The sequence below is a fragment of the Bos grunniens genome, chromosome 21, assembly GCF_055505025.1.
Source record: "Bos grunniens cultivar Pamir isolate PY7600 chromosome 21, Bosgru_T2T1.0, whole genome shotgun sequence".
Classification (NCBI taxonomy): domain Eukaryota; kingdom Metazoa; phylum Chordata; class Mammalia; order Artiodactyla; family Bovidae; genus Bos; species Bos grunniens.
In genome coordinates, this window is record NC_141185.1 from 834,464 (window position 1) to 1,104,941 (window position 270,478).

The 270,478-nt window shown below is 62.1% G+C and overlaps 11 protein-coding genes, 3 long non-coding RNA genes and 1 pseudogene across 65 annotated transcripts in view; 5 read left to right on the forward strand and 10 right to left on the reverse strand.

Annotated features, from left to right (window-relative positions):
• Positions 1-5,627: 5,627 nt before the first annotated feature.
• On the reverse strand, positions 5,628-10,130 carry TMEM121 (transmembrane protein 121). 3 transcript variants are annotated; one of them, XM_086362665.1, is made up of 2 exons: positions 9,925-10,130; positions 5,628-7,091 (listed from the first exon to the last, which is right to left on the reverse strand). In XM_086362665.1, exon 2 carries the CDS (start codon positions 6,932-6,934, stop codon positions 5,978-5,980), a length of 957 nt encoding a protein of 318 aa, XP_086218791.1. In that variant the 5' UTR covers positions 6,935-7,091; positions 9,925-10,130; the 3' UTR covers positions 5,628-5,977. The 3 variants fall into 3 exon arrangements, with proteins under 3 accessions (XP_086218791.1, XP_086218792.1, XP_086218790.1); XM_086362666.1 differs by lacking the exon at positions 9,925-10,130 and adding an exon at positions 9,615-9,855; XM_086362664.1 differs by lacking the exon at positions 9,925-10,130 and adding an exon at positions 9,186-9,277.
• Positions 10,131-19,159: 9,029 nt separating this feature from the next.
• On the reverse strand, positions 19,160-20,440 carry LOC147348832 (farnesyl pyrophosphate synthase pseudogene; annotated as a pseudogene).
• A 2,200-nt stretch (positions 20,441-22,640) lies between these two features.
• TEDC1 (tubulin epsilon and delta complex 1) lies at positions 22,641-30,299 on the reverse strand. Of its 3 annotated transcripts, none has more exons than XM_086362659.1 (8): positions 30,081-30,296; positions 29,905-29,983; positions 29,329-29,531; positions 28,904-29,059; positions 27,922-28,020; positions 25,672-25,758; positions 25,011-25,178; positions 22,641-24,509 (listed from the first exon to the last, which is right to left on the reverse strand). In XM_086362659.1, the coding sequence occupies exons 1-8, from the start codon at positions 30,222-30,224 to the stop codon at positions 24,186-24,188; spliced, it is 1,260 nt and encodes a 419-aa protein (XP_086218785.1). In that variant the 5' UTR covers positions 30,225-30,296; the 3' UTR covers positions 22,641-24,185. The 3 variants fall into 3 exon arrangements, with proteins under 3 accessions (XP_086218785.1, XP_086218786.1, XP_086218787.1); XM_086362661.1 differs by having other exon boundaries at positions 24,232-24,509; positions 27,902-28,020; positions 30,081-30,299; XM_086362660.1 differs by lacking the exon at positions 28,904-29,059 and having other exon boundaries at positions 24,047-24,509; positions 30,081-30,299.
• Positions 30,300-33,284: 2,985 nt separating this feature from the next.
• CRIP1 (cysteine rich protein 1) lies at positions 33,285-41,520 on the reverse strand. 3 transcript variants are annotated; one of them, XM_086362670.1, is made up of 6 exons: positions 41,384-41,520; positions 40,356-40,434; positions 33,780-33,874; positions 33,632-33,689; positions 33,506-33,552; positions 33,285-33,416 (listed from the first exon to the last, which is right to left on the reverse strand). In XM_086362670.1, the coding sequence occupies exons 1-5, from the start codon at positions 41,465-41,467 to the stop codon at positions 33,512-33,514; spliced, it is 357 nt and encodes a 118-aa protein (XP_086218796.1). In that variant the 5' UTR covers positions 41,468-41,520; the 3' UTR covers positions 33,285-33,416; positions 33,506-33,511. The 3 variants fall into 3 exon arrangements, with proteins under 3 accessions (XP_086218796.1, XP_086218795.1, XP_086218797.1); XM_086362669.1 differs by having other exon boundaries at positions 40,278-40,434; XM_086362671.1 differs by lacking the exons at positions 40,356-40,434; positions 41,384-41,520 and adding an exon at positions 34,703-34,797.
• Positions 41,476-46,541, reverse strand: LOC147348835 (cysteine-rich protein 2). 2 transcript variants are annotated; one of them, XM_086362667.1, is made up of 8 exons: positions 46,453-46,541; positions 43,494-43,588; positions 43,359-43,416; positions 42,954-43,094; positions 42,814-42,882; positions 42,644-42,738; positions 42,083-42,140; positions 41,476-42,009 (listed from the first exon to the last, which is right to left on the reverse strand). In XM_086362667.1, the coding sequence occupies exons 1-8, from the start codon at positions 46,493-46,495 to the stop codon at positions 41,942-41,944; spliced, it is 627 nt and encodes a 208-aa protein (XP_086218793.1). In that variant the 5' UTR covers positions 46,496-46,541; the 3' UTR covers positions 41,476-41,941. The 2 variants fall into 2 exon arrangements, with proteins under 2 accessions (XP_086218793.1, XP_086218794.1); XM_086362668.1 differs by lacking the exon at positions 42,954-43,094.
• Positions 46,542-50,195: 3,654 nt separating this feature from the next.
• MTA1 (metastasis associated 1) lies at positions 50,196-83,685 on the reverse strand. 12 transcript variants are annotated; one of them, XR_015149337.1, is made up of 21 exons: positions 83,207-83,397; positions 70,845-70,912; positions 67,306-67,399; positions 64,840-64,890; positions 64,312-64,438; positions 64,092-64,155; positions 62,169-62,286; positions 59,194-59,296; positions 58,446-58,545; positions 57,891-58,079; positions 56,757-56,831; positions 56,617-56,675; positions 56,116-56,231; positions 55,733-55,837; positions 55,439-55,628; positions 55,276-55,365; positions 54,424-54,576; positions 54,266-54,301; positions 51,315-51,346; positions 50,899-51,050; positions 50,196-50,812 (listed from the first exon to the last, which is right to left on the reverse strand). XR_015149337.1 is itself a non-coding variant. In XM_086362652.1 (21 exons), exons 1-21 carry the CDS (start codon positions 83,232-83,234, stop codon positions 50,662-50,664), a joined length of 2,148 nt encoding a protein of 715 aa, XP_086218778.1. In that variant the 5' UTR covers positions 83,235-83,398; the 3' UTR covers positions 50,196-50,661. The 12 variants fall into 12 exon arrangements, 10 of the variants coding, with proteins under 10 accessions (XP_086218778.1, XP_086218775.1, XP_086218782.1 ...); XM_086362652.1 differs by having other exon boundaries at positions 55,733-55,884; positions 83,207-83,398; XR_015149338.1 differs by lacking the exon at positions 64,840-64,890 and having other exon boundaries at positions 83,207-83,400.
• On the reverse strand, positions 73,139-74,916 carry LOC147348837 (uncharacterized). Its single transcript, XR_015149342.1, has 2 exons — positions 73,847-74,916; positions 73,139-73,696 (listed from the first exon to the last, which is right to left on the reverse strand). It is a non-coding gene; the product is annotated as an uncharacterized LOC147348837 (long non-coding RNA).
• Positions 83,686-83,846: 161 nt separating the features above from the next.
• Positions 83,847-86,370, forward strand: LOC147348838 (uncharacterized). The gene is made up of 3 exons (XR_015149339.1): positions 83,847-84,385; positions 84,699-84,847; positions 85,417-86,370. It is a non-coding gene; the product is annotated as an uncharacterized LOC147348838 (long non-coding RNA).
• A 3,106-nt stretch (positions 86,371-89,476) lies between these two features.
• TEX22 (testis expressed 22) lies at positions 89,477-104,295 on the reverse strand. Of its 6 annotated transcripts, none has more exons than XM_086362673.1 (4): positions 103,718-104,295; positions 103,232-103,472; positions 89,756-89,887; positions 89,477-89,675 (listed from the first exon to the last, which is right to left on the reverse strand). In XM_086362673.1, the coding sequence occupies exons 2-4, from the start codon at positions 103,415-103,417 to the stop codon at positions 89,496-89,498; spliced, it is 498 nt and encodes a 165-aa protein (XP_086218799.1). In that variant the 5' UTR covers positions 103,418-103,472; positions 103,718-104,295; the 3' UTR covers positions 89,477-89,495. The 6 variants fall into 6 exon arrangements, with proteins under 6 accessions (XP_086218799.1, XP_086218801.1, XP_086218800.1 ...); XM_086362675.1 differs by having other exon boundaries at positions 103,890-104,278; XM_086362674.1 differs by having other exon boundaries at positions 103,844-104,264.
• Positions 104,296-104,647: 352 nt separating this feature from the next.
• Positions 104,648-169,597, reverse strand: PACS2 (phosphofurin acidic cluster sorting protein 2). 8 transcript variants are annotated; one of them, XM_086362647.1, is made up of 25 exons: positions 169,414-169,597; positions 147,569-147,724; positions 132,367-132,454; positions 129,573-129,662; positions 128,158-128,283; positions 127,034-127,196; positions 126,469-126,542; positions 126,036-126,116; positions 124,916-124,975; positions 121,714-121,871; positions 120,156-120,246; positions 119,794-119,868; positions 118,602-118,744; positions 117,318-117,450; positions 117,015-117,119; positions 116,783-116,889; positions 116,536-116,690; positions 116,180-116,290; positions 115,416-115,524; positions 111,384-111,426; positions 109,981-110,023; positions 109,547-109,682; positions 108,725-108,951; positions 108,417-108,530; positions 104,648-107,722 (listed from the first exon to the last, which is right to left on the reverse strand). In XM_086362647.1, exons 2-25 carry the CDS (start codon positions 147,586-147,588, stop codon positions 107,604-107,606), a joined length of 2,571 nt encoding a protein of 856 aa, XP_086218773.1. In that variant the 5' UTR covers positions 147,589-147,724; positions 169,414-169,597; the 3' UTR covers positions 104,648-107,603. The 8 variants fall into 8 exon arrangements, 4 of the variants coding, with proteins under 4 accessions (XP_086218773.1, XP_086218772.1, XP_086218770.1 ...); XR_015149335.1 differs by lacking the exon at positions 147,569-147,724 and having other exon boundaries at positions 115,416-115,519; XM_086362646.1 differs by lacking the exon at positions 147,569-147,724 and having other exon boundaries at positions 126,060-126,116.
• Positions 168,486-173,918, forward strand: LOC147348841 (uncharacterized). 2 transcript variants are annotated; one of them, XR_015149340.1, is made up of 3 exons: positions 170,717-171,827; positions 171,953-172,512; positions 173,739-173,918. It is a non-coding gene; the product is annotated as an uncharacterized LOC147348841 (long non-coding RNA). The 2 variants fall into 2 exon arrangements; XR_015149341.1 differs by lacking the exons at positions 170,717-171,827; positions 171,953-172,512 and adding an exon at positions 168,486-169,003.
• A 10,499-nt stretch (positions 173,919-184,417) lies between these two features.
• On the forward strand, positions 184,418-236,309 carry BRF1 (BRF1 general transcription factor IIIB subunit). Of its 12 annotated transcripts, none has more exons than XM_086362685.1 (19): positions 184,420-184,738; positions 188,941-189,021; positions 201,685-201,858; positions 212,229-212,260; positions 214,834-214,906; positions 222,758-222,907; positions 223,618-223,785; positions 223,865-223,958; positions 224,734-224,860; positions 225,257-225,296; positions 225,384-225,476; positions 228,830-229,099; positions 230,159-230,220; positions 230,787-230,868; positions 230,942-230,997; positions 231,305-231,618; positions 232,790-232,841; positions 233,030-233,201; positions 233,352-236,309. In XM_086362685.1, exons 1-19 carry the CDS (start codon positions 184,555-184,557, stop codon positions 233,387-233,389), a joined length of 2,262 nt encoding a protein of 753 aa, XP_086218811.1. In that variant the 5' UTR covers positions 184,420-184,554; the 3' UTR covers positions 233,390-236,309. The 12 variants fall into 12 exon arrangements, with proteins under 12 accessions (XP_086218815.1, XP_086218813.1, XP_086218811.1 ...); XM_086362697.1 differs by lacking the exon at positions 223,618-223,785 and adding an exon at positions 191,255-191,266 and having other exon boundaries at positions 188,941-189,072; positions 201,696-201,833; positions 233,352-234,319; XM_086362686.1 differs by lacking the exon at positions 223,618-223,785 and having other exon boundaries at positions 184,423-184,738.
• Positions 215,819-218,432, reverse strand: BTBD6 (BTB domain containing 6). Of its 2 annotated transcripts, XM_086362699.1 has the most exons (5): positions 218,061-218,227; positions 217,924-217,983; positions 217,758-217,848; positions 217,497-217,615; positions 215,819-217,324 (listed from the first exon to the last, which is right to left on the reverse strand). In XM_086362699.1, exons 1-5 carry the CDS (start codon positions 218,075-218,077, stop codon positions 216,292-216,294), a joined length of 1,320 nt encoding a protein of 439 aa, XP_086218825.1. In that variant the 5' UTR covers positions 218,078-218,227; the 3' UTR covers positions 215,819-216,291. The 2 variants fall into 2 exon arrangements, with proteins under 2 accessions (XP_086218825.1, XP_086218824.1); XM_086362698.1 differs by having other exon boundaries at positions 217,924-218,432.
• A 16,612-nt stretch (positions 236,310-252,921) lies between the features above and the next one.
• On the forward strand, positions 252,922-260,030 carry NUDT14 (nudix hydrolase 14). 6 transcript variants are annotated; one of them, XM_086362704.1, is made up of 5 exons: positions 252,922-253,031; positions 256,005-256,048; positions 256,291-256,585; positions 256,764-257,001; positions 259,750-260,030. In XM_086362704.1, the coding sequence occupies exons 3-5, from the start codon at positions 256,534-256,536 to the stop codon at positions 259,988-259,990; spliced, it is 531 nt and encodes a 176-aa protein (XP_086218830.1). In that variant the 5' UTR covers positions 252,922-253,031; positions 256,005-256,048; positions 256,291-256,533; the 3' UTR covers positions 259,991-260,030. The 6 variants fall into 6 exon arrangements, with proteins under 6 accessions (XP_086218830.1, XP_086218831.1, XP_086218826.1 ...); XM_086362705.1 differs by having other exon boundaries at positions 256,352-256,585; XM_086362700.1 differs by having other exon boundaries at positions 256,521-256,585.
• Positions 260,031-264,956: 4,926 nt separating this feature from the next.
• JAG2 (jagged canonical Notch ligand 2) overlaps positions 264,957-270,478 on the forward strand; it is a 21,191-nt gene continuing 15,669 nt past the window's right edge. For 3 of the 4 annotated variants that reach the window (XR_015149344.1, XR_015149343.1, XM_086362681.1), the window contains exons 1-2: positions 264,957-265,115; positions 265,286-265,636. Coding sequence is in view for 2 of the 4 variants with exons in the window: in XM_086362681.1 (XP_086218807.1) it covers positions 265,050-265,115; positions 265,286-265,636 (417 nt within the window). In the remaining 2 variants the exon portion in view is untranslated. The remainder of the gene's footprint in view (positions 265,116-265,285; positions 265,637-270,478) is intronic. The other variant, XM_086362680.1, reaches the window with a different exon arrangement.

Consider the following 270,478-nt stretch of genomic DNA (forward strand, 5'->3'; position numbering starts at 1 on the left):
CTCCCAACAGCCCCACCTCCAAACACTACCCGCTGGGGTGGGGCTTCAGCGCGTGGGGGTGGTGGGCACACGGTCCACAGCAGGGGGTTTGAGGATGAAGGGAACACACAGCACAAAAACACAAACGAGGGTGTGCAGCACAACTCTCTAAGGGCAGAACGGAGTGTGAGGCGCAAAGGATGAGGAGAGACAAAGCGAGACACTCACAGGGCATCCCGGCTGGTCCAGCGGTTGAGAACTCACCTGCCAACGCAGGGGACGGGGTTCAGTCCCTGGCCTGGGACGATCCCACAGGCTGAGGAGCCACCAAGCCTAGGCACCACGGCTACTGAAGCCCAGTGCCCTGGAGCCCGCGCTGTGCGAACGGGAGAAGCCAGCACCCCCAGCTAGAGAGGAGCCCCCACTCACCGCAGCTAGAGCAAGCCCACCCAGCAGCGAGGGCCCAGCACAGCCACAGGCTTTGAAAATAAGCAATCACAAAGAGAGAGCCAGAGCAACAAAGGAACTGGGGAGACCGAACCTGTTTCCAACTTCCAGGAACCTCAACCTAGCGTGACGATGTGCACGGCAAGGCGACAAGCAAGCCACTCACGCCCAAAACCAGCAGAATCGGTGGCGATGGATTTCCCACACCTGACGCCTCCGCTCGATTCCCAGGACTTAGCGAGGCGAGGGCGAGAAGCACAGCTCCACGCTTGCACACACGGCAGGGATTCAAGACTGTCCAAGACCAACTCTCCAAACGCACAGGGAAAAAGCGAAGGTCACAGACCGAGAATCAAGGACCTTGATGTTAAACCGTCAACAGCCACCCTAGATGCGGAAGCACCAAGCTTGGGGGGGCTGAGGGCGATACTCAACACGGCCTCTGGAAAGCCGAGTGGTGTCACCTGGGGAGGGTTGACAGCCCCAACCTGCGACCCCACAGTTTTGCTCCTGAGTACATCAACCCCGGGTGAGCGATGCAGGAGCAGTCACAGCAGGGTGGCTCATGTCGGCAAAAATCTCTCAAATCCAAATACCCGTGGATGGGGCGGGATGGGAGTGTGGAGTATTCACACAGGCTTTCATTGGCAACAGAATGCATTAACAGACACACAACAAAAAGGACGAATCTCAGTAAAATGTGGAGTGAAACGTCAGTCAGAGAATATATAAATAGGGTGACATGCTAAGTGCATGCTAAGTCACGTCAGTCATGTCCGACTCTTTGCAACCCTGTTGACCACAGCTCTCCAGGCTCCTCTGTCCGTGGGATTCTCCAGGCAGCAATACTGGAGTGGGTTGCCAGGCCCTCTTCCAGGGGATCTTCCCGACCAGGGTTCAGTAAATCTGCACCAAATGGAAAGAAAAGAAAGGCACTCCCAGGACTGAGGGTGAAGCTGCCTCTGAACACGGCAGGGATGGGTTGGTGGGCCTCAGAGAAATGCAGTCACTGTCGAGATTTCAGCTTTGGTTTTGGGTGGTGGGTTTGCAGGTCCCTCTATGATTTAAATAACAAATTAAAGGACTAACTATGTGCATAACGCACACCCAGCGTGGACCCAGGAAGGGAGCATATCATGGAGCAAGGGTAATGATCCCTGATTCTCTGCACCTGGTGTCAATTTAAGACAAGGAGACTGTGACCAGAATTTACACAGGGTGGCTCCAAACCAGTAAGGAAAACACAGTCGTATAGAAAAAGGAAATACAAGCCATTCACAGAAGACCATGAATATTCCACGGAGACATGAGAAGATGCTCAACCTTGCGATTAATGCAGGAAACGTGAGTGCGGCTCACTCTCCAGCCCCACCACGTGGGTGAGACGCACCCCGCATCAGGGGTGGAGACACCACAAGGCTCATACTCTGCTGGTGAGAACGTCAAGGTAAAAACTGAAGAATCTGGAAAGCTGAAAGGAGCTGCTCTCTGGGAGACGTAAGTGGGCCCAGTGTGGACCCCCTTCCTCCAGAGCAGAATTTCACCCGGGCACCTGGGCATCGTCTCCCTGTGGCCAGGTCAGGACAGCGGGGTTAAGCCGGGCACGGTTTGGGGCCAGCTTCCGAGCACCACGGAAAGAGATGCTACCCGCGGCCCCTACGCGGTGCTGCAGGGCTCGCACCTGGACAGACGTCTCCTCCAGCAACAGAACACAAAGGAACTGTAGGGAGCTGAAAAGAGCGGCGGGCCCGAGCAGCTGGGGCGAGTCGTGGACGACAAGATGCAGAAAGCCCAACTGCTCCTTGCAGAGCCCGGGCAAAAGCAGCGCACTGCACTCGCCCCCGCACACCGCACCATCAAGGGCACCAGTGGGCCCGCGGCCCCAGCCCCGGACCACGCCCTGCCCTCACTCCTATAAAGAGCAAGCTCGCCACCGCGGGGAGCGAGTGAGGGAGCCTGCTACTTGTCTTCTCTCCCCGCGGAAGCAGGGGCCCCAGTAAAGCCTCCCCTGAATCTCCTGTCTGGCCTCTCGTCAATTTCTATCGGTGAACAAGGCCAAGAACCCGGGGGGGGGGGGGGGGGGGGGGGGGGTGGGGGTGGGGGAGGCGGGCTGGGTCACATTCCTTTGAGGTCTTCAGCCCCAACCCGCGCCTCTGCAGCGGGACTCAGGGAGGAGCCACAGGACCGGAGCGGGTGTCCGTGTCCCCGTGGGCGGGTGGACCAGCCGCCTGGACAACCCTCCAGACTCGCGTGGGAGCGTCACCAGCGTCCACGTTGTCTAACCGCTGTCCCCTCCGGCTCCCCATCTCTCTGGGGGAACGCGGATGAGTCCACGGTGAGGTCAGCAGGCCTTCCTCCATGACCCGTCGCCGGGAAGGATGGAGCGGAGTCCACGCTGACCACAGGGCTGAGGAGAGGCACAGGCCAGCCCGGGGTCACCGTGAAGGGTGGCCGCCCGCAAACCCAGCAGGCGTCTTCCTCAGCGGACCTGACCTGCCCGCCCAGCCTCCTGCTCCCCAGTGGCCTGCCCACCTCCTCCCTGCCCACCTGTGACGCGCGCTTCTCTGTCACCTGCCTCCTTTTCCTCAGACTCCTGGACCTCGGGACTCAGACTGAACGGCGCCACTGCCCTCTGGCCCCCAGGCCGCAGGTCACGGGGCCGCTCGGCCTCCAGCCGCATGAAGGGCTCAGAGGCTCGGTGTACCCCCACCAGCTGTCTCCCCACAGACCCCTGACTCACAGGCTCCTCCTCCCCGCAGACCCCGGACTCACAGGCTCCTCCTCCCTGCAGACCCCTGACTAACTCGCCCCTCCTCCCCGCAGACCCCGGACTCACAGGCTCCTCCTCCCCGCAGACCCCTGAGTCACAGGCTCCTCCCCCCTGCAGATCCCTAACTCGCCCCTCCTCCCTGTCCCCGGGGCACCCGTGTGCCCTGCTGAACCCTGCCCCTGGCAGCTTCCAGCCTAACTGGGGGTCCTCCCCTCCGTCTTTCTCTGATGACACAGCAGTCACCAGGCTTTTGCCACCAGTTAAGCCGCCCTCCCTTCAGTCTGGAGAGGCCGGTGACTCCGGAGCGTCCGGCCCCACCATCAGCCAGAGGCCTCGGACAGCGGGCGTCCTGACCGAGCCAGGGGTGCTGGGCGAGCCTCTCCCGGGCCCACCAGCCACGGGGTCTCCAGGGCATCACTACACGTGGGACTCTGATACTGTGAGGGGCAGGTGTTACTCAATGTGAGGGGCTTCAGTGTTGCCAAGGTGGGCTTTTACTATGAGTACATGAATTTGTTTTCCTACAGAAGACCAAGCGTGCTGTGGAACAAGACCACGGATCTTCGTCCTGAGGGAGGAGCTGCGTCTGTGGGGCGACCAACCCGCCTGGGCCCCGCGGCAGGTGAGGCCCGGCTAACCCTCCGCCCCTGCAGGAGGAAGGGGCCCGCGGGGGCCCGCAATGTTGGGAGAGGAGTCGAGGCCCTCGGCTTGAAGCCAGGAGCCTCACCTTCTGCCAGCACCCAGGCCTGATGAGGCAGGGACCGCGCTCCTGGGGCCAGCCTCAGGGCACAGCTGTCCGGGACCCAGTTCTGGACCTGGGCCCCTGCAGGACGCCCCCAGCGACATGGGGAGGCTCACAAGGGGAGCCCCCGCCACCTTCCGCAGCTCAGACGCTGCTTCTGAGATAACGTGGGGCTCACTGCTGCTGCGGTGCTTGGACAGCCCAGGAGACATCGAGACATCGGCAGTGCCCCGGGCCGGGGAATACGGTGGGACGGTGTGTCCTTGGGCCCGGGCTCTCTGTCCCCAGATGCACGCTGACAGCAAGCCCCCTGGAGGAGGCCAGGCTGGGCCTGCAGAGTTGCCTGTGGCCTCCCAGCTGCCCTGCCGTGTCTCAGCCCACCTCTCCACCCTGGCGGTCCCGCCCCCACTGCGAGTCCAGGGGGCCCCGGCCCAGGCCTTGTCCAGTCCCACGTCTGCTTCTGAGACAGGCCCAGGACCCTCTCCACAGGGCCTCGCACGAAATTCCTGGTTTCCCCCAAAAGTCCTGCGTGACCGCCCACCTGCCACCGCCGGCCTTAGTGTACGTGCCCCCACTTCTGGCCGTGCCCCCAACCCCCCAGGGCCACCGAGGGGCCCCACGCAGTGACCCCAGCCCTCACCCCAACTTAGAGCAGGTCTGGTGGGGCTGCCGCTCCTGGAGCCAGAGCCCGCCAGGCCCCGCCAGGCCCCGCCGCCTCAGAGCCCGTCAAGCTCCTCCCAGGCCTGTCCCACCCGGGCCCCGGCGGGGGCTCCACACCTGCTCTGAGGAAGGCCTCCCAGCGCAGACCCCTCCCGACAGGCCCCGTGGCCTGGCCGCGTCCACAGGGACAGTCTGCCTGGCTCAGCATCAGGGCCTGCTCGGGGCCAGCAGGGCGTGGACACTCAGTGAGGACCTGTGAGCTGATAAGTGAGGGAAGAACAGGCGGACAGTCAGCTGGCCGGCGCTGGGTCACTTTTGGCCTCCGGAGGCCACCTCGGGAAGCCAGGAAAGGTCTTCAAGGCCTCCTCAAACAGCCTGGTCCACAGCCTCACCAGGCCCAAGGCAAAGGGCCCCTCCCCAGAGGCTACAAGACCCTCCCAGGCCTTCTGGGTACCCAGAGTCACGTCTCAGGTGCAAGGGCCGGGGCAGAGCCACAGAGAGCCCTGCAGATGGGCTTCGCCCCGTGGGCTCTCCAGACAGACCAGCTGGCAAGGTGGCCGCTCTGCACCTCTGGGCACCAAGCCCTGGGCCCCCGGTGCCGCCGGCTCCCCAGGCATCTGGGCTCCACTCCCCTGACCCGGGCCACAGGGAGCCAAGCTGGGGCCGGGTCCCATCTGGCATCTGGCTGTCCTGGCCAGGGAGAGCCCCCAGGGTGCCAGGGAAACCTGGGCGCTGGACACTTCTGGGCTGGGGGCGCGGGGGCGGGGACGGGGTGGGGGCGGGGCAGGGACAGGGCCAGCATCTCAGGGATCAGGGGTGGGGGTGGCGACAGGAACGGGGAGGCTGGAGGGTCTGTCTCAGAATGCCCGAGCAATTGCGCCTGCGCAGGGGCTGGGGAGAGGCCCCTGGGAGGAGGCCTGGGAAGGACACAGGCCCCACCCCGCCATCACTGGGGCACACCCCGACCCGCCCACGCCCCTCCCCAGCTGTCAGAGACTGGACGCATCAAACAGGCAAAGCACAGCCACGTTACATACAAAACTGTAAACACGAGTCTTTAAAATGACAGAGGCCTCCTCGGTCCCAAACGCTGAGCCAGAGGCCCCCACCGAGGGACCCCAAGGGACCAGACCTCGGCCCACTCTGTGCTCCCTTGCCACCCAGAACGCCGCGGGTGGAGGCGGGACCCTCCCCGCTCCGCCCCGGCCGCACACACTGGCTCACGGGCCGGGGCAGAGGTCCGTGGTCCGAGGGATCCCTGAGATGAAGGCGCGGCCGCGGGCCCCGCGGGTAGGGGCGCTCTCCGCACCCGACCCCACCCCATCCCATGCAAACCGCGCGCGCCTGCCGCCAGGCGTCTCAGAATCCGGGGGTCCCGGTCACGTGTCCAGGGCATCGCGCGTGGGCGAGGGGCCGCGAGGGCGGCCCGGGGGGCCGTGCAGCGGCTGGGGCGGCGGCACCGAGTTGCGCTGCGGGGCGGGCGGCTGCAGCTCCAGCGCCAGCGCGGGTGGCGGGAAGTCGCGCACCTGGCGCCGGTACTCCAGGAAGGTGCAGGCCTTGGTGGCCAGCGCCACCACGTTCTTGCCGACGAAGATGGCGGAAACGCGGCTGTCGCGGAACAGAGCCATGTTGGCGGCGCGCGCCAGCACGGCCACCACGTTGACGGTGGCGAGGCTGAGCACCGGGTAGAGCATCATCTTCTGCGGTGCGATGTGTTCGCCCTGCATGCTCACCTCGCTGAGCGCCACGCACGGCAGCACCAGCAGCAGCATGTAGCAGTAGAAGAAGGTGAGGCCCTCGGCCCACAGGGGCAGCCCGCTGCGCGGCGGCTCCCACAGGCTGGCCTGCATGTCCAGCAGGTCCAGCAGGTCCAGCGCCACCCAGAAGAGGCGGCCGCGCAGGTCCTCGCGCTTCCGGAAGGTGCGCACGTACTCCATGCGGTCGAGCGCCACCAGCAGCAGGAAGAGGCCCGGCACGCACACCGACAGCAGCAGCGTCAGCGCCTTGCGCGCCACCGGGTCGGCCGCGCCGCGCCGCGCCGCCTTGTAGTTTTGGAAGATGAAGTAGAGCTTGATCTCCAGCACGAAGATGTAGAGGAACCAGAGGATCATGGCGTAGCCGCGCTTGGCCGTGCGCACCTCGGCGCCCACCCACACGGCCACATAGCGCAGCACCAGCAGGAAGCACACGTCGCCTACCAGCACGATGATGCACACGCCGATCTTCCGCGGGCCCTGGTTCTGCTCCACCAGGTAAGCGTCCATGACCGCCATGCTGCCCATGATCACCAGCGTGGTCAGGCACACGTGGCGCCGGTCCGGGGGAGGCAGCACCATGGTCGGCCGCCTGGGCCCCGACCTGGGCGCGCGCGGTCCCACGCGAGGCGGGACGAGGCCCTGCGGCGGCGGCGGCGGCACTCAGCCCTCGGGCATGGCGCGGGGCCTGTCCAGCCGCCCCGAGGGCGCCGCTGCTCCGGGCCGGCGAGCTCGGAATCTGGGGAGATCAGAGCAGACGGGGTCAGCACGCAGAGCGCGCGGCGGCTCCTCCCCCCCACCCCACCCCCGCCGACCCCCAGCCCCCGGCGCGCTTCCACCGAGGGACCCTGTCCGGGCCCCAGGCCGGGCTCTGCCGCACGCGCGCGCACGAGGGGCCGCGCGCCGAGCCCGGGCCTCCAGGGGGCGCCGCCGCCGCACCTGAGGCCGGGGCCGCGTTCCCGCTGAAGCCGAGGGGGGACGGGGACGGAAGCGGCTACTCCCCGCCGCGCGCGGCCCCGGCGCCCCGAGGGTTTGTCCCTCCGGCTCCAGCGGCCCGCGCCGGTCGCCCGGAGTCCCGTCCCGCGGCTGTTCCCGCTTGGGCGGCCTTGCTCGCGGCGCCGCACCGGGAGGGAGGCGGGCCTGCGCCCTCGGCTCGGCGAGAAGCGAAGGCGCGAGGAGCCGGGGCTCTGGGCAGGTTCTCCGATCCGGGACTGAGAGTCATCCAGGTCCCGGGGGCTCCATCCCCAAAGCCCCTCCGCGCCCCCTCACCCCGCCCCTGCCTCGCAGCCCCGGCATCTTTCCTCCCTGCTTCCGCAAACTCGGTCTCGCCTCTGGTCCACCGTCCACAGGGCGTGCGGCCCGTTCTCTTCCGCCCTGCGCGCACCGTGGCTCCCTGCTGCCCTACTGCGCTGGCAGCGTCTCCTGCCCTCTGAACTCCCCCAGCCCTGACGCCAGCTCGCCCTGCTCACCATGAAGGGGTGGGCCCCCAGTCGCTCCCTGCCCCCGAGCCTTGGGGGCAATCTTAGGAAGCCTCCTTTGCTCCTCACGGGGCCACAAGCCCCTGCGCCCCTCTCACAGCCCTGGCACTGGCTGTCACGGCGGAGCTGGTCACAGCCCGACACCAGGCTGTGGGTCAGCACCCCTGTGCCCGCTGACACCCTCGGGAAAGACAGAGGGCCCCGGCCTCATCCACCCAAAAGTCACTTGAGGCTCACTCCTAGCCAGGCTCCCCACCCCTCCGGTCTCCCCCACAGCACACTTGGCCCCAGGGCTCTGTTTACTGCCCTGTCTAGACAAAGACATAAAATTTAATGTCACCCGCGACTGTGGAGCCAGTGCTCGGCCTCCCCTGGTGACACCACAGCCCCCACTGCCTGGGGAGGGAGGCCCCCTTCCAAGTGGGCACCTCCAGCCCTGGTCTCATCCTGGCTGCTGCCCCACCTGGCACCCACCTCCCAGGGTCTCTGCTGCCACATGCAGGACCCCACCATGCTGAGTGTGGACGCCTGGAGTAGAAGATGCCTTGGAGGGTCATCGGCCTAGCCCCTGCGCCCACAATTCCATGAGCTCCTGCCCCCCATCACACACACACCCCTTCTTCACCCTCACTGTGTGGACACACTTGACCCACGAAGCCCCCCCTCCTGTGGCTGCAGCAGAGGCCTGGGAATCTCCTTCATCCCAGCCCTTGGCCCGGCCAACGAGCCAAAGAACCGCTGCACCGCGCACCCCGCCTCCCATCCACTCCACGGGCGTTTCCACTCCCTGACGCGTTCATCAGACCTGGGCCAGGGCCGCCGGGGCCAAACAGACCCTGTCCCGACCGGCGCTCACGCAGGGAACCCCAGCCCCTGCCCCAGAAGGCCGGAGCCAGGGCCTGGCCGCCCTTCCCCCGCAGCCACCGGGCCTCTCCCTGGGGACCAGCCCCAGGCCCTGCTGCCCCAGCCGTCCTGAGCCCGGCCCGGGGCCTCCTGCTTGGCTGCCCGGACCTCACGGACTCCGGGGCCTCCGGGCACTTCGCTGCCCGCCCCTTCCCTGGCGCCTCGCACGCATCCCTCAGTGCCCACAAGGGGTGGTAGGGCGAGAGGAAAAGGCGGCCCTCCCGCAGCCCGATCGGACAGAGGTGAGGCCGTTGAAGGGGTTGGGCTGCTCCCAGCAGCCTGCGTCTAGGCTCCTCGGTCCGCTCCGCCCGCTTCCCCCGACAGGGCCTGGTCCAGGCAGTCCAGCCGCCAGGCCTCACCCCTGCAGCGCCGCCGCTGCACCCTGCCACCCCTGCGGCCGGGCACTCGGGGCTCACCGGGGCGCCCTGCCCGCGTGCCCTGCCCGCACCTACCCGCCGCCGGCCAGATTCTGCGCGCGCGGGGCCCGGCCCCACGGAGCTTGTCTGCGCGCCCGCCGAGGCCGCGCTCTCCTCGGCTCCGCGGCGGCCCCCCGCCCGCGCGCGCCCCGCCCCCGGCCCGAGGCCCCGCCCCACGCTCCCGGCCGCCCGCGCCCGCCGGACCCGGACTGGGGTCTCCGCGCCCCCACCCCCTCAGCGGCGCCGGTTGCCAGGGCGACAGCACTGCACGGCAGCGGCGCCCGGGGCCTCGGCACTAGGAAGCCAGACGCCCCCGGGCTCCATGCGCGGCCCGGGAAACCTCTCCACCCGCGTCACTCCGCAACCCGAGGAAAACTGGCCTGCGGGCGCCCTGAAATTCCGCGGCAGCCCACACCCAGGCCGCCGACCAGGGCGACTCTGATCGCCGGCAACAGGCGGCCTTACCGCGGAGCTGGCCCCGAGGCGGGCCCGGGTGGCTGCCGCCCATCTGCAGGTGGCCCCACGGGACCTCGTTTGGGGACGCGGTGCCGCCTCCCAGAGACCCTGGGTCCTGGGTTCCTCCGCCTTCCCCTGTCCTCATCTGAGGCCAAAGAATAGGGGCAGTGAGCAGCCATCCGGGGAGCATGCTAGGGTTTGGAGGCTCAGGCCGCTTTCCACCCATCGGAGTCCCCACCCTGCCCTCACTGAGCACCGCCCCCAACATCGCAGCCACGTCCACCCCGGGACGGAGGAGGGGCGCGCACCCGCTGCCTACCTGCTGCCTCTGACGGAGAAGAGCAGGTCAGAAGGTGAAGGGACCCGCTGGGCACCCACTGCACCTGTCTGCTCACACCCAGGCCCCGGCAGTGCCTGGTCCCACACAGGTGGCTGAGTCTGTGCAGATGATGGGCTCCACTGCCCTTCCCCGGCATCAGGCCCTCCAGGGGTGCCCTGGAGCCAGCAGGCCGTCCTGGCCCGTTCCTGAGAGGCATGAGGGAGACGTTGAGATGCTCTGGAGCTGAGCTCTCAGGATGGTTGACTGCCGGATACCAGCACCCGCAGCCACTCATACACTGGCTCTCACTGGAGGAAGTGCAGTCAGGGCTCCAAAGCTGCCTCTGTGCCCAGGGAGGGGCCCCAGATCCACAAGGATGGTTTACCTTCCCCAGGGAGGTCTCCAGAGCCCAGGGGCCCAGGTACCAAGACCACTTCCTGCAGCGTGGAGGTGCAGGTTCCGACTGGTCAGCAGGCACCACCAGCAACCCTGTGGCAGATCCACCCTGGCTGGACGGGGAGGCAGAGGAGACCAGGGCACCCCCAGGGTCCCCTGAGCCCACACCTCCAGCCGCCATCTGCCCTAGAGGAAGGGCTGCCCGCCAGGCCTCCCTGCCCACCTCCTGTCTCGCTCTGCCCTCCCCACTCACCCAGGGGCTGCTGGGAAAGTCCAGTCTTTACCCCAGTCCCGCATGTCTGCGTTAGTGCTCTGCACGCCATGCGCCCCTCACCGCCCCAGCACCCAGCTCTTGCCTCCCAATCCCCCATCTGTGTGTCCACCCCCTGCGCCCCCCCCACCGCGCCCCCAGCCAGGCCCAGAACACTTGGGACGCAGGCCAGCTCCCTCTGGATGATGTGATTAAATCACAGGCCTTGAGATCTGGGATCATCCCAGATTGCCAGGGCAGGCCTTGTCATCACCAGCCTCCTTGTGGGAGGGAGGTGGAGTGCGAGGGTCAGAGAGATCTGAAGAGGCTACAGCCGGCTTGGAAGGTGCGGGGATTGGCCAGGAGCCAAGAAATACAGGCGCCTCTAGAAGCCGGAAAGGCAGGGCAACCACTCTCCTCTAGAGCACCTGGATTTGAGCCCAGTGAGACTGCACAACTGTAAGACTAAATCTGTGCTGCGCTCGCCTGTGGCGACTTGTCGCAGCAGCAGTGGGTTACTAATACAACTGCCGAGCTAAAATCTGACTTTACTCAGACAGAGTTTGCTGTAGCAGGCTTGCTAAAGGAGGCACTCGGGGCAAAGAAACGAATCCCAGATATGAGATCAGGGAGACAGGAGGGAAAGCTGAGCGCAAGACGCAGCAGACCCACGGGGCAGTCTTAACGCAGACTCTCACGGTAGTGATGAAAATGCTTAGCAGGGCTTCCCTGGAGGTCCAGCGGCTGAGACTCCGTGCTCCCAATGCACGGGCCCGGGTTCTGCGTGCCGCAGGGAAGACCGAAGATCCCACATGCTGCAACGAAGACCTGCCGAAGCCAAATAAATGTTTTTTAAAACATAAGTAAACTGGGATTTCCCTGGAAGTCCAGTGGTTGAGGCCTCACCTTCCAGTGCAGGGGGTGCTCAAGGAGCTGAAATCCCACAAGCCACGTGTCCGAAAAAACAAAACCTCAAAACAGAAGCAATATTGTAACAAATTCAACAAAGGCTCTTTAAAATAAAAAAGTGAACTGAGGCACATTTAAAAATTTTAGGTGCTTAGGAATGACCCTGTTTTAGAAAACATGAAGACAAATACAAACCACAATGGCCCATGAAGTAGGTGACAGGCACAGGGCCAGCTAACTGTAGTGAGTTAAGACGGCGCTCGGCAGCTTCTTGCTGCAGAGCCGAAGGAACATGAGCAGACCGTAGCACTCACACATGTGGGAAGAAACCACGAACTTTTCTCCATAATCAGCCCCGTGAACAAGAAAAGACGGGGGAAACAGAGCAGCTGCAGAAATGGGAAAACTAAAGACGGCAGGTTCACAAACTGACTTATCAGTAATTACCTTAGATGCAAATGGACTAAGCATTCCCATGGAAAGACTAAGATGAGCAGTCTGTTCTGTTTTTTTTTTTTTTAAATCAAAATGGATACTGTTTACAAGAAACACATATAAATCATGGGACTGTGGATGGGGAAGGACTGGCCGTGCAAATATGCACTGAAGGAGGGTGGCGTGTGGCATCGCCACGGGGGTCTCCGGGGTAGGATGCTCCCCAGGAGACCATTTCTGGACGAGGCGTGATGACGTGTCCAGGTGGACTGTCAGGATGCATGCAGTTCACCCTCCAGTGGTCCAGAATACGCTGTGCGTGTACACACACACACACACACACACACACACACACACACTCACTTCAGTAAAGAAAAGCCAAAGGTGGCAAGACAGGAAGAGCTGCCCAGGCAAGACGAAGGAGTTACGTTTGTTTGTGGTCTTTTTCTTTCCCGTCTCCTGGGCTCCCGCTTTGGGTGAGACGGGCCCGGTCTCTCCCAGTGAGCGCGCCTGCAGAGAGAAGGTGGCGCAGGAGGCACTGAGGCCTCTGAAGACAGCAGAGGCAGGCAGATGGCGGGGCGGGGGCCAGAACTGGAAGCGCCAACCTGGTGGCAGTTTCAGGGCCCTCCCCTGTGTCGCTGGGCTGGACTCCGCCTGGAAGCACCAACCTGGTGGCGAGTTTCAGGGTCTCCCCCATGTCACTGGGCGGGACCTGCCTGCACCAGCGGTCATCCAGGGGCTGTGACAGGACAGGGAGCTCCAGAAACCCTCTAGTTCTGGCTCAGCGAGGGAAAGAAGAGGGATGGGGAGGGGTGGCTCTGTTTGCTGGTTTGGGGCCCCTGGGCAGTCCCACCTCTAGCTGGGCTGCAGTCAAGGCAGCGGGGCTCACAAGCACCTTTTTAGGGCTAAGACCCTCCTCTCCAGTAAGAGGAGACATGGTCCAGAGAGTGGGACCCACCTGCTTTGAGGGGAGGGGGAGAGCCAGGCCTTTTCTGTCTCAAGATGCAGGCCCAGGCGGGGGAGTGTACAGGAGGGTGGGCTGAGTAAAGCCCCAGACTTCTGCCAGAGGACTGGAAAGTGGAGCCCCAGGCAGCCAGAAAGTGACAGAGACAAGCCAGAGAAGGGGCTCCAGAGAGCAACCATGAGGTGGTTTATGACTTCTGGGCTCAACCCCAAGCTGTGTGCGTCACACCAAGTCCAAGAAGTGAACCGCAGGACACAGCATTGCCCAGGTCCCACACTGGTCACTTGGCAGTGCCCACATGGGACAGAATTCAAATGACACTGCAAAGGCTTTGAAAGGAGAACGGACGCTGAAACCGCTGTCCATACAAGGCTATTTGGAATTTTCAGCTTGAACCCAACTGGGCTGATTGTGTGCGAAAAGAAAAATGTCACCATTCTCAATGGGATTTAAACAAAACCAGATATTTATAACATAACGTTTAAATGTGCAGGACACAATCCAACATTACTCTGCATATGAAGAACCAGGAAAAATCCAACCAACCCACAAGGGAAAAGAAAATCCAATGTCATCATGTCATAAAAATCCTCATCAAAATATTAGCAAATAGAATCAAGCAACATAAAAAATAAAAACCACAACCACATGAAGATTATCTCAGAAAAACAAGGCTGGTTCCACACGGGAAAATAAATCAGTATGATCCACTATATTAGCAGTCTAAAGAAGAAACCATATGAGCATATCAATTCATGTAAAGAGAGCATTTGACAGAATTCAGTATCCACCCATGATAAATACTCTCAGAAAACTAGAAACAGGAAAATCTTTACTAAATAAAGGACATCTCAAAGAGAGAGAGAAAAAACAAATCTACAGCTAATGTGATAGTTAATTCTGAAGGACTGGGTGTTTTACTTTAAGATCAGAAAGAAGGCAAAGATGTCCTCTGTATCCACTCAGTTCAGTTCAGTTCAGTTCAGTTGCTCAGTCGTGTCCGACTCTTTGTGACCCCGTGAATTGCAGCACGCCAGGCCTCCCTGTCCATCACCAACTCCCAGAGTTCACTCAAACTCACATCTGTCGAGTCGGTGATGCCATCCAGCCATCTCATCCTCTGTCGTCCCCTTTTCCTCCTGCCCCCAATCCCTCCCAGCATCAGAGTCTTTTCCAGTGAGTCAGCTCTTTGCATGAGGTGGTGTAATCACTACTATTCACTATTGGACTAGCAGTCCTGGCCAATGCAATCAAATAAGAAAAATAAATGACATGCATAATAGAAAGTGAGAAGACTCTATTCATGCGTGCATGTGTGAGTGTGTGCTAAGTCACTTCAGTTGTGTCTGATTCCTTGTGACCCCATGGCCTGTAGCCCATCAGGCTCCTCTGTCCATGGGATTCTTCAGGCAGGAATACTAGAATGGGCTGTCATGACCTTCTGCAGGGGATCTTGCCAACCCAGGGATCAAACCCACATCTTTTTTGTCTCCTGCATTGGCAGGCAGGTTCTTGACCACTGAGCTACCTGGGAAACCCCCTCTCTATTCATAGATGACAATAAAGTCTATATAGAAAATCCCAAATATTCTACTTAAAAATATCTAAGTACAAATAAGTGAGCTTAATAAGGGTGTAGGATACAAGGTCAAAACAACTTCAATTCTGCTTCTACTGGAAGCAGACAAGTGAAAACCAAAAATTTTAGAGGAATAACACTTTAGCTCCCCTCAAAATTAAATACTTTGATATAAATCTAACAAAACATGTATAGGATCTGTGTGATGAAACTTGCAAAATGCTGATGAAAGAAATCAAGGATTAAATAAATAGAAAACTGTGATCATGAGATAGAAGATGCAATGTAGTCAAGATGCCAGTCTCCTCCAAAATGACCTACTGATATAATGCAACTCCAATCAAAACCCGTGGAGGAAATTTTGTAGATATAGACAAGGTCACTCTAAAATTTATATAGAAATGCAAAGGAATGAGAGTAAGCAAGACAATTCTGGAAAGAAGGGGAGAAGTTGGAGGACTCTCACTAACCAATTTTAAGAGTTATTGTAGGGGACTTCTCTGGTGGCCCAGTGGCTAAGACTCTACTCCCAACGCAAGGGGCCCAGGTTCAATCCTTGGTCAGGGAACTAAATCGCACATGCTGCACCTAAGACCTAGGGGAGCCAAATAAATAATTTGAAAAAAAGACATTGTAAATCTGAAGTAATCAAAACAGTTGGTATTGTCAAAGGATAAGCACGTAGATCTATATGAACAAACTCGAGTCCAGAAATAAACCCACAGCAGTGTGATCGAGTTTTTAATCAGACTTATTATAATTCACACACTGTGCCATTTACACATTTGAAGCTTACAATTCAAAGTCTTTTAGTATATTGACACATGTCACGATCATAGAACATTTTCATCACCCCCAAAAAGAAGCCTCAGACTTATTAGCAATCACTCCCCAATTCTTCCCCAATTTCCCAAACTCTAGGCAACCACTAATCTGTTCTCTGCCTATTCTGGACGCTTCCTGCTAATAGAATCAAACAATGCGGTCTTTTTTTTTTCATACAATGCGGTCTTCTGTGACTTATTTCAGGAAGCAAATGCATCTGTCACTACTTTATTCTTCTTTATTGCCAAGTAACCTTCCATCACTTACTCCAGATTTATTTATCAGTTGGACATTTATGTTGTTCCCACTTTTTGGCTATAAATAATGCTTCGATGGACACTTTGTACAAGATTTTTTTTCTGAACAAGACTTTCTGTGGACATGTGTCTTCATTTCTCTTGAGTGTATGCCCAGGAGTGGAATTGCTGGGTCATGAGGTAAGTCCACGTTTAACAATCTGAGGAACTGCTGGTCTTCAGACTGTTGTACGTTCTCACCAGCAGCATATCAGGGCCCCGATTTCTTCACATTCTCCCCAGTGACTGTTACGTGTCAGTATTTCTGACCACAGCCCCCCGGGGGTGAAGGGGCATCTATTTCCTCGCAGCTGGAGTTGCCTTTCCCACTGGGGCTCATGACGCTGGGCATCCCCTCATCTGCTGACTGCTCAAGTGTGTATCTTCTGTGGAGAACATCTGTTCAAACCCACTACCCATTTTCCCATTGTGCTATGGTCCTCTTACTGTTGAGTTGCAAGAAGGAATTCTTTTTATGTTTTGGATACAAGTCTCTTGAAAGCGGCAGGTTCCTTCCATCAGCCTGAGGAAGCTGCTTCCCACTCCTGCTTTGTTGAGCGCAACCAATAAGCTCTAACTAAGGTGTGAAGGTGATTCGACAGAGAAGGGATAGAATTTTCACTAACTGGACATTCATATGCCAAAAAAAAAAAAAAAATCCTTAAGCTAACCTAATATCTAACACAAAAATTAACACAAAGTGGTTAGTATGTCTAAATGTAAAAACTATAAATTTGCAGAAGGAAACATAAAAGGAAATCTTCATGACCTGGGACTGGTCAAATAAAAAAAAAAAGCCGTGACACCAAAGGCACAGCCCACAAGAGATAAAGTGATAAACGGGACCTCGTCAAAATCAAAAGCCTTTACTCTGCAAAAGTCAAGTTCAGGACTTCCCTGGTCCAGGAGTTAACACTCCACATTCCCAGGCCTTCCCTGGTGGTCTAGTGGTTAAGGATCCAGCCGCCAATGCAGGGGTTATGGGTTTGATCCCTGGTCTGGGAAGGTCCCACATGCCACAGGGCAACTCAGCCCGATCGCCACAACGACCAAGCCCATGTGCCTAGAGCCCACGCTCCACAACAGAGAAGCCCAGCACGCGATGAGACGCCCGCACGCCGCCAGTCACTCCTGCGCGCCACAACTAGAGAATGCTCACGCACAGCGATGAAGATCCAGTGCAGCCAAATAAATAAAGCTTAAAACAAAAAAGGCTCCACACTCCCAGTGCAGGGGCACAGGTTCAATCCCTGGCCAAGGAACAAACAGCCTGAGTACTACCCAGTGTGACCAAGAAAAAAGTTTCAAGGCCTAATTAATTCCTATCTTAATAAGTTATTCCAAAAAATAGATGGCAGAGGCTATGATGAGGCCAATGTAGCCTTGATTCCATAACAGAGAAAGGGAAATACAAAGAAAAACGGAGAAGAAAGAAAGTCATAGGCCTATTTCCCCTCAAGTATCAATATAAATGTTCTAAATAAAATTATACCTAATCAAAACCAACTGAATATTTAAATGTTACAGCATTGTGATCAAACAGGACTTCTCACAGGAATGCAAGGGTGGCTTGACTTCGGAAGGGGTGCTGATGTGTTAATGCAATTCATTATGATAAAGTAAAAGAGAAAATCATATGACTGTCTTAATTAATGAAGATAAACTATTTGGTAGTTATGATTCTAAAAAGGCTCTTAGGAAAATAAGAGTGGAAGGAAACTTTCTAAAAGTTGTACAAAGTTACGTAGAGCACAGATGGTGCTGTACTTCACCGGGAAACCTGAGGCGTGTGCCCTTGAAGACTAAGAACAGCACCACCATGCTGACTGGTAAGCGTCAGCAAGACAGCCAAAACGAAGCTACCGCCACCACAGGCTCTTTCTACACCAGCAACCGCAGACAGCACGTCTCTTCATTTAGAACCTCTACTGGCTCTGCTCCTAAGGGCGAACCCTGACGAAATGCAGGGGCTGAGAGCAGGGTGCTGCTGGTGCGTGAACTGCCCGGTGGGAGAGAAGGGGACTGAGCGTGGAGAAGCTGACAGCACAGAGCCAGGAGGCCAGGGCATGCTTGTGTGTAGACAGTGTTGGAAACTGGCTCACTGCATGGAAGAGATCTGGATTCCTGCCTGATTCCACACAGAGGCAGACTCTGAATGGAATGAAGCAAAAACTGAAGAAGGAAATGCGGAGAACATGACACAAGACAGAAACACATCTTCAAATGCTAACTGTAAAAAGCAAGAGGCAAAACCATAATTCAATTAAAACAAAATTTAAATTTTCTATTCAACAAAGGGAAACCATGAGCAAATCTTTAGCCAACGACAGAATGGAAAGTGAAAGTGAAAGTCACTCAGTCATGTCCAACTCTTTGCGACCCTGTCCAAACAGTCCATGGAATTCTCCAGGCCAGAATACTGGAGTGGGTAGCCTTTCCCTTCTCCGGGGGATCTTCCCAACCCAGGGGTCGAACTGGAACCTGCTGCATTGTAGGCAGATTCTTTATCAACTGAACTACGAGGGGGACAGAATGGAGAAGATATCTATAATGTGTGAAACCAATGATGTGTTCATATCTTGAATTTTCAAAGAACTCCTGCAAAGCAATTTTTGAAAGTCAGCAAACATCAGGCAAAAATCCATATGGATCGGTTAATTCAGGTGGCGGCGTTCAATCTGATTAATATTTGAAATAAAATTTAAAAATAAATAAATGGTTAGGATGGCATAAAAAAGAATGAAATAATGCCACTTTTCGCAACATAGGTGGATCCAGACATCATACTACTAGGGGAAGTAAGTCACAAAGAGAAATATTAATATTGTATATCATTCACGAGTGGGAACTAAAAAATACAGATGAATTTATTTACAGAACCGAAACAGACTCAGGACTTCCCTGGTGGTCGAGTGGTTGGGAGTCTGACTGCCAGTGCAAGGGACAGGGCTTCGATCCCTGGTCTGCGAGGATTCCACATGTGCCGAGCAGCTAAGCCTGTAAGCCACAACTCCTGAAGCCCGTGAGCCTAGAGCCTGTGCTGCAGGAGAAAAGCCGCTGCAGTGAGAAGCCGGAGCACCACAGAAAAGACCAGCCCAGGCCACAGCTAGAGGACGGCTGAACACAGCAGCGAAGGCCCAGTGCAGCCAAAAGTCATCAACCAATTAATTTTAAAAAAAGAAGAAACAGACTCACAGACATAGGAGGAAAAAACCTTATGGTCACAGAAGGGAAAAGGGGTAGGGAAGAATCAGTCAGGAATACGGGATTGAGATCCCCTGGAGGAGGGAATGGCAACCCTCTCCAGGGTTCTTGCCTGGAGAAGTCCAAGGACAGAGGAGCCTGGGGTCACAGAGTCAGACACAACTGAGCAACGGACACTTTGACTTCCATGGTATTAAAGATACAGTCTACTAAATGTGAAACAGATAGGCAACCAAGATCTACTGTATAACACAGGGAAATACATTCAATATCTTGTCATCGCCTGTAATGGAGAAGAATCTGAAATATATATATAATTGAATCATTTTGCTATATACCCAAAACTAACACAGTATTATAAATCTACTATATTTCAATTTTTTTTTTCACAGGTTAGACAATAATTTATTGAGAAGCCTCCCTTCCCCACCTTCACAGACTCTAGGTCACTTTTTCCGCTTGTAGATCTTTTGTGCTAACCCCAGGAAGATGGCTGGGGGCAGGGGCGCAGCCTACTGCTCGATGAGACCCATAATGTGGTTGTAACTGTCTTCCTCGTATTGCATGTACACAGCCGACAGATTCATCTCCTCGTAGAGCGCCTTCACTCGGGCCACCTGAGACCCATAATGTGGTTGTAACTGTCTTCCTCATATTGCATGTACACAGCCGACAGATTCATCTCCTCGTAGAGCGCCTTCACTCGGCTGCAGACACTGAACCACCAGCCAGCTGCACTTGTCCTGATGTCTGTGCCGACCTTACCCGTCACAGTGGGGTCCCCAAAGAGATCGAGGTAATCATCCTGAATCTGAAAGAACTCTCCCATCTCCAGCACGATCTTCTTGGCATGGGCATGCTCCTTCTCCCCATCAATGCCCGCCATATACATGGCAGCAGCTACAGGAAGGTAAAAGGAGTAGAAAGCTGTCTTGTACTTGACAATAGACTTATACCTCTTTTCTGTGAATCTGCCAAGATCCACATTGCCCTGGGGGGCTGTGATGAGGTCCAAGGTCTGTCCGATCTCAGTTTGATCTCGATCAGGTCCAGGTAATAGGGCTGCTCCCGACAGTACAGCTTCAACAGGCGGTGGATGGATGATTCCAGAAGGAAAGCATCATTGATGGCATCCGAACCTATGCCTGGCTTCTGATACCAGCAGGTCTTCCCCCATCGGGTGAGGGATGAGTCCATAATGTCATCTGACACCAGGAAAAAGGCTTGGAGCAGTTCCACACACCAGCCCACAGTCAGGGCCCGCTGTAGACTGTCAGGATCTTCTTTCCTGGGCTCCACAAGCTCTCGGAACGTCACCACCACTGTCAAACCCCGATTGTACTTGCCTCCGATGGCATTGTATTCCAGGACCTCCTTGAGTCGGGTAATGGCATCTCCTATCTCTGGGTGCCCAATGTCCTCCTCAGTCAGCACCTTCACAGTCTGGGAGAAGTGCTGGATGAAATCCTGCCTTTCTTGGGCATAAGCATCCAATTTCTGATCTCCATTCATTCTGAGGGAGGAGTAAAATGCTCTGTTCCTGGATGCGGGTTGCAGATCTATATTTCAATTTTTAAAAAATGATTTTGTGTTCACGTTCAGTCGTGTCCAACTCTTTGTGACCCCATGGACTGTAGCCCACCAGGTTCCTCTGTCCGTGGGATTCTCCAGGCAAGAACACTGGAGTGGGTTGCCATGCCCTCTTCCCGGGATCTTCCCCAGCCAGGGGTTGAACCTGTGCCTCCAGTGTCTGCTACATTGGCAGGCAGATTAAGATGGCAAATTTAATGTTGTGTTTTTTACCACAATTTAATAATGTCCCTAAATGGGAAGGGGAGATGGGACTTGTAAATAAAGACCAGAAGAGGGAATTCCCTGTTGGCCCAGTGGATGAGACTCCACACTCCCAGTGCAGGAGGACCTATTCAACCCCTTGCTGGGGATCTCAGGTCCCACACACCACAACCCAGCCCCAGAGCCCCAGCTGGACAGGCCACAGTGAAGACACAGGGCTGCTAAAACAAGAGACAGAGGCTAGAAGAAGAAAAACAGCTTTAAAGACAAGCCACCAGCGGACACGCCCGACAGCCAAGAGAGCGACAGACCCCAGGCGCCAGCCCGACCCTCACCCACCCTTCACTGAGCCCCAGACGCTCCCCACCTGGGCCAGAGGGGCCGTTCAGAACCAAGACGGGACCTGGCCCTGGACAGGGTACCACCTCCCCCACCAGAGACAGGAGAGCCTGCAGCCCGTGCCGCTCCTACGCAGTCTCCCCAGAAGCACCCCCTTTCCTGACCCCGCTCCTGGACAGGACACTCAGCACCCAGTCCTCCCTGCCCACTCCCCACACCTGACCCCCGGCGGGGCTGCTCTGACCACTGCTGTCACCTCAGGCCTCCCCACCCCACAGGGCGCGCCCCTACCCCTTATGCAGGTTCGTCTGGGTGTCCACTCTCCCCCAGACACCGGGGGTGGGTGGGTGGGGGTGGCCCCCACCCGCCCCCAGCCCCAGGGCAGGCACGGGCACCGCGGTGGTCCTGGCTGTTGGACGAGTGGAGAATCAGCCCCCACCCCGCCAAGCGGAGAGCCCGCTGCTCGGCCGCACTTGGCAGCCAGGACCCAGCTGAGGCCCCAGAGCTCACGGGCACCTCGTGGGCAGCAGCCACACCCACGGGGAGGGCACGGGTGGCCAGCTGGGCCCCGCCAACAGGGACTGTCTCCTACATGCCAGAGATGATCCTGCTCACCCGAACCTGGACTTCAGCGGGATCGGGGAACACCCTCAAGCCACCTGGAGGGGCGTCTGGGGGGACTGTGGTCCTGACTAGTCAGCCACGCCCCCAGGCCAAGGTCGACCAGTGCAGATAAGGCGAGGGAGATGGGGGCCAGCCAGCGGGCAGGGAGGTCCAGCGCCCGGAGGACCATGGAGACGGAGCGGCGGGGATAAGAGTCTGGGCGCGGGCAGCAGAGCCACCCGGCTGCAGGGGGCACCTGGGCCCTCGCCCTGCCTTCTAAGGCCACGGGTGACCCAGGACAGGGGCATGGGGGCGAGTGGGACCCTAGAGCCGCATGTCCCCAAGGTCACACGCGCGTGATCAGCGCCTTTTTTTGGCCACATCAAGCGAGGATCTTAGGTCCTCGACCGGAGGGTGGAACCGGCGCACCCTGCAGCAGAAGCATGGAGTCTCACGGCGGGACCGCCAGGGAGGCCCGGCGGGGGCGAGCCCTCCCTGCCTGAATCACGGCTGTTCTGCTTGCAGGTCTCCTGCACGTCTTCTGCGACGGGCTTGTGTTCTAGAAGACTTGGAGCTTCGGCCCCTGGACCCCAGGAGGCCTCGGCAGGGGGCCCGCGTGCCGTGACCCTCACTCCTTGACTCTCCCCTTGGGGGCAGCGCGGTTCGAATCCAGGCACCCCGCCCCCGCCCCACACCTCACCCACAGGCAGCCCTGCCCGTCGCCCCTGGTTACAGCGAAGGTTCATCTGATTGCCCGTTTTCTCTCCTGTGGGGCCCCTGGACAGACAGCTCCATCCGCTGCACTCCAGCCTTGACACACAGCAGGTGTCGCAACAAGCTGCCGCTCCAGCTCCTTTCAGTGACCGGGCCTCCGCCTCAATGCAGCGAGTCCCCACCGAGCGGGGCGCGGTGTGCTCACCTCCTGCAGGGCTGTGTCTGCGGGTGGGAGGCCGGGCTGGCTCCAGGACACACGTGGGTCTGGCTGCCCCATGCGAGGCCAGGGGTTGGGGGCAGGATCTGAGCCCAGGGGTCCAGCCTGTAAACCTGTCACATCACAAGCAGAAGGGGACTCTGGTGGCCAGCAGGCCAGGGGGAGTGCAGAGATGGAGAGGCAGCGGAGGGTCAGAGAAGGAGCCGGCGAGGTCTGAGGCCCAGGGCAGATTCTCTGGGGCCTCTGGCCTGCCCACTGGACCTCAGCCCCCCGAAGTGGCCGGATTGTGACCAGGCTCATTTATTACGACAGCAGGAGGAGCCCGACCCCAGGGGCCCAGCCTGCACCCCGCAACCTGGGCAAGCTCCTGTCTCAGGGTCACCACAGGGGCCCCCACCGCCCACCAGCCTGGCCTCTCAGGCTGGGCCACCTCGTGTTTCAGGATCAGCACCCCAAGTCCCACAGACACACGGACACACGGGGGTTCTGGCTGAAGTGTCCTGGGCCTGCGGGTCAGCGGAGCAGCGACAGCCCTGAGGCACTGAGCTCCCACTTGTGTTTCTAAAGCTCGGGCCCCGAAGGCCGTGGCCATCACGGCCCCAGAGGATCCACAGGAGTCAGGGCATCCTTCTGTGGACTTGTTACCATCTGGCAGGCAGGAGGGTGGTGGCAGGGAAATGAGAAGCAGCCTCAACACCTGAGGTGGAGGGCCTGGGTCAGGTGCCTGGACCCCAACTGCAGGCAGCAGGGAGCCACAGCCTTAGCAGGAGGGCTCTGGCCAGGGAGGGGGTGCAGGGAACCCAGAGGCCGGCCGCGGGGTAGGGTCAGACAGGCAGTCCTCAGAGGGGCATCCGCTCACCGCTGCCGGCTCTGCCCGATGCTCCAGAGGCCAGTGCAGAGGCGCCGTGGGCATGCCCCACCCGGGACCAAGGCCTGCACCAGCCGGTGCCCCCAGGCGGACGGCAAGGTGCCAGTGAGAACGTACCCTGGGGGCCCAGGGACCTGGGGAACAGGGCAGCCTGGCCCAGGAGGCCAGGCCCCATCTGTGCCCACAGGGGGCGGGGCGTGAGCACGAGAAGCCAAGCTCCCAGGACGGGGACAGGCTGGCTCTGGCGGGACATCCCCGGACAGACAGCTCTTTGTCAGGCGGGCCCCGCTCCTGCATGGCCTTGGAAACAAAGCCGCTCTGTCTGCAGCGGCCTCCCCCCTGGGCCCCTGGGCACCGCCCCCAAGGGCAGAGCAGAGCCCCCACCCAGGGCTCCCGCCGGGCATTCTGATCTGACACTCACGCATAACCACACACGTCCCAGGCACAGGCTGGCCCAAGTGGGGTGTGCAGAGGCACCCAGGGCACACTGCCCAACACCCGCCCCGTGCTGCAGGCCGTGCCCGTCTGTCCAGCACCCGGGCAGCCCTGGGCTGGCCCCGCCTCACCACCCTGCCCAGGGGCCCTCCCTGGGCCTGAGGGGCGCCCATCTCCCCAGAGAGGCCAGCTGGAGCCTCGGCTCTGCCAGCAGGCCTCCACAGTGTTCCTCAGAGTGCTCAGCAAGGCCTGACGCCCACGGCACCACGGTGGGCTGCCACGACCTCCTGGGGGCAGAGCCGGGGCCTGCTCCAGGCCCGCAGGGCGCAGGCGCGCTCTGCCCGAGGTGGGGCCCCGGGTCCCAGAGCCTGCACCGCTGGAGGATGGACCCTGCCCGTCCAAGGCCGTGCAGACTCGGGGGCGCCTGCAGCGCTCAGCGTGCGGGCGGCGGGACCCAGATGAGGCCAGGCCGCGCTCCTGCCAGCCTGGCCAGCTCTTGCCGACACTGGCCCTGCAGCTGGCGCAGCGCCGCCTCCAGGCAGGCCTCCCGGGCCCTGAGCGCCTCTGTCGCCTCGGCGGCCCACAGGCCCGGGCCGCCAGGCACCTTGGCATCGGTCCTCACCAGCCGGCGGGGCCCGTGGGGCCGGGCCCGGCCCTCGTCCTGCTCCCAGGCCCGCTGCAGGGCTGCCAGGTCCTGCGCCACAGCCGTCTGCAGGGCCCGCCTCGCGGCTCTCCACTCGGGCCCGTGGCCACCAACCTGCACAGGAGACGGCAGCAAGTGAGCCAAGGACGAGCCGTCTACCAGGACACTCCCCGGGCTCCCTGGCTCTCACTGAGCCTGACCCCCGCCCCAGCCCCGCAGCAGCCCCTCCCGTTGCCTAGACGTCACTGCTCCGAGGCCTGGTCCCTCCAGGCTGTCTCACCCTCATCGAGCACCTCAGCCCCAAGCCGGGGGCACTAGGCGCCTGGGACGTGGCCCACCACCCTGCCTCGGGCCCAGCTCCTCCCTGAGGCGTGGCGGGGAACTGGGCCTGGCTGATCCCTGCAGGCCAAGTCCCAGGGGCCTGCTCAGGGCCCAGGGCACAGACCCGGGGAGCCCACCATCAGCCCCACCCAGCACTCCAGCCATCCAACAGGGTTGCTGGGGTGAGGCACCGGGGAGTCTGGCAGGTGAGCCCACGTCTTCCAAACAGAGCGAAGGGAGCAACCCCAGCATGGAAGTCCATGGTCAAGTGGCCCAGGCCCACAGCCAGCTCACCACAGCCTGCCAGGCGGCCCGCCGGGCCTCTGCCGCCTCCCGCAGTTCCTCCTGCAAGGTCTGCAGCTCCCGCGCCAGCAGCCGCACCGCTCCAGGCCCGGGCTCGGGGATCCTGGGCAGAAACGTGACCGGTGAGGCCTCCGGGGAGCAGGCGTCCAGGACTGTGTCCTGCAGGGAGAGACCTCAGTGAGAAGGAGGGTGGCAGGCCTGGGCCTCGACCATGGGCCAGGTTCCCCAGCCAGCGGGGACAGCGAGCAGGGCTCAGCTCCCACCCCTAGGTCACAGAGGGGGCTGGACCGACCCTCACCCCCAGGGGCCTGGACACCAGGGACACACAGAGGGCAAACTTCCAGAAGGCTGAGACCCCCTGAGGACCTCCTGGGTCTCCTCAGGAGCTGGGAAGGGTGGAGATGGAACAGACGGATGTCTGAAAGAGCCCCACACTCGAAACCCAAGGCCCAGGTGAAAAACCAGCTTCAGGGTTGGGTGAGGGGGCGTCCCCGAGACCTCTCTTCTCGCCTGGAAAATGGGAAGACCCACCAAGGCCCAGGGCTGCTGTGGCCAGGGCAGGGCAGGGCAGGGCAGGGGAGGGGAGGGTTGGGATGGGAGGGGAGGGGTGTGGAGGGGAAGGACAGGCAGGGGGTGGGGGGTGCCTCCTGACCATCCACTGCCAGAAGATGAGCTCCCGGTGCCGCCACTCCAGGGCCGCCTCCAGCCGCGCATTCTCCATCTCCAGCCGCCGCAACAGCTGCAAGGCAAGCCCCGCGGGTCAGAGCCAAGCGCAGGGCCCCGCCATCATGCTCACCGCACTCCTGCCTCACAGCAGGCCGACGGGAGGAGCGGGCGGCCTCACCTCCAGCACCCTCAGGCCTTCGACCACCCCAGGAGCCTCCGTGCCCGCCCCAACCGTGGGTCCTGCGGGTGGGGGCCGAGTGCCGGTGCCCCTCACTCGGGACTCCACGCCACATCCCCACTGACGGAGGGTTGCACCCTGGAGGCTTTGGGCAGCTGGGGGTCCTGGACAGCAGAGACTTCTGGGCTCTGGGAAGCCCCTCCCCTGTAACCCCCTAAACCTGAAGGCAGGGCAGGGGCTGCGCGGTGCCTGGCTCAGGGTGACGGAGGACAGGCCATGGGCCCAGCGTGGAGAACACAGTTGCACGGCCCCCTGCGCCCCGCCCTACCCCTACGCCCGCACCCACAGACCCCGCACCGGCGCGCGTGGGTCCAGGCGGCCCCTGTGCTGAGCCCCCGCCCACCTGCCCGGGCCGCCACGGCCTCAGGAAGCCGAAGGGGGTGAGGCCAGGTGTGGGCCACCCAGAGGGCCCACGGCAAGCGACAGACACATCGGCCTCCACAGCCTCCCAGGCCTCTGGTCCCCTGGGAAGGCCCAGGCCACTCCTAGAAGAGAGCCCAGAATGTGCTTCAGGACCCAACAAGCAGCCGGAGCCAGCACTGAGGCTGCCCTGATGGCCTTCTCTCTCAGAGGCTGCACGGAGACCCAGGCCACGACCATCGTCATGCCACCGGGGGCTGGACACCCCTGGCCAGACGGAGGGGGTGCCTTGAACACCAGGCCAAGGGCCCAGCCCAAAGCCAGTGGAGCAGGGTAGAGGCAGACTTACCTGCGGTGAGAACTGCCCTGTGACCTGGGGGAGGCCTGTGGACCTGGCAGGGTGGAGCCACGTGCCCACACCACACACACGCACACACCCAGTGGCGAGTGAGAAAAGCAGCTTCATTGGTTCCCAAGAACAGTCCCGGGGGTGCCCACACCCCCAACAGGCAGGCCGTACAGAAGCAGACTGGGGACAAGGACAATGCCCAGTGCCCACAGCGCGCCTGGCCGCTGACGGCACCAGAGGCCATCCCAGAAGCTTCTGGGACCCATCCCAAGAGCACAGGCCCTTCAAGTAGGCTGCTCCCAGCTGCCACCCGCAGACCATCCGCAAACCTTGGGAGGAAGTCAATGTAACCCTCCGCCTGGCCACGACGACGCTTTCGGTACTGTGGCACCAACTCGCACCAGCCCCCAGGCGGAGGGGGAGCTCCCCCACCACAGCGCCCACGGAGGCTGGGGTCCCAGACAGCACCAGGCTGGGGCTGCCACAGCCCCCATGCTCCCCCGACCAGGGGACCAGGGGCAGGAAGCCTGGGCCCTGCTGAGTCACCCCAAATGGGGACCAGGCCAAGGGCATCTCAGTACACCCAGATGCTGCCTCAGCACCTCAAGGGCCAAGCACAGTCCTGCCCACAGAGCCAGCCAGACAGCCGCCAGGAACACTGGCCAGGTGGGCCCCATGGGCCACCCTGACCCCACATCAGGGAGCAGACCCCCAGGAGCACGCAGCACTACAGCCAAGACCTGCTGGGTCCATCCTGAGCCTCAGTCATTCTTCCCGGCCAAGTGCCCCCAGGCCAGGCAGTGCCAGCCTCACTCTGGACGGCCAGAGCCCAGTACTCAAGTTGTGGCCACCGGTCTGTCCCAGGAGCCCCTGGCCACGTGAGCCTCCAGGCAGGACACAGTAATGGAGGGGGCTCCTGAAAAGAAGGTCAGCAGAGAGTGGGCCACTCCCAGCCCATCACCAGGCGACATCTCCACAGGCTCAAGGCACCCACACCCGTCAGCCCAGACCCTGGGCGTCTTCCTTAATTCCAGCATCCCCCCCGCCACCGCCACAGCTGGCTGCCAGCCGCCCGATGCCTGTGCTATCCCCACGGCCCAGACAGTACCCGGCCACACACACACTGATGGCGGCACTGGCAGGCCCGGGCAAGGAGAGGGACAGAGGTTGTGCCCATCCCCCACGCAAGCCAGATGGTGAGCTTGACGACCACCCACAGCCTGGGTGTGCCACCCTCCCAGACCCCTTCTCACCTTGGGCCACACCCACCTTGGTCCCACCAGCCTCACCTGCCGGCCGCCCTCGGGGTCTCTGAGCAGCTCCGTTTCGGTGACAGACAGGTGGCCAAGGCTGCGGTCACTGTGGCAGCCACGGGTGTATGAGTGGATCTGAAACGCAGCGCAGACCCCATGCTGAGCATGTGGGTGCCCCCCAGCACTAGGCAAGGTACAGACCGGGAAAGGGGGTTCAGAGAGGGCCCAGCAAGGGACAGCAGTCAGCACTGCTGAGGCTGGCTCAGGGCCACCAGGAGGCCCCGCAGAGGGAGGAGCACCCCCGCCCAGCTCCTGCACCCCTGTGCCCGCCGCAGACCATCAAGTGGCAGGCCTGGGCGGTGGCAGAAACAGCCCCAGACAGGCTCGGTGGCCCAGTGAGGCCAATGGCAGGGACACAGACCACCTGGGTCTGGGGGGCAGGGAGGTGCACCAGCGAGGGGAGGCCTGAGGGCAGCAGGGAGGTCAGCAGGGGGGCCCGTCCCACACAGCAGGAGCAGATGGAGCCCAGACAAGAAAGGGTGAAGGCGTCCCAGGAAACGCGAGCTGAGCAAAAGACCCTCTGCCAGGGGTTCTAGCACCAAAGAGTCCTGTGCTAGAGGGAGCCCAGGCCACCTACCCAGTCACTTCTCAGCCCAGAACATGCCCTAGGCCAGTAGGGGGACCCCTGTGCCCCCACAGCTGAGCCCTACCAGCCTTTAGGATCCCCGATAGAGCTGCCCACTGCCTGTGAGCCTACACCCAGGAGATAGTGGGAGGACAAGGTACCTTCCCCCCGCTGGCTTCCCTGATTCCCTGCCCCACAGACGCCCAGCAGCACCTGCTCAAGGCCCCTCCTGGACAATCCAGAGCCGTAGCGTCCCACCGTCGGGCCACCCCCAACCAGTCAGTCCCCAGCCAGGCCTGGGAAGACCCACATCCAGCCAAAGACCAGCCCCTTCCTGAGCTGGGAAGCTGGACAGGCCTGTGCAGCAGAGAGGCGCTGCGCGAGCGGCACTACCTTGCCCAGGAGGGCGCACTGCTCCTGCTGACTGGCCATCAGGTTTCGCCACTGGAGCCGCAGCTTCCCCATCAGCCACTGCAGGTGGCGGATGTCCACACAGCCTTCTGCTTCCACACTCGGAGCAGACAGGCCAGGGCTGGCCAGGGCCTCACACTGCGGAGGGGGCAATGGTCACACGCTGCCCCTGCACCCCACACAGGGTACCCCAAAAGGGAAAGGAGGCCCAGGCGAGTGACCACCGCCAGGTCTGAGGGGTGCCAGGAAGAGCTGGGGACAGACCCTGTGGACACACCGGGCCCTGCCCTGCCTCCGTGTGCTCGCCCGAGCATTCAGGAGGGCAACGCTGACCCCCACAGGGCCGACCTTGCCGATCCAGCTCCCGCACCCCAGATTCCGGCCCGGGCTGGGATTCCTGCACTCACCTCACACACGGGTATCTCGTCGCCCAGCCTCACATGGCTCTGGGTCAGCAGCCGCTCGGGCAGGGGCCCGCGGGCCAGGAGCCAGGCCAGGGCCAGCAGCAACTCGCGGCCACCCTGTGAGCCGTCGTCCGGGAGCTGCACCAGCGCCCGCCTCGGGTAGCCCTGGGAGCGCAGCGCCGACTTCACCCAGCGGGCTTGAGCCTCTGCGATAGGAGACGCCAGCTCAGGAGGGCCACCCACTGGAGGCGACACTCCCTCAGACTCTAAGGAAGGGCCCCACGCGCGACCCCAGAGCAGAGAGCACGCTCGGAAGGGTCCCGTAGGGACACGGGGACCTAGCCAGGAGGCGGGGAGGGGCGGGGCCACCACGGAGGGTCCGATGAGGAGGCGGGGAGGTGAGCGGGACTCTGCAGAGGGCTGTCCCGTGAGTGGATGGTGGGAGGGGCGGGGCGGGGCCACCAGGACCGGTCTGGCGGGGAAGCGGGGAGATGGGCGGGACTCTGCAGAGGGCTGTCCCGTGAGTGGTTGGTGGGCGGGGCCGGGGCCGGCCAGGGCGGGCCTGGAGGGAAGGCTTACCCAGGGCGAGCGAGGCCGAGGCGCCGTCGGCGGGCAGCGGCGAGAGCACACGAAAGAGCAGCCGCCAGAGCGCGGGGGCCTGCGGGGATCAAAGAACGACTGCCAGTGGAGCTGGCCACCTCCCTTAGTCCACCCACGGGCCCACCGCGCCCGGCTGCCTGCCCTGCTGGCCTCACCGCCTCCGGATGGTCGAACTTGGCGCGGCGGAAGGTCTCGGGGCTGGGCGCGGCGGGCAGCGTCCGGCTCAACGCAGCGATGGCCTCGGGCAGAGCCCGGGCCGCGTCCGCCGGGTCGGGCCGGCGCAGCCGCCGCCTCCCCATGGAGCTCCCACTGGCCTCTCCGGGACAGCGCGCCACAGCCTCCGCGCGTCCAATCCCCGCGAGCGCGGGGTCCCTGCGCCCAATCGCCGCGCATGTCCCGCCCCCGCTGGGCCTGCGCCCAGTCACCGCGCAAGCTGGGACACGCCTCCAGCTCCCCCAATGAGCGGCGCCTCCGGCATTGGGTGCTGTCTGTGCCGCCCCTTGCGGAGGCACTTCCGGTGCGTCGAGCACCAATCGGCGTTGGGAGCTCCGCGGGGCGACTCAGTCTCCGCAGCCCCGACACGTCTTGTCCTGATCCCACCAATCAGCTCCGCACCTCCGGTTGCTCCAAACGGCGGCAGGGCAACCGCCGGCGGCTAGGAGGGCAGCGCTGCTGGGCGCGAACAACCCCGGGAGCGATCCTCGGCCTCCTCGAGCCCTCTCGGGCCAGGCCGCTGCGGGCTCCCGGGCCCGGCCGCGCGCACCAGGCCGCAGACGCGGGGGCCGGCACCCGGGCACCGGGGGACGTCCCTCGACCGATCAGCCCCGCGCCACGCAGGAGGGTGCTCCTCCTGACCGGCCAGCGACTCTCCCCTTCAAACCTACGCCTGCAGACCCCCGCCCGGCCCCTTCCTGTCCAGTCCAGCCTCTGCCTAGCCAGCCCCCTTTACCCCTTACCTCGTCCCCACCCCACCCCTACCTGCCTCTGTCCTGCCCCTTCAGCCTTCTTCCTACCACTGAAGAGCGGGATCCGCACGGCCACTTTGGAAAGCAGTTTGGGTAATTTCAGAGCTAGCCTTAAGTTTACCAGACGACCCCACAATAGAAGTGCCGGGAATCTACGAGGACTCGCCTAGACATGGAGGAGGGCAGATACAAAACACTATATGATGTGTTATTGTTCAGTTGCTTAAGTCGTATCCAACTCTTTGCGACCCCAGGGACTGCAGCATGCCAGGCTTCCCTGTCCTTCACTATCTCCCAGAATTCGCTCAAACTCATGTCCATTGAGGGGGTGATGCCATCCAACCATCTCATCCTCTGTGGCCCCCTCCTCCTGCCTTCAATCTTTCCCAGCGTCAGGGTCTTTTCCAACGAGTTGGCTCTTTGCATCAGGTGGCCATAATAGTAGAGCCTCAGCTCAGTCCTTCCAACGAATATTACTTTTCATCTATAGGAAGAGTCCAGAAAGCAAGTGTACAGAGACAGGAAGCAGGTGACCTGGACAGAGGCTGGGACCAGGGTGTGGCAGCAGGTGGGCATGAGGGAATTTTTGTGGGCAAGGAGACTGGTCTATAGTTGGATTGTGCTGATAGTTGCAGAACTCTGTGAACTGGTTAAAAAGCACGGAATGTGCATAGGTGAGTTTTATGGCATGAAATTATGCTTCAATAAAGCTGTAAAGAGGACAAGAGTAGGGGAGGGAGAGAAGGCAGAGAAAGTGCTCCCCAAACAACCCCAGCCTTGGCCAAGCCGACAGGAAGTGTGGTCACACCTGACTCCCCCATCTTCCTCCCAGTCCTTACCTTTGCCTGCCCCCATCTCAGGCACAGCCAGCTGCTCATCCCTTGTGTCCCCCGCAGAAGTGACCCCTTTCTCTAGAACTTGGCCTCTGACCCAGGCACCTGAACCCCAGGAGGCTGTTTCACTGGCCACCCACAAGCAGCTTACCTCCCAAGAGTCCTCCTCCCACCACGGTCATGGGGGCATTGCTGTCTGCCCCCTCACCCCCAACTTCAGTCCCTTCCAGGGTCCTCCTTCAACTAGGACTGGGACCAGCACAGGCTTCCAGTCTGGCTGTCTTCGGTCTCTGAGCTCGGAGACTATCCTGGTTAGGCCCGCCAGCCGTAGTGCCGGCAGACTTTGCCCGAAGTGGTTCCTGAGCCCTTTTCCCTCTCTGGTCTTCGCACCTGCTGGGCCTTCTGCGTGGAGTATCCTCCTTCCCAGCCTGAGGCCTGGCTGACCCACTCTTCTGCAGGCCTCAACTCTCTAAGCACTCATCCGCCCCTCACCCCCAGACAGCAAACCACACCATGAGGCCAGGAGTCAGCTGCCTCTTCAGGGCTGCCTCCCAGCAGCTCAAGGCAGACTTTCCTGTGCACACAGTCCCCACTCTGCGCTTGCTCTGCCCACAAGCCCTCAGTCCCTGGGCCCCAAAGACACCTCCACTCCCGCAGCACTGAGACACCCAGGCTCACTCAGCCTCCTCTGCCCCCTCCTCCTCGGTCCCATCCATCCCCAGAGGCTCTCCAGCTCCCACCCCTCGGAGTTCTCTGAACCACCCAAATCTCTCTCTCTCACACACACACACACACGTGACCCCACACACCTCCCTGGGGCCCCCGACGCCTGTCCAGAGCCAGCCTGCCAGACCCATAGCCAAGCCATGGGGCAGGGCGGAGGCCACACACAAGGCTGAGATGACCCCTCTGGGCTCTTTAGATCAAGTTCTGGGACGGGGCAGTCTGCCAGAGCCAAAGCAGCAGTGACCAAGTAGGGGGAACGGGGAGGGCTCTGAGGGAGGCTCAGGCTGACATGAGAGTTTCCAGACAGCCCCCAGCCGTCGCTCCCCAGCCAGTCCTCACAGTCCCCCATCAGGCAGAGGCCACATGCTAGCCCCTGGGTGTAGGGTGGGGGCAGATGAGGCAGGTGGTGTCTGGGTGAATGCACGGAGGGGGCTGGCTCCATCTGGTGGGGTGGGGTAAGGAATGGAGACAAGGGTGGAGCCACAGGAAGTGGGGAGGGCAGGCAAGGGCTCCCCACCACAGCGCCCCAAAGCTTCTCAAAAGCGGAACCAGCTCAGCGATTCACCCTGTGGCCCTCTGTTCCTGCTGACCTGTTCCAGAACCAGGGAGGAGGGCTGCACATCTGCAGAGCTGGACAAGGGGCTGTCCAGCAGGGCTCCCCGCAGAGCACCCCTGCCCGACCAGGGCAGCAGGCAGCAAGGCTGGCAGCAGCAGGAAGAGGGAGTGCCAGCGTGGCCTGGCGTCAGGACCCCCAGGAGTGCCCGGCGTGGCCTGGCGTCGGGACCCTGGCCACACCCCTGCACTGTTGCTCCAGGGATGCAAACACACAAGCAGGTCTTCCAAGTGTCCGCATTTATTGAGGGCAGGGGGGGTCTATAAGGGGAGCCCCAGGTGCCTGTGGAGAAAGGCCTGCCATTGGCCTGGAGGACAGCAGCCCAGCGGGCAGCTGGAGATGGGTCTCCAAAACCTGTGCAGAGACACAAGGACAGAGGTGAGTGCAGGTCCAGGGTGCTCTCAGGGCCACTGGGCCGGGCGGGGTGAGGCGTCGGGAAGTACCTGGGTTTACTTGAAAGTGTGGCTCTCGGCTCCGCCGCGCCCAAAGCCTGCAGAGGGGTAGAGGGCAGGTTAGGGGTGGCCAGGGGCTGTGGAGGGCTGGGTCAGGCAAGGTCGTGGGGAGCATACCTTTGGGTCCGAACATGGCCGCGTAGCAGGGGTGGTTGCAGTAGGGCTTGCCTTCATGCTGCAGGGAGAGCGGCCATGAGAGTCTGCCGACCGGCCCTGCCCCTATCCCTCAGCCTCCCCGCTGGCCCCGCCAGGCCCCACCACCGACCTCGGCATGACCCCCGGAGGTCAGCGTCTTCCCACATTTCTCACACTTGAGACAAGGCCGATGCCAGTCCTTCCCCAGGGAAGTCACCCGCTCAGCTGCAGAGGCACAGATGAGACTCCGTGAAACGGGGCACACGCACACGCTCACACCCACGCTCTCCAGACCCCTCTGCCAAGGCCCGCCCACAGCGCCCCGTGGCCCACCCAGGGGCTCAGCGGCACCTGTGCCCCCGCGGGTGGGGCACCTCCAGTCCCCAGACCGTCGCGCCTAACGAGCGGGAGTGGGCGCTGGTCCTCGGGGCGCCCCGAGGGCTTGGGTGGGGCTGGAGGAGGAGGAGGTGGGGGTCTCGGGCAGGACCGGGCCGGGCTCCCAGACTGAGCCCTCCCCCGCCGCTGCACCGGCGACCGCAGTGCTGGGGCGGGAGGGACCTCCCACTTCCTCCTGCCCCCCCACCTCCCCTGGGCTCAGGGGCGCGGGGCGGGAGGCGGCGCCCGGGGTTGCGCCGCCCGGGGCGCGGGTTTCCGCGTCTGTTTCTACTTAACGATGGGAGAAGCGGCCCGAGCCCCGCGTTCCTGCCGACCCGCCGGGGTCCCCGCCCAGGGCGCGCCAGGGAAGGGGCGAGATAGCGGGACCCGGAGACAGGGAGACCCCAGAGTCAGGGAGATTCAGAGACCGGAGACTCAGTGAGACCCGGAGAGAGAGCGGGGCAGAGATGGACGGCGACCAGACGCCGGAGGCCCGACCGGCACACCAGGCGGCCACCAGCAAGGCTAGGTGTCGCCCCGAGGCGCTGCCCAAGGTCCCCCTGCGCCCTCGGCCCACCCGGGCAGCCCCGCGGGATGGACCCTGGGCCGCGCTTCCGCGTGGGGCTGAGGGGGAAGCCTCAGCTCGAGCCGGGGAGGGCGAGGGTGGGGTGCGCTCACCAAAGTACACCTCTTTGCTGCACTTGGGGCACTTGGGCATGGTGGCGCCGGATCGGGGCAGATGGCCAGGCGGGAGCAGACCGGAGCGCTGGACTGGGTGGGTCGCGCCCGGTCCGCGTCTTTCAAGGACCCCTGGGCTCCGCCCCTTTGGGACACGCCCCCAGCGCCCCGCCCCCCTGAGTCCTGGACTTGGACCCGGAGGCCTCGGATTCCAGCCAACAGGCCAAGAAAGGTCATCTGGTCCACTCTCGCCTTGGGGCAAGACCCGGGCCTGGCCGACGGCAGAGTGCGGTCCGAGGGGGTCCAGGAGGTCGGCGGGCACTCTCGCCGACTGGACTGGGCTGGAACCCCGGAGGAGCCCCGCCCTCGCCCCGGACTCTGGGCGGGAGCTCCCCAGAGCGGGAGAGAGCACCCCACGCGCCCCGCCCCACCCCCGCCTCAGAGTGCTGGAGCCCCGAAGGTAACCGCTATAATGCAGAGAGATGCAAATGAGCGTGTCGTACCTTTCCAGGCCTTTCCCTAGATACAGGGCAGGGGGCACCTACCAGGGCATTCTCAGCCTGGTAGCCCTCCCCCACGAACTGCCCTCCGCCTTCATCACGCGTGGGGCCAGAAGGTTGCCCCGCCCGTCTCCTACCCCCAAGGGACATCCCAGTCTCCACCGAGCCCCGCTTCGGCCCGCCCCTGGATGTCCGTCGGACCGCAGCGTAACTCCCCTGAGATTCCGAGACGGGACATCCCCTCCCAAGGCGGGGACACCCATCAACGGCAGGGCTGGAGATTCTGCGGGATGTCGGGGGTTGGGGGAGTCTGTGCGGCAACGCCCAGGCCTCCGTGGAGCTGCGCGGCGGCGGGGGAGGGGTCCTTATCTCCGCAGGAAGCGCCGAGGGCAGAGGGCGGAGAGGTCCAAGTCCGACGTCCAAGGACGGGGGGGCGGCCGGAGCCTCTCCGGTGCCAGGCGGAGACTGCAGGCCCCACCCGCTCCAGGAATGGGGGAAGGCCAAGGGTGCGGGCGCTGGCGGGCTGCAGGGCCCTAGGCCATCCTCCGCTAACCAGCAGAGGCCTGCGGCCTCATGGCGGGCGTCGGGGGTTGGTGGGGAGGCCGATGGACGGGTTTCCGTTGCCCCTCAGCCCAGGCGGAGGCAGGGAGGCCTGGGTGGGGTCCCCCTGCTCCCCGCCCCGGAGGACACTGCCCTGCCCCACCCTCCTGTCGGTCAGTGTCGCCCAGGGCACCCCCTCTCGCCCTCTCCTGCAGGAGGGGCTACCCTCCCTGTGGACCCTCCACCTCTCTGCTCCACCGTGACCCCTCAAGCCACACCCAGCTCCTGGCTTCAGCAGAGCCTCAGCGCTCAGTCCTCTCCCCATGCCGGCCCCCACCCCGAACCTTCACCAGTGTCCTTGGCTCCCCTCGACACACCCGTCCCTCAAAACAAATCGTCATCTCTGGGCCTGACCAGGCCCTGTCCCCACGGAGGGCGCTGGAGACCATCCTCTGAGAGGCCCTCAGCCCTGAGCGGAGGGAACCCCACCCCCTCCCCCCCAGCCTCCCCCCCCCACCGCCCGGCCACCCCACCCCCTGGGCCTGTCGCTGGGAGGAGGGGAGCGACGGCCTCCCCCCCCATCCCGACCCTACCTGCCCTCTGCCCCCCGCCAGGCCCCGCGGTGGTGGAGCACGCCCCAGCCTCGGGGAGGTCAGCGCTCGGGACCCCATGCTCCCCTACCACTCTGGTCCTCCCTCCTCCCTGGGACCCCCCTCTGAGAGTAGGCCACAGCTCTGCCCCCCACTGGGGCTCCGCAAGCCCTGGGGTCCACAAAGCTCGAGCCCTGCCCTGGAGCCCCAGGTGGCTGGCTGCCTGCTGCCCTCAGGAGCGGTGCCCACCCTCCACTGCGGGAACCACACCAGCCTGCCCTGCCCCGAGCCTCACCACTCTCTCCCCCCGGGCACAGGAGTGCCTCCCCGGTTTCTGGAGCTGTGGCTGCCCACCTGCCCCCACCCAGCCCTTGGTGTCTCCCTGGCTTGTGCCTGGTCTACCAGGCCAGGCCAGGAACAGGAGGGTTGGCCCAGGTTCCCTCCACTCCTGGCTTCATGATCAAGAGAGAAGTGGAAATGAGAGACAGCCAGAGTGGGACGGGCAGACAGACAGACAGGCAGAAGCAGAGAGGGGAGGAAGGGTCGAGACCCCCCGGTGACAGAGAGGGCCGGGTGGGTGGGGGCACCGGGCAGGACCGTCTGGGGAGGTGGGCGTCTGTCACGGCAGACCCTGGGGTCAGGCCACAAGTGGTGCGCGCACCGCCCGAGTAGGTGTGCCAGGCGGAGGTCAGCTCCCCTGCGTGATGAGCCCGAGGGAGCAGTGAACGGCTGGCACCCAGGATGCGCACGTGTGTCCAGGGCCTGCGGGCACGTCTGTGTGGGCACACCCATCTGAGTGTCTCGGGGGCTCCGGGGCAGGGGGCCACCCTGAGCTGGGCTCGGCTTCCTTCTGCACACTTGGCCCTGGGGATGAGCCCTCCCCCTACTGGACTCCAAGCCCCCCAGACTCTGGGAGTGGGGGAGCAAGAGCCCCCCCTCTTACAAACCAGGGTGATGAGTCTCTTCCTGGCCTGCCCAGCTGTTATTGCCGTTGCCATAGCCACAGCGCAGGCTGGTGTGGGGAGGAGGCCAAGAGGGGCCAAGGCCCATGGGCGTAGCCCTTGGGTTGGTACTTAGCACAGTTTTTCCAGACACGCACACACCACACACACACACTCTCTCTCCCTGGAACCCTCCCAAAGCTTCAGCTCCCCCAGCTCCCTATCTGCCTGCCCGTCTGTGAAATTAGGGACCCCCCAAAGCTGCAGTCCTCCAGCACTGGGGAGTGTGCAGGGTGGACAGCTCCCACAGCCTCTAGACTCTCTGGCCAGGCACGGCCCCATTTGAGGCTTCCCTGTGAGGTGCCGGCCAGGCCCTAACAGCCCCTCCAGGAGCAGGCTTCCGGCTTCCATCAGGTCACCTGCCCCAGGAAGCTCTTGGGAGGGGCGGGGCGCTGACCCGGCCCAAGGTCAACCAAACTCAGGACCACTGGGCCAGTTCAAGACCCAGCCCTGCCCTGCCTGGCCCTTTGGGGTCATTAGTGGCGTCTGCTGCACGAACACACGGAAGGCACAGTGAAGCACCAGGCGCATCCCAAGACACGGCACCCCGCGCGGGCAGCACCCAGCCCCGCGCTCTCCCTCCCAGCACTGGCCCCAGGGCTGTGGGCATCTGGAGTGTGAGGGACAGAGCGACCAGCACAGCCTCTTGCCCCAGGCTGCTCTGTGCCCAGAATACACCCCCTACACTCTGCCAGCGTGAGGTCACCCAGGGCCCTGAGACCTGGGGGAGGCTGCTGCGGGGTTCTGGCTGCTGGCCAAGGCCACCAGCGCGTGCTCACCCTCTCCGTGCACACGGCCACACCCTCACCCGCTCGTGTTCCACCCAGACGGGAACTAGGTGGGACTCTGCCCCACAGCAGGATTCTGGACAGAGAGGGCAGGCGGGGGCCCCAAGGCGGGCTCACCTGGGCTCCAGGCACTGGGAGAACTTGTGGAGCAAGGCTCGGCCCCAGCGGCCGCTGAGGAGCCTTCCAGGGGAGTTCTGCCCTCGGAGCTACAAAGACGCCCACCCCAGGCCATACACGGTGGCCCTTGCCCCTGGCCTTCGCCAGCCAGTCCTGAAGCCTCCACCCTGCGCCCCAGGCTCTGGGCCCTCCTCAGCATGGACAAGAGTAAGGCTGTCCCCTGCGAGGGCTGGGCCGGCAGGGCTGCTCTGGCATTCCTGCACCCAGTGCCCTGCGGCTCCAATGTGTGCTCGGGGACCACTGCTGAGCCCGGGCCAGAGCCGGCTGCCTACCCCCAGAGTCCACCCCTCCCTGCCCTTCCTCCAGGCCCGGCTGAGTCACAGGCACTCAGACATTCCCAAGGCCTATTTTTAGCAGCTTGTCTCCCAGGACCCCCTGTCTGCCCCAAGGTCCTGCCCCAGGTGGCCGTGAGGTGGGGGCGGGGGGGATGGAATCTGTGCTTTCCCAGGAGGGCTCCGACCCTGTCCTCCGGGCCTGAGACCAGCCCAGGCAGGAGAGAGTCCCTCCCCTCCTCTCTTGGAAGCAGGCCCGGGATGCAGAGGGGCTGGGGCACCTGAGCCGTGAGCCCCCTCAGCCAGCCCTGCCAGGGCCTGCAGCTCGGCTTGTTGAAGTGCCCCTGCCCTCCCTACCCACCCCCGCCCCCCAGGATGAGCCTGGTGCCAGGAATCTCTGTATCCTAGAGCCAAAGGCCATGCAGAACGGCCTCAGATTCCAGCCTCGCCAGTCCGGCAGCTGGGCATGTTCACCGCCCCAGACCCACCCCTGCAGCCACTGGGCCCTGAGAAAGTGTGCAGCCCGCACCTGGCCGCCTCTCCCAGCTGTCCTCCCTGGCCCCGCCCCCAGCGGCCCAGGGCCAGGCTCACAGGCACTCGGTGACTTCTTGACCCTCAGCTCCTGGAACCACTACCAGTGCGTTGGTGCTGGAGAAAGGTCATGCCCCCTCCAGGCCTGGAGGGGCTCAGGGAGGCTAGCGGAACAGGGCGGGATCCCCAGGGAGCCTTCACAGCAGAGGGGCAGCCCAGGGCTGGCACTGGGGGGTCACTGGCCCAGGGGAAGCTGGTGGGGCTGGGAGGGAGAGGGGCTGGGGGATCTAGGGCAGGGGTCAGGGGATTCCGGGACTCAGGAAGTGGGGACAGAGGAAGCTGAAGAGATGCCTGGCGTGGGGGGCAGGGGAAAGAACACCAGCCAGGGCCTGATGGGATGCATGGGGGCTCAGAGGGCCCTGTGGAGGAAGTGGGGAAGACTGGACCGGTGGGAGGGGGTGAGGCTGGGGAGCAGGGTGTCAGAGGAGGCCGGGGTGCCCTGCCCAGCCCTGGGGTTCTGGAGCAGAGAGAGGAGCTTAGATGGCATTTCAGGGCCGCCTCGCTGGCCGGCGGGGTGCCCGAGGAAACACCTGGCTCCCTGGAGCTGGGGTCCCCTAGGGAGCCCCGGCAGCGCGGGGCCCCCGCGGCCCCCACTGGCGGCACCCGGCGACCGCGAGGAGCCCGGCGGGAGCTGCCCCGCCCCGGTTTCCATGACAACCCCAGGGAAACAAACAAGGAGGCTCAGCACTCTCCCGCGAGCAGGAAACGGAACGCGGCCTCCCCGGCCAGACCCCGCGAGTGGGAGGCACTAGCGCCAAGCAGGTTGCGGCCGATCCGCCCTCTGGGGGACCCGGTGCCCCTCACCCTGCCCGCAAGGCGGCAGTCACACAATAGGCGCCCCTCCTCCCGGGTCTGGGGGAAGGGCTCGCAGAAGATCGCGTTTCCCTCGCGTAGTTTCCACTGGAGCTTCACAGAGGAAGAGGGGCCCAGCTGTGCTCTCAGCAGCCCCCACTGGCTGGACGGCAGGAAGTTTCCATCCGGCAAGAGGAGCCCTCGGCAAGGGCGGGCCTGGGGGTGCCCCCAACGACCCCCCCAACCAGGGAGCTTCGGCTTAGCAGGAGGGAGGGGGGAATGGGGAGAGTCGTCCCAGCCGCTCCTCTTGAGTGCACCCCTTACCTCTGCCCGGGGTGAAAGTGGGGCGCCCCTGGGGTACCTGCACCAGGGCCTCCCACCCCCCGGGGCAGGCCAACCCGCCTTGCACGTCCTGGCTGCGTTCCCGGCGCCGGCCAAATCCAAGGAGACACTGCTGCCCACGCTGGACGCCCGGACGGGCCTGGAGGAGGGAGGGCGGCTTGGGATTGCGGACACCGAGCCGGCCGCTCCACCCGAGGGACACGGATGGCTGCTCGAAGGACAATGAGCCCGGCCTGGCTCAGCTGTCTCAACCTGCTTCCTGGAGAATGAGCCAGGGAGGGGCCTGTGCCAGGGGCTGGGGTGCTGAGAGCTGGCCCCGGGGGTGAGGGGGTGGGGGCAGGGCACATATGGAGTCGGCTGCCTACGGTGCCTACAGGCCCAGAGATGACCAGGTCCCGAAGCTCCTGGCTCCGGGAGGGCCAGGCCTCTGGGGATGCGGTACTGGGAGCAGGCCGGCGCACGCGCTGAGCCGTGGAAGGCGGGTCTACCAGGGCTCTGCCCCGGAGCGGAAGAGAAGAGGCGCCCTCTGGCGGGCTGCTAGGGAGCCGCGGATAAAGGGAAGGCAGGAGCGTGGGCGGGAGTCTAGGGGGCTCCTCCAGCTGCTAGGGGTTCCCGGTTGCGAAGGTCAGCCTGAAGAGGCCAGAGGTGACTCCATCAACACGGCAAACCAGATGCAGAAACTCTGTTCAGGCAGGAGCACTAGGCCCTCCAGACAGCCTGCATTCTGTCCCTGGGCTCCCACCTGCCCAGCTGAGAAGGTGAGCTCCCTGGGCAAAGACTGGCACAGATTCTGCCTCAGGTGTCCTGCCCACCCCTCGCCGCTCCTCCCCTGCAGGAGGGGTCGTCTGTCCCTCCCTCCCTCCACCGGGTGCCCTCAGCTCCCCTCCCTCCAGCTCTCTGCTGGACCAAGGCACCGCCTGGTTTTAGTGCCCCTTTCTGGGCACCAGGACCCCAGCCTCCCGCACTCCCCACCTCCCTCTAGTCCTTCCCAAGGGCCCAGCCCCCCACTCGCCTAAACCAGCCCAAACAACATCCTCCCTGCCTGCCACCCATGGGCATCACCCTTGGGCACAGGGCCCCGCCCCCACCTGAAACCGGGCCCAGGCATGCCGGGGGCACTTGTACTGAGAGATGGGCCCTCGGCTGCGAGTCCGCCCCAGAGTTGCAGACATGTGCGCCCTTGACCTTCAGACCTTTTATTGGTAGCAAAAGTCCCAGCACTCAGAGTGTGAGCCACGTGAGGGCGGTGGGCGGGCGCTGGCGAGGCAGGCGGGAGGAACACGGTGAGGGGCGTGGCTGTGGCTGTCACTGGCAAGTGGGGCATAAATAACACTGTGGGCGGGATGGGGGCGGCTCCACCTCAGAAAGGTCACCCAGGCCACAGAGACACCAGGGGCATGTGGGGCCACGAGACCCCGACGTGGGGACACGTGGGGCCAGGACGAAAGGGGGCAGCGGGCCGTCGGGGACACACAGGCAGATACACCCGGAGACAGGGACGGGGCAGGGTCCTGGGGTTAGGGTCCTCCCCCAGCTCTCTGGCCCTGGACTTGCAGGTGCAGAGGCGGCCTGGGCAGCGGGCACTCTCCCCGCGCAGCCAAGCAGTGGGCCTGGGGTCAGGGACCCGCACAGAGCGGCCCGGGGGCCTAGGGCTGAGCTTTGCCTTCAGGGTCCTTGTCATAGATGTAGCTGCCCACGGCTCCCGTGTTCACTCCTGCAGAGAGAGACCGCTTGGTGGAGGAGAGGGCGGGAGGGGGCCCGCGGCCCACACTCCAGCCGACACTCACCCTTGGGTCCGAAGAGTATTCCGTAGCAGGGCTTGTGGCAGTAGGGCTGGCCATCGTGCTAAGGACAGGGTGCGGGTGGTGAGAAGGGGGCCACAGACTCCACGCCCACCGCCCCCGGTGGCCTCCTCCACGTCCAGGCGCCCGGCACCCTGAGCCCTCGGTTCCCCAGGTGGACTTGGAGGACGCAGCGCCGCCGCACCAGCGTCCGTGCGCGGTGCGCGCACCGCGCCAGGCGGGCCTCCAGGGGGCAGCGCGCGCCGCCCCTCCGGGCCCGCAGCTCCCCTCGGGGCCCGCCTGCCCACCCCAGACCGCAGCCCCCGCGGGCCCCCGCCCGCCCCTCCCGGCCCGCCTCTCCCTTCCGGGCCCGCCTGTCCACCCCAGACCGAAGCCCCCGCCCGCCCCTCCCGGCCTGAAGCTCCCCTCGGGCCCGCCCGCTCCACCCCGGACCCCCGCCCACCCTCCTCGGGCCCTCGCGTCCCCGGACCCTCATAGCCCTCCTCGGGCCCGCCGCTCGCCCCCCGCGCCGGCCCCCCTCGCCGTCCGGGGCCGCTCGCCTCTCACCTCCGCGTGCCCGCCCGGGGTCAGCGTCTTCCCACAGCGCTCGCAGCGCAGGCACGGCCGGTGCCAGTCCTTGCCCAGAGACGTCACCTTCTCGGCTGGGGAGGGGACAGAGGATGACGCCGGGGCGCCCGGGGAGCCCTCCCAGGCAGGGGCCGGGCGCAGCCACTCACCGAAGTAGACCCTCTTGTTGCAGCGAGGACACATGTTGGGCTCCCCGGTGAACGTGGTGACGCTGGAGGCTGGGGGAGGGGCGGGGTCAGGGTCTGCCGGCGCCGACCCCACCCCCGAGCCACACACTCACCCCGCCCACCTCTGCTGGGCCCCTTCGGGGGGCCGCTGGCTTTCCGCTCCTCAGTTCGGGCCACCGGGACCTCGATGGGGCCGGTGACCTGGGGTTTCTCGGCAGAGGGCTTCTCGTAGATGTAGGAGCCGGCCCCTCCGATGTTCACCCCTGGGTGGGGGCAGGCACTGGACACGGGAGCCCGGGCCCTCCCCACCCCCGCACCTCTCAGCCACCCCCAACTTCCCAGGAAGGCTCCTTCAGCCATGGGGGGCCAGGACCGCATCCCCAGAGGGCCGCAGTGGGGAAGGCAGGGAGAGTGCTTGTCCTTCCAGGAGGGAGGGGACCGCACAGGCAAGGGGAGAAGGGGACCTGGGTCGTCTGAGCTGGGCGGGGTGTCCCCACCGGCCTGGCCCATGGGGGACCCAGTCTCACCTTTGGGTCCAAACAGCGTGGCATAGCAGGGCTTGTGGCAGAAGGGCTTTCCATCATGCTAGGCAGAGGGCAGGGGTTGAGGGCGGGGGTCTGGCCCGGCTCCCCGCCCCCTCCCTGCCTGGGGGAGGCGCTCACCTCGGCATGGCCCCCAGGGGTCAGCGTCTTGCTGCAGTGCTCGCACCTGAGGCAGAATCTGTGCCAGTCTTTGCCCAGGGAGCTCACCTTCTCAGCTGGGCAGGAGGGCAGTGTCAGCACCGCGCCCCCAGCCCCCATGCTCAGCCCCCGCTGCCCCCAGGTCCCAGGCAGCCTTGGCATCTGGGTCCCCTTCACCCCCCAGGAGCCATGTGGCTGCCCCCACTATCTGCTCCTCATCACCCTGGGTCACTGCTTGGACCAGGCAACCTGGACGGGCTTCCAGCTCAAACCTGCCCCTCCCTGACACATGCCGCACACACCTGCCCCTCACACGGCCCCAGAGCCTCCAGGAGGGCCCTACAGGAGCTGGCAGAGCCTCAGCCTGGCTGATGGCAGTAGCGTCAAGCCTCCAGATCCCCGGTGGAGAGGCCAGTCCCTGTGGCCCCCCAGGGGACAGGGCAGGGCGCCGGCTGTCCATATTTGGCCTCCTCACCCTAAGCTGCGAGAGCACCGCCCCTCCTGCCTCCGGCTTTGGCGCCCAAGGTCTGAGACCAGCTGCTAAGGGTCACGTCGGGGGCCCTCCCTGCCCCCTGCCTCCCCCTACTCCAGGGCTCCTGGGCCGTCTCCCGATGGACGGAAGCTGGGGCTTCCCCAGGGAAGCACAGCAGGAAAGGGGCGGAGGACGGGGCAGGAAGCCGCTGGAGCTGAGCTGGAGTCCTCCCGACTGGAAGGGGCCTGGCCAGAGGAAAGGGGAGGAGAGGGGTGGGTGGGCTGGGGCCCCTCCGCTCGGGCAGGACTGGCCAGGGAGCGGGGACTCCTTCCCAGAGTGGCCCCTGCTTGGGCCAGGCCTCCCCCAGGGCACCAGCAGGGCGGGGAGCAGGAGCCGGGCCAGCACACCCCCAGGCCCAGGCGGCCTGGGAGGCTCCTGGAGGGCAGCTTGTGCTCCTGGTGGCTCAGGTTCGGGGCTTGGAGTTCTGGCTCCAGTGACCCTGGTGGCACCTGCTGGCCTGGCCAGGGGCAGCCTCTGGGACCCCCACCCACCATCCCCTTCCCAGGGGCACCACAGGCTTATAGATCTTTCTGGCCACTCCACCCTAGGAGGCTAGGGCTCAGACTGGCCAGGCCTCCCACAGGTCCATGCCAGGGCAGACAGGAGCTGGCTGAGCCCAAGGCAGGCTCAGATCCCATGCCAGACTGGCATCCTCTCCCAGCTCTCCCGCTGGCCAGCGGTTGCCGAGGCAGCTGCGGTTCAGGGCAGCCAGAACCATGCTGCTCTGGCTAGCTGTTAGGCTGTGGCCACTGGGGGGCAGGGGAATGACCCTCGGACCCACCGGGCAGGTCAATGGCCACACGTTACCAGCCCACGTTGGGAAGGCAGAATCGACTGAGTCTAATGGCTTGGAAAGGAACCAGCTCCCACCCAGCTGCCATTGTCGGGGACGCAAAGACTTGGCATCCTGAGGTCACTGCGGGGTGCCCTGGCCCGGCTCCTCTGTGCACCCACTGGGGTGCAGCCGGACTCGGGGTGGCAGCCTCCTGGCCCCGCCCCTTCCTCCACCAGGGCCTCCAGACCAGGAGAGAAGCCAGCCTTTGTTTTCTGCTGGGAGCCAGCAGCCGCCCAAGCAGGCAGAAGCGCTTTTCCGGGTTGTCCACGGGACTGTCGGCCCGTCCCTGAGCTGGCCTGGCCCGGAGTAAAGATGTGGGCAGCGGGGCTGGCAGGACAACCCTGGGGCTGGCCCCTACCCTGAGCCTTACAGGGATGAGTCCTGTCCGAATGGGGACCGAGGGCTGGGCGGGCTCCCCAGCAGGCAGCCGGAAGCTCCGCGGCCTCCAGCCAGGCCAGAAGCACTCCAGGCCAAATCCGGTCCCTCCCCTCTGGGAACAGCAAACAACGGCCTGCGCCTCCTCCTCCCACCCGTCCGCAGGGAAACCAAGGGGCCATCTTCACCTCGGCCAGTCCCCACCTCAGACCCAGGCCACTGCCCCAAGGATGACGAGAGAAGGGTCTTCTCTCTGTCCCTGTCTCTCCTGCTCTTCTGACTTGTGCCACTGTCTGTCTGTGCGGGAGTTGGTGGGAGGCTTAGTGGGCAGGGACCCTGGCAAAGTTGGGGAGAGGGCCAGCCAGGGTGAGGGAGAGTGGGGGAGTGAGCCAGACATCAGGTTAGGAGTGCCAGCGAGTGGTGCGCCCATGGGAGGCAGTCTCTGCCAACCCAGGGGGCTTCCAGGCAGAGACAGGCTCTCCTCCCCACTCTCTCCTCCCGGATGCCACTGTTCTGACCTTGAGGAGGTAGGGGGCCTGGCCACCTGGGTTCCAGCGCCCTCTCCTGCTTGTGAGGGTTCGTTCCTCACCCCAACCGCAGGAGAGTCCAGGGGGAACTTGCGCCAAGAAAAGGAGCGTGTCGGAACGCGTAAGAGGTGGAGGCCAAGGTCGCCCCCGCATGGGCTGAATCCAGACAGAGCCTAGACCTGGCCCAGCGTGGGCAGAGGTCGGGGCTGGGGTTGAGGGTCATGAAGCCAGCCGGCCCGGCCACATGTCCGTGGGTGGCGCGACTGGGGTCCGAGCGAAAGGGCAGAGAAAGGCGGGAGCGCGCTGGAAGCGTGCAGAGCTTGCTGCTGCGCCCGACCCCGCCCCGCTGGGCACAGCCAGGCAGGACCGCGATCGGCCCGCGAGCGCAGAGCGCTCCCCCAAGCCCGGCCGCTTTCTGGAGGGTCCACGCGCCCCCGCCCGCCAGGCCTCGGGCCCCCGCCTCGCCCCCATCGGCTACTTCGGGGGTTCGGGCGTGGCCGCCCCCAGCTCGTCGCCGCTCCACCCTCCGGCCGCACCCGCGTGGGCAGCGGACGAGCCGGATCCGGGCCGGGCATCCTGGGGTGGCGGCCGGGCGCTGGCCGACGAGCGCGGGGGGCTCGCGGCTCTGCAGCGGGGAGCTGACCCCAAGGGCGGCCGGGCCCGGGCACTCACCGAAGTACACGGTCTTGTCGCACTTGGGGCACTTGGAGGCCATGGTCCGTACGCCCAGTCGCCCCGCGTTCTCCGCGCGCGCCCGTCTCCCCGCCGCAGCCGCTGCCTCCGCCGCGCCCGCCGCGCCCGCCCCGCCCGCCCGGCTGTCCGCTCGCCCATTGGCCTGCGGCCGGGGCGGGGCGTCGGGAGCCCGCCCCCGGGGTCTGGCCGCCCGGGACGCCGCGGGGGCAGGGGCGCACCTGCCGGGGCGGACTGGGGGCTACGGGACCCGCCTGGCGCCCCCTGGCCTCCGTCGCAGGGTGGCCTCTACCGGGCCCGCTCGGTCCTCGCCTGTTTCCATGGCAACTTCGGGGCAACCGGCTGGGCCGCGGGTGGGGCTGGGACTCCGCGGCCCCCTGACGGCGGGCGTCCTGGCCAGCGGGGCCTCGGCCCGGAAGGGCGGCGTCGGGACACGCAGACTGACGCCCCGACGGCGCAGCAGCCCGCCCTGCCCGGTGCTGGCGTCCGGGTCCCCAGAGGACCCCACCCCACCCTGCTGGGGCCGCCGCCCTCTTCCCTTTGTTGCTCGGTTTCTATAGCAACGGCCTCGCTCTGGGACAGGAGCGGGATTCGGGCGGGAGCGCCACCCGGTCCAGGCCGGGTCCCGGCCCCGCCTAGCACTGTCAGTGGTGCTGGAGCCTCAGCGGGTGGAGGGCAGGGCCTCCGCCACTTCCAAAAACAGCTCGAGAGAAACTGCTGGAAGGGGATGAGGGAGAGGGTGCCTGGCAGCGAGGGGGCCCGCCGTGTGTACTGCAGGCTCTGAAGGCGCCCTCCCCAAGCTCTCCCACCCGAGGGCGATGGCGGGGGAGCCGGGAGACAGAAGGCGTGGGGCCCCTAGGGTGCCCCCTCTGCGGGCGCAGCGGCCACGTGGGCAGACGCTGCCACCTGCATTCCATGCCATTCCGCCCTGGATGCCCGCCCCATCTCTCCTCCAGACCCAGTAGCATCGGGCCCAGGGCCTCTGACCTCGGCCTGTTGGCCCCAGAGCCTCCTGGAGGGCTGGGGAACTAGAGATCTGCCAGCGGTCAGGGCCTCTCCCCAGGGGGCCTCCAGCCCCTCCCAGCAGGACTGCCTGGCCTCTCCCACCCCTCCCTGCCTCTGCCTGGTGCCATGCAGAACCTGCCCGAGCACCAGGGTCTGGGGACCCGGAGGTCAAGGCGGCCATCTCCCAAGGGCTCTTTCCTGGGCCTCCATTCCGGCTGAGCCTCAGGTGTGGCAGATGGACAGACGCCTAAGCCCAGATGACTGGGTCCAGTCTGGGCAGCGGGCTCCAGCTCCCTCACCCCCTGCCCTGTGTCTCTGAGGCTCTTTGCTGGACACCAGGTCCCCCCACACCCAGTTCCTCTCCCTGGCGGCGTCCAGGGCCTGCTTCTGGCCCCTGGTGCCAGTGTGTTCAGAGTGGCTGAGGGAGCTGGTCTCGCAGGGCAGTTTCACAGCAGCCCCCCATCTGAGGCACCCCGAGGTGCTTCCCCTCCTCCCTGAGGCGCCCCCACCTCCCTGAGGCGCCCCCTCTCCTCTCTGAGGTGCCCCTCACCTCCCTGAGGTGCCCCCCTCCTCCCTGAGGTAACCCCCCCCTGAGGTGCCCCCACCCCCCACACCCTTCAGCCACTGCCATTTCCATGAGTGAGGACAAGAGCCCTCAAGCTGCTGACCAGTGGGGAGGCGCCCTCTCCCTGCATTCAGCTCTGGCCCTGAGCCAGCCAGGGTGGAGACTGGAGAGGAGGCCTCCGCGGGCCCCCTGTTGGGCTAGGTGGCCCGCAGGTCAGCCCCCCAGCCGCTCCTGGCTCAGGCTGGGTGTCCGGTGTCTCTGAATAATTCATGGGCCCCCACTTGGCACTCCTTGCCAAGTGCTCTGAGCCTGGGAGCCCCCCGGACCCCAGGATATCAGCCTGTGTGACTCCACCCTACCCTGAAATTTGCAGGACTGCTGTCGAGGGCAGGCTGGCTGGGCACAGGAGCCCTCTCAAGGAAGCTACCTGTGGGCCCCAGCCCTGCTTGGAGAGAGGGGGTGGAGCCAAGGAATGGCATTCCGCCCTGGCAGAGGCCCTGGGCAGGGGTGGGTGGCGCGGGCACCCTGCCTCCCAGCTGCAAGGCTTAGGCTGATGCGCTGGGCTGTGCGGGGCCAGCTGGGAAGGGGCACTGATCAGTGGACACAGAGCCCCATGTCAGAGCTAGAGGTTGGGACAGGCATGGGCCATGGGGCTGAGTGAGGATGGCAGGGCTGGAGGGAAGCAGGCGGGGCCCCGCTGGCCAGGCGTGGGGGCAGGTCCCTCCCGTGAGGCTGCAGTGGAGCAGTGTCCTGGTGGCACTGGCAAATGGCACACAGGAGACCAGGCTCACATTCCCGCAGGGCCCCCAGGGCTGTGCCCAGTGGTGGGCAGTGGGAGGTCCCAGGCGGGGCAGGCTTGCATGCTGAGTCCCTCATGGGGACGGGCCCACCTGCGATGCCCTTGGCCCTGGGGGCTGGATGCTGCAGGCCCCTGCTGGGCCCACAGGAGCCGGGTTCTTAAAACTTCACTCCTCCTTGCCAGCACCCACCTCCCACCCCACTTCTAGGCCTGGCACAGACCTCTCAGACATGCAGTCCAGGCCCTGCCTGTCTCTGGGCAGGGGGAGGGCTGGCTGGGGGGAGGCCCCTCACCTGCCCACCGTGCTGATGGAAGGGGCAGGGGGAGGGCTGGCTGGGGGGAGGCCCCTCCCCTGCCCACCGTGCTGATGGAAGGGGCAGGGGGAGGGCTGGCTGGGGGGAGGCCCCTCCCCTGCCCACCGTATGATGGAAGGTAGTGCCTTTGTCAAGGTCGCCAGCCCGGCCTCCCAGCCCCACCGCTGGAGCTGGGGGATGGGCGGGTGTGGGCCAGCCATGTGGGGTGGCGTGCCCCAGCCCCTCCTGACACCCTGGCCCACCACCCAGTGGGGCCCACAGCAGGCCCTTGGACGCCAGGACACCGCTTATCTGTCCCCGGTAAGGCAGCAAAGTGGCTTCTATTTTAATTCTCCAGCCGAGATGTCCACACATCACAGTGGGGCTGGAGGCACAGCAGACAGAGCTCAGGAAGGGGCCCCTCCAAGGGCCTTGCGGACCCCTCCCTCTGGCATCTGGCCTGGGTGCACCCGTCCAGTGGGCCTGGAGCGGGTGTGCAGGGGGCCGGACCGAGGTAGGGTTTCTGAGAACGGACTTGCTGAAATCTGAGCAAACTCTCCCAGAGGAAACGGCACACCTGCTTCAGGCGGCCCCGTGGCTCCTGGCAGCCATCCATGGACAGCTGCAGCAGGCTCTGCCAGGCCGGCCAGCAGCCCGGCTGACCCTGCCACCCTGGCCGCCCCAGCAGGGGAGCCTGGCACCTGCCGGTCTGGGTCCCAGGCCAGGCCCGGACCACCCCTGCCTTGGACAGACATGGCGTTGTCGGCTCCCCACATGGGAGTCCCGAGCCCTGATGGACCTTTCTCTGCCCCCATGGGGCAGGTGATGGGCACGGGGCCAAAGTGAGGCAGCAGGGGTGCCCCCAGGCCAGCCTGCAGGGGCCACATGCTGCTGCCCAGGCTTCTCCCTGGACATCCCAACGCCGGGCAGACCCAGGCAGGGGGTGGCTTCCAGACCCACGGAGGGGGTGGGGGGTGGGGCACTGGGCTCCTCTAAGGCGACGGGGGTGCGGTGGGCCCAAGACAGAGAGAGGAACTGAGGACACAGACGCAGGAAGGGCTAGTTGGATTTTTGTTTTTGTAAGTTTTTTTTTCTTTGTTTTTTTTAATATGAAAATTACTTGAAAAGACAAGGGGCCAACCCCACCAGGCAGCTCGGCCGGCCGCTGGCCACGCCGATCCTAACATTCCAGGTGTAAGTTACAGAGCTTAAGTTCATCTACAAAAAAGTAATAAAAATAAAATTTAAAATGGCACCTTCAACAGAAACAAAACCCCCGGCCGGCCCTGGAGCCCGCGTGCGGGGCGGGCACTCGGGCGGCTCCTCAGCTCCGCTCTGGCCAAAAAGTAAACACAAAGCTAAAAACAACGGCTCCCGGCGGGTCTGGAGTGGGTCGGGCTCCTCCCCGCGCAGCCGAGGGGCAGCTTCTCTGCGGGTGAGGGCGGAAGGGGCACTACCAAAACCGGGCGGCGGGCGGCGGGCGGGCGTGGGCTGGGCGTGGGCTGCGGTCAGAGCGCCGCGCGGGCGTCCTAGTCCTCGATGACGATGGGCTCGTCGTTGACGGGCGCGGGCGGCGGCGGCCGCAGCGGCAGGGCCTGGCTCGGGCGCAGGGCGATGGGCTTGTAGGGCCTACGGGCCGCGCGCTTGGTCTCGGAGGACGAGAGCAGCTTGCGGATCTTCCTGCGGTGCAGCCGGGCAGTGAGGCGGGCACGCAAGGCGGCACGGAGCCCCCGCCCCCGCGGGCCCCGCCCGCCCAGCTGCCCCACCTGGTCTCCTCAGTGGCCATGTAGAACACGTCGTCGGGGGCGTCGATCCAGTTCATCCGCCGCCGCTTGACTGGGGGCAGCGAGCCCCCCCGGATGAGGCGCACCTTGGTGGGGTACGCCTTCCCGTTGAGCAGGAGGTTCCGGCTTGGTCCCTGCAGTGGGGCAGGCCTGAGAGGGGAGCTCGGGGCCTCCACGCAGCACCCAGAAGCCCCATGGTGGCCGTCCCAGGGGCAGTGGGGGCAGGGGTCCCCGGAGGGCCATGAAGACCCCATGAAGACCTGGACACCTGCCCCTCCTCGAGTCCCCAGGGGCCTTCCAGATGCTCCCACAGCGCCTGGCAGGGCTGGGGGCCTCCCTACTAAGGCCCACGGAGCGTGTGTGTGCAAGCGTGTGGAGAACAGGGCCCTCGCACTCACCATGTGCCTGGTCTGTCCGTGGTTCGCCAAACCTGACAGGAGGAAGGAGGACAGGCCGTGAGGCCACGCAGGCACGTGCTGCGCCCACACGCGTGCCAAGGGCCCACAGCGGAGACGCAGGAAGCCCGGAGCTCCATCTCCCCAGAACTGCAGCCCACACCCAGGTGGGCCTTAGCTCCCGAGTCCTGGCCTTGCCCAGGTGGCTCTCAGGGGCCCCGGTGGGGGGGAGGGGGCGGTGTAGGAGCCTCAGATCTGAGCTCACTTCTCGAGGAGCCAGGACCACTGTGGCCTGGTTTACAGAGCAGCCAAGTGACAGCTGGCACAGCTACACGTACAACAGCAACAGGGAGCCCCCCCGCAGGGCAGGCCCTCCCCAGGTTCAGACTTCACCAGACTTCCTCCCAAGGGGCTCCCAGTCCCCAGCGTGGACCTGGGGCCAGGTGCCCTGCGGGAAGCTGATGGGAGTGCCCAGGAGAGGTCAGTAGGCCAGGCTCCAGCTAGCGGCTCCACTCTGTGGCTGGGGGGCTGGAGGTGAGAGCTGCCACCAGTGGCTCAGAAAAGGATCGTCCCGGGTCACAGGCTGTACCCTCAACGGGAATCAAAACGATCCGCAACTCCCAAACACACACGCAGTGAGTGCACGTGCGTGGCCGTGAGAGCATCGGTACACGGGCCTGTGGGCGTGCTGGTGAGTACACAGGCCTGTGAGCACATGTTGGTCTGAGTACACGCGCCTGTGAGCACATGTTGGTGTGAGTACACGGGCCAGTGAGCTCACGCTGGTGTGAGTACACGGGCCAGTGAGCTCACGCTGGTGTGAGTACACGGGCCTGTGAGCATGTTGATCTGAGTACACAGCCCGTGAGCATGTGCTGGTGAGTACATGGGCCCGCGAGCTCGTGTCGCTGTGAGTAGACGGGCCCGCGAGCTCGTGTCGCTGTGCGTACATGGGCCCGCGAGTGTGGGTCACGTGAGTGCATGTGGCTGTGAGCCTGTCAGTGTGCATCTATGTGGTCACATGAGCTAGTCTCCATCGCCTGCATCCTGCTGCACACATCTAACTCCTCCCAAAAGTGCTTCCTGACCAAGGTCTGTCTCTAGATGAGCCTGGAATAGCTGTCCAGCCCCCCTTTGCAGCACCTTCTAACTTGGGGTACCCACAACCCCAGCAGGCAGGGGCAGGGGCCCTGGCACCCAGCCTGCAGCGCTCACGAGCTGTCCACGGGTGTACACAGCTGTACACAGCGCTCAAGGCTCTGTGCTACTTACCCAGGTAGGTGCCTACCAGAGGGACGAGTGGCAGAGAGAAGAAAGCACACGGTTAGCGTGGGGGGTGCACATGTGGGGCCCTGGGGTGCAGGCAGCCACAGGCCACGGAGGGCCAGGTTAGGGAGTGAAGGACCCCTGGCGGCAGGGCCCTGGCCTAGAGCCGGCTCCTGCCATCCGCTGCTGCTCCGCCCACCACACGGCACCCCAGCGGGCCTGAATGTGGCCTCCAACACCCACCCGGGACCCAGGGCTAGGGTTGAAGTAGCGACGGGAACACGTGGATTTTGGAAAAACTGACCTAAGTCAATGGAATTTATCCCACTGCTATCAAGAGCTCTTTACAAGTCAAGCCCTAAGCCCCAAGCCCTGTTGATAAGACCCACTTCCCCTCCCATGGGATGTGGGCAGACGAGTGGGCCGGCCGCTCTGCTGAGACCAGGGACTGTGGGAACCCCTTAAGGATGGCTCCAGGGGAAGGGGGAGGTCGGCGAGGAGGCGAGGCTAGAGTGAGCTGGCGCCCCACCAAGGGGTTGCAGGCAAGGCAGCAGGGGGCCTGGGGCAGAAAGAGCCTGTGTCCAGATGGAGTGAGAGGACTGGACCTCAGTGCCACCAGCTGACCCCCAGCACGTGCCTGCCAGGCTCTCGGACACACTGAGACGGGCGTGTCCAGGGGACCGGGCTGGGCCAGATGGCCACTGCCTCCCACCACCTTCCAGAGATCCAAGAACCAAGCCCAGGCCAGCCTTCCTGGGCCAGCAGGTCTCCAGTCCTGAGACTAGGGGAGGGCTCCGGCCATGTCCATGCTGGCTGCCCGGGATGCAGCGCGGGGGTACCCACGCTGGACCTGACCTTGCTGCTAGGAGGGGCTGGCGGGAGGAGCTCTGAGTGAGTTCCCCTAAGTTCCCCTTCTGCTGGTTCCATTCACCTCCCCCTCACCCGTCCTGCAACAGGCTGACCGTTGGGGGCACTGGCCCCCACAAGGCTGAAATGCCCCTCACTGGCACCGTGGTGACCTGGGACCACAAACGCCCCTCCCCCACTGAGAAAGCCAAAGCCAGCCCTGGGCAGGCGAGGGAGCCACACTCCAGAGGCCAACGCCAGCCACACCCGACAGCAGGGGGCCCCACGGTGGCCTGCCCAGTGTGTGCACCCCCACTTGGGACAGGGCCCCGCGGTCTCAGCCCGGGGTGCATCTCCCCGGGGGGCCCTGGCCTGGGCGTTCCCTGGGCCTTGCAGACCCCCACCCAGCCATGCCAGCCACACCACAGCTCTGTCCCGTCGGCACCTGAGGGGCCAGGGTCCCACAGCCCCCCACCAGGCAGGGCACGGGCAAGGTCACAAGCACAGGGTGGGCGGCACACGAGCTGAGGCTGACGGCATGCGGGCGGGCACAACGCGGCAGTGCAGCCAGTGCGGGCAGGCGGCGGGGGCACCAGGGCCGCCTGACGGAGGACAGTCCACTGACCGGCGCTGGGCCCAGACGGAAAAGCATTTTGTGAGCCGGGGCGCCCAGGTGGGGTTCGGGGGCGGCCCCAGGGCCTCTGCCGAGTGACAGGTGGGCGCTGGGTTAGGGGCGGCGGGGCGCAGCCCAGCCCGCGTGGACTGCCCTGGACGTGCCCTGAGCCATCCGCCGCACACACGGGAGCACAGCACACAGGCCCGCGCGGAGGGCCGGGCCTTACCCCTACTGGGCATCAAGAGGCGCTTCTTCACGTTGCCTGGCAGCGCCCGGCGGCAGGAGAGAGGAGAGAACACACGGTCAGCGGGCGCGGGCGCAGCGGGCACCAGGCACCCCAGGCCCACAGCCACACCGGCCGAGCCCGAGGCCCCCCGGACTCACCGTCGACCCCGTTGTGCTGCTCGTAGCTCCTCTTGCCCAGGATGGTAGGGGAGCCGTTGTTGATGACAGGGGCTGACTTGGCGGGGGTCAGGCCGCTGAGCACACCAGACACGCTCTTCACTGGGTCGGGCTTGGGGGGGCGGGGGTGCGTCTCTGCAGGGCCAACACAGCAAGTGGGCACACGGCCGCTCCTCAGCAGCAGCCCCACCACCCGGGAGAGCGTGAGCAGCCCAGGCCCCGGTAGGCACACCAGTGTGGCGCCCTGGGCACCCTGAGGGCAGCGACAGAGGCTGGGGCTAGACCCCTCGGTCCAGCCGACGGGCCCACCAGCGACCACCACCAGTCTACAGGCTCCAGGTGCCCACAAATGAGCAGGTCCCCTTAGTGGCCACCAAGCTGGCAGCCCAGGCTGGCCACTGGCCAGATGATGAACTAGGGGCTCTGTCAGCTGACCGGCTCCAGGAGGCGCAGGCCTACACCTGCCAAGCGCCCCAGCCCTCAGCGGCTCTCCGGGGCCAGAGCCCAGACAGCAGGAGGGGCCACAGCCGCCTGCGTCTCCTGGGCGCCCGCCAGCTCCCAGAGTCTTTCACAAGGGAATGCGGGCACAGGGGGAGGGACCGAATCCCAGCCCAGCCCAGACCTGCAGAACGAAGGGCCGCGGACGAATGGAGTGCTCAAGGCCCCAGGCCGCCCCTCTCTGCGTCCCTCCTGGAGGGCATGCCTCCCACCCAGCCCGGAGCCCACCCCAAAGGGAACAGCATGGGGAAGACCACTCCGAATCCTCACAGGAGCCTGCGGCGGGGTGGGGGCGGGCGGGGCGGACCCTGCGGAGGGCGGGGCGGGCGGGCTCACCGAGGAACCGCAGCACGGCCTCCAAGGGCTTCCGCGTGGCCTGCTTCAGCACCAGCGGGCTCTGGGAGGCTTCCGGCAGCCGAGCCGTGCCTGAGGGGGGCCAGGGTCAGTGCGCTCGCCCGCTGGCAGCACCCCCACCCCGCCCGCCCCAAGGGATACTCACACTCGGCCTTGATAGCCGCGCTGTTGATGGGCATGTAGGGGTGGCGGGCGGCGTGCCAGGGGCGCAGGATCTCGCGGCACAGGCGCCGGGCGATGCGCGTGAGCTTGGTGGTGTGCAGGTAGAAGGCCTGTCTCGTCTTCATTGCGAACTTTGGGCTCCCGCTGCTCCGCGCTGGGATGCCGTGGGGGCTCTGCGGAAGGGGGCGCGCCGCCCCGACACAGCGCCATGACCGCGGGCCGGGCCGCAGGGGCGGGGCGCGCGGGCGGGCGGGGCGGGGCACGGGGCGGGGCTTACCATGTTACTGCGGTTGGGTCCCGGCCTCTCTCCATCTAACCGGGTTGGCATTTTCAAGCCACCATATTTCTTCCAATATGTCCAACAAGACGCGCAGAGGCGACACTGCATGTTAGGGGGACCCCAAGAATACCACTGGTAAGACTGGGTGGCTACGGACAACAAAGTTGAAAATAGACGGATTCTTAAGCAGAACCAGTGACGGCAAAGAGCATTCCACAGCTGTCGCCCGCCCACACCACCCCGGGCCTGGGCACCGCGCTCCCCTCACTCCCCATCAGGGCTCCTCCAAGCAGAGTGCGATCCCCGCCCCCAGGCCGGTCCCCGGGACGGTGCAGGGGTGCCCAGGGCCGCAGACTAGGGTGCACCTGGGGGCTACTTACTGTAACAGCTCTCGCAGGCCCGGCCGGCCCCAGGGCTCTGGCCTGGCGGCCCTGCGCCGTTCACCACACCTGCCTTGACGTTGTTGACGCTGATCTGGTTCGGGTTTGGCTTGTTACTTGGGTAAGGGAGAGAGGGAGGGCGTCACGGGATCATGGAGCCCCGGGAGCTCGGCTCTGGGACCCCAGCAGCCCCGTCCACATCCGCCTGGCCACAGGGCAGCCGCCAACCCCAGCTCTCTCCCCGCGGACTCGGGTCAGAGTCTGACCCCAGGCGGGACGGCTTCCAGCCTCCGTGCCCAGTGCTGCCTGACTGGCCGAGGGAGAGCCAGGGCTGGGTCCTGCCCTTCTGCCGCCCCCGCCATCCTGGGCTTCAAGGACAGGCCCCTGACTCGCCTAGACCCTGAGCCAGGGAGGCACCACCTGGCCACGTGAAGCCAGAGGCGGGCCTGGCCCACCCAGGGACATGGAGACACGGGGGCGGTGTTCTGGGGGTGCACTTACTAGTTGGGGATATAAACTTGCTTTAACTTGCTCTCCGCTTCAGCCGCTTTCAAGCGTTTCTTAAAACACAGAACACAGGGTCAGAGGCCAGCAGCTGGGTCTGTAGAGGGGAGACCCCGCCCGCACCGGCTGGCCCTCACCTGCTGCACGTATCTGTCGGTGGTTTTCCACATGTAGTAATACTCGATGATGCTGGTGAGTGACTTCCAGGGAAGCTGTGGAAGGGAGGCGTGTCAGTGGGGCCCCGCCCAGGCCACTGTCAGGGCCCAGGCTCGCCCTCTCCTGAGCAGACCACACGGCAGAGAAGCTCCTCCCCAGGTTCCCTTCCTGCCACAGCGACTGCGCCCGGCTTGCTGGCTGGCTGGCTGGGTGGGTGCTTCCAGCCCTGGTGCAGTGCCCGGGGATGAGGCGGGTGGAGGAGGCACCCAGGCCCCCGTCCCCTCCAGGCTGCGGGCTGCACACCGAGCGCCGTCTGCTCCCGCTGTTCTGGTGTCACCCCGGGCTCGCAGGCCACCTGCGGGCCTGCCTCCCTGAGCACATTCACCCACGACACCCGCTGGGGTGAGTTGACCGCAGGCACATATCTCCTGCACCTGGCCCGTCACACGGGAGCACGAGGGGCCTGGGACCTGTAGGGGGCGCACTCCACTTATTTCTGGTGAGGAGGCCTTGCCGCCCTGCTGAGGTTTCAGCACACTCTACCAAGTCGGTCAAGGGGCCCGCTCAGGGCTCGGCCTGCACCGGTGGCACCAGGGCTCTGCAGGGCCCTGAGGGCCTCCAGGCCACACCTCTTCTCCACCTCCTGCGGTGAGCCCGGCACCAGCTTCATCTGTTCCAGTGGAGATGCTGCTGGGCATCAGACGCAGGCAAGGCCGCTGCATCCCGGCCTCTCCCTGGGGCTTGTGGTCAGGCCGGCCTGGCCACCCTGCTGCCCTCTCTGCACGGATGTGCTCCTCTGAGTGACCAGCATTTCGCCTCCTTTCAGATGAGCTCAAGTGTGTTTTAGGGACTGTGAGAGCAGGAGGGGTCCCTGCAGACTTGATTCCCACGTGCTCACTGGGGGACACTTCCAAGGACATACGCGGAAGCTCGGCTGGTTAAAAACAACCGGACTCAAACACGGCCAGGGCCTGAGGGCCAGCGAGGACCTGGACATGCCCAGGGCCCGAGGGTCAGCGAGGAGCTGGACCTCCTCGTCACCTCTAACAGATGAGGGGACGGAACACAGAGACCTGGGGAGCAGAGCAGCCCTGAGCCCGCCCCGTGGTACTCACAAAGTCTTGCTGAATGTCTGTGAAGTCTTTCCCGTACTTTTCCAGGGCCTCCTCAAAAAGGCTGGCCTCTGAGGCTGACCACTCCTCCATCTCGTCCCTGCAGAGCACGGGCCCACCCTGCGGCACCAGGGCTGAGATGGCCTTGGCAACGTCATACACGCTCCTGTGCAGCGTGTCCATGGCGTGGAACTGTGTGGGGCGGGAGGCAGGGTCACCTGGGCCCTGCGCTGGGACCCACCCCCAGCCCGGGTGGCGGACACACCCGGGTCACGTGTGGAAGGCCACAGGCTTGGGCCTCTGGGGAGGATGTGGGGAGAGAGCCGTGGGCAGGCAGGGCCAGCCTGGGGCACCTGAGCCTCCTTCTGGGAGACTTGCTGCCCGAGATGGGGTGGGAGGAAGGAGCAGGGCGGCCCCAGGACGGGCAGGTCAGCCTGAACCTGTGCGAAGATGGGGCTGCCACGCCAGGGCATCGAGAGCCCTGCCCTGGGTGGGGCCGTGCCCAGGGGGTTGACCTAAGCAAACGTGCTGGGCCTTGCTTGGCTGGCACCTGCTTACCAGGGTGATGTCCCGGGAGGCGGCCGCGGCGCTCATGTGCAGGCTGGGCTGCCGGACGGAGCTGCTGCAGTCCAGGGCCCGGGCAAAGGTGCCCACAGAGCTTGGGGGGGGGGCGGGAAGAGACACTGACCGCTGGAGCAGACAAGCAGGAGGCCAGGCAGGCCGAGCTGGACACGCACAGGGGCCCAGATTCGGCTGTCTCGGGGAGGAGTGCTCTGCTCTGGAGCTTGGGGACTCTGCCTGTCTCTGCAGAGCTCTTCTCATGAGACAGCCTTTGGGTTCCAGCGCTGGATGGCGCCTGGCCCAGGGCGGGGTGGTGGGGGAGCATGCAGCCCTGAGTGCTCATCAGACCTGCCCCGCGGGGGCCAGGGCGGCGGCCTCAGCAGAGACAGCTCCGCAGAGCACATCCGTTCATGTCCGGGAGGCCCAGACCTCAGCCACGTCCGCCCCAGCGGCCTTCGCCCAGTCCCAAAGCTGGACGGGCACCCTGTCCCACCCCGCAGTCTTCGGAAAGAGCCCCGGCCTGTTGGGGGGTGGCTCTGAGCAGCCCTCAGCCAGCTCCGCGTGCAGGAAGGGCCAGACCTCCCCAGGGACCACACAGGGGTCGCGACAGAGCAGGCCCCGCCCCACCGGCCTCATGTGCCCTTCACTGGGCAACACCCCGAGGGACAGATGTCCCAGAACCCACCACATGGTGGGCAAGCAGTTAAGGCCGTGCCAGCTTGTGCCCTGCCTGCCCGGCACTCACCGGGCCACCACCAGGAACTGGTCAATCTGCTTGTCCACGAGTGGGTTGCGGGCCTCCCACACCTTGGTCTCCAGCTTGGACTGGTCTCGGCCGTCCTCCTCGCCTGCGGAGAAGGGGTGCCGCGGGGTGAGGCCGCCGGGGCCGCGGGAGGAGCCCCGAGGCTCTAGTGAGAGCTCAGGGCCCAGGGGTCCCCTTAGGGCCTGGCCTACTGGGGTGAGGGGTGGAGCACCCCCTTCTGCAGGGAGGGAGAGGGTAAGTGAATCCGGGGCGGGGACACAGCACGCGTGTGTGCACACACAAAGCAGCACACGGAAACGCGTACACAGACACACGTGTACACACACGTGCATACAGACACAAGCACGCACACACAGGAATGCAGGCATACACACACATGGACGCGGTCTGGTCAGCGCTCCAGGGCGAGCATGGCACAGGGCACGCCTTCGCCTCTGGAATGGGGTCCGGGTCTGGGCCCCCAGGCCCTTGGAGGAGCCACCAGGAGGGCAGCAGCACAGCCGCTGGGGCAAGGGCGGGCGGTTCGGATATGGTCGGTCGAGCTCTTTACCCCGAGCCGCCACAGGGTCAGGTGCCACTGCGCCTGGCCCCCGTGCCAGCCCCTCACCACCAGCGCACTGATGCTGGCTCAGCACAGACACTCGCCCGCCACCCGGGGCCCTGAGGCCGGAGGCCTCGTCTCAGGGCGTCTTCTCCCTCAGCCTGTGGGTGGCACAGGGGAGCCTAGGGCCCGGCCGTGGACGCTTCTGTCCTGGGCAGCACCTGTGCCAAGGGCCGGTGTGCTCTGGTCAGCAGTGGGATGGGACCACGAGGAGGGTCTGCAGAACGCCCACCCGGCGTGGCTGGGCTGGCATGGAGGACACATCACACCCACATTCAACTCGGGCACCCGAGCTGAACGTCTGCAGACGCTTTCAGCCACGGTCACTCTCGGCAGGAAGCTGCTTCCAGGGCCAGGACCCCCGCGCATTCGGGAAGCCCGTGGAGCCTGGGGTGGGTGCGGGTCAGCAGAGCCGCCACAGCTTAAAGTCATTGGAGAGACACGTGCCCCCTCGTCCTGGGGAGGTCACCCTGGCGGGCTACAGGGGCGCGCTGGGCCAGGGGCCCACGGGAGGGAGCCCGGCACCGCAGACATGCAGGGCTGATCCAGGGATGGGGCATGGAGATCCGAGAGCCTGGGGTGTGGGGCTGTGGGACACGATGGGGCGTCTGGAGGATGGGCATGCTGCGCTCCCTCCGGGCGGCGCCTTGGCACTGAGACCCTCCCCGGGTAAGGCGGGGACCCTCCTCTTGGATCCAGGCCCCAGCGATGTGGCCAGGCAGCCAAGCCCAGAACCCCGGGTGCAGTGGCACGCCTGTCCCAGCGCCACGCCGGCTGGCAGGCAGCATCACGGCACGCTCTGTGGCCGCCACATACACGCACGGCTGGGGCACAGCTTCACAGTGGCAGGGCCCACGCCCCAGGAGGTGCGGGGAGACAGCAAGCTGAGGCCTTCGCCAGGGCCCCCGAGTCAGGAGTGGGAAAGGCCTGGGTTGTGGGCAGGGCCAGCCCAGGGCACCTGAGGACAGAGGCTCGGCCCCGCCGGGTACCCAGGCAGGGGGCAATGTGAGCTCACCCAGGCAGCAGCAACGTGAGCACTCTGGACACGTGAGCCACCAGCATCCCTGAGGCCTCACCAGGACCCCCAAGGACGCCTGACCCCGGAGGGGGGTCCACAGCCAGCGCAGCCGGCTCTGTTCCAGCGGGAGACGCAGTGCGGGGGCCCCAGGATGATGCGAGCGCTCACAGGGCCGGAGGGAGGCCGGCTCTGTTTCAGCGGGAGACGCAGTGCGGGGGCCCCCAGGATGATGCGAGCGCTCACAGGGCCGGAGGGAGGAGCGGCCAGGCCCGCCCGTGATGGAGCTGGACACACAGGGCAGACGGGGGAGCCGCCCCGCCACCCGCTTCCCATGGGCTTGGCTCAGCGCCTCCCTGACACCTGACCAGACAAGCAGGCGCCCCAAGACGGAGACTGAGGCCCCAACAGGGAGGTGGGTGTGAGTGTGTGGGTGAGGTCCGAGTGAGGTGTGCCACAGGTGTGTGCACATGTGTGCAACAGGAAACGTGCACACGGGCCAAGGGCAGAGCCCAGGACGAGTGGAGCAGCTGGGGAATCGGGAGGCGTGGTGGCCACAGAGAGGAAGCTTCTGGGGATTCCTGCACAGAGGAACCCGGGGTGCAGAGCAGAAGGGGAGCCAGGCCTGGCCCACGCCCCACAGACGCAGGAGACGCTCGCCAGGGCCACCTGAGGACGAGAGAGCAGCGGCCACGCGCTCCACAAGGGACCCAGGGACCCCGGGCGGCCTGGGCACCTCACACAGGGCCAGCTCTGCAGGGACACAGACTCCAAAGAGAGCAAGGCGCCCGAATGCCCTGAGGCCAAGGGCGTGCGCGGTCCAGCCGCCAGGCCTGCCTCACCGAGCCGCATGACCAGGACAGGAGAGGACAGGATGCCCACGAGCGTGGACCCCGCGGCCCCCTGCGTCAGCCCCACTTGCCTGGCCGTGGCCACCACCCAAGGGATGAGGGCCGCTCACGTCAGGCCTGCTGCCAACCACGGGGCCCCTGCAGGAAGCAAGGCCTGGGGGGGGTCACCGGGGCCCGAGTTCCCTGTGCTGCATGCGTGGGGACAGACTGAGCTGCAGGAAGGGGTCAGGCCCACCCATGACCCCTGGGCCGCTGGTGGCCTGAGTGGGCAGGGGAGCCGGGCATTTTGCCCCCCGAGCACGGTGGCCTGGCGGACAGCACCATCCACCAGAAGTCAGTGATACTGGCAATCACTCAAACAAGCTCTTTGAACAGAGAAAGAGTTTTTAAAAAGTTATGAAAATAACTGCTAAAAAGAAACAGTCTCCAGGTAGCGTGGAGGGCCCAGCGACAGGCGCTGGGGGTGCTGGGCCCGCCGCACCCCACCCACCTTCTTTCAGCAGGTCGGTGATGTCCGCCTGGTACCGGTTCCCCACCCGGATCTCCCCTTTGTCTGCCAGGAGGGTCTTCTGCTGGGGGTCGTAGACCAGAGAGTAGAAGAAGAAGTCCTGGAAAGCAGCACAGGCGGGGCTGTCAGCACACGGCACCACGGCCAGGCGGGCTCGGGGCACAGGCCAGGCGGCTGCAGGCAGCTCCCCAGACTGCCTCAAGCCCGTCAGCAGCGAGTCTAAAAATTTAGTTTATAGAAGCATTTAACAGCAACAAAACTCCGAAGACATCTGGGAACAAATCTGACAGATTCTGGGCGCGGCCTCCAAGGAGACGGCAGGGCTCCCGTGCAGTTGTCACAGGAGACGCACAGAAAGCGACCACGTAACAGGACGTCCCGGGCCCGGCGCCCAGAGCCGGCGGCTCCAGCCCGTGGGCACCCTCCTGCTGGCTCCAGGCCCACCTGGGGTCGGCGGGCACGACGCACCCTCCTCGGCCCCCAGGAAGCCACGCTGAGCTGGCCTGGGCCGCTTCTCGAAAGCAAGCCTGCCGACCCGGGGCTTCCCCTGGGGCCTCACCGTATCCCGCAGGGTCTACCTGGCCCCGTGCCCCCACTGTGCCTTTCTTGACTCCCTTGTGGCTGTTCCTCCACAGCCCTCACCCCCCAGGCGGCAGCGGGCAGGGGCTGCCCCCGCGTCAGGGCCAAGGGCTCCTGGGTGTAGGTCCCGTGGGCTGCAGCTGCGCGCCTGTGCTGCCAGCCCCTCGCCTGGGCCATCCCCCGCTCCTCAGAGGCACCCACTCCCCAGATGGGTGAAGGAGAACAGCAGGAAACGCCCGCTGTGCACCCTAGAGACGCACGCAGGTGCCAGAGCAGGGCCGACACGCCTCCCGAGGCTGGTTCACAGCCGCCTTTGCTCAGGGTCAGCTGTCCACGTCACTGCTCGGGCGGCTGCCACCGGGGAACCTTTCCAAACTGTAGACCACGCGTCTGCTCCCCAGTGGAAGCTGCCTGGGGCCACGGCCCTGCTCTGCCCGCCACCTTCCCAGGCCGCACCAGGCCTCCCACAGGCAGGGGCTCCCGGGGGCCCGGGCTGCCCCAGCGGCTCCTCTGCGCCAACTCCAGGCCGTCGCCTGGCGGTTCTCCAATTCCTGAGTCAGGCGTCAGGGAGGCCACGCACCAGGCTGTCCTCGCTGGATCGCTGGACCGCTGGCACCGGCGGCCGCCTGTGCTCCCCGTCCACGCCGCCCCCTCCGCTCACTCCTCTGGGCCCCTGGAGAGCCTGGCCTTGCCTAGGGAGGGTGCCGCCCGCAGGCGATGACACTCCTGCAGAAGCTGCAAGGATCCGTGGGCAGGTCCCCTGGGAGCCAGAGGCACGTGTCCGCTAGGACATGCGTGGAGGGGACCCTGACCCTTGGCCACACCCTGACCTGCCCTCGCAGGATGACGCCAGAGCCCTGCTGCAGTGACCCCTGCTGGCCCACTGGCTTCCCTGAAGATGCATCTTGCTGCTCCGGGGACACGCATGTGTCCTCTGGAGACGGCTCTGATAGTCATCTTTCTTGGGAGAGGGGGCAATGGAAAGGCAAGCCCATCAGAACCACCCGCCCTGAAGGTCACGGTGGGAAGGACAGCGGCCGCAGGGTGAGGAGCTCGGGCGTCACCGTGAGGCCCGTCTACCCGTGGGACGAGGTTGGTCCCCTGGCCCCGGCAGCACTGATGATTCCTGTTTCACAAACTCAGACACTTCCGGTTGCCCTGCTGGCAATGCTGGGTCGGCACAGTGTGGCCGGGACACAGCGGCCAGGATGGCTGGGTGGGCACCCGCCTGCTGGGGAAGCCCAGACAGCAACCAGGGCAGCTGCCATGGGCCTCCCCACCCCCGGCAGGACAAGTTGTGCCCCTCGGGGGGCAGGGGAGCCTCACCTCCCGTTCCAGGTAGGACTTGAGGGACTCGGTCTCATTCAGCAAAGTGACGCTGCACTTCCCCCTGCAAGGCAGGACACAGGAGGGCTTCCATCAGGGGAGGCGGGTGCCCCCCGTGCCCATCCAGGCCTGCGGTACCTGACCTGTGGTCCCCGCCCCGTGTGGTCCCCGCCCAGGCCTGCGGTACCTGACCTGTGCTCCCTGCCCAGGCCCGCGGTACCTGATGTGCGTGGCGGGGAGAGATTCCAGCTGTCTAGACAGGAACAACTCCCGATGCCGCAGCTGGTGCTTGAGCTTCTCGGGCAGGTCCACCATCTCCGGGTTCTCCATCTCCTCCTCTATTTCTCCTGAAGGACAGAGAGGACACAGGCTCAGGCCACCGAACAGACCCACCCGCTGGCTCCCCCGGCCCCCACCCCCAGGGGGCCCCAGCAGGCGCTCGGGCAGCGCCAGTTCTAGCCCAGCCGCCCCAGAAGCCCGCAGCCGGGGTGTCTCATCAGGAAGGAGGACGTGTCCTAAGCCCGCGGTGGGAGACAGGGGAGACGGGGGAGACGAGGCGGCCGCTGCCGCATGTCCAGGGCCGGGAGGCAGAGACCCCAGGGCCATGTCCCGTGCCCTCCCTGCACCGGAACCCCCTCAGGGTCAAGCTGCAGGGGCCTACGCGGGCCCACCTCGCCTTGGGCAAGCAGGGGCGGGCATGCAGCCTGGCGCACAGGCGCCAGGACCCTCCCGCAAGGGCGGCTCTTACCTTCCTCACCGGTGTCGGCCCCCGATCCGGTTTTATAGCAGACTGACAGGGCTATACAACGACAGACAGTGCCCAGACAGCAGGTCAGCCTCAGCGCCCGGCCTGGCTGAGGGGGTGAGGCTGGGAGGCAAGGTGGACAGGGGGCCACAGACCACCCGGCCGAAGCCAGAGGACGTCCCACCTAGCTGACCTCGGCCCTGCCCACCCACACGTCCACGCCACCCACGCCTCCAAGCAGACCCTAGACCAGCCTGGGCCAGCCTGTCCCGGCAAAGTCGTAGGGAGCCAGACCTTCCGGAGAAGCGGGCCCGGGGCGCCAGGTGGGGGCGGGACGGGTCCCCAAGCCAGATCAGCAGCACAGCTTCCTGCCCGGGGTCCTCGGCCACCCCCCATGGCTGGGACACTGGTGCCCACAAGAAGAACCTGGAAGTCTGGCATGTGGGGGCAGTGGGGGGCCTCCAGGGTATGGACTCAGCACAGGCAGGCCTGGGGCGGGGGTGCCCTTGGCAGCGGTGGTCTGGGGCTACGCAGGGGGCAGTGAAAGCCAAGCCTGCAGCCAGATGACCCTCCACCCCGAGGCCCGCAGGAGGCCGCGAGGAGCACGCTCGGGCCCCGTGCGGCCTGCAGCCCTCTGCTGCCCCCCTGTGGCGGCCGTACAGGGACCCGTGCCGCCTCCAACGCGTCCACAGCTCACAGAAGCCGGCAGGGCCAGGGGGCGGGCAGCTGGGGAGGAGGCCGGGCCAGGCTATCTGGGTGGGAGCCACAGGGACCTGGGTACCCACACTGCAGCCATGTCACGCCCTGCCCCCTGGGGACCCCAGGGCAGCCCCACGTGAGAGCGTCACCCACACTCAGACAGGGCCCCCAACCCACACTGATCGCGTTCATACCACCCAGGGGCAGCCTGGCTGGCCCGGCAGAGCAGAAAGGAGCCGGGGCCAGAGACAGGCCCTGGGGGCCCGTGTCACGGCCGCAGACCTCGCCCTCCTCACGATGACACAGGCCCACCAGGGTTCCCAACCATCAGCATCACAAGGAGCGGCTAGGAGCCACACTGTGGTCTCAGGGGCAGCCAGGGCTTCGGCCAGGCTGGCCTCCTGCCCCCAGGAGACCAGGAGTCTCTGCACGGCTCCGGAGCTCACTCTCCGAGGACCCGCAGACATGAGTGGGCTGTGGTGCCCAGCGTCGAGGAACCCAGGGGCACGCAGCCCCTGGGGCCAAAGCCCCTCTCTCTGGGATCCAGTGAGTCCTGACCTTGGGCTCAGAGCTGGGGCCTCACCCACACACCCCACCGGTTCCCCTGAGCCCCACACTTGCTCTGGGGTTCCTGGAAGGACCTGTCCCATGCCCACTACTCCTCAGGCAAGGTCCGGCTCTCAGGATAGCTCTGCGGGAGGCCCACGCACCTGTGAGCAGGGCCAGGCGGGCAGCCCGAGGCCTGCAGACCCAGTGAGGGCATTCCTGCTCTGGGGAGGCCCACGGGCCCAGGGCATCTGTGCTAACAGGGAGGGGCGCAAGCTCGTGCCTCAGGCTCCGGGCCGAGAAGCAGCTCTAGCAGCAGATCCAACCACACAGTGGGCGTCCACCCAGCCTCTATCCCTCCTGCCAGAAGAGCCCCCGAGTATCCTTCCCACTCCCCTGGCGCTGGCCGGGTCCCAGGCAGCAGGGTGGACCGGCATCCCCCCAGCCTGGCCGCAGCGGGCTCAGAGAACCCAGTCCCATGAGATGGACAGTCCGGGGGAGACAGAGGCCCTGCCCTGAGCTGGGCCTGGGGGCCTCCCCAGCCCTGCCAGCCCCCGCCTTTGAGGGGACCCACTCCCTGCAGGTCTCGTGACCTAACGCTTGGACAAGCTCCCCTGGGGCCCGAGGGCAGAAGAGCTGGGCCCGTGGACACGGCCACCACCGTGCGCGGAGGGCCAGGGCTGCAGTTACTCAGGGCTGGGCATGGACACGGGAGATTGCCCACCATTGGCTACGCCTGAGCCACACAGACCCGCGGCCAGCCTCAGGGCCCTGACCGACGGGATGGCGCAAATGGGGCCGGCCCGCTAACACCACACCCCCAGGATCCAGCTCCTCTGCTCAGCACCGGGAGGCTGTAGGCAGTGCCAAGCTAATAGGCACAGGCTCTGGGAGGGCCCAGTGACCCTGAACCCCGCCCCTGCCCCTCTGGGCACAGCACCAGGTCCTGCACTGGACGGAGGCTCCTGCCACAAGGTCGCTGTGGATGGGAGGTATGCACGCATGCACGCCGGCCGGAACCCACAGGTGGAGCCCGCCCCCACCGGAGGCACCCACCCTGTGTGGCCCACCCCCAGGCCTCAGCCCAGGCCTGGACCCCTGCACTGTGCAAGGGACGGTCCCATCAAGGTACGGACAGCCCCCACCTCGCCCCCGGCTGAAGGCCCCAGGGAACGGGAGCGCGGGCCCTCCGAGGGCCGGGGCGGCGCAGGCAGGGGGACTCACTGGCATGCTTGTCAGCCAGGGCGATGAGACTGCTGGAGATGTCGCGGCGCCGGTAGAAGCACACCACCTTGGCCTCCACGTTCCCACTGGCCGTCTACAACAGCAAGGCGGGCTCTGAGCGCCCTCGCGGGGCGGCCCCACGCAGGGAGCCGGGCGGGGGGCGGGGGCCACGCACACGGGGCCGCGCCCCGAGCTAAGGGCAAGGGCCAGGGCCGGGGTGGGGCCAGGGCCGGGGGGCAGGGGGGACGCACAGCGGACCTAAAGCCACCTGCGCCCCTGCGTGCGGGCACCAGATGGGCATGGCCGAGGACAGGGTGCTGGTCCCTGCCGCCCCGTGAGTGGAGCCCGAGCCTCCAGGGACGCGGGCACCTGGACAGGAGCGGCCGCTGCAGCCAGGGACTATGAGGCTGTCAAGGCCCACGAGGCGCCGACCGAGCAGCAGCCAGGACGCAGCAAAACCAGAGGTGCTGACCTCACATGGAGAAGACTGTTTTTAAACTAACAGGCGTTTACGACATTTTTAACAATAATACAAGGGCTGTATCACAATCCTAATCTTTATAGAATTTAAAACATTGCAGTGTTTTTCACATTAGACTAAACTCTCTTTATACAAAGCATTTAACTTCTAGTTATTCAACTCCGTTAGACCAGAAACCTTTCAAGAAAGTCTTCCAGGCTTTGCGCGTTCCTGACTAAAGTAAGTGTTACCCCTCTGCTGCTTTACGAGGTCACCACAGAGACTTCGGAGGGCACACAGCCTCCCCCAGCCCACGAGGGACGTGATGAGAACCAAGATGTCTCCAGGGAAAACTACGGTCCAGAATGCTCGCGGGTGGTGCGCCTGTCCTGAGCGTGGGAGCACGGCCCATCGGGACGCAGTCTGCAGGACACGGGTGTCCCGAGTTTTGTGCGCTGATTCCCAGGCCAAAAAGCCACCCCTAGAAACAGTCTGGAGGCCGTCTGCTGAGCTGGGAAGGACGAGGGGCCTTTGACAGAGGCAGACATCCGGCACCTCAACAGGACGGCAGAACAGACTGGACGGAGCGGGGAGGCTGACCACAGAGCACCCGGGCTCAAGTCTTCAGGGCTCCATCGCAGAGCACGCCCCCAGGGGGCCCGCCCGGGAGCAGCCGCCCCGCAGGGCCCTCCACCAGGAGACAGCGCGGTGCGCGGGGGACGTCTGTCGGGCTTGGCGGTGCCTGCTTGTGCCCCTTGCTGGACTTTGCGGAGATTCCCGCGCCCAGGCTCTGACCTCACTCTGAAATCTGCCTTCTAATTCCTGGGGGGAGCCCGCTGGGCCCCCCTCACCCCCGCCTCGAGGGTCTGCCCCTCCCTACCCCCAGAGCAGGCCTCTCCCTGTCCTTTCAAAACAGTAATCTGCCCCAGTGGTGAAAGACTTCATTTTCCATGGAGGCAAGGCAGATCCGATGCAAACCCAATCAGACTTCTAAGGAGAAAACTCAACAATCCCTTCGCAAGCTCATGAAAGCCCCAAGTCCCAGGAGGGCCAGGGGAGGAGATGGCAGGCGCAGCTTGAGGAGGGTTTGCAGGGTCAGGGCTTTGTGGGAGGCGGAGGGGAAGGGGTGAACCAGCAGAGATGCAAACCCCAACCCATGGGATGACAGCAACTGCGCTTTTCTTAAAGAAAGCTCACTGTCCACTTGCTCTCCTTTATGGCAAAGCCTGGGGGTGGCCCTGCCTGCCACGTGACCCACTCCCCTCCCACCAGTCACAGTTCATTCCAGGGTCTGCTCCACCTGCTGGGACCCCCACACCACCTCAGGCCGCTCCGGGGGGACAGCATGGAGACAGGTCAGCCGCCTGCAGGGCGCCCTTCCGTGGGGGCATCCGCTGTCCTGGGGCTGGGAGGGCCTGCGGCTCTGGGAGGAAGGCCGTGGGGGCAGGTGGGGTAGGGGAGCATTTCCTCGGTTACTTCTCCACCTGCGAGGTCCCTGTCCCTCTGAGCCCTGCTGGCTGGCCGCTGGGCCCCCGGAGGAGCCTCCACTTGGCTGACATTTCCGCGAGCACTTTCCAGGGGTTACTTCTCACTGAGTCTCCCAGCCCCACCAACCGCAGCAGTGGCCATGTCCCTGAGGGTGCCCAGCGCACCTGGCCTGTCTCCCTCGTCAGCTGCGCCCATGTCAGCCCTGTCCCCAGCCGTCGTGACAGGCCTCACGAGGAAGCTGCCCTTCCGTCTTCCTGCCCACCAGGCCGCTGGCCAAGGGCAGGCGTTTCGCGGGGACAGCGGCTCAGGTCTGGCCCCGGAGATCACCCTTCTCCACCTCCCCACGTGCTTGAGGCTGCCAGGGTCCCAGCCAGTCAGGTGAGAGCCCTCCGGCTGACCGGTCTGCAGCCTCTGCCTGAGCTGCGCTTGCCGGGGCTGCGACTGCCTCTCCAGCCGGGACCGAGACCAGTGCCCCACAGCGGGGAGGCAGGCAGGGCACAGGGCTGAGGACCAGCCAGAAAGCCTTGCACCCTGGCTCCTGGGAGCCGCCTTCCTCCCGCCCCACCTGCAGAGCCCCCGGGGTCCGCGTGCCTCGTGGCTGTCATGGGTGGAGATCGAGGGGGAGGGCCACAGCCAGAGCGAGGGCACCATGGCCGCCCTGAGACCCAGGCCGCCACGACCCCACCAGCCAAGGAGACACTGGGGGCAGAGGCCTGGCCCTGAGCTGCGCCCCCAACCGGCACCAGTGCCCACCACATGGGGGTGACCACCTGCTCCTGTCACAGCAGCGGGCACAGGGGAGCCCTCTTGCCCTGTGGCCCCAGCAGGCGATGAACAGGAGGCAGGGGAGGTGGCCCAGGGCCCAGGCTCCAACAGCGAGGCCGCCCCACAACACGTCCTGGCCAGGCCCCAGCCCCAGCCTGAGACCGTCCGGGAGCACCAGCTCACTGCAGCCAGCCCAGCCTGGGGCTCCGAGGGCCCCGACCTCCCACCCACGCCTGGTCGTGGCGAGCGTGGTCGTGGGGCTGGGGTGCAGCCGCAGCCAAGTCTGATCCTTGGTGGGTAAGTGCCCTGACTGGCCCGGCGTAGAGGCCCTGCAAGGCAGCCCCTCGCCTCCACGGGCGACATGGAGCTTCTTGGAGGGCTGCTCGGGGAAGGGGCCGCAGCCACCCCTGCGGGAACCTGGGAGGGAGGAGCAGCAAGCCCCAGGGCCGCTGACCGGGCTCCACGGTGGCTGAGTAGGAGGCACGCTCGGCGGCCCCCCAGCAGCCCCGCCCGTGCGGCCAACAAGGTGGCCGGCAGGAGAGGCGGGGCGGCTCCCGGGGCTGGGGCGTTCTGCAGGGACAGGGCCCCCTCCTCCGACCGGGAGCCCGCTCCCTCCGCAGCCCCGGGGCTGGAAGGGCTCAGGAGCACCCGCCCCAGTGTGGAGCGGGCAGGGAGATGGGCAGGGGCGTCCTCCGCTGTCACTCCTCGGTCAGGGGCATCCTACCCAGAGTCTTCCTGCCCACTGCATCCCCCCCTCAGCGAAGCCAGCAGGGACCCCGAGGAAGGGGCTCCAGGAGGACCCCCGGCAGGGATGGGCACACGCTACCTTGTTGAGCTCTTCGATCCTCCGGATCAGGTACGGGTTGCTGGAGGAGTTCTCGAAGTAGACGTAGTCTGCAAAGGGTCGGGGGAGAGCATGTCAGCTGTGCAGAGCCCCCCACCCACCCTGGGGTCCTCACTGTGGGGGCGGGTAAGCTGAGGCAGGGTTGCCGCTCCGGGCGGGAGTCCACAGCCCGCCCCCGGGACATCTTTGCAGTGTGGGGGGGCACCTGGGTCGGATGGGTGGGGCCCCAGGACGTCAACACAGGGAAGGGCTGCCGGACCCCACCCCACCCCATGCACACCAGTCCCGGCCCTGGCAACCCACCACCTTCCCTGCAAAGATGGACATGCTGGACGGGGTCCTGGACTCCCGCGGGGGCGGGAGGAGCCGGGCACCCAGGGGAGTGGGGTCCCAGACCTCAGGTCATGCAAACTCCCTTCACAGAAGTTCGTTTCCCCAAAGCCCCGGGGTAGGTGCAGGGAGGCCTGCAGTGGGAGTGGGGGGCCTGCCCGGGGAAGCCCAGGACAGCCAGCAGGCCACCGGCTGCCAGCCCGGCCGTGGGCCCTCGTGCGCCCGCAGGGGACGGCTGCCCCGCTGGACTCTGCTGAGGCTTGCACGAGGCCCAGTTGACCCCGGATGGACAGTACCCTAGAGGGGTCACAGCAGGGGTGTGCCCGTCCACGCTGACGGGGCGGAGGCCCCAGGGCGGGCTGGCCATGCAGTGGGCGGGCATTATCACATGTTGATTTGCTCAGTAAAGCTGTTTTTACAAAAAGGCCTCAGATCAACCATCGAAGCTTTCACTCTAAGAAACCAGATAACAAGCAAATTAAACCTGAAAGAATGGCTCCTATGTGTCAGGAACCGGAAACGGCCCACACACCCCGGGTGCCGTGTGTCCGGGGCAGCGCCCAGCTCCCCGGACAGGGATGGGGGCTGCACCCCCAGGGCCCCGCACTCCCGAGGGCGGGCTTCAAGGTGGGCACAAACATGGGGCAGGACGGGGTGGGCCCAGCAGCCTGACCCTGAGCAGCCACGGGGCGGCAGGGGGCTGCAGGGACACCCACCAAGGACCTGAACTGAGAAGCAACAGCCTCGCAGAGACAGAAAGAAAAAAGAACCCCCCAACTGCCCGCCAAACACGGAGGGAAGGCCGACCACAGGTCCACTCACACTCCCCCCGCAGCACTGGAGGAGGGGCCTGGGGCTCAGGAGGCCCCAACACCCCCGCCAGCACCCCGGGGACCACAGTGTGGAGTCCCCCACCCCAGGGCGCAACCTCTGCACAGCCAGGCTGGCAGCCTGGATGGGGCCACACCCCCAGCCCAGAGGTCACAGTGGTGGAATAAAGACGGAAAGCCACCTAGCCACCTCAGTCAACACCACCAGACCAGGCGTCCAGGGAACGTCCGTGCCTGCTGGCAGGCTTCTCCAAAACCTACAGTACGCCACCTTTACCGATGGACCCGGCACCGGGCACCCGCCGCCCGCCGCCGCTCACCCACAGGACCCAGCTGGCTCCACGAGCAGAAAGAGTAAATACACGAGAGGCGTGCAGGTTGGAAAGAAGAGAGAGACGCTCTCCGTGCAGACGACGTGGCTGTCCACAGAGAAATTCCCGGTCGACCAAACAGCTGCCAGCACTGAGAGGCTGGGGCCGCCCCAGCCTGCTGGAAGGACCTCAGCTGCCCGCGGCCAGGGTGGCCTGCTCTATAAACCTGCTTTCTCTTGTTAGAAGAAAGCAGCTCAGGAGGGAGGATTTAACACGCTCACAGGATACAAAAGTCTATCAGAAGCGCCATCTACAGGACTCCCCTGGCGGTCCAGTGGTTAAGAATCTGCCAACCAACACAGGGGACGCAGGGTCCACCCTCGGTCTGGGAGGCCGGCATGTGTCACGGGGCGGCTAAGCCCACGTGCCGCAGGAGAAGGCGTGCCGTGAGACCGTGCAGCACGTGGAGGAGCCCCGCTTGCCACGGCCAGAGAGGTCCTGCCGGCGGCAGCCACGGTCCCGCACAGCCAAGACCCAGCACACTGATAAATAAAAAAACTTAGGTACCACTTAATACTTCAGTACCGAAGTATCAATTTAACGATCTACGAATCTTTAAAGATCAAAAGTCCTGTGCAAAGATCTGTGTGCTGAAAACTACAAAACGCTAGTGAGAAAAACCAACAACGTCTAAATGAGTAGTAACGTACGAGGTATCATTAGAACACAGACCATGAGCCTTTTCCGGTAAAGGGCCCGACAGTGAAGACTGCAGGCCTCACAGGACAGGAAGCGAAACCAAAGATACCCCTTTAGGTTATTTATTCGCAGGATACACTTCCACAAACGTTTTGCCAATGAAATCTAAAATTAAGTAACTGAATACACTTTTTCTGATAAAATACTAGTCTACTAAGAAATTGTTTGGGGGGGGACAATTCATTTAAGCAGGGCTCAAAGTTCACGTGCTTCATCACGAAAGCCCAGGGCCCTGTCCCTGCTGACACCGACCCGTGCCGCGGTCTCAGCGTCTCTCCACACAGGAAGCACCAGTGTCTGTCTGCCGGTGCGAAAGCCGAGTTGAGAACATTTGTGTCGAACTTGCTGAGCTTCCTCTCTGACCCTTCCTTTCAGCATCTGTGCAGCGAAGGGTCAGCCCAGCAGGCTCCAGGCCAGCCCTGGCTGTGCAACCAGCTGGGAGGAGCACCCTGGACACCAAGGTGTGAGTGGTCACACTGTCTGTAGCCCCGGAGAGACGGGCGGGAAGCGTGACCTTCTTCCTCTGCTGCTTGTGGTGTGCATCCTTCTGCTGTAAGGATCCTAACCTGAAGCTCGAGTGCAGCTCCGCCGAGTTCTCAGAGTCCTGTCGGCAAAGGACCAAACCCAAAGCACCTCAGAGGTGGGCGGCGGAGCGGCTTCTGAAACCCGGACACCTCCACCGCCCCGCACCGCAGCCTGAGCTCAGAAAACACATCCATTGCACACGTGGGTCCGAGCAGAGGTCCCGCCTCACCTTCCGACAGGAGGAACCTGCACAGAGCCGTCGGTGATTCGGACGTCAGTTGTCACCAAAATGGACGTGTAAATTTGCAGTAAGTGCCATTTTATGTCCTTTTCAGACGAATTCATAGAGAACCATCATCAAAGCCACAGCAAAACTTAACGTCCAAAGGCAGTCTGCGTTCGAAACGGTTGAGAAACGGTTGAGAGCCGTTCCCCTCGTCCTGAGCAGGGCGAGTCAAGATATGCAGCCTCCACTTCTGATACGACCCACAGAGCTGACGACGGCAGAGTCCACAGGCGGACGCGGCTCGTGGTGGACACACAGGTGGAGTGAGGCAGGAGACCCCGTGTTCTGCACACACGCCTGCTGAGCAGCTGCCCGGCGTGCTCACGCACTCTGCCCAGTGTCCGGCCACGCCCCACTGTCGACCCGTCACCTGTGACAGGTCTGCCACCGCCAGGGTTCTCCGGGGAAGCAGAGCCAACGGCAGGAAGAGGCACGTATGTGTGCATGACACACGCGTGTGTGCACACTCACATGCAGCAGTTTGTCCCACCGGCCAGCTCGCATGGATACGGAGGCCAAGAGGTCAGACAACGTGCCGTCCGCGAGCCAGGGGCCAGGACGGCTGGTGGTGAGGGTCAGCCCAAGTCTGACAGCCTGAGATCCGGGAGCCCCTGAACCGCCCGAGGGCAGGAGGGGCCGGACACACGGGTAAGAGCAGGAGCCGGCCACTCCCCGCAGTGCCGCGGCCGGGTGGGGAGGGCTCAGATCCAGCGCTGACCTGTCCCAAAGCACCCTGGCGGAAACCCCGGGACAACAACCCCGGCCGCCCTGAGCCCGCCCTGGACACAACGTCCCAGCAGAGCCCGCTTCCACTGCACCAGGCTGGTGTTTCCCAACTTCCCTGAGCATCTTGGCTGTGCCTGCAAGCAGACTCTTCACATAGCCAGGCTCCTGACCCCAGGGCTCCAGGCCCGCAGGCTGGGAAGCCGACCGCCAGCACAACACAGGGACGTCATGGCCAGGGACTGGCTTTTCCAGCCAAAGTTCCGTGGAGACCCCATCACGTCTTCTTCATGGACTTGCTGAGGACGGTCAGCTGTTACGGGCCCTCTCTGAGCTGGAAGGTCCACAGCTGTTCCCACACACGCTGTCCCCGCACACACACGCTGTCCCCACACACACGCTGTCCCCACACACACACACACGCTATTCCAGCACACGCTGTCCCCGCACACACACGCTGTCCCCGCACACACACGCTGTCCCCGCACACACACGCTGTCCCCACACACACGCTATTCCAGCACACGCTGTCCCCGCACACACACGCTGTCCCCGCACACACACGCTGTCCCGTACACACACACACGCTATTCCAGCACACGCTGTCCCCGCACATACGCTGTCCCCACACACACACGCTGTCTGCACACACACACACGCTGTCCCCGCACGCACATGCTGTCCCAATACACACACACTGTCCGCACACACACACACACGCTATCCCTGCACACACACGCTGTCCCAATACACACACGCTGTCCCCACACACACGCTGTCCCGACACACACGCTGTCTCCGCGTGCACACGCTGTCCCAATGCACACACGCTATCCCCGCACACACACACTGTCCCAACACACACACGCTGTCCCCACACGCACGCTGTCCCCGCACACACACGCTGTCCCCGCACACACGCTGTCCCGGCACATGCTGTCCCCACACACACGCCCCGCGAGGACCCTCCTGAGCCCAGTGCTCCACTCTCTGGGACACTGACATTACGACGTGGGTGTGTGACTCAGTGACGGCCCCCCGGGTGGGCGGACAGGTGGGCACACGGGCAGCCGCCTCACCGCCCACCGCTCGACTTCACCAAGACCCCACAGCAGCCCAGGGACATGGGCAAACACACCCACATGGCGCGTCCCGACACGACTTTATTTAGAGACACTGAGGCTTGTATTTCACAGAATTTTCACTTGCCCTAAAGTATTCTTTTCATTTTCTCCCCCTCAACCATTTAAAAACGTAGGAACCATTCTTAGCTCGTGAGTCACAGGAGAACAGTCAGCGGGCCACAGCCTGCCAGGCCCAGCAGGAGGGACTAGTCCTGGAAAAGATGCCAACCTTGCCCCAAACTGATATCAGCCACAGTTTCACCATAATCCCAATCAAAACTCCGCAGTGTTTTCTGTAGAAAAGTCAGTTAAGACAATCCTGCACTTTACACAGGACAGCTAAGACGGCAGAACAGGTGAAACCACCTGGAAACAGCACGAAGTCAGGGACTTCCTGGCCGCCCACTGGTTAGCACTCAGCACTGTCACTGCCCCGGGTGTGACCCCTGTCGGGGAACTAAGACCTCGCGAGCCTCAAGTGCAGCTGAAAGAAAAGGACGACTCGGAGACACCCCCCCGACCCAGGCTTGCTGTGGGGTCACAGTGGCCCACACGGTGCGGGCAGGCAAACAGCGGTGACCAGACACCCCCGGGTCGGGGGTCGGAAGGCCGAGAGGTGGAGACGGGCCACAGGACACTCACACCCCCGGGTCGGGGGTCGGAAGGCCGAGAGGTGGAGACGGGCCACAGGACACTCACACCCCCGGGTCGGGGGTCGGAAGGCCGAGAGGTGGAGACGGGCCACAGGACACTCACACCGCCGGGTCGGGGGTCGGAAGGCCGAGAGGTGGAGACGGGCCACAGGACACTCACACTGCCGGGTCGGGGGTCGGAAGGCCGAGAGGTGGAGACGGGCCACCGGACACTCACACCCCCGGGTCGGGGGTCGCAAGGCCGAGAGGTGGAGACGGGCCACAGGACACTCACACCCCCGGGTCGGGGGTCAGAAGGCCAAGAGGTGGCGACGGGCCACAGGACACTCACAGGCCCAAGAAAGAAGCCGAGGACCTTCGCCTCAAGCTCAAAATGTGTCACACACTTACAAGTAAAACCCGGAACTATAAACACTCTACGAGAACACAGGACAAGATCTTTGTGACCTTGGGGTTGGCAGATTTTATACACAAAATATGGAAATTATAAAGGAAAAAATTGCAAAACACATATCTGATAAAGCACTAAAATATACAACATAAAACAAAGCGTCACAACTCGGTGGCGAGCTTCTTCCCAATCTCAGAAACCAGGCAGAGGGCTCGTGCAGACACCTGGCCAGACGCTAGGAGGCCATCGACAGGTGGAAAGATGCCCCACGCCTCGACCCAGGGAGACTGGAGGCGCCCTGCCCGCCTGTCAGACCCTCGACAGAGACACTGTCCCGACGAGACCCAGCCAGCCAGGGTGCAGAGGGCCCGGGGCACAGGGGGTGCCCCCGCCCCGCCAGGCCCCCCCCCGGCCCGGGACTCTCACGACAACTGACACAGCCACCAGAAGCGGGAGATGACTCTGCGGTGATGCGAACGTGCCCTTCAAGTGTCACGCTGAAATCCCAACCCTGAAGACAGCTATCTGGAGGCAGGACCTCTGGGAAGGCCTGAGGGTGAGCCCCGGAAGCGGGGGTTCGCACTCTTACAGGAGACCCCTGGAGCTCCCTGCCAGGAAGTGGGCTCTCCCAAGATATCAGGTCTGCAGGGGGCAGCCTGGACCGCGTCCAGGGTCCTGCAGCCTCCAGAATTGCAAGCAGCCGCCTCTGCTGCTGACCAGCCCTCAGGCTGGGGCCTCCAGACCCGACGTCCCCCAGCTGCCGAATCCACCGCGACATGTCCGTTCGACAGAACCGAATCGGAAGGCAGAGGAAGGCGCTCCCCACACCTGGGCGAGCCCTGGACGCGCTGCGTGACACCCTGTAGGCGGCGTCGGGAGCGACAGGGCCCCCTCGGGGCTGCGGAGCCAGGCTCGGTGTGGGGGGCTGACCAAAAGGCAAGAGGGAAGCCAGCGGGTCGTGCCAGCCGTCTGACCGCCGGGGTCCCCCCGCCCCGGCCTGCTGAGACCACACACCTAGAAGTGTGTGTGACAGACGCTGTGCTCACGTGTCCAAATCAAAGAGCTGAGCCGCAAAGGGTGTGTAAGCGTGCACTTCAGCAGACCTGGCTCTCACTCCCTTAGCGACGGTGATCGCATTTCTGAGGTCATCACTAACGCTGAATTCTCCTGAGCTGACCCACTGGCCCAGGGCGAGGTCAGGGTCAGGGCCAGGGCCAGGGTCAGGCTCCTGCAGCCTCCAGCCAGGCTTTCTTCCGGGATCAACAGCCCAGCACCTGCTCTCGGAGCTCAGGTCAGAGACTGACAGCCGCATCCTGCCTCGCGTCACACCACTGGTTCACGGCTGCAGCCTGCCGGCCCTGAGGGACCCTGGACGCACCTCAAGGCGTGGCTGGGCCCACTGAAGCACGGGAACCTCTGACTAAAAGCACGGAACCTCCAACGGCACAGTCCTAAGGCCAGGAGACTGCTCGCTCGCGGCTCCGCCGGGCAGCGTTACCCTGAGGGACCCGCAGACTCGCAAAGGCGAGCAGGCAGGAGCGACGAGGCAGGGCGGGACGAAGGGAGGTCCCCAGGAAGGAAGCGCAACCCCCGAAGGGCCAGGTCGCCAGCACCTCGGGGACGGGCTCCCACCAGCCCCGGCCGCAGACCCTGCAGAGGGCCGCGGGGCACAGAGGCTCAGCCCGGGGGCTGGGAGCCTGTGGGAGCCCGACCCCGAGCCCCGGCCGGCGTCCACATTCACCTGCCGAGCCTCATGGGCCCGGGGCCTGGCACGAACACCCCCTCGGGCCCAGTGCGGACCGCGCCATCTCTCCAGCCAGACCTCCCGTGCACACACCCGCTGGACGGAGGCCAGACCCTGCCCGGAGCTGAAGTGGCCGATGACCAAGGGGCTGGCGTCCGTCCAGGGGGTCAGAGGATGGAGGTGACAGGGGATTGGGCCGGGCGCCAGGCCTGAGCTCAGATGCCCCGCGCTCTCTCTGGACAAAGGGGCAGAACTGTACCCACCTGGACCCCAGAAAAGGCCCTGTGGACCCCACGCTGACCCACACACAGACCTGCAGGCCTGAGCTCACACGGTGCCCACTGGAGCATGCCCCCCCACCCCGGTGGCCCTGTGCTGACCCTGGTCCCCTCACACGGGATGTGGCCGCCTCTCAGGGGTGACCTCCCCCTCCCCAAGGGTAGCCCCCTCTGCCCGATGTCCACAAACAGATCCCCGGGGGCCCAGGGGCCTGCCTGGATGCCCACCCTGCAGAGGGAGGGAGGCAGTAGGCCTGTCCCCCAGGTGCCGGGCATGGACCCCCCCGGGCTCTCTGCACCCGCAGCCCTCACCCCCACATCCAGCAGTCACTGTCGCATGGGTCAGCCAGAGGGACCCGGGCCTGCAAGGGGCCAGCTGGGGGCAGGGCCAGATGATGGGCCCTCAAGGCGCTGGGAGTCGACCCTGCAGTTTGAAGCGGAGGAGATGGGGCAGACCTGCTGCTCGGAAGGTCGTCTCCTCAGGCTGCCGTGATCGCAGCCAGGGGGCTGCAAGGCCCGGGAGGGCAGGAACACGGCCGCCAGGCCCCCCCAGACACAACACCACCCCAAGCCCCGGACAGGACAGCGCCAGCGGCCTCCTCTGTCCACGCGGGGCCCCTGGAGACCCAGGGAAGCGGGCCTGCTGCCATCAGTCTCCAGCCCACCTGCTCCCCGAGGACAGATGGGCAGGGGTTCTGGGGGCACAGAGGTGCGAGGCGGAGGACAGTGCAGAACGCCAGGCTCGAGAGAAGGCCGGCTGCGGAGTCGCAGGCAGCCCCCCAATCCACATGGCACCCCAACTTCAGCCCCAGAAGGCGGTCCTGCGCCAACCTCGACCAAGCCCCCCTCAGCCCTGGCGAGTCCGGCACGGACGCCCACCCGTCCAGGTGCCCAGCAAGGCCACCACCAACAGGAGGGCGCCCACCGCCCTGCCTGGCCCCAACCCAGGACCTGCCCCAGACACCCCTGAGCCACAGCTCCTCGCCAAGTAACCCCAGACTGCAACGGCCGCAGTTTCCTCTCAGAGGAACGTGAAGGCCCCAGAAGACCCCCAACGGGGGGTGGGCTGCAGGGTGAGTGTGCGCATGTCAGTGGTCCACCCACTTCAGCCCAGAGCCCAAGGCTGCCGCTCCCCTCGCCATGATCCCCAGCGTGTCCCCACTGCCCCTGAAGCGTGTGCAGCTTTCCCGACTGGCGACGTCTTACCTCATAAAAAGGTAAGCAAGCACAAAAGCGTTTCAAACCGGAGGGCAGAACGCAGCCTGGCAAGAGCAGCAGAGGCGGCAGGAGCACCGTCAAGCTGCCCAGAGGGCGGGGGACCCCTGTCACCTTTTGAAAGTCGGGCTGTCCAGGAGAACAGTTGTTAACACCGCCCAACGAGAGCAAAAGGAGAGGAGACGGGACCAGCCACAGCCGCCCACTGCCCGGTGACCGAGGCGCCTGCGGCTCCGGGCCGCCGGTCCTCCGTCTGTCCCAGAGCTTGACGGGTCAGCTCTGCCTTCACGGAGAGGCAGAAAGAGGTGTCCTTGGTGCCCGCAGCCCAGGGCCACCCCGGACGGGAACCCGCCGCCCTCCTGCAGAGCACCGACCCCGCAGCAGGGCACGGACCCTGACCCCACCACCGGCATCCCTTGCCCGCCACGCGCCACCCAAGAGGCCTTCTGTCCAGGCCGGGCCACTTCCTGGGGAAGAACCAGGCCCGGTCCCTCCCAGGCTGACCCACTCCGCCCAGCTGGTCAGTTGGCACGAAGCTGCAGCCGTGCCTTCGCCCCGCCCAGACGCCCTGGCAGGGCCTCGGGACAGCCTGCCAGGCAGGACACAGGATGCCCAGGAGAGGCTGGGTGCCGCGGACCACCTTCTTGTGTCCCTCCCCTGCGGCACTGGGGACACACAGATGCTAAGATGCGCTGTATCTGAACTGCAAACCGAACAAGCATCCTGTACTTTTTTGTGCTGAACCCAGCGGCTCTGGTGGGCCGTCCCATATGGAGATGGCTTCCCCGGGTTCTATCCCTGCGGTGCGCCAAGGGCGGGCAGCCCGCCCAGTGGGGCCCAGCCCCAGGGAGAGGTGCGCATCTGCCCGTCTGGGTCCTTAGAGGCCCTGATGGCGCCCCCCCAACCCCAAGCCAGCAGCTCCCCGGGACAGGACGCCGACCTGCCGACACCCTGCCCACCGGCCCTGCGGACCCAGGGGACAGCGCCTTGGGATCCCGTCCAGAGGTGGGGGACGGAGCAGCAGTGACCAACCTGGAGTCCAAGGGGAAGCGGGCCTCCGGGACCTGCGGGGCACACCGGGGTCTGAGGCACAGGAAGGCCTGAGTGCGGCCAGGCCCCAGTTGACTGCACGGCCAGGAGGCCTGGAGCCCACACATCACAGTGGGGACGTGAGTGCAGGCTGCGGTGCCCATGGCCTGGGAGGGCAGAGACAGCACGCAGTGGGGGTCCCACCCTGAGTGGCAGGGAGCCAAGGTGCAGCGGGCGGCCAGCGGAGGGCCCCCAGCACCCCACTGCCTCCCCCTCCAGGCTCCACCCGGGAGCTGGGAGCCTCTTTTCATTCATTTATTCAACACCCCAACGCGGCCCCAGGGCAGAAGCCTGGGAGGGCAGAGGAGACCACACGTGCAGGGGGCTTCTGGCCAGGTAAACCTCAGGGGCACGGGGCAAGCCGGAAGGGTGGGCCAACCGGAGGAGTCTCACGCCGGGAAAGAGGAGACCTGCATGCGGAAAAGTGGTCCGAGAGGACACTGTGCAGGAGGAGAGCTGCTGGGGCGGCCGGGGGACCTGGGCAGGGGGCGGAGGCTGGGGCTGCCAGTACAGAGGGGGCGAGTCGGTCCGGGGGACCTCCTGCCGCCCTCCAGGTGACCGGGTCCTGCTCGGACGGGCAAGGGTGGGAAACGAACAGGCCCCTCCCTGAAGGGCCGCTGCACCCCAGCCCGATCCCCACATGTCCACCAAGGGTCTGTGCTACAGGGGGCACGGGCCCCCCTTCCTGCGACCACCTGTGAGCCGGAGAGGGCAGGGGAGGGCCTGACAGGCCGGCAGGTGTCCTGCCTACCCACTGCCCCGGTGGGGGTGTGCACCCAAGGTCACGAGGCTGGCCTGGCCCTCGGGGTCAGCTGGCCAGCAACAGGGCAGATCGTGCACAGAAGTGGCTCGGACAGCAAGGCCAGGGCTGCTCTCAGGCCTGACGCGCTCCACCAAAGCTGGGCACGTGGGCCTCTCAGGATCTCAGAGACAGAGGGCACCTCGCCTCCCTGTGAATTCATGGACCAGCTGGGAACCCCACGGGAAACCAGCAGTGCAGTCTCCTGGAGCCCCCTCACCACAAAGTGGGGCAAGATCCAACGCCAGGGGCTTCCTGGGGCCCGAGGTGGGGAGGAATAGCCCAGGAGGGGAGCCCCAGGGCCTTGGCCAGCTCAGCATCCGGAGCAGGGACCACCTGGCTCATCCACACCCCTGCAAAGCACCTCCCTGCCGCCCTGGGGAAACAGGAGGCAGCAAAAAGTTTGGGGTGTGTTGAAAGCACGCTCGGGGTGACCACAGGCTACTAAGGCTCTGGAGAGGGAATCCCCCAGAACACAGCCCCTAAGCATACTCCAGGCCCAAGCCCTCAGCGGAGTGGGCTCCAGAGGGGACACGGCCCTCACCCCAGATCTGAGCCCGCCCCGCACACCGTGGGCCCTCCTCTCTCCTGTGCCCCAGAGCCCCCACCCCGGGAGGGCAGCCAGGGCCTCCTGCACCATGTGCTCCGCTCCGCTGGGGGCGCGGGGCTCCGGCCAGACCCCCTCACACAAGGGTGTTGGCATCCCCCACAGCTCCTCACAGACCACAGGCCGCCCCCAACAGGTGGGCACAGCCCCTTCCCCCCCAGCTCGGCCCCAGTCCCCGCCGGCTCCCGCGGGGCGGCCCCAGGGGCCCTTTCGGGCCGCAGTGAGCGTGGCCGGGCCGGGGTGGGGGTGGAGGGCAGGCTGCTCAGAAACGATGGGGTGGGGAGGAGACGGGGTGCGGTGCAGACGAGGGGTGCGGGCGGCCGGGGGGAGGAGGGACGGCCCGGCAGGCCGGCCTGCAGTGGGGGAGGGGCGGAGGCGGGGGAGGGGGCCGGAGTGGGGGCGGGGGGAGGGGCGGGGGAGGGACACGCGGAGGGGGCGGGCGGGGGCCGCGGCGCGGGGTGCAGAGCGGCCCGGGGGATGGCGAGGCCCGGGGCGGCGGTTTGGGACCGAGGCCGGCCGGGGGCAGAGACGGCGGGGCCGGGCCGGGGTCCGGGACTCCGGGGGGCCCGGGGCGGGGGTCCGGGGCCCGGGGCGGGGTTCCGGGTGGGGGCCCGGCGGGGGCCCGGCCGCGGCGCATAAAGGCGGCGGCGGCGGCGGCGGCGGACAGGCGGCGGCCTTACCTCCGACCCTGTACATGTTGGCGGCCATGTCCGGCGGCGGCGGCGGGGGCCGCGGGCTGGGCCGGGCGGGCGCGGGGCTCGGCGCGGGCGGCCGGGAGGACGCGGCGCGGCGCGGGCGCGGGGGCGGGCGGTTTAAAGGGGCCGCGCTGCTCCGCCGCCGCCGCCGCCGCCGAGGCCGCCGAGGCCGCGCAGGGACCGAGGCCGCGGGCGGGCGGGAGAGGAAGAGGAGGGGCCGCGCGAGGGAGGGGCCTGGGCGCCGCCGCGCCCCCCGCGGGGCCGTTTCCCGGGCGCCCCGCCCCGCGCCGCGCGCCCCCGGCTCCGCCGCCCGCGCGCCCCGCGTCCCCGCTCCCCGCGCCTGGCCTCCGCCGCCCGCGAGCCCCGGCTCCCAGCGCCCGGCCCCGGGGTCTTTGTCCCTGCCCCCGGTCCTGCCCCTCGGCCTCGCCTGGACGGTGGCGGGCCCCCATCCCACCTCCGCTCGGGCACCTCCTCCCTGGACTGCGGCCCGAGGAACCGGCCAAGGGACCGGGTGGCCGTGCCCAGAGTACCCTCTGGGAGGCCCCGCCCGGGAGCGGGGCAGGAGGGGGAACCCGACGCGGATGGTGGGGGCGGGGGCGGTGTTGGGGGGCTGGCGGGGGCTATGGGGGGGGCGGGCTGGCGGTCCGTGCGAGGACAGCGAGGTGGAAGGGCCGTGGATGAGGCACCGGCCTGCCCTCCGCAGGCCCGGCAGGACCTGCCACGCTGTGTGGGCTTAAGTCTGACGATGGCGGTGGCCCGGGTGCTGCCCGCAGGGGAAAGCGGAGGGTGGAGGGGGCGGCCCGGCTGGCCGCGAGCGGGCCCAGTGGGGATTCTAGACCAGCCCGCTGCTCGGGGACCAGGGGAGGGAGGTGAGGGGCCCAGGGTGGGTGACTGCTCCGTCTGCCTGGGGACATCCCTGTGGGACACGAGGGGACAGAGCCCAGGACAGGCCCCAGGCCCCGCACGTCGTGGAGACTGAGGGTGGCTAGAAGGCAGGAGCTTAGCGCTGAGGCCATCCAGGCAGGCCCCCCCTAAGGGGAGGGGGGCAGGAACGTCCCCCTCACCACGGCCCATCCTAACTCAGTAACCTGCGTCTCCTTCTCTGGACAGCAAAGCTGTAGCATGAAGCCTCCGTCCACCAGCACCCAACAAGCTGACCAAACAGTAAGAACCACAGATAAATGCCCAGGCAGCACAGAGAGCCCCACACTTCCCGCCTGTAAAGTGCCTGCTCCTGTCTCCCCAAGACGGGCATCCACCTGCAGCACCCCCCGCCCGCCGCGGGGCGAAGCCACGAAGGGCGGAGGCTGCCTTCCTTCGGCCGGGGTGGGGGATGGGGGAGAGTGGCAGGCAGGGCTGCCTTTCCCCGGAAGTCTCAGGGAAGCTGCTGGAATTCCAGGTCTCCCCCTCCCAAAGCAGAGCGATGTCTACTAAAGCGCGCTGCTCTTCTGGCGTCACACTGCTTTCCCCTCTGCAGGCTAACAAGAAAGGGGGATTGCCTGCAGGGCCCAGACCTCACACCAGCCCAGAGGCACGGCAACAGACCCCAGGCACCTTGCAGAAAAGACTTCGGAATTCTCGCATTTAGTGGCAGAGCAAGAAGACATTCAGGAAAGAGCCCCGAGGGTATGCCACGTGGGACGGGGCAGCCATGTCCAAGACCACAAGGGCAGCATAAAGAGTGGGGAGCGGGGGCGAGGGACGATGGGAGTCGCCTCTACAGGAGCCCCGTGATCTGAGGTCAGACGTTAGATGAGAAGACAGCAGAGCGAGAGCGAGATGTAAGAGCCGAGGAAACAGGTCAGGGTCACGCCATAGCTAGGACAGGAAACCGAGGGGCCCAGGGTGGCAGTGACTAGCACGGGGAAGCCTGGAGGTGGGCTGGGGCGAGACCAAGCAGTTAGCACAATCGCTTCGTCATTCATTTGCTAAGCACCCACTTCAAGCCACACACTTCAGATGCTGGGGGCCGGGGGGAGGGGCAGTCACTGTCCAGCAGGAAGCGGGGAAGCAGTGATAAATACAGCAGTCCAGGCCTTGAGGACAAAGTGATGAGAGGGGTCAGGGGACAAGCGCTCACGTGGGGGCACTGTTTGTTTAGAGAGGCGGGGATACTGGTGAGGAGGGACCCATGGGAGCCTAATGGTGGGTGAAAGGGTCCAGAGGCCACTGGACAGGGCAGCGTCCCTGTGCAGGGCCTGCAGGGCTCCGGGTGACCTGAGCTGACCTTTGGCCCTGGCGGCCACTTGCTGAGGGATGGGGCCCGCAGCAGCGTGTGGAGGCCAGTGACCCAGGAGGAGGCACAGGGCGCAGGAGGCTGCAGTTTGAAAAAGGCTCAAAGACCCGCCACAGGCCACTCTCCCCAGCATCACCTGGGAGCCCCCAGGACCACAGCAGGCTGAGTCACACGGAGCCCACCTCGCCTGCTCACTCAGCCTCAGAGACGAGAGAGATGCTCTTCAGAAAACCCATGTCACATGCAGCAAGGACAAAAGCTAGCCCTGTTCCCCGCAGCAACGTTTGAGACCTGAAGACCAAGTCAGGAGGCCGAGAACACTTTACCAAAGAATGCTGCCCCGGCCTGCGGAGGGTGCCGTCCAGCGGGGAGCAGGGAGCAAATGATACACAGGGTGGCTGAGGCCTTGAAGACAAGCGTGATGAGGGTCAGGGCACAGGGCGATCACAGTGGGGGCACTGGCGAAGCAGGCACCCTTGGGAGCCTAATGGTGGGTGAAGAGGTCCCACCATGAGAGTCTAAAGGCCTTGGGCAAACATTTTTAAACCTAGAACCTGAGAAATAAGGTTCTTTAAAAATGTAAAAGCTGACCTTCGAGGCAGCCAATAAGACTGTAATGGAGACAAAGGCAGGGCAGTACTGGCTGGGGAGCTCGCTGCCCAGGCGCAGGGCTCCGGCGGACGGCAGGGCACAGGGGGCCGGGCGGGCACAGAGCTGCCAGCGCCCCTCACCGTCCAAAACCCAGCAGCAGGCGGACGGGCGTCACACAGACCCAGTCAACACCCGGCTCTGTGTTTGCTGTAATTTCTAAAAATAATCGTAAGAGAATCTTGTGAACTTCGGATGAAGAAACATTCATCTAATTTCAGCATCGTGTTTTCCCTTAAATTTTTAAAAATTTGAAAGAATTCTACAGTTGTCCTGTAGTTCCATGTACCCTCACACCTCTGCCTGGGCCCTTAGACGTATCGGAACCACCCTCACCTCATGTTGACAGCATTCCTCTCGGTGATGAAACTGTAGGCGAGATTTTTTTTTAAATTTTATTGCTGAATAGTGAGCAAATATTCTTGCAAAGCCAATGAAGTCATCTTTCTTAATGGGCAACGCTGGGCACTGAGTGTCTGCAGCCCTTGGGAGGCCACACGGCTCAGGTACCCTGCTGGGCTTGGGGGCCTGCGCCCTGCAAACTAGGCTGCAGGGCACCCCTTTCTGTTTGGGGTGTCCAGAGCGGCCTCTGCTCCTGCTCTGAGTCCCCCGACCCTCGAGCACAGACGGGTGCCAGGGTGCAAGGGGGGCACGCAGTGGGGGGGCCATCCTCTCTGCCTGGGGGTGTCCCTGTGAGTCTGGGGAGGTGCCTTCAGGGAGGGAAGTGGAGTAAAGGTGCCCTGCACTGCCCACTGTCGGCGGTGACGGGTGGTGTCCCAATCAGTGGGTGCTGCCTGACCTGTCTGCTCCCAGGCCAGCCGCCTCCTCTCATCCAGGCTGCCAGGCTCCCTTAGACTCTCCTCTCTTCCAGGGGTTCCCAGACAGGCCCCTGGTGCTATCTGGGGCCTGATGGTTCTCAGCAGTGAGGGGCTGTCCAGTGCACCTGAGACGTTTAGCAATCCCCAGCCCCCACCCACTCAGTGCCAGGAACCCCTGTGGAAGGCAGAGTGCCCCTCCCTTAAAGACGGCCACATTTTCCCCAAACCTGTGACCATCCTGGGCTACACAGCAAGGGAGGAGTTAGGGTGGCTGACCAGGTGACCTTGAAACGCTATCCTGGGTCATCCAGGTGGCCCGACATCTTTACAGGTCCCATTTTCACAGGTCCTTGAACGTGGAGGAAGAGGCGGAGGAGGGGGGCTCCTCTGCAGCTCTGAGGACGGAGGAAGGAGCCACAAGCCAAGGGAAGTGGGCAGCTTCTAAGACGCTGGAATGGCTGGAGCCCCAGGAGGAAGGCAGCCCTGCCCACACCCCGCTCGTAGCCGAGTGAGGCCCATTCCGGATTTCTATAGAATCTACCGTCCATGAGTTTGTGTGAAGACACCAAGTTTGTGGAATCTTGTTAGGGCAGCAATAGGAAACCCACACACCCAGGGCGACAACAAAGCCATCTCCAGGCACCGTCAGCTCCCCCAGGCTCCACGCCCTACTGAGAGGGCCACAGGCTGCCTGCCGGTCCCCACGAGGCCCCCCACGGCTGCTGTGCTGTGCTGGGGAGAGCCGGGTGGTCAAGGGGAGACCGGTGCAGAGAAGAGGCCCTGAAACCACCTGCAGGGCAGCGGGCCAGCCAGCCCAAGGCTGGACCCACGCCACCAACCGCGGCCTACGGAGAGCCCCCAGGCCAGACCAGGAGACACGGCCGGGCGAGCCCAGCAAGGCCCAGGTCTTCAGTGAAGACATGGGGTCCTCTAAGGCCTCTGGGGCAAAGAACTCACAGCACTTGTCACCTGTCTTAACTGCTGACACTTCAGCTTGGGCTGGAGGGAGTCCTCCCAGCCGGCATGGAGACTGGCCCAGAGCAGGTTCTGGCCCCTGACACCTGTCCCCCACTTTATCAGGGGTCCTTGAGGAGGAGGGGAAAGTCATGAGGCCCCCCAGGCCCTGTCTAGACCTCACACCACTCCTCTCCCACCTCTTAGGACACCCCACCCTAGTCCCACTCACCACCCCCACAATCCCTGGGCCTCTCCATGCACCCTGGGGATTCTGGGAAATCCACAGGCTGGAACAACAGTACACTCGGGACCTCAGAGAGTGCAGCCTGGGGGGCTACCTGTGTGATCTTGGACGGCTTCCCGGAGGAGGAACCTGTGCTGAGCTTTAAGGTAAAGCAGAGCAGGAGGCCAGGACGGGCAGCTAGGGTCATCTCAGCAGCCGACTCTCTGAGCGAGCGAGGCCAGAACTTGGGCACTGCCCACATCCTGGGCCTGGAGGTGGAGTGGACCACCTCGTTCTGCCCAAAGCCCCCCTCCCACCCACTGCTCCCATCAGCCCCTAGCTGTCAGTTAGTCACCAAGTGCAGGAGATGACCCGCCCAATGCCAGCCTCCCGCTGCCCCAGGGCTGGGCTCCTGTGACCCCCTCCCTGTTCCCCTTCTCCACCTCCCGTTGCTGCCAGCCTGGTCTCCCCAGATGCAGCCCCACGTCACTGTCACCTGCAGCTCAGAAGCCTCCTGCCCACCCCTGAACTTGACGCAAAGGCAGACACCACGGCAGGCCAGGGCCAGCCCCTCACAGCTACCCAGGCCCCTGCCCACCCTGCCTCCTGGGCCCTGGTCCACCTACGAGCTCCCTGTGCAGAGAAGGGACAGCGCCACCTCCTCCAGGAAGCCTCCCTCTGTGTGGGAGCCGCCCTGACCCCCACGGCCTCTGGCCTTCTCCGCATCACGTCGCCTCCCCATGGGCCTGCCCAGTACCCGGTGCTCCTGGGCTGGGCGGCGCCAGCACCGAGCAGTTCAAACATCCAAACCTCCACCCTGCTGGGAGCGTGGCCCCACCTCACTGCTCCACGCACTGCCCACGTGCATGCGTGCTCAGTCGCCTCAGTCGTATCCAACTCTTGCAATCCTATGGACTGTAGCCCGCCAGCTGGCAGGTACCCAGTCACCTCAGGGGCCAGGCTCCCCAGCCCCGACCCCTTCCACCTGGGCTGCTGACAGCTGTCTGTGAAGCAGGCCCAGAAGAGGAGCTGCTAGAGCCTCACGCCCTCCCAGGCCACCCACTGCTGCTGGTCCCAGGAGGATGGCCCTGCTGGGGATGGGCACCCTCTGCTGGCAGCCCAGGGGGCCATCCTGGAGGGCCACTCTACCCTGTCCCCCAGACCCTCCAGGTGGCCTCTTGGAGGCTGGGCTGGGCCAAGTCACCCCAACCAGAGGTGACCTCCAAGGGTGAGTGTCCTGAGGAGGGGGCAGCCAGACGTCCTCCCAGGCCTGTTTTCGTATCCCCGGGCCGGTGGCGGCTATCTGGAGGGCTACAGGGAGGGCGCAGGGCCCGCCTCCCCAGCACCCGAAGGAAAGACTCCGGAAGACAAAACACTGGGCTGAGTCGGCTCTTAGAAGGGCGGCGACCTCGAGGCCGGGGCCTCCAGAGCCACGTTGTGCCAGAAAGGCTTGCTCCGGACCAGGAAGGCTTGGAAGGCGTTGGTGGACTCGGAGGACCTCGGCGGGTGGGGAAAGAGCACGTCCTTGTCCACGTCCTCGGACACCAGCTGGGCCACTATCCGCGCGAGGTCCTGCGGGGAGGGCGGGGTCAGGGGCGGGGCCGGACCAGGTCGGGAGGGGCGGGACCCGGCGCTCCCGCGCTTCCCCGCACCCTGCAGGAGGGGGGCGCCCCCGCGAGGCCCAGCTTCTCGCCGCGGCCCAGCACGGCCAGCCTCCGGCGCTCATCTATGCTGACGCTCCAGCGGCGGCGGCTCCGGCGCCAGCTGTCCTGCGGCTCGCACACCTGGGGGGATAAGGCAGGGGTCTGCGCCGGCCCCACCCGGGGTCCCGCACCCGCCAACCCTCTGCACCCGACAAAGGGCGGTGCGCTCAGCCACCCCAGTGCCGGCGGGCGGGCAGAGCTTCAGCTCGTGGCTCGGGCAGTGCATGGCTTTGCTCAGTGGCTCAGCACCTGGACACCCAGGCCAGCACCTGCCCTGCTTTCCTGCGCGTGGGTTGTCCCTCTGGATGCTGGGGGCTGTTACAGCACAGGTCGTGGCCCTCGGCTAGTGCCTGTTCCTGGCTGGGCACAGTCTGCCCACCCTCTGGGGAGGCCCCCAGAACAGGCAGCCAGACTGTGGGTGCCTTGAGAAAGATGGGCCCAAAGGTCAGCCTCCTCCCAGGCCCCTCTGAAATGCCCACAGAGAGGCATTGGGGGAGATGATGCTCAGGGCTCCACAGGCTCACGGGACAGGCCGGGAGGCATCCTGCAGGACCCGCACCCCACTCCTGCCCAGGTGGGCTGTCCCTGAAGGGCTCCGGAGCTCCTCCCGCTCTGCCCAGTCAGGGGCCAACTGGCTGCCTCCCTGCGGGGTCCAGGAGGTCACCCTCTGGAGTGCCATGGCGGCTGGGGTAGGTGCCAAGCTAAAAATAAAAGGAGGATTAAGACAAACTCAGTCCCCATTCCTCAAAAAACTAAAAATAGAACTACCATATGACCCAACAATCCAACTTCTGGTTATACATCCAAAGGAATGGAAAGCAAGTCAAAGAGATATTTCTGCTCTCGTGTTTGAGCCACACTGTTCACAGTAGCCAACAAGTGGCTGCAACCACAATGCCCATCAGCGGATGAATGAATCAGCCTCGTGTGGCCCATCCATACGACGGAGTATCATCCAGCCTTGAAAAGGAAAGACGCTTTGCATAAGCTGCAACATGGATGAACCTCAGAGACATGGGCAACGAGAACACAGGTCTTGTGTAGTCCACTCGCGTGAGCTACCTGGAGTCACCAGATTCGCAGAGTCAGAACACAGCACCAAGGCTGCCCGGGCTGGGGGAGGGGCGGGTGTGGTTTAACCGGGACAGAGTTTCAGAGCGGCAGGATGGAAGCCGCTGCAGGCTTCACGGTGAGGCGAGTACAGCAGACTGGCCCAGACGTCCAGTCTCCATGGGACAGAAAAACCCAAACGAACTTCTTGGCCAGCCCAGTGCTTAACACTGCTGAACCTTACACTTCAAAATGGTCAGGATGTGGTGGGGGGAGTGGACGCTTGGAGCCAGAAACACACACAGAAGGAAGATAGTGTGAGCAACACAAGGGAAGGGAGCGTGGACAGGCCCAGGAGGCACAGTCAGCAGGAGGAGCCAGCCCTTAGATTTTGGACTTCTTGCCTCCAGACTGCAAAACAATATATTTCTGTTATTTAAGCAAAAAAAAAAAAGGAAAAGAATAAAGTGAAGTCCCCAGCCCCTCTTCCCACTCTGCACCAAGAACCCTGGCAGCCTGGCTAAGCACCCCCTCCACCTATGAGAGGGGAGGGGTCCTTTCTGGGGAAAAAGACCAGCCCCAGAGAAGAGCCCTACAGAGCCGGGGCGTCCAACGCAGAGCAGCCAGAAACCTGCCCGATCACCCCACGAAGTTCGCGACTGCTGGTGGGGCTGCCCTCAGCACACGGAGCCTCCAGCCAGCCCACGGGCCCACCCCTGGGTGCAGCCAGGGCAGCCCCCATGGTCTGAGAAACACAGGGGAGAGCCACTGGCCGGGGCCCGAGAGGCTCCGACGGGAGTGGGAGGAAGCGTACCACCTCCCCGCTCCCGCCGCCTCCTGGACGACACGGACTCATGAGACAGAAAGAGGACAGAGCGAAGAGGGGCTGCTGCGAGGGCAGTGACGAGCTCTTCAATGTTAGAATGTGGCATCGGAACCAAAGCTTCCGTAGAAGACTGGGGGGTGGGGACGGCCTGCCGGCCCGCATCGCCCCCTGCCCCGTGACTGGCGCCCACAGTGCCTTTAGGCGTTGTCACAGGGGTTCCCTGTGATGTGGGGTGGGTCCGAGGATGCTGGCAGCGCACGGGGGTGGCCCATGTGGCCTGAGGGGGCCCTTCTGTGACCGTGTGTCCACCCGAGCACAGCCTTCCCGGGGAGCCCTCCGGTGGTGAGATGCAGGGGACGCACCAACCCGCCAACCTTGGCCTGTGAGCAGACAGACAAGTCTGCTGTCGAGTCGTTTGTCACAGAGCATCATCACAGCAAAGGCCAACAGGACCCACAGCAAACCCCAAAAGCCAAGGGGAGGGAACGCGAGGAAACGGGAGAATCAGACATGCAGGCCCAACAGCCAACGACAGCTTTCAGAGAGAACAGAGGGGCCGCGCAGACACACGCACACACAGACACGCGCACATGCACACGGGCACGCACACACGGATATGCACACCATGGGCACACGCGCACACGGACACGCATGCATGCACACGGACACGGACACGCACACACACACGGGCACGCGCACACACACACACACACGGACACGGACGCTCACACACATACACGCACATGCGCACACGGACACGCATGCATGCACACGGACACGGACACGCATGCATGCACACGGACACGGACAGACACACACAGGCACGCACACACACACACGGGCACGCGCACACACATGGGCACATGCGCACACGGACACACACGCATGCACACGGACACGGACACACACGCACACACAGGCACGCACACACACACACGGGCACGCGCACACATATACACACACATGCGCACACACACACACGGACACGGACACGCACACACCCCACAAAGGGGCAAGGCTCCAGGCTCGAAGGGTTCCTACAGGACCGAGAGAGGAGACAGTGAGGGACATCTGAGAACCAGGCAGAGAGAAACGGGCACGTGTGGGGGGTGAGGAGTCCCCAGGGCTGGGAGAGCCCATGGCCCCAAAGTCCTGCGGGAAGGTGGCTTCCCGCTAGAAGTGTCCCCACCCAAGCATCACTCAGCTGTGCAGGCAGAACAAAGTGTCTTCAGCGCCGTCCAGTTGGAACTGAGCACCTGCGGGGCCTTCTGAGGAGCTCCCAGAGGCGGGGAGGGGCCCAGCCCACCCAGCGGGAGCGAGACCCGGGGCCTGGGGTGCCACGCATTTGTGAGACAAGGCCACAGCTGTGCTGGAAGTCTGGGAGGGATCAGAAGATGCAGAAGGGACAGGAGGGCACCATCATCACCTCCAGGAGACACAGGAGCTGCCTGAGAGGTGACGCTCACAGCGGAGGGAAGCTGCCCATGTTCGGCTCCGGGCCAGGGTCGCTGGGGAGCAGGCGCGCGGCAGCAGGACCTGCGGAGAGGCAGGTGTCTGTGGGCGGGGAAGACAGCGAATGCGTGTCCCCAGGGTGGGAGGCTCCACTGAGCCCTCCGGGCCGGTGGGCAGCTCTTCTCAGCTCTGTGCTCACGTGGGATATCGAGAGTGGCGCACAGCTTTACGAGGAGAGACGGGCATTACGGACTGGAGCGACCTGACGGCACGCACGGGGGCCCACGTGCTCACCGACGGGATCACTGTTACCAACAGCGGCCAAGCCTCAGGCCGTGGGCAGGAGACCCCTCGTGGGCCCGCCTGGGAACCCGCAGCAGGAACTCCCACGGGCACGGAAGCCGGAGCGGAAGGGGACCCGATTCTCAGGAGGGGACAAGAAGGACTCCTGCCAGCCAGCCACGAGGGAGGCCAGCGCTGCCTCTGAGGACACAAGGCAGCTTTAAATGCTGGAAAATTAGGGAAAAAGCCATGGAACAAGAGACCGAGCAAATAATTCAAGCTAGGAAAACAAAAACGAAAGAGGTACTCTCAAAGTTTCAAAACAGAATTAGCAAAGACTGGCGAGTGAATCAGAATGAAAAAAAAGTACAACGACGTGATCGAAAACTGGTTTTTTGAAAAACCATTAAAGCAGAACGACTCTTCCTCACGTCGTCAACTCCACCTTCGTCATTTTGCCGATCTTTCCGTGTTTAGTGCCCATCTTCTTCTCCATTAAATATTCGTTTACACTGGCTGCGCCCAGTTTCGGCTGTGGCCTGTGGCGTCTATTAATAGAGCCCTGGCCAGGGGTCGAAGCTGGCCCCCTGCATGGGAACACACAGTCTCAGCCGCCGGACCACCAGGGCAGTCCCTGCTGCCTCTTAGTGAACTGTGTACGTCCACAGACTCAGTACACTTTTCTCCTCAGTTTTAAAACCTGTTTTCTCTTTGCTCTGAAGCCTCTCTTCACACGTTTGGATGGGAGACACTCGTATGCTCCAAGTGTTACAGGCATTCCCCAGCCCATCCCACGCCGGCCTTTGTCTTTGTGCCAGCCTCACACTCAGCAGTCAGGTTTGTCGGGGTTTTACTCTACGGTCTGGCCTAGCCTGGGCATCTCCCCCTTGGACTCTCACCACGGCCCCCTTTCTCCGGGCATTTCTGGATTGGTTTAACTTGCAGCTCGTGTGTCTGTGTGTGTCTGACGGGTTGGGGGATCTTCTAGATGGATGGCCGGTCACCCACCCCAATGCTATTCACTGAAAAGTGTGTCCCCACTGGGGATTAAATTCCCAGATTCAGCCTGGGGTCCGCGTCTGGGTAGTCTGTGCGGGCTACGGGCCTCCTGGCCAGCGTCCGTCCCAGTGCCACACCACTCTGCTCAGAGCAGGCGAGCCAGGCCCTGCTCCTGTTTTGAAACTCTTGCCTGGTTTCTCTTCCAAGTAAAAAAACTTTAAATCTTTATTTTTCAAATGGTGGTGTTACTCTGCAACGATGCTGTTTCCTTCTGCACATTTCTGAGCCCTGAATAGAGGAAGCCCCTCATGCGGGCACCCCACTGTTTGCTCCTCTCCCACCCGCCCTGACCCTGGAGCCCATGGTCACTGGCCGAGCCTGGCAGCGGCAGGCCTCTGAACTAAGGCAGACCGTGTGCCGCCTGCCCCTCCCGCCCGGGAGAGCGCCCCAGGCCCCCCCGCACCGGCTGCGTGTGGGCGGGGCGGGGGGCGGGGCCGTGTGCCGTTTTCAGTCCACTCTCACGACGGCTGCCTCTGACTCGACTGAATCTGCCGCCCCTCCTGCCGCTGTGTCTCCGGCTTTGCTGGCCTTGCCCGTGTCAGGGCCTTTCTCTGCCCCCTTCCTCTGGCTCAATCGGGTGTTGTTTCTAGCCCATGTCCCCTCCACTTGTTCAGAGGCGCTCACTTCCCAGTCTTGTGATGCCACTGAAACTTGTGGTGCCCGCTCACCCAGGTCTCCAAGGGCTGCTCAGTCAGCACCAGGGATCAAGGACTGACCTGCCAGCCAGACCGGGTAGGCACCTTCTCCAGCTTTTCTTGAGTTTCCTTGTGACTGCAGCTCTCACTGGTGTCTTGGAATAACCTCAAGAGGCCCTGAGCCAAAGCCACCCAACTAAGCAACTCCCAGTTTCCTGATCTATAGAAACTGGGATGAGAATATTTATTACTGTTCTAAGCTACTGATGCTGGGAAGGTTGAGGGCAGGAGGAGAAGGGGACGACAGAGGACGAGATGGTTGGATGGCATCACTGACTCGATGGACATGAGTTTGAGCAAGCTCCAGGTGTTGGTGCTGGACAGGGAGGCCTGGCGTGCTGCAGTCCATGGGGTCGCAGAGTTGGACACAACTGAACTCAACCAGCTGAAGCTGCTGGGTCCTGGAGATTTTCCTTACGCAGCAACAGATAACTAATACACTGCCAGAAACAAGCATACCTTTGAGATACAATTTTCAAGATTCATGAAAACTGTTTTTTAAAGTTGGGATTGTCCTGAATTATTCATTTTGGGGCAGTCTGGCAGGTTGAAAACCCTAAATCTTCCCACGCAGTGACATGGTACAAACTTTCCTTAGGAGTTCTCTGCTGTTGAGCCACATTTTACAGTGTCCTTTGTGTGGGCATCAAACAAGAACAAGAAGACTTATTCCTAGAATTTACAAACCCTGGTTCCTGTTGCTAAAGTGAATGGATCCTCCTTTCTAGGTAGATAGTATATTGGCTACAGATAGTGACTGCTTCAATACTTTGGCCCCCTGATGCAAAGAGCCGACTCACTGGAAAAGACCCTGATGCTGGGTAAGATTGAAGGCAGCAGGAGAAGGGGACGACAGAGGATGAGACGGTTGCATGGCATCAACAACTTGATGGACACGAGTTTGAGCAAGTTCCAGGAGCTGGTGAAGTACAGGAAAGCCTGGCATGCTGCAGTTCATGGGGTCGCAAAGAGTCAGAGACAACTGAGCAACTGAAGAACAAACAGCAAATGACTGCTCATCTTTGCTCTTTGGGTCTTTCCACGGCCCGTTCCACTCCCCCGACTTTGGTGCAGGCCACATGCGCTGTCTCAGCGGCATCACAGTGACGGCCGAGCTGCCGCTTTGGGAAACACGACCACGGTGGGCTCTCGGCTCCCCTTCACCAGGTTACAGAAATGTCCATTTCTTCCTACCTATTAAGAATGGATAGTTTTTATTTTTTTCTCCTAAGGAAGGAGACTGGAATATATCAACATTATTTTTCTACATCCATTGAAATAATCATGTGATCTTCCTTCTTTTGCTAATGAAGAAAATGTTTTTGCTTAAAAAAAAAATCTTTTTGGCCACACTGTGGGCATGTGGCTCCCCACCCAGGGATCAAACCCTCGCCTCTTGCAGTGGAAGTGCAGAGTCTTAACCACCGGGCCACCAGGGAAGTTCAGTGAACATAATTAGGAGATTTCCAATCACTTCATCCATGGGCCACAGTTTTCCTGCATTCATGCAAGTCCACTTACTCAGGGCATGCTCGTTGAGCACCTGCTATGTGCCGTGTGCCCTCCTGGATGCCAGGGGCAGGGCTGAGGGCGGGGCCCCTGCGGTCCTGCACCAGGCTACCCTCTGTGGTCGCGGAGTTTGCCGTGTGGTTGGATTTACTTCTGGACTTTTCAACTTGTGCTTCAGTCAGAGGGCATCGCTCCTCTCCTTTCCCCGCCTCGTCAACCGGCACGGGTGCCAGGGTGATGCTCTGGGCTGTGAGGACCGCGTCAACGCAGAGGACTCGCTTCTTGGGCGTGGGGACACCTACCCACGAACCCTCATTAGGGAAGATCCAGGCTCACTTTAGAGTTTCCTTTGCTCTTAGTCTCTTCAGGGTCCTGAAAAGCCCTCTGTAACATGGATTCAGATCAGCAGGGTTCAGGGTCTCTGCTATCTCCCCACCAGGCGAGCCTGCACGGTGACGTCCCCGCCCTGTGCGTGCTGCCGGCCAGGGGCTTCGGGGCCCGATGGCCTTGGCTGTGCTTGGGGCAGCCGAGTCGCCGCAGGTGAGGGGGGGCCTGTGCCCACTGCAGGGAGACCTCGCTCGCCAGGCCCTGCCAGTGGAAGGGCTGTCCTGCCCCAGCCTGGCTTCAGGCACGCGTTTGGTTCAAAACTGGGACGGTAACCACGTGAGAACATGCACAGGAAAGTGTATTTTAAAACCTGGGAATCTATGATCCAAAATGAACAGTGCCATACTTGCTCCCAGTCTTTCCCCCAAGAAACCGCGTTGATCTGGTCCCGGGCAGGCTCCTCGACGAGCCCACACACCACGCAGGGCCGGGCTGTGTGACCAGAGCCTCAGGGCACAGAGTGCTCCCCCACGATGCTCCCGCAACCTGCTTTCGAGACATCTCCACGTGGGCTCCCGGGGCTCGTCCCGCGAGTGGCACTGCTGTGCTTGCAGCACAGGAGCCGCGGGAGCCCTCACCCGAACCACCCCCGCTCTGGGGAGGGACACAGGCGGGTCTGGGCCGCGTGCGCGCTCCTGTGGGGCGGCTGGAGTCTGGCCTTCTTCAGGCCCGGCCTGGGCCGCCCCAGGGCTCTCTCGTCCGAGGGGCGCCGGCTCCCCGCGCGTCTTGTCCAACACTCTGGCCTCTCGCATCTTCATCAATTTATTTCCCTGATATCAAATATCTTTTCGTTTTCTTTCTGGCTCCCTTTCTGTGAAAAGCCTGTGCATCCTGGGGACCATCTGCCTCTCTTGCAGGCATGTGTGCGCGTGTGGTGTGCGCATGCGTGATGGGTGCGCGTGTGGTGTGCGCATGCGTGATGTGTGCGCGTGTGTGCCCACGGTCCGCTTGCTGTCCGCTGTGTCAGGTGCCCCTCTGAGCCTCACGCGGGTCCTTTGTCTGGGGGTGGTGCTGGGGCAGGGATGGACTTCGGGCTTCCTCGCGGTCATGCTGTTTCCTCTGCAACCTGCTGGCCCCGGCTGCCCAGGGCATCCATCCAGCCCAGACTGGCCCTGAGCCCTGCAGGGCCAGCTCGGCCTCACTCAGCCTCTCTCCTGTCCTGGAACTCGCGCTCAAGTTCACCTCGGCCTCCAGCCCTAATTCCCCGCCCACCATTCATCCGAGCCGCTGGGCTGTGTCCTCAGTTAACTCCCCGGGGCCACCCCATTTACCAGCCCTTCCTCCTGGGCGGGGACAGACTCCAGGAAGCTCCACCTCTGGGCCTGGGGGAGCTTCTTTGGCTTCCCCCTGCTCCCTGCAGACAGCTAGACTACATGATGCACCATCAGATGACCTCTTGTTCCTTTTCTTTCCCTCCCTTTATGCTTTGTTTTTGGTTTTTTTTTTTTACTGTGATAAAATGCGCGTAACGTAAAATCGACCACTTTGACCATCTTTAAGTGTACAGCTCACTGGCATAAGCACATCCAAACTGTTGTGCAACCGTCACCAACAAAATGTCCAGGACTTGCCATTTCCCCAAACCGAGACTCTGTCCCCACGAAACACTCGCTCCCACTCCTCCCCCAGCCCCTACCCCACTCCTCTACTTTCTCTCTCTGAAGCTGACCCGAGGGACCCTGTGCATGGGCCCGTGTCTGTCCTCCTGTGTTCTGCGAATCTCGCTCAGCATTGTGTCCTCAAGGCCCACCCACGTTGTGCCGTGTGTCACAGTGTGCTTCCTTCTGAGGGCTGAGTTATGCTCTGCTCTGTTTTCACCGCCTTCATCTGTCCAAGGACACTTGGGTTGCTTCTAGGTTTTGGTTACTCTCCACTGCATCCCCCCGGGAACGTGGATATACAAGTATCTGTTTGTTTCTCTGCCTTGGATTTTTTTCAGCTATTTACCCGGAATTGGAATTGCTGGATCACACCATACTTCTGTGCTCCACTTTCTGAGGAAACTCCGTCGGCTGCATCATTTCACACTCCCTCCAGAGCACGAGGTTCCAGTTTCTCCACACTCTTGCCAGCACTTGTCCTTTTTAAAAATCGTTACAGCCATCCTAACAAGACTCAGGTGGTGTCCACTGCGTTCTGATTTGCACTGCCCTGGCCCTGGGCCTGGGACTAAGGCCGCTGAGCCTTTTTTTCATGTGTTCGCTGACCATTTGTGCATCCTTGGAGAAGTGTCTATTCAAGCCTTTTGGCCATTTTTGAGTCAAATTCTTGGTTTTTTGTTGTAGTTGGGTTTTAAGGGTTCTTTAACTTATATGCAGAGTACATCATGCAAAATGCCAGGCTAGGTGAATCACAAGCTGGAGTCAAGATTGCCAGGAAAAGTATTAACCTCAGCTATGCAGATGATACCACTCTAATGGCAGAAAGTGAAGAGAAACTAAAAAGTCTCTTGATGAGCGTGAAAGAGGAGTTAAAAAGCTGGCCTGAAACTCAACATTCAAAAAACTAAGATCATGGCATCTGATCCCATCACTTCATGACAAAGAGAAGGGGAAAAAGTGGAAGCAGGGACAGATTTTATTTTCTTAGGCTCCAAAATCAGTGTGGATGCTGACCACAGGCAGGAAATTCAAAGCTGCCTGCTCCTTGGAAGGAAATCTATGACAAACTTAGACAATGTATTACAAAGCAGAGACATCACTATGCTAACAAAGATCCACATAGTCAAAGCTATGGTTTTTCCAGTAGTCATGCATGGATTTAAGAGCTGGTCCATAAAGAAAGCTGAACGTCGAAGAACTGATGCTTTCCAACTATGGCGCTGGAGAAGACTGAGAGTCCCCTGATGCTGGGAAAGACTGAAGGCACGAGGAGAAGGGGCAACAGAGGATGAGACGGTTGGATGGCATCATCGACTCAGCGGACGTGAACCTGAGCAAACTCCGGGAGATCTAATAGAGGACAGAGGAGCCTGGTGTGCTGCAGTCCATGGGGTCGCAAAGGCTTGACTGGAAAGGTCACCTCTACTTCCATGGTCATAGGTCTCCCTGGTGGCTCAGATGGTAAAGAATCTGCCTGCAATGTAGGATAATCAAGTTCGATCTCTGGATGAGGTCTGATACCCTGGGGAAGAGAATGGCTACCCACTCCAGTATTCTTGCTAGGAGAATTGCATGGACAGATGAGTCCGGAGGGCTACAGTCCATGGGGTCGCAAAGAGCCAGACATGGCTAGGCGACTAACACTCCACGGCCAGAGGGATCTGTCCAGGGTTTCTTCTACCACTTTAAAAAAAATTATTATTTTTTTTATTTATTTGGCTGCATTGGGTCTTAGTTGCATCATGTGGGATCTAGTTCCCTGACCAGGGATCAAACCTGGGCCCCGTGCGTTGGGAGCACAGTCTTAGCCCCTGGACCAGCAGGGAAGTCTCTAGCATTTTTATGGTTTTATTTTTTGTACATTTAAAACTTTGACACCTCCATCCTGGTACTCAGTGAGAGGTATGCCTACAAGTTCTTCTTCTAGACAGCTACACACCGTCTCAGCATTCACCAAAACATCCATGGGCCTTCCCCAGTGGTCCAGTAGTTAACACACCATGGTTCCACTGCAGGGGCACCAGTCCCACCCCAGGTCAGGGGACTAAGATCCTGCACCCCCCACCCCCCCCTCCATGGGTTTGAGATGCCATCTTCAGTTTACACTAAGTGTCTGCACCCACTGGAGTAAGTTTCTAGATCTCCTATTCAGCTCTGTTGTTACTCATGACACGACAGGACACTATAGTTTGATAACTGAAGTTTTATGATATGAATTCACACCTGTTAGAGCTACACCTACGCTTATTCTTCCACGTGACCAGTTTGCCCAAGAAGAAAGGGACGATGTAGGTTTACCAGTTTGTACCGTTACTGAGAGTGGGCTGTGAAATGCCGGGGAGAACCCTCTGTGCCAATGAGTTGTGCTCTCCAAGAACATGGTGTCTTCCCATTACCAAGTCTCTTGGTAACGCTCTGTGGTGTTTTAAACTTTCAAACAGGTCTGCGTTATCTCCTGTTAAGTCTATTCCGGTTGTCAAACGTGCCTTTTTCACTCGTTTGTCTCCCAGCACCTGTCTGCGAGGGCTGCTTATTTCCAAGCGGTCGCTTGCACCCCCTTCCTGGACCGTCTGCTGTGGACGGGCTCCAGTGCACCCCCCGCACCAACGGGGCGCAGGCGCGTCTCCCACGGTGCCGGCTCCGTCCCCCCTGCTCGGCTGCTGGGCCAACACTTCTGAGAAGGTGCAGGCCACGCTGGGGACGGTGACCCACCTCCAGCTTTGCTCTGACCCGCCTGGCACTGTGGCTCTTCTCTTTTTTTTTTTTTTCCAGGTGTCTTGCTCTCTTTCACGATAGAGATCTTCTCAGAATGTCTGGTGCCCTCAGCTGTTCCTCACGTTTACCCCAGGGACTAAGAGTTGATAGCAACATTGGCGGGCTGGGGCCTGGCCGCAAGGGCAGCTTCCTGTTTCAGCCGCCCCCTACCGCGCAGCTGGGAGCTGACCCCTCTGTTCTGCCCGCCCCATGGCCACACTGGACAGGGGTCACCACCTCCTCTGGGCCGGTCATCCAACCCAATCGGGTGCCGCGGGTTCTTGCCTTTCTCAGGGTCCTCTGCAGCCATGTTGGTGGGCCTGCTGGGAGGCGAACGGGCACAGGCGTGCCTGGCCCTCTGTGCGAGGCCCTCTGTCTGGGGACCCTCGCTGGGGGGGACTGTCTCCTCAGACCCGGGCCTCAGCCTGAGGAGACTGCCCTGTGAGCATGTGTCCCCCAGCATGGGCTTGGGCCGGGAAGGCCGGAGAAGAAGGGACTGGGAGGCTGACCTCTGTCAGCCAGGCTCGTCCCTGAAAGACGATGACGTCCCGATGTGGGGAGACTGGAGGAGGAGCTTCCCTGCTGACGGCACAGCAGGGAGGGACAGAGAGGACGGACGCAGCAGGACAGTCAGAGTGAGCAAGCGCACCCTCGAGGCCACAGCCAACGGCTGACGCTGCCCGCGGCCGGGGAGCAGTAGAGAGATGAGGCAGGAGAGCACAACAGGGCGGCCAAGGCTGGGGGACCCTGCGGGACTCCCTGCCCCCAAGTCAGAAACCTGGCAGTCTGTGGAGAGGGGTCTGCACCCCTTCTCTGCCTCCCCCAGAACCCCCTCCGCTGTGCCGCCTCCCGGCCTCGTCCCCATGCACCCCTCCCCCACAGCCACCTCCACCTCTTGGAACTGCAAACGCAGGAGGTCACCCCTGTCCAGGCGTCGTCCAGCCCCTCCGTCCGCAGGGCCCCTCCCAAGAAGTCCTCGCCCCTGACAAGCAACACGCTTGTGTGTTTATGTCTTAGATGGCCTGTCCTAAGAAGCTGGCCTCATAGAAGCCAACATAGAAACCAAGCAGTGGCTGGCTTCGGGCGGGGGCGCAGCTGGTACGGCACCTAGAGCCCGCTTCCCTCCTCTACGGCCTTTCCACAGAAACCCGGGACCTTGCAGACACCCCCCCAGACGGGTCCAAACACACGGCTGCACGAGCTCCACTGGGCCTGGCCTGCCTCAGCCTGGACCCATCAGGCCTGGCTCTGACCCTGAAGCACAGGGAGCTGTGCGGAACTTCTGGGGCCTGGCTTCCTTTGCTTGGGAAGCTGCCCGGGGCCAGGGGAGCAGCGGCCTGTGCACGTGGGGCTGCACGGTGACCGGACAGCGGCCCACCTGGCCGGCTGGGGTGAGACGGGTTCCTCCACATTGGGGCCAGCACCAAGCAGGGCCTCCAGGAACGTTTCAGTCATGACTTTGGTTGACAGGTCTCCTGCTGACTGCCCGCCTACCTGGTCAGTAGGACACTGTCCCGGCTGTGCACAGAGCCTCCCCCGACCAGGCGCCCTCCACGTGGCGGCAGCCGGGGTTGGGGTGGCCCACAGAGGTGGACCGCCCACAGCTGTGGGAGGCTGGAAGGGGCGCGCCCACCTTGGTGCCCACCCAGGGTTCTGGGGGATAGAATGCTGACACTCTGCGTGGCCCCCAGTCCAGCACCTGCTTGTTATCAGATGCCCTCTGGCCCTCCCCGGGCTCCAGAGGCCCTCTCTCCACCCACACTCGCCCGCCAGGACCCAGGTTTACAGAGAGGAGCCCCCTCTAGCTTACCCAGTCCTCAGTCTGCGGCTCCTGCTGACTGCTGCTCTGGGCACCTGGTGGGCCCCAGGCCATCGCTGGGCTTGGTGGCCCCGAGGGCTGCCCCTTCTCCTGGGAAGGCTGCTCCTTCTCCTGGGAAGGCTGCAACTCTGCCTTCTTCCTCAAGAGAACCTTAAGCGAACACTCCCTGCTGTCCATCTGCAGCCCCCTGGGTGGCTGGCCTGCACCTCTGGGGCGAAGTCCCCACAGCTACCTGGGCTCCTCAGGCAGAGGAAGGTCACATTAGGGTCTGCTGAGCTCAGCTTCCAGCCATTGGCCAGACAGTGCTGGGTGACCTCAGCCAGTGAGCCCCCAAAGGGTCCATCCCCTAGGGTGTCCTCGGTCCCCCTGCTCCTGCATCCATTTTTCTCCACATGGTCACCCCAGGCCAGGGCAGCTGCAGCCATCGTCCTGCTCCTGCCCCCGCTCAGGCTCCCCCAGGAACGTCCCCTCTCCTACCGTGGCTCCAGCTCCTCGGATGGGCAGCTTCTGGGGACTCTGCCTGCGGGCAGAACGACCAGGGGAGAAAGGAGGGGCCCCCCGCAGCTCTCCCCGCCTTGTTCTTCCGGACCCCTGTGACCTCACCTCGACGCCAGGCCACACCCCAGAGCCCAGGATCCGTGCCCTTCACCTGCACGACTACGCGTGAAGGGGCCGCAGCGGACGGCAGCCCGCCCGTCTCCACTCCGCGGAGGGATGGCAGGGCAGGGGTCAGGGAACAGGAGAGAGGGTCAAGGGGAGGGAGTCATGGGGTGCAGCGACCGTCGGGGAGGCGCGGGACACATCGGGGGCACGAAGACAGGGAGAAGTGGGGTACACACATGGCGGGGTACACACGCTGTAGGGAGGGGCGGGGGATGGGTGGGTCCGCTGGCTTCTGTGGGGGTACCCGGGGGAGGGGATGAGAGGAGGGGGCGGGCACACTGGGGGCGGAGCGGGGCGGGCCCATTGTGGCGGGCGGGTCAGAGGGTGGGGCCCACAGCGGTTCCAGAAGGTCCGAGAAGGCGGAGCCGAGCCTAAGGAAACTTCCGCTCGACAGCTTCCGCCCGGCCGCTTCCGCTTCCGGCTCGGGGCGCGCCTGCGCTCTGGCCTCAATCCTCAGGGGCTGGCCGGGCTTCCGCTGTCCACGCGGACGCTGTCCCGCCCCGGCGTCCATGACCCGGAGCTTCATCTCGGGGCCGCGAGGAGTCCCGGCCCCGCGTTGCCTGGAGAGGCACTCCTCGGGGATGCTCCCAGCTGTCCGCGCCCCGACCCCCCGGTCCCCTTGGGTCCACGCGGCGTGTGGGGGCCTCGGAAGGTCGGCCTGCGGTGCCTGGACACCGGGCGGCGCCCGCGCCTGGACGGATGGAGGGGCGAGGCTGCTCGAGAGGAATCACACAGCAGGCGAGGGAGGGCCTGGGAGTGCTCCCCGGGTTTATTAGTGTCGCATCAGCACCTTAAAATAGTCCACGTGGTCACATACGTGACAGATTATAATCTGTTTCCCAAAAACGCTATTTACATTAATCCTGTTTTCCATTAAAAAAAAAAAAAAAAGCTAGCAACACGTACATCCTAGAAACCAAACAACGCACAAAAACTGGACGGGGTCTGCAGGAACGCAGCGGTGCCCCTTGGCCTGCAGCGCCAGACCCAGAGAAGGGGCCCCTAAGCCCGGCCCCTGAGGCCTCCCCCAGGAACTCAGCTTCCTCTCCGCCACAGGATAGGAGGGGTCTCTAGAAGGGGATCAAAGCACACATGTAGGGGTCAGGCAACTGGCCTCTGGGAGCAAGCGGCGCAGTCCTGTCATGAGGAACGCGTCCTGGGACGAAGGCCAGGCAGGTCTTGGTATCTGCCAGCGAGGACAGCGCAGCCTAGCTGGCCCTGGCCGCTCTAATCCTGCCGCCCCTCTCCTCCCTGAGCTGCGGCCATGACACTTGGGACACTGGCCTGCGTGCCCTGAGGAGACGGTGACCCTAGGGACTTGACACAAAGAGGGAGAAAGCAGTGGCCTGGATACAGGGCTGGAGCTGACCTCCCATCTGGCCTGAGTGAGGGTGGAGCCTGCCCATACTGTGCCACAGGCCCGTGAGGAGCCTGGCCTTGCCTGAACGAGACGAGTGGCTTAGCATTTGAGTCCCAGTGACCTCTGGTCACCCAGTGGGCGGAGAACTCCTGCTCTGCAGGGGCTGCTCCTGTCCTGGGGGTCACGGTCTGGGCCCTGCACTCCTCACAAGCTGCCCCAACACTGCCCTCCGTGCACTCAGGGCTGCGCCTCAGTCACAGGCAGCTTTGGCTTCTGAGTCATCTTCCTTTGAGGGACAAAGTGCTTTTATCTGTGTCCTCAAAACAGCTCCATGAGGTAGGCAGGGGAAGTGTTTACATCCCCGATTAGATGATGGGGAAACCAAGGCACCGGAGCCCAGGTCTCTAAGTGAGTCATGGTGGCTGGGGCTGTCTGTATGACCTCCGGGGCCCACGAACAGTGTGACCTGCCCAGGGTGGAGGTGCTGGGTGTCTCCTCCTTGGTATGAAGACAGCTCACAGCTGGATGGGACGGGACAGCCCCTCTTGGCCCCTTCCTCTAAAACTAGCTCTGCAGCTGGAAAGCCAAGTCAAGGGCATGTCAGCCACACCTCCTTTTGAGTGTGACCTCTGAAAAGGAAACTCAAGGAGCAGTACTCAGGGCCCTGAAGCCAGTGGTGGGAACGAGGGCGGGGAAACTCACGGGTCCCAGGCAGCTGCTGGGTGTAGACACAGGTGGACACTGCACAAGCTGCCCAAGGGTTCCTCCGCTCAGTGGCCTACACTCTCACCCAGGTCCTTCCCGTCCAAGGACCCTGGTCCAAGGGCATGCTCAGATCTGTCCACCTGCTAGACCCAGGGCTCTTGGCCATGGACACTCACACCCTGAACAGCCACCTGGGGGAGGAGGTAAGCAGGTAGGTCACAGGTAAGAAAAATGGACTGTCTTCCACCCCCAAGGGGGACCCTTCCTTGCCACGGGCTGTTGGAAGTCCTGTCCTCCAACAGAGCGGGGAAGACCTGCAGCCTGGCTGCGTTTGGCACTGTTTTTCTGAGCGCAGCCCGTGTGTTTCTCAGCCCTAGAAAACTGGGCTCAGAGCCCCTGGGTGGGCACCCCGGGCCTGCAGCCACAGTGGCCAGGTGGAGCGGGTGGGCTCTTCCTGGGGAGTCCTGGGGGCAGGGCTGGGGCTGAGCAGGAGGACTGGAAGGGACCCGGGCCTCGGGTCAGGACAGCCACTGCCTAACTGCACAGGGAGGGGGATGGCAGGGTGCTCCACTCACCCCCCCACTCCCTGCGCCCTGGGGACCCAAACCCCAAATCCCTTGCTCTGAGGAGCCTAGCCTAGACAGGCGGGGCCCCGGCTGCACCCATGGCTCCAACGGGGCTTGAGCCCCTACGGTTTGGCCACTTGCCTGAGCCTCACTGGCCACATTAGTGGTGCAGGTGACAGACACCTGACTGCCTGGCCCAGACACCCCCAGTCAGCAGGCGGGGCCGGTGTTGGGGCAGGCGGTGGAGCTGAGGCGGCAACTTTGTTCGGGGCAGGATGACTCGCAGAAGCAAAGCGGTGCCTCGGGGGCAGCGAAGGGCGCGGGGAGCGGGGGTGGGACCGGGGCGGCACGGCTGGCTCTGCCTCAGTCCTCAGGGGCTGCTGGGATTTCAGAAGAGCAACGTCTGTTTGGCAGCTACATTATAACATGTATTTAAAAGCATTAAAAATATCCACTACTATAAAACCTCCACTGCCCCTGGCGGCTGGAGTTCATTGGGATCCAGAGTGGGCGGCGGCGCTGGGGCCCTCTCAGCTGGTGGGCGGGGGGCCCAGGGCGGGGCTGACTGGCCTCTGTGTTCCGCTCAGGACGTCCCTGACAGAAGGCTGGCCTCTGGCCCCTGGCCCCCCAGCTCGCTGCCTGCGCACAGGCAGCCTGGGGTCCATGGGGCCACCCGCAGGACCCCCGCTCCCTGAGGAAGCAGAGTAGTCCTGGCTTTCAGAAAGGACAGGACACGAAGGCAAGAACCCTTCTTGTTGGGGGGACTGGGTCGGGGTGGGGGGGGGTAGTCCTGAGGCCAAAACACACCTTCCGTGATCCCGCCTGCCCTCCCACCCCCGCCAGGACATTCTGGTTAATAAGCAGAGCAGTTATGGGCTCCCGGTGGGGGCCGCCCCGTTAGTCTCCAGGTTGTGAGCGCGTTCATACTTAAGACTGTTTCTCTCTGGGGTTTTAAGGGTCTGTCTCTGTGGTAAACTGAAGTGTGAACAGAAAAGCAGCTGGGCCCTCCCGGCCGCGGCCATCGTGGGGCTGCAGAGCAGAAACTGGCACGGCCCCCCGGCAGGCGGGGCTAGAAGGTGGACTTGGAGTGTCCGAAGATGCAGATGGGGAAGTGCTTGACGTGGGAGGACCACTGGGCCGCCAGCTGGAAGAACTTGACGTCGTTCCACTCCACGCCGTCGATGAGGACTGTGGGGACAAGACCGCCTGACCCGCCTGCCCCTAGCTCCAGGCCGCGGCCGAGAACAAGGTGGGGGGTGCTGACACCCGTGGGAACCCCCAGGCTCCCGGGAGACACTCGCTGGTTCTCACCGGCCCTGCGGGAGGAGGTCGCGGACCCCCAGCTCCCCTCCTGGCCTTCCTGCCGCCTGCTCCCACCCCATCCCCATGGCCCGAGAGCCTCTCCCCAGCCACCTCAGGGGAGCTGGTGTCCACAGCCTGTCTGCCTCGGAGGGGTCTGCAGACTGGGTTTGAAATACCCTCCACTTAAGCCAGAAAATCAAGAGAAAGGCTGGCTCTGGGCCACTGTAGTCAAACCCAAGCCCACGGAAAAGAGAGAACTCGAGAGCTCCGTGTTCTCAACCACTCAGTCGCAGAATATCTTCTATAAAAATTCTGACATAAAGCAGAAAGGACTGAGAAATTATTTCTCAGAATTTGAAAAGCCACTCCACACACACAGGCGGGCTGGCCCCAGTGTGCTCTGAGCGCAGACTACGTAACATGACATCACAGCCAAATAAGCATTTCCGGAGGGTAACTTCCACAAGCGGCCCCGCCCCGCCCCGGTTTACTTCCGTTTCCTGTTGGACACAGGCCCCGCCCCAAGCCGCGCCCACTGATCACAGGCCCCGCCCCCGCCCGCGGGGGCGCCTCGGCTCACCCCGCAGCATGTTCTGCTGGTGCTTGGCCGTGCAGATCAGGCGGCTGATGCCCTCGATGCACTGGCTTTTGGACTCCACGTCCTTGTCCTTGGTTTTCTTGGGCAAAAACATCACTAGGAGGAAAGGGGGCCGTGCTGTGCTCCTGCTGCTCCTTCAGGGCTGGGGGCAGCGCAGGCCGTACGCTCCTCTGGCCCTCCTTCCACGCTAACCCTGACCGCCACCACCCGCCCGCCAGCGGGCCCTTGCCCAGGGGTGTGGGAACGAAGCGGCCCCCAGGCCCGACGGTCAGCCCGCCTCCCCTCCTCACCCTTCTTGTTCTTCTCCTTGGTGACCACGGTCATGGACATGGTGGGCGTGGCCACGGCCTCGCCGCTGCTGGGCAGCCTGCTGACCTGGAGAGACCGGAAGGTGCACTTGAGTGTGTTTTTGGTGGTGGGCGAGTCCTTCTTCTCCGCGTCTCTCTTCCTGTCTGCAGGCTGAGCTGCCGTCCAGTAATCCACCTGCAGCCCCATGAGCTCAGCGCCGACGCCCTGGCTGTGAAAGACGAGGGAGGCTCACCCCTCCGTCCTCAGGAGGGGACGGCAGCACCCCGGGCTGGCATGGCAAACGGGTGCCCTCTGGTGCCTGTGCTGCCCGATGTCGGGAACCACCTCTGTTTGGAGGGCCCAGGCCAGCTGCCCCTCATAGGTGCAGGCCCCAGGGGGTCCTATGGTGGGCCTCCCCGACCCTGTGGCAGTCCTGTCTGGGTGGGTTCTGCTCAGGAGAGCCCTGAGGACACCCGAGAGGGGCTGCCAATAACCACACCCACTGTATCCCAGGTCTGCTACTCACATCCGAGTTTCCAAAACTCCCTGTGTCCAGAGCACCCTATATTTATAGACTCTGTAGTTCCGGCCCCAGGAATGCAGGGGGCCAGGTGGGGAGACATCAGGCCAGGACTGAACAGTAGGGCACCCCTGTTCACTTGTCTGAGTGAGCCCTTGTCGACACCACTGTGTCCCCTGCAAGGCTACCCTGACCCTCTGCTTCCAGGCAGCCTGGGGTGCGGTCAGGGACCCCAAGGAACCATCTGGTTCTCAGCCCCATCCCTACTGTGCTCGGGGCAGCACTTCTGCGTGGCTGCGTTTACCTGGGGGAGGACAGGCCTCCGCTCACCGACGGGGAGGAGGGCGGGGTGGGCGAGGCCTCCTTGGCCGCAGGAGACGTGGACGGCGGGGTGGATGAGAGCACGCTGGAGCCCGAGGGGGCCGCGTCATCTGAGTCACCTTAGGGGAGGAGTTGGGGGCGGTGCTGAGCTTCCCCCACGGCTCTGCTTGGGCAGCTCACGGCCCTCTGCACCCAAACATGGCAGGGAGGCCAGGCAGCTATGGGCTGGGGGAGCACGTGTGGGAAGCCGGAGGACCCCCTCCCCCAAAGCTGAGCAGGAGCTGTCAGGCCTCAGGGACAAGGGAGGCCACTCCTGGTGAACACAAGCCCTGCAGCAGACAGGCACCGGGGCTGCCACCCGCCACACCCCCACCGCCGCCACCCCACCCCAGCCCGGGGCCTGGAGAACGCAGTCACCTGACGTGGCCGAAGATGGCTCCACTATCCCCACTTTCACCACCTAGGAGGCAACAGGAGCTGCTGAGCGGGGCTCCAGACCCTGGTAGGGACCTGCTCCCCGCCGCTGCCCACTTGCCACATCCCCCTGCCCCGCGGAACTTCTGGGGCCGAGCCGGGGCCGAGCTCCTCAGTGCGAGGGGCAGAGCTGGGCTCACGGGAGCCACCGTCCATGTGGTCAGCTGTGCCACAGGCCCTGGTGAAGGACCCGCCCTCTGCAGATGGTGTGTTTGGGAGACGCCCTCGAGATGCAGCCTGCTTTGGCCATCCTGCAGTCCCGGGATGAAGGCACAGGCCCCAGAGGCCCTAGGCTGCCGGCCAGCTGGCCACTGGCCTGGCCCTGACCTGTGACCAGCGTTCAGGATGCATATGGCCTCCGGCAGGAGAGGAACCCTCTCCCCTTGAGTGAACCTCTCAGGTCTCACACCCTGGCCTCAGCAAAATACATGTGCGTGTGACTGGCCAGGCACAGGCAGCGGCGAGTCAGGTGCTGGAGCGAGGGCGCCTAGCCCAGCGGGGCACCAAGGTGGCTGCAGGGCCTGCTCCATTTCCCCATGGGCTGCCAGGGGTCCCGGCCCACGCCGACCGGGTGGGAGCTGTGTCAAGTGAAAGAGATCGCGACGACGACCACGGCCTTGGTCACACGGCGGCGGCTCACGTGCAGCCAGCAGGACAGGCCCGGCGGTCACCACAGTAGCTTCCGCAGGACAGCCCCGGACGCGCTCCCTCCCAGCACAGCCAGCAGCCACCCCTAGCCTGAGCACAGCGAGCGGCCTAGAGGCCCTGCCACCTGCCTGGCTGCCGCGTGCCTCTCCCAGCAGATGCCCTGGCTGGAGACCCCAGTGGGGCCACAGGCCGTGGACACACAGCCGGCCGTCAGGCGGCAGCCCTGGCTCTTTGGCCAAGGGACAAAGTAAAACCTTCCAACTTACAGGCCACGCTCCAGCCAAGCAAGCCTGCCCTGAGGCTCCCAGAGGACAGAGGCAGTCCTCTGCCCCAGACCCCAGGAGAGGCCTGTCCTGAGGACGGCCGGCCCTGGGTGGCCCCTGAAGAGCCGAGCCTGACACTGATCCCCGCTGCCCAGGACAGAGCTGAGGACCGGCCCCACGCCCTCAGGCAGGCCGCCTGCTTCCACAAGTCCAGTCCTAGCAGCGCCTGGGCTCACTCCCCACTCGATGCAGGAGAGACTTTAGGGCGGGAGGGATGCGAAGGCAAGTCGTCTGCTCCAACTGAAGAAGGTTCTGGACCGTGTCGCATGAAGACGACGACACGCTGATCACGTTGGCGGATCGCGGCCGCCCTGCAGCAGAGCAGCTGGGCAGCAGGATGGCGGGCAAGGCGACGGCTGCCTGGGCGGTACTCACCCCGACGAAGGGAATGAACTTCTGGGAAGACTCCTCATCGGGGCTGAGACAGGGAAACACACAGTCAGCCTCCCTGAGGGGCGGGGCTGCCCTCTGCAGCGCCCGCCCTCCTGCGGGTGCCGGCCTGGACCCCTGACCGCAGGGCCCGCCGACCTGCAGGAAGCCTGAATGCGTCTCCGCATGAGGTCCAGAGCCCCGAGGGGCGGCCTGAGGCCATCCGCTCCTCCCTCTGGGCTGCCTGGCGCGCAGGCAGCTGGCCCATCCTGGAGCCACTCTGCTGGCCCCCGGGGCCCCAGGAGAGGGTGGGCTGCCTGTGCCCCCAGGATGCAACAGGAGCAGCCCGGGCCACCGCCAGGGGGTGGGGGTGACCGTCCCGTCAGGCTGAGACTTCCCTTCAACAGTCTGAAGTTGGTGCCCACTGCAGGGGCAGGGGGAGGCTCTGTGTGCATGCTACTGTACTGCGCCCACAGGCCCTGCACAGCTTCTGGCAGAGCCCAGCCTCTCCAGGATCACCTGTCCTGACCGCTGGTGGAGAAGGCAGCCAGAGTCCCCGGGCCTGGGTAGGGGAGAGCTACCCACTCCTCCCGGGCCAGGGCTGGTCCTGCGGCTCAGCTGGTGCCGCTCTGCCCCCTGGTATCCACCCTGGTCTGTGCTCCACTGGCAGCTGGGAGAGCACCCCCTTCTCACCTCCACCTGGATCCCACGGGCAGAACTGGTCCTGGGCCTTGTGTGGTCCCTCCCCCAGCCACAGGGCAGACAGGTGCCCCCTGCCCTGCTTCCTGGGCAGGCACCCTCTCCAAGCCATCCTCCCAAACCTGAGCTTGAAGTCACAGAGCGACTCTTCTGCAGAGCAGTCCACACACGCACACCCAGCAGGGCAGCGGCCCGGGGGTGCCACCCAGGGAGAAGCCTCTGCACCAGGCAGGCCTGCCGGTGGGGACCCAGGCCCAGCTCAGCCAGCTCCCTGGGCACCAGCTCTCAGGACCAGGAGCCCCAGGGTACCAGAGCTTGGCAGGAGGCTCTCCCCTCCCTGTCCCTGTGGCAGATGGAGACCTGGGGCTGGGGGTGCTCCCGTGAAGTGTGATCACCAGCTGGACAAGCGCCCCTGGCCCAGGGGTCAGTACAGAATGCAGGTCCCAGTCTTGGCAGGAGGTGCTGCCCCGTGCCCAGCACGCCACCCATGTGAGGGAACAGCAGTTGGCAGGAGACACCCTCCCCTGGGCACCCCTGGACGTGGGCACCCATGAACCACCCACCCACCCAGCACCACCCCCATCTCTGCAAAAGACCTGGCAAACGACTGGATGAAAGAACCTCCAGGTTCAGTCCCTCCAACGGAGCCTACCAAATTCCCAGGCTTTCTTCCCATCGTAAGAAGCAAACGGTTGAGAAAGAAAACTTCCCTTCATTCCAGTTCTCGTTAACGGTACAACCCAGACCTTGTGCCTGGACCTCCTCCTGCGTGTGCGGAGGCAGGACATGTGGGGGCCCCTGGCTCAGGGCACAGGGGCCTCCTGCGTGCGGAGGCAGGACGTGTGCGGCGCCCCTGGCTCAGGGCACGGGGGCCTCCTGCGTGAGGAGGCAGGAAGTCTGGGGGCGCCCCTGGCTCAGTGCACGGGGGCCTTCGACCCACAGGGCCCCCACCTCAGCGAGCCACTGCCCGCTAGCACGTCCACCCCTCCATGATCGGCACGCAGGGAGGCAGACAGGGGAGAACCCCAAGGAGAAGGGACTTGGAGACTCCACAACACAAGCATCAAAGCCAAGCTGTGCTCCTGGGACATGCAGACAACATCCAGCACGCACATGCCCACAAGACGGGGGTAACACCGGCTTCCATTGAGACCCCTCACCCTGGACCCTGCATGCGGAGGGCATGCGTGCTCCTGGCAGGGACAGAGATCAGGACTCCTAAGGCCTGAGCCCACGGCTCCGTGCCAAGGCCCCTGGGCATGGCTCATGAGACCTGTGTGTGGGGGAGGTGCCTCCATGTGGCATCGGCGGCACAGAAGCTGAGGGGAGCCCACACTAGCCAAGAGGCCAGGGTGGGGGTGCTGGGCAGCCCGCACAGTTGCCTGGGAGGACCACCAGTGGGTCTGACCTCAGGCCAGGAGCTGGTGCTGAGCAGATGGGAGCCTCCCTGCTGACGCCCTCGTGGGGCTGGAGCTGGAGGAGGCCTGGGACGGCTGTGCCCGCTGCCCACCCTCTCCTGGGTCTCCTGACCCCTCCGGGTGGACAGCAGCCTGTTCTGTGTCACTGCAGACAAAGGCTAGCCCGCTGCCCTTCCGGCCCTGGGCTCTGAGCCTGGATGGCACACTGGCTTTCACGGGGCTCCAGCCGGGGCGCAGGGACATTGGGACCAGCCCCACCCCGGGGCCGGTGTTACCACTGCAACGCGGGGCTGGGGGCTGAGCACGGAGGCGGCTCGGGGTCTCCCAAGCCCCGGCCACAGGCGTGGCTCACGGGAGCCCACCCTGGCACAGACAGACGCTGCGGCCCAGGCAGCAAAGCAGGCTGCGCTCCCGGCGCAGCTAACGGGGGTGGGCAGGGTGGGGAGCGAGCGCAGGCCCCCAGGACAGCTCGGGGTCAGCGGGGCACACCACGGCTGGTCTTTCTCTAGACCCTGAGGCTTGTTTAGCAGGACAACTGAACAGGCTCACACCCCTCCTCCTGATCCATCCCGGGGCCCAGCACAGAGGCAGCCTGGGACCCAAGGACTCGCCCTGGGGCTTTTCCAGAGCAAATGCCCTGAGGCTCAGGCAGAGCAACGCCCCGTGGGGCCCAGTGCCAGACACCTATCAGGCAGGGCCATGGGTCTAGGCTCCGACAAACGGTCAAACGGAGGAGACGCCGCCTTGGGGGCAAAAAAAAGAGCCTCGCTGTGAGCAGAGGTCCCAGTGGTCTGGCCACCATCCAGGTAAACCCCAAAACTGAGCTGCGAAGCTGCCCCAAGCCACTCTCCCTGGCTGCTGGCAGCGGGCACTGGGAGCAAAGCCCATGCCGAGCGGTGCCAGTGCTTGCTTGGTGGCTCACGGGGTGGAACCAGTCCCTGTGGCTAACAGCGGTAGCAATGCCAGGCTTCAGAGACGCAGCAACTCAGAGAGGAGTTCCGCCAGCCACTTCCCAACCCGCACTCTGACACGCTGCCAGGCAGCAGACTTTGTCCCTGAGGCTGGGTGGGCGCCCGAGAGGGACCGGGCAGTGCCAGGAGCCTGCCTGATGGAGGCTGTGCCTCCCGACCCCCATACGGAGACCTGAGAGCCACCCCACCTGCCGACACTGCCAAACAGCCCTAAAGACCAGCCAGCGGGCAGCAGGGGGCCAGACCCAAGGCTGCCAAACAGCCCTAAAGACCAGCCAGCGGGCGGGGGGGGCCAGACCCAAGGGCAGCGGTACCTGAGGGTAAAGTCAAAGTGAAAGTTCTTTCTCCTTTTCAGAGAGCCGCCAAAGAGAGAGACAGGACGCTGTTAGGCGCTCGGGCGGTGAGGCACCCACTGGGGGTCCCTCACAGAGCCGGGGGCAAGGCAGCTGAGCTTCTCAGACCGCTGCGGTCTGCCTCTTCCTGCCACCCCCTGACTGCACCTCTGTTCACAGACGGGCGAGGGGACCGCTCGACCCCCTCAGACTGCACAAGGCCCCACCCCATGCCAACGGGCATCAGCCCAGCCCCTGGCCATCGTCCTGCACGGGGCAGGGTGAGGACCAGGCCTCCCGCTGGAGACTGGCTGCTGGACGAGGCAGGTCCCTGCTGGGCCAGCACTGGGGCTGCTGCTCTTGTGACTCCAGTTACAGAAAATCCCAGCGCGTACAAAGATAAAGAAAGATCGACCAGCTAATCCTAACTCTGATTTGTGTCGGGAAAAGGTGCAGTGGTCAGGAGAACTGGGGGCTTCCCTCATCCCAGGTCTCTTTCCATCCCGTTGGCCCGTCAGTGACCCGAGGAGCTGGGACAGTGAGGACGCAGGCCGCCTGGCCAAGACTGCAGAAGTATGGCGGTCTCCACCCCACACCTGCCCGGGCCCCAGGAGGTACCTCTTCTGCTTGTAGGTCAGCATGGCCTCCGCGATGGGCAGCTGGTGGGCGCAGTTGGCCCCCGAAATGTACTGGGTGATTCTTGACACGATGTCCGGCGTGTCCTGCACTGCAGAAGAAGACCAGAAGGGATCCGTGGGCATGGCGCACCCCAGCACCCAGGGTCCAGGCAGCCAGGCTGGGCACGGCTGAGAGGCTCCTCTGGCTGCTGCCCTCATGGGATCCTGGGGAAGGCAGTGAGGCCTCTCCAAATCCTGAAAAACCCTCCCCTGCCGGTCACCAAAGAGCTTTGCGGCTCACAGGCAAAGAGAAACATCCTGGCCCATCCCCCACTAACCATGCCTGCTGACCCCAGCTACCTGCCCGGCGCTCAGGCCCGATACATAAAGTGTGTCTCAGAGCAAAGCAAACCACTGACTTTCAAAACGAGGTGTGATGGGCTGGGCAGCAGGGCAGGGGCGCGAGGGTGAGGGGCGCGGGGCGGGAGTGGGCGGGAGGGCAGACCGGGCCTGCGGAGAAGGGGGCACAGAGGGGGCAGGGGCGGCTGCAGGTTGCAGATGGGGTGTGGGCGCGAGGGCGGGAGGGCTGGTGGGGGTGGGGGCGGGGCGGGGCGGGGCGGGGGGGGGGGCGGACAAGAGGGGAGGAGAGGAAGGGCGCAAGGGGCGGGGTCGCGGGGGCGGGGGGGGGGGGGGCGCCGCGGCCTAGGCGGGAACCGGAGGAGCGGGGGACGGGAGAGGTGGGCGCGCGTGCGCCCGGGGCCTCACCGGCGCTCTGCGCCTCCAGCTTGTTGAACAGGTCCCTCCAAGCCAGGTCCTGGAAGAAGTTGTTATACCTGTAGTCCACGGAGCCCAGGTACCGGGCCACGGGGTGGGAGCCTGGGGGCCGAGAGGGGCATCAGGCGCGGCCCCGCCCGTGGCCCCCGCTTCTCCGCCCCCCGCCTCGCCCCGGGGCGGGGGTCTCCCTGAGGACTCCACCCCTTCCAGCGCAGACATTCAGCCAAGCCAAAAAACGGGAGTTTTGGTCTTGAGAACTTTGAAAGGTTAATAAATAAGCAAGCCCCCGCCAGCGCCCTCGGCGTCCCTGGGCATCCGCGCGGCCCCAGGGCGGGGGACCCCCTCACCCAGCGGGATGACGAGGAAGCGCATATAGCCCAGCCAGTCGGGGGTCTTGTGCGACAGCTGCTCCACGAAGAGCCGCAGCACGGCGCTGAGGTAGTGCTGCGCGCCCGCCACCGCGATCTTCACGGGCGTCGGCGGCTGCGAATTGCAGTTGCAGCTGCGGGCGGGCGAGGGGCAGAGCTTCAGGAGAGCGGCCCTCACCCCATCCCGTGACGCTGCGGAGCAGAGACCCTCACGCCCGGGACTCACTATCTCTGAATCCGAGACACGATGGTGCTGAAGGCCGCCTGGACGTCGGCCGCAGAGCAGGTGCAGACCACCGGGAGCGTGTGCCGCTGCAGCACCTCTGAGAGGAACTGGGGGGGCGGGGGTGACCCTCAGCCGCGCGCCCCGCTCGCGTCCACGGTGGGCAGGGCTGGCCAGGGCCCCACCGAGGAAACACTGCCCCCTCCCCACCCTGCCCTGCCCGGCCCCTCCCCACCTGCCCCTGCCAGTCCGAGGTGTTCACAAGAATGATGTTTTCCGGGAGCTGGTCGTCAGAGATGAGGATGTGGTTTAACTGGTCGTACACAGTCTTCCTGGGGATCTGGAGAGACGGGGCTCATCTGCAGCTGCCCTGAGGCAAGCTGTGCCCAGCCCCTCGCCTGCCCAGCTGACAGGCGGGAGAGCCCAACCCCTGGTGCATGCAGACATACAGCCCCCGTGTGGACAGAGGCCACGGGGCCGGGCGGCAGGAGCATGGGCTCCCGCCAGGCCCTCCCCTCAGCCCCCCGCCCGCAGGCACCTGCAGCTGGCTCCGCGTGTCGGGGCAGCGCTCGTTGTCCAGGCTGTTGGCCCGCTCGTTCTGCGGGCGTGCCGGCTGCCGTTCCTTCAGGGACGTACTCCGGCCCCGGCGGCCCGCCTGCTTCCCCTCGGACCTGTGGGGCAGCCGCGGGCGCTCACTGCCCTGGGGGCCCAACCTCTCTGCGGTGAGATGGCTGCGCTGGGGGTAGTCGGGCAGCTGGGCCACAGGCCACGAGGACGGAGACCCCAGCCCCTCCCCTGCCAGGTGCGCCTGGCGCAGACCATGCCCACGTCCTGGAGCTCAGGGTGCCCCTCCCAGTCCTGACACAGGCCCCTGTGCCCCCCCAGGTAGTGCCAGCACCAGAGCCCTGCTCCTGGAAGACTCCTGTCCCAGAAACAAACAAAGCCAAGGCCTCACGGAGGCCAGCGGCTGACATGCCTGTCTGCTGGCTCCCGCCAGGCACGGCCTGGGTCGGGAGGTTCGGTCCCAAAGGCCGTGTGCATGTCGCCTCCCTTCCCGTTTCTGGGAGGAGGCGTGTACAGGGAGGCAGTGCGGGCTGACCACAGGATGAAAATCGGGGAGCAGCGCATTCAGTGTCCGCCATACGGGGCCGGAGGCTGGGAGAGGGTGGAGGGGGCCCTCGGGGCACAGTGAGCTGAGGGGTGGGCTCTGAGGCCCTGCAGCAGTGGGGGGCCCGGGGCCGACCTCGCGGAGGGACCGTGCAGAAGGCTCAGCACTGGGCCGGTCAGTGCTTAGGGAGCTGCGGCACAGCCGGGAGTCTGACCGTGGAGGGGGCGGGGGAGAGGGTGTGTGGAGGACACAGAGGGCTTGTCCTCTGCCAGGAGGGCGCCTGGCTCTGCCGTTTGAAGCTGCTCCCGCGTCCACGGGACCCCGGCCTGCTGCCCCCGGCCACGCAGAGGCCCTGCACTGGACTGCGCACTGTGTGAGAGCCGCTCTGCTTGTCTGCATGGCCCGCGCCCAGCGGGCACACCCCGCCCACGCTGACACCAGGCGCCATGGAATCATGGGCACCGAGCACAAGCCTGCCCCAGCCCAGACGGCACCACAGGGTCCAGGACAGGGGACAGGGGATGGCGGGCCTTCCCTGCCCTTGGAGCCGGCAGCCAGCTCCAGATGGGGGTGAGTGAGGGTCCCAGGTGGGCCCCCCGAGTGATGCTCATCATGCAGCCAGACAGGCCCCCCAACACGGGGCGCCCACACATACTCCACACTGGCCCACACGGGCACTGCCTGGGCCATGGCCTCCCTGGGGCGGCCGGTCACCTGGTGGAGGGGATAACCAGGGATTCCGTCTTGGTGATCCGCCCGCTGGGCGGCAGCTTCTCGGCGAACAGGTCCAGGGCAGAGGTCTCCACCTCGGGGCTTTCCTCAGGCGGTGCTGGCGGCTCCCCGGGAGCGGGCGTGCTCTGTAGGCAGAGGATGGAGTGGTCGGGAACGCACACCCCTGGGGCCCCCTCCCGGCGCTGTGCTCCCATGCCCAAGCTGCCTTGGTTTGGGTGAGGGTGCTCAGGCCTCTCCTGGGCTGGTGACTCCACGCATGTGGACATGGTCACATGCTGCCCTGCGAAGCCAGCTGACCTCTACCTCCAACCACAGAGCTCCCAGTCCTGCCTGCCGTGGGGAGACCCGCACCACCCCTGCCCTCCCCTTCCTTGAGAACCTGCACGAGAGCAGCAGGAAGCAGCCGTGGTGGTCTGTGCCTGACAGGAAAGCAGGGGGGCCCTGACCATCCCCTGGGGTAAGGGGAATCCAGGGGGACCTGACCATCCCCTGGGGGTGGGGTGAATCCAAGGGGACCCTGACTGCCCCTTGGGGATAGGGTGACTCCAGGGGCCCTGACCATCCCCTGGGGGTGTGGTGAGTCCTGAAGGACCCTGACCATCCCCTGGGGGTGTGGTGAGTCCTGAAGGACCCTGACTGTCCCCTGGGGGTGGGGTGAGTCCAGGGGGACCCTGACCATCCACCAGGGGTGGGGTGAGTCCAGGGGACCCTGATTGCCCCTTGGGATTAGGGTGAATCCAGGGGCCCTGACCATCCCCTGGGGGTGGGGAGAGTCCAGGAGTACCCTGACCGTCCTCCGGGGTTGGGGTGAGTCCAGGGGGGCCCTGACCATCCCCCGGGGGTGGGGTGAATCCAGGGGCCCTGACCATCCCCCAGGGGTGGGGTAAATCCAGGGGCCCTGACCATCCCCCAGGGGTGAGGTGAATCCAGGGGGGGGACCCTGACCATCCCTCGGGGGTGGGGTGAATCCAGGGGCCCTGACCATCCCCCAGGGGTGGGATGAATCCAGGGGGGACCCTGACCATCCCTCGGGGTGGGGAGAGTCCAGGGGAACCTCATCATATCTCTGTGCAGGTTCTGGATGTCGGGAGGAAGAGGACCTCCAGGGCACAGGTCAGACCCCGAAAGGCAACATGTAAGTGGGCTCTGTGAAGGTGGCCCCACGCCTGCTTACGTGGGCCACCGAATCGGACACGCTGTCACTGGGCTGCTTGCCTCCGAGGACCCGCGTCTTCTCCGGCACGTCGGCCTGTGTGGATGAGTCGGGAGGGAATCAGGAGGTGTCCGGCAATGGTACCCAGGCTGGCTCACCTCTGGGCAGGGGACTCTGGCCTTGGAGGCAGCCTGGGGAGACTGGCCAGCGTTTCCTGGACTGTGGGCTCAGGGCCACCCCACAACAGTCACTGGGCAGGATACTCAGATCACACCGCAAACCGGGAGGCACTGAGCCTTGGGCTTGTCGGAGCCTCCAGTGACTCAGATGGGAGGATCAGGGTGGCCCCTGCCCGCCCGAGGACCCCAGCGGGGGCTGCTCACCGGGCTGGGAGGCTCCCTCTGGCTGCGGGCGCTGTGGACACTCCCGATCTCCGTCTGTGAGCTGGAGTGGGACAGGCCTTCGAAGTATGGCCTGGGAAATGGGGACAGAGAGTGTGTTGTCCTCCACACAACCCCCCAGGGCCCAGCAGGGTTAAGCACAGAGCAGGCCCCACCCTCAAGGACCACAGCACAGGCGGGGACACCGCGGGCCTGAGAGCCGCCCAGCACACCTGTGCCCCGAAGCCCCCCAACCCTGGGGGGCGCCCGGGGCACCCGCGACAGCTGCATCTGACACTTGGAGGCCTGGTGGGTGGGGGGGCCTGGGCCCCCCAGGCCAGACTGCAGGAGCTGAAGGTCAAGGTAAGGAGGGCCAGGACCCCTGCAGCGTCTGCTGATGAAGCCACACGGGCGTGAAACGTGAGGCCGGATCCCGGTGTGTGAGGCCCGAGATGCCACACCTGTGTCCCGGGACTGGGACGGGGGCTGGCTGGGGGCTCGCCCTGCAGCAGATTCCAGTGGGGACAGCACGGGTCAGCTGGGCCATGGAGGTAACCTCGGTGGCTGACAGAAGCAGAGACCTGCCCCCCTGAAGGCAGAGAGGGGTCGGGGGTCCACTGTGCTGGCCTTGAAAGTGGAGGCGGCGTGGGCAGAAAGGAAGAGGGACCCCTAACCTGAGCTGCAGTAGCTCCTCCAGGAAGAGGAGGCTGGGGACCGAGTCAGCAGTCACTGGCTGGTCAGGACTCGGGCCCGCTGTGGGGGCGCGGTCCCGCCATGGTGGGGGGCGCTGCCGTGGTGGGGGTTACACGGTGGAGGGTCCTACTGTGGGGGGAGTCCTGCTGTGGGGGGGTTACACCGTGGGGGGGCTGCCGTGGAGGGGTCCCACCATGAGGGGGATTCTGCCATAGGGGGGTCCCACTGTGAGGGGTCTGCTGTCGGGGGGATCCTGCCATGAGAGGTCTGCGAGGCTACGAGGGGCAGTTGACAGCATGCCAGCCCCCTCCTGGGTGCTCCCCGGGCTCTGACTTGTGCTTGTTTAACGTCTAATGATCAGCCAGGCCACAGACCTTCCTGCCTCTGACTTAGGCTCCCCCGGCTCCAGGCCAGGCTGCAGCCCCCCACCTGCCCCCGGCCCCCTGCCATCAGCACTGTCCCACACCCCTGCCCCTGGGGGGCCCCCAGTGCCCCCCCCCCGGCTCCCCACAGGATGGATAGCCCCAGGGCACCACTGGTCCCTCCCAGGTCCACGTCCCACCCGCCCCTCCTTCCCGGACACGGCCTCCTGCGGGGCTGACCCCGGCTGGCTCCAGACTGGACTCTCCCTTCGCCACACCCCACCTCTGGAAGCCCCGCAGACCCAGGGCCCCCTCGGGATCTGTGCCTCCTGTCCACCCCCTCCCCAGAGCCCACACCCCAGAGGGCCTGCTGCCCCACACATCGCCTTCCCTTCTGGCCCCGAGGACCACCTGATGGGCCGCCTTGCGGCTCGCCCCTACCGGCCGCTGGCTCTGAAGGCAGGTGGCTGTGCCCGCGTCCGGGATGCTGGCGCAGCTGGACCCACCTGAGCTTCGGCTTGGGGGTGCTGAGGACGCTGTCGTCATCCTCCATGTCGGGGCCGCTGTCGCTGGGGTTCTCCATGTCCAGCGTGTCGTACAGGAGGTCCAGGTCTTCCTCGACCTCAGGGACATGCTCTGCGGGGTCCTGCTCCGAGTCCAGGACCTACGTGAGGCCAGAGGTGTGAGGCTGCGGGACAGACGGGAGGAGACTGCTCGGCCACCCGGCACCCTTCCTCCAGCCGGTCCCTGCGGGCATCGCACGGAGGCCTCCGGTCACCCAGGCGCTCGGCTTGGCTCTCTCCCCAGCCTGGGAAGCCTGTGCCGCCAGCACGGCCTTCAGAGCACTCGACAGCGCTCCCACAACAGAAGCTGTGCCACGGCACCCCCAGGACCCGGATGCGAGAGGCTGCCCTCCCTGGGCGCCCCTGCCCCCGCCAGCCCCCCAGGACCCGGATGCGAGAGGCTGCCCTCCCTGGGCGCCCCTGCCCCCACCAGCCCCCCAGGGCCCGGATGCAAGAGGCTGCCCTCCCCGGCGCCCCTGCCCCCGCCAGCCCCCCAGGCCCGCACACTGGCCCTTTCCCAGGAGGGCGCACGCGCTGCAACCACTTGGCATGCAGTGTCCCCTCCTTAGCCCAGCGGTGTGTGTATCAGAGTGTGAGCCTCTGTGTGTACGCCCACAGCCAGCTCCTCCTTGCCAGTGCGTCTTCACAATGGGTCACAGCGTGTCTGCCGTCGGCCGGTGGGGACGGGGCGATGCTCCCAGGTTCTGTGGCTACAGGGAAGCTCCTGTAACGCCATCGGCCTGTGTGGACGAGTCTCCTCCTCACGGGGAATCACGGGGCACTGCTGCGTGCCTAGCAAGGGTGTCTAACCCGTTCAGTCTCTTTTCCGAAGTGGTGGCACTATGGATGTTCCCTCCAGCATGCGAGGCTTCCAACGGTCACATATCCCCATCAACACGTATCTTCCGTGTCCCTGGGGACGGCCAGCCCAGTGGCAATCGAGAGGGGTCTGCGGTTGTGATCTGCTCTCCCTGATGACTAGCGACGTCAAGCATCTCCTCGTGCGCCTGCTGGCTTCTTTGTATCTCTTCTTTGGAGGAGTATCTCCTCAGATCCTGTGCCCAGTTTTTAAAGCGGACGGACGGTTTTTTCACTGTGCTGTTCTGAGTTGTAAGTGTTCTTTCTATGCTCTGGATTACAGGTCTCTTATCAGATACATGATTTGCAAAGTATTTTACCCTGTGAGCTGCTGTTTCATTTTCTTGCTGGTACTGTTTGGAGCACAGAACCTTACATTTTGATGGAGTCCAACTTGCTTGTTTTTTGTTTGCTCATGCTTTTGGTGTCATATCTGAAAAGCCACTGCCTGATCTGAGCTCACAAATACTCCTGTTTTCTTCTAAGAGGTCTACAGTTTGGGCCCATACATTTAGGGCTCTGAGTCGCCTGGGGTTGATGTTTATGTGCACTGTGAGGAGGCGCCTCTTCTGTGCCCAGGCATCCCACTGCTCCAGCACTACCTGCTGAAAAGGCTATTTTCCCCCATTGAACGGTCTGCCTGGAAATCAACTGATCATTAATAGAACGACTTAACCTCACTTCACTGATCTGCTGAGGATGGTAGCTTTTGCTAAGTTCTGAAGACAGACAGTGTGAGTCCTCCACGTCTGCTCCTCCTCAACGACTGTCTTCTTGATTCTGGGTCCCTTGCATTTACGTCTAAGTTCCAGCACTCGGTGGTTGGTTTCTTCAGAAGGGTAGCTGGAGGTCTGCCAGGAATCGCGTGAACCTGGAGGCCAGTGTGGGGAGGACCTCGGCTCACGTGAGGAGCCACCGCAAGGGGACGGTGCCACCCTGCGTGCAGACACACGGCTGCCGCTTCCGGGCATCACGCATGCCGTCGGGAGGGCGACAGGCAGGAAGGCCAGGGGCCTCCACACGGGCAAACAGGCTGCGAGGGTCAGACGTTTTTGCTCTCTCTTAAGCGGCAGGAGGCAGCAGATTACAAGCGTCAGACTTTTTTCCCTTCTCTGTACAAATTTAAAAGCTTCTTTTAAAATTCTGTGTCGCCATGACGACACCTGGTTCCACCTGAACTTTTCTCATGCCTTGAGCTAACCAATGCGTTTTTCTTATGGAAACGTTTTTCTTAAGCTGTGTTAATGAACGATGTATTTACTCTAGGTTCTGTCTTCAAGTCCGTTCCACCAAAGATTCAGAACAGACTTGACAAGCCAGTATGTTTTACCCATGCAGGTGTTCTCTTAAGCTGTGTTATCCAGACCATGTATCTGCTTGGAAACCTGCCTTTCTTCAAGATTCACGTCAATCATTTTACGGCCCGGGATAACTCACTTTGTGTCAATGTTATCTCAAAATGCATGTTGTGGGTGAGAGACCTGGTGCCAGTCTCTGAGTATTGAGACATTTCCTTTCTCTAATTAACAGCCTCCTGATTGGCATGTAACTTATTCCTAAAGATTAGCAGGGGGGCCCTCTTTCTACCCTCTTCTGATGTCTATGTCAGAAGCTGTCTCTCTCTCTTTTATACTTTAATAAATCTTTATCACACAACAGCTGTGAACGATCAAGCCTCGTCACTGGCCCCGCATTGAATTCCTGTCCTCAGGAGGCCAAGAATCCCAGCATCGTTCACGGCTCAGCAGCAACCTCTCACTGCTGGGACCCACGTGGTGACAAGGCCTTGGGGCTCAGACACTTACATGCCACATGCCCTGGGTGGGTCCAGAGCCTGGGGACGAACTGTCCTCTGATCACATTTAAAGAAAAACCAGGCATTTTTCTTCTGGTTATCAAAGTTCTACAAACTCATCATTTGGAGATTAGAAAAAAGCGAAAAGAAGAAATTTTAAAGCACACGGTTGATAGCCAGGGAGGCCGTGTGGGGTGACGGGGCACATGGAAACTGTACTGTTTTTCTGTGAACCTAAAACTACCCTAAAAAATAAAGCCCATGGTCATCCCCCCCAAACACAACAGCCCGCTTTCCTCCAGGTCTGTCCAGCGATCGTTCAGGAAGCACCATGGGCACTGCCCGGGCCTCTGCCCACCCCCAAGCGGCCCTGGGGGTGGCCCCACCGTCCACACTCCCGGATGAAGACATCACCGTCTGGAGACCCGCCCAGAGCTGGCCTCTGGGCCCTCTTCCCACCAGGGCCCCGGCTGCCGGGGGCCGCCCCCTCACCTCGTCGGAGACTTTAAACCTCCGCAGCAGGGCCACCACTTTCTGCTTGAAGTTTTGCTGCTGCAAGAGAAGCGGGGCGCGGTCAGAGCACGCGGGGCTGCTCCCCAGCGACGGCGGGCAGGGGCGGCTCAGACAGCAGAGACCCGTGACCTCCAGCCGCCCGCACTTCAGCAGCGGCAGGCGTTTTCAAAGCCTGAAACCACACTTGTGCTCAGACCTGGAAACGGGCCCACCGACAGGCTGGTGGTCTGGACCAAACACGGGGATGGAGAGGGATCTACGGCTCTTTCAGAAGCCTCCATGTGTGAGGCCCCACTCTGCCTCCGTGGACCGCGGTGGTGGCCAGGGTGCGAGGGCCCATCTACTCCCAGTACAGCCGTGGCCACAGGGCTCAGCTCTGGGCACCGACCCTATAGGAGGAGCCCTAGCTCCATTGACAAAAGCCGGGTGTCGGGCCCTGGGCCCGAGGCTCACACAGATGCTGTCCCAGCAGTTCCGGACGCACTGTGGTCCAGACAGCTGGTTCACTCAGTGTTCGGGAACCAGCCCGTGGCCGCCCAGCCTGGCCAGGTGGCAGGCTCTGGGGCAGGGGTCAGCACTGGGGCTTCCTGGGCCGCCCTCCATGCTGGCCTGGCCTGGGGCCACAGCCTGGCCTGAGAGCGCGGGCACCAGGGGTGGACACTCTGGGACGGGCCTCCGCTCCGCCAGAACCTCCCTGCTGGAGGAAGGGCCTCCAGCCCTTCCGAGCCCCCGACCGCCTACCTAGAGCCAAGACAGGGGCCGGCCTCACACTGGGCGTGTCTGGGCCAAGCAGCAGGCTTGCTAGGGGACTGGCCTCTGCTCAGGGACTGGCCTCGCCCACTGCCTCTGGGCCTGTGGCCCGCAGCCTGGGGTTGGCACGCTGATGCCCTCCTCCCAAGGCGAGGCCATGGAGTGGAGCCGCGCCCACCTTCACGCTGTTTGCGGGGAAGAGGCTGGACCTCAGGAGAAGCCACAGAGCCGGGCTTCCGGGGCAGCATGCGATCGGACCGGCCGCCCCACACCCTGCCCGCCCCCTCGGCCCCCACCCCAGGCCCCCGCCCCCCACTTCCCCAGGTTAGTAAAACCAGTCTCCACCGACCCTGGTCATGGACGGCGTTCTTACTATCGATCGCCGCTGCTTCTTGGGCTTCCCCACATCAAAGTCATCCTCATCCAAATCCTGCAAAGACAGGCCGCTCCTGAGCCCTACACGGGGCCCAGGGACCCCCCACGTGGACTTCGGGTGTCAGAGCGCCTGCTGGCAGCGCCCAAGCCTCAGGACACCGTGCTGGCGGCTCTGGGGGTCCTGGCATCCCCTCAGGGGCCCCACGTGGCTCCAGTGACCCCGGCCCCCTACTGCCCCCGGTACCTCCTCAGCTCCCTACCTGCCCCCCCATTACCACTCGGCCCCATCCGCCCCTGTCCCCCCCATTACTCTCTCAGCCCCCTACCTGCCCCCTGGGACTCCCCCATTACCCCCGCGGCCCCCTACCTGCCCCTGCCCCCACCCCGTTACCCCCGCGGCCCCCTACCTGCCCCTGCACGGCGTCGTCACTGGCCTCCTGCTCAGAGGAGAAGCTCTCATACTCCTCCTCCGAGTAGTTCTCTGCGGAATGAGCACACAGAAGGGAGGGCACCCTGAGATTCCGACCCCCAGAGTGCAGGGAGCCGCGAGGACACGGCCCCCACAGCCGGCACGGCAGGTGGACAGCCCCCACGTGCCCCTCGGTGGTCTTCCTGCCCCTCACAGGGTTCACCCCCACGTGCCCCCCCCGCCATGGTCTGGCCCTTCCTGACCACCACAGGGTCCTGGACCTTCCGCTGGACCGCTCCCTGCCTGTCCACCCCCGCCTCAGGGGAGACAGTGACCCCAGCTGTGACAGAAGACGGCCCAGTATGGTGCCAGACCCGAGAAGGCACCACAGCTTCCCGAGACTCGCTCAGTGGCTAGGTCCCAGTGTGGGGGCGGGGCTGGGACGCCCACCGCCCAAGGGTCGCCTGCAGACCCTCGCATCACCTCCCCAGCTCCCCACGCCTGCAGGCTCATAGCCGGGAGGTGGCGTCCATGGCAGAGAGGCGGCCCAAGGTGGCACTCACCGGTGGACTTGGCCTTGGGGCCGGCCTGCATGGCGCTGTCCTCGTGGTCGATGGGCTGGCTGGACAGCGAGAAGATCCAGATCTCAGCCACCTTGACCGCGGCCTCCTTGATGTTGCTGCAGAGGCTCAGCACCTGCCCGCCCTCCGCCGGCTGTTGCAGCACCTGCGGGGGCGCGGCTCTGGAGACCCTGCTGGCCCACGCCGGGGGCACACGCGGGGCTCCGCCAGGCCTTCCTCTCGGCAGCGACCAGAGGGGCCGTGGTCAGCCAGGCAAGCATGGGGGCAGGGGGCGCACAGGGCAGGAGGACAAGAGGGCACGGAGCCAGTGGCCGGGCCACGAGGGAGCTGTCACATCAAGCGGGGCAGTCGGTGCCAGGCCCAGTCCCCGAGCGCTGAAGGCCCCCCAGCGCCGAAGGCCGTCGAGGAGAAGCGGCGTGGCAGCAGGCAGCGTGTGAAGCCCCAGGGCCAGCCCAGATGGGGCCCGAGCCTCAGGACTCAATGCCAGGGACCAGGCCCTGGGGGGCCAAGGAGGACAGGCCCCTGTGTGAGCCGGAGCTCTGGTGCCACAGAGCAGATACCCCCTGGGTTTGGCCCAACAGGACGGGGAAGCCCTGGGGCTGCTCTGATCACGAGAGAATCAAGCAGACCTCTCTCTGGGCAGCAGAGCCCCCCACCCCCGCCTGGCACCAGCCTATGCCCCCCACCAGGACCCCAGGTGCCCAAGCAGTTCACTGGACGGGCCTTGTCAGGACAAGCCAGCGAATGAATGCCTCCACGTTTTAGAAGCTGTTTCTGCGGTCATTTGATCAAATCCAGCCTAATGCTGGAGTTTTAGGGACCAGATTATTTTTTAATTTGGGGGACTCAGCTGGGGCGGCCAGCTCTTTCGTCAAGGAAGAAAATGAGGCTTTTGAGAAAAGCAGCGCCTCCTATCACCGTCACCAAAGAAGCCATGTTAACAAAGGGGGCTGGCAACGCCCCTGGCCCACCACCCACCCGGGCAGCCTCCTTCCCGTTGGGCAGGAGGCTCAGGGGGGCAGTGAGGGCGGGGTGCCTGCAGGGACGCGCCCCCACCTGCCCTGCCCACCAGGAGGCACAGGAGGCCATCTGGCCACCGCCCTCACCTCAGCCATGTTGATGGAGCCAGCCGCCAGCGTCTTGTAGCCCAGGATGGTTCGGTTCTTGTACCTCTTTCTTCGCTGCAGCATGATCTGAAGCTTGTTGCCTTCTCTTTTCAGGAAGTGGGGGTACTGCGGGGGAGGGGGGCTACGGTGACACAGACGGCCACGCCCCTCGACACCCACGGATCACGCACCTGAGCCCGGGGGCTCCCGGCCCGCTGGTCATCGCAGGCCGTGGTCACAAGAACGGCCACTGGTGGCAGACATGTGCCACATGGTCAGGCTCTCAGGAGGGGCCCATGCATCTGGGGTAACTACTCAGCGGGGCACCTGCCTGGCGGTCCAGGGCGCCGTGCCCACCCAGCACTCCGGGCCCAGGCGGCCACGCCCGCTCCCAGGACCGGGGCGCTTGTGCACACTGGTGCGCGCCTGTGCACAGGGCAGACGTGCACGTTTCCTCAAGGGTCCCAACTAACAGCCTACTGTAAAAGCCGGGGGCCACGGGCTGCGCTCCACCGGGGCAGAGGTGGAGGGGACACAGCCGCGTCCACGCCCGGGGAGCCACAGGCCCGAAGACAGCGGACCGCACGCTTTGGAAGTTACACTCGACAGGCCTGATTCCTGCGGCATTCCCTGGCGGTCGGGACTCTGGCTCTCACTGCCGAGGGCCTGTGTCAGTCCCTGGTTGGGGAGCTGAGATCCCAGAAGCCACTTGACATGGCCAAATAAATAAATAAAATAAGAATAAGAATAGAACCTGACTCTCCTCACCACCACCCCCACGAAGAAAAGTCAACACAAAACCCAGAAGGCGCCATGGGGCTCGGGCAGTAGCCGGGCTGGCAGGGCTCTCGCAGACTGGCTGCAGCACAGCCCCATCTTACGGCTCACAGCGACAGGGGTTTCTGGGATTTGGAGCCACTGATGCTAATGCAGCAAGTGTGCTCAGCCAGAACTGCACCGGCTGAATGGAAACAACTCGGGTCTTAATTATGCAAAGAGAAGTGGGGGGAGGAGGAGCCTGGGGAATGCTGGCCTGCCCAGCACCCGCCCCCCTGGGAGACCCCTGTTTCACACAGGGTTGGGGGGTCCCGGTCTAAAGCCCACCAGCAGCACAGCCCGGAACACCCGAGGGGTTTGAACTTACAGCGCGGGCTGTCCACAGCCCCACCCCCTCTCCGCCTCCTTTTGTCTGAGATGTCGAGTTGCTTTCTGCCCCTCCCCAACCCGCATCTCTTCTAAACACGGATGAGATGACCGAAGCTGAGCACCTGAATTTTGGCCTCACCACCCTCTCTTCATCTTGGGAATGTGAGGAAAGACTCGACCTAACACCCCAAGCGCGTTTCTAACCCTGGAGAGCCCGCCTCGTGGGAGAGGGGCGGTCCGTGCCGGCACAGGGCGAGGGCGCGGCCCACCTGCAGAGAGAAGGTCAGCGCCAGGTCGGTCTCCACTTGTCCGCTAGGGGGCAGCACGATCTCGTGGGACCGCAGGATCCGCTTGGAGCCCTGGCACAGAACAAGGAAGCCGGACTCAGAAGAGGGCACGTTGCAGCGAAACGGCAAAGGCCAGAGTCAGTTCATTTCAAAGTGTCAGCGGAAGAGCTGCCGACGGGGAGGGGGCGGGAGGCCTGAGCATGTGACTCCCAAAGGCACCACCGGGGGTTTATCCCCAGCCTTAAAACAGCCCGCATCCTTTGACCTTCTTCGAACTGCGGTCCTGGAGAAGACTCTGGAGAGTCCCTTGGACATCAAGGAGATCAAACCAGTCAATCTTAAAGGAAATCAACCCTGAATATTCATTGAAGGACTGATGCTGAAGCTCCAATACTTTGGCCACCTGATGCAAAGAACTGACTCATTAGAAAAGACCCTGGTGCTGGGAAAGACTGAAGGCAGGACGAGAAGCGGACACCAGAGGATGAGATGGTTGGATGGCATCACTGACTTGATGGATTTGAGTTTGAGCAAGCTCTGGGAGAGAGTGAGGGACAGGGAAGCCTGGCGTGCTGCAGCCCATCGGGTCACAAAGGGTTGGACACGACTGAGCAACTGGACAACCTCCTCTACAGGTTTGTCCCAGCGCCTGAGGAGCCGAGACTGAGATGGGTCACGGCCAAGCTCCCTGCACTCGCGGGATGAACATGAAGGTGGATGAGCAGATGTGCGAGAGGCCACGTGTCCCCAGGAAGGCAGAACCATGATGGGTGTCCTCCCCCGACTCCCACAGCAGAATGGGTGAGGTGGTCAATGACTGAAGCCCAGCAGCACATCCGCAGGACGGGGAGGGCAGCACCAGCCGGAACCAGACCCGGGGACCCAGGGATGGAGGCAGAGACAGACCCGGTGGGTAGCACACTAGGGAGCCTGCAGGCTGGCCGGGAAGGTGAGAGTGAAAGTCACTCAGTCATGTCCTACTCCTTGCGAGCCCACAGACCCTACAGTCCATGGAATTCTCCAGGCCAGAACACTGGTGTGGGTAGCCTTTCCCTTCTTCAGGGGATCTTCCCGACCGAGGGATCGAACCCAGGTCTCCTGCATTGTAGGCGGATTTCTTTACTGGCTGAGCCACCAGGGAGGCCCCTGACAGGAAAAGCTATTCACTAAATGGCCACAATAACGTGGACAGATGGTCCGCAGAGAACACCCAGTCCCGACCTCAAACCTTGGCCCAGATGAAGTTCCAAATGGATTAAAGATGTTCACCATAGGATCATCTTAAAAACAGCTGTCCCAATGCAGACAGCCTCGGGAGCTTGCTCCACTGAGTGCAGGAAGCAGACACAGCGGGACTAGCTCAGCCCCGCGTCCGGGGAGCACCGCGAGGAGACAGGCTCACAGGGCTGGGCGGGCGAGCAGAGGTCACCCCGCGGCTGACATCGGCTCCCCAGCGTGCAACCGGGACAAGGGGTGCAGAGACGGGTGAGGGCGGGAGCAGGTGCTGGCCCCGGAGAAGATGCTGACAGAGCCGCAGCGGGAGGGCACCGCGCCAGGCTCACAGGGAGGACACCCCCGTGGCCTGGCACTCCCCACCCCTGGCCTCGCCCCTGTGTCCATCACAGCCATGCCCCCAAGCTCCCTGTACTCCTGAGCCCGTCTGGGTCAGGCCCTCAACTGACAGGCCTGTGCCAGGTGAAGAGGAGTCCCAGCAAGGACGCGGGCAGGGGCAGCAGCGACCACAGTGGTCAGCCGGTGGGGCAGCTCATGTGCCCTGAGGGCCTGGGGGTGGCAGATGAGCCGGGAGCAGACTGAAAGGCAGGCGACCCAGCGGGACGGGAGGCCCGAGGATAAGCCAGGGAGGACGCCGCGTGGGGTCAGGCCGGCAACGCGGGCGCCGAGGTGAGCTGGCAGGACGGGCGAGGCGGCTGCGAGGGGGCCTGGGCCTGCCAGGGGCCAAGTGTTCCGTAGGGACAGGGTCCAGGCGGGACCACGGGGAGGGCAGCTGGAGGGACGGGGCCCCAGCGGGGGGGGGGGGGTCGGCTGTGTCAGAGGTCAGTGGCGCGGGTATCGGGGGCCAGGAAGGGTCCATCCCCTTGCTCTGACCCAGAGAGGTTCCCGGGCCAGGGGGCCCCGAGCAGACCGGGCCACCCGTGGGCCGGCGGGGCCGGTTCCTGCGTGGGCATTGCCCCCTGAACTGGGAGTGCCACTGCCCCTCGGGCCAGGAGCCTTTCCTTGGATGCCAGGCTCTCCTCCCCAGGCCCTGGGCTCCACACTGACCTCCAGTCTGGAGGGCGGCCTGGCCCCGAGCCCCCGAGGTGCTCCCGGTGGTCCCGTCGGGAGGCCCTGCAGACCCTCAGGGTCAGAGTGCTCAGGTCGGCTGCAAACACGGGCACCAGCAGCCCGGGGTCGGGGGGTGAGGCCGGACTCCACCCTGAGGGGCTAACCCTCCGAGGTCCTCAGAAGACAGGCCACACCGGGGATGTGCCCCCTTCAAGGAGCTGCCCGTGGGCACCCATGAGCCACGCTGGGGCAGGAGGGGCCATGGTGGTGGGCCCAGCACAGCCCCCGCCGCAGGGTCTGCAAAGGGCCGAGAGCCACCCTGAGAGTGGACTCGGGACCCGGCCCCCTCAGAGGGCCAGGGGCCCCACGGGGCTAACAGGACCCCTCCTCCAGGGCGGCCAGGCGGGGGTCTGCACAGGGGAGGGCCCCGTCTGCTCCCCAGGCAGCAAGCACACCCGCAGTGCCCCGGGGCGGCGCCAGAGGGAACCCTCACCTGCATCTTGACGGCAATCACCACGGAGATGAGCTCCTTCTCCAGCTCCTTGAAGACCACCAGCTTCTTCAAGGTCAGGCTGCACAACCTGCCAGAGCACAGGCAGGCTCAGTGGCGGCCGCGCGCGGACGCCCCGCAGGCCCCCACACCCTGGTCCCACCCCGTGGGCCTCCAGCACCCCGGTCACTCGTGGAGAGCGGCGGCCGTGCGCGTGGACGCCCCCGCGCCCACCCCGCGGGCCCCCAGCACCCCGGTCACTCGAGGAGAGCCGCGGCCGTGCGCGCGGACGCCCCCACACCCTGGTCCCACCCCGTGGGCCCCCAGCACCCCGGTCACTCGTGGAGAGCGGCGGCCGTGCGCGTGGACGCCCCCGCGCCCACCCTGCAGGCCCCCACACCCCGGTCACTCGTGGAGACGGGCCTCGCGCCTCCCGGGGCTCCGCCCAGGCCCCGCCAGGCCGCGGAGGCTGTTGGACCAAGCCCCCCCCTGCAGAGGGTCCACAGACGGGCAGGGCAGAGAGCCGGCAAAGACACAGACCGGGGAGCCCCCAGGGACGCACTCCCAGCTGCAGGATTCCGGGGACCTGCTCTCAGGGTTCACCTGGGCCCCGCCCTCTCCTCTGTAGGGTCCCGCCCGCCCCAGCTGTCTGCATGGAGATGCTTCCGCCCTCCACCCGGTGCACAGGCGCCAAGAGGCAGACACGAGGCCTCCCCGGCAGCAAATTCTCCAACTGCGCGCCCCAGCGTGGAGACTCCGCGCGCCCACAGGCCCTGCCGCTCCGCAGTGAGGTGGAGGCCTCCCCGGCAGCAAATTCTCCAACTGCGCGCCCCAGCGTGGAGACTCCGCGCGCCCACAGGCCCTGCCGCTCCGCAGTGAGGTGGGGACCCCAGCAGGACCCCGCACGTGGCAGGGCCCCCCTCGCAGCCCCCAGCCCAGCCCGTCCACCCACGGGGGCTGCTCTGACTGTGCAGGGCCAGGGAAAAAGCTAGAGAAGGAGACTCACGAAAGGAGTTAACGTTCACCACAACAGACCACATCCTGGGCAATGAAGCAACGCTCCACACACACGTTAAAGAACCAGAATCACATACTCTATGTCCTCTGACAAGAATGGAGTTAGCTAGAAATCAGCTATGGGAAGATGACTGGAACACATCAGCTACTTGGGAAACGACCACACACTGCTAAATCACCAGCAGGACACAAAGGAGGCTGGAAGGACATTGGACACATTTTGTGTGGATGAAAGGGACAAACACAGTGTCAGGGACTGTGGGACGCGGCTAACGCGGTGCTGAGAGGAGAGCTCACAGCGTTCAGTGCTTACAGGAGGAAAGAAAGACACTCTCCAGGGCACGATCCAAGCTTCACCTTACAACACTAGGAAACGAGCAAATTAAGCCCAAAGTGAGAAGGCAGGAAATGAGGAGAATAAAAGCAGAACAAGGAAACTGAAAACAAAGACACAATTAGAAAAAAATAAACCCACATCTGGGTCTTTGGAAAGAGCAAGAGACTTGATTAAAAACTCTAGGAACACAAAAGAAATAAAAGTGAAGTCACTCAGTTGTGTCCGACCCTTTGTGGCCCCTTGGACGGCAGCCCACCAGGCTCCTCAGTCCATGGAATTCTCCAGGCAAGAACACTGGAGTGGGCTGCCATTTCCTTCTCCAGGGGATCTTCCCGACCCAGGGATCGAACCTGGGTCTCCTGCATTGCAGGCAAGGAGAGATAAGAAAACCTTCCTCCATGATCAATGCAAAGAAACAGAGGAAAACAACAGAATGGCAAAGACTAGAAGTCTCCAAGAAAATTAGAGATACCAGGGGACTATTTCATGCAAAGATGGGCTTGATAAAGGACAGAAATGGTACGGACCTAATAGAAGCAGAAGATATCAAGAAGAGATGGCAAGAATACACAGAAGAACTGTACAAAAAAGAGCTTCATGACCCAGATAACCACAATGGTATGATCACTCACCTAGAGCCAGATATCCTGGAATGCGAAGTCAAGTGGGCCTTAGGAAGTGTCACCACAAACAAAGCTACTGGAGGTGATGGGATTCCAGTTTACCTATTTCAAACCCTAAAAGATGATGTTGTGAAAGTGCTGCACTCAATATGCCAGAAAATTTTAAAAACTCAGCAGTGGCCACAGCACTGGAAAAGGTCAGTTTTCATTCCAATCCCAAAGAAAGGCAATACTAAAGAATGCTCAAACTACCGCACAATTGCACTCATCTCACACACTAGCAAAGTAATGCTCAAAAATCCTCCAAGCCAGGCTTCAACAGTACATGAACCGTGAACTTCCAGATGTTTAAGCTGGATTTAGAAAAGACAGAGGAACCAGAGATCAAACTGCCAACATCTGCTGGATCATAGAAAAGCAAGAGAGTTCCATAAAAACATCTACTTCTGCTTTATTGACTAACACCAAAGCCTTTGACTGTGTGGATCACAACAAACTCTGGAAAATTCTTCAAGAGATGGGAATACCAGACAACCTGACCTGCCTCCTGAGAAATCTGTATGCAGGTCAAGAAGCAACAGTTAGACGTGGACATGAAACACTAGACTGGTTCCAAATCGGGAAAGGAGTACATCAAGGCTGTATATTGTCACCCTGCTTATTTAACTTATATGCAGAGTACATCATAAGAAACGCTCGGCTAGATGAAGCACAAGCTGGAATCAAGACTGCGGGGAGAAATTTCAATAACCTCAGATATGCAGATGACACCACGCTAATGGCAGAAAGCGAAGAACTAATGAGCCTCTTGATGAAAGTGAAAGAGGAGAGTGAAAAAGTGGCTTAAATCTCAACATTCAGAAAACTAAGATCATAGCATCTGGTCCCATCATTTCATGGCAAATAGACAGGGAAATAGTGGAAACAGTGACAGACTTTATTTTTGGGCTCCAAAATCACTGCAGATGGTAATTGCAGCTATGAAATTAAAAGATGCTGTCTCCTTGGAAGAAAAGCTATGACCAATCTAGACAGCATATTAAAAAGCAGAGACATTATTTTGCCAACAAAGGTCCGTCCAGTCAAAACTATGGTTTTTCCAATAGTCGTTTATGGATGTTAGAGTTAGACTATAAAGAAAGCTGAGCACCGAAGAATTGATGCTTTTGAACTGTGGTGTTGGAGAAGACTCTTGAGAGTCCCTTGGACTGCAAGAAAGTCCAACCAGTCCATCCTAAAGGAGATCAGTCCTGGGTGTTCTTTGGAAGGACTGATGCTAAAGCTGAAAACTCCAATACTTTGGCCACCTCATGTGAAGAACTGACTCATTGGAAAAAACCCTGATGCTGGGAAAGATTGAAGGCAGGAGGAGAAGGGGACGACAGAGGATGAGATGGTTGGATGGCATCACCGACTCGATGGACATGAGTTTGAGCAAGCTCTGGGAGTTGGTGATGGACAGGGAGGCCTGGCGTGCTGCAGTCCATGGCGTCGCAAAGAGTCGGACATGACTGAGCTGAATCTGTGAAGCAGGAATAGATGAGAACCCCTTCCACGTGATAAAGAGCATGTCCAAAGGCCTCCAGCAAACATCATGCTGGACGGTGAGAGACGGCATATTCTCCCCTAAGGCTGGGAGCGAGGCCAAGCGCGTCCTCGCAGCACTGCCACTCCACACAGCACCGAAGGCCTGCCCAGGGCGAGGGAGGTGAGGCGGAGGGTAGGGTCGTTATGTAGAATGTCCCAAGGAATGTGGGAGAATGTGGAAACAAGCTCCAGGAACTACTGAGGTTACCAACATGGAAAGCAGCGCAGTTCCATATACGAGCAACGAGCAACGGAGTCAGTGTGTAAAAAACCTTGCATTTACAAAAAAAAGAAATACCTAAATCTAATACAGTAAACGCTGGGTCTGCATGTTAGGCACTCCCAACTGCTGTCAGGGCCCCTGCCGGGCTCAGGACATTCGTTCTCCCCAAACGAGACCGCAGATGTGGCCCCAGGTGCAGTTCCAGTGAAGTCCCCGTGAGGCTTTTTTATAATTACTAGTTAAGTAACTTTTCAATGTATATGGAAAGGTGAAGGAACTAAAACAATCGAAATAATTTTGAAAAAGGAAAGCAGAAACAAACAAATGGGGCCTGATTAAACTTAAAAGCTTTTGCAGAGGAAACCACCGACGAAACAAGCGACAACCTGTGGGGCGGCAGAAAATACTTACAAACGATGCAACCAAGAGGGCTTAACTTCCAAAATACACAAACAGCTCAGACACCTCAGCACTGAGAAAACAACCAATCTGATTAAAAATGAGCAGAAGACCTCAACAGACATTTCTCCAAAGACATCCAGACGGACGACAGCCGTGAGGAGACTCAGCGGCCCCGACCGTCAGGGAAACGCGAGTCTAAGCCTGGAGGAGGCGCCGCCTCCCACCGTCTGAAAGGCCACCGTCAGAACGTCTACATCAGACACGCTGAAGAGCACGTGGAGAAAGGGAGCCTGCCTGCACTGGTGGCGGGAAGGAAAGCCGGTGAAGTTACCAAGGAAAATGGAACGGAGGTTCCTCAAAAACCAAAAACAGAGCTATCGTGTGAGCATGGAACCCACTCCCGGGCATGTACTGGTTGGAGACAAAACTACTAACTTGAAACGATACATGTATCCCAGTTTTCACAGCAGCATTCTTGACAACTGCCAAGGCATGAAAGCAATGAAGGAGGCCATCAGCAGACGCATGGATAAAGAGGGCCTGGCGTGTGTGTGTGTGTGTGTGTGTGTGTGTGTGTGTGTGTTCGTGTGTGCGCGCGCGCGTAAAGCGCAACATTACCAGGCCATAAAAAGGAATGAAATTCTGCCACTTACAACTCTGGGGGACCTAGAAATAAGTCGGACAGAGAAAAACAAAATACTCCAGGTATCACGTATATGTGAAATCTAAAAAATAACATAAATGAATGTACAGAGCAGAACAGAAACAGATTCAGCTAGAACACACCAGTGGTTACCAGTGGGGCAGCAGCAGGGGGAGGGCTGAGACAGGAGGGCACTCGGAGGCACAAACCGGCAGGCATAAAGGAGACAAGTTAGAAGGATGCGCTGTACGGGGGAGCAGAGCCAGCACCTTACAGCAACTTTAAACGGAGTTTAATCTGTGACACTATTGAATCGCTATGCTGAAACTAATATGATAATGTAAGTCAACTGTACTTCAGTAGAAAACAGTGACTTTGAAAAAGAAAAACAGCGTAGTCGGGCACGTCTCACCCCGACACGGAGACTTGCTCTAAACCGACAGCTCAACACAACATGCTGCTGGCCAAGGGCGGGCGCGTGGAGCGACAGAGCAAGCCCAGTGAACGGGACGGCGTCAGCACGCAGACCTCTGCTCTGTGAAAAGCCCTCTCAAGGGCACAAGAAGACAAGATAAGAGTCGGAGAAAATACTTGCAAATCACATTTTCGACAAAGGGTTTTATCTGGAATGTGTAAAGAATGCTCAAATCTCAATAATGTGAAAATAGTCCAGTGAAAACGGGCAAAACATTTTAACAGACTCTTCACCAAAAAAGCCATGTGGCTAATAAACAAGCACATTAGAACATGCTCTACCTTATTAGCTGTTGCTGTTTACTCGCTAAGTTGTGTCTGACTCTTCTGCAACCCCATGGACTAGAGCCCTCCAGCCTCCTCTGCTGTGGAATTCTCCACACAAGAGTACTTGGCTTGTAAAGAATGGAGTGGGTTGCCATTTCCTTCTCCAGGGGATCTTCCCAACCCAGGAGTTGAACTCACGTCTCCTGCGTGGCAAGTGGATTCTTTACCCCTGGCCACCCGGGAAGTCCCTATTAGTTATCAGGGAGATGCAAATTAAAGCCAGAGTGAGACGCCACACACCCGTTACAGCAGGGAAACAAGATCCAAAGGCCCGCTGCTGGGGAGTCGGTGGAGAGGCGGGGCCGTGACCCTGCAGGTGGAGGGCCTGGGGGCATCGACCCCCAACCCCACTGCTGGGAATCCACCCACGGACTCAGACATGAACATCCACAGCAGCTGAGTTCACCATCACCCCAGACTAGAAACCGAGACATCCCTCAAAGCCACTGGGCCATCCACACCGGGGAGTGCCCCTGGGGAACCGGAGCCCAGGCACCGCCAAGGGCACTCGAGTTCAGGGAAACACACACACGCATGGTGTGGAAGGGAAGCCAGAGGCGCCAGCGCGCAGAGGGCCCGCCCTGCATCTGCCCACGTGTGTGCCTTCACGGGGGGCAGGCGGAGGGTGCAGGGCAAAGAGCAGCAGGGGCGTCGCGAGGCTCGGCTGGGCTGTCCTGACCTGCCTGAGACGGTGACGGGAGTCAGAGTTTGGACAGAAGAGGAGGCAGGGGTTGAATTATCCTGCAGGTATGCTCTTTAAAGTACCTTTTCAAGAGTTAGAAAAACCCAGACCTAAAGGATGTAGCGTGCAGTTGCAAACCAAGCACCTTATTCGGATCCTGCTTTCAATAAATTAATCATTAAAAAGGAGGGAGGAGGGTTCAGGATGGGGAACACATGTATACCTGTGGCGGATTCATTTTGATATTTGGCAAAACTAATACAATTATGTAAAGTTTAAAAATAAAATAATAAAAAAAAAACTCAACATTCAGAAAACTAAAAAAATAAAAAATAAAACAAAACACTTCCTAGCCCTTATCTGGGGGTGGGGGCCTCAGGGTCTCAATCTCCTTTCAGGGCTTTCTAGAAGCCGACATCCCTCATGCCATGTGTGGCTGGGGAGGGGTGAATCCCGTGTTCAGAGACCGCAGAGTGGAGGTCACCCTCCAGAAAGCAGAGCCGGGCACCCACAAGGCCGTCTGCCCCTCACAGAAAGGGCTCACGGGGCTCAAGCACGGTGGCCTGCAGGGAGCCCGTCTCAACCCAGGATGGACTCACTTCCTGTGAGGCTCCCAGGTGCCTGTGACACCTGCAGCCACTTGGGATTCTGTGTGTGCACATGTGTGTTCCAAGGCACCTCCAAGCTGATGGGATCCGTGCAAACAGCATTAAAAGAATCAAAGGGTGACCTGCACGGAGACAGAGCCAGACCAACAGAACAAACGCTGCTTGTGTTTTATCCGAGGTTGGCTTTGAGAGACGGGCCTGAGGGCTGGATTACAGGCAGCCCAGGACGAGATTTATTGCATAAGGCTTGGCCCTCAAGGAAATCATGAACAGACACACTGCGAAATCCCCACAAACAGTGACTCACCACGACCTAGGACCGTTATCCCGTAAAGCACTCTGCATTGTAAACAGTAGGTTCACAGGACCCTAAAGGGAGCCCAGCGGGTCTCGCCCTCCCTGTAAACAGCAGTCCCCAGGCTTTTTGGCACGAGGCACTGGTTTCCTGGAAGACCTTTTTTTTTCACGGACTAGGGTGGGGGGGGTGGTTTCAGCCTGATTCAAGAGCTTTGTATTTATCATGCACTCACTATTATTACATCAGCTCCACTGCGCATCACCAGGCATGAGATCCCGGAGGCTGGGAACTCCTGCTGCAAAACGTGAAAACCTGCTCCTTCCACGTGAGGGGGGCCTTGCTCACAGTCAGAGTTCCCTCTGCTCTGCTTGTGTGTGCACAGCCAAGCTCCACACCTGACCCAGGGAAGCAAGGGTCTGGTCTGTCTTCTAAATCAGAGAAAAGCTAGAGTGAAGCCACAAAACCCACACCGACAAAGACGAACCAGCGCTCTCCACGGTAGCTGCAGACGTCCTTAGAGAAGCACTGACGAGGCGCCCGTCACCACGGAAATCCAGTGTGCTCTTCCTGCCCACCCACCGCCTGGAGGAAGGCTCTCCTTCCAGGAGGCTGCCAGCTGCCCCTTGATAACAGACCCCGCCCCCATGCCAGCTGGGTGCGGGCCTCCTGGCCAGCGACCTTGTCCTGCCCCGGGCGGGTGGGCCAGGCCCTGGAGCCGCAGGGATCTCTTTCCGGGTGGCAGGCCCCTTGCTCGCTGTCTCCCACTAGGTGCAACAGCCAGACCCAGGCAACCACACGCCAAGGACGCAGAGGGGCAGCCAGCCCTGGACCAGCCGTCAGCCTGGGAAATAGATGGGGACGTCTCTCCGTCAGAGACGTCAGCTGTGCCCTGACTGGCAGGTCCCAGTCTCACGCCATCTGCACAGACAAGGCGACCCCCATTCACGTTTCTCAAGTCACACTGACCGCCCTGAGTGTGCCCTTGCATCTTGACCTCCCTCCTCAACTCTCAAGAGCCGTGCTCACATGACTCGTGTGCACCTCCCACGCCTGCTGTGGACTTGCTCACTGTAGGGGCACACGGTGTCTTGACCCCCCAAGCCCGTGATGGCCGTTCGGGCTGCTGCAGTGAGCAGACACTACCCGCCCTGGCCATGCCTTCACCTGCCACACGGCACCTTCAGCCTGCAAAGGGCTGCCGGGTCCACTCCGGGCACTCGGAACCTGGGGGGCTGCTGCCAGCTTCTCACTGCGCCTCATTTATTCCAGGTGCAATCATGGGCCTGCGTGCATCACGCCCGTCATCTCCCAGGCGGAGGCCATCATTCGAGTGGGTTTCTCAGATCAGATCCGATCAGTCGCTCAGTCGTGTCGGACTCTTTGCCACCCCATGAATTGCAGCACGCCAGGCCTCCCTGTCCATCACCAACTCCCGGAGTTCACTGAGACTCACGTCCGTTGAGTCAGCGATGCCATCCAGCCATCTCATCCTCTGTCATCCCCTTCTCCTCCTGCCCCCAATCCCTCCCAGCATCAGAGTCTCTTCTAATGAGTCAACTCTTTGCATGAGGTGGCCAAAGTACTGGTGTTTCAGCTTTAGCATCATTCCTTCCAAAGAAATCCCAGGGCTGCTCTCCTTGCAGTCCAAGAGACTCTCAATAGTCTTCTCCAACACCACAGTTCAAAAGCATCAATTCTTCGGCACTCAGCCTTCTTCACAGTCCAACTCTCACATTCATACATGACCACAGGAAAAACCATAGCCTTGACTAGCCGGACCTTTGTTGGCAAAGTAATGTCTCTGCTTTTGAATATGCTATCTAGGATGGTCATAACTTTCCTTCCAAGGAGTAAGCGTCTTTTAATTTCATGGCTGCAGTCACCATCTGTAGTGATTTTGGAGCCCAGAAAAATAAAGTCTGACACTGTTTCCACTGTTTCCCCATCTATTTCCCATGAAGTGGTGGGACCGGATGCCATGATCTTCGTTTTCTGAATGTTGAGCTTTAAGCCAACTTTTTCAGTCTCCGCTTTCACTTTCATCAAGAGGCTTTTAGTTCCTCTTCACTTTCTGCCATAAGAGTGGTGTCATCTGCATATCTGAGGTTACTGATATTTCTCCCGGCAATCTTGATTCCAGGTTGTGCTTCTTCCAGCCCAGTGTTACTCATGATGTACTCTGCATAGAAGTTAAATAAGCAGGGTGACAATATACAGCCTTGACGAACTCCTTTTCCTATTTGGAACCAGTCTGTTGTTCTATGTCCAGTTCTAACTGATGCTTCCTGACCTGCATACAGATTTCTCAAGAAGCAGATCACGTGTTCTGGTATTCCCATCTCTTTCAGAATTTTCCACAGTTTATTGTGATCCACACAGTCAAAGGCTTTGGCATAGTCAATAAAGCTGAAATAGATGTTTTTCTGGAACTCTCTTGCTTTTTCCATGATCCAGCAGATGTTGGCAATTTGATCTCTGGTTCCTCTGCCTTTTCTAAAACCAGCTTGAACATCAGAAAGTTCACGGTTCACATATTGCTGAAGCCTGGCTTGGAGAATTTTGAGCATTACTTTACTAGCGTGTGAGATGAGTGCAATTGTGCAGTAGTTTGAGCATTCTTTGGCATTGCCTTTCTTTGGGATTGGAATGAAAACTGACCTTTTCCAGTCCTGTGGCCACTGCTGAGTTTTCCAAATTTGCTGGCATATTGAGTGAAGCACTTTCACAGCATCAGCTTTCAGGATTTGGAATAGCTCAACTGGAATTCCATCACCTCCACTAGCTTTGTTCGTAGTGATGCTTTCTAAGGCCCACTTGACTTCACATTCCAGGATGTCTGGTCTAGGTCAGTGATCACACCATCGTGATTATCTGGGTCGTGAAGCTCTTTTTTGTACAGTTCTTCTGTGTATTCTTGCCATCTCTTCTTAATATCTTCTGCTTCTGTTAGGTCCATATCATTTCTGTCCTTTATCGAGCTCATCTTTGCATGAAATGTTCCTTTGGTATCTCTGATTTTCTTGAAGAGATCCCTAGTCTTTCCCATTCTGTTGTTTCCCTCTATTTCTTTGCATTGATTGCTGAAGAAGGCTTTCTTATCTCTTCTTGCTATTCTTTGGAACTCTGCATTCAGTTATTTATATCTTTCTGTTTCTCCTTTGATTTTCACGTCTCTTCTTTTCACAGCTATTTGTAAGGCCTCCCCAGCCAGCCATTTTGCTTTTTTGCATTTCTTTTCCATGGGGATGGTCTTGATCCCTGTCTCCTGTACAATGTCAAGAACCTCATTCCATCATTCATCAGGCACTCTATCTATCAGATCTAGGCCCTTAAATCTATTTCTCACTTCCACTGTATAATCATAAGGGATTTGATTTAGGTCATACCTGAATGGTCTAGTGGTTTTCCCCACTTTCTTCAATTTAAGTCTGAATTTGGCAATAAGGAGTTCATGGTCTGAGCCACAGTCAGCTCCTGGTCTTGTTTTTGCTGACTGTATAGAGCTTCTCCATCTTTGGCTGCAAAGAATATAATCAATCTGATTTTGGTGTTGACCATCTGGTGATGTCCATGTATAGAGTCTTCTCTTGTGTTGTTGGAAGAGGATGTTTGTTATGACCAGTGCATTTTCTTGGCAAAATTCTATTAGTCTTTGCCCTGCTTCATTCCGTATTCCAAGGCCAAATTTGCCTGTTACTCCAGGTGTTTCTTGACTTCCTACTTTTGCATTCCAGTCCCCTATAATGAAAAGGACATCTTTTTTGGGTGTTAGTTCTAAAAGGTCTTGTAGGTCTTCATAGAACCGTTCAACTTCAGCTTCTTCAGTGTTACTGGTTGGGGCATAGGCTTGGATTACTGTGATATTGAATGGTTTGCCTTGGAGACGAACAGAGATCATTCTGTCATTTTTGAGATTGCATCCAAGTACTGCATTTCGGACTCTTTTGTTGACCATGATGGCCACTCCATTTCTTCTGAGGGATTCCTGCCCACAGTAGTAGATATAATGGTCTTCTGAGTTAAATTCACCCATTCCAGTCCATTTCAGTTCGCTGATTCCTAGAATGTCGACATTCACTCTTGCCATTTCTTATTTGACCACTTCCAATTTGCCTTGATTCATGGACCTGACATTCCAGGTTCCTATATAATATTGCTCTTTACAGCATCGGACCTTGCTTCTATCACCAGTCACATCCACAGCTGGGTATTGTTTTTGCTTTGGCTCCATCCCTTCATTCTTTCTGGAGTTATTTCTCCACTGATCTCCAGTAGCATATTGGACACCTACTGACCTGGGGAGTTCCTCTTTCAGTATCCTATCATTTTGCCTTTTCATACTGTTCATGGGGTTCTCAAGGCGAGAATACTGGAGTGGTTTGCCATTCCCTTCTCCAGTGGACCACATTCTGTCAAATCTCCCCACCATGACCCGCCCGTCTTGGGTTGCCCCAGGGGCATGGCTTAGTTTCATTGAATTAGACAAGGCTGTGGTCCTAGTGTGATTAGATTGACTAGTTTTCTGTGAGTATGGTTTCAGTGTGTTTGCCCTCTGATGCCCTCTTGCAACACCTACCGTCTTACTTGGGTTTCTCTTACCTTGGGTGTGGGGTATCTCTTCACGGCTGCTCCAGCAAAGCGCAGCCATTGCTCCTTACCTTGGACGAGGGTATCTCCTCACCGCGGCCCTTCCTGACCTTCAACGTGGGATAGCTTCTCTAGGCCCTCCTGTGCCCACACAGCCACGGCTCCTTGGATGTGGGGTTTGTCCTCCCGCCCACCGCCCCTGGCCTCGGGCTTGGGGCGTGGGGTATCTCCTCCTGGCCGCCGCCCCTGACCTCGGACGCGGGGTTTCTAGGAAGTGTTTATTTACATGTCTTATGATTTATGGTTCTTGGATATCATATTCTTCAATTTCACACCGTTCCTCCCAAAGTTTTGTTTTTTTTTTACTCTTTTCACTGAGGTCATTAATCTACATGGAGCTGTTCTGTGTATGGTGTGAGGTAGGGACCTGACTTTATTATTTTCTCTATGGATGCCCACCTATCCCCCAACCAGTTCTGCAAGAGCAAACTCCTTCCTTACAGATTAAAGGCTGTCTCTGAAGATGCGTGTGTTTCCGTGTCTTCCTGTGTCCCAGGGGTCAATCTGTCTATATTTCTGCCAACTGCCTATTGTTTTAATGAGCACAGCTTACTTAAACATCTGCTAAGCAAAACACTTCCTAAACACAAACACATCTCCTTTGTCTTTAAAATTGCTTGTCTGCTTCATATAAACTTCATAACTTGCCAAGTTCAATTCCATTGTGGAATTTTATAAAACTGAATTACATTTAGGGGGAACTGGTAACATCAGGTCATCACAGAGCCTTGGTGCCTCCTTACTCAGGTGCTTTGTGTCCTTGAGTAAGTGGGCAGCCCTTTCTCTGGTGAAAGTCATGCCCTTTGTCCAACTTATCCATGGATAAGCTATTTTTATGCTGTTTTTATGCTTTTTTGCTGTTTTTCTTCGTTTCAAATGTTTGTAAATTTTACCAGGTCTTGCAAGAATTAAGTCAGACCTCATATGAAGTGTTCCAGAGACTGAAAAGATGTTTTCTAAATCGTGACACTGCCCATTTTACAAGGGGAAGAGAACCATGGAAGCCCCCAGGGGAAGCAAAGTGCACGTCTCAGCACTGCTGGTCCTGCATGGCATCTTCTGTCAGCCGGCCTTCCGGAACTGTCACTGGTTCAGACATCTTCTACAGGCTCTTACATTGTCCATTCGAACGATGATGCCATCGCAAATGGCAATGTTGTTTCTTTCGACCCAATCTGATCTGCTTTTCACGTCCTGTTGCATTGTCCATCTGATCTGCTTTTCACGTCCTGTTGCATTGTCCATCTGATCTGCTTTTCACGTCCTGTTGCATTGTCCATCTGATCTGCTTTTCACGTCCTGTTGCATTGTCCATCTGATCTGCTTTTCACGTCCTGTTGCATTGTCCATCTGATCTGCTTTTCACATCCTGTTGCATTGTCCAGCTCCTCAAGGATAACAGTCACCTTTCTTCTTGGTTTTAGAGATAATATTTCTAGTGTTTAAGGATGGTAAGTGTACAGCAGTGAAGTCCAGTTATCTTTCTGCAATGATGGAAACGTTCTATAACTGCACTGTTTAATGCGGTAGTCAGTAATTACCACTTGAAATACGCTGGCCAAGTACAGAATTGAATTATACACCTTAATGTGGGTGCATGGATTAATCAACAGCCAAATGTAAGTGAATATATTAAAATTTGTGCACGTCTGCAGATTTTTAGTAGGTAACCTACAAGTGTTAGCCACTCAGTCGTGTCTGACTCTCTGTGACCCCATGGACTGTAGCCCTCCAGGCCCCTTAGTCCATGGAATTCTCTAGGCAAGAATACTGTGGGTTGCCATTCCCTTCTCCAGGGGATCTTCCCAACTCAGGGATCGAACCTGGGTCTCCCACCTTGCAGGCAGATTCTTTACCATCTGAGCTACCAGGGAAGCCTATGGACAAGTTAAACTTCCTATCTATTTCTATATTCCTAACGTGTGTGTGTGTGTGTGTGTGTGTGTGTGTGTGTGCACACACGCTCTTTCGTGACTGACTCTTTGCAACCCCATGGACTGTATGTGAGCCTGCCAGGCTCCTCTATCCACGGGATTCTCCAGGCGAAAATACTGGAGTGGGTTGCTCTTTCCTCTTCCAGAAGATCTTCCCGATCCAGGGATCAAACCCGTGTCCCTTGCGTCTCCTGCATCGGCAGGTGGATTCTTTACCACTAGCACCACCTGGGCAGCCCATATCCCCAGTACTGTCTCTTAAATTCCATCAAATGCTTTTTCTGGATACAGCATATGAGTTTTCTCTTCACTCTGAATGTGATAAAAATAATTAGTACTCTAAGGTTAAATAAATCATTCACATACTCCTGAGATAATTTCTGTCATGAGATACTTTTGCCTTTTTTTATCTTGTAGGGATATTTTTTTCCTGTCATTTTCTTCAGGGTTTTCACATCTATGTCCATGAGGTCCCCACTGTTGCGCTTCCCCTGGGTGTTTCCATGATTCTATTGCCCTCATAAAATGGAGAGTGTCACTTTTAAAAAATCTTTTCAATCTCTGGAATATTTCATATGAGACAGAACTTAATTCTTGGAAGACCTGGTAAAATTTACAAATAAAACCATCTGGTGTTCTCTGGAGAAGAAAAGGGATTTTAATATAACTGGTCTCTCCACATTTTCTACTTTACTAAGCCAGTTACTAAGTAATTCATATTATTTCTAGAAAAACCTCCTCCTTACTTTCCGTGTTTACTGACAGCACTCTCGGTGGCTTCGGCCCTGCCTCCGCGCGCTCCTCCCAGCACGTGTGCTTCTGCCTGTCGTTACTTTCGCCAGTTTGGTATATTATTGGTCTCCCCAAGCAGTCGACTTCCGGCTTTTGTTAATATTTAATACTGTTTTTATTTCATTAAATTTTGGTCCTTGTGACCTCCATTCCTCTGTTTTTATCCTAAGCTTCTCCCTGATCTCTATACAGCTTGAGCTAGGCGCTCCCACAGCAGAAGGCTTAGTCTCTCACTCTCTAACATCTGCATTTAAAATGAGGCATCTCAGTGTTCAGCGTCAAACCCACACATGACACCAACTCAGGCTTCGACAGCACAGGGCCACCCACCATCCTCCACACAGGGCAGCCGCACTGCCATGCCAGGGTTCCCTAACCCCAGGAAGGGCGGTCCCCAACACCCACCCAGCACTCTGATTTCACAAGCCCCCACCACAGACGTGCTCTGAGCCTACCCACCCCCGGTCTCTCCCTGGCCCGTCTGGCCCAGGCCCCTCCTCATCCAGAGGGTCCCAAGAAGGACTGCCCCTCCTTCTGTCCGAGTGTGGACGCACTGCTCCGTCGTTCTGCATTTGGTGGACTCACAGCTGGTTGATGGACAGCACACTCACCCCTTCCTGCAGCATCTCATTAGGCTGTCCAGCCGACAGGCTTTGCTCGGTGTTGGGGGAGCCGCTATGTCTGGGGTGCTTCGTCACACAGTCGTGTCTGACTCATTCTGACCCCATGGACTGTAGCCCGCCAAGCTCCTCTGTCCATGGGATTCTCTAGGCAAGAACACTAGAGTGGGTTGTCATGCCCTCCTCCAGGGGATCGTCCCAACCCAAGGAACAAACCCAGGTATCTGGCATTGCAGGCAGATTCTTCACCATCTGAGACAGCAGGGACCACCTTCAACACAGGTGTGGAAGACATCTCTGCCCACGAGAAGGGGATGCCCATGATGAGCATGAAACGGCCCCAGACACACACTCCAATCCCAGGGTCTTTATTTCCAGCTGTGCAGGCAGAGCTGAGCCTGCGTGACCACTGCCAGCATGGAGACACCCAGGGGACGACACATGTCTCTGGGCACTGGCAAAGCAGAAACCAAGGAGTGCATGCAGGAGTCAGCTGTGAGAGTCAGCAGAGCTGCAGCACTGCCCACAGCCCAGGACACCTGGACAGGCTGGGCTCCAACTGGGCTAAAGGCAGTGTGATCCCCTCAGAGCACCTCTCGCCACCAGATGGGTCCCAGGAGGCAGTGCCAAGCCCCTGACTCTGGGGGCCTCTGTCTCTCCAGGCAACGCTTGGGGCTCAGGTTTCCGTGTGCCCTCAGGTCAGTGGGCCCCGCAGAGTGCATTCTCACAGAATGGGGCTCCCGGGCTGCTGCTCGGTGCCCACCCAGCTGGAGGGCAGGCAGGCCTCCTGGGGTTGGCCCTCATGTGGCCCCTTTCCAGATGGAGCCGCCCGTGCCCAGGACAAGGGCCTGTCTGGGCTCTGGACAGAGTCCGGAGGAAGAGAGAGGTGCCAGTGGAGGGGGAGTGGAGGGAGAGGAGAGAAAGGGGAGGGAGCACCCTGGGGGAGGGTCAGGCGCGTCCTCTCTGGAGCTGACTCGAGGAGGACTCACATGGGGCCTGGCACACAGGGTGCCGGGCCTGGCCGGGGCGGGGGGTGTCACTGAGCTCGGGGTCGGGGTCAGGGCCAGGGTGGATGGACACCAGGCCCTGGAACAGAAAGCAGGCAGGCCAGCGGCAGAAGGTGATCAGAGTGCCCTGGGATGGGAAAGCAGGACAGAGGGACCTCGGATCACCCGACAAGGCCCACGCAGAGCAGAGCACGACCGCCAGGGACAGGGCTCTGCCCAGGGGTTCAGGCTACGCAGGTCCCCGAGGTCAGGGAAGGAATGTCGGGGAGGGGTGAGGAGAGGGCCCCGTGTCCGGATACCCTCAGTTTCTGTGAGTTACAAAACCAGTGATGTTTCAGAGAGTTCAGGGAAACCTGGCTTTGCAGACGTTTTTATACACAGGCCCATGGGACGTTTCCATGGATGAGAATGGGAGTGGATAACCCCTGCCAGGGGCGAGGGTAAGGCAGTCTGTCCAGCCCTCCCCAAGTCACCCGCCGCAGGGAGGAGGCTGAGGGTCCCCCCGAGGCCCCCCAAACCTGGCCAGCACCTGCGCCCACTCCCAGCGCAGAGTCCCAGCTGCTTCAGAGCCTGCGCTCTGATGCTGGGGCAGTGGGCGCCGCAGAGAGCACAAAGCCAGTTCTCCATAGAAGACCAACTGCCCCTCATCCTGCGTGTGGGCACCAAGCAGACACAGGAGCCTACGGCCCAGCCACCCAGGGGCACGAGCGTGCCCACAGAGCAGGGTGGGCACCTCCTTTAGACCAAGTTCCCTGAGCCTGGGCTGCATTCGGCTGAGCGAGACTAGGTGGGGCAGGGTCTGGACGGAGCTCCACAGGGTCCACGGGCCCAGGGGGGTGAGGGGCGGAACAAGGAAACTTCTCCAAGAGGCTCGGCAGGCCTGGGGGTCTGGAGGCTGCTTCTACCCTGAGCAGGACCCCAGGCAGACCTGCCCAAGCCCCGCCCAGGGTCCCCACTGGGAGTCCAGCCGGGCAGCGGTAAGGATCCACGCTGGTGAGACCCCAGGCATCTGCTTTCAACGCTTCCTCACCCCTGGAGGCTGTAACTGCTGCAGCTGTGGGGAAGAAGTCTGCCAACGTCCACCTCTCTCTCTACTGTGGTAAAATACATGTAACGTGAAGTTTACAATCTTCAAGCAGCCGGCCCCGTGGCTTCAGGCCCACTGGCACTGTGACGCCCCATCACCACCTGTGCCTCTTTCCCTTTGTGAAACTGGAACCCTGTCCCCCAGCTCCCTGACCCCCCATTCTGCTTCTGGTCTACTAATCCAACCGTGCCAAGGACCTTGAAAGAGGATCGCACACAACCGGCCTCCGCGACTGGCCACATCACTCAGCACGTCCACTCGCGCTGTGGGCTCTATCAGCTCTGCCTTCCTTTTCAAGGCCGGGTCGGCATCCCCATGTGGCCCAAGCACATGGCCGGGCCACTCTCCCCGTGTGGACCGAGCGCGTGGCCGGGTCATTGTCCCTGTGTGGACCGAGCACGTGGCTGGGTCAGCGTCCCCATGTGACCAAGCGCGTGGCCGGGTCACTCTCCCCGTGTGGACCGAGCACGTGGCCGGGTCACTCTCCCCGTGTGGACCGAGCACGTGGCCGGGTCACTCTCCCCGTGTGGACCGAACACGTGGCTGGGTCGGCGTGCCCATGTGACCAAGCGCGTGGCCGGGTCACTCTCCCCGTGTGGACCGAACATGTGGCTGGATCGGCGTCCCCGTGTGGACCGAGCACGTGTCCAGGTCACTCTCCCTGTGTGGACTGAGCGCGTGGCCAGGTCATTGGCCCTGTGTGGACCGAGCACGTAGCCAGGTCGGTGTCCCCGTGTGGCCCGAGCGTGTGGCCGGGTCACTCTCCCCGTGTGGACCGAACACGTGGCTGGATCAGCATCCCCATGTGGACCGAGCATGTGTCCAGGTCACTCTCCCTGTGTGGACCGAGCGTGTGGCCAGGTCACTCTCCCTGTGTGGACTGAGCGTGTGGCCAGGTCACTCTCCCTGTGTGGACTGAGCGTGTGGCCAGGTCACTCTCCCTGTGTGGACTGAGCGCGTGGCCAGGTCATTGTCCCCGTGTGGACCGAGCGCGTGGCCGCATCAGTGTTCCCCGTGTGGACCGAGCGCGTGGCCGGGTCGGCGTCCCCGTGTGGACCGAGCGCGTGGCCGGGTCGGCGTCCCCGTGTGGACCGAGCACGTGTCCAGGTCACTCTCCCTGTGTGGACTGAGCGCGTGGCCAGGTCATTGGCCCTGTGTGGACCGAGCACGTAGCCAGGTCGGTGTCCCCGTGTGGCCCGAGCGTGTGGCCGGGTCACTCTCCCCGTGTGGACCGAACACGTGGCTGGATCAGCATCCCCATGTGGACCGAGCATGTGTCCAGGTCACTCTCCCTGTGTGGACCGAGCGTGTGGCCAGGTCACTCTCCCTGTGTGGACTGAGCGTGTGGCCAGGTCACTCTCCCTGTGTGGACTGAGCGCGTGGCCAGGTCATTGTCCCCGTGTGGACCGAGCGCGTGGCCGCATCAGTGTTCCCCGTGTGGACCGAGCGCGTGGCCGGGTCGGCGTCCCCGTGTGGACCGAGCGCGTGGCCGGGTCGGCGTCCCCGTGTGGACCGAGCGCGTGGCCGGGTCGGCGTCCCCGTGTGGACCGAGCGCGTGGCCGGGTCGGCGTCCCCGTGTGGACCGAGCGCGTGGCCGGGTCGGCGTCCCCGTGTGGACCGAGCGCGTGGCCGGGTCGGCGTCCCCGTGTGGTCTTGGTGTCTCTGCTCTTCCCTTCACACAGCAACACAGCCTGGGTGGCTGTCCGCTCTCAGCTCCTGTGACCTGTGCCTCAAGGAGCCCAGGGAGGGAACACTTGAGAACACGCTGTTTTCAATCCCTCAGAACCTTCACCCAACGTGGGACAGTGGGGCTGGGGGCCATTCTGCCTGCTGATTTCCACAGGAGACGCACTGGGCCCGGGCCGAGGAAAGCGCCGGGCGCGCCCAGGTCCCTGGAGAATGGGGCCAGGCACCCAACCCAGGGGCTGCCCTGCTCCTCAGGACTCTAACCCTTCCTGAAATCGGAAACACGGACATTACTGTGAGCAGAGACAGACACGGCTGTGAGATGCGTCGCGGTGCCGACGGCAGACAAAGGACTGATGTCCCGGCACAAAGGCGCCCTCAGAGGAGCCGCCGGGAGACAATCGGCCCACAGAGGCAGGCGACGGCACCCAGGCGGCTCCAGGGGGGCAGGGCCCCCGCCCGTGGCACCCCGCCTCCAGGGCCAGCAGGGCCCACGCTGACCACCCTACCCGTCGCCCCGGTGTTCAAGTGGAAAAGCTGCAGCTCCGCAGAAAGCAACGAGACCTCAGCAGACACCCCCCATCAGCCACCAGGGACCCCTCCCAGTGGCATTTGGGGGCAACCCAGGGCGTCAGGAGACCAAGTAAGGGGGCGCTGCCTGCTGGCGAGGGGCTGTCTCCCAAGGCGCCGCTCCACACCTGAGCCCGGCACCCTGCCCGCCTGCCTGCGTGGTCTCCTTGGGTCCAGAACCGTCCCGGTACCCTCGTTATACTCCCTGCTGCACTCAGACACATACAACGTGCAATCAGCCAGCCTAACCACGTCCAAGGGCACAAGCCACTGGCACTCTGCATGCTCCCGGTGCTGAGCGACCATCGCCTCTAAGTCCAGGACCGCTTCACCAGCCCAGGGTCCCTGCCCTTCCCCACCACCCTGACCGCGCAGTGGCAGCAGGGCTCTCCTGGTGGGCGTGGTCTGACGATCTATACAAGGGATCACACACATGGCCTTGGGGGCCAGCTCCTCTGCCGGGCAGCGCGCCCTGCGTTCACCCACCTGGCAGGAGTCAGGACACACTTGGCAGTCTGGGCAGCCGCCATGAACACATGTGTGCAAGTGTGGCTCCAGCCCAGTTCCTCCTCTCAAACAGGGGTCTGCTGCCCACGTGGGGACGCTGCATCAGGCCTTTTTACTTTACAGTTTTTGGCTGAGCTGGGTCCTCACTGCGGTGTGTGGGCTCAGTAGTCACAGAAGGCAAGCTTATTTGTCCTGTGGCATCTGGCTATTCAGTCGCTCACTCGGGTCTGACTGTTGTGATCCCACGGATTGCAGCACACCAGGCTTCCCTGTCCTTCATCATCTCCCAGAGTTTCCTCAAACCCATGTCCACTGAGTCTGTGATGCCGTCCAACCATCTCATCCTCTGTCGCCCCCTTCTCCTCCTACCTTCAATCTTTCTCACCACCAGAGTTTTTTCCAGTGAGTCAGCCCTTTGCATCAGGTGGCCAAAGTATTAGAGCTTAAGCATCAGTCCTTCCGGTGAATATTCAGGGTTGGTTTCCTTTAGAATGGACTGGTTTGATCTCCTTGCAAGTCCACGGGACTCTCAGGAGTCTTCTCATGCCCCAGGGCCTGTAGGACCTTAGTTCTCTGAACAGGGAGCAAAGCTGTGACTCGTGCCCTGGAAGGTGGATTCTTAACCACTGGACCCTGCACCGGGCTTCTGAAAGGCTGCCCCACCGTGTCCCACCAGCAGCGCTAGGCTTTGGCACAGGGCAGACCATGTGGGTCCCCAGGGCTGGTGAGTCCAGCCCCCACAGCGTGCAGCCCACGAAGGACAAGGACAGTGCTCCCTAGGCTTCCAAGAAACACCAGTGCCGGGCTGGCCTCCCAGGAGGACTCGCCTCCGGCACTCAGACCACAGCAGTCAAGCCGCGGCCACCTGGGGGGCTACCTCTGTGGCCCCAAATGGACTGACTGTGCGTAAGTGGGAGGGAAAACGAGGGGGCCTTTTGTCCCCAGGGGCTGAGCCTCTTTGCACGGTCACTGTCTGCCCCAGTGGGGGCTGCGGCCCTGCAGTGGCCGGCAACCCCAGGCCCGGCCTGAACCCCGGGGACTGGCCAGCCCAGGGGCAGGACAGGCCCACAGGCAGCACCCTGGGGGCTCAGGCTGCAGGTGCACACGGGCAGCGTGGGTGCCCCGAGGCGCTTACTTTCAGGACAGTCCAGGGCAGGGCCAGGGCCAGGAGCCTCAGGCAGTGTCCAGCTCCCTCTGCACCCGAGTGCTGGTCGCCCGCTCCAGCCGGAGGCGACTGCCAGTTCTAGCTGGCCCAGGTCGGCTGTCTCCGGTGCCCAGGCCTCAGGACGCGGCTGCTTCCTGCTAATCAGGAGAGAAGGTCAGAGGTGCCTTCTCCGCTTCCCTGCCTGCTGTCGTGGGGCTGGGATGGCCTTGCAGGAAGCGAGGGGCAGGCAGGCACCTCAGCACCAAGGCCGGGGCCCTGGCAGGGGCCACCATGAGCCCCATTTCCTGCCGCAGCACAGGCTGCCCCCATGGGGGCCGGGGCACCAGGCGGTGGGTGTAAAGTCGGAGGAGCCACGCACAGGAGCCGGCTATGGCAGGATGGCCCGGACGGGCATGGGAGCCGCGCAGAAGCCGCAGAGGCCCAGCCATCCAGAGAGAGCACCCATGTCCGAAGCCGGGAGGCCCCCAAGGGGCTGGGCAGACACCGAAGCGCCATCTCAGCATGGGGCCTGTGCCCAGCGAGCAACAAGGCCATCGGGACCCATCCGTGGGCCGTGACGACCAGAGACCCCGGGCGTGAGGGCAAAGGGGCCCTGTCAGGAAGAGCCCGAGCCCAGCACGTCCCTATAGGCAAGCAGCATTACTTGGGGGGACGGCACGGTCAGCAAGGGACGTGGGGCGTGGAGGCGAGCTGGGCACCTCAGGCACCTCAGGGCCAGATCAGTGGCGCAGGAGGCCACCTCCAGGTAGCAAGACTCACGTGGGGACCGCGAGCCCAGCGGGCCGGGAGCGCTGCCTGCACCGGCTGAAGCCCACGGCCGCCTCCAGCCACGTACTCAGAACCGGCCTGTACCGTACCCCGGCGGGACCTCCCATGGGGGCGGTGAGGAGGGGCCCGCGTCCCAGCCCCTTTAGCATCCGGCTTCCCCAGGGCTCAGAGCGACGACCCTGGGCTTCCCCACAGTCCAGGCACGACCCAGGCCTCCCCAGCGAGGACCCACAGCCGGCTCTGGGGACCCCGAGGCCAGGCAGCACGGTCCTCGGTGACAGGCTCCCCCAGAACGGCAGTGTGCGCAGCCGCTGTGGGCCCCGCCCAGGCCCCGCCCCCGCCCCGCCCTCAGGCCCCACCCCACTTTCAGCCCCCACCTCAGGCCCCGCCCCCGCCTCAGGCCGGCTCCCGGGAGGAGAGACCCTGCCCTGCCAGCTGTGGGATATGGCTGTCTGGGGTGGTCAGGGGGCTCCAGGTCAGATGAGAAGGGGTCCGGGAGCCAGAGGGCAGGGCGGGGGCCCAGGCCTCTCTGACGTCTCACAGCAGCTGGTCCTCACACCCGACAGGCGCGGGTCCAGGCTGGGGGCACACCCAGCCTCTCCCAGCACACACCGCTGCGGCCCCCTGCCCGGAGGCTCCAGCGCCGCAAGGACTCTGGGACACAGAGGGGCTGCAGACTCTGCTGCTGCTGCTAAGTCGCTTCAGTCGTGTCCGACTCTGTGCGACCCCATAGACGGCAGCCCACCAGGCTCCTCTGTCCCTGGGATTCTCCAGGCAAGAATACTGGAGTGGGTTGCCATTGCCTTCTCCAATGCATGAAAGTGAAAAGTGAAAGTGAAGTCACTCAGTCGCGCCTGACTCTTAGCGACCCCGTGGACTGGAGCCTACCAGGCTCCTCCGTCCATGGGATTTTCCAGGCAAGAGTACTGGAGTGGGGTGCCATTGCCTTCTCCGACTCTGGTTCCCCCTAAATCCACGTGAGACTACATGATGCTGTCAGAAGGGACTTCTGGGGATGATGAGGGCGGAGGGTGGGGCCCTGGTGAAGGGGGTCAGCGCCCTTGTGGAGGGACTGCAGGGGGCTCCTTCGAGACCCCTCTGTGAGGACACAACAGAGAGACACACTGAACCAACCTGCGGGCGCCGTGGCCTTGGGCCTCCAGCCTCGAGAGCCTGAGAACTAGGGGCCTGGGGTCCAAGCCCCAGCGTCCTGAGAACTAGGGGCCTGAGGTCCAAGCCTGAGAACTAGGGGCCTGGGGTCCAAGCCCCAAAACCTGAGAACTAGGAGCCTGGGGTCCAAGCCCCAGAGCCTGAGAACTAGGGGCCTGGGGTCCAAGCCCCAGAGCCTGAGAACTAGGGGCCTGGGGTCCAAGCCCCAGAGCCTGAGAACTAGGGGCCTGGGGTCCAAGCCCCAGAGCCTGAGAACTAGGGGCCTGGGATCCAAGCCCCAGAGCCTGAGAACTAGGGGCCTGGGGTCCAAGCCCCAGAGCCTGAGAACTAGGGGCCTGGGGTCCAAGCCCCAGAGCCTGAGAACTAGGGGCCTGGGGTCCAAGCCCCCAAACTTGAGAACTAGGGGCCTGGGGTCCAAGCCCCAGAGCCTGAGAACTAGGGGCCTGGGGTCCAAGCCCCCAAACCTGAGAACTAGAGGCCTGGGGTCCAAGCCCCAGCATCCTGAGAACTAGGGGCCTGGGGTCCAAGCCCCAGAGCCTGAGAACTAGGGGCCTGGGGTCCAAGCCGCACATCGGGGTGCTTCGCTGAGCTTATGGTGGACATGGGGTGCGAGTCTCCTAGGAGGACTTCCCCTCTGCCCCAAGCAGGCAGGTGTGCCCAGGACTGAACTCACTCAGGAGTCATGGCCCCAGCTTGGTGGGGGGGGGGCAGGGCATGTCACCGGGCTGTGGTCCAGCAGGACGCTGAGCCCGGAACCCATACCCAGGGCTCCTCTACCCACACCTCCTCCCGCCTGTGCCCTGAGGCTCCTGCTGAGATGCCTCCCCCAGGGAGCCCAGTAGGCCCCCACCAAGGGCTGGGTGCGGCGTCCACTGGGCCCCCCACAGCCGCCCAGGGGGCTCAGCAAAGGCAGGGCTTCCGCTCAGGGGTGCCCCTGGGCCCTGGGAGTGCCCGCCTGGCCCTTGCACTTGGGGCCGGCACTGGACACTGCAGGGCGCGGCCCTGTCCAGGAAGGGAACTAGAGACGGGAGGAAGCAGGGCGTCCAAGTGGCCCTCAGACGAGAGTTCCTCCAAGAGCCGGGCAGACACGGGGTCCCAGGGAGGAGGAAGCAACCAGGTGGCAGCAGACCCCAGGCAGCCAGACTCCGGACGTGCTTCCCAGCAGCCAGAGCACACACGCCCCGCGGGGAGCCACTGGCGGGCGGCTTATCACAAGCAGGTCAGAGCCGCCCCCAGGGTCCCCCGTCCCAGGGTGCAGGGCCAGAGCACGTCAGCTGGGGGGGCAGGCATGTGGAGGCTGATCCCTTGTGAGAAGGGGTCTGGGACCAGGCCAGGGGGACAGGGCCCCACACTGTAAGGTCTCCACGTGCTCAGGAGGGGCCAGTGGGAGAGCAGGGGTGCTGCGGGCCCCCACCCAGCACCCAACGGGGAGTCGGAGGCGGGGGGGCAGCCCGTCCCACCCAGTACCCAACGGGGAGTCGGAGGCAGGGGGGCAGCCCGTCCCACCCAGCACCCAACGGGGAGTCGGAGGCAGGGGGGCAGCCCGTCCCCGCCGTGACCTGAGCTGGAGTGACGCCCACGCAGTGCGCCCAGGGTCCCACAGATGCCCACGAGCGCCCTGCACCGCCCAGCCCCAGGAGGTGCCGTGCCTCCACCTCCGCTCAGACCCCCACACTGGACCCATCGTCAGCCCGTGTGCCCTCCTCAGGCCCCTCCTGGGGCTCCCACTCACCCAGACTCTGCACCAGAGACACGGGGCACAGCCCCAGAGAACCCCTGGCACCAAATGGCCATGCAGGTCTGAGACACAGACGTCCAGCCCCCCGGTTTCCCGGGGACCCCCTCCTCCCTGGACCGATACCTCACAGCCCCAGCCTCACTCACTCCATCACTGCTGGGAAGCAGGGCCACCCGAGAAGAGCAGCTTCTCACAAGAGGTTCCCAGCACCCCCATCATGGCACATCCCCCCCAACTGCCCCCCCAGGGTTCCCATCACGGCACCCCCCATTGCTCCCTCTTGTCCCCCCCCATCACAGCACCCCGTCCCCCCACTGCCCTCCCAGGGCCCCCATCACGGCACACCCCCACTGCTCCCTCCTGGCCCCTCATCATGCACCCCATCCCCCGACTGCCCTCCCAGGGCCCCCATCACGGCACACCCCCCCAAAATTCCCCCTCAGGGCCCCCATCATGGCACCCCCCACTGCCCCCCAGCCCCTCCATCACGGCACCAGGTCCCCCACCGCGCCCCCCGCCAAGGGCACTCCCCCCGGCCCTGTCCCCTCTGCAGTCCGCCGCACCGGCCCTCCTGGAACCACTCGGCCCTGCCGTGCGGCATGACTGCCCTCTGCTCTGTGTCCTGGCAGCCCGGGTCCATCCCCCTTCTCAGCCACACCACTGCCTTCCATCTGGGAGGGGGACGGCCTGTCGGGGCTGAAGCCAGGGGGACGGCCTGTCGGGGCTGAAGCCAGGGGAGAGCAGGGTCACTGAGCGGGGGCCCCGGGCTCGGCCGCTTCTCACCACAGACCCAGGGTCAGCCCGGGGCCCCCGCTCGCCTGGCGTGAAGCCACCACTGTTATCTGCTCACGGGCCCCACCTCACGGCCTGTCCTCCACAGAGGGGCCCCGGGACCCTGGGGTGCTTCACGACAAGTTCCCTTTTCCCACCGCAGGGCCCCTGCCCTGCTCCGTGAGCCTGCGTCTCCCCCTGAGACGGGGTGCCAGGTGCGCCTGCTCCTGGGGAATGAACCCAGAGAACGCACCATGGACCCGCAGGCTCGTTCTCAGCGAGGCACGCCAGGCCTCGCTGCTCACCTGGTCCGCACCTGTGGGAAGGCGCTGCAGCTGTGCCCTGGCCCACCTAGACCTCACGCAGCCACAGAGAAGCCCCCGGAGCGAGCGCAGGCTCTGTCTCTGCTCGTCTGCCCTGCAGCAGTCCCGAGGAGGTGCCCAGGCCCCAGAGCCCCAGGGCCAGGTGGGCGGGGGGTCCGCACGCCCTCGACACCCCTGGACGCCCAGTGTCCGTCCTGGACCACCAGCCAACCCAGTCCCAGGACGCCCAGACACCGCAGGCAATCCCCCAACGTCGATGGAGTTGCGCGCCAGCCACAGGGGTGTGGAGGTGGGGGGAGGGGCGCGTCAGAGCCAGGGGCCGGCGGGGGGGGGGGGTGTGCAGCCCGCAGCCGCGCTGGGCCCCCCACGAACCACAGCGCCTCCCAGAGGCCTGGCCGGCACGCCGCTGCTCTGCAGCACGCACAGGCCCAGCGCCAGGCCACCTGACGGGGGTGGGGGCAAGGTCAGCCTGCAGACCCCCAGTCAAACCCCAGAGGAGCCCGCTGTACCGAGCCTCACTGATCCGCGTCACCGGGGCTGTGTCGCGGGCCCTGAGGAAGACTGCGTTTGCTCTCCTCCAAAAGGGAACTGGAAAGTGCTCTCCTCAAAGGTCTGACCAACACGTCTCCTCTTTATTCCCGTCTCCTCTTTACTCCTGTTGCAAATAACCTAACGGGAAACCCCACTGGGCCCCCCAAGGAGCCGTCTCCAGCAGGAGGGCCCAGTGGGGCCTACGCAGCTGGCCCCCTGCCCGTGGGCGGCCCCAGAGCCTCCTCCACGTGTGGACGGCAGCTCTGCGCTCCCATCGGGCCCAGGGCACGTGCAGGACAGGGCGCCCCAGCCCCCGACGACCGTCCCAAGCAGCGGCTGGTGTGGCCTCTGCAGATGGAGCGCTGGCCGTTGGCTGAGCCAAGCCCAAGGCCCTGGGGAGGGCGGCCAGCTTTCTCTCCGGGGAGCTGGTGCCCAGGAGGAGGCTGTGAAAGGGGACCAAGGTCAGGAAAGCCGGGCTCACCGTGGGTTCCCTACAGACTTGCTCCTCTGCCCACAGAGGCGGGGGAGGGGGGGTCCCCCCTCTGTGCCAGCGCTCCCCTGGAACAACCTCCACCATCACCCCAAAGCCAGCATGACACTGTGGCTGTGGTGACCCCAGCATGGCCCCGAGGGTGCAGCAGCCCCCCCCAACTCAGTCACTCACTAACAGACCCCTGAAGCCTTCCATGACAGCCCCACCCTGGGCAGGCCTCGGCTGGCAGTAACGGGCCCAGACGACCTCCACCGTCTCAGGCATCAGCGCCGGACACTCAGCCTTTCCTGAGCCCCACCCCGGAAAGCCTCCTGGGGGCTCATGCCGAGTGGAGCCCCCTCACCAGCTGCCAGATGGGCCCCGCCCCACCCACACTCCTCTGGGGGGGCCGGCTGGTGTGCACCCCAGCACTGCGTGGACAGCAACGGTATTTGTGAACACGCTCCACAAACAGCTCGTCTCCCACCAGAGCTGGGCTGGCAGGAGGGCACACGGTTCAAGGTGGTGACTGTGGTCCACTCACCTGCCAGAGCGTGACAGCACTTAAACCACGTCGCAACCAGATGGAGCAGAACATCTGGAACCCAAGCTAAGGCCCCGGAATGCAAACTGTGATGGAAGAGCCCATCCCATCCCATCCCTTTGCATGCAAAGGCAGAAAGGTCTGGACTGGCCACCACCCAACAGAAGATATGGCACCATCGCCTCGAGGGTGGCTGCAGGGCTGGGCAGCGAGGCTCTGGGAAGAGACGGGCCCGAGGTCCCAGCTGCTGTGGGTCCACGGCTCCTCACTAAGGGCCTCCCTGTGGGGGCGTCACCACTGTTCGGATGGGGACGCGTGCCCCACAGACAAAGCAGGCGGGGACAAAGGAGCCCAGTGCCAACAGGAGGTGGCACGCGGCCTGTTCAAGTGGCCTGGGGCAGAGGCAGCCGGAACCCAGGCCACCAAAGGTCACAGCCACGTCTGGGCAAAGGGCAGTGCCTCCGAGGGGCACCCCCGCCTACAGTGCTCTGCCTTCGAGGGCAGCAACGCCCAAGCCCACACGATTCTGCTCAGGCCTCAAGCGCGTACAGGGCTGCCCGTGCTGGGCAGGAATCACCCCACGAATGCTGAAAACAGAGCCGGGATGGGAGACTGGACACGTGCGGCCACTAGGCTGAGAGACCGGCACGTCTGCCTGAGCAGAAAAGGCCAGGCCAGGGCGCCCCACTCTGCACTGGGGGCCCTCGCTGCTGGAGACAGGAGCCCCTCCTGCAGACCTCACCTGTCCCAGCCCCTCCGCTGCCTCCCCACGCCCCACCAGTGGGACAAAGGTGCAGGCCACCAGGAGCAGCCTCCTGAGAACGGAGCTGGGGGTGGCCCCGCAGCAGGGAGGCGCCGTGGCCTGGCTGGGGAGAGGACGGAAGGCCAGTGGGGCAGTGGGGACCGGCCAGCTGCCGCGGGCCCAACGGGAAGAAGGGCAGACCCGTGCACAGCGTCCCCGTCACCGCGCAGCTCCAGGTGCTGTCAGGACCCAGGCTGGCCTGACCATGCAGGAGACCCTAGACCTCGGCTTGACCTCCAAGGGGGAGAAAGACCAGCCCAGCAGAGTGGCTGCTGCGTGCCCACCACACTGAGGGGCTCCCAGAGGACACGAACCTCTCACCCCGGGGGCACAGCAGCTGGGGGGGGGCCACGTGGAGTACACAGAGCTTCACTAGAAACCCCGTTTCACAGGCAGGGAGGTCCTCACGACGCATCCTGGGCCTCCGCAAAGCCCCCCAGCCGAGGCCGCGTGGGGGCAGAACGGGACTCAGCTTCCACAGATGCCCGCGCTATTCTGGGTCCACTCTCGGCCACTGTCGGGCACCAGGCACAGGTGCTGGGAGGAGCCAGCAGCTCACGCACTCACCGCCCTCCGTATCCTGGAGCCCAAAATACCCAGCACCGGCAGGAACAGCTGTGAGCCAATTCCCACCGAGGCCGGAAGCCCAGGGGCCGGACTGCAATGTCCGACGGGCCCAGGCCGTGCCCGCAGGGGCCGCGCCGGGCCGGTGGGGTCTGGCTGGGCAGCGGTGCCAGGACATGGCCTCAGAGGGTCCCATCCTGCCACCCACCTGCCCGAGCACCCCTACCTCGGTGGCCATGGGTCACTCTGGCCACAGCAAGTGACGCTCAGGCTCCCGAGGGATCCCCAAGACCCGAACTGGAGTCTCCACGTGCAGAGCCCCCAACTCTCCAGACTGCTCTCTGGGACAGACCCTGGCCCCGTCCACCCGCACCGAGGCCCCCCTCACCCACCTCGCTGTGGGGAGGGGGAGCCAGGGCTGGTGCCTGGATCCTGGGAAGACAGGAAGGGCAGTGTGCCCGTGAGCGGGGCCCATGCAGCTGACTGCCCGGAACAAAGCGTCACGGGAGGCACCACCTGCCCCAAGCAGCTGCCTCCGTCCACACTCACCCTCAAAGGCAGCACTTCTCGGCGCTGAGCCCACCTTGCCACCTGCTGGGGGAGCAGCCCACTGCCCAGGTGTGCACGGGGCCTGACACTGCCATCGTGGGGGCAGGAAAGGTGGTGACCGCAGCAAGGGGCCAGGCCTCCCCCTGAGACCACAGTCCACAGGCTCAGACGGCTGAGGTCACAAGCCCCGGTCTCTCCCTCAACGCAGCTCTCGCCTCTTAAGAGCCCCAAAAGCCCAGCCCACTCTCAACCCCGACCTGCCCTCCCGACCCCACCCACATCCAACCCGCCTCAGCCTCCAGCTAAATCCATGCCCACCAAACAGATCCACGGCCTCCCAGGAACTCCAAACTCGGCCTCATGCTCAGCCACAGGCACCTGCCCAGCACCGTCCATCACGGCTCTGCCAGCGGAGGGGATGGCCCATCTCACCCGCTTGCAGGCCCTCCTGCAGGCTGGGGTGCCAAGCCGCATGGGCACGTTTCCGCAGGGAGGAGGACTGAGGACTGGCCGCTGAAACAGGGAGGAGCAGAGCCTGCCCGGCGGCCAGTCTGTGATGCCAGAGGAAAGGGCAACCGCACGTCCACCGAGTCCAGAGGCAAGGAGAGAGCTGGGAAGAGGAGAGTGCCTGAGGACTTCCCGGGAGTCCTGAGAACCTCCCTCCCAGAGCCCAGAGCCCAGTGAGCCCAACTCAGGAGAACCACCACCCAGAGCCCAGAGCCCAGCGAGACCAACTCAGGAGAACCACCCACCCCAGAGCCCAGCGAGACCAACTCAGGAGAACCACCCACCCCAGAGCCCAAAGCCCAGTGACCCCAACTCAGGAAAACCACCACCCAGAGCCCAGAGCCCAGCGAGACCAACTCAGGAGAACCACCCACCCCAGAGCCCAGTGACCCCAACTCAGGAGAACCTCCCACCCCAGAGCCCAGTGACCACAGCTCAGGAAAACCACCCACCCCAGAGCCCAGAGCCCAATGACCCCAACTCAGGAAAACTACCCACCCCAGAGCCCAGAGCCCAGTGAGCCCAACTCAGGAGAACCACCCACCCCAGAGCCCAGCGAGACCAACTCAGGAGAACCACCCACCCCAGAGCCCAAAGCCCAGTGACCCCAACTCAGGAAAACCACCACCCAGAGCCCAGAGCCCAGCGAGACCAACTCAGGAGAACCACCCACCCCAGAGCCCAGTGACCCCAACTCAGGAGAACCTCCCACCCCAGAGCCCAGTGACCACAGCTCAGGAAAACCACCCACCCCAGAGCCCAGAGCCCAGTGACCCCAACTCAGGAAAACTACCCACCCCAGAGCCCAGAGCCCAGTGAGCCCAACTCAGGAGAACCACCCACCCCAGAGCCCAGCGAGACCAACTCAGGAGAACCACCCACCCCAGAGCCCAAAGCCCAGTGACCCCCAACTCAGGAGAACCACTCGCCCAGAGCCCAGTGACCCCAACTCAGGAGAACCACCCACCCCAGAGCCCAGTGACCCCAACTCAGGAAAACCACCGCCCAGAGCCCAGTGACCCCAACTCAGGAAAACTACCCACCCCAGAGCCCAGAGCCCAGTGAGCCCAACTCAGGAGAACCACCCACCCCAGAGCCCAGCGAGACCAACTCAGGAGAACCACCCACCCCAGAGCCCAAAGCCCAGTGACCCCAACTCAGGAGAACCACTCGCCCAGAGCCCAGTGACCCCAACTCAGGAGAACCACCCACCCCAGAGCCCAGTGACCCCAACTCAGGTACACAAGAGAAACCTCCCCTGGACACCAAAGAGATGACCACAGAGCCACCGGGGAGAAAGGACAGACCTTCAAGCCAGTCACACCCGACTGACGCTGACCTCACAAGAGCCAAACTGAGAGCCACGCTAGGGAGACGCCACCTGGGACCCCACAACCGGCAGGACACCCTCTGGGACAGTGGAAAGCATCTCAGACACCCTGAAAGAATGTGAGTTATCTGCAGACCCTCACTGAAGAGAAGCCTAAAGATGTACTTTCAGACAGAAGGAGGAGGGAAGATGGGGCTTCTCTAGTAGCTCAACTGGTAAAGAATTGGCCTACAATGCAGGAGACCCACTGGAGAAAGAATAGGCTACCCACCTCAGTGTTTTTGGGCTTCCCTTGTGGCAAGCTGGTAAAGAATCTGCCTGCAATGCGGGAGACCTGGGTTCAATCCCTGGGTTGGGAAGATCCCCTGGAGAAGGGAAAGGCTACCCACTCCAGTATTCTGGCCTGGAGAATTCCATGGACTGTAGAGTCCATGAGGTTGCAAAGAGTCACACACAACTGAGCGACTTTCACTTCACACTTCTGAGATGCAAAAAGAATAAAAAAGTGGTGAGTTTTGAGATTAATCAACTATTAACAATAGAAAGTAATAACAATAATCTCATACGGGCTTAAAAAGACGTTAAAATGCTCCACACGAAAGCACACAGACGTGGAGCGACAGGTCGGACTCACGTGGTCTAAGGTCCCTGTTGTTCAGGAAAAGAATGTACGGTTAAGTCCAAACCACAACAGCAAGCGTGCAATTTACACGGTAACCACGTAAGGACTAGAAATAGTGACAAGTTTCAAACTAATAAGAAATGGAGGAAGGGAAAACCCACGCACAGTGAGGCACAATGAAAAGGCGAAGCTTAGAAAATAAAAGGACGATGAGGACAAAAATAAAGCGGCAGACGTGAACCCGACTACCAGTAACTTAGACAAATAACAATGGACTGAACGTCCTGGTTAAAAAATAAAGACTGTCAGATTAAATGAAAACGAAATCTAGGTGGTGCCAAATAAAAAACACACAGCCAACCTGTGAGGACACAGCAAAGTTTAAAGCAACAAGGTGGGGAAAGATATAGCAGGCAGGTATTTGCAACAGACAGCTGAGCGCTACACTGTCACCAAGCCTGTCTGGAGGAAAAGCCCCGCTGGGTGCCGGTCAGCCCTGACCACTCAGGGCCTGTGATTCCGCAGCCGTGTGATCTAAAGACAGAGCTCCGGGGGAAACAGACAACCCCCTCCAGGCTCGGAGACTCTTCCGTGCTTTCCAAGTAGACAAGAAAGGTAAAAAACCTCAAGACACTATAAGCCAAGCGTGACCCACAGGGACAGGCATCAGACGTGGCACCACCAAGTGCCAAACACAAGGCCCTTTTCAGGACGAGCAGAGCATGCATGGACGCTGGCTTCAAACGGAGCCCCAGAGGAAGTCCTAACATTCTGAGGACCTGGTGTCACACTGACCACCCTCTGTGACCACAACACAAGTAAGTTAGAAACAATCAAAGGAGAAGAAATGAACTCACCAATGGAGAAATAAGAGGAGACGTCTGGATGTGAAGAAACTCTGAGATATCCATCCCACCACGTTAAAGAAGGAAAAACGGAACATCTTTTGAAGATTTTAAACTCAACAACTCTACACATAAAAGCTTGTGAAATGCAGTCAAAACATTACTTATTTTGCAGCTTTAAAATCTTACAAAAGGGACCTCCCTGGTTATGTGGTTAAGAATCCACCTACCAATGCAGGGGACACAGGTTTGATCTCTGGTCTGGGAGGATGTCACCTGCTGCGGGCCAACTAAGCCTGAGCACCTCAGCGACTAAGCCCGCACTGGGCGCCAGAAGAGGCCACTGCAGAGAGGGGCCCGCGCGCCGTGGTGCAGAGGAGCCCCGCACACCCCAACCAGGGAAGCCCCCACGGCAACGAGGGCCCAGCGAGGCCAAAGGCAAATGAAAACACGAGTGATTAGAAAACTGAGCACAGAAGGAAAGGAGGGAAAAGGAGGAGCCGCGTATCCATCCTAAGAGATGAGAACACGGACACGAAACGAAAACAAAGAGCGTAAACAGGAAGGAAGATGTGAATGTTCATTAAAAAGGAACCTGATGGACCCTTGGTGAGATGGATCAGCGCGTGGACGCCCACCCACTCGGTCAATGGGAGGGATCACAGGGGACAGCTCTACAAGTCCTGCAGGCACTTTTTTAGAAAAAGAACATTAGGGACAACTTTTTGCCAATCGAGTTGAAAATCAGGAAAAAATGGACAAATTCACAGAAAAATGTATTTCTAAAGCTAACTGAAAGGCAGGGATGGGGGTCCTACAACCATTAAAGCGGTCAAGTCAGGAGTTACCCCTGGCCCAAAGCAACCTGGAGTCAGGTCCCCTGACCGGCAATCTCACCATCGCCTGGACGTTCAGGGAACAAACAACTCCTGCTTCGCACAGACACGCGTGGGGCAGCTCACTTTGCAAGTGTCTTGGCATCAAAATCGGATAAGGGCAGCGGATGAGCAGATTACACACCCCAGGCAGAGATGCGAAGTCCTGAGCAAAGTCTGATGCCATCTGCCTGCCTGCGGGAAGGGGACCAGGGCACCAGCACGCTGGCACACCGCTATGTTTCCAAGAGGGAGAGGCAGGTTTAATGCTGGAAGAGCCACATCAGCAGGGAAAGGAGCAGGACGACATCCGGCTCTGCGTGTTTGATCACACCCAGCGCCCGCACACTACAAGCGCCCGGCGCGCCCCCACGGAGAAACCCAGTGCAGCCTCCAAAGTGGCTGAAGGTGAAAAGACGGGCTAACACAGGACCCGCACAGAATGGCAGGCGGGCGACGCCTGGGGCACGTGGCCCACAGGGCGGCCACGGCCCGGGCAATCGGCACTCGCCCTGCCGTGGGCTGCAGCGGACCCAGCACGCAGACGCCAAAGCTTACACTCCAGCTGCAGCCCCTTCCGGAGGGTGAGCCAGGCAGAGGAGGCCGACAGGAGGGTGCATAGGAACGTGAGCACTCAGTAAGCTTGCAGAGATCTGACCCTGTGATGTCAACTCACAAACCTCAACGGGACGGAAAATTAGGGGATGAGTACAAGGGTTCAAAATGCCCGAGACCCCACTGAAGCGGGTGGAGGGGTGGGTGGGGGGTGCGGCAGGAGGCTGCTCAGGGAATCCCCACAGGGGCAGGGGCAGCGGGACGCCAGGGCTGAAGGTCACTGCAGGGGGTGTGGCCTGTGCCCCCAAGGAAATCCAGGAAACCAAGCACCAGCTCCCAGGGAGAGCAGAGAGCTCTCCCAACAGCCCTGGGGAGGACAGACCACAGGACTAGACCAAGGCCAACACCAGGCGCACCTTTTTGGGTGGCAGCATGGCCTTGCAGAGAAGAGGGTGCTTTCAACACAGCGCTGAAAAGGAATTACTAGCCCTTAAAAACCCACTGAGGCTCAAGTCGGGGGATAAAGCAGGAGGAAAAAACTGGCAAGAGAAATGAACAAGAATTTCGCTGACGGGGAAGTACAAGTGGCCTACATCAGTAATCAGAGAAATTCAAATTAAAACCACAATACCATTTCACACCCACCAGATTGGCAGTGATTAAAAGTCAGGCAGTGCTGGCAAGAATGCAGAGCAGCGGGGACGCCAGTGGGGGTGAGCTGGCACAGCCGCTCCGGGAAGCCTCCTGGTAGTAACACCAAGCACACGCCCCCCCCCCCCAAACGCTACTGCCAGTGCGAGAAGGCCCAGGGTGGGCGCATCACTAGTCCAAACCGGGGGCCAGCCACAGTGCCCAGACAGAGCGAAGATGCACCGCTGTCTCATCGGGACCAGCAAGCACCCACAGCCGGCAGCTCCAGCGGTCAGAACCGGGCGCGCGCCGAGCACACGGTCAGAGCAGCGCCTCTGCGCCCAGTCTCCAAACAGGCAGGGTGGACAGCCTGCCGGCTCCGGAGGGCAGTGGGGCCAGCAGCACCCGGGGGGAGGCTGCGCTGGGACGGGCAGGGGTGCTCTGTGCCTGCCCACCCTACGGCCGCTGGGCCCCACGCCCACAGAACAACCCTGCCTGCCCTGCCCCCCCAGCCCCCACAGAGCTGTGGAACCCCGACCCCTGGCGCTGCCTAGCCCCACCCCCTATCCCGCCCCTCCCCCCACACACACAGCAGGGTGGGCGTCCTAGACCAGCTCCATGCCCCAGACCCCCGCCGCCTCCCCCTCCTCACTCTGGTTAAAACCTCAGTGGTCTTTTCAGAGCCCCAGGAGGCTGCTGAAAGGTGCAGGAAAGGCAGGCTGCACTCCTAGCTCTGGGGGGAGGAAGGGTGTATGTACATGCCAGGAGGGGGGCATCTGTGCCCCCAGGGAGAGCAAGAGGTCTGGTGGGGGGGGTGCTGACGGTGACAGCAGAGAGAAGCAGCACTGTGGGGGGGAGGGGTCCAGCATGACCCGACACTGGGCCCAAAGCCAAGATGGGAGAGAGGAGGGTGGAGACCAGGCCTGGGCAGGTGAGACCTCCCAGAGAGGAGGCAAGCAGGCAGACGTCCTGTGAACACCCCACCCTCCCAGAGGCCCACAGAGGCCGGGAAGCACCCAGTCTTCCACTGGGCACAGCCACACCCTGAGCTGCGGGCCCTGCGCTTGGAGGGCACCCCGGCACCTCTGCGTGCCCAGCACCTGCCCTGCACACCTGTTGAAGGCACCGCGGCAGAGCGCACCCCTCCACACACACGGCCACGTCCTCCAGTCCTGCTAGAAGGTCTCCCCAGGGAGAGCTCTTCCTGGCTGCCCGCCAGCAGCCCTCGTGGCCTGGTGTCCACTGCAGAACCAGGCCCTGGCATGACTCTTGTCTCTCTCCCCGTCAGCCTGGGAGCTTCCTCAGGAAGGACCACTGATTGGGAAAAAACCCACAGAGCTTCCAGCTGGCAGGAGAAGCAGGGGCTGGCCACAGCGCTGCCCCGTGGGTGAGCCTCCTCCAGCTGTACTGCTGGGGACAGGACGCTTCCCCACCAAGTAAAGAGGGCAGCGTCTCTGGCGATGGCATGATGCAAGGAGCAGTGTTTATGTCCAGGAAAGTCCCCAAATTACAAAGCACAGAGCAAACAGAGAAAGGGCGGACACTCCGGCCAGCAGGATAGAGGGGTTGGGCCAGACCCTCAGAAGGACGAAGGACGAAGCAGTACAGCTGTGGTTCGAGATATGTGTGTCCTCTGGACACTGCGCACCCCGAGAGTGACTCCCAGGCCACTCAGGCGTGACAGTGTGGCCGGACGCAAAAGGAAATCTATGGTACCCGGTGGAGAGAGGAGACACCACACCCTAAGTCAACTCCACCGGCACCGCACGGGTAGGCAGGTGCAAGGATGCCGGACGTGCGCGAGCCAGGTGAGCGCCCGCGAGAGCCCGGGGGACCGCGCGGGGCCTGAGAAAGCCGGCGCCGCTTCCTCGGCTGCACTGGACCGAGACCTCAGGGACCATCCACGCGTCCGGGTTCGCGCGCAAAGAAAGCGCGCGCCCGACGTGGGGCGCCAAGGCCACGGCCCGGGGTGGGGATCCCGGAGCGGACGGCCCCCGGGGCAGGCCGCCGGTGGGAGTCCCAGGGTGGTCGGTCCCAAGCGGGGACCCCAGGGTGTACGGTCCCGGTGCACGGCCCGCTGGGCGGGCCCGGTGTGCAGGTCCCGGGAGGCCGGGCGAGGGTGCAGGCCCGGGCGGGGGCCCGGGCGCGAGGTCCCCGGGGGCCGGTCCCAGGGGCCGGCAGGTGCGCGCGGGAACAAAGCGGCGGGCGGGCGGCGTACCTGGGCACGCAGCTGGGGCTGGAGCCGTCCACCTCCCAGGTGGCGAACAGGTTCATGGGCACCGGCGTGTTGAGCGCGGCGGGCGCGCCGGCCAGGCCAAGGCGGCCCCGCTCGGCCATGGCGCCGGCCCCCGCCGCTCCCTCGGCGGCCTGGGCTGCGGCCGGGCCGCGGACGCGCGGCGGGCGGGCGGGCGGGCCGGGCGCGCGGAGGGCGGCGGCGCGGTCACATGGCTGCCGGGCGGTGGGGCCGGCCGGGCGGCCGTCGGACAGGCCCGCGGGCGGCGACCAGGCTGCGGCCGCCCCGCCCCGCCCCGCCCGCGCGCGCGCCCGCCGCGCGCGCCCGCCCCCGCCCGCGCCGCCGCCGCCCATTGGCTGGGCGCGCGCGCTCTCGCCGACTCGTGCCCAATCACGGCGCGCGGAGGGCTCACCGGAAGTGAGGTTCGCGCGCCCCCTCCCGCCGGCGACCCAGAAGGCGCCCACCCCCTGCCCGCGGCCCGCGGGAGCGCGCCCCCGCGCCTGCGCACAGGCCCCGCCCAGAGCGCCGCGCCCCGCCCCCCGGGAGCGGCAGGGAGGGGCTGGAGAGACCCCAGGATCCGCCCGCGACCCTGAGCCCCACAGCCCCCGGCCCGGCCTCCGCGAGTCCCCGACCCCCAGAGCTACGCATCCCTGAGTCTGCCCGCTCCCACGCTCTCCCCGCGTCCCCTGACGACCCCCCTTTCCCTGCCGTGCCCCGTGTCCTCGGCCCCGACTGCGTGGACCACCCGCCAGGCCCCCTGGAGTCCTCCGGAGGCTCGCCCACCCCGCGAACCCGCCTTGTGCCCCCGGCGTCCCCTCGCGCCCACCCCCGCCCTGACTGCCCCCGCGGATCGCCTGGGCGGGACGTGGACCCGGAACACCGGGGTTGCGGGGGCCAGCCGCATCGCCCTCCCCCACCCCGAGCTGCTGCCCGCGGGAGCACTGGGGCGCCCAGGGGCTCGATGTGCTCCTCCACAAATCCCCTCTGGAGTGTCCTCTTTCTGCCTCACCCTCCTTATTATCCAGCAGTGCCCTTTCTGCGGTTTTTACAGATGACACTGGAGAACAAATGTCGGAGCAGAGGCGGCCCTTGGTGTGGGGCTCCCAGTGAACTCAGGGACCCAGACAAGGAGGCAGTGACCAGAGCTGCCCACTGGGCCAACGGGGCAGCGGAGGTCAGGAAAGGTCCTCGAAAAGAGCATCTCGTTTTGGGGGCCCAAGGAGGGGTCCCCTCCCCCCTCCTCTTGGCTGCGGTTCTGGTCAGTCACCAGATCCTGCTGCTGAGATTTAGGAAAAGCTGTTCTGGCATCTCTTCTGCTTCTTTGTAGTCACAGTATGCACAGCTGCTTTCCTCCCTGCTCCTGTCTGTGTCTCGTTGTCTGCTGAAACAAGCCCAGCCCCAGCAAACCGACTCGCCCTTGGGGTTTACCCTCCAGCGCCCCTGTCAGCTCTTTTCTCCTGCAGCGGGCCCCACGCTGGCTCCCCCACTTTGTAAGAGCTCGCCTCCAGCTCTGACTCCCTCTCTGGAGCTGCAAACAGCTGTGGCTGCTTAAAGCCGGGGTGGCACTTCAGAGAGAACAAGAGAACCTGTGTTCCCCACATGTTCCTGCGCCTTTGGGGGGGTGCAGCTGAGAGCCACGCGGGGCTGGCTGTCCCCGGCCAGCTGACTGGGTATTGTCTTACATTGTGGCTCCTGCCAGGCAGAGAGTGCCCGCGGGTCTCATACCTCCGAGGTGGGGGAGGGGACGTCCAGAGACCGTGCCGCAGCCCCCTGTGAGGACAGGGGCCCGCTGACCTCAGTGTTCAGCCTGTGGTGGTGCCAGGCAGTGAGAGGTGCAGTGGCCTGAGATGAAGGGGCCACCTGACACGTCGTGTCTGTGTGCACTGACGTCTCACCCAGGAGAGGACTGTACCTGGGGGTCGAGTGAGGAAATTTGGGGTGACTAAACCATAGATGAGGGGGCTCAATACCAGCCGTGCCCTGCGTCTGCACCGAGCACCACTGTGAGCTCTTCGTGGACCAAACAGCTCTGTCCCATCCCCATTTTACAGGTGGGGACACTGAGGCACAGGCAGTTATGCAGTCCCTGGTGGGAGGAGCCAGGGTGTGGGCTCACACAGTCTGGTCCGGAGCTGCCCTGATAACCATGACAGGGAAACGCTTAACTCCTCCTGCGAGGTGGGGAGGGAGACTAGAAGGGTGCTGTGTGCCCTCTATCTGTGGCTCTGTTTACATTTTCTGTTTATAAATGGTGGGACCATATGGACACCAAAATGGTGGTGGTGGTGTTGCAGAGAAGTGGACATCTCACTTTGGGGTCAGAGTCACTTCCTCATCAGAACCCGTCCCATGCATCATCATTCCCTGTATCCGAAAATGACTAGACTGTGTGCCGTAGGGTGAGTGCCCCAAAGGCTGGGAGGACGCCCCTCGGGGTGGCGCAGCCTCACACTCCCCGCCCCTGACACACACACTAATGTTGGGAGCGCCACTCTCCTTTCGGATGGCTGTTTCTGTAAAACAGGAACTTGGCTAAAGAGGAACCTCTCTGGACGACTGGGGTGGCATTGCTCAGGAGGCAGCTGGAGGACGCGGTTGTCCAGAGCACTGAGGTCCCAGGAGGGCACCCTGAACCCCTGTGCTGAGACTCTGACAGTGCGCCACCTGCCTGCCAAGGTTCTCAAATGCCTTAAGGCCTCGGCTTTCCAAAGGGCGTGCTAGGACGCCCACAGGCTGGAAGCCCCGATGCAGGAAGACAGGACCACGTAGCAGCTGGCAACCGCCTTGGTGCGATCCCACCCGCTGGGGGGCCCTGCGCCGGCCAGCCCCGGCTTTCGCTTTTCTATGGGGCCCTCTGGACTGCTGGCTCTTGGAAACTCATCCGTCAGTTCACTCTGACTTAAAATGAATCGCCCCAGGCGTGGGAGGCCTCGCGGCCCCTGCCGGCAAGAAGCTCCCCTCTGGGTGCGGACCCCGCGGTGCGTCTTCTTGAGCCCAGAGCGCGGCAAATCCGGGAGCGCAGACTCGGAGGAGGCGGGCGTGCTCCTCGGCCTGGTGGTCTTTGGAGCGGCTCCAGCCGGTCAGGTGAGCAGCCAGCGCCTCCTGCAGGACCCAGGCACCTGCTCAGCTGGACGGCTCCCTCCCGCTCCAATCCGCAGCTTGGCGGCATCTCCTCTCCCCTGGGTGGTGCTGGGAAGCCGCTCACGGAGGGGGAACAAGACCCTGGCCGGCCCAAGCTCCCCGCAGAGCCCCCTTGACGTGACCTGTGTCCCATCCAGGCCTGTGGGTGGAGGTTGTGGTGGGGCAGAGGCACCATCACTGGGATAAGACGGGAAATGACAGCGGGCTGGGCAGAGGACAGGATGGCCAGGGAGATGCGCCCTCACCCCTCAGGGCTGTGGTGCTGGGAACCCTGAAGGGGAGGCCTGTCTGAGGCGCTCCAGGCAGGTGGGACGGCCCTTACCTGGCCCAAGAGCCACAGGGACGATGGACTCAGCTCGAGGGCAGCCCTGGCCCTCCAGCCATTGGTATTCAACATAGGGGTAGAGATTCAGACACAAGATGTACACCCTGGCTGAGCTTCGTGGCCAGGGTGGCGCCCAGCATCCATCTCCTGAGTTGTTGTTTTTCAGTCACTCAGTCGTGTCTGACTCTTTGCGACCCCGTGAACTGCAGCCTGCCAGGCTTCCCTATCCTTCACCATCTCCCAGAGTTTGCTCATAACTCATGTTCATTGAGTCTGTGATGCTATCTAACCGTTGGGACAGATGGTTATAGATGCAATGCAGGAGACCTGAGTTTGATCCCTGGGTTGGGAAGATCCCCTGGAGAAGGGAATGGCAATCCACTCCAGTATTCTTGCCTGGAAAATCCAATGGACGGAGGACCCTGCTGGGCTACATCTGTGGGGTCACAAAGAGTCGGACACGACTGGGCAACTGAGCATGCATAGCATTCTGTGATTTGGATATAGTACAACCTGTTTACATAGGTGTCCATTTAGGGTGGGGGTTTAGGCCAACATCATGTATGTGGGAAAGCATGTATGTGGCAATCCATTAAAGTGGTCAGATTAGTCCTTAAGACGTTCATAAGAGCTCATGTTTTAGAGGAAGGGAGGAAGAAGTTATGCCATCAGTATTAATAGAATTTGGTTATATCCTGAAAAAATGTGAGAGAAGAGCCGGGAAAAGTGCTATAACTCAGCAGAACTGAGACTGTTACAGGCTATAGGATGTAGAGGTGTTTGTTGTTCATCCCCAGAAACAGCAGACAATAAAACAACGTGAATCTCTCCTTTCCTCTTCCAGAGGGACAGAGCTCTCAGTCTGTGACTGAACATAGGGCCCCGAGAGGAGAGACCCCATTTCCCTGCCTTCCAGCAGAAGCTAGGAGCGTGCGCTTGATTGTGGACCTCCAGGACGTGGGCCAGTACCTCCTGTCAGATCAGCGGCGACATTAGATTAGAAATAAAGAGCATGATAAGTGCATGGTGTGTTTGAGTCGTCCCGAAACCATCCCTGCTCATCCTGGTCTATGGAAAAATTGCTTCCCATATCTAAAGGCGTATCTACGTGTGTGGACCATGATGCTGGGGGGAAGTCTTCTTTGGGAGGGGCTCATCAAGTGGTCCCCACAAATGGACAGGCCCCAGACGGTCACTGCAGGGACCTATGGGTAATTTTGTGTCCACCCGACTGGCCACAGGTGCCCAGGTTAAGCAGTTTCTGGGTGTGTGTGAGGGGGTTTTTGGTGAGCTCAGCAGTGGAACGGGTGGTCTCAGTAACACAGGTGCACCCCCAGTTCAGGAGGGCCTCCCCAGGGTGGGTGGGGCTCCAGCCCCCCAGGGTGGGTGGGCTTCCCCATGGCAGGTGCCTCCCCAGGGCGGATGGGGCTCATCCATCCGCTGAGGGTCTGGATAGAACAGAAGGTGGAGGAAGGTGGGATTTGCCCTTCTGCACCTGCCTCAGCGTTAAGTTGGTGTCATCCCATCTCCAGTCCCTGGGTCCTCAGGCCTCCGGACTTAGGGTGACACCACCTGCTTACTGGTCCCCAGCCTGCAAACAGCAGCTCGTGGGACTTCTCAGCCTCCGTCATCACAGGAGCCAAGTCCTCATAATAAACCTCCCTGGGGGCACACGTGCCCCTCGTCCGTGTCTCTGGAGACCTCTGACTGCTACAGAGGTTAAAACACTGACACTGAACTTCAGCTGGAAGAACAAACACGAGCCTGTGCCTGAGACACAGTCCTGGGCCTTCTCACACGGGAGTCGGGGTGACTACGGTGGCTGCTCCGCCCTGTCGCGGGTCAGCTGCAGGGGCAAATGTAAACCTGGGGGCTGCTGCCCAGAAGGCCCAGGAGAGGAGGGCAAGGCTGCGGGCACCACGACCAGCAGGCTTTTGGGGGGGTGGGTGCTGTCCTAGCCAGTATTTCAGGGTCTCGTGTGGTGGCCGTGGTCAGAGCACGCCTGTCACGACAAGGGTCCAAGAGGCAGCCGGTAGCCCAGAGCAGGCGGGAGGATGGCTCTTCTCCAGGCTGTTTGCTAGAGCATCAGGTGTGAGCCTCCCCTGCGCAAAGCACCAAAGTGGGGACTTCCCTGGTGGGCCAGTGGCTAAGGCACCGCGCTCCACTGTGGGGGTTCGATCCCTGGTCAGGGAACGAGATCTCACACACAGCAACTAAGAGCTCCTATGCCACAGTGAAGCTGCAATAAGATCTGGTGCAGCCAAACAAACAAATAAACGTATATATACACATATACATATAGTGTCAACGTGAAACCCAGGTGGACGACAAAGGAAAGAGCCTCGAATACGGCACAGCAACCTCTAGACTCGAGGGGACTCTCTGAGCACAGACTCGAGGAGGTCGCTTGCTGGCAGCTGGGCAGTGCTTGTTTGTGGACCTGGAGATGCGCACTGTCTCCAACGCCAAAATTCCGCTGTCGGCACAGTCAAAAGGCAAATGGGAGAAGAACGTCTGTCATGTATAGGGTAGGCACAGGGTGGGACCCTGGGTGCATAATCGCCACCTACAGCTACAAATCGCCATGCAGACAGAGAAGGTGTTCCAGAAGATGGGGGCAGGTTGGCTGGCATCCCTGGAATTGAAGTTCCCGTACAGAGACGCCTACTCTGTGCTGAGAGTTAAAGGAGCGGACCTCGGGACCCTGTGTTGGTGCGGGCAGGAAGTGGGTGCCCTGCCCCAGAGGGGCTGCATCAGGCCAGCTCTGGGGGGACCTCGGGGGAGGGAGCAGGAGCCCAGGACGCTGCGAGTGGCACTGCCCTGCGGCCACCTAGGTGAGCGGTTCATGGGTCACCTCTGACCTGTGGAGTCTGAATGCTGGGCGCCCAGCCAGCGAGACTTCTAAGAGTGAAGCCTGGAGTCGAGTCCAGGGTGGCAGAGCCAGGCGAGGTCAGGTCAGCCGCCGCGCAGCTACCCCTTGGAACATACAGCTGTGCGAAACGGTCAGTTAAAACATGGCTTAAAAGAGAATGCATAATACAATCCTATTTGGTTAACAAAACATGTGTGCAAATGCATGTACATGTAAAATATATATTTACACGTAAGTGATTATACATGTAAAGGACCTCTCAATGTACGAGGGAAACACATAAGGTTAGAAGTGAATCCGAAGTGTTAAGAAATTATCTCTTTGGAGAGAGTTCAGTTGATTGAGCTTTGCTTTTTTGCTTCTCTTTATCTCATATTTTCTTTATGGTGAATGTGTATTAATTGTGCAAGGAAAATAAAGGAAAATAATGGCAGCGTCTGTGGTTCACATGGTATTTGCAGCCCGTGGAATATAAAGGCCCCAGTGAAACCGGTGACTGCGCACCCATATCAGCATGGGGAAAGCGTACACGTATGACGCTCGAAACCCAGGCCGTGCAGCTGAATGGACAGCTCACCTGGGGTCAGGATAACGCCTAGGAGCCCTCCCCTGCTTACCAGGGGTTGTTCTGGGCCCCGAGAATAAGGGGCACCTCTGCAGTTAAATTTTGATACTTCCCTGTGTTCCCACAATGGAAACTGTGTCACAATCAGCCAGTACAAGACTTCCATGTTGGCCGGACTTCGCCGGCGGTCCAGTGGTTGAGAATCTGCCTGTCAGTGCAGGGGACACAGATTTGATTCCTGGTCTGGGAAGACTTCACGTGCTATGGGGCAGTTAAGTCTGTGTGCCACGGCTGCTGAAGCCTGTGTGTCCTGGACCGGTGCTCTGTAACAAGGGCCGCCGCCGCAGTGAGAAGTCAGCGCAGTGTGACAGAGAGAAGTCCCTGCTCTCCTCAAGTGGAGAAAACCTGTGCCCAGCAGTGAAGACCCAGCACAACCAAAAATTAAAAGAAAAGAAAAGAGTTAAATGTTGGAAAAGGAAAGTAAATAGCAAGGCCCTAACGGAGAAGCCAACAGTGGACGTTCCCGGATAATTCGCGGAGCGTGGGACGCAGCAGTGGCCGTGCCCGCGAGTGCACTTCCACCTCAGAGCTGTCCGGATTAACCTGGGAATGACTTCTGGGTTTCCTTAGCATTTTATTTATTTTTGTTTTTATAATGTTTCACAGTTAGTAAACATGATTTTGGTACTGAAAAGCAATATTATTTTTCAAGCAAAAGAAATAAAGTCCAGGCGGTGGAGGCAGGCCCCAAATGCCAGGCTTTGTGCAGTTTTGAGCAAGAAGACACCTGAGGGACACCGCTTTTTCTGAGGTTGGTGTCAGTGGCGGAGGGACGTCTAGGGCACCAGGAGTGTGCTGCTGCTGCCCGGGGCGGGGGGGCGGCCAGCCGCAGGAGGATGACCAGAGTGACCTGGTGACCCCTCGGGTTTGGGGTGGATGGGAAGAGAGGTGGGAACACCAGCTCAGGCGTGGAAACCGACGGTCTCCCGGGAGAAAGGACAAAACTCCTGAGGGGGAGACGCAGGACAAAAAGCAAAACAAACACAGAGGAAAAGCGGGAGAGTGTCTGGACGCCAACAAAACTCCAGGCGCTGCAGGCCAGTGAGAGCCCCCGACAGGCCGTGAAGGGAGTCGCTTTATTGTTTCATTTTTTAAAATTCTATTTATTTATTTGATTTTTTGGCCGTGCTGGGCTTTTCTGTAATCGTAACTAGTTGGCATCTTCCCCTTTGGGGAAGATTATGTGTTTATACATAATACTAAGGTTTGCAGTAGACTAGGGGTTTGGAAAACAGGTTCATCTAAAAAAAAAAAAAGAAGGTCCAGCTATTCTAATCACATTGCATGTTGATTGCTCTTACCCGGGACGACGGTCCCCGCCCCAGGCCCTTTCCTTCTTGAAACACATATTGGGGTCGTGGGGAACAACCGAGGCTTCAAGATGTGAGGACATCCAGGGGGCCACACGGGGCAGCCTGTGCTCCTCTCTCGGACGCTCTGGACCCTGAGTGTGACACTTGACCAGGCCTTCAGGGGCGTCTCGGGGTGCTCAGCGGAGGCAACACCTTGGCTGAAGGCAGTCTCGAGGCCAAAGCGTGCAGCAGCCCCGGTGCTCTTAGACTCTCTGTGCCAAGTCCAGCCCCTCCAGGCCGGCAGAGGAACCGCGTCGTGTTGACTGCTTTCCCTGGTGAGGCCAGGTGACTCCTAGGTTGCTGAGCTGCTGGCCGTTCCTCTCCCTGGCCCCTCAGCACGCCCCTCGTGAAGATTCTGCTGACAGTGGAGCAGACGGTACCTGGAAAGATTCTATCCCCAAAGACAGCAGCCACGGCCTCGTTCCTGCTCCTGCTGATGCTCGCCATATCTGAGGCCATCCCAGGTGCCTGCGGCTCCGGAGCTGACTGGCATGCTGCAGAGCTCAGGCCTGGAAGGAGCTGTAGAAAGAGGTCAGGCTGCTGTCCACCCCATCCCCGGGAGGGACCAGAGAGATCCAGGGTGGGCAGGTGACTGCTGATCAGCTGACCTGCCACATAAGGAACCCCCTTCTGCCCGTGGTGGGGTGGGGTGGAACCCAGGAGGTGGGACATGCGGGTGCTGGCCCGTGGCTTCTGCGGCGGACGACAGACTGCCCCACCCCCAGTGGACCTGATGGGGGTGGGCGGGACAGGCAGCGCAGGGGTCTGCCATCATCACTGCCTGCCTGGCGCGGTGGTGGGATGGAGGCCCCATTGCCTCTGGTATGCAGAGGACGAGACCAAGACTTGGAGGCCCTGCCCGCGGGCAGAGCGCTGGTGATGTTCAGGTGACGAAAGCCTGGGGCCCAGCCGGGTCTCTTACCTGTGCTGACTGCCGCACGTGGGCAAGTGTGACCTGGGTGTGACCCACCCAGGCTCTTGGCCTCCTTAATCAATAGAAAGTACTAGAGGCCAGACAAGAAATTCAGGTCAGGAATGTGTGCACAAGCTCCACTGCGGGAGATGCGGGCTGCCTGGAGGGAGCCTGAGGGAGAGCACAGAGGCAGTGCCCGCCTCCCAGGCCTCTGGACAGGGTTACAGTCAGCCCTAACACATGTGTTCACTTAGAAGCAGGGGGAAGTCCCTGAGCGTCCAGTGTTTAGGACTTGGCGCTTTCACTGTGGTGGGCCTGGGTTTGGATTTGATCCCTGGTTAGGGAGCTTGGGGCTTCCCCAGTGACTCAGCGGTAAAGAATCTGCCAGCCATGCAGGAGCCACAGGAGACACAGGTTTGATCCCTGGGTCAGAAAGATCCCCTGGAGGAGGGCATGGCAACCCATTCCAGTGTTCTTGCCTGGAGAATCCCATGGACAGAGGAGCCTGGCGGGCTGTAGTCCTTGGGGTCGCAAGGAGTCGGACACCCCTGAGCAGCTGAGCATGCGCGCCCGTGCAGGGGGTGTGTGCAGTTCCCAGCCCTTGTTCCTGACGCCCTGCTTTTACAGCTGGCTCTTCAGAAGTAGGCTTGGGCTTTTTGGTCTTTTTGTATCCTGTTGTCCCTAATTTGGCTTAACTGTGCCTGCAGGCAGTTATTTTCAGTCCCTTATAGTTACTTTGTGTTTTGTTGCTGGAGGAGATGTCTGTCCAGGTGCAAGCCCTGCAGCAAACTGTCCCCAGGCCACCTGCTGTCAAATACTCGAGATTTGTTTGCGTGCAGTGTGGTGAGATGATGCGCTGACGCAACCGCCTTTGCCTGAAGGTGCCCGAGAAGCAGGAAGACAGAGAGCCCTACAAAGCCTGGAGTAAAGCTTGGAGTTCTATCAAGTATGGGCCCCCACCTGTGTGACTGACATAAGGAAAATCTCTCTAAATAACAAAAGCATCTCCCAGAACCTCACAGTTTTTCTTCATAGCGGTCATCATTTATTCCAAAATTATCAGGTGCACCAGAAAACAGTTTCACACAAGCCAAGAAAAATCACAGATGTAAATCCATAGGTCACCAATATTGGAATGATTAGAATGAACCTTAAAATCTGATTAATATGTTTGAGAAAATCAATGGAAACAAATGGAGAATTTCATCACAGAACTGAAATCTAAAGTAAAAGAATCATTTGGAAATTGTAGAACTGAAATATAAAATAGCTGAAATGAATAACAGAATAGATGATTTTAGAAGCAGATCACACACAGCAGAAGAGAGGATTAGTGAAATGGAAATTATGTAAGTAGAAAATACTCAGTTGGAAACAGGAAGGGGGAAAAAAGAGGTAAAAATACATAGAATAAGACCTGTGAACAACTGAATAGATGGTTTTAAAAGCAGATCACACACAGCAGAAGAGAGGATTAGTGAAATGGAAATTATGTAAGTAGAAAATACCCAGATGGGAACAAGGAGAGAAAAACAAGTTTAAAAACACACAGGCATAGAGGACACAGTAAAAATCCAACATGGGTGTAATTGGACTCCTAGAAAGAGATTTAAAAATTTTTAAAGCATTTAGGAAAAAAACTGTACCTTGCTTTGAAGTGCAACAAAATACAAAAACCCAGAATTTTTCAACAGAAATGATGCAAGCAAAGAAGACCATGCATGGGACGTGCCTGGAAAGTGCTGCAGGGCAGTGACTGATGGCTTCAAGCTGTGCCCTGGACGTGGGCAGCCCCTCCCACAGGCCCTGTCCCCTCTCCAGCTGCCTGCCTGTTCCTATCTGTGTCCCTGACGCAGGGCAGTGGCCAAGCCACAAGGTCCCTCAAACGCCCCATGTTCTCAGACACTCATCAAGCCCCGCCCAGGTCCCCACCTCCGGGGTCCACACAAGACACGTGGAGTCCTGCAGCTGGGCAGGCCTCCAGCCAGGGGGAGGGGCGGGCTCCCTCCCCAGGCCCCCCATCCCCCCTCGTGAGGTCCAGGGACGACTCCTGCCCCTCTCCCCACTGGATGGGGAGGAGAGAGGCCTCCTGCCCCCGGGACTCCCTGCAGGAAGGCAGGTGTCTCCTCAGACCCCGTCCCCTCTACCCCAATCCCCAGGGTACATCTGTACCCAAGGCCTTGACTGCAGGAGAGAGGGGCCGGTCCAGCCTGGCTCTGGGTGGGGGATGGGAGACCTCTGCTCTGACTCCAGGGCCCAGCTGGGCGGGGGGCTCCACCCCGTGCCCGGGCGGCCTCTCGTCCTCCGCTCTACCCAGTGACAGGTGCAGGAGGGAGACAGCCGTCCAGCGTCCAGCGTCCTGCGCAGCTGCTGCTCTGGGGCTGGACTGGCTCTCTGTCCTGGGACCCTTTTCTCCTCTCGTGGGGCGGGAGGCGCTCTCAGCGCCCCAGACCCCAGGTCTCTCTCTCATCGGCTCCCTCGGGGTTCCCACGCTGGCGCCCTCTCTCAGGAGCCCGCAGCAGGCTTGGAGTTCGGGGCCAGCCCGGGCCTCTGGGCCCCATGCATGTGTCAGGGAGGGGCATGGGGGCAGCTCGGGGTGCTTTCAAATATGTCCCAGGTCCTCTGTCCTCGGGTGTGGGCTTGACGCCCAGGTGGAGCTGGTGCAGTGACAGTGGGTCATCAAAACCTCATAGCTTCTGTCCTGCGGTTCCCGGCCTCTGGCAGTGGGGAAGCCCACCGCCCCCTGGTGAGGACACTGCAGGGACCCCTGGGAGAGGCTCAGGCCCCACCAAGAGTCACGTGAGGGAGCTTGGAGGCAGACTACCCTCCCCAGTCCAGCCCAGTCTTCAGAGGACAAGCCCTGGCCAAAACTGTGATCACAGCCTCTGAAGACCCCAGGCCAGAACCGTCCTGTGAAGCCCCTCCCAGACCCCAGACCCACAGAATCTGTGAGATGATAAAGGCTTGTCATTTTAAACTGCTAACTTTTGTGGTTATTTGTAAGGCAACAATTGATGACTAACATACTGAAATTTGGCCAGTGAAATATCGGGCCATGAGGCGGTAATTTCATAGGGCAATTCTGGGGATCAAGGTGCCTGTGTGAAGTCTGTTGAAGGGAGAAATACTCTGGGGTCCTCCCTGAGGAACAAGTACACGTGCACGAAGACATGTCTTGTCACGGCAGCAACCTGTTTCCTCAGCACGAGATGGGAGACAGAAACTGCTCTTCCCGACGGAAGACTAGCTGTCCCGCCTGTCATCAAGCTTAACTGGCTAGGCCTCCACGCCCTGTGGCGAGGATGCCCTGGAGGGCAAGACACGCTCAGACCACCCTCCCCCAGACTGAGACCCACTGCAGTTCCCGCCTGCTCTGTACACTGCCAGTTACGTCCAGCTCTTGGCGACCCCATGCACTGCTGTGTGGCTTCCCGGTCCTGCACTGTCTCCTGGAGGTTGCTCAGCGCTCCTGTACTGCTGCATGGCTCCCCTGTCCTGCACCATCTCCTGGAGGCTGCTCAGCCCTCCTGTACAGACTGTGGGAGCCTGTTTCTACTTTCACCATTCCGTGACACTTGGGATTTAGTTTTAGAACAGTGTGAGGCTGGGCTTCAATTCATCCCTCCCCTCCTCTCAACAGGAATTCCAACACCATTGAACGGTCTGTCTTTTCCACAATGGTTCGAGACCCCTAAATTTCCACACACAGCTGGGGTTGTGTCTGTACTCTGGGTTTTAGTCCATTTGTCCCTGTACAAATACCATGTGGCTTAATGGATATAACCGGATATAATATTTTCATATACAGAAGAGCAATTTCCCTCTTCTTTTTTTTTTTTCTTAATTTATATATTTATTGTATTACAGACCTTAATATATTCACTCCAATTCACAAGATTTACACATGAACAAAGAGTTTTCAAAGCTCTTGCCAAACAGCAAACATGCTGCTGCTGCTGCTAAGTTGCTTCAGTCGTGTCTGACTCTGTGCGACCCCATAGACGGCAGCCCACCAGGTCCCGCCGTCCCTGGGATTCTCCAGGCAAGAACACTGGAGTGGTTGCCATTTCCTTCTCCAATGCATGAAAGTGAAAAGTGAAAGTGAAGTCGATCAGTCGTGTCCAACTCTTAGCGACCCCAGGGACTGCAGCCTACCAGGCTCCTCCGTCCATGGGATTCTCCAGGCAAGAGTACTGGAGTGGGGTGCCATTAAGTAACTACATATCTAAGCTATTTTTCAGTGGTTTCTCCCTAGCCAAAGACCTAAAGATGAATACATTACTCCAACATTATTACTAGGGAAAAGTAAAGATAGAGGATCAGTGAATACTTAAACTAGAAGACCCTCACTTTAAAGACAAGGAGGGACTTCCCTGGTGGTGCCGTGGCTAACACTCCACGCTCCCAATGCAGGGAACCTGGGTTCGATCCCTGGTCAGGGAACTAGATCCCACAAGCTGCAATTAAGAGACTACAAGCTGCAACTAAAGATCCCATGTGCCACAACTAAGAGATGGTGCACTCAAATAAAGAAATAAATATCTTTTAATAAATAAGTAAAGATAAGGAAAGGGAAGCATCAGGAGGATTAATGACTACCCAATGTCAAACAAATGGGGAAATTAAGCATCTAAACTCTCAGCCCAGGACTCCAGCGTTTTTTCAAAAGCAAGGAACAAGAATCTACTTTTCAACTAGCCCTTTTCAAACAACAAGATGAAACACAGAACACTTCCCTGGTTGTCCAGTGGCTAATTTCCCTCTTCTTAAGCTTTCTTTCTTTTAGAATTTTCTTTCTTTCTTTTTTTTTTTTTTAGAATTTTCTTGACTGTTCTTGTGGAGTATGTCATTCATATGACTTTAGGATCGGCTTATTGAGTTATGTGAAAATCCTGTTGACATTATGGCTGGGATTAAATCGAATTTACACACTGACTCATGAAGAGTTTAAGTATTTACAACACTGCTTTCAAGTGGTAACGGGACATTTTCGGATTTAGTTAGAGCTCCCATAGTCAAGGTTTAAGTTTTTTAAGAAACGGTCTTGGAAGTTCCCTGCTGGCTTAGTGGTTAAGGCTCTGGACTTTCGCTGTGGCAGGCCGGGTTCAATCCCTGGTTGGGAAACTCAGATCAGGTCACGCGGCTGACAGGAGAAAATACGGTCTTGCGCATTTCTTTTCAGGCCCATTTCCGGGGACCCAACGGCATCTGGAGACGATGTAACAACAGAAACGTGCCTGCCGTGGGTGAACAAGGGCGGCACGAGCGACTGTTACGGGGTAAGGCCTGCCGGCAGAGCGCGCGGGCGCGGGGTGGGGGGGCACCGGCAGGCGGAGGCCGGGCCTGCAGGCACTGGGGGTCCGGAGCACCCACAAGCCGAGGCCCGGCCTGTAGGCAGCGAGCCGGGCCCGCCGCCGGGTCTCCACCCTTGACCTGAGCCGACCAGTCTTGAGCGCCCCTTTCCAGGCCCCGCCCACCCTAGCCACGCCCACGGCCTGGGATTCGCCCGCCAGCCCACCATGCCCCGCCCACCGCGACAGGCGCCGGCCCAGGCCCCGCCTATGAGCAGTGGCCCCGCCCCGCCCCGCCCCGCCCCGCCCCCCTCTAGCCCGGCGCCCGCCGTTGCGGCCTGTGGGTCCGAGTCCCGGGCCCGGTGGCTGCGTTCCTGGCGCGGGGCGGCAGTTTCGAGTCCTCGGCCCAGGAGCCCGCGACCGTTCCGCCCGGCACGGCCGCGGCGGGCGTCGCCGTCCCGGTGCGCGCGCGGCGAATCTGCCGCTACGAATCGGCCGGCGCGGCGGCGGCGGCGGCCTCGCGAGAGTCTGAGCGGCGCGGCAGCGGCGGCGGCGGCGGCGGCGGCGGGCGGCCTGGAGCGCGGGCCGGGCCCCCGGAGCCGCCGGCATGACGGGCCGCGTGTGCCGCGGGTGCGGCGGCACCGACATCGAGCTGGACGCGGCGCGCGGCGATGCCGTGTGCACCGGTTGCGGCTCGGTGCTCGAGGACAACATCATCGTGTCCGAAGTGCAGTTCGTGGAGAACAGCGGCGGCGGCTCGTCGGCCGTGGGGCAGTTCGTGTCCCTGGACGGTGCGTCCCGGTGGGCGGCGGGGGGTCCCGGGGGGCCGGGGGCCTGGGACCGGGGACCGGGGGCGGCGGGGGCCGGGGGCCGGGGGGCGGTGTGCAGGGGGCCGGGGGCGGGGGCTGGCCCCGGGGGCCGGGTCGGGCGGGAGCGGCTCGGTAACGGAGGGCGGCCCGGGCTCCAGTTGTGGTCCGCCCGCAGTCGCCTGGCCCCTCGGGGCCGGTTGTCGGGGGTCGAGGACGTCAGCCTCCCGCACCCCGCGCGGTGGTCGGCTCAGCCCCGCGGCTCCGGGGTAGGGATCTTCGCGCCTGGGGACTCAGTCGCTGCGCCCTGAGGACAGAGCTCCCCTATCCCCGGCGCCCGCGGCTGGTTCTCCAGGGCCCGGAGCCACCCTTGGGGACCCGCTTCCGTCCCTCAGCCCGGGACCCCGGCGACTCGCCCGGGGCGCTGCAAGCAGCGGGGCCCCTTCCAAGGCGAGTCCGAGGCGATCCGGAGAGAGCTGCGGGAACTTGGGGGTGGCTCCTGCCACGGACGCGGGTCACCCAGGACCGGATGGTAGCTGTGTGTTTAACGGGGTAACAAGCCGCCAAACTGACTTTCCAATGTGGCAACACCATTTTGCATTCTCATAAGCTGCTTACCCAGGACTTGGTGTTGCCTGTACCGTTACACGTGTTTTCCGTGTGTTCCTAGTGTGTTGTGGTGTCTCCTCTCATGCTGATGCTCTCCCCTAGGGCACAGTGATGCTGAACAGCTGTGAATCCCCCTTGCTGAAATGTCTGCTCCGGTAGTTTTGTGCATAGTTTTTATGCAGGTTGTTTTCTTGCTGTTTTTATACAGGTTGAGTTTTGAGCGCTCTTTAAATATTGTAGTTACAAGTCCTTTGCTAGACAGGTTATTTGCAAAAGTTTAAAATTGTGATTAAAAGCTTAAATTAGGTGCGGTCCCCTTTATTGATTTTTTTTTCTTTTATTGTTGTTTAGTTGCTAAGCTGTGTCCTACTCTCTGGGACCCCATGGACTCCAGCATTCCAGGCTTTCCTGTCCTTCACTATCTCCCGGAATTTGCTCAAACTCATGTCCATTGAGTCGGTGATGCCATCCAACCAGCTCACCCTCTGTCGTCCCGTTCTCCTCCAAATTGTACTTTTTCTGTCATTCTAAGAAACTCCCTAAGCCCGAGACACACTGTTCTTCTAAGTTTTACTTTTTCATATTTTATGTTTAGACTCATGACCATTTTGAGTTTAAGCCTCATATCGGGTGTGGTGTGCGGCTGAGGTTTGCTTTTTGCAGTGGATGTCCGGTTCCCCAGCACTGTGTTGTTTTTCTTTTTGGCCACGCGCCACCTGGCCAGGCACTGAACCTGGGCCTTGGCAGTGAAAGCCCAGAATCCTAACCACCAGGCCACCAGGGAACTCCCTCAGCACTGTTTTTCGAAAGGCTGTTTCTATCCTGTGGCCCCCCTGAGGTCCAGGCGGAAGGGACCTGCTCCCAGGAAGTGGCTGAGTTCTGTCCTGGAGGCGGCTGGGTGAGAGGACCTTGGTCCTAAAACGTCCTGCTGCTGCTGGGTCACCTCGTGTGCTCCGTGCTGGGTGGTTTCCACACTCAGACCTGCATCTGTGATGAGAAGCTCTTCGGTTGAAAGACGTTTAGGCAGCCGCCTGGGTTAGCTGTTTCTTCACCAGCGTCCGAGGTCTGTGTCCATCCACAAGCCCATGCGTGGGCTCGGTGTGGACTTCACAGGACCTTTCGGGTGCTCTAGAAGCATTATCCCCATGTCTGAGCTCAGGCTGAGGGGCCACTGGATTTCCCTTCTGTCCTGGAATTGCCCGGCTGGACCTCATGCGGTCGTCCTCCCTTAAAAGGAGTTTCACAGCAGCAACAGAGACCCCTCACTTTGAATAGTGAGTACAGGCCTAGGAAGGGCAGCCTATCCGTGTTGGACGGGCCTGAGAGTGAACTGGAGGAGGGGCAGCGTGCTGCTTTTCTCTGTCTGCTCTTGGGGTGTTGTTGTTTCCGCTGGTCCTCCACGCTCAGAGTGGCTGAGCAGGGCCCCCAGTCTCCCCTCCGCCCCTGCGGAGTCGCAAGGGTTGGGTCTTGGACCTTCTTGCCTTTGCAGACCCCAGCCCGAGGCGGTGCCCTGGGTGCAGTTACTGGCCATACCCATGCTGTCCACACGGGGGCACTCTTGGCCCACCTCGGGTGGTGGAACCTGCACCGCCTTCTACTTGATAGCTTTAGCTGGTTGTATCTTGTTTGTTACAGGATCTTGTTATAGAAAATATCAGATGTTTTTAGTGGAGGGAACAGTGTGAAGGGCCTCTGAAGGACTAGCACAGCATGCACTGGTGGTTTTGGCCAGAGGTGGAGCTCAAACTTTCCTCCAGGCTTCAGCGGAGCCCAGCCGGTGGTGAGTGGTCTGAGACTTGCTGAACAAGCACTTTTCACACCTTCCACCACTGCTCTCCATGTGTGTCTGCTGTGACCACGTCCCGGGGCTGGTGTCTGTCCCCCAGCCCTCCCCTCCCCTGCTGGCCCGGCCCAGGGAGGCTCCTTCCTTGCCAGAACTCAGGCCCTGTGCCTCCTCTGCATGTGGGGGACTGAGGCTATACACAGGCACCTTGGAGAGCACCAGTGGTGTGTGTGTGAGTGTGTGCGAGTGTGAGTGTGTGCGAGTGTGAGTGAGTGTGTGCGAGTGCGCCTGGGGAGAGTGAGTCAGGAGCCAGCTTCCGGAGCAGATGCGGCTGGGCAGCCCCAGGACAGGTGCTGGGGGCATGGGAGAGACGGCGGGGCTGGGGAGGACAGCCTGCTGGAGAGAGGGTCAGGGGAGAGCTGGATGGGAGGGGAGGGGAGGGCGGGGCGGCCTTCAGGCCTTGCCGGGCATTGAACGCTCACCCAAACCACTTCCACACTGCTCCGGCGGTATCTCTGTGTGGCCCGTGCTGGTCGCCGGGTCTGTCCGGGCAGGCAGGCCGGGGGAGGTGGCTGGGAGGGAGGCCCCCGAGTCCGTGCTCCTGGAACCCGGGGCTTCAGCGGGTTTAGACTGCTTCCCTGTCTGTCCTCTAATGCAGAATTCTTGTAACAGTTTTATTTAAGACACAGACTCATTTCAGTTAAAACAAAACGGTGATATTTTTTCCCTTCTTCTGAAATAAAAGTTGGGCAGCACTGGGACACCGCACGCAGGTCTCAGTGTGGTGTTCCTGGGCAGGCGGCTGCTGTGGTGGCTCCTGTGTCCAAAAGATCACAGACGCCACAGCCACAGATAAGCCGAAGGCCAGCTTGTTCTCCTGCTGTCTGCATTTGTGGCCGCCCAGGGATGACCCAGGCGAGCCTCACGGCCCCAGGACTTGGGCCATGCGTTTTCCTGGGGGCCTCCTCTCAGATCTCAGAGATCTGGCTCTTCCGCTTCCTGACACATGAGCCTCCACGTGGTCCTCCCGCAGGCCCCGTGGCTGACTGTGCGGTCCTGCCCCCTGACTTGAGCGTCTAGTGCTGTGGCCTGTGCTTTGTGACAGGCATGTTGGACTCCGGTCGGGCAGCTCCTCCCGCCCCACTGCTGTGCTCTGGTGTCCAGGCCCTCCCTTTGGCGTGGGGCTCATTTGATGATCACGCTTCAGGGCTGGGGCTTGTTAAGTCTAGTGAACCTTCGGATGTCCACCTGGCTGTCTCCAGAGGAGGCTATCAGGGCAGAAGTCCAGCCCTGAAGCCCTGTGGAGCAGAGTATCTGAGACTTCCTGGGGTGGCTTGGAGTTGGTGGGAGATTCAAGGCGGAGTGCTCTTGAGTGCAGCCGCGGCTACGCTCTGGGAGCAGGGTCCTTAGATTACTGCTGCGGGTGGGCGGGTGGGCACGCACAGGTGCCTCTTGCAGACCTCCAGCCCCACGGACAAGGCTCCCCTCCAGGAGCCCGCAGCCCCCTCCCCCCGAGATGGCTGTGGTAACATGAGAGGGGCCGGCCCAGGGCTGCAGGGCCAAGTGAGGGGCCGGACCTGCGCTGCAGCCTGGGGAGGCGGGCGCTGTGTGACGGTCTCCTCTGGGCTCCAGGGCAGGGCAGAGGAGGCGGTAGGGTGGGGGTCACTCACTGCAGACTCCTGGTCTGCGTGCTGACCCCTCTGAGTTCTTGCTCTGGAAACACCAGAGGCAACGAAAAACTGTTGCCACGGATCTCTGCTGGGCTTTGGCTCACCTGTCTGATCTGTGTTTCTAGGTGCTGGCAAAGCCCCAACGCTGGGCGGCGGCTTCCACGTGAGCCTGGGAAAGGAGTCGCGAGCACAGACCCTGCAGAACGGTATTTCCCTGCGGGGGCTGCAGGGGCGGGTGGGCTCCCAGGCGGGATGGGGTGCGGGGCGGAGGGCGAGCGTGGCGGCCTGCAGCGACCAGCACGCCTGCCGGGAGGAACTGTTCGAGGCGGCCCCACCCCAGCCATTGGGCCCCTGCTGGGCACCCTGGGCTTGCTGCAGTCATTGTGGGGCTGCTCCATGCGCCCTCGGGACCCAGTGGGCCCGCGCCTTCTGAAGCCAGTCCGTCTCAGTGAGCACAGAAATGACGTGGGGACAGCAGTTTGACCTGCAGTGTGACCACTTTCGTTGTGTTTTGTGAGAGTGCCAGCCCACAACAGATGGGAGAAGTGTCTGTTCTAAGCTTGGCCTGTTTTTAATTGGGTTATTTGTCCTCTTATTAAGTGGTAAAAGTTCTTTATGTGCTCCACACATAAGTCTTTCATCAGTTCTATGATTTGCAAAAAGCGTTCACCCATTCTGTGGGTTGACGGCGAACTGTGAAGCACAGAGGGTTTAATTTTGAAGATGTGCGGTCTGTTCACTCCTCTGTCGCCTGTGCGTTTGTGTCGTTAGTAAGAAAGATTGCCTGATTCCGTCCAAGTAGCAGAGGTTTATAAAGTGGTGTTTCCGTCCAAGTTTTGTGGTCTTAGTTCTCAGGCTGAGGTTTCGGGCACCTTGAGTTCGTGTTTGCGTCTGGTGTTCAGGTAAGTGCCCACCTGCACTCTTCTGCACGTGGGTACCCATTTTCCCAGCACCACTGCTGAGGAGGCTGCTCCTCCGTGGCGCCCTTGTCGGGAGGCGGCGACCGGCAGGGGTTTGGGCTCTCGCCTCCGCCCTGCAGGCTCATGTCAGCGTTTTGCTGGTTGAATCTTAGTAGCACGTTCTGAAGTCAGGAAGTTTGACTCCTCCCTGTTTGTTCTTCATTTTTAACACTGTTTTGTTGCCTGTTCTGAGTCCCTTGAATTTACAGACGAGTTTTAGGTTGCGTTTGTCAGTTTCTGCAAAGAGCCCACTGAGAACTGGACAGAGACCAGTGGGCTCTGCTGATGAGTCTGGGGACGGGGAGCAGTGGGCTCTGAAGATGAGTCTGGGGACGGGGACCAGTGGCCTCTGTTGATGAGTCTGGGGACGGGGACCAGTGGGCTCTGTCAGTGAGTCTGGGGACGGGGACCAGTGGCGTCTGAAGATGAGTCTGGGGACAGGGTGGTGCTCTTTTAACAAGGCGGAGTCTCCTCACCCCTGGTGCAGAGTGCCTTTCCATTGGTTTAGGTCTTCCTTAACTTGTTCAAACAATTTTTGTGGTTTTCAAAGTATAAATTTTCCATCTTTGCTAATTTATTTTAAATATTTCGTCCTTTTGATGCTATTATAAATGAAATTGCTTTCTTTATTTCATTTTTTGATTGTTTGTTGCCAGTGTATAGAATATGATAGATATTTGTGTATTGATCTTGTATCCTGCAACCCTTGAAAATCCCATTTAATAGTTTTTTAATGGATTTCTGAGAATCTGCTATATATGAGATCATGTCATCTGAAAATCGATGTAGCCTTGCTTTACTGTCTAGTCTAGGCACCGGTTAAATTTCTTGCCTGACAGTGCTGTCTAGAACCTCCAGCACCACACCGTGTCCAGGTGTCTCGTTGCTGATTTGAGAGGATGCACCATGCTCTCACAGCCGGGCACGATGTTGGCTGTTGTCTCTCAGGCAGGGCACCCTGCTGGGGCGCCTCAGGCCTCTGTGAGCACCCTTTCAGGGACGTGCTGGCACCCGAGTGCCTCCCAACGGGACGTGTTGCCAGGCTTCGCAGCCCTCACCTGCATGCTGGGTGAGGTGGAGCATCCTTCCTTGCAGCCTGGTCTCCTTGTCCGTGGCTCTCAAGGACCCGCCTGGCTGCCCACTGCTGCTGTGAATGGCGGCGGCCAGCACACCCTCAGCCAGCCGCTCCCCAGTCCAGCAGGGCTTGACAACTGTGCTGTTGACTACCGAGAGGGCAGGTGGTGGGCTTCTAATCATGACTCACATCAGAATGTGTTAGGTTTTTCCGGTGAGCTTTTCCCTCTGACCCCATGGATTGTTAGTGTTGTTGGGTCTTTTCTTATAGCCAGCTTGATTCTTCTGTGTTTAGAGACAATATTCTGCAGGATTTCGGTCTTCTGAATGCTTTGACTTCATGGCCCAACATCTGTCTGGTCAGTTACAGTCAGTTTGGACACGTGAAAAGAACGTGTCTCTGCAGGGGCTGCGGTGCGTGTGCACACCACTGGGGCCAGGCTTCCCCCAGGGCTCACTGCTCCTGGCTCTGCCTGTCTGCCTGTGGCTGCAGGAGCGTATTAAAGTCTCCATGGTGGCTGTGGGTTTGCCCCTTTCTCCCCATGGTTTTGTTGGTCTTTTACTTTGCCTGCGTAGACTATGTGTATACAAATTTAGGGCACGCACATTTTTTTATTTATGTAGGCCACATCGCGCGGCTTAAAGGGTCTCAGTCCTCTGACCAGGGATTGAACCCGGCCCTGGTGTCGGAGGACTTCCCAGGCGGTGCTAGTGAAGAACCCACCTGCCAATTCAGGAGACGCGAGACACGGGCCCGAGCTCTGGGTTGGGAAGATCCCCTGGAGGAGGGCATGGCAACCCACTCCAGTATCCTCACCTGGAGGATGGCATGGACAGAGGAGCCTGGCGGGCTGCAGTCCGTGGGGCGACACAGCGTTGGACTGAGTTAGCACGCACGGTGTTGGGAGCCTGCAGTCCTGTGTCTTTAGGGGGCTCCCTGGTGCTTCCAGAGCAGAGTTCTTCTGCGGGTGGCCCGCGCCTGCGCCGGGGCAGCGCTCGGGCCTCCTCCCAGCCCCGCCGCTGTCCTCTAGGTGGTACTGTCCTGTAATCTTTCTTCTTCTCTGCGCCCACCTTTAAGATCGTCTGCATGTGAAGAACTTTATTCCCGGTAGAGAATGGATCTATTTCCAAAAGCCCAAAACAGGTTGTCCCTCGGACCCAAATCAGTTGTAAAGAGTAGCGTTCGTGCAGACGTATTCATGGAAGTGTGATGTAAGCCAGCGACACAGAGAGAAATGCCCCATCCGACTTTAAACACGGCTTCGTTTACGAAGTCAAAGCGGAGCTTTCGGGCTGCTGGGAACGGGGTCAGCACAGTCTGAGGCTGTGCAAGCCTGCTTGGTGGTCGCCCTCGCCCCTTCCCCAGGGCTCCTGCCCAGGTCAGTGCCCAGCACCCGGGGAGGGGCGGGCTCTGCCTCCGCCTGGCCCGTCCCCCTCTGGCGTCAGCATCCTGTCCCTGCTGGGCGGGGCTGTGGGGGCCGAGGGTGGCCGTGAGCTCCAGCCCCGACTCTGCTGCTCTTGTCCAGACTGGCTTCTCCCCGGCGGCCCCTCAGCGCGCCCGCCGTGTGCCAGCCTTGCCTGACCCCAGAGACCTCCTGTGCTTTCCCTTTGTCCTGGTGAGTTCACGCCGATTGTGTGTCCTGGTGAGCTCACGCCGATTGTGTGTCCTGGTGAGCTCACGCCGATTGTGTGTCCTGGTGAGCTCACGCCGATTGTGTGTCCTGGTGAGTTCACGCCGATTGTGTGTCCTGGTGAGTTCACGCTGATTGTGTGTCGTCGCTGTCATCCTCTGTCGCTTTTGCAGGAGAGATACAGGCAGGTTCTGTGTGTCTCCCGGACCTTCTCTGAGAAACATAGATGAGTCGGGCCGCGCGTGTGACTGCAGGCCTGCGCACCGATCGGGTGATGAGTCGGGCCGCGCGTGTGACTGCAGGCCTGCACACCGATCGGGTGATGAGTCGGGCCGCGTGTGTGACTGCAGGCCTGCGCACCGATCGGGGTGATGAGTCGGGGCCGCGTGTGTGACTGCAGGCCTGCGCACCGATCGGGTGATGAGTCGGGGCCGCGTGTGTGACTGCAGGCCTGTGCACCGATCGGGTGGAGCGCGCTGCGTGCACCGCAGGGAGCTCCCTGCTGTCGGTTAGCTTTACTCTTATTTCATGCTGTGTGTTCATCTGTTTAAACAGCGTTTACGGCTGTTTGCTGACTTCATCGTGCGTCTCTTTCTCGGTCTGTTGGGCACCTCCTCCGGGCCCAGGTCTTTCCCCCACGGTCCCCTCGTGGCTGGTTACCCCCTTCTCTCCGCCGCAGCTGCTCTGTCCTCCCATGGGGGTGTCCTGCACTCGCTTCCTGCCACCTGCCCCCAGCCTAGTGGGTTGGGTTGGAATCTGTGGATTTACCTTCAGTTGTTACTATTTATGTTCAGTTTCGTGTGCCTTTCTTAGAAAACGAGAGAGAAGTGGAGGAGAAACAGGCTGTCTGCGTTGTGGTCCAGCTCCCTCGGGGCCCAGCCTCCCGCCTCCGCCCCGGAGGCCGGTGCCCCAGGCCCCTCTCGTGGGCTCGCCTCTGGCTTCGCTGGAAAGGTGCGGCTCAGCGGGAGAGAAGCCCTGCACCCCCGCCTTCCCTCCGGGAGCCTGGCAGGGCTGGGGTGGGTGCCCACGGAGGGTGGGCCAAGGTGTGCTCGCGGCCAGCACGGGGATGCAGTCCCGTCTGAGTCACCATCTCACTGTTTGTTTCTTAACTTGGACCTTTGGGTTTTCTCTCTCTCCTTGGAATTCTCAAATGCCTCTAGGCTGGAGCTTTTGTTACTGACCTGATGAACCCTTTCACGTGGGAGACATTTCTCAGGGGAAGTTTTACTGTGTTCTTTCTGTTTGTCTGTTTTTCTTGGCATAACGTATGTAAAACGCATGACTGTACCAACCTGGAGGACGCCGGGTCAGCGTGGGTGACCTAAGGTCTGAGCACACAGCGTGGGCCAGCGTGTTTCTTGGGCCCCAGAAGGCTCCCTCCTGTCAATCAGTTTCCCTGGTTTTTCTGCTCAGACAGTTGGCATCGCACAGCGTCCTTCGTGTGTGTCTCAGAGGTCTGTCTGCTCGCAGGGTTTCATCTGTGAATGTGCCGCGTCCTCTTCCTGCCACGGACACTTGGCGGTCCTTGCGGCTGCCGTGTATGTTCCGGTGGACTCGTCTCTCGGGACGGCGCTGCAGGTGGGGTCCTGGAGCATACGGCGTGCGTGTTGGTCTGCAGTGGACGTGTCGGCCCCTGCACTTACTGGTCTTCCTGGGGGGCGCACAGCACTCAGGGACCTTGCTCTGCTCTCCCTGGTGAGCAGTGAGATTGGCTGCTTTTGCTTGGTCCTCTCTGAGCTGCCTGTTGCATCTTTTGTACAAGTTTTTTTTTTTTTTTTTTGACTGAGTTATCGTTTTCTTACTGATTTGTAAACTTCATTATAAATTTGGAATTCAAGTCTCCTGATGCATATACGTATTTTGAGTCTTTCTCCCAGTAGATGGCTTTTCACTTTCTTAATGTCTTCTGATGAACAGAAATTTCTTAATTTTAACAGAGTCCCAATACATCCATCTTTATAGTTAGGGGTTTTTGTGACCTAAGATCTTAATTCTTGGGACTTCCCTGATGGCCCAACGGCTAAGTCTCCAGGCTCCCAGTGCAGGGGACCTGGGTTTGATCCTTCGTCACAGAACTAAGATCCCACGTGCTGCTACTAAGATTGGATGCAGCCAAATAAAAAATGATAAAATTTTAAAAGACCTTAATTCTTGTCTATCCTAGGGTCTGAAGATACTCTTCTGTGTTTTCACTTAGGAGCTTTATTGTCGTACATTTTGCATTTAAGTTTGTGATCTGCCTCAAATCAATTTTTTATATGTGGTATGAAGCAGAGGTTGAGGTTTGCGTTTTTCCATTTTATTATTTCTTTGTTGGAGTGTAGTCGATTTAAGTGTTTTGCCAATCTCTGCTCTATAGCATGTGATTCAACATATTCTGTTCTGTAGGTTGCTTTTTTTTTTATGGTTTCCTTTGCTGTGCAAAAGCTTTTAACTTTGATTAGGTCCCATCTGTGTTTTTTTATTTCTATTGCCTTGGGAGACTGACCTAAGAGAACATTGGTAAGATTGTGGTTTTTTGCAGGACGTGAGGATGTGTTCTGACGTCATTGATTGACATGTGAGTGTCCAGCTTTCCCAGCACCACTTGCAGAAGAGACTGTCTTTTTCGCATTTTATATTCTTGCCTCCTTACTTGAAGACTAACTGCCCATGAGTGTGTGGGTTTATTTCTGGGCCCTCCGTTCTGTCCTGTTGATCTGTGCGTCCGTTTTTGCGGCAGCACCACCCCGTTTCGGTTACTGTAGCTTCGTCATATTGTCTGAAGTCTGGTGAGAGAGTCACGCCTCCCGCACTGCCCCCCGCCCCGCCTCTGGATTGGGTCTTTTATGATTCCTTATAAAATTTCGTATTATTTGTTCTAGTTCTGTGAAAAATGTCATGGGTATTTTCACAGAGATTGCATTGAATCTGCGGATTGCTTTAGATGTTGCCATTTTAACAATATTCTTCCAATCCAGAAGCATATCTTCCCATTTCTTTGAATCGTCTTTAATTTGCTTTATTAATGGTTTATAATTCCGAACATGTAAGTCTTTCACCTCCTTAGCCAGGTTTATTCACAGGTATATGTATTTGGTGCTATTTTAAAAGATATTGGTATTTTTTACATTCCCTTTCTGATATTTCATTGTTAGTGTGAAGAAATGCAACTGATATTTGAATGTTAATACTGTGTCCTGCTACTTTACTAAACTCATGTAGATCTAGTAGCTTTTGTGTGGAGCCCTTAGGGTTTTCTGTTAGAATATTTGTATCATGTCATCTGCATATAGTGAGTTTTACCTTTTACCTTCCAATTTGAATACTTTTACTTCTTTTTCTTGTCTGATTGCTGTGGCTAAAACTTAAATACTACGATGATAGACGTGGTGGGAGTGGGCATCCTTGTCTTGTTCGAGATTTTAGTAGGAAGGCTCTTAGCTTTTCACCACTGAGTATTATATAGGCTGTGGGTTTTCATAAATGGCCTTTATTATGTTGGGATATGTTCCCGCTGTTCCCCCTTTGGTAACAATTTTTTATCGTGAATGAATATTGACTTTTGTCAAATGCTTTTTCTGCATCTACTGAGATAATCATGTGATTTTGACTTTTCTTTTGTTAATGTGGTTTATTGCATCAATGGGTCTGCAGGCGTTGAGCCGACCTCGTGAAGCTGGGATGGACCCTACTCGATTGTGCTGTGTGATCTCTTATCTGTGTGGTTGAATTTGGTTTGCTAATACTTTGTTGAGAATTTTTGCATCTGTGTTCACAGAGGCCAGCCTGTGGTTTTCTTGTTTGGTGTCAGGGTGACGCCGGCTGCACAGAACGTCCCTGGGAGTGTTCCCCACTCTTCAGTCTTTGGATGAGTTTGAGACAAGTCAGTATAGTGAGTTCTTTTTTGTATGTTTGGTAGAATTCACCTGTGCAGCCATCTGGTCCTGGACTCGTGTTTGTAGGGAGGGTTTGTTTGTTTGTTTTACAGATTTTGTTTCACTTCCCTTGATGGAGTCTGTTTCTTGATTCAGTTTTGGCGGGCTGTGTGTTTCTGGACAGGGGCTCCTCTCCTCGGCTGCCGGCTCTGCCAGTGTCCGCTTGCGTGTGGCGCGCTCCCGCTCCCTGGGCTTCTGCGGTGTCAGGTGAGGGTGCTCCTGTTTCATTCCTTATTTCATCTGTCCGGGTTCTCTTTTCCTCTTGGTGAGCCCAGCCAATGGTTTGCCAGTTTTGTTTACTCTTTGAAACCAAGAATCATCTCCTGGTTTTATTGATTTTGTTTTTTCTATTTTTTAAAAATGACTATTTATTTCCTTTCTTCTTCCTTCAGGTTTTATTGTTCTTTTTCTGTTTTAGGTAGTAAGATAGGTTGTTTACTCGGGATTTTTCTTGTTTTTTAATGAAGGCTTCCATCCCTATGAACTTGCCTCTTAGAGTTGCTTTCGCTGCATCCCATAGATTTTGTGTTCGATCCCTGGATCAGGAAGATCCCCTGGAGAACAAAATGGCAACCCACTCCGGTATTCTTACCCGGGAAATCCCATGGACATAGGAGCTCGGCAGGCTGCTGGCCGTGAGGTCACAGAGAGTCCGGCGCGACTCCTCAACGAGCAGATTTTGCGGTCTGTGCATCTCACGGCGTTTGCAGCCGTTCAGTCTCCGTGTAGTTGCATTCTCTCGTTTCTTTTCTTGTGATTGAGTCCCAGTTTCATGCCATTGTACTCAGAGAAGATGCTGGAAACAGTCTCCACACCCTACGTTTGTAGAGGTTGGCTTTGTGCCCTAGTACGCGGTTAGTCCGGGAGAATGTTCTTTGCGTGCTTGAAAAGAATGTGTATTGTGGTGTTTTCTTTCGGATGCAACGTCAGGAACATACCAAGCCTCACTGTTGCGTGGTATCGCTCGGGGTCTCTGTTGCTTCACTGCTTCTCTGGAGGGTCCGTCCACTGGTGTCAGTGGAGTGTTAAAGTCTACTACCATTGTGTCCCCCTCAGTTGCTCCTTTACATCTGTTCAGTTCAGTCAATCAGTCATGTCTGACTCTGCGACCCCATGGACTGCAGCATGCCAGGCCTCCCTGTCCATCACCAGCTCCGGGAGTTTACTCAAACTCATGTCCATTGAGTCGGTGATTCTGTCTAACCATCCCATCTTACCCTTTGCCGCCCCCTTCTCCTCCTGCCCTCAGTCTTTCCCAGCATTGGGGTCTTTTCCAGTGAGTCAGCTCTTTGCATCAAGTGCCCACAGTACTGGAGCTTCAGCTTCAGCATCAGTCCTTCCAATGAATATTCAGGACTGCTTTCCTTTAGGATTGACTGGTTTAATTACTCTCTTTGCAGTCCAAGGGACTGTCAAGAATGTCCTCTAGAACCACAATTTGAAAGCGTCAATTCTTTGGCGCTTAGTCTTCTTTATGGCCCAACTCTTACTTCTGCACATGACTACTGGAAAAGCCACAGCTTTAACTATACAGATCTCTGTCAGCAAAGCGATATGGTACCTCTGCCTTTTAGTATGTTGCCCACGTTTGTCATAGCTTTCCTTCCGAGGAGCAGGTGTCGTAATTCCATGGGTACAGTCACCGTCCACGGCGATTTTGGAGCCCAAGAAAATAAAACCTGTCACCGTTCCACTTCCTCAGCTTCTGTTTGCTGTGAAGTGATGGGACTGGATGCCATGATCTTAGTTTTTCGAATACTGAGTTTTAAGCCAGCTTTTTCACTTTCTTCTTTCACTTTCTTAAAGAGGCTCTTTAGTTCTGCTTCACTTTTTGCCATTTAGAGTGGTATCATCTGCATATCTGAGGTTGTTAATATTTCTCCTGGCAATCTTGATTCCAGTTTGTGAGTCATCCAGCCTGGCATTTCCCATGATGTGCTCTGCATATAAGATAAATAAGCAGGGTGACAATATGCAGCCTTGTCACACTCCTTTCTCACTTTTGAACTAGTCCCTTGTTCAGTGTCTGGCTCTAACTGTTGCTTCTTGACTTGCATACAGGCTTCTCAGGAGGCAGGTCAGGTGGTCTGGTGTTCCCATCTCGTGAAGAATTTTCCACGGTGTGTTGTGATCCACACAAAGGCTCTAGCATAGTCAGTGAAGCAGAAGCAGATGTTTTTCTGGAAGCCCCTTGCTTCTTCTGTGATCCAGCAGATGTTGGCGGTTTGACCTCTGGCTCCTCTGCCTTTTCTAAACCCGACTTGCGTGTCCGCGTGGCTCTAGCCTCCGGAACCTGCCAGGCAGCGCTGTCCCTGTCCTGCCGGTTCCGTCCGGTTGTATTTGGTATGATCTGAATCTATGGTATTAAGTCCATACTGTTGTCAATCTTCAAGTAAACCAGCCAGCTCTCTCATCAGCAAAGCAGGTGTACTCGGGAGCGGCAGAGGACACGCTGTGGCCGGCTGGCCGTGGGCGGGTCCTGCAGGCAGCAGAGAGGCGCCTCACCGGGCAGACAGGAGGAGGAGGTTGGGCGCTTTGGGGGCCTTTGAGGACAGCGAGGGTTGTGTGGCGGCTGCTTCCCCTTGGCCGGGCTCCCTTCCTCGTGCAGCCAGTGCCTTCTTGCCCGGGGTGTAAAGTGAGTGTGTGTGAGGCGTGTGCGGGAGAGCGCCCCTGCGGATCTCTGCCTCATCCCCCGCGGCTCCCCTGCTCATTTGCACGCTTGGTGGGACTGTTAGCTCTTTCTGTGGTGTCGTCTGTCCTAATCACAGGCCCTCTTCATCTGGGTGATCCTTCGTGCCTGGACGTCTGCCTGTCTGGCCAGCTGCGTGCCTCCCTCTGGGGCCTGCCCCCTGGAAGCCGCCCTTCTCCTCTGGGGGCGGCCCTTCCTCCAGCTCCTAGCTCTCTTTTTAAATCTTCACCTGTGCCCACTCTGTGGTTTGGTTATTTCTGAGTTTTTACAAAATGTTCAGTGACCACATTTTTAACTTTTCAAGGACTGTCTTTGATCGCAGCCTGTCCCTACTCTCCTGTGTGCTGGCGTCTTTCCAGTACTTTGAGATTATCATGGACCTGGGACGCTCTCCTCTCTGAGCAGTCTGCCTGTGGAGCCTGGTGCTTCTTCCTCTCTCTCCACATTGGCATTTTCTACACAGGGTGGGTGACTCTCCGTTGCTGGCCCATGTTTATATGAATGTGGGTCTTAAACTGACCTGTTCACGCCTGTAGCCCACCCAGGGCGCCCATTGGCTTCTTGGTGCCCCTGGTTCTGATCACAGGCGTGGTTTCTCGTGTGTTGCCACGTGGGACGGGTGTGACGTGCTTCTGCACCCTGACTTGGGTGCTGCACAGGCCCGGCTGGCACTGCGAAGGTCCTCCGGGTGAGAGGAGACTTCTGGGCCGAGCCCTGTAGCATCAGGGCTCCGCTTCTTAAGCCGCCAGGTCAGACCCTCCCGCCGCGTGCCCCCGGGGCGCTGGCCGGTCCTCGCGCTGTGTCCACGTTTGTGCTTTCTGCCGTCTCCATGCTTCTGGGAGGATGCTGCTTGGGTGCCGTCTTGAAGGGAGACGCAGGCCTTAGTTTCACAAAATGTCAAAAGTTTGAAGACATCGATGTGCTAGTGAGTTGACTTTTTGCATTCCTGTATTATTCTTAGGAGAGTAAGCTGAAGTTGGTTAATTGGGAGTCTGTTTTGCGTGTTTGCATTTACTGATACCTTTGTGCTTTTAAAGGTTGCACACACGCCTGTGTTGTGTGATTTGTTCAGAATGCCGATTGTGCTTGCCCGATGTGCGTGAATTAAAAACTCACTTGGGGGGCTGGGAGTAACTTCTCATGGCTACAGGGCTTCTTTTTTGGGTGATGGAATGTACCAAAGCGGTAATGGTCGAACAACTTTTGTGAATGTACTAACCACTCCGTGGGACAACTTAAGTGGGTGAAGTTTACAGTATGTGAGCTATAGAGCAAGGAAGACGTGATAAGGTGACTTGCTGCTATAATTTCAAGCCCCCCACCCAACTTCTGGGGGACCCTGGCCCGTGGTATGTGGGGCTAAGCTGGGTCCCGGGCTCTGTGAGCACCCTCTGGAAAGGACCTTCCTCTCCGTGTTAGCGGAGCCCCCGTGAACACCGAGGAGCTGGGTGGCGCGAGCCTCCGGCCTGAAGGTCTCTCATCAACCACTCTGTCTGCCCCGAGGCTGGCTGGGCTGCGGGGCAGACTGTGCCTATACACCTGACATCCTGGCGCACGCGCTGTGATGGGCAGCAGCAACCCGCCCTCCTCTCTCTGCAGATGGTCAGGATGTTGGCTGTGCCCTGGCCTCGGCTCTGGGACCGTGACCATGATCCTGCCTCAGTTCAGCCTGACCAGAGGCCTCGGAGCTGCGTGGCTCCGGGCAGGCTGTGTTGGAGGTCGAGGGGGCAGGGCCACAGGGGCCAGGGCACTCACGGGACATGCCAACTGCTGGGTACTAGCCCTCATGCCTGTTCCCCTGGGCGCTAGCTCGCTGGGTACCTCCCTTTGGCCAGGGGTCAATCTGAGCCCACAGTCCTTGGCACAGGGGCAGCGGCATTGGCTCCTAGCTCTTTGTGGGGGAAGCACAGGCCACTGGCGCAGTGTAGAGTGGTTTTTGCTAGAGGAGAGAGGGCCTGGGGGCGAGAGGACGCTGGGCGGGCTGCATGTGCCCCAGCCCCTGGCTCCTGTGAGGCTCGCCGGTTGCACAGGCCATGTCCGTCTCCCCCTCGGTGCTCCTGTGGCTCCCAGGAGGGCCGTGCTCCGGGCAGAGGTGTGTGTGCAGACTTGGTCCTTGACCGGCCTGTGCACACCAGCCTGCGAGGAGGCTGATGTGGAGCCCGTGGGGAAGGCTGGGTGGGCGCGGGCGGCAGGGCCTGGGCGCTCAGGCACGGGAGGGGCCTTTGCGGTGGAGCATGTGGACTCGGGGCCCATGATCAGTGTTCAGCGCCAGGCGGCCGGCTTACCCGCAGCCCTTCCCAGACTCACTGAGCGAGGGGCCTTGGGAAGGGCTCTGCTCCCGGGCTGACCTGACCCACTCCACCCTGGAGGAGGGCGCCTCGGGGCACGTGGCGCTGCAGGGAACTCGCACTCCGCGCCCACACGTGTGATTTTACTGGAACCCCTGTGAAAACGGGACGTTTTGCAGAGCGTGAAAGGAAACGGGTAGACCTCGACTCTTCTGCCTTAGGTTGCCGAGGCAGTCACCGACGCTGACAGTGTTAACGAGCCGCCGGCTCGCCTGTTGGGATCCGCGGTAACGTGTCGTGTTGTGTCCTAGGGAGGCGTCAGATCCACCACCTGGGGAACCAGCTGCAGCTGAACCAGCACTGCCTGGACACCGCGTTCAACTTCTTCAAGATGGCCGTGAGCAAGCACCTGACCCGGGGCCGGAGGACGGCGCACGTGGTGGCCGCCTGCCTCTACCTGGTGTGCCGCACAGAGGGCACCCCGCGTATCCTTCGCTGCCCGGCCTCCCGGCGCCTGCTGGGCCTCCCTCTGCTCGTGGGCTCCCCCGTGCTCAGTGCCTGTGTTTGCTGGGACGCCTCGGGAGGAACCGGCTGGAGGGTTAGGTGAGGCGCACAGGCTGAGGGGCGGGGCCGCTGGGTGCCTCGGCCCACCGCCCCGAGGGCCCTGCAGCGTCTCCCTGCACGGGCCGGCTCGTGGCTTCTCGGAGGGGACGCTGTGCGGCCTCCCTGTGCCTGGATGGCAGGCTCGTCGTGGGTGCGGGCCTGCCCGTCACATCTCCGTGAGGACGTCCTCTGGGGCTGTGTGCCCGTGTGCTCCTGTGTCTCGTGTCTCCTTTCCTGTCCCACTGGGCCCCTCGCCTCTCCCGCGTGGATCGTACTGCTGGCCCCGTGTCCTCCCACGGCTTCTGAGAGCGGGTGCCGTGAGCATCTGACCGCTTGCGGTCTTTCTTCTGCATGTTGGGGACAGCCTGGCAGGATTCCGGGGGGCACGTTGGCCTCCTCTCTGCTCACCTGCTGCCCCACTGACCTGTCTTCTGGTCTCTTCTTTCCTGTTGTCCACTTACTTACCTTTTTCTCTGGGAGAGTTTATCTCCCAGCCGGGCCTCCGCCTCTGCTTTCCTGGTGGGAGCTGGGGCAGCGGTGTGTCCCGGGGCCCTTCCTGGGGTGCGGCTCCCCGAGTTGCCTGTAGGAGCTGTGGCCTCTCTGCCCCTCCTCGCAGAGGAGCCTTCCCTGCGGGTAGGTGGCCTGGCTGCGGCCCGGCCCTGAGCCGGGAATGCGCGCGGGGCCCTGGACACTGCATGGGGGGGCGACCCTCAGGATCAGAGCCTCTCCTTAGAATGTCTTTGAATCTTGGGGGTTTATCACTTCAGCATCAAAGAACCCTTGTTGCATGAAAGGATGAAGCTCTGCGCCCAGAGGCCCACGAGGTGGCGCAGTGGAGCTCTGGCCGAGGTCACCAGCACAGTCGGCCCGACCCGCCTCCTGAGCGCGCCCCGCCCTCCGCCCCGGTGGGGGCGGAGCAGGCGCCAAGGCTGGAGGAGCGGCAATCCCGGTCCCGGTCCCCGGGTTGTGGGGGTCGGGGAGCGCGAGCACCCCAGCCGCCCGCCTCCTGCCCAGTACCCTGGCCCAGGAGCGGAGCCTGGCGGCCCGCAGAGGATGGACCAGAGGCCCCTGCACCTGGGAGCGCTGCCGGGCGGAGGGGCCGCACTGAGCCCGGTGGGAGGGGCCGCGCTGAGCCCATGCCGTTGGGGGCCCTGAACCCAAACCGTGCAGACGGGCCAACCAGAGGCTGAGAGCTGAGCGCGGCTGCGAGGTTGGGGAGGGGTGATGGTTTGCAGCTCTGTAAATAGACTGAGAGCCTTGCACATGTGCATTTTTGGCCCTACCCTTGGCCTTGAAGAGCTGTTAGCACGGTGGACTGCACTGTGTGGGGCAGCGCTTCAGCCCCTCTGCCGGCCCTTGGTCCCCTCGGGAGGGCCGTTTTGGGGGCCGCCGGAGGGCACAGGTGTGGCCGGCCCCCTGAGCTTCCCTGTGGCTGGCACTCCGGGCCCCATCCTCCGGCCGGTGTCCTGGCGCCCTGGACAGGCCTCGGCTCCTTGCCCCTGCGGCCCCCCGCCCTGCAGCCGCCTGCTCTGCCCTGCCTGGCACGGCCGCCTTGTCTTGCAGGCGAATTCCAAGCCCCTAGAACGTATTCGAAGGCTTCCCTCTCCTCTCCTCGCCCCAGACTGCCCTCCACGCTCCCCTCACTCCCTCTCTCTGACCTGCTTTCTAGACCATCTGTCCTTGGGTGGGCATGTTTGGCAGAAACTTCAGGCTCTAAGGGGCTTCGCTGGTAGCTTAGCTGGTAAAGAATCCGCCTGCAATGCAGGAGACCCCAGTTTGATTCCTGAGTCAGGACGATCCCCTGGAGACGGGATAGGCTGCCCACTCCAGTGTTCTGGCCTGGAGAATGCCGTGTTACGGTGTCGTCCGTGGGGTCGCAAAGAGTCAGACGTGACTGGGCGGCTTTCACTCGCTCTCCCGTCCAGGCTATGAGCGGACACCACGTCCCCGGCCCAGGTGACCCAGCCGCTGTCTCCCGCAGCTGCGTGTCCGACGCTAGTGCGGCTTTTGTGACGCACGTCCACAGGAGGTGTGTAGTCCTTGGTGTTTACTGGGCTCCAGCTGAGCGGCCAGCAGGCCTGTGTGTGAGCAGGTGAGCCCAGTGCCCTCAGTCCCGAGGCTGCTGACCCTGTCCCCCCACCTTGGCCTTTAGACCTTCTCCCCCAGGCTTCCGACCCTGGGTCTTGCTCAGGGGGCTTCCAATCTGCAGACCTGGGGTGGGGTTCTTCCACGCTGAGCCTCTGCCCTCCCCAGGCTCCCTGGGATCCTCTGTCTTGGAGGACAGTCCCGTGAAGACCCGGTTCTCCCCAGCCCACCACTGCCTGCTTCCCTCTGCCGGCCCCCCACCCCTCAACCACTTGCCTCCCCAAGGACAACCAGAGAATTTAAAAGATTTTAAATAACTTGAGTTTTAGGGCAGCAGCAAAACTGAGAGGAGAGTGTGTAGACTTGCCAAGCCCCTGTCACACACATGCACCGCCTCCCCGGTGTGGACGGGCCCCACCGAGTCGGTCGTTTGCCCCCAGTGCTGAGCCCATCGTGACACCTCACTGCCCCGCAGGCTGCGTGGTCTCCGCCGGCGCTCATGTCCTGTGGATTCGGCAGACACACAGTGGCTTGTGTCTCTCATCCTGGCATCACACAGAGTGAGGGCGGTCAAGACAAGGCCACAGTGGCTGGCGAGCATTTGTCAGGAGGCGCTCGGCATGCGGAGCTGCGGGTTGAGCTGAGAGGAGGGCACAGCCCCGTGCTCGCCGCCCCAGGGCCTTGGCACTCACACCTGCCACTCAGCGTGTCCTGCCTGCCCACGTCCAATGATGCCGAGTGGGGCCGCTCCCTGGGGTCCAGCAGGCACGCCCTGGGCTGTGTCGGCTGGAAAAAAGCCTCCCATCCTGCTGCTTTCTGCCTCCTGGCAGCGTCTTTTTCAGTTCCCGAGCAGGGACTGACCCTGGGCCGTGGCAGTGACCGCGTGGAGTCCTGACCGCTGAGCTCGCAGGGAGCTCCCTGGGCTTCATCTTTTGTAAACAGACCTCTCGATTCCAATGACGTACCATCTGTCCATCCTCTCCTTGATGAATGGTTTGTGTTCCGTTGAAGAGAGCTTTGTCCCAGTCCTGGAAGTACTCCCTTCTGGAAGCTCTTGGTTTTGCATTTCCCGCTGGAGTTGAGGACCTCTGGTCCCATGTTTGCTGTGAGGAGAGGGTCAGAGTTTGCTGCTTCCCCGGGCGTCCAGTCAGAGTGCCATCTGCTGTAGGCCGGCCCTCCCCGCATACAGTGCTGGCACCATTTCCAGCTCATGTGGGGTCTGTCGCTGACCTCTCGGACCCCTTGTGTGGGTCTGTTGGTGCCAAGACTTTCCATGGCAGGTTTATGACCCGTCTCAGAACCTGCAGTGTGAGACCTTGAAGCCCAGCTGCTGTCCTGCCTTGGAGGCATCTGGCTGTGCACGGTGGTTTCTCTGCACACGTTTTTGAATCAAATCGTACATTTCTGTGGGGAAAAAAGAAAAGAAAACAACTTCTGGGATTCCGATTGGGGTTTGTGAATCAACTTGGGTGGCGCTGACATTCACGGACGACAGCGACTCTTCCAGTGAACGCCCCTCGTCTCCTGCGGGCGTTCTCTGCTCTGTCATTCTTGAGGAGGAGGCCTTAACCTTTGTTCGTTAGAGTTATTTCTCGGTATTTGTGTGTTGAGCTAAGGTAAACACTGTCTTTTGCTCCTGGTGTACAGAAGTATAGCGGTATGTTGAAAATACAGAATTCAGTGACGAATCTTGGCGTTGAACTTGGGGAGCGTGCTCAGCTGTGTCTGCCGCTGCCGCAGTCTCCGCCGGTCACTCAGCTGTCTGAGGCCCGCCTCGGTGCCCCGTGGTGTAAGGCGTGAGGGGGCATCCCCGCCTCCGGAGCCGTTTCCAGCGCTTTGCTGCAGACGCCTGCTCTGGGCTTCCTGTCGATGGCTTTATCAGATACCAGGCTGGGCGTCTCCTTTTTCCTGGTCACCAAGAGCTCTTATTGTGAAGGGCGCTGGCTCGTCTATGTATTCATTGGTGTGCGCATCACGTGCCGTAATCTTTCCCCTCAATCTGCACTGAGGTGAAGTACACTGATTTTTACTTTTCGGCCGTGCTTCGCAGCGTTCGGGATCTTAGCTCCCTCGCAGCTTTGCTCGGTTGTGCTTTGCAAGGCCTTTGTCCGGTTGTTACTTCCGAGACCAGAGCACCGGAGCCGGGTCACCCTTGAAGCCCCGTTTCCCTCCGTCTGCGGCCTTGTGGTGGCGGCTCCTCTGTCGCGTCTCGGTTTGTGATTTTGCCGTTTTTCTTCTTTGATCTATGTTGCTAGGGGCTTGCCAGTTTTCTTAGTCTTTTTCTTGGTAATGGCTTTGTTGAGATGCAGTCCACACGGTGAGTTGTGTGAGTCGGTGGTATTCGGTCACACTCACGCGGCGTGCAGCGGTCACCACATCAGTGCTAGACCGCCGCCGCGCCTCCGACAGCACTCGGGCCTCGGCAAGCAGCAGCCTGCTTCCTGTTGCTCTCCGTTTGCCTGTCGACTTTCACGCAAGTGGGACCCTGTGAGCCGCCCTGGAGCTCTGCGTTTAGCTCGAGAGGCACTGCCAGCCTGCTTTCTGGTGCTGGACTGTGTTGCGCCCGCACCAGCCGTGCAGGACGGCTCAGTTCCTCTGCAGCCTCACCAGCGCGCTCTCAGTCTTCGCAAAAGAACCACACTTTGGCTTTGTTTATCTGTAGGGTACGTTTATTTTTTATTTCATTGATTTCTGCTTATTACTTCTTTCCTTCTAATTTCTTTAGATTTAATTTGCTGTTTTCCAGCTTCCTTAGGTTCTTAATTTTCATTTTTCTGCTTTTCCTACTGTAAGCATTTGAGACTATAAGCTTCTCTCTGGGCAGTTAGGTGGCATCGCACTATTCTGATGTGTTTTGTGGCCAGTGCACAGTGTTTTCTGATTCCCGTCTTCATTTCTTTAAGGAGACATTGAGTCGTATTTACGAGTGTGCCGCCTGCTTTGGAACCAGTTGCGGGTTCTGGAGCTCTCTGTGTCATCGCTGTCTCGTGTGGTTCCTGTGTGGCCAGACGGCAGGCACTGACGCGTCCCCTTTCCCCGGGCCTGGGACCTGACTTCCGGCTCAGCGTACCATCTGTTTTGGTGGCCGTGCCACGGGCACTTCAAAGGAACGGACGGGTGTCTGCAGCTGTCGGACGGAGCGGTGTGTGAACGTCCGTGCGGTCAGGCTGGTTAGCTGCGCTCAGATCAGCCTCGTCCGTGCGGTCAGGCTGGTTAGCTGCGCTCAGATCAGCCTCGTCCGTGCGGTCAGGCTGGTTAGCTGCGCTCAGATCAGCCTCGCTGGTGCTTCTGTCCCCTCGTTCTGAAGGAAGAGTTTGAAACTCCTGCTGCCGATGAGGACTGACACGCTTTTCCTTTTATCTCGTTGGGTCCGCGTTGTATTCTGATGCTGGGTTTTAGAGGGTACAGATTCAGGGTCCTGTGTCTTCCTGGTGGGAGTGACGCCGGCTGCTGTGAAGCGTGGGTCCCTGTCTCCACGCTTCCCCTTAGGCGCTCCTGTGTCGGCGTTGGTGCAGCAAGACCCCTTTCCTGTGCTGCGGACGCACACAGTCTGTCTTTTTCCATATTTTAACATTCGGTCCTCGCTGTGTCTAAGGCCTGTCGGTTACAAGCAGCATGTGACTGCCTGTACTGAAGTGGACTCAGGCCCCCTGCCTGCGCGCGGTAAAGCCCCCCACAGCCAGGGGAAGGAAGGGCAGCGGGCGGGCTTCGCCGCCTCCTGTCGGTGGTGATGGGTGTCGTCCCGTATCACTGAGCTTCTGTCTTTGTTTCAGTTTGACTCTGATGTACTTAGATGTGGTTTCTTTGGTACTTGACTAGCTCCTGGAATTTGAGACTTTTGTCTGTTTGGGGAGGATCTTGGGAGGTATCTTTTTAAGCACGGTTTCTCCCCCTTCTTACCCTGTTCCCTTTCAGGACTCCGGGGGTTGTGGTTCAGTCGCTCTTTGTGACCCCATGGAGTATGGCAGGCCAGGCTTCCCTGTCCTTCCCTGTCTCCCAGAGTTTGCTCAAACTCATGTCCATTGAGTCGGTGATGCCATCCAACCATCTCATCCTCTGTTGCCCCCTTCTCCTCCTGCCCTCAATCTTTCCCAGCATCAGGGTCTTTTCCAGTGAGTCGTCTCTTCGCATCAGGTGGCAAACGCATTGGAGCTTCAGTATCAATATCAGTCCTTCCAATGAACATTCAGGACTGATTTCCTCTAGGACTGACTGGTGTGAACTCTTTGCAGTCCAAGAGACTCTCAAGAATCTTCTCCAGCCCCACAGTTTGAAAGCAGCAATTCTTCGCTCAGCTTTCTGTGTAGTCCAACTCTCACATCCATACATGACTACTGGAAAAACTGTAGCTTTGACTGTACAGACCTTGTTGGCAAACCAACATCTCTGCTTTTTAGTATGCTGTCTAGGTTTTGTCGTAGCTTCTCTTCCAAGGAGCAAGGACTCCAGTTCCATGCACGTTAGACCCTCTCCTCGCGCCTCGGGCTGCGCTTTGTTTTCCGTGCTTTCTCTCTCTTTCCTCTCCCTGAATGTTGTCCCGCGCGTACCTTGAGTTCGTCCATCCTTTCTTTCGCTGTGTGTCACTGGATGTTAGACCAGTCTGTTGACTTCCTAACTTCAGGGATTGTTTCCCATTAGACTCTTCTATTAGATCCCAGCTCTTTGGTAAGGCCTTCCGTCTCGGGAGCTCCATGAAGGCTTTAATAGTGACCCCAACACTGGAATCACTGAGGATCCGCTTCTGTTGTCTGAGTTTTCTTTTGGTTTTGGGGCTCTGCTTCTGTCTGTTACCACACTTATGTGTGCGTTATCTGTTGTCTGAGTTTTCTTTTGGTTTTGGGGCTCTGCTTCTGTCTGTTATCACACTTATGTGTGCGTTAGTTGCTGAGTACTGTCTGACTCTTTGTGACCCCATGGACTGTAGCCCACCAGGCTCCTCTGTCCATGGAATCCTCCAGGCAAGAATACTGGAGTGGGTAGCCATTCCCTTCTCCTGGCGATCTTCCCAACTCAGGGATCAAATGCAGGTCTCCTGCATTGCAGGTGGATTCTGTACCGTCTGAGTCACCAGGGAAAAAGTTTTTATAGAGTTGCTGGATATAGTATTTGAAAACTTGTGGCAGCTATGGGTATTTCTCGCCCAGAAGGGCTGTCGTTTGCTCTGGCAGGCAGAGAGCCAGGGCCGCCTGTCTGGGCCTCACTGTGTGTCTCCGGGTGCTTGGTGCAGGACCTGGGCAGGACCCGCTGGAGCCATCGCGGGGGTCTCTGCCCGCTTTTGCCCCTGGGAGCTGACTGCTGCTGGCCGTGGCATGGAGCCTGTGCACCCTCGTGCCCATGCGGAGCAGGAGCTGACCAGGCTTGGGGGAGCTGTGTGCGTGGCGTTGGGCCCACTGCTTAACAGTTGGGCCCCTCAAGGCTGGCTGCCTTGGAATTCCTGGTGAGACTGTGTGAGCTCCAGGATGTGGCCTGGGCCTTGGCCTCCTGCCCTCGGGGCGACCGGAGCCGGAGCCGCCAGCAGGCCCTGGCCTTTCCAGGTTTCTAGGCTCGTGCCCTTGGGTGCCCTTGGGTGCGGCTCCTGGTTGCTTCCCTGTGCTTTCCAAGAGCTGCTTGCGCTTTATCTGGCTTTTAAGCCTGCTCTTCACAGCACGGCCACTCTCCTGTTTCATTGTGGCTGGAAGTGAAGTTGCCAAAGCAGACTGCTGCTTCCCACTCTCCCACTGCCAGCTGGTGTCTGGGCGCCGTTGGCCCTTGCTGCACTCTCCCGAATGACTTCTGGACTTCCTGTAGGGCCGGGCGTCACCGCCAGGTAGAACTGGTACGGCAGGATGCCAGGGTGCGGTGTCCGGCGGCCTCTGTCCTTGGCAGGGCGTGGCTGTGAGCTGCTGCTGTCAACAGAGCTGAGCGCTGGCTTGTGAGTGACTGCCCGCCGGTGCCAGCCGCCTGAGGTTGGGCTCACCGAGCAGGGAGCCCCGTGGTGGCAGAGGCGGGCAGAGGGGGCCGGGTGGGCACCGGACAGTCACCCTTTGATGGCGTTGCTGCTCAAGGGCCGCAAATGCCGTTTCGTTTTAACTTGATTAAAGGTTGAATCCCAATTTCCTTTTTAAAATACACACATTCCCCCCCCCATCATTTTATTATGAAAACTCAAACACACGGGAAGTTGAGACGGTTGATGATACAGTGGGAAGCCCCGACCCCACCTCGCACACACGCCGCGCGCACACCCCGCCTGCGCTCCCCTGCTTCCGCCCGCTGGTCTCGGCCTGTCTTCTTGGCATTTTTCAAAGTAAGGTGCAGACATCCGCCTGCTGTCCCCAAGCCCTTCAGCAGGCGGGTTATTACCTGACTAGATCCCAGTGTTTGTTTATGGTTCTTCTTTCCTTTTAAGGCAAAACTGGCATGAAATGAAATGCACAAGCCTTGGTCGTGCCCTCGGATGCGTTCTGATGAGCACTCGGGTCTGTGTGACCAGCTCCTCCTCCAGGGAGCAGGGCGGTGCCGGCAGCCCACCCCGAGGCACCCACGCTCCTGGAGCCCCATGGGTTCGTTTGGCTTGTTCTGGAATGCCCTGCCCGGGAAGCACGTGTGCGCCCGTCTCGAGTGTGTGACAGGTGGTCCCCGCTGCTCCCGTCTTTGCTCTCGTGCTTGAAGTCCTGTGACTTCAGCCTTCTTGGGGCATGTGCGTGGCCGGGCGTGGGCTCCACTGCTCGTTGTCCTGAGAGCTGGAAGGCCCTCCCACAGAGCCGCTGTCCCTGCCGTCGGTGTGGGGCCACTTTGAGCTCCTGTGGGGGCTCTTTGCTTCTCTTCGTGACATACCTGTTCAAAACTTTTTTTGCCCATTTTTGGGGCATTCACTTTATCTGTATCATTTCTAAAACAGACTTCATTTTAAGAGCAGCGTTGGGTCTATGAAGTTGTGCTGAGCGCCACGTTCCCCACCCCACGCAGAGCTTCCCTGTTACCCACTCGCACAGAGAGCTCTGTGTTTGGCGGACACACGTTGGTCGTTTCTGTTGGCCGATGTCCACAGCCGCCCTGAGGGCTCACTCTTGGTGGCCACACTCCTGGGCGTGACCAGTGAGAGAGGCCGTGTGTCCCCCATGGTGGAGGCATGCAGCCGCTCCCCTCCCCTGAGGACCCCGCTCCCCACCCGCCCACCGCCCAGCCCTTGGCGGCCGCGGGCGTCTGCTGTCCTTCCTTCGCTGTGATGTTGTTGGGGCCTGACAGCGCCTGGTCTCTTGGCTGAGTCCGCTGCTTCTGTGGCCACTGACTCCTGCTCGTGTGTTTACTGTGGCCGTCCTTTCGTTTCTTGTGATTTCACTTGTTTTGTTTTCAAAGTTCTCACCAGTGTTGGTCTGCACTGCAGTCTTACTTGTCTCGCTGCGCTCCCCGATGAAGGGCCTGTCTTCAGAGACTGAGGAACAAGGTGCCTTTTATTCAAGGACCTTGGCGGTCACGCTCAGAGCTTGCTGCCTGTTGGAATGAGGCTGTGGCTTCGGGGCTTCCGTCCCTCTTTCCCTCTGGACGCCCGCTCCGGGCTCTGGTTCAGCGTCACCAGATACTTTCTCAGTTACTTCTCAAAGCCTCAGTATGAACAACACTAAATTCACTTCATTCGACGAGCTGCTTTTCTCAGGGGCTCATGTCTTGTATATAGTTCTGTGTGTGTGGCTGGCTAGGTTTTGACTCACTTAGGGCATTTTCTGATTACTCCTTGCTCATGTACTGACAGTGAGGACTGGGCCTATGCCAGAGTCCCCACAGCTGTCCCCTGGGGACCAGGACCGTGGCAGTGCCTGCCGGCCACCCGGGGGTCCCGAGTGTGTGTGTGTCTGCCCCCCTGCCTGGTGCCCAGCAGGCGCTCGGTGGGTGCTCGCGGGGCACCGTCGCGAGTGTGGCCGTGCTCGTGGGGCAGGCAGGGCAGGGCCCGTGCAGATGCGGAGGCTGCCCGCACAGGCGGTTGTGCTCCGGGGGCCATGTTGTACCCCTCGCCTGCCCCAGCCCCGCCCCCGTCCTGGTGGAGACTCACTGCTGCCCGCAGCGTGGCTGCCCACTCTGGATCGCCGTCCCGTGTGGAGCCTGGATCTACAGCCAGGGTCTGCCTCCCGGGGACCGTGCGGCGGCCGGCGCCTGTGGGCCTGCTGGTTTCTCCTTGACTCCCACGCAGACATGCTCCTCGACCTCAGCGACCTGCTCCAGGTAGATGAACCCCCCCGCCCCAGCCCTGCTCAGGCCCCGCCCGCCCCGGCTGGGAGGGTCCACAGGCGAAGGACGCGGAGGGCCTGGGTCTCAGTTTGGAAACTGGCAAACGGAATGGGTAGGGGGTGGTGGCGTCCCAGGGGCTGGTTGTAGAACCACAGGAGAGGCCCAGGTGACCTCTGTCCAAGGCGAGGGACGTTCTTCAAAGAACAAAATGGACTCACGTGTACATTTAAACAGTGTAACAGCTTATGTTAATACTTGCAGTCTATTTAGAGAAACTTGCTTTCTGGGTTCCTCATTTCCAAATGACTGATGGTAACAGCAAGACCACCAACGGGGATACCCGTGTGGATGGGATGCTCATGGGGAGGGGCCACCTCCAGGTTGGGGCCACTGTGGTCTGCACGTGCCCTGGTTATGGCGCTGGGTGAGTTTGGGCTCGGTGGGTCTCGCCACTGAGGACTTGGAAAGAAACTAACTTTTCCTTACTATGTCAGGGAAAGCAGATATGACCGGTGTGAGGATGCACGCAAAGTGCCCAGGGATCCCCCCGCTCCCAAAGGAAGCTGGCCCAGGGCTGGGCCTTCAGCAGTCCCAGGGCAGGCAGGCAGGCCTGCACTGACCTCAGAGACTACCTGTATAAACGGCATTTCTCAGCAGCCCTGCTGAAACGTTCTGGGGTCACCCTGGAAAGAATCCCTGGAACCATGAAAATCCAGTTCTCCACTTACTGTGGTCAGGGCAAGTCCACGTGGCCAGGTTTCCTTCCTGGCGATGCCTCAGGACAGCACTCCGGAAGCACTTGGGCGCCACTTGGAAGGTAGAGGGAGGTATCCCGGTGCTTCCTGCTTCACACCTTGGGGAGCGGGACAGTCAGAGCTGGGGTGAGAGGTGACGGAGCAGAGCTCCCCTCCCCTGGGCTGGGTCAGGGCCAGCGGGACCCCGTGCGTGCAGGCTGCACCCACACAGTTCGCACACCTCAGGGGGAGGGTGGGCCTCGGGCCCTTTGTCCTGAGCGGAACCCAGCCTGAGCACCAGGAAGGTAGGAGGGACCTGGCAGCCGTGAGCCCGGCCCTTCCAGGGTGTGAGGCCGGGACAGGCTTAGCATGCTCGGGACGTGTCTGCACTTAACTGTGGGCATCGTGCGCACATGTCGAGGGAGGTCCTGCCCAGAGGGCTCCCACTGCCCAGGGCTGACCGCTCAGTGGATGTGCGGGAAGGCTCAGGACTCGGTCATCCACACTCTCATACATGCCCAGGCGAGCACCTCCCTGGCTGAGCTCACAGCTGACGGCCGCTGGCAGGAGCCGGGGGCAACTGCTGTGCCCTGAGGATCCTGAGAGGAGGTCCCTTTGTCCCTCCCCACCCCCTCATAGTGAGACGGACCTGGGGCCACCCACAGCCAGCTGCAGACTCAGAAGTTACACTCAAAGTGTCAGTGTCTTGACTTGTAAAGAATACTGATGGCAGTGAGCACCTCTGACAATAACCACACGTTTTACACGCGTGTCCTTTTAAAAACCTGATCTTCCGCTTGAAGGGTGCGCTGTTCAGGGCACCCTTTCCTACAGCACTCAGGCTTCATCTGCCTGGGTCGTGGGACCGGGTGCAGGGCTGTGACGGGCGGGCAGTGTCAGGGACGTGCTGCAGGGAGCGTGGGGACGGACACTGGCTGGTCAGCCCCGTCCCAGCCCGAGGGGAGGCGGCGGTCAGCAAGGCAGGGACCCGGCAGAGGGATGCACCAACACGCTGGAGTCCGGCCTGGGCAGGGTGCCCTCAGGAGGCCCCTCTGGGAGCCACAGCCCTTTGGGTGGGGTCAGACGAGGGCAGAGAGTAGCTGCCAGTGGGGTGAGCAGGGTGGTCTGGGCCCGACTGGTGCCCACAGGGACCCCGATCGCCTCTCCTAAGAGGGCTCAGTGCCCCACTCCAGGCGCCTGTGTGTGCTGTCCGCGGGCCCTGTGACGGGAGGCCCGCCAGGCCCTCATTCGGCCACCTCAGCACTGTGCCTGGCATCCTCCTGGGGGCTGGCCAAGGGGCCCACAGGCTAGACTTGATCGGGGGAGGGGGCCCTCTAGGGAGTCAGAGCGGAGGGTCAGAGCCAGCGCTCGGCGAGGCCCAGGTCCTGTAGGGGACTGGGGTGGACAGGTGGGAGACGGGGGGCTCTGTCCCCTCAAGCTGGGATGGTGAGACACCCGGCATGGGCCTGGGCAGGGCTTGGCCCTCGAGGGGTGAGCAGGCAGGGCACTCAGGTCTGCAGACCCACCGCCACGCCCTGTGGGGACGCGACAAGGATGCCCTGGGGAGTGGGTGGAGGGGTGGCCTGGGCCCCACTGTCCCGGCGCCTTGGGCTCTGGAGAATTCTGCTGAGTCAGCTGTCCTGCAGGCAGCTTTCCTTCTCAGCAAAGTCAGCTGCCACTGAGACCGTGAGTCTTAAAGAACCACCTGGACGAGGGGTGGGGGCGCCCCAGGCTGCCGTGGGGCCAGCAGGGCCGCTCGCTGCTGATGGAGGCGCACGCGCGCTCCCGCTGCCGCTGCCGAGGGCTGTCCTGAGCCGCATTTCTTTATGACAGGTGAACGTTTACGTGCTGGGCAAGACATTCCTCCTCCTGGCGAGAGAGCTCTGCATCAACGCGCCCGCCATAGGTACCGTGGGGCCCGTGGGGCGGGAGGGCGGTACACGGGATGAGGACCCGCAGGGGGGCCACTGGCGCCTGGAACCCGCCTCCCATGAAAGCAGAATGCCGCGGTCAGTCCCCGGCAGGTGCGAGTGGGACCCCTGTAACAAGGGCCTCGTGGACGGCAAGGCTCCCGCGGACCACCCTTTCCGTCAGGGTGGGCCTATACGGGAGCTTCACCACGGGGACCGCTTTTACCGTCGGCTGGAGGGACTGCTCCGTTGCCCACGGGTGTCTAGAAGCACATTTTCTTGTACTAAGGATGTAGCATGCAGAGCCCTGGGGGGTGGGCAGACGCTGTAGTTCTGCCTCCCTACCCCCCCCACCCCCCCAACCCCCACCCCCCCCACCCCCCCACCCGCCCAGGATGTCCCCTGGGGCCGGGGCGGAGATCCACTAGGTCGGGCATCCTCCTCTGACGGGGCTGTATGCTTGTGCTGAGGCACACGGCGCATCCCTCTGGGATCAAGCGGAGGTTTTCCAAGGACAAAGTAACTGGCCTGGAGTTTGTAGCACAGGAGCACAGAGGCAAGAGGCCCGAGGGGCCTGCCTGAGCCCACAGGCTGCCCGTGACCCTGAGGTGGCAGGTCTGCTCTTGGGGGCTGGAGCCCCGAGCCCTGCAGAGAACCAACCCCGCTTCCGCCCCCACATCAGAGCCAGACGGGATGACTTTGAGCGGCGAGTGACAGTTTGGAAGGCAGACACGACCTGATGCCTTTCTCCAGGGTAGTCTGGCTGCAGTCCAGAAAGCAAACCCTCCTGGGTGGAGGCCCAGCTGCCAGCAGAGGGCACACCCCGGGCAGGTGGGTCCGTGGGACTGCTTGCTGACCTGTTTGTGCCGTCAGGCCCGTGAGACCTGCAGTCATTCACGTGTGTGTGGTTCTTGTTTTGTTAAAACTTTATTATGAAAATCCACTTAAATAGGTGAACTACTGGAAGTGACTTTTCCCGTTTTGGATTTGAAGATAAGGTCTTAAGCTCAGAACCACTTAGAATAGAATCCAAGAGGACAAGAGAGAAGGCAGAGCCCTCACAGCAGGTGGGAGGCGACACTGAGGGGAACCTGGGGCCTGCCTTGCACCCCCAAACCCGCCCTCCACCTGAGATGCACACCCCACTGTACAGGAGGTGCCTGTGAGGCCGGCCCGACAGCCACGGCTCAGGGACCAAGGCTCTGGCTGGGGAGGGGGGCATCCGCGTCACACCCCAGGCTCTGGCTAACCACACACAGGAGACAGGCCGCAAGGGCAGCCCGGCCAGAGCAGAGTGCCCCCTGCCTCCCTGCACTCTCGGTCCCTTGCTGGCTGCAGAGACAGGGCTCACCCCTCACAGCGTGGCTGGCCCCCGGGCGCCTCAGGCGTAGAAGATGAGCTCGGGGATCTGCCCGCCCTGGACCCCGGTCCCATTGGTGCTGTCGGAGGAGCACTGGAACTGGAAGGTCACCTTGCCGCACTGTACCTCCGTCATGCCCTCCTGCCCAAAGTAGCTGAGCTCACTGCCATCCAGGACAGCGCTGGCCGTGTAGAACGTGTCCTGCTCCACCTGCACGGGGTGTTCAAACCAGACTGAGAAGGTGTTGCTAGAGCCGTCAGAGACAAACTTGGTCAGGTTCTGCGCTAGGACCACCCCCAGCCGCTTGAGTTCGATCTTCACGCTGTACTCGGCTTTCCCAGAGCTAGAGCCGTATAAGCCCAGCCCGGCGACAAAGACTCTCCTGTCCACGGCAAACTGGATGCTGTCGCAGCGCCCGCGGTAGCGCCACTGGTTGCTGCGGTAGGCAGAGGACTGGAAGCGGTGGCACCTCTGGGGCGCGAGGCCCTTCCTCTTGGTCAGGGGGAACTCGAGGAGGGGCTTGTTGGCCGCTGTGTACCACAGGAAGATGTTGTGGGTCTCTTCCAGTGTCAGGATGTCTGACTGGGCGGCGCCATTAGCAAACTCCTCCAGGGTCATGGTCGGAATCCGGACCAGGTAGAGGGCGGGCCCCAGCACGTGCCTCTTGTTGCGAGGGGTGGCGGGCAGGCCCTGCCTCTTGCACTCGGCCTCCGCCCAGCTCAGGACCGCTTCGAAAACCACGGCCTCCTTGGTGTTGAGGGCCTCCCGTGTGACGATGATCTCCAGCGTCTGCCAGTCAATCTCACAGAAGCCTTCGGACCTCAGGGCCATCTCAGCCTGCGCGTCGATGACCTCCCAGCAGCGCTGGGTCAGCTCGGGCTCCTCAAACAGTCGGCTCTGCGATAGCAGGACACAGGCATTTTTGGCTTCCAGACTCGTCTCCAGAAAGTTGACACAGGCTTTTGCTAAGGCGGGGACAATGTACTTCTTGGCAGCGTAGAGGGTAGCCAGCACCGTGTCAGCTTCCAGGTCAATCTCGTCACTGTACATGTACCTAGGCAGGATGGGGGCAGAGTCATGGGCAGCACCAGGCACTCTGGGCACCAAGGGCCCAGCAGAGGAGCCCATCTGTCCTTGTGGACTTTCAGGAAGCTCCAGGCAGCTGGCTGGAAGAACCAGACAGCAAGGAACCGCCCCATCCTCCCACCCTCATGCGGTAGACTTACTTCAACAAGATGAGAAAAGCTGCAGGTTCCACGTCGGGGATGTGGATTTCTGACTTGACTTCTGCCAGGTCGCCGTAAAACATGGCATAGAAGACAGAGCTACCCACGGCCAAGACATACTGTGGACGAGAGAGGCAGAGCGCGGCCCTGAGCCCTGGGCCCTCCCTGCCCCCAGCGGCTGCCACACCCAGAAGACGACCGTCCATCCTCCGGAGGCGGCCGGTCGCCTTTGGGAGCGCACAGGGCCGAACCTCTACCAACCTTGTGGGCAGGCACCCTCCGGGCCGCGCCCGGGGGCCCCACGACGAAGTGCACGTCGGCCATGAGCTCGTTGTTGAACATCAGCGCGTTCCTGCAAAGGGCAGAGGCACAGGACACTCGGGCTCAGGCCGCGCGGGCGGGGCGGGGCGGGTGGGCCCGGGCTCACCTCTCGCGCAAGGTCGGGTGGAAGGACTGCCAGTTGGGGCTCTCCGGGTTGTTGTTGTCGGGCGGCGGCGGCGCGGGCGCGGGCGGCGGCGGCGCGGGCAGCGGGGCGCTGGGCCGGCCCTTCCTGCCCGCGGCGGCGGCGGCGGCGGCGGCATTGCTGTTGGCGATGTCTGTGGCGGTGGCGGCGGCCGCGGCTGCGGCGCTGGCGGGCGCGTAGAGCTCCGCGGCCATCTTCGCGGGCAGGGCGGCCTCCGCACGCGGGAGCGGCGCGCCGTGAGCCCTCGCGCCGCGCCGGGGCCTCGGGGGCGGCTCTGCGAGCACCAGGAGCGCGGTGAGGCACTGCGCCACTCGGCCGTGCAGGCAGGCCAGGGGCAGCAGCATGGGGCCGCGGCGGCCGCGCGCGCGGGGTCCCGGCCTGCCCGGGGCGGCGGGACCTGCTCCCTCGGGCCGCCCCGCCCGCGGGCCGGAGCCTTCAGCCCGCACCGCCGCGGCCACCGCGCGTCACGTCGCGCCACGGCCCCGCCCCGCGCAGCCGACGTGCCTGCGGCCCCGCCCCTCCCCGCCCCGCGCGGCCGACGTGCCCCTGGCCCCGCCCCGCGCGGGCACTTGCTAGAACCCGGCCTTGCGGTCGGGCTTGGAGATGAGGGCGCGGGCAGGGGCGCCGCTGGTCTGAGCGCGGCCAGTCTCTGCGCAAGACCCAGGAGTGGGGGCCGTGCCCCTATCAGGCCCGCCGCGCGCACAGCCTCGGCGCCTGTGCCGTCCGCTGGACCGCTGGGCGGTCCTGGGCAGGGGCAGGTGCGGGAGGGTCGAGAGGGGCCCCGCGACGACCCCACGGGCCGCCGTCCTGACCGTGCAGTGAGGCGCTGCCTCGCGGGGGGCCTCCAGCCCCTGGTGGTCGGTGATGTGGTGCAGCCCGTCAGCTGCGCTGGGTTCTCTCTGGGCCTCTGCAGAAAAGTCTCTCCGGCTGCTTGGTCCGTTTCTGAATCGGGTGGTTTTGTCATTCCTTAGACTTGCCCGTTCTCTGCCTGTTCTGGAGATATGCGGGCTTGTTGTTGTTCTTTACTTGCTCAGTCGTGTCCTACTCGTTGCGACCCCACGGACTGCAGCGCCCCAGGCTCTTCTGTCATGGGATTCTCCAGGAAAGAGCCCTGGAGCGGGTTGACATACCTTCCTCAAGGGGATCTTCCCGACCCAGAGATCGAACCCACGTCTCCTGCATTGCAGACGGACTCTTTGACCTCAGAGCCACAAGAGAAGTCCGTGATTTGCAGATACGTTCTCTCGTTTTGTACGTTGCATTTTTCACTCTGTTAACGGTTTCCGTTGCTTCACGGAGGGTCTTAGGTTTGTCCCAGTCCTGTTTCTGTCTGTTTTCTCTTTTGCTGTCATGGTCAGGAAGTCGTCTGCATTCCAACATCATGCTCGTCCTCTCTTTTCTTCCAGGAGACTGACGGTTTCATGTCCTACGGTTAGATCTTTAATCCGTTTGGAGCTGATACTTGTATGTGATGTGTGAGGTGGAGGTCCACCTTTTTTCTGTTGTTTATGGGTATCTGATTTTCCCAGCACCATTCGTTGAAGACATGACCCTGCCCCCATTGTGCAGTCTTGACATCCTCATCAGAGGCTCTGTGGCACTGCTCCTGTGTATCTGTCTTTGTACCAGCACCATACTGTTTTCCGTTTTATCTTCTGAAATTCTTTCCTGGTGAAGGTAACATTTGTTTTTTCATTACTTTATTACTGCTTTTTACCTATATTTTTTATTTAGAAGAAGTATTTCCGTTTCCCATTTTTTAGTCCTCTTTGCAGCATTTATATGGTCTGTTGTCATTGCTGTTTTTCCACACCAGTTGGCAGAAGGGAGCTTAGTTTCCCAACCAGGGATTGAACCCTGCATCCCCCTGAGTTGGAAGTACGTAGTCTTAACAACTGGACCACCAAGGAAGTCTCTGGGGGGTTTTAAATTAACTTTCTTTTAAGTTTAATACTGTTAAGGAACAAAGTATCATTAATTTACAGTATTGTGTGACTCGCGTATACAGCTGCATGAGTCAGTTTTATATATGTATATACCCACTCCAGTACTCTTGTCTGGCAAATCCCACGGACGGAGGAGCCTGTTAGGCTGCAGTACATGGGGTCGCTAGGAGTCGGACACGACTGAGCGACTTCACTTTCACGCATTGGAGAAGGAAATGGCAACCCACTCCAGTGTTCTTGCCTGGAGAATCCCAGGGATGGCAGAGCCTAGTAGGCTGCCATCTATGGGGTCGCACAGAGTCGGACACAACTGAAGCGACTTAGCAGCAGCAGCAGCAGGGAGTTTCTTTACTACACGGTCAGTTTTTAAAACTTTTCTGCAGACTTTGGGAAAGGATGAGCGCTCTTCATCGGCGTTGACTTTAGGAGTCAGCTGTTGCGCTGAACCCGTGGTGGCCCCGGTTTCCCGTTGGGTGTTTCCCCCACTAGCCATGCTGTGGAATCTGAGAGACGTGCGTTAAAAATCCTACATCACTGTGGTTATGTTACAGTCTTACATCAAGTGTGGAAATGTCTGTTTCTAGCAGTTTTTGCTTTATTTAGTACTTTCTGAGTCCGTGTGTCTTACAGGTGTGTGACTGTCCTGTGTCCTTTAAGATGTTGGGTCCTTTCCCTCATAACACCCTCGCCCTGGCCCGCGCACCTCCCTTGCCTTGGGTCCTGTGTTGCTGTGCCCTTCACAGCTGCCCTTCTCCTCCTGGTGACCCTGCTTCAGGGGCCCAGAATGGCCTTTTGATCTTGACCTTTTGCATTACTTGTAGCTGCCTCTTATGAACACTGCATTCTGGATTTAGCGTTTTTGTCCAAGCCCACTAGGGAATTTCTGGAGTAGGAAATGGCAACCCACTCCAGTATTATTGCTTGGAAAATCCCATGGACAGAGGAGCCTGGTGGACTACAGTCCATTGGGCCACAGAAAGCCGGACACGACCGAGCGTCTGAGCACTAGGGAATTTAGCTTCTGTCATGTGATCTATACTTGAGGCTTCTCATTTTCTCCCAGCTTTTCTTCTTTTCCCTACATTAAATGCCCCAGCCACTTCACACCTACCCCAGGCTGCTGGCATATTTGTCTTGAATTTTCCCAGTACTTTTAGGCTTACGGTTTTCTATTTTAGGAATAATCAGTGTCAAAGTTGTACTCAAATCAAGATAAGATCTTTTAATATGCATGTAATTTAATCCTCAGTTCTGATATGTTTTCTCTTATTAAAAAATATTTACAAATGTTAGTAGTTATACTTCTAAGATATATGTTTTTTTCCCATAATCAAATCACCCCCAAAACTCCAAACCAACATACCCACAGTGGAAGTGGGTGAAGCTCCAGACTGCCTAGACCCCGTGACTCTGCCATGCTGCTTGCACAGTGTCTTTTGAAGGGGTTAAGTGGTCGTAGCTGCCTGCTGTCAGCCTAAACCAGCCAGCTCTCTCATCAGCAAAGGAAGTGTACTTGGGAGTGGCAGAGGACAAGCTGTGGCCAGCTGGCCGTGGGTGGGTCCTACAGGCAGTGGAGGGGAACCTCACTGGGCAGACAGGAGGAGGAGGTTGGGCGCTTTGAGGGTCTGTTGAGGACGGCGAGGGCCGGGGGGCGGCTGCTTCCCCTTGGCCGGGCTCCCTTCCTCGTCGCAGGGACAGCGCCTCCCTGCCCCGGGTGTACAGCAAGCATGGGGGAGGCCTGTGCGGAAGAGCGCCCCTGCGGGGCTCCGCCTTGTCCCCTGCGGCTCCCCTGCTTGTTTGCTCGCTCTGCTGCGCTGCTGGCTGCACTGTTGGCTGTCGGGATCGGCTGGAGGTGCCGCTCCTGCCAGTCTTGCCGTCAGAGCAGAGAGGGCCTGCCTGGATCCCGTGGGCCTTACGGGACCCGGGCTGCTTCCAGGCGGCCAGTCTGCGTCCTCAGAAGCCTTCCCCGGTCCTTTCCGCGAGCCACGGCTGACGGTGGAAGAGCTGCCTGTAGGGTCTCGGGGCCAGAGCCGCCCCCAGGGCCCTCACAGACGCAGCCGAGCCCAGGAGGACGGTGCTGGGTACTGGTCAGGGCCGGGGTCTCTGCCGCCGCTGCTTGCGCTGCTGTCGGACACGTGAGGGGAGCCGGTCAGCCCCTTCTCTGCTGGGCCTCCCTCCTGGAGCCTGCTCCTCAGGCCTCCACCATGCCCCGAGAAGCACAGCCTTGCTTGATGATTGTGTCCAAAGGAGGTCTCAGCCCAGGACTCGGTCACAGAACCCCGGATGGTTTCCTCATTATCTGTGGCAGGCCTGACAGCTAGCCAGGTTTGTTGCTCAGCTGGTTCTGTTCGCTCTGTGACGCTTGGAGCCCAGAGCGGCGCGGGGAAGGTGCTGGTAAGCACAGAGAGGGCGCGCGTACGGTGGCTCCCATCCCGCCCAGCCAGGCTGGCCTCCCTTAGCAAGAGGGAGACATTCACTGAAGAGGTGCACACACACTCTTAAAGACGAGAAGGCAGAAGGCCTAAGCTGCTGCTCCACAAGAGCAAATGCAGAAAATGAATGTGTAAGAATTTGCTCAGCCTCCCTGGAAATCCGCAGAATGCCCACAAAGCAGCCCACGGGCCTTGAGCAGCGAGCACGCAGGCCTGGCCCCACCTCACGTGGCAGGGTACGCCCGTCCTGCCCACCAGCTGCAGTGTCCTCAGCTGCTCCTGAGGCTGCCTGTCCCGGGGGCTCATGTCAGGGAAAAGGGGCCCCGGGAGCTTGTGCGGCAGACGGGCGAGAGAGGCCCCATCTGGGGGGCAGAGGGGCGCGTCTCCCCAGGGCCACGCTGAGGTGCGTGTCTTCCGCAGACCCCTGCCTGTACATCCCACGCTTTGCCCATCTGCTGGAGTTCGGCGAAAAGAACCATGAGGTGTCCATGACGGCCCTGAGGCTGCTGCAGAGGATGAAGAGGGACTGGATGCACACGGGCCGCCGCCCCTCGGGGCTCTGCGGGGCAGGTATCGGCGTGCGGGGTGGGGATGGGCGTGCGGGGTTGGGCTGGCTGGGCCCCACGGCTGTGTGCGAGTGTGGTCTGTGCTCACCCTTCAGCGGGCTGGGCTGCTGCAGGTGGATTCTCCCCAGAGCTGCCTCGCAGCTACCCCTGCCTGGTCCTAACCCAGCCCTCAAGGGCTCTGTCTGCTCCCTGTTGGCCTCCTCGGCCTTGGGGAGCGGGCAGGACCCTCAAGCCAAGGGGACTCCAGGCTTCCCAGCCTTGACCCGAGGCCTGACTGGAGGCGCAGCCGTGCTGAGTTGTTGCTGCAGCGCCCCGCTCCCTTCCGGGCGCTCCCTGTTCCCCTCAGGACTGTGGTCTGGGCTCCCCTCTGGTTGGCAGGTGCCCACAGACGACCCTCCTGCTGTTCCCGACACCCTGGGACCTGGAGCCACCCACCGGCCCTCACTCTCCCTCCCAGCCCCACAGGGTCAGTGTTGCTCAGGGGCATGTCCGGTTCCGAGCCTGCAGCCCAGAGCCAGGTCTTTCCTCGGGGGAGCCGGTTGTGGTCACCATGTGCAGCACACCGGCGCCCACTCTGTCTCTCCTCGAGGTTCCCATGCAAGTCAGCTCAGCGCACACGTTTGCTTTGAGAGGTTACACAAAATCTTCAAAGTGTATTTTAATTGTTACGTTTAAGAAAGGAGACTGTGATGCAGCATCTTCTGTGTTTTTAAGACTGTTGTGTAGTCGCCTGCAGCGCATCGAGCCCTCCTGGGCGTTCTCACAGGCACGGGCCTGCAGCACCTCCCGCAGGAGGAGAGCAAGTTGGTGCCACCCCGGCTCCCGGAGCCCCCATAGTGGGGACTGCCCAGGGACGCTCCTGGTGTCGGCGGAGCCCCCGCGGTGGGTCACGGCCGTCTGCCCAGGGACGCTCCTGGGGTCACTGGGTTGTCCCCTTTCTGAATTCCGTGTTTCTCCCCAGCGCTTCTGGTTGCAGCCAGAATGCATGATTTCCGGAGAACCGTCAAGGAGGTCATCAGCGTGGTCAAGGTGTGCGAGTCCACTCTGCGCAAGAGGTGGGTGGTTCTGGGCCCACCTGGGGTCCTGGCAGCCCCCTCGGCAGCGTCTCTGTCCACGTGGCAGCCCCTTTCTTCCACCTGGGGTTGAGGGGGCCAGTGGCTTGTGAGGTCGCCGACTCACAGGTCAGGAATTGGTGCTGAGAGCGGCCGTGCCCGTCTCCTGGCCAGCGCAGCCAGCGTGACCTGCAGAGGCGGCCGCTGTCCCTTCCTGGAGCAGCCAGGGAGCTGCTTCTTGGGCAGTGAGTTCCCAGGGTCATTGCGGCTGCTCCGGCCGGAGCGCCACTCAGCCTGGGGTGAGCGAGTCGCTGGCACGCTCATCACTGCAGCCCGCTCGCCCCGAGTTGGGAGCCCCGATGGCTGTGCTTCAGCTGAGACGGTGTTCTACGGCCGCTTTCAAAGCAGAGGGAGTTCTGTTTGCTTATTTGACCTCTAGTTCTCTTTATAGATTCTCCTATTAAACACTTGGACGTGGGAAACGGGCAAGAATTGATCATGGTTGGACTCACTGCCACGCAGGAGCCCTGTGTGCAGTGACGGCCTGGGACTGGGGGCCTCCTTCCCGGGGTCTCCCTGGGGGCCCTGCCCTTGGCTCCCAGGGAAGCCAGCCTTCACAGTCAGCAGGACCGAGAGGCTGCTGGGCCCCGTCTGCACAGCTGCGTGTGTGCAGGCGCCGGGCTGGGGGCCCATGACCCCCGAGGGGTGTTTCATTAACTGGGTGCTGGTTAATACGCTGCTCGGGGGTGCCAGATTCCCTTTCTTCCCTGTGCTTCAGGCTCACGGAGTTTGAAGACACGCCCACCAGTCAGCTGACCGTGGACGAGTTTATGAAGATTGACTTGGAGGAGGAGTGTGACCCCCCGTCCTACACAGCTGGGCAGAGGAAGCTGCGGCTGAAGCAGGTGGGCCCTGCGCACGGCCTCTGTCCTCGCCGCTCCGCTCTTCCTTTGAGACAGTGGCTTCGTTACGAAGACTGACGAGGGCGTGCGTCCGTGCAGAGCCCCGGGAGAGGCGGATGGGGCGCTGAAACCAGTCGAGGGGTGGTGGCGGGGTGGGCTGCACCGGGCACAACCCCTCCTGGGCCCCAGGTCCGCTCATCTGTACATGGGGTCTCCCCAGGCCACCCAGGTGCTCCAGCACCGGTTCTCAGGAAGCTTCCTTCCTGCAGGGCCCAGCGTGTGTCTGGCCTGAAGCTGCATCCCTCCTGTCGGGGTGGGGCCTTGCCCGGGGCCGAGAGGCCTGCGGTGCCTGCGGCCTGGTCTAACCCGTCACTAAACGCTCGTGCCCTTCCTTTCCAGCTTGAACAAGTCCTGTCGAAACAGCTGGAGGCCGTGGAAGGTAACCGCCCGTCTCCCTGAACAGAGGCTGCAGGGCCTTACAGGACGGAGTTCATGATCACTTTTTGCTTTTAACTTATTGCTTCAGGTGAAATAACCACCTACCAGGATGCCATTGAGATTGAGCTAGAAAACAGTCGGCCCAAGGCCAAGGGAGCGCTCGCCAGCCTGACGAAAGATGGTGAGTCCCGCCGTGTCTGCAGCTGCCCCTCAGTCTGCCTGCGCCTGGCCCCTCCCACTGCCAGCCTCCCCCCAGCCCGGGGTCACGCTGGCCTGGGTGCCCTGCAGCCAGCCTCAGTGCCCCCAGGACGCCTGGGCCACCCTGTCCGCGGCATGAACACTGCGCGCCTCGTGCCGCTTCCGACGGTGCTGTCTCTGGCGGTTTCCTGTGCTGTCTGCTCGTGTCTGCTGTGCCTTGTCCTCGTTTTCCGGGCTTGTTACTGATTTCCCACTGAGGCAGCTCTTGCGCTCATTCGTGCACCCTGCAACCTCTCTGCTCTGTGCCGGCGACTGCCGCCCTCGGTTCTGACCTCTGCAGCGTCTCCCCCTGAGGTTGCCAGCCTGCCACTTTCCTCCAGCGGTGGGGGTGGGCCCCATACTCGTGCCGCCTGGTGCCGGGGTGCTTTGCTGGCGCTGTCCCTCCTTGGCACCACCGTGTTGTGGCCACAGGTCCGTTGGTTGGAGATGCCTGCGGTGCTTGGGGAACAGGCCCCCTGGGCTCCATCCACCAGGGCTGGGCTCCGTGTCCTATGGGGTGTCCCCCCGTCCACGCTGTCAGCTGTGTGACCCTCCCACAGGCAGAGGTGGTCTCGGCCGAGGCCAGCTGGTTTTCGGTGCTGGGCGCCCCCATGGGCCTGCGTGCACGCCTGGTGGTCTCTGCCCTGGCACCCTGCCTCCCCGCCCCCAGCCCGTGTCCCCCTCTGGACACAGTGGGGCTCTGCTCTCCGGCCCAGCCTGGACCTCTCTCCCCATGAGGGCCCCGCTCCCCTGTGTCTGCTCACGCGCCTTTCACAAGGCCCTCCCTGGGCCTCGGGAAGCGTGTGTTCTGTCCGCGGGTTTTCTTCACGTGGTCTCTGGAGGCCTCTGATTCTGGGCCAGCACCTGCTTGCAGCCACGCAGCCACAGGGCTGGGCTCGCTCTCCCTGCTTGCGCTTACCAAGTGCTGTTGAGGGACCGCCGGTCTGCCCCAGGTCCAGCTTCTCACGGCTGCTCCTGACCAGAGCATCGGGGACATGTCCTCCTCCGTGCCCGCCGCTGGTTACTGGGACTGTCTCCACGTCCTACCCCACCCTTGCTCCTGGTCTGCCTTCCTGGGTGTGGACTCGTTCCTCTGACCCCTGGCTTCCAAGCGGCTCCGCCCTGTTGCAGGATGGCCGGCCTGGGGGGAACCGCAGCTCCGCAGCGAGGAGAGGAGGCCGGGTGCTGGGGGACCGGTGGGGGAGGAAGGGCCGCATACACCGTCGAGTCCATCCCTCCAGAGGCCACACTACGTGTGTGCCGGGCCCTGAGCTCTGAAGGCCCCGAGGTGGCCGAGTGGGTGGCCAGTGTCCCAGCTCTGCCGGCCGCCCCACGGGCTGCTGACGATACAGGCGGTGGCAGGTCGGGCTTCCAGGCAAGGGGCCGCGAGGGCGCCCAGGCTAGCGTGCAGCTGCCTCCCGCGGCTGGAAGTTAGTCGTGTCTAGAATTTTCTGTGAGCGGGATCGTTTCTTCTCTGGCTTTTTCACTCAGTGCTGTTACTCTGAGAGGTCCATCGCCTGTCAGTCCTTGCTGGGGCAGGGGTCCCAAGCGTCCGGTCCTGAGTGGAAGTCAGTTCAGTCTCTCAATCCTGTCCAGCTCTTTGTGACCCTGTGGATTGCAGCACGCCAGGCCTCCCTGTCCATCACCAACTACTCCCAGAGCCTGCCCAAACTCACGTGCATTGAGTCGGGGATGCCATCCAGCCATCTCATCTGTCGTCTCCTTCTCCTCCTGCCTTCAATCTTTCCCAGCATCAGGGTCTTTTCAAAAGAGTTGGTTCTTTGCAACAAGGGGCTAAAGAATTGGAGTTTCATCTTCAGCATCAGTCCTTCCAATGAATATTCAGGACTGATTTCCTTTAGGATGGACTGGTTGGATCTCCTTCAAGTCCAAGGGACTCTCAAGAGTCTTCTCCAACACCACAGTTCAAAAGCATCGATTGTTCAGCTCTTAGCTTTCTTTATGGTCCAACTCTCACATCCATACATGACTCCTGGAAAAACCATAGCCTTGACTAGGCAGACCTTTGTTGGCAAACTAATGTCTCTGCTTTTTTAATATGCTGTCTAGGTTGGTCATAGCTTTTCTTCCAAGGAGCAAGCATCTTTTAATTTCATGGCTGCAGTCACTATCTGCAGTGATTTTGGAGCCCCCCAAAAATGAAGCCTCTGTTTCCATTGTTTCCCCATCTGTTTGCCATGAAGTGATGGGACCAGATGCCATGATCTTAAGTTGTCTGAATGTTGAGTTTTAAGCCAACATTTTCATTCTCCTCTTTCACTTTCATCAGGAGGCTCTTTAGTTCCTCTTCGCTTTCTGCCATAAAGGTGGTGTCATTTGCGTATCTGAGGTTATTGATATTTCTCCCGGCAGTCTTGATTCCAGTTTGCGCTTCATCCAGCCCACCATTTCTCATGATGTACTGTGCGCATGAGCTAAATAAGCAGGGTGACAATATACAGCCTTGATGTACTCCTTCACCTATTTGGAAGCAGTCTGTTGTTCCATGTCCAGTTCTAACTGTTGTTTCTTGACCTGCATTCAGATTTCTCAGGAGGCAGGTCAGGTGGTCTGGTACCCCGTCTCTTTAAGAGTTTTCCGCAGTCTGTTGTGATCCACACAAAGGATCCGGGTCATTTGCAGTCTTGGACAGTTGCGTGTAAACCACTGTGAACACTCACGTCAGTCTTTGCTTGCTTTTCTTGAGGGTAAATGTGGGGGAGTGGCGTTGCTGGGTCAGGGAGACGTGGTCGGGTGGTTCAGAAGCTGCTTCCCGACGCACAGCCCCAGGTGCGTGGCGTCGGCCCTTGCGCTGTGGCCGTGGCTGCAGGCGCCTGTCGTGATGGTGACGTGCCTGTGACCGCCCGCGACGCCTCTGCTGGTCTCTGCTTGCATCGTTCGCCCAGCTGTGACGGGGCTGTGTTTTCAGAGGTGTTCATACATTCCAGAGGCAAGTCCTTGTCAAACATGTGATTTGCAGATGAGTCTGCAGCTTGTCTTTTTGTCTTCCTAAACAGTGTCTTTCAAAGTAGAGTTCCCATCTTTGATGAAATCTGATTTATCGATGCTGGAGTCAGCATTTCTTCCTATCTCCCATCTTTTCTCAGAAACATTTATACTCGCAGCTGTTAGGTTCGTGTCTGATGTAAGTTGGCTTTGGCGTTGCGTGTGTGGTGTGGGCGCCCTGGGGCCAGGCCCGCCGTTGGGAATGTGTGCGGCTGTGTGGAAATGCTCTTCCCCGGGCGGCACTCTGGCCTCCTGCCTGGTTGACGGGGGGCATGTGCACTTGTGTCCTAGGCTCCGTTGAGGACTCCACGTCTAGCTTGTGCGGGGAGGAGGACACCGAGGACGAGGAGCTGGAGGCCGCAGCCAGCCACCTGAATAAGGACTTCTACCAGGAGCTGCTCGGAGGCAGTGTCCCCGGCAGCTCAGAGGCGGCAGGGGTCCCCGAGGAGGGCAGGAGGCCCCCGGCGCTGGAGTCCCTGCTCGGACCTCTGCCCACAGCGGCCAGCCTGGGCATCTCGGACTCCATCCGAGAGTGCATCTCCTCCCCGAGCCACGAGCCCAGTGAGTGCTGGGGGTTGGGGGGCGGGCAAGGGCGTTCCCATCTGGGTCATGGCCCCGCCCCCCGCCGTGGGAGCTGCTGAGGGGCAGCCTTGTGTGAGGGCGGGTTCGGGAGGGGCTGTGCTGACAGCTGGGTGCCCAGAGCACTTGCAGTGTCTCCGCGGCCCTCCTGCACCGGCCTGGGCCCGCAGTGTGGTGGGCTGTGGCCAGTCTCCTTCCTGCCCCTCAGTGCAGGAAGCCAAAGCCATGTGTCACAGGGGGCCCACTGGGGCAGACTGGCACCCCTGCCTGTCCCCTGCGTCGGCCTGGTGGGGAGGTGTCGGTCGAGGGCAGCCTCTCCACTGGACAGATGGGTACTGCTTGCTGGGCTCTGGTGCCCGCGGGGCCCTCCCCGTGAGGAAGGCAGGCCTGGGTCCCTTGTGTCTCATGCAAGCATGACCTCCTCTCCCTGGGCACCGAGGGCTCAGCCTCTGTGTGAGGAGACCTCACGAGCGGGACGCTGCCCGATGCCCCCGTTGTGCCCTGTGGGTGCCCCTGCCCTGGGAGTGGATGGGGGCCTGACGCAGACCTGGCCCGCCTGCTGGGCACTAGCAGGCCGCACCCCCCAGGGCTGCTGTGCGAGGGCACCGGGCAGCGGGCTCACATGGGGGCCCGGGGGCAGAGCGAGGCCGTCCTGGCTGGAGCTGAGAGCAGGGCCCACTGCGGGCAGCGAGGGGCGGGCACTGACAGGGGGCGCCCCTGTTTCTGGGCCGCACGGAGGGCACCGTTGGCCCTGCAGGGGCAGGAGGGCGGCGGCCCACAGGTGTGGGGGGTCCTCAGCATGGTCATGGAGGCTCCCTGGGGCCCCCACCCAGAAACGTTGTTGAAAAGCTCCTCCTTAAGGAGCGTGAGGACAGGGTCTGCTCCAGGTCAGAGTTGCTTCCTCCATGAGGCCCTGGGCGCAGCACGGTGGGCGCGACTTGGAGCCGCCCTGGCCTTGCCCCAGGCCCCGAGCCGCCCCGGGTGAGCTGTGCGCCTTTCCACGGGAGGCCGAGCCTGAGTCCAGCCTGTGCTTCCCTCCAGAGGACGCCTGCGGGGACGGGGAGCTGGACCTGAGCGGCATCGACGACCTCGAAATCGACCGGGTAGGTGCTGCCTGCTCGTGGGGCCTCCCGGGGCGGGCTGGCTGGGGCGGGGGCCGGGGCTGCACCCATGGGGGCCCGTGGGCTGGGGCTGCACCTCCACGTCCCAGGTCCAAGGCCCGCTGTGCAGGTGGGCTCTGAGGAGGCTGCCCGGCGGTGCTCACCCACGGGCAGCGGGAAGCCAGGTGGGCTCTGAGGAGGCTGCCCGGCGGTGCTCACCCACGGGCAGCGGGAAGCCTTCCCCTGATTTGTCACCAGTTGCCTCGGGCCTGCGGCCGCCGCCGGTTCTTCAGCTGGTGTCGTGGCCGTCAGCGCAGCTCCTTCTCTGGGACCCTCGAGCCTGCAGTCTGGCTGCCCTGGCTCCTGTGCCTGGGGCCTGCGAGCTGCTGGGGAGGGTGCAGCCCCCAGGCTGGCCTAGGGAGGGCAGGGTATGGCGAGCCGTCAGCCCGGACTCTGCACATGTTCCTTCTCGGATCGGAGGCCTGCTTCCTGACTGGCATGCGCGAAGCGGGCACGCTTGAGGCTGAGCTCTGGGCGTGCCCTCTGAGTGACCCTGTGCTCTGCCCCAGTACATCCTGAACGAGGCAGAAGCCCGCGTGAAGGCTGAGCTGTGGATGCGGGAGAATGCCGAGTACCTGCGGGAGCAGAAGGGTGAGTGCCCGCCCGGTGCCCGCCCAGGTGCCTGGGACGCGGGCGTCGCTGACCCCACTCCTTGGTCTTTCAGAGAAAGAAGCGAGAATTGCAAAGGAGAGAGAGCTGGGTATCTACAAGGAGCACAAGGTGAGTGCCCCCCCCACCCTGCACACAGGGGCCCCAGCCGTGCCTCGCCTCTGGGCTGTGCTGTCAGCCTCTTGCTGGGTGGTCCCGCTTGAGGTGCAGGACGGCTGGGGGCTGCTCGGTGGGCAGAGGGCAGTGCCGGCCACCCAGGGGCCCGTCTCTCTGGGGAGGGTGACAGGCCCCAGCCAGCCCTGACGGCGTGAGTCTCCTTCCCAGGAGTCCAGCTGATGCCCCCTACGTCCTGACTGGCACCTGTCTGGTTCATAGAACCAAGGCCCACAGGAAGCGTAACTTCTGTGTTTCCCTCAAGCCCAAGAAGTCCTGCAAGCGCCGGGAGCCGATCCAGGCCAGCACGGCCGGGGAGGCCATCGAGAAGATGCTGGAGCAGAAGAAGATCTCCAGCAAGATCAACTACAGCGTGCTGCGAGGCCTGGACGCGGGGGGTGGCCCGCCCGGGGAGGACGGCCCCCCGCCCCGGGAGCACGGCCCCCCTCCTGGGGAGGACACGGGCCCCCAGGGGGAGGCCGCCCGGCCCCCGGAGTGGACCAGTGCCCGGAGGCTGTCGCGGCGGAAGACGTCTTCCAGGAGAAGCCGGCCTGACCCCTCGACCAGCGCGGGCAAAAGGTACCGTACCGGATGGGCCTGGGGGGCAGGCTGAGGTCGCTCACCGCCCGTGTGCCAGAAACCAGTGTTGGTGTCCGGAGCTCCTGCCACCCTGGTGGGGAGCTGAGTGGGGGTCCAGCTTTGGACGGGGCCCACAGCATCAGAGACAGTCCTGACTGAAGAAACGGGGGGCGCCGGGCCTGTTCCCCACCCAGGGGCTCCTGGAAGCCCCCGCAGTACCCCACCCTGGGAGAGGAGACCACTGACGAGGCCGGCGGGGCTGGAAGACAGCAGCGCGGCCATGGGGCCCTCCTCGTTGGGGCCAGTGGGCCGCCCTGCGTGGACAGGTCCAGGCAGCTCCGCGTGCCCGCCCCCTGGGCTCCCATCAGGCCTGAGACTGGTCGGCGTGCCCCAACCTGGCCACTCCCAGGGGGCAGGTGGTGCTGGGCTCTGTGGGGCTGACCCTACCCTCCCCCTCCTCCGTCAGCATCCCTGGTGCCTGCGGGCCCTCTTAGAGGCCTGGCCACCCGCGGGGCGGCATGCGAATGGCTGTAGGGTGCGTCGAGAGGGGTGCCCGAGATGTAGACCTGCCCCTCTGGCCTTCCTCCTGCTCCGCTGATGCACCCTGCCTATGGGGCAGCCCTTGCCAAGGAGCCTGGGCACAGCCGTACCTTCGCCTGCCGCCCTCCCCTCCAGGCCGCTGGCCAGGACCGCGGGAGCCAGGGCCCCCGTGAGAGCCCTGAGCCCCTGCTGCTGACGGGGCAGGCTGCCCGCGGCCTAGCCAGAGACCCCCACTGAAGGGTGTCCGCCGCTGGAAGCTCTTCTGGGGTCCGTTGTGGGTGTGTCCAGCGCAGTGCAGGCAGGACGACGGTGGCTGCGGCCTGAGGGTCTCAGCCGCTCCCCGCTGTGCCCTGCGTGGACGCGAGCAGGCCAAGAGGGCGGCCCGCCTGTCCAGCGACCTGCTCAGCCCGCGGGGTCGGGGTGAGTGGAGGGTGGCCAAGCCTGGGTGCAGGAGGCGGCTGTGGGATGCTCCGGGGGTGAGGGGCCAGCGCTTGAGGCCCCTGGGGACAGGGCCAGCGTCCCTGGCCTCTGCGCCCGGCCAGGTGCAGTCAGAGGCAGGCCTCTCTGGGCTGTGTCCTCCTGGGTGGAGGCACGCCCTGAGCTGAGGCTGCCTCGCTGTGCGCTGTTCCAGGTTGCGGCCGTTGGTGTCCACGCAGCCGGCGAAGAAGGTGGCACTTGGAGAGGTGTGTTGACGGGGGGTGGGGCCAGGGCTGGGGTCCTTGGGGAAGAGGGTGCCCACACGGTGTCTGGAGGGTGCGCCCACCCAGGCAGAGGGGCCAGGCCCTGGGAGCCGAGGCCCTGCAGCTGGGCGGCCCTGCCCCAGCGGCCCGGAGCCTGCCCGCACCTGCCCAGCCCCTCGCCTCACCTGCAGGCTTCACTCCCGAGCGCCCACTCCTTGGAGGCCGAGCGTGTCAGGCCCGCAGTGGTCGTGGTGGAGAGCGGGCCTGTGTCCTACCACGCGGAGGAGGACGCGGAGGAGGAGGACGCGGAGGAGGAGGACGGAGAGCCCTGCGTCAGCGCCCTGCAGATGATGGGCGGCAACGGTGTGTGCAGGCGGGCGCTCGGCGAGGCCACATCGTTGGGGGCAGGGCCCGCAGGGCTGGCGGTGGGGCCATGGGGGGCGCTTCGGGGGTCCCGCTCACTCCTGGGGTGGCGGGCCTCATCCCCCGTGGTTACTGCCTTGCACTCTGCAGATTACGGCTGTGACGGGGATGATGACGATGGCTACTGAGGTGATCTCACGTCCGGCACGTCCGCTGGTGGCCCCGCCACTGGCTCCCGAGGGTGAGCCCCCGGTGAGCAGCAAGACTCGGTGATGAGACGGGCGCCCTGCTGCCCAGCGGCCTTCATGCACAGCCGCCGGCGACCTCATGGCCCTCGCTGTTGGGATCCTGATCTGAGCAACGTGAGGAGCGTGTGTGTTTCTCGGCACAGCTGGGTCTTGTGGCCCAGGAACCCTTACTCTGCCGCATCCTGTGGAGAGAAACTGCGGCCCAGGGAGGCCCAGCCACGTGTCCAGGCTCGTGGAGGCCCGGCGGGGTCTGGACCCTGCTCTGCCCCGGGGGCTGGGAGCCTGCGCCCCTCATCTCTTTGCCGCGTCTGAGAGAAGCACTTTGTGTCCAGCTGACGCCCAGCCAGGCCCTCCCCGTTGTGCCCGGGACTGGGGACCCCACAGACGTGCACCGAAGAGCCCACAGTCTGCCCAGCCCCGCTTGTCAGGCGTATGCGCAGCTGTCTGGGCACCTCCCACCCGAGCTGCACCTGGGTCCCTGTCCTCAGAGGCGTGGCCTGCAGAGGCCCTCTGTTGGCGGCACTTGGAACCTCCTGGGCCAGCCTTGCTGCTGGAAGGCCCAGAGCACTTGCCCTGGCCTCGGGCATGGCTGCGCGGGGGGCGTCCACAAGGGGTCCACAGGGGCTTCCGCCTCTCCAGGTAGCCTCGGCCACCTGCCGCTCACAGTGGCAGAGCCACAGCAGCCTGCCCCCAGGGCTCAGGCCCCACCCTGGGTGGGCAGACCTCATGGCGTCCACCCCAGAGGGCATCACGGCTCACTGGGGGATTTCGAGGCCCTCGCCGTGCCCCTCGGCCAGGACCCCAGGGCACCTGGCTGGCTGGAGTGGAAGGTGGGCTGGTGAAACACAAAGATCGTTGCTTGAGCCGAAACTCGCCGAGTGTGTGGTCTGCAGCTCTGTCTGGCTCCCTGGAGGAGCGAGGTTAGGCGGGGTGCTGGGTCTACAGGCTCCACAGGCACCCGGTTGTCAGCTGGGGAACCAGTGACACACCCACCCTCACAGGAAGGCCCTGGGCCCCTGCAGAGGCTCTTAGAGGGCCTCGTGGACAGGGGGCCCTGCACTGCACGGGGAGCAGGTGCTGCGCTGGGCCGGAGCCCGGGAGACTCCGGGTGGAGGGGGGAGCTGGCGGCTGTCGGGGGCGCCCAGGCCGTGCACGCTGTGTTCTAGACACAGGTCTGGCTGGGCGTTTCCCCGGGAGGTGGGCAGGAGGCCAGCCTGCAGGCCACCCTCGCTGGAGCTTCCTTCACAGAGGAAGGGCTGATGGCCTTGTGGGCCAGGGGATGGGTGGACAGGCCTGCCCGCAGAGGAGAGGCTGCTGAGCCAGGGGCAGGGGAGCGGCCGAGCACATCCGGGGAGGAGAATGCGCAGGGCGGCTGCGGGGCGAGGCACGGGGTGTGGAGGCTGGGTCCCCAGCTGCGCCCACTCAGGTTGACGTCAGCAGAGTCGTTTGTGGGCGCTCGCCCGAGCAGGGCACGCGACTGGCCACCAGGCTCTGCACGGTGCCGGGAGCAGCTAGGGGAGGCAGCCTGTGTCCACTGGGGCCAGGGCGGCCTGTCCCCGCCACGTGCCCTGCCCGTCCTCCAGCGTGAGGCCAGGGTCTCCAGGCCCCCTGCCTGCCCCTCCTCCGGGGTATCCTGCTCTCCCCGTCAGTCTCTTTCCCAGCTTGTCCCCCAGCAGCCTGGGGGTGGGAGGGCCTGCCGGGAGAGGCCTGCAGGGCCTGCACGCCCACAGTGCACACCTGTGCACGGACACGCCACTGCTGCTCACGCTGCTCCACCCGGGTCCCTGGGGCACCATCAGGGCACCGGATCCCGGGCTCTGACAAGACCCAGGTCTGCCCCCAGCGGGGCTGAGCTCAGGGGCCCGAGGCCTGGAGGTGCCGCGGGGTGTCCACAGAGGATGTGGCACCTGCTGGCACCCAGCCCACGCCGTGCTCCGGGACCTCGTACCCTTCCCGCCCCTCTGGTCCACGGAGTCGGGACCATGGGCGCCCTTCCTGGCGGGACTGGATGGGCCATGGCGTCATGCCACTCGCTGCCTCAGGCCCCCCAAGAAGGGGGAAAAGGCCTGAGACGCCCCCAGTGCCTGCAGGTGGCAAGAAGCCCCATCCTGAGCCAGCTTGTCCGGGCCCTGGCCTGCATTCCTGCCCCTCTCCCAGTGGCTCCCCACGCTCTCCTGGCTCCCACAGTCATGTCCAGCTGGGCCAGGCCTCCAGACGGGCAGTAGGGCTGGTGGCTGCCTTCTGCCACCACGGCCCCTGCTGGCGCTGGGGGGTCTCTCTGAAGGAGGGGCGGCTTCTGGGGGGCCCCTGAGAACCAGGGTCCCTGACACCCTCTCTGGTAGAGCCCAGCCTGAGCGCCCACTGTGCCCTGCCCACTGGCAGCCCCACAAACGCTGCTCCCACGGCTCAGCACTGGGCGAGGTGCAGACCAACCCTCCCTGTCTTCCCGCCCCAGGCCGATGCCCTCCTTCTGTTCAGCGCTCGCCCTCCCTGAACCCTTCTGCTGTCTCCACACCCTGGTCCTCCATCTGTTCCTTGGCGGGCTGGAGCGCTGGCCAAGTGAGGGCCACGAGTCTGGGACCGGGAGAGGGACTCCTGTCCCTTCTGGGCTGAGGGGGCCCCGGGAGGGCAAGGACGTTCCCGATCCCCAGGCTGGGGCTGCCCTGAAGGCCCCAGGTCACCGGGGGGCGGACTTACCCACCCTGCCTCAAGGGGCCCAGCCCCATGGCCACCTCCGCCCGGGCACCCTCAGGCTGCCAGGCCAGTGTCCTGCTTCCGCCTCCCAGGCCCCAGGTGGGGTCCAGCACAGACCCTGGGGACGCTGCTCCCTGCGCAATAAAGGCTGCCTTTGGAGTTGCAAGCCCCGTTCCGTGTCTTTGTTCTCTGACACCGTCCAGTGGCTGCTGGGCCAGGACGGCTCTGCCCCCAGCACCCCGTCTCGGTGACACCCCCACCGGCGTGGGTGCCCCAGGCTCGCCGTCTTCCACACACCCACCCTGTTCTCCTGGGCTGAGGACCCCCTTGCCCCGCAAGACCGTGGGGATCAGTGTGGACAGAAAGCCGCCCGTGCCCGGCCGTGGGCCTGCATGTCACCCCAGGCTCCGCTGCCAGGCTCCGGCCACCGCTCGTCTCAGCCTCGGGGCCCAGTGAACCCCCTGAATCCGGACCCTCAGCCCAGCCACCTGTGCCTCCAGGGAGCCCCCGCCGCTGCCACACTGCAGGGCCAGCCCCGGGCAGCAGGGGGCGCCCCAGGACCGGCAGGGCCAGCAGGGCTCCGGGGCGGCTCCTGCCTGTCCGTCCCTGGGGTGGGGGGTGGGGGGGTGGCTGTCTGCCTCACGGCCTTGGGTTTTCGGCCCCCGGCCCCGCCCAGGGGTCCTCCCGACACTCTCCCAGCTCCCTGTGGCCACATCCACAGGACAGCTGGCTCCCTGCACGTGCACACCGGCCGGCTGGGGACACCGACGGCATTATCTCCTGGGGGCAGGGGCTCCCGAGTCAGGGTCGCTCGCAGGCAGGCGGCAGCTGCCCCGGCTGGTTGGCGCCTACCCGCGTCGTCCTGGCCTACGTGCCTGGAGGGCCGGCTAGTCCCTGGGGAGGCTTTGGCCCCAGCCAGGCTGGCAAGGGGTGGGGTCCGAGAGTCGGGCTCCAAGGCTGCGGGCCTCAGGCCCTGACCGCCAGGGCCCTTCCCAGGGGCTGTGGGCGGAGGCAGAGGCGAGGCGGTCTGACCTTCCTGCCTCGAGAGGAGCCTGGCTCAGGAAGCCATCACACAATGGTCCACCTGGGTCCTGGGAGGGCAGGGGGCCAGGATGGTGGGACCCAGCCGTCACTGCTGCCTCAGCCCTGGCGAGGCCAGTGGAAGGCTGCGGTGGGGTAGGTGCTGGGCAGGCTTGTGGCAGGCAGGTGGGCTGCCACATGTCACAGGGGCAACTGCAGAGGCCACGCACTCAGCTGAGCCCCGGAGGCCTGGATGGCTGGAGGCAGTGCTGCCATGCTAGACAGCGTGGGGACCGTCCTTTCCTTGGCAACGAGGGCCCTTCACCCCAGGCAGACTGAGTAATTGCTCCCCCACCCAGAGGCCGCAGTGAATAAGGACATCGTCTGCCAGGTGCCCGCCTTGGTGGGGCCTGGGAAAACGCCCGTGCAGGACTCAGCAGGGGCCTGGCTGCCGTGGGCCCTGCTGCCAGCCTCAGCCGCTGCGGAGCTAAGCCAGTGGCTGGGGGGACGCCCCGGGGCGGGAGGGCTTGGGTCAGTGGGGGCCACACTGGCAGGACCTGAAGGCAGGCGGCTGGGGTCCCAGACAGACCTCCGGGGGGCTTGCACCTCTGGCTTTCTCTCCCCACAAGCCCCTACTGGGTGTCCCTTCCAGCCACACAGGGCTCTGGAAAACACAGTCCCCGTTCATCGGTTCATGGGTTTACTTACTCAGCAGACCTCGCGGAAGCTCTGAGGGTCTGCAGTTGGCCATGGGGATGGGGACAATCCCTGGGAGGAACGGCCCCCATGCTGCGGGCAAGTGCGGCAGCAGGGGTGGGCATGAGCAGAGCTGCTGTGCAGGGCAGAGGCGAGGGAGCCACGGGGGCACGGGGCACCGGGCAGGGCTGAGCAGGAGGGCCCTGTGGCTGTCACCGGGGAGCAGGCGGAAGGGCCTGCAGTGATGGAGAGGCAGCTTGAGGGCTGGGCGCCGAGCTCACCAGCCTGTGGATGGCACTCAACCCCTCCCCCCGGTTGGTGGACCCCAGCCTGGCCCTGGGCAGAGACAGACTTTCCCAACGATGGTCACTGACCCAGCCTGGGAATGTGAATCTTGGGGAGGTGGCATGGTGGTCATGGGCCAGGCCACAGCATGCAAAGGAGCGCCGTGCACACGTGGGCACACCCTGAGCAGAGCTCCCACTTGTAGCCCCACAATGCGTGGCACGTGGCAGGGGTCTTTGCTTGGTCACCCTGCAGGCGTCCCTGCAGGGTGGGCCTGAGTGGGATGGCTGGTGTGCGCCATGAGGACCCTCCTGCAGGGTGTGAGCCTGCATGTGCACACTTGTGCCTGTGTGAGGGTCAGTGCCACAAGGACCTGGCTCCAGGGAGGGGTCTGCACTTGTTTGGGAAGGGCCCACCCCAACAGCTGGTGGTTCCTTTAGCATTTACATCGGGCCCAGCGGGTGGTCTGCGAGTGCAGACCAAGATGAACCTCCCGGTGCTCTCTCTGCCCCATCCCACCCCCACTTCAGTTCCCATCCTGACCCGCACGGTGTCCCCAGGAGCACTGGGCAAGGGGTGCCCTGGGGTGAGGGAGGAGGGGTCTGCCCGTGAGCGACAGAGTCTGGGTTCCCGTGGCGGGGGGGGGGTCTGGGGGCCCAGTAAAGGTCAGAGACAAGTTTTGTGGAGTGGAGGCATCCCCTGGGAGGCCCCAGGATAGGAGAGGTGTAGGGGTTGGTCCAGAAGACTTCCTGGAGGAAGAGGGGTCCACACAGACCAGAAGAGGAAGGTGGGCCGCCAACCTGGGATTGGGTGATTGCACCGGGAGAGGTGGTGAGAACTGGGGGTCCCCAGAGGTGGTGGTGTTGGTGCTCCTTGGGGTTGGGGGACAGCAGGGCCCGCGGGAGGGAGCAAGCGGGTGGCCACAGAGGGTCTTGTGCTCAGAGCAGGAGCTCGTGGTCAGCCCCGTGGGCCCTGCAGCCCTGGCTGCCCACCTTACTGGCTACAGGCACTGGGAACTGGGGGGCACAAAGAGGTGGGGGCACCTCAGCCCTTCTGGTTGTGGATGGGGGAGGGAGGGACGGATTAAAAGATGGGGAGACGCCAGTGGGTGGCCCAGGGACGGGGGCTCAGAGTGGCCCTGCCAGCCAGGTGTGGGCTGGGCTGAGGGCAGGAGTTCACGTTTGCAGGAGTCGGGGCATGGGCCCGGGTGTCCCCAGGGCGGGCTCTCGATGAGTCACTGATGACCTGGGGTCCCGGCGCCGCGGGTCTAGGCTGCACGGGCCGCAGGAAACGTCGTGGGCTGATAAAGGGCGGGAGTCAGAAGCCGCCGGGCCTCCCACTTCCTGCATTCAGAGCAGCGGGCTTGGTGCCGGGCAGAGGCTGGGCGGGCGGCTGCTCACGCAGGCTGTGGGTCTGTGGCCCAGCCTGGATGGCTCCTGGAACACCATGTGACCGATGAGAACCTGGCCGTGCTTGCAGAGACCGCGGTGGGGCATCAAGGTGGGCATGGGGTCCCACGTGGCCTCTGGCTGGAGGGTGGCCACCGTTCAGAGGCTTCGGATCAAAGGGTGGAGTGGAGAAGGTGGTCGGGTCAGGACACAGCCAGGGCCAGCATGGGGTGGAGGACAACAAGGCACGTAGGCCAGGGTGGGCATGAGTCCACGAGAGGGTCTGGCTGCATCTACCTGAAGATCAGGTGTGTCTACCCGCCCAGTGACCACGGTTACCTCGGTTCCTCAGGAGATGGGGTGCTCACAGCACGTGAGCAAGAGGGGCTAGAGGAGTTGGCAGGGATCATCTGGCTCCTTCGAGGGCATGACCCCAGGCCACTGAGTGGCAGTCTGGGCAGCCTCACTGAGGCACCTGGAGCTATGTGAGCTACCTTATAGCACCACCCCCAGTGACCGCAGCCCCAGCACTCCGCCATGCGGCTCTGCCCATGGCCGCAAGCTGCTGGCCCACCACCACCCCCATCACCGTCTCTCCCCACCCAACTCCACCCAACCGCACCCCTGAGACCTTGGCAGAGTCAGCATGCAAACACTCCAACGGTCACCTTATCCACAGCCACTGCCACCATCACAGCTGGACAAACAGAACGGGGCTGCTGTAGGCCTGAGCTCCCCAGACCCCTGCCTTGCCTGGCGCATGCCAGGCCCGGAAGTGGGCTATGTCATCCCACCAGGAAGGAAGAGCCTGTCTCGGTTCTCCCAGACCTCTAGGTCTTGCCCCTCTCAGTCCCGTCCCCACGGGCTCCAGGTGATGCCTTCCAGGACACGGACACCCCCTGCCACCTTCAGAGCCTCCCAGATCACGGGTGATGGCCTGGGTCAGCTGGGCCCTGCAGAACCAGCTCAGGGCTGACTCGTGACCTCAGCCCCACTGCTCTCTCTTGGAGCTGGCTCTCGACGCTGAGCCTCTGTACACAGAGCTGACCGTGTTCACCACGTGTCCAGGCGCCTCGGGAGGACTGCCCCAGGCAGGCGTGAGGACCAAGCTGCCCGCTCCACCCTTGGAGCACAGCGAGCCGCACGTGACCCTCGCAGAGAGCCAGGGCCGCCCTCCTCGACTTTTCCAGTAGGCGCAGGAAACGCACGAGGCGCTAACTTCCTCCGCTTTCCGAGGGGACACTTCCCCAAGCGCGGTTTCTGCGGCCCTCTACGGGTCCAACCGGCGTGCCCGCCGGGGCGGGGCCAGGTGGGGGAGGAGCCTGCTGGGGACTGACCCGCCCCGGGTTGGCTCCTCATTGGCCGCCCGCACGGGGGGCGGGGCCATATGGGGAGGAGCCTATGGGGGCGGGGCCGCCTCGGGTTGACTCCCCGTTGGCCGCCCGGCCGCGGGCCGCGCCGGCCGCGAGCCCCCGCCTGGGGTCCAGGGGCCCGTGGAGTCCGCGGAGCGGTCTTATCAGCGCGGGCAGCTGGTGGTCTGTCCGTGCGCGAGCGCCCCGGCCCAATTCAATGGCCATTGTCCGCCGGCCCCTTTGTTCAGGAGGCGGCCACTTCCTGCGGGGCTGGGCTGGGGCAGGCAGGCAGGAAACGCTCCGAGCTGAGGCCCAGACGCCGAGGCCACCCTGGCCCGGGGTCAGAGGTGACGGCCACCTGCCCGGGGCCACCCTGGGCCCTGGGCCGGGGGCTCCAAGCCAGACCAGGGGCGAGGCTGGCCTCAGCTCAGCCCTTTCCTCTGGGTCTCCGTGTGCCCGTCTGCAGGGTGGACGGTCGAGTCAGAATAGCCACTCCCAGGGAAGGCTGATGGGGGCTGTGCTCATGAGATCAGATCCCATAGAGCTGCGGGAGGGGCGGGGGAGGAGGAGGAGGACCACCCTTGGGCAGAGGGGTGCCCCTCACAGGCCTGTGTTCCTCCTCTGATCCTTGTCAGGGGTGACAGACTCAAGGAGGTTAAGAACAGCAGTAGGCAGAACTCAAGTCCCAGAGGGTGGAACCCAGCTCCCACTGCCTCAGCAAAAGGAGGTTAAGAACAGCAGTAGGCAGAACTCAAGTCCCAGAGGGTGGAACCCAGCTCCCACTGCCTCAGCAAAAGGAGGAGCCCACTGGGGCTCCAGGCTGGGCAGGACTGTGGCCTGGCAGAGGAAGAGGGAGACGGGGTTCCCAGTGCTTCCCCACCTGGGCCAGACCTCCTGTTGCTCCTTCACTGCGTTCCGCTAAGCAGTCCTGCCCATCCTGGACAGGTGGTCAACTTGGGGCCACGGCAGGCCTCCTCATTCGTCCCTGCTCCAAGGCTGCCCACTCATCAGGCCCCGGCCTCAGTCACGTGCTCACCCACAACTGAGAGTGGGGTCTGCAGGAGGTGATGGGAGATACAGCTCCCCTGTCCTTACCCAACCTCTGCCCCCTTCCCACCACACAGGACAGACCTCTCTGGGCCAGCCCTGGCCTGCCTTCCCTCCCTAGAGCCCTGGAATTTCAGTGCCTTTCTCTGAGTATCCCCCTTACCCCACACACACCGTGTTCCACCCTGCAAAGCCCTCCCTGACTCAGTCCCAACTCAACCAGAATAAAGCATCATGGCTATCACTGTGGTTATTTCCAATGGCAGGATTTAATATGAGGAGTTGGTCCCAGAGGTCTTAGGAGCTCTGGACGCCACTGCCTGAGGCCAGAGGAGCCCAAGGGAGAGTTGTCAACCAGACCCCACCATGGGAGCACCCCCGCAGGGCTGGGCCTCTGCAGCCTTGACCTGCTCTGAGCTCTGCTGTAACGCCAGGGTTTGTGCAGAGACACGAGGTGTCAGGCGGAGAACACCCGGAAGCCCCAGGATGGCAGCAGTGCTTCACAAAGGGCAGTGAGCTCGTGCAAGCAGCCAGGGCACCATCAGGGCAAGAGGGAACCGCGCCACCCCGGAGGCCTCAAGGTCCAGGAGAGGGGCGGGCAGCTTGAACTTGATCCCATCTGAAAGACCAAGTGGGGCGCTCATGTGGACGAGATTTGGGGGGAACGCCTGTGAATAACTGGGGGACGGCGAGGAGTGGGGGCCAGACCCCATGCAGGGTGCCTGCCCCAGGGAAGGCAGGGGCGGCAGGACAGTGGGCAGAAGGGGCCTCCCACCTCTGCGGTGCTCCACTGCACCCCCAGAGGCCGGCAGCAGCCATGGGCAGGGTGGCCCAGTGCATCGGGGCTGGGGTGGGGGGAGCAGTGGGACCGCTGTCCACCAGCCTTGAAGCTGCAGGTCCTGTTGTTCAGCCGGGCTTCCCTGTCCTTCACCGTCTCCCGGAGTTTGCTCAAACTCATGTCCGTTGAGTCAGTGACGCCATACAACCATCTCATCCTCTGTCGTTCCCTTTGCCTCCTGCCTTCAATCTTTCCCAGCATCAGGGTCTTTTCCAATGAGTCACTTCTTCACATCAGGTACAAAAGTACTGAAGCCTCACCATCAGTCCTTCCAATGAATATTCAGGGTTGATTTCCTTTAGGATGGACTGGTTTGATCTCCTTGCAAGTCCAAGAGTCTTCAACAGCACAGTTCGAAAGCATCAATTCTTCAGCACTTCGTTGTGGCCCGACTCTCGCACCCATACATGACTACTGGAAGGACCATAGCTTTGACTAGATGGACCTTTGTAGGCAAAGTGATGTCTGCCTTTTAATACACTGTCTACATTTGTCATAGCCTTTCTTCCTAGGAGCAAGCATCCTTTAATTTCATGGCTGCAGTCACCATCTGCAGTGATTTTGGAGCCCAAGAAAATCAAGTCTGACACTGTTTCCATTGTTTCCCCATCTATTTGCCATGAAGTGATGGGACTGGATGCCATGGTCTTAGTTTTTTGAAACTTAAGTATTCTCTCCTTGAGAACACCATGAACAGTATGAAAAGGCAGGGTGTCCTAGAGAAGCCTCATCTCAGCCGTGAGGCCCTGCCCTGCAGTGCTGTCGGAAGCACCTACAGAGAACGGCCTTGTGGCCCCAGGGCAAGGCAGGGGTCCCACCACCTCTGTGCTCTGGGCCCTGAATGGGGGGTGAGGTGTGAGCGGGTGAGGCCTGAGCTCCAAGGAGAGGTGTGGCCGTGGTGGGCTTTGGGTGTGGGAGCTGCTGAAGCCTTAGGAGAAGGCAGGAGGGTCAGCCAGGGCTTCCCCCAGGAGAGACCAAGAGGCCAGTGGCCACAGGGTGGCCCCCAGGGCTGGGGTGTGGTGGGCAGCTCGTAGCTCATTTGAGTCCCTGTGCCCAGGGACAGAGAAAGGTTGAAACACAGAGGTCGGGACAGCCTGCCAGGCTGTGTGCCCTGGAGAGTGCATCAGCGCTGGAATTACTGGGCAGGAGGGCTGGCAGGAGGGCCGGCCAGCGGCCCGTCCTCAGAGAAGAGGTGGGTAGAGACGGCATCCTCAGCACATGGCCCAAGAACCCCGCAGTGTGAGCCTGGGCCAGGCACTCCGTCCCGGCCACAGGCGCCCTGCTCCGCCTCAAACCCCCTCTTCCCAGGCCCTGGCCACAAACCTCTTCTGGGAGGGGAAAGACCCCAGGGGTGTCCTCAGGATCCTGCCCCCGCCGCAGCAGGTCAGCGGTCCTCTGGGCTCTGGGTCTGACCACCCAGGCCAGCCAGGCCCTGCGGGCGGAGGCACTGGGACCTTCAGCCCATGGCAGCCGTCATGGGCCACAAGCACTCAGCATCGCCATATCCAGAGGCACCTCCAGGCTGCCCGCTTCCTCACTCAGAACGTAGAAGGAGGCCCAGGCTCTGCTGCTGGTATGCCTCCCTGGAACCTCTGCCCTCCACCCATGGCAGTGCCCCCGGCCTGCCCTCACCGTGGCACCCCATCTGCTCTGCCCTGGGCCCTCTGTCCCCTGAGAAGCTGTCTTCATGGCCCAATCTGTCCAAGGTCCCCTCCTCCAGGAAGCCCCCCTCCCCCCTCCCAGCCCCTCTGCACGTCCACAAGCTGCTTGAGTTGGAGCTGAGGCTTGGGGGGCGGGCAGAGGCCTGGAGGACAGGGAGGACCCTTGCCCGGCCCTGGGGCCCCCGCCGACTTGGCGAGGAGCTCCCCTTTGTGGGAGGTCCCTGTGTGAACCACTCTCTGCCATAGCACAAATGCAGGAAATTGCCATTCTATCAAGCTCTATTTTCTCCCACGGAGGGAAAGTCTGTCACACGAAGGGCATTGTTCCCGGGCTCGTGCCTTCCGGGCGGGCCTGGCTGCAGCGGGGTGCGCACGCGTTCCTGGGGCTCCTGGCTGCGCTGTTTCCCTTCGAGACCCCGGGGCGCCTGGGGGTTGGGAACACGGGGCCTCGTCCCACCCCCGGCCCAGGGTGACTCCCGCATGTCCAAGCCTGTGCACATGCGTCAGGAGCCCCCGCTGAGGGGGGTGAGAGTGAGGCCAGAGCCGGGGCCTGCACACACGCCCCCCAGCCCCTCCCCGCACCCCTGCGGCCCTCCAGACCCGCCCAGGGACTCTGGCCTGTGGGCCAGGTGCTGTCCTGCTGCCTCCTCTCCGTCTGACTACCCTCACAGGCCACTCTGTCCTGGGAGATCCCGCAGGGCTTGGGGGCCCGGAAGCCAGCTAGGCCGTGCCGGGGGGAGGGGACAGGCCACCCTCAGGGACCCCCGCCCGGCCAGGCCCACGGCGTCTCCCTGCGAGCCAGGAGCCCAAGTGGTCAAGGGCACTGTGTCACCCACCCCCAGCTCAGCTGTCCTCGAGGATGAGAGCTGCCCGTCGGCTGCCACCAGCACTCTGAGCGACCCCAGAAACGGCGGGGGACAGCAAGCACCCCCTCCTCACATCCTGGGAGGCTCCGGGGGGAGGGGCTGGGCACCTGGAGGTGCATGTGGGGGCTGCTCCAGCAGAGACACAGGCCCCAGATTCGACCTGGACTGGTGGGGGACAGGCGGGGCCGGGGCTGGACGGCATGGACTGGGGGCTCAGGGCAGGTGGAGGCGAGCAGGAAGGCTGGGCTGCAGGCCGAGGCCCTGCCGGGGCCTGAGCACGTCTTCCCCAGCTCCATGAGCCCACGGTGGAGCCTGGGCACCCAGGCCAGGCAGGGCAGGAGGGACGAGACCAGAGGGAGGGAATGGGCTCCGAGCGGAGCGGGGTCAGGGTGAGAGTGCAGAGGCCCCGGGGAGGCCGCCGGTCCTCGGGTGGGGAGATACTGGCGGGTGGGGGCGTGCTCCCTAGGGGGAGAACAAGACAGAGGCGGGCATCCCTGGAGCCCCACGTCCCTACCCTTGGCCCTCCACGACCTGTCCGGCTCCGCCAGTGTCCAGGCCTGAGCTCCGCACCTGCTTTGAAACCGCATCCCAACTCCCGGGCTTCCCGCGGCCTGCCAGCCCCCACTGCCCCCTCTGGGAGGAGCCCCCCTCATCAAGAACCCCCCCAACCAGCAGACTGACCTCTGGACCCCTGGGCTGTCCGTCACCCACTCTGGGGAAAGGCTGAGCCCTGGAGAAAACCGACATCCACCTGTCCACCTGCCCAGACTGCTGGGTGCCACCTGGGGCATCCCCCAAGCTGGGGCCACCAGGAAGCCCCTCACCAGGCCACGGGGACTCCAGGCCCCCAGTCACGTGGGGTCATGTGCAGCCACCCTCTCCTCCTGCCCGAGTCGTGGCAGACCACCCTGCCCCCGCCTCTTAGAGAGAAAGACGAGGCAGTGGCCAGCAGGAGCCCCCCGAAGTCCTGCCAGGGCCCTAACAGGCTGAACCTCACCTGGGGTCCTGCCCGGGCTCCCATGTCCACATGGTATTCCCAGAACCTGCCAGTGTGGAACCTCACATGGCAAAGACATGGTTAAGTGGAGGACCCTGGGGGTTGTCCTGGGCTCCAGAGGTGGCCGGGGTCGTCACGAGGGGCAGGGGTCATCACGAGGGGGCCGGGGTCATCACGAGGGGCTTGGGGTCGTCTTGAGGGGCCCGGGGTCATCATGAGGGGACCGGGGTCAAAGGAGGGGCCCAGGGTCATCTCTAAGGGTGCCGGAGTCATCACGAAGGGGCCGGGGTGGTCTCGAGGGGCGCCGGGATCGTCACGAGGGGTGGGGGTTGTCTCTTGGGGGACAGGGTCATCATGAGGGGGCTGGGGTCATCACGAGGGGCCTGGGGTCGTCTCGAGGGGCCCGAGGTCATCACGTGTGGGGGCCGGGGTCGTCACGAGGGGGCCGGGGTCGTCATGAGGGGGCGGGGGTCGTATGAGGGGGCCGGGGTCATCACGAGGGGCCCGGGGTCATCTCTTGGGGGACGGGTCATCACGAGGGGGACTGGGGTCATATGAGGGGGCTGGGATCGTCACGAGGGGCCCAGGGTTGTCTCTTGGGGGACGGGGTCGTCATGAGGGGGCCGGGGTCGTATGAGGGGGCCAGGGTCGTCACGAGGGGCCCGGGGTCATCTCGTGGGAGACGGGGTCATCACGAGGGGGCCAGGGTCATATGAGTGGGCCAGGGTTGTCACATGGGGGCCGTGGTCATCTCAAGGGGAAGCCAGCGGGTCAGAGTCCAGATGGGAACAGGGCTGCTGTGCCGCTGGCCGTGAAGAGGGAGGAGGCACCAGCCAGGAGCCAACAGTGCGGCGGCCTCTAGGAGCCGCGAGAGGCCAGCGTCCGTTCTCCCCTGGAGCCCAGGAGGCAGCCTGCCCTGCCCTCGCCTCAGTGCAGGGAGGCCTGCCTTCATGGCTCGGCATAACCAGTCCCTGCCGTCATAACCAGTCCCTGCCGTCAGAGGCCACCAAGGCTCACGCTCACTGCATGTGTGTGTGTGTCGGGGGGGGGGGTCTCCACGTCTGCTCAGCCCACGCTCACCACATGTGTGTCTGTGTGTGGGGGGTCTCCACGTCCGCTCAGCCCACACTCACTGCATGTGTGTGTGTGTGTGTGGGGGGGGTCTCCACGTCTGCTCAGCCCACACTCACTGCATGTGTGTCTGTGTGTGTGTGTGTGTGTGTGTGTGTGGGGTGGTCTCCACATCCGCTCAGCCCACGTTCACCGCATGTGTGTGTGTGTGTGGGGTCTCCACGTCCACTCTGAGTGCGGCTGGGCCTGGTCTCTGAGGCCCCCAGGCCCGCAGGGGACTTTTCGGCGGGCTTCCCGGGGCATGGCCCGTGTCCCCTGGCCTTCACCCCCCATCCTCCACTCCCTCCTCCTCCCGCACCCACTCCCACAGGGCCCAAGGCCACTGGCCTGCATGGCCTCTGCTCTGGACAGCGGCCAAGGCCCCTCGTACTGGTCTCCTGCCCTCCCCAGAAGGTGGCTATGGCGACCCCCCGACACCCCTGCCTGGACCCCTCCCAGGCTCCTGGTGCTGCTGAGGGGCCCAGCCCGGCCCAGTGGGCTCCCCTGGGAGCCGCGGCACGCCCCTCCTCCTGCTCCTCCAGGTCCCTGAAGACAGTGCCTCGTCACCAGGGCCCCTAGTCCAGCCCCTGCTGCCCTCGGTGTTCGTGTCCCTGCGCACCCTGAGCTCCAGTTCCCAGCTGCCTGCGCACAGCAGTTCCCCAGAAGCACATCTCTAGTCTCGCTCCAGACCCCTCTCCTGCCTCCAGGGCCACAGTAGCCTGCGGAGACCTGATCCCGACCCACCATCATGGGCCCCAGGGTGCTTCAGCCAGCGTGGAATGCTCCTGACCAGTCTCACTGACGTGGTTTTCTTTTTTTAAAAAAAAAAGTTTATTTAGCTGTGCTGGCTCTTCAGTGTGGCGTGCAGGCTCTCTAGTTGTGCACGTGGGGTGTTAGTCTTAGTTCCCTGACCAGGGATCGAACCTGCATCTGCTGAACTGGAAGGTAGATCCTTAACCACCAGACCACCAGGGAAGTCCCTGATGTATTTTTCCTTAAGAAAACGGAACTGAAAACCACATCACGTTAACCATCTCACTTTTGCACTTCACTGGCATTTAGCACATTCTCAATGTTGTCTCCCAATTTCCAGAACATTCTGTCACCCTGAAAGGACACTGTCCCTGTTCTCCCCTCCCCCAGCCCCGGCAACCCCAATCTACTTTCTGTCCCTGTGCATTTATTTCATATCACAAGGGACCTTCTGTCTGCCTTTTCACTCAGCAGAACGTCTTCAAGGCTGTTCCGTGTGATAGCACATGTCAGAATTTCATTCCTTTTTTTAAAAATTTTTTTTGGAGTATAGCCGATTTATAATGTTGTGTTAATTTCAGGTGTACAGAAAAGTGACTTGGTTCTATGTATACGTATATCCACTCTGTTTTAGACTCTTTTCCCGAATAGGCCATGGTAGAGTATTGAGTCTGAGAAGGCAATGGCAACCCACTCCAGTACTCTTGCCTGGAAAATCCCATGGATGGAGGAGCCTGGTAGGCTGCAGTCCATGGGGTCGCTAAGAGTCGGACACGACTGAGTGACTTCACTTTCACTTTTCACTTTCATGCATTGGAGGAGGAAATGGCAACCCACTCCAGTGTTCTTGCCTGGAGAATCCCAGGGACGGGGGCGCCTGCTGGGCTGCCGTCTATGGGGTCGCACAGAGTCGGACACGACTGAAGCGACTTAGCAGTACTTGTACCGTATTTCAGAACCCACATATAAGTGATATCATGTGGTATTTGTCTTTCTCAGTCTGGCTTACTTCACTTAGTATGATGATTGCTAGGTCTACATTGCTGCACTTGACAATATTTTGTCCTTTTTTATGGCTGTGTAATAGTCCATCAAGAAACACCTGGAGTAACAGGCAAATTTGGCCTTGGAGTACAGAATGAGGCAGGGAAAAGGCTAATAGAGTTTTGCTAAGAGAACACACTGCTCATAGCAAACACCCTCTTCCAACAACACAAAAAAAGACTCTACACATGGACATCACCAGATGGTCAACACCGAAATCAGATTGATTATATTCTTTGCAGCCAAAGATGGAGAAGCTCTACACAGTGAGCAAAAACAAGACTGGGAGCTGACTGTGGCTCAGATCATGACCTCTTTATTGCCAAATTCAGACTTAAATTGAAGAAAGTAGGGAAAACCACTAGACCATTCAGGTATGACCTAAATCAAATCCCTTACAATTAGACAGTAGAAATGACAAATAGATTCAAGGAATTAGATATGATAGACAGAATGCCTGAAGAACTATGGACAGAGGTTCGTGACATTGTACAGGAGGCAGGGATCAAGACCATCCCCAAGGAAAAGAAATGCAAAAGAGGAAAATGGTTGTCTGAGGAGCCCTTACAAATAGCTGTGAATAGAAGAGAAGTGAAAAGCAAAGGAGAAGGAAAGATATACCCATCTGAATGCAGAGTTCCAAAGAAAAGCAAGGAGAGATAAGAAAGGCTTCCTCAGTGATCAATGCAAAGAAATAGAGGAAAATGACAGAATGGAAAAGACTAAAGATCTCGTCAAGAAAATTAGAGATACCAAGGGGACTTTTCATGCAAAGATGGGCTCAATAAAGGACAGAAATGGACCTAACAGAAGCAGAAGATATTAAGAAGAGGTGACAAGAATACACAGAAGAACTGTACAAAAAAGATCTTCACGACCCAGATAATCACAATGGTATAATCACCAACCTAGAGCCACACATCCTGGAATGTGAAGTCAAGTGGGCCTTAGGAAGCATCACTACGAACAAAGCTAGTGGAGGTGATGGAATTCCAATTGAGCTATTTCAAATCCTAAAAAATGATTCTATGAAAGTGCTGCACTCAATACTCCAGCAAATTTGGAAAACTCAGCAGTGGCCACAGCACTGGAAAAGGTCAGTTTTCACTCCAATCCAAAAGAAAGGCAATGCCAAAGAATGCTCAAACTACCTCACAATTGCACTCATCTCACACCAGCAAAGTAATGCTCAAAATCCTCTAAGCCAGGCTTCAACAGTATGTGAACCACAAACTTCCAGATGTTCAAGCTGGATTTAGAGAAGGCAGAGGAACCAGAGATCAAATTGCCAACATCCGTTGGATCATCGACAAAGCAAGAGTTCCAGAAAAATATCTACTTCTGCTTTATTGACTATGCAAAGCCTTTGACTGTATGGACCACAACAAACTGTGGAAAATTCTTCAAGAGAAGGGAATACCAGACCACTTTCTTTCTTGAGAAACCTATATGCAAGTCAGGAAGCAATAGTTACAACTGGACATGGAACAACAGACTGGTTCCAAATTGGGAAAGGAGTACATCAAGGCTGTATATTGTCATCCTGCTAATTTAACTTATATGCAGAGTACATCATGATGAGAAGTGCTGGGCTGGATAAAGCACAAACTGAAATCAAGATTGCTGGGAGAAATATCAATAACCTCAGATATGCAGATGACACCACCCTTATGGCAGAAAGTGAAGAAGAACTAAAGAGCCTCTTGATTAAAAAGGACAGTGAAAAAGTTGGTTTAAAGCTCAACATTCAGAAAACTAAGATCATGGCATCTGGTCCCATCACTTCATGGAAACAGTGGAAACAATGAGACTTTATTTTTTTGGGGGGGGGGCTCCAAAATCACTGCAGATGGTGACTGCATCCATGAAATAAAAATATAGTTGCTTTTTGGGAAAAAAAGTTATGACCAACCTAGACAGTATGATCCAGCAATCCCACTGCTGGGCATACACTGAGGAAACCAGAAGGGAAAGAGACATGTGTACCCCAATGTTCATCGCAGCACTGTTTATAATAGCCAGGACATGGAAGCAACCTAGATGCCCATCAGCAGATGAATGGATAAGAAAGCTGTGGTACATATACACAATGGAGTATTACTCAGCCATTAAAAAGAATACATTTGAATCAGTTCTAATGAGATGGATGAAACTGGAACCTATTATACAGAGTGAAGTAAGCCAGAAAAAAAACACCAATACAGTATACTAATGCATATATATGGAATTTAGAAAGATGGTAACAATAACCCTGTGTACGAGACAGCAAAAGAGACACCGATGTATAGAACAGTCTTATGGACTCTGTGGGAGAGGGAGAGGGTGGGGAGATTTGGGAGAATGGCATTGAAACATGTATAATATCATGTATGAAACGAGATGCCAGTCCAGGTTCGATGCACGATACTGGATGCTTGGGGCTGGTGCACTGGGACGACCCAGAGGGAGGGTATGGGGAGGGAGGAGGGAGGAGGGTTCAGGATGGGGAACACAGGTATACCTGTGGCGGATTCATTTCGATATTTGGCAAAACTAATACAATATTGTAAAGTTTAAAAATAAAATAAAATTAAAAAACAAACAAAAATAAAAAATAAAAAGCAGAGACATTACTTTGCCAACAAACATCTGTCTAGTCAAAGCTATGGGTTTTCCAGTAGTCAGGTATGGGTGTAAGAGTTGCACTATAAAGTAAGCTGAGCGCCAAAGACTTGATGCTTTTGAACTGTGGTTTTGGAGAAGACTCTTGAGAGTCCCTTAGACTGCAAAGAGATCCAACCAGTCCATCCTAAAAGAAATCAGATCTGAATATTCATTGGAAGGACAGATGCTGAAGCTGAAACTTCAATACTTCGGCCACCTGATGCGAAGAACTGACTCATTTGAAAAGACCTTGATGCTGGGAAGGATTGAAGGCGGGAGGAGAAGGGGACAACAGAGGATGAGATGGTTGGATGGCATCACTGACTCAATGGACATGAGTTTGAGTAAACTCCGGAAGTTGGCGATAGACAGGGAGACCTGGCGTGCTGCAGTCCACGGGGTCACAAAGAGTCGGACACGACTGAACGACTAACACTGGAGAGGCAGTGGCTGCATTTGAAGCGGGTCTTGGAGGTCCACACCCAAGAAAGGAGGGGCCCTTCCACAGCAGCGAGGGGCGCGAGGGGGAGGGGTAGCAGCCCCAGACAGGAGTGGCAACTCCTCCCTGAAGGGCAGGTTCCAGATCCTCTCGCCCTGCCCTCTTTCCAGAGCCTTCTCTGCCTCCACCCAGGGGCCTCCAAGGTGTCTACATTCTTGCCACCACCGCCCACAGGATGGCCCTTCGCGCCCCCTAACGCTCCTATCTGGGGGGCGCGGCGGCGGCGCCGGCTTCTCTCCCTGCCCCTGGGTTTGGTCAACCCCGGGGGGCAGACATCAGTTCGGCTCGAGCCCCCTCCGCCAAGCTGCGCTGCGTCGCTCTCTCGCGACCAAGATGCCCAAGTCCCCCGGGCAGCGGGCAGCGGCGATCGCCTCTCAAACCTCCAGCCGCGCCCGCCCCGCTGGCCGCACGCTCGGCCGACTGCACCTTGCGGCGGGGCTCGCCTCCTGCCCCGCTCCCAGCCCGCGGGCTCCGGGAGCGCCTGAGTCCGCCGTCCCACCCGCACGGACCCGGGCAGGGGCCACCCCGGGCCCGCCCCGCGCTCGGCACCGCCCCGCCCCGCGCGCACTAGGCATGCGCAGAGCCGGGGTACGCGCCCGCGCGCCGCCATGGAGCGCATCGAGGGGGTGGCCGTGGGCCGCTGCGCAGCCTCGCCGTACCTGGTGCCGCTCACGCTGCACTACCGCCAGGTGAGCGCGCCTTCCGCGCCTTCCATTCCCCGCGCTGCCCGACACCGCCCCGGGACCCCGCCCGCCTTCGACCCGGAGCCCCGCCCCCCTCGAGCCCGCAGCCCCGCCCCCGCCCGGAGCCCCGCCCCCGCCCGGAGCCCCGCCTCCAGCCGGCGGCCCCCGCAGCCCCGCCCCCGCCCGGAGCCCGGCTCCCAGCTCCGGGCCCAGGAGCCCCGCCTCGAGTCTCGTGGTCCCGCCCCGCAAGCCTCGCGTCCCCGCGGAGCGCACACTCCGGTTGAGTGTCGGGGTCGGGGAGGGTCTGGGCAGGGACACCTCGAGGGACCACTCATTCCTCTCAAGAGACTTTGCTGAGCCCGGCCCTTTTTGCGGTGGGACATATTGGGCGCCCCCAGGGTCGGGGCAAGCTTCCTGGAGCTGGTGTTCTCCATTCTGGGCAGAAGAAGGCGAATGGAGGGACGGGGGTGCGCACTGGAGAGCCTCTCCAGGTGGGCTTCCTCCCCAGGACGCCTCCTCCGTGTCTCCACCTGCCGTCCTTGCAGGCTTTCCGCCAGGGCATCGTCTCCTCCTGCCGTTCCCTGGGAGGCAGTGCGGTACCGCGGCTGCCTCCCTTGGCGCCGTACATGGGAGTAGGTTCACAGGAAACACATGTTTGTCCAGTTTGGGCCCTCACCCTTTGCTTGCAGCTCCCCTGGAGTCCACCGTGCCATCCAGGTGAGGACTGCACCCCATAGCGTGGTCTGTGCGGCCCTCGGTGCCCCTCAGTCAGGACAGGTGGTGCAGGTCTTTGGTGCCTGTCTCTGCCTGACTGCCCTTGGCCTGCAATATCCTCTCTACCCCCCTCCCCCAGGTCCCTTCCTGTCTCCAAACTATGACACTCTCTTGACCCCCAGCCTGAGAGAGGCTGCACCGCCCCGTTGCTGTTGTCCCATTGGCCCTAGGGGACAGGGAGTCTTGTCCCCAGGCTGGACCTGGGCTGGCAGCACTGGCCTGGGGCAGAAGCCGGGGTGGGGTGAGGGCATAGTACAGGGACGTGGAGGTTGCCGCCCTGTCCCTGGTGCTGGCCTGGGGCCAGAATGCCTGATTGTGGCCACACAGCTCCCAGGGGCCAGGGCTCTGGGGGCAGCAGGTGAGCACAGGGTGGTCCAGGCATCTGACTGCGGTGGCCTCTGGCTGTGGCACCCTCCCCCACTTCCTGTGAAAGGTGGATGGGTGCTGGTAACCAAAGCTGAGCCCGTGTGGGTGGCAGGCTGCAGTGGGCACAGGCAGGGGGCCATGGGACAGTGGGCTGGGCGGTGAATGTCAGCGAAGGGCTTCTGCAACTTTGCTCAGTAGCCGCTATGCCAGGGGAGATCTGATGGATGGATAGATTGATCATCCAGAGGCAGGGCCTCCCCATGGCTCTGAGGGGGAGGGGGCTGTGTTTGCACTCCAGTCCTGTTCCTCCCTCCCAGTGCCATGAAGATGAGCCAGGCCTGGGTCTGGACCACCTGGGTGGGGGTCCTGCAGGAGGGGCTGCACGGGCCTCAGTGGACCTCTCTGGACCCTCCCCTCCACCCTGCCTGGACCTCAGGTTTGACCGATGTTCTGATCCTGATCCAAGAGGGTACCTGAAACCAACACAGGGTGACACGTACCCCGAGGGAGGCAGGGGACAGCCCTGAACTTGGCAGACTTGGGGACAGGCCTTCCCTGGAACCCCTCCTGGTGGGTGGCCGGCCCTGGGGTGGCCAGGCTGCAGGCAGGCCCAGGCCTGCCTCTTGTGGGTGGTGCCTCACAACGGCCTCCCGGGCAGCCCGACTGGCACAGCACAGCTCTCCTTCCCCCCGGAAACCAAGGCTGCTGCCCGGCCAGGACGCTCCTGCCTCCAGGCCAAGCTCAGCCCAGGTTCCCCATCTCCGCTAGACCAGCGTGTGGGTGGGCCTCTGCTTGCCAGGTCCCCCTGCCGGGAAGGCCCTTTTTTCTCTGTGAGTCCTGGCGCAGTGTCGCCTCCTCCGGGAAGTCCTCACAAAGGTTGTTCCTCAGCGTCTTCTCTCTTTTGCAACCCTGACTGTACTTTCTGGTGCTCAGGTTCATGTCCAGTTCGTGGCTTGGACAGGGCCCCATGCGTTGGGCCGGCAGCTCACCAGGGCAAAGGGCTGGACCAGTGGCTGAAGGGCAGTGGGCTAAGCAAGCTGGTGACGGGTATCCACAGGGCTGGGCTCTTGGGCTCCAGGGCAAGGCCCATCCTCAGAGACCTCTTTGAGGAAGGCTCAGGGACAGGGGGAACGGCCTAGCTGGCAGGGTCCCAGCCCCTCATGCCTCCTGCCGGCTGGAACCACGTTAGCATCGGTTCTGGTTGCCCGCGGCGGCCCAGGCCCCGGCTCCGCACTGCCTTCTGTTCACCAGATGCCTCCCAGAGCCCTGGGAGCCGCTGGGGCAGGGCACCCCAGGCAGGGGAGCAGGGTGGCGGAAGGAAGGGACAGAGCAGCAGGACCACGGGCCACGGGAGAGACAGCCCCAAGCCAAAACCAGGCTGGGGAGAGGGTGGTCCCTGGTCCAGTCACACCCCTGAGTCATCCCGTCCGAGGGGCAAGCTCCTGCCAGGCGCTGGCACACCCCCCAACTGCTCCTGTGCCCCGCCCCAAGCCCTCCCATGGCCCTTTGTCCAGGCACCCAAGGGAGCTTCAGCCATGAAGACCTGATCTCTGCTCCACTCACTCGGGACCCCCCAGCCCGGGGCCCTCCACACCCCGTGATCCTTTCCGGTCTGGGTGACAGCGAGCGTCTCCGCAGCTCCCCACTGCTTGCTCCAGTTTTCTCGTCACTCCTGGGGTGCAAGCGTCTGCCCTGGACCCCCCTGCCCACCTGCTGCACCTCCTGGCTCCCGGGCTGCCTGGGCCACAGCTGGTCTCCCTGGGAGGAGCTGCTGCAGTGTGTCCCTGGGGCCTCCTCGCTCCCCGGAGCACTCCCCGACCGATGCCCTGTCTCTTCCAGAATGGCGCCCAGAAGTCGTGGGACTTCATGAAGACTCATGATAGGTGAGGGCCTGGCCTGGCTGCCACCAGGAAAGAAGGCTGGCAGGGACACGGGGCCCAGGGGCAACGGAGCCGCAGCCCCCTTTGCGTTTCTGAGCACCCCCGCTCTCCCTGCCTCTCACTGAGGGGCCCCATGCGGGCCTCCCAGGCGCCCTTGCCCTGGAGCGCCGGGAGCATGGGCCGGGGGCAGTGTGGCTTTAGCTGGCCTGCAGGGCCCACGTGTCCCGTCATTCTCGCGCCCTCAGATGCTGCCAGCCCCAGCCTGTCCAGCTGCCCAGCATGTCCTTCCTACTCTCTGCCACCCAGCACATACAGGAGGCCTGGGTCCTCAACTGGCAGTGTGACCCTGGCGAGTTCTGTCCCAGCCTGGGCCTCAGTCTGCCCATCTGAGCAAGGGACCCAACCCTCCAGGGCTGTGGAGGGCGGCGAGGTGAGGGCACGCTTCTGTGCTGAGCTCGGTCCCCCCTGCCCCCAGCGTGACCATCCTCATGTTCAACTCTTCCCGGAGGAGCCTGGTGTTGGTGAAGCAGTTCCGGCCAGGTGAGGTTGGGGTCGGGGAGGCCGGCAGGCTCACGTTCAGTCCCCTGGGGTCCTGGTGTCAGCATGTAGACCTGGGAGGGGGCTCTGGGAGAAACAGCCTTGGCAAGGGGGTCTGGCCAGAGCGGGTCACGTGGAGCCGGCCGCCATAGGCCGTGACGCAGTCGCCTCCCCCTGCCAGCCGTGTATGCTGGCGAGGTGGAGCGTCTCTTCCCAGGGTCCCTGGCCGCTGCGGAGCAGGACAGGCCCCAGGCGCTGCAGGCGGCGCTGCCTGGCTCAGCAGGGGTCACCTACGAGCTGTGTGCCGGCCTCCTGGACCAGCCCGGGCTCTCGCTGGAGGAGGTGGCCTGCAAGGAGGCCTGGGAGGAGTGTGGCTACCGCCTGGCACCCTCTGACCTGCGCCGGGTGACCTCGTACAAGTGAGTGGGGCTGGGAGGGCGGCCTGCAGTCGGACAGCCCTGGAGGCGGGCTGGGACAGGCCGCTGGGGGGCGGCGAGCGCTTCCTCCCCAGGGCTGTGTAAGCAGGGTGAGTTCGCCTTGTTCTGCAGCTCAGGGTTGGGGGAAGGTTGGCTGGAGCCTGTGGCCCCCAGCCCCCACTGCGGCCCCCTGCGGCCCCGCCACACCCCCCCCTGCCAGCCCCCCCCCCACCCCCGTGTGGCCGGCTCCAGTGGCAGCTGCTGCTCACAGATGCCCCTGCTTCCTGTGGGATTAGGCACCGGGGGCTGGGGGTGGGGGTGAGTCACAGAGGGCTCTGACTGCGGCTCAGGAGTGAGGGCAGGGCCGAGTCCTGGGCCAGGGTTGGAGCTCTGCGCTCCCAGGGAGGGGTCGCAGTGCGGCCTGCCCCTACCAGAGTCCGGGTGCCTGCCAGCCACTCCAACTCCCCCTGGGGACATCTTCCAGGACGGGATGTCAGGTGAAGCCCACCCTTGCCCTGGGAGTGTGGCGATGGGTCCCCAGCCCTGGTGAAGTCCTGAGCAGGAGGAGGGTCTCCAGCTGAGCCCCAGCCCCTGGCAGCCTGCTCCAGAGGAGTGGGGCCTCAGCTCTGCCCCCCAGGCCAGCCCAGGGCCACCTCAGCAACACCCAGGCTCAACCAGGCATCCCTGGCCTTCAGTCTTGGGAAGGAGATGGGGCAGGGCCTAGCACCTCCACACTCCAGGTGGGGTTTCTGCACCCCAGGGTCAGACATGCTGTGTGATGCCTCAGTTATCTGCAGGCATCCTCCGTGTGCCTGGCCAGTGGCCACTTGGTCTCTGAGCCTTTGGGCTGGCGATCCAGGGGCCCTGACTTCAGGTAGGGATTGAACCATCGGGCAGGCCAGCCCTGGGACCGGGGGCTCCGCAGAAGGGGTGAGTCTGTGTGGAGGCCTGTCAGGGGCGCTGCATGGGAAAGGCTCAGATCGAGGGGACGAGCAGCCCAGTCTCTGGACCGTGATCTGGAGGGTACTGGGGAGCCACAGAGGGTTCTGGACAGCAGGCGGTCAGTGGTCAGCTCACACTGCGTTTTAGGGACAAGGGCAGGCAGGCCTGGGAGGGGGAGAGGAGGCCAGTGCAGCTCCTCACCCCGGGAGCTGGACGGCAGCTGGACGAGCCAGAGCTAAACTCACGCAGCCCCGTGGCCCGGCCCCCGGCTTCCGTCTGAGGCCCCGGCCGCTTCCCTGCCCGTCCCGGGTGACGCGGCCCCCCCGCGCTTGCCTGAGGTCTCGCGGCCTGGGGCGTGATTGAGTGTGCAGGGGGGGCCGTGCCGGCCTGGCAGGGCACACTCTCCTTGGCCCCGGTCTCCTTCACACACCGGCGGAAACGGGGCCTGGAAACCCCGCAGACGGCGACTTCCATCAAAGCTCAGGCTGTGGTGGCCGGCGGAAACGGGCTTCAGGAAGGGTCCGGGGGAGATAAGGGGCCGGAGGGCGGAGGAAGCAGCTGGGTGAGGTCAGTCTGGGCGTGGCCCCGCCAGGGGTGGGACAGCTGGGGAGGGGACGGAAGCCCCTCTGCTCCTTGCCCCGGTGTCCCGGGAGCTCTTGCACCCCGCAGGCCTTGGCTGGCCTCAGCTAGCCTCAGCGGGACCTGGGGTCCCCTTATCCCCTGGACTTTGCACACACCGCTGGTTTCCGTCTCCTCTGCACACTGTGTTGGGCCCTTTCCCTCTGGAGTCCAGACCAGCCTGTCCGTCACCCCATCCTCAAGGCAGGCAGTCACCATGGCTACCTGCTGCTGACCTCCGCTGCTGGGTCTTCCCCCCTACATTCTGCCCAGCCCATCCCCCTCCCTGGGGCCAGCAATCCCCTCCTGGCTGCCACCCAGGAAGGAAGGGGAGTCCTTGATGCCCCCCCAGCCTATGAGCCCTAGCCCTGGGGACCTCACCCCCCACCCTCACCGTGAGCCCCAGCCTGGAGTGGGTACCCTACCCTGTGAGTGCCCACAGACAAGCTGCACGGCCGGAGCCCTGGGCGTGGACCAGCTCTGCCGGGTGGGGAGAGGACCGGCTTGGCCCAGCCTGGGCAGAGTGGCAAGGCCCTCGGTAGAACGGGGGCCGCCTGTCAGGCACCCACGTTCTCACTGCGTGGTTGCCGGGAGTCAGCCATCTGCTTTGCCGGAGACCTGGCCCACCACTCAGGGACTTGACGGGCTGCAGCCAGGCATCAGCTGGGCTCTGCAGTCTGGTCCGGGGCTCTGCGTCCTCTTGCAGCTCCTCGTGGCCGTGCCTGCGGGCTGTCTCCTGGCCAGCTCTCGGGCTCTTAGAGGCCCCCACACACCCTGGCCCGTGGCCCTCCCGCAGCAGCAAGGCAGCTTGCTTCATCTTGAAGTGTCTCTCTGAGTTTTCACTGATCTCTAAACTCTCCCGATGAGGTCACACCGACCCAGGATCATCCTCCCTTGAACTTAAATTCCCCTCATTAGGTCCCTTAATTATGTCTGTAGAATCCCACCTTCATCACCTGACCTAATGTAACCGGTTGCACGTCACAAGCCTAGTCACAGCCTCTTCACATCCAGCATGTTCTGAGGTCTCCCTCACACTCGAGAGGATACCGCGTGGGGAGATACCCAGGGGCCTCCTGGAACCCTGCCTGCCAGGGGCTGGAAGGGGTGGTTAGGAGAGGACTGTGGAAGGGGCAGGGGTGGCTGGCGGGGCCTGAGTGGAGCCCTCAGCACATGCTGTCTCATCTTCAGGTCTGGCGTGGGACTGACCGGCTCCAGCCAGACCATGTTCTACGCGGAGGTGACGGATGCCCAGCGGGGCAGCCCGGGTGGGGGCCTGGCTGAGGAGGGAGAGCTCATCGAGGTGGTGCACCTGCCCGTGGACGGTGCCCGGGCCTTTGCAGATGACCCGGATGTTCCCAAGACCCTCGGCGTGATCTTTGGTATCTCGTGGTTCTTCAGCTGTGTGGCCCCTGGCCTGGGTCTCCAGTGAGAGCCCCGCAGACCCAATAAAGGCTGGCATCGCTCTTGGATGTGACCGACTCTGAGCTGTGACCGGGCTGGGCTCGGGGGCAGGGTAGGGCGAGGTCTCCATGAAAGCCCCTCAGCTCCCCCTGAGCAGAGGCATCAGCTGCAGGCTGTGCGGGGTCTGTTGGGACCTGGCCGCTGGCAGAGGGCTAGGCCAGGCCTGGGCAGTGCCGCCGGCTGGCAGGGAGAGGCGGGAAGACGGTGTCGGGTCAGGCCGTCCCTGGGGGCAGGGAAGGGTCAGCCAGGCCGAGCGCTCAGGGCCCACTGGGCACCGGCCGTGGATGGAACTGTGGCCCTGGGGGCGGTGGCTGTCATGTCAGGAGAGGCTGTGGACAAGTCCAGAGGCACGTGCTCCCTGCTCCTGGGTCCTCCCTGAGTGGGGCTGGGCCGGTGCCCCCCTCAGTAGCCCTGTGGCCCTGGGCACTGGTGATGTCTCGCTCCACCTGCTGACCTGTGTGCAGGCTGGCCTGCGAGCCCCACAGAACCCCCACGCGAGGGGTCAGGGATGACGTGAGCTGCCCTTGAGCGCCTGGGGTCTTAGGAGGGCTGGATATCTGCCCCACCAGGTGCCCAGCAGGACCTCCAGCGTGCGCTGGGGCCCTCTGCGAGGAGTATGTGCAGGTCATCGTGGTTTGGGTGTCTGAGGGCGTGGCGGGGCCGTCAGTTGGGAGAGGGCCGGGGAGGTTTCCTGGAGGGAAGGCTGGCTCTCCCCTTTATGAGGGTGGTGGCCTGGCCTGGCCCTTTCCCACAGGCCCCCAAATCCTCGGGTCAGCCCCTTGGGTGATGCCCTAGGACATGATGGGGGCAGCCTGGGTCATGGTCCACTGACCCTGTAGAGGGCAGAGTGTCCAGGAGATCCTGCTGGACAGACAGGTTGGGACTGGCGGCCCGGGTGACCAGGAGCTTTTGCTGTGAACCTGCATGCCCTGTGCCCAGCGTGCCCCGGGACTGGGCCCTGGCTGGAATGGGAGGGGCGCTGAGCGAGGACGCACTGCCTCTGGCTTCTGCTGAGAGCCTGCTGTCAGGAGGGGACAGTTCACCAGCTTAGGGCCCCCTGCCCTCCTGTGCTCCCTGCCTGCCCCGGGCCAGCGGGCACTTTAGTTCCTGCTGGCCTGGGGGCCGTGTGTGGCTGAGCCCCTCCAGGAGCGGCTCAGAGCCCATGGCCCCCGAGTCTGGCCCTTGGGGCCCCCTAGGGTGGCTGCACCCAGGAGGCCCACTCAGGCAGCACCACCTGTGTGCAAATGCCGGCTGTGACCCAGGTGGGACGGCCCGGGTGGGGTGTCCTGGGAGCCCAGCCCGGCAGTGGGGTGCTGTGGGGGCGGTGCTCGGGCCGAGGTGTGGAGCCGGCGGGGTGGTGCCGTGCTGGGGTTCCGAGCGCCAGCACTGCCCTCTCAGAGGGGCCCTGAGGGCGGCCCTGGGCCGGGATGTCCGGAGAATCTGAGGCAGGGGCTCTGCCCAGCCTGGGGCTGCCCCATCCCGCCCGCACCTTCCACCTGCCGCTGCCCACCTCCTGAGCTCCACTGCCTGCCCACTCAGAGGGGCCTCTGCTGGGCCCCGGGTGGGGCTGGGGGCCCTCTGCCCTGGGGAGCACATGGGCTTCGTCCTGGCAGGACAGGGCCCTGGTCTTGGGTGCAGTCCAGCTCCGCACTCTGCTCGGCAGCCCGTTGAGGCAGGTCAGGAGGCACTGCCGGGCCTAATGGAGCTGGCATCGATTTCCTGGCAGTGTGGTGGGGGGGGGGGGCTGTAACCGGAAACTCCCCTCCCTGGCCGCTATATTTAGCACCACAAAACACGGGCGGAAGTAGCTCACTCAGCCCCACCGGCTCTGTCCACATGCCCGGCAGCGGGTGCCCAGCCTGGTCCTGAGCAGCCTGGCAGGGCTGAGCCGCGCCCCCTCCACATGTGCCTTGTCTGGCGCAGAGTGATGCCTACCCCAGAGTCTGCCTGGAGGGCCCCTGGGGCAGGGGACTCAGAGAGGGAGCCCTTGGGTTAGGGGGCGGGTGGGGCTGGGACACTGAGCGGAGTGTGACCCAGGGAGCCCTAAACTATGCCGGGGTCTTCCTGGAAGAGGCGGGAGCCTGGCTGTCTCTTGAGTCTCAGCCCTCTGGCTCCCCCCCCGCAACCATAGGAGAGGACCCCTGTAGGAGGATCGCCCGCCCCGCAGCCCCAGCCCCGGCCCCTTCCCTCAAGCAGCCAGCGTCCTGCCTTGAGCATCTCCTGGGTCCATTTTGTCCAGGCTATGGCTCCTGGGAGGGAGAGGGTGGGGAGAGGGGACCATGAGGGGCGTCTGTGGCCTGCAGGGGCCATCCTGGGCAGGGAGGCAGGGAGCCCACTTTGCTCCCAAAGGGCCTGGATGGAAGCAGAGGGGCCCGGACCCCTGTCTCCCTGTGTTGCAGGGCGGGTGGGGTCTCCCTGGGCCCCAGGGCGGCTCTGTCCCCTGACAGGTCGAGCTGGAATCTGGAGGTGGGCTAAGCATCCCTCACTGCTGCCTTCGAGCCAAGACAGCCCCGAGCAGGGCAGGGCCTCCGCCCAGAGCAGCAGCTCCTGGGACTCGTGGCCCAGCCGCCAGGGTCAGCCACGGCGTCCCGCGGCACATCCCGGCCGTCCGCTTCTCCTGCAACTGGCCGCTGGCAGGAAGCTTTGAGGTGGACAAGGGAGGAGCACAGAGGGCGGCAGCGGCTGGGGGGCTGCTGTTCTCCAGATTCCACCTCTCACTCGTGCCGGAATTGCCCCCTCGGCCCCTCCACGGCCAGGACCCTGCCAGGCCACCGGCCCCTCTCGTTTGCTTATGGCCTCCCTGTCCGACCTCACCCCGTGCTGCCCTTCCCCCCTACAGCCAGGGATCTTGGTGACAATGTAAGTCACAAATGTGCAGCCCAACCCAGCTCAGCTGCTTTCTGTGACTTCCCGTCAGTCTTCGCAGGAAGGCTCGCCAGGCCGGCCCAGCACAGCCGGTGCTTGCCACTCCTTTCAGCCTCCCCAGGCCCTCACCTGCTCTGCCAGGGCGAGTCCTCCTCCTCAGCCCCAGGGCCTTTGCATGTGCTGTTTGCAGCCACTTTCCCTGGCCAACCCTGGCCTGCCCACTGGGTTTGAGCAGGCCTACTGGGCAGGGTACCCCCACGTGCCTCACTCAGTACAGTTTGCTGTTCTGTGTTGTTTAAGTTCTCTGCCCACTCCACCAGCCCCACTGGGAACCACTCACGGGTGGGTGGGCAGGGGCTGTGTCCACCTTGCTCATGGTTTGAGTAAGTGCTGGAGGACAGTGGGTAGTAAGGCAGCAAGCAAGGGCCAGGATGGAGCTCTGCCCCTGGGATGGTGCAGGGGCTGCTCGTCCCTGATGCGGCCAGCAGGACTCCGTCCCTGCCCTTGGGCCAGAGCAGGGGGGCGGGGAGCCTCTCTCCATGAACCCCCTGCCCCCACAGGCGGTAACCGCTGCCCAGGAAGCAACTGGAAGGCTCTGAACAGCGCTCACATTCCCTTATTTGGTGGGGGTCGCTGTGCATGGCGGGGCCTGGCTTGTGTCCTGCCCCCTCCCAACCTACAGAGGAGCTCAGGTCAGGATGGGTGTTTGGAGGGAGCAGTCAGGCCCAGCTCTTTAGGCTCCTAGGGGCTGGACCTCTGGCCTGGGCAGTGAAACCAGGGCCGCGGGCAAATTTGCGGGAGGAGCCAGGGATGGAAGAAAGCCCAGTTGCTACCGGGGTTGGGCGGGGAAACCCCTTTGGACCAAATTGGTATCCCTAACGGCCAAGGCGATCTCCAGCCTTGGAAGGGACCCTGTTTGGCAGAGAGGAAGGGGTGTTTGGAGACCCGGAGCCTTGGCATGACTCCGGGGAGGTGAGGCGAGGTTACTCCAGGAGAGGGCAATAAGGCGATGAGGGGGTGGGATACGGGGGCCTGGCGACCAGGACAGCAGCCGCAGCCTCTCTGGGCGGCCTTCACTTTGTCCTTTGGGGCTTGCACCACCGTCCTTTATTCGCACCCTCGTCCGCGCCCAAACCACGACCCCCATCCCGGACGTTCCTCGGATGTCCCCTCTGCCACCAGAGTAGAGCTGGACACGGGCCGCGCAGAAGAGCGTTAGTTCCGTGGCTTCCGACCTGCGGGCAGTGGGGCGGGCGTCCGAGGGGAGCAGCGCCCCCTGCGGCGGGAGTGGCGGGGGAGGTATTCCCGGGGGCGGGGGCACGTAGTAGGGCCGCGCCCGCCCCAAGTAGGATAGAGCCCTGATTTGTGCAGGAGGCAGCCTCTTCCCTGGGACCGCGAGGAGCGCGGCGGCGGCGGCGGCGCACCGGTGGGAGGGGACCGCGGCGGTGACCTCAGGGGGCGCCCCACCCCCTGGCTCCGGAGACCCGGCGGGGCTCCGGCGAGGCTCCGGCGAGGCGCGGCCGCGTTGGGGCGCCGGGTCCCGCTCTCCTGGCTCCGGCCGAGGCGCTAGCGGAGGCCCCACCGCTCGGCCGCCGGGCGCCCCGCGAGGCGCGCGCCGGGCCCAGGCGCTGACAGGAGGCGCCCTCCGCCGCCTTTAAATCCCGGGCGCCCCCGGCCCCCCCGCCCCACCCCGTGGCGCGGCCCCGCCCCCTCATGCATATGCAGGTGCGCGGGTGACGAATGGGCGAGCGAGCTGTCAGTCTCGGCCCGAACTTGTCGGCTGCGGGCGAGCGCAGCGCGGGCGCGCAGAGCCGAGGCCCGGAGCGCTGCTGCCGCCGCCGCCGCCGCCGCTGCCGCCGCCGCCGCCGCCGCCGCCGCCGCCGCCGCCGCCGCCTCCGGGAGGGAGCCGGGTCGGGCCCGAGCGCCGCCGCCTGCGAGCCCGAGCGCCGCCGCCCCTGCGCGCCCGCCGCCCCCGCGCGCCCGCCGCCCGCGCCCGCGCGGCGCCGCCTCGACCCCGCCCGCCGCCGCCGCCGCCGCCGCCTCTGCTGCTGCCGCTGCCGCCGGCGCTCGGAGGGCGGGCGGGCGCGCGGGCGCTGGGAGGCCGGGGCCCGGCGCGCAGGGGCGGCGGCGGCGGCGGGCCGGCGGGCGGGGTCGCGGCGGCGATGCGGGCGCGGGGCCGGGGGCGCCTGCCCCGGCGGCTGCTGCTGCTGCTGGCGCTCTGCGTGCAGGTGAGCAGGGGCGCGGACGGGGCGCCCCGCGCCGCCCTCGGGGCCGGCGGCACCGCCCGCGGGCGCCGCGGTTCGGAAGCCCTCGGGGCGGCCCGGCGGGCGGGGGCGGGGCGCGCAGCGGGCGACCCCGGCCCGCGCCTCCCCGCGCTGTCCCTCCGCCTTATTTTTAGGCGGCGCGGCCCATGGGCTATTTCGAGCTGCAGCTGAGCGCGCTACGGAACGCCAACGGGGAGCTGCTGAGCGGCGCCTGCTGCGACGGCGGCGGCCGGACGACGCGCGCGGGGGGCTGCGGCCACGACGAGTGCGACACGTACGTGCGCGTGTGCCTCAAGGAGTACCAGGCCAAGGTGACGCCCACGGGGCCCTGCAGCTACGGCCACGGCGCCACGCCCGTGCTGGGCGGCAACTCCTTCTACCTGCCGCCGGCGGGCGCGGCTGGGGACCGGGCGCGAGCGCGGGCCCGGGCCGGCGGCGACCAGGACCCCGGGCTCGTCGTCATCCCGTTCCAGTTCGCCTGGCCGGTAGGTGCTGCTCCTCCCGCGCTGCCCTCTCCGGGCGCCCGGCCCCACCCTGCCCGCGGCCCCCCGGCCTCCAGGCACCCCCCCCCCGCCCCCCTGGCTCCCCGGCACCTGCGGCCCCGGCTCCGCGCGCGAGCCGCGCGCGCCCGGGCACGGCGGGGCGGGGCCGGCAGGGGGCGCCTGCCTCGGGGTCCGCGCCCGGCCACGTGGGCGCGCGGGGGTCTCAGCGCGGCGGGGTGGCCGCGGCCCGCGTGCGGGGCGGCCCGCGGCGTGTGCCTGCGTCGCCCTGCGCGTGTCTGTCTGGGTGCGGAGGCGCGGCCGGGCGCCTCGGGCCCGGGCAGGCCGCGCAGGCATGTGCACCGCGCGTGCTGGGGCTGGTCCGGGGCAGGCCCCGGCGGAGCCGCCCGGGCCCGCGGCCAGCCTGCGCCCGCCCTGCCGTTTCCTGGATGGGTGGGGGTGGGGGGCTGCTCAGGCGGGGGGCCGAGGGACCTCGTACTCGTGGGTTGGTGGCAGCCTTTGCCGCTGGTCCAGACCCGGGGAGCCAGCCTCGAGGGGCCTTGGTGCTGTGATTCTCTGTTAAGCACCTTTCTGTCTTGCATTTTGGGTTTTGTTTGTTCTTTCTGGAGAAGGAGCTTGAGGTCCGCCTGTCAGACAGGAGCCGTGGACCTGGGAATGCTGGCAGGGATGCGGTCCATCTCAGTGGGCTGTCCTGGGCCCCGGTGGGTGGGGGCTGCGGCAGGCCAGGCCTCCAGCTGCCCGATGTGGCCCGAAGCCTGGCCTCCCGGGTCTTTGTGCTGTGCGCGCAGGGAACTGGGTGGGGGCAGGGAGGAGAGAGGCCCCTGCTAAGTGGGGTCTCAGGGTGCAGAGGCAGGTCCGGGCAGCTGGGGTGTGTCTGTGTGTGGACAGTGCCCAGAGCAGGGTGCCAGGCTGACTGAGGGACTGTCCTTCTGACCAAGGACCTCTGGCTCGGCCAGCCACTGGGAGGCCACAAGAACATGCCCACCTGGTGCCGTGGTTCTGAAAGAGACTGGGGGTTGAGGCCAGGCTGAGGTTGGCCCCCCACTGCCCCCCCGCCCCCCCAGCTCTGAGCCCCGTGCTGGCACCTCCTCCATATCGTATCCTAGGCCAGGAGGCCTCACGGCTACCCCCTCCCCCTGCTTCCTGACCCCTGGCCACAGCCCTGCCCCCACGTACCTGGGGCCTCTGCAGTCTCCCTGGACCCCCAGGCCGCAGGTGGGGAGTGTGTCCCTGGGGTGGAACAGGCGGGAGGCAGGGGCAGGCTGGGAGGCCCCGGGCGCTGGGATGAGCCCAGCCCCCTCGCCCCCGCAGTGGGCGGCAGGCAGGTCTGAGCAGGGCCCGCAGCCTGTCATCTGCGCTTGGGCTCGGGCCAGCGCGGTTCGAAATCGCTACCTGAGGATGTGTTTTCTGCTCGAGTTGGCAGCCGTGGGCATGGGGGCAGGGAGGCCTTGCAGGAATGTGGCGGGCCGACGCGTGTCCCTCACGCTCTTGGTCCCACCGGCCGGCCAGGCATGGAATGGGACGGGGCAGGCCCGGGTCTCCCAGGCAGGGGCCTGCAGACCAGGGGCAGGTGCTGGGCCAGGTCCCCGCCCTCCACTTTGCTGGGCGCACCCAGGAGGGGCTGGTGGCCCAGCCCGTGGTGAGGGTGGGGCAGCGGGGTAGCTGTGCGTTTGGGGGGCCGCTCCTGTCTCCCCCTCCGCACGGGTAGCGTGGCCTGGCTGCCGGGCCCATGGCCCGTGTAGTGATGCCAGTGCCCTGGTATTTCCGCTCGGCCGGCAGCGGCCTTGTGGCTGCACTGCCTCTGCCCCCTGCGAGTCCAGCTCCATCCCGTGAGCTGGCACGAGTTTGGAACCCGGTGCGCCCACTATGGCCCTGGGGACTCAGGAGGGGCTGGGCCCTGCCTCAGGAGCTTCACGTGAGAGGGCGGGGCGCAGGGGCTTCTGTCCAGGACCCTGGAGCAGGTCGTGTGCGCAGGGCCTTGGAAATGGCGGGGGGTCCAGGAGTGTGGGGAGCCAGCCTGCGCCTGGCCCTGGCTTTGGAGAGGGCGGACCAGGACCTACTTTGGGCTCTGCACTCTCCAGCCCTTCCAGTGACCTTCAGGCAGTCCTGACCCACCCCCCCACAACTGCCTTCTCGTTCTATCCTGGTGCCCCAGGCGAGGCACCTGGGGGACTCTCTGCACCCGTACCTGGCTGCGCGGGCCCTGGAGTCCCCGTGTTGTCTGCTCTGCGTGGTTTCAGGTTGGACTCGGGCTCAGGTTTCTGGAAAGAGGTGTGTCCAGGGTCTTGGGTGAGGGGAGGGGAGGGCAGGTGCGGGCAGTCTGGGTGTGGGACTTCCCCTCCTCTCCTGATCCCCCCCATGGATGCCCCCACGTGTCCTACCGGTCCCCAGGAGATGGATGACACCCGGTTGGCCCTGGCAGCTGGCTCGTAGCCAACAAGGTGGAGGCCATGTTTGATCACGTGTGTGTGTGCCCTCCCTGGGTGAGTCAGTGGCTACTGGGGGCTCACGGGGGCCTGGGGGGCCTGGCCAATGGAGGCGCAGCGTGGCCCTGGGGCCTCCTGCTGACTGAGGGCCTGCTGCCCAGCTGGAGGCCATGCCTGCCTCCTTGGCTCACATTCTGGTTCCAAGACCTCAGGACCTGGCCTCCAGGTCTAAGGCCCCATCCTGGTATGTGCACTGTGTGTCTGCGGGGTGACTGCTGGCCTGGGGGGGCTGCGGCGGCTCGTGGAAGGCCAGGCTGGAGTGAGAGGAGGACCAGGGACCCGTGCGCTGTGCTCAGGGGTCGGCAGGGGGCCTTGGGCCAGTCAAGGGCCTGCACATCCAAGGGTGCGGCCTGGTGGGATGCGCACGCTGGCATGAGCGCCTTTCCGCGGTGGGCCAGGCCAGGGGCTGCCCCTGGGGCACATCCAAGGGTGCGGCCTGGTGGGATGCGCACGCTGGCGTGAGTGCCTTTCCGCGGTGGGCCAGGCCAGGGGCTGCCCCTGGGGCTGTCCTTGACGGTGTGAGATGACGTCTTCCTGGTGCTCCCTGCCCCCCGAGGACCCACGGCTGGTGTGGGGCGAAGGCGGCCCCGGCCCCTTCCCCGCGCGGTGCCTAGGGCTGCTGCCTCTTTTGTCCGTGTGGGGGCTCACTTTCCCTTCCTTCCTGTCCCAGGGGCCAGGGGTCCCGCTCAGCAGAGGCTCACCTGCCTCGGATCAGGGGTCTTGGCCCAGGCGTTGGTACTGGGGCTGTAGGGTGGGGCTCTTGGGCAAAGAGGGGCCCCAGACGGGCAGTGCCAGCCAGTGGGCACTCAGAGACAGGCTAGGGCTTTGTCCCTGGGCCCTGAGGGGGCGGAGCTGAGAGTGAGGCTCCACCGTGGAGAGGGGGAGGTCACTGGGGGGTCTGGGCAGGGGCTTCTGGAGGAGTTGTGGCTTCCGGGGACCCTCCCAGGGGTCGTGTCTGGGTGAGGGCGGCCTGGGCCAGCGAGGGGCTTCTTGGTGGAGACAAATGCTTGTAATCCTCAGGCCTGAGCCAGGGTCCGCGGCCCCAGGCCTCGTCACGCGTCCTGGTATGACCAGGGTCTATCTGATCTTCGACTTCATGGTCCTGCCTGGTGCGTGTGACGAGGTGCTGGCAGGCTGTGTGCTGCTGGCTGCAGTGGGCTGGTTGGGCACGCTCAGGCACGGCCTGCCTGGTCCCCGGTGCGGAGCGTGGGCGTCCGGGTTCCCGTGGGGAAGCCTGCGGTCCAGTCCTCCTGTCGTGACCCCGCTGGGCCCAGCAGCTTGGGGAGAGGTGGCCCCCCCACTCCCCTGCGGTGACAATGGAGGCAGAGACCTGGGCCTCTGCAAAGCTCAGGTTTCAGGAAACATATCTTCGCTGAGAGCTCCTGGCGCCGCATCCTGCTCTGCTCCACGGGGGGCCCGGCTCGGATGCGGGGTCTGCGGGAGAGGAAGCAGGTGGGGCCCGCGGACCCAGGCTCTGCAGTCAGTGCTGCCTCCTGGGCCTGGGGTGCCCTGTGCCACTGGGGCTGCCGGCCCGTCGTACTTTCTGAGGGTCGGACCGCGGGTCGGGACCTGGCCTTGGGGGTGGGCCAGGAGGACCCGCGGTCAGGATGGGGTTCTGGCGCAGGCAGGTTGGGGTGGGCTTTCTGGAAGAGGGAAGAAGGCCAGCAGGCTGGGGGCCTCTCAAGGTTGGGCAGGCTGGCAGCCCAGCTACGCTTGGCCAGGGGCCCTCCTGTTCTGTAGGGTCTTGGGTCCACAGAGCCCGGCCAGCCCGTGGCCCACGAGGCTTGTCCCTGGGACAGAAGGCTGCTCTTTGCAGAGAGGAGACTTGAGTCCTGGAGGCCAACTGGGAGGAGGCGGAGGCCCAGCCTGGTGCCCTGCCCCCCAGCTCAGGTTCTCCCCAGGTGCCTCCCTGCCGCCCAGGTGCAGGAGCCCAGCTGGTGGGCGGCGGGGCCCTTGTGGGTGGGCGGGCGGGCGGGCACACGTCCCCTCAGGGGCAGGTAACCGGAGCCTCGGGTGCTGGTGAAGGTGACGGTAACCCTACCTGGGTGGCTGGCGTGGGGTTTCCTGGGAGCCAGGAGGAGCTCCCTGCTTTCCGAAGCGCAGGTGCTGGGAGGTGGGCTCTCACGCCCTGTGGGCTGGGCACCCTGGGGCCGGGGCGCTCCTCGGCCTGCCTTGCAAGGGCTTCAGCCCTGGGCCCTGCCCCGCCCCCTCCCATGCTCTCCCTCATGGCCCGTGTGGCCAGGATGCCCGCTGAAGCCCCAGGAGCCCCTGGCCCTCACTCACACCCACCTGGCAGCTACCCACTCTGCTCAGCGCTGGCACCACAGTTGGCACAGGGGCC

Bases quoted from the DNA above. Each gene is read 5' to 3' on its own strand.
- TMEM121 (XM_086362665.1), bottom strand. From the start codon at position 6,934: ATGGTGCTGCCTCCCCCGGACCGGCGCCACGTGTGCCTGACCACGCTG.
- TEDC1 (XM_086362659.1), bottom strand. From the start codon at position 30,224: ATGGGGAGGCGGCGGCTGCGCCGGCCCGACCCGGCGGACGCGGCCCGG. The intron at 29,060-29,328 runs GTGAGTGCAGGA...CCCCCTCCGCAG, and splicing joins ACGAGATACCCGTGTGTGAG to TGTGAGGCCCTGGCCAGCCC. The intron at 25,759-27,921 runs GTGAGGCTGGTG...CTTGCCTTGCAG, and splicing joins ACCCCGAGGGCGGCCGGCAG to CTGTTGCGGCGGCTGGAGAT.
- CRIP1 (XM_086362669.1), bottom strand. From the start codon at position 41,467: ATGTCTGCAACTCTGGGGCGGACTCGCAGCCGAGGGCCCATCTCTCAG. The intron at 40,435-41,383 runs GTGGGGGCGGGG...TCCCTCCTCCAG, and splicing joins ATGCCTGGGCCCGGTTTCAG to GCCCGTCCGGGCGTCCAGCG. The intron at 33,690-33,779 runs GTCGGTGGTGGG...CTCTCCCTGCAG, and splicing joins CCTCCGGGGGTCATGCCGAG to CATGAAGGCAAGCCCTACTG.
- LOC147348835 (XM_086362667.1), bottom strand. From the start codon at position 46,495: ATGGCCTCCAAGTGCCCCAAGTGCGACAAGACCGTGTACTTCG. The intron at 42,739-42,813 runs GTGAGTGGCTGC...TCCCCTCCCCAG, and splicing joins CAACAAGAGGGTCTACTTCG to CCGAGAAGGTGACGTCTCTG. The intron at 42,141-42,643 runs GTGAGAGGCGAG...CCCTGTCCTTAG, and splicing joins CCCCGGGCGGGCACGCGGAG to CACGATGGCCAGCCCTACTG.
- MTA1 (XM_086362648.1), bottom strand. From the start codon at position 83,670: ATGGGGGCCCGCCACCGTCCAGGCGAGGCCGAGGGGCAGGACCGGGGG. The intron at 70,913-83,206 runs GTAAGGCCGCCG...GACCCTTTGCAG, and splicing joins CAACATGTACAGGGTCGGAG to ACTACGTCTACTTCGAGAAC. The intron at 56,676-56,756 runs GTGAGGGCCAGC...CTGTGTTTTAAG, and splicing joins CCGACAGATACGTGCAGCAG to AAACGCTTGAAAGCGGCTGA.
- TEX22 (XM_086362673.1), bottom strand. From the start codon at position 103,417: ATGGACAGCAGGGAGTGTTCGCTTAAGGTTCTCTTGAGGAAGAAGGCA. The intron at 89,888-103,231 runs GTAAGCTAGAGG...TTATCCCCCCAG, and splicing joins AGCCGCAGACTGAGGACTGG to GTGTGCGAGCCGCAGGACAG. The intron at 89,676-89,755 runs GTGCGGGGAAGC...CCCTCCCCGCAG, and splicing joins GGGCGCCCCCCTCCTGCAGG to GACCTCGCGCGGATAGTGGC.
- PACS2 (XM_086362643.1), bottom strand. From the start codon at position 169,532: ATGGCCGAGCGGGGCCGCCTTGGCCTGGCCGGCGCGCCCGCCGCGCTC. The intron at 132,455-169,413 runs GTACGCCGCCCG...GTGCTCTGGCAG, and splicing joins AGCCCCAGCTGCGTGCCCAG to GTTGTGCAGCCTGACCTTGA. The intron at 127,197-128,157 runs GTGAGGGCGGTG...GCGCCCCCGCAG, and splicing joins GCTCCATCAACATGGCTGAG to GTGCTGCAACAGCCGGCGGA.
- BRF1 (XM_086362685.1), top strand. From the start codon at position 184,555: ATGACGGGCCGCGTGTGCCGCGGGTGCGGCGGCACCGACATCGAGCTG. The intron at 224,861-225,256 runs GTGGGCCCTGCG...CTTCCTTTCCAG, and splicing joins GGAAGCTGCGGCTGAAGCAG to CTTGAACAAGTCCTGTCGAA. The intron at 225,477-228,829 runs GTGAGTCCCGCC...CTTGTGTCCTAG, and splicing joins CGCCAGCCTGACGAAAGATG to GCTCCGTTGAGGACTCCACG.
- BTBD6 (XM_086362698.1), bottom strand. From the start codon at position 218,303: ATGCTGCTGCCCCTGGCCTGCCTGCACGGCCGAGTGGCGCAGTGCCTC. The intron at 217,849-217,923 runs GTGAGCCCGGGC...TGCCCTTTGCAG, and splicing joins CACCCGACCTTGCGCGAGAG to GAACGCGCTGATGTTCAACA. The intron at 217,616-217,757 runs GTTGGTAGAGGT...TCTCGTCCACAG, and splicing joins GGAGGGTGCCTGCCCACAAG to TATGTCTTGGCCGTGGGTAG.
- NUDT14 (XM_086362700.1), top strand. From the start codon at position 252,951: ATGGAGCGCATCGAGGGGGTGGCCGTGGGCCGCTGCGCAGCCTCGCCG. The intron at 256,049-256,520 runs GTGAGGGCCTGG...CCCTGCCCCCAG, and splicing joins TTCATGAAGACTCATGATAG to CGTGACCATCCTCATGTTCA. The intron at 257,002-259,749 runs GTGAGTGGGGCT...TCTCATCTTCAG, and splicing joins CGCCGGGTGACCTCGTACAA to GTCTGGCGTGGGACTGACCG.